Raw genomic sequence first — 288358 nt, 5'->3', positions numbered from 1 at the left:
TGACATAGGCAGCCACAAAACCTTGATTTTTTAGTGCCTTCAGCTACCAGTCTTTAACTTAGTACTTTTTCCTGCTGAACATTTTTTTTTCCACTAGGAAAAAACCATGCTAAGGTATGAATTTTGGATTAATAAAAGACCTCAGTTAAGCCTACCTCCATTGAGAGCTAAATCCTCTACAACAAAGATAAAAAGGTCAGGCCTTTGTGCAGCATGGGTGAAACTGTATCCCCTACCTACGTCATATTACAGGAGTTAATACTTTTGTGAAATTTTATGCTCCCTATAGGTCTCCTCAGCTTGCAGTGGTCAGCTGACACATGTGAAGACTAATTCATGTCCCCTTGTCAGATTGTCTTTGGCACAGGGCTAAAAATTAGCTAAAAATAGTCAAGGCCTGCAGGGATCCTAACCTGGACAGGGTAGTTGTGTCTGTGTTTTCCTCTTGGAGAGATCACATGGAGCTAGAAAACTAGCTTGGAATCTTAGCTAGATTTTAGGTGAATATCAACAAGACTAAAGAGCTAACTAAGCCAGTACTCAGGGTAATGACTAAAGCAAAGGTATGGGTTTGTAAATCAGTTAATTGCCAGACAGCTTCTTCCTCTTTAGGGTTGCTTTTAAAGGACTTCGCACATTAAATGAATTCTGCATAGTTGTCTGTGCGTCCTAGAGACAAGTCTTTCCACTGTAACTGGAAGGACTGGCCCTATGTTTCCTCATTCCCAGCAGTCTCCATCTCTGTGTTTGCATGGAACCTCTGTTTTTTTCTGCCTGGCTCTGTCCTGGGAGCCCCCCTGCTCTTGGCATGCTCAGTAGTTTCCATGATAGACAAACTCCTGCACTCTGTTCAGGGGGATAAACTTGATTCAAAATAGCTGCCAGGACAAGGCTTCCTCCCTGCTATCCTGCACCATGAAGAAAACACAGTACAGGACTTAGCAAGCGATGAACAAATTAACCAAACACCATGCACAACAAACTCTGGACCCAATCTGGAAGATTTGCATAGGTTAAAAAAACTGATCAGCTTTACAAGTTGCATTAGGTGACAGGATGAGACTTACCTCCTCTTAAAGTGGTATCTGTCTTGAGAAATGAAATATTCATCTTTACCTGCACTGAAGCTTTGTACAGAGGACAGAAAAGAAAAAAAAACCTCCAAGCAGTAAACTAATATGCAATTTTCCTCTGTGTTATTAAAGTAACTTAAAAGCACACCAGTGATAAAATGTATTATCTACTTGTTGCTTATTAGACAGGTGATTTGCTTTTGGAGAGATAAAAAGTGCATTCTCTTTAAGGGTGTTTCACGGCTGCAGTCCTCAATCTGTCTGTGTCATACTGCAGTGGTCCCAGACTAACCATGTCCTGGCAAAAAAAAAAAAGAAAAAAAAAAAAAAAGGATAGAAAATAGGAGAAAAAAGGAAAAAAAAAAAGTATACATCCCATACTGGTCAGCAATTCACAGTTCTTGTTAGCTAACAAGATTACCAATGTTTGTTATAAAATCTTAAATGACACCATCCAGCATAAAACAGGTTTCTGTTCTCAAGGAAAATGCAGGGTAGATTGTGTAATGCTGTTTTTCTCTCTCTTCTCTAATGCTTGTAATTGATTTCAATTTGAAAAGAAGATGTGAATATTTTGAAAATAGTAAATCCTCATCAAAATTACTATTGACAAAAGGCTTCAGAAAGTGAAAAACCACAATCCAGAAGGTACAGACTGCATGGTGTCAAAGGTTTAGAGAAAACTAGATAATGATTTTTTCCAGACCATTGAAGACTTTTTTTCCTTTCTTTTTGCTAAGTAATAGCTTATTAGAGATGCACTAAAGCACTGAAGCATCACACAACTAATCATATTGACTGACAAGGCAAAGTATATGCTTGACAACTACCATTCAGTAAATACAATTCAAAGTTAAATTATATGTTTTGAAAAACAGCATTTCCTTCAGGACTTTTTAATCCATTCAACTTTCTGTCACAAAATATCACTGATGCTAAGAATTTACTAGGCATGAAAAATGATGAAGCATTTATGTGGATGGAGAGAACATCCATGCTCACATTAGACTGGACAAAGATTATTATTATTTTTTTATTAGGAATGTGTTATATGATCATCTTGTTAAATTGGTAAGGATGGATCAGGACTGTGAACTCTTGTTCAGAGAGCAAACCAGTCATGAATTTTATGGAGTAGAGGAGAACAAAAACCTCAGCTGTCCTGCTGCTATTTGCTGTAGGATTTCTTGCACACAGGATTTCTTCTTTTCAAGCACGTAGCATTAGTTGAGTTTAAGTGAAAGGTGATGCATTACTTGCAAACCATTTCAGTAAGCATAAAGTCATAAGTATTGCACCTTGACTTTCATTCCTCTCTTGACAGGTTCTATTATTAAGATTTGTAATTTTCTTTTCCTCTTCTGTTCCCGTCCTCCAATTTTCCTTCATTAATTTCTCTTGGCGATATCTGTGAAGCTATTTTGAAATATATTCAGGTTTTTCTTGCCTGTCTTATGTGAAATTGTTGTTCCTTGTATTCTTTGTTTTATCATTTCCTCAAATATTGTGGGTTTTTTCTAATTCTAAGCCTACCTGCTGCTGTTGCTTATTTTTTCAAAATGTCTGAAACTTTTACTGATTTCATATTTTCTGGTCCTAGACTAGTTCTCCTTTTTCTCAGAAAACTGATATGGTTTTGGATTTTTTTTTTGTCACTGCTCTAGGCAAAGACTTTATTCAAACACTAGTTTTGAAAGGATTTAGCAGAGGAGAAATTGAACAGAACATCCTTAATTTTCCTAAGTCTAATGATATATCATCTTCTTTCTTCATTGTTATTCTCATGTGGCATCCTTGCATTGACAGTGGTAATAGCACTTGTTAGTACACAATGTTCCTGTAAGCTTATTATGGTTAATAAGCTGCAGTTTTATGGTTAACATATTGAGTGTCTCTATAGCTCCTGTGGGTTATTCGAGATTCTTCTTTCATGCACACAAAGACTTGGGGATGCCTGTCTGTTTTCCTGGTAGAGAATTTTTTTTCCTTCTGTTATCTTTCTCAGAATCTGTACAAAATTTTCATTTGAGGGATGAGTTTTGTCTACTGTACTTGGTCTTGGAAACTGCAGTAATGCCAGGTAAAGGTGCCCCAAAACAGTGAGCTGGAATACTGGGATTTGGTGTCAAAATCAGGAAAGAATCCCAACTGATTAAAATATCTTGTAGTGGTTTTAGTTTGTCTTTCCAGGCTCTGTCATTTCACCTTGATTCACTACAAAACTGAAGAGGAACATAAACTTTATATACAAGTAATTGCTGCATCAGAGGATGTTGTAGATGGCAAAAATAAGATGGGATTCTCATTTAGTATCATACAAATTTTTGATAATACAGTCACTAATGGCTATTAAAAAGTGTGTGTGAATCAGGACACCACACTTTTGTGTGTTTTTCTTTAGGAAATCCTTGTGCTACTAGAAGTCTTTACCTTGAGGAGTATTGCTCTTTACTTCTGCCTGCTTCATTTCTATCCCAGCAACTAGTCACACTCAATAGCAGGAGTCTGGATGTATGAGTCTTTGCAGTAACAGTTGTTAGAGCATATTTGAATGCTTTCAGGCTGACCTTCCTTCTGGCCTTTTTCCTTAATCAATGCTTTTCCTCCTTTCCTGGTTATTCTTTGTCTGAATTTAGACAAAATAACTATTTTGAGAGTGGGATAAAAACTGCTCAAAGAGATGTGTTTTTACTGAACAGAAATTTTAAGGTTTGTGTCAGTAATCAAGTGACTATGAATTAGAAAACCCTGGTACTTAGGTGGGAGGGTATCATGTATATTTGCCTTCATTAAAGAACATTCAGATGCTTTTGTATATCTGAAGATATATGTTCTGCTTCAGGCAGCTCAGACAGCTTCTGAATCTGCTAGGGAAAAATATTGTCTAGCAAAAATGGCTGTATTCCTCCTTTTGCAAAAACTTTTCTCCTTCCATTCTTAGGCCAGTATAATTTTCTAGTAGCCATCTTCTAGTTTTAGACTATTTTGACATATGTGGAATTATATAATTTCATTTATTACCATATATCAAGTAATCAGAGAGTGTTTTCAGAAGGCTGAGGAGTTGCAATTTTAGAAAAATTATACATGACCATTGTAAAAGTATCCCCAATATTATTCACAGGCTACCTAATCCCTAAAATACCAGAATAAATGATACTGATACACAAGATGCTGGGAATCACAAAGGGTGCGACAGGTGACCCAGAGACATATTGAGAATCTGATCTTTAAGGGCAGAAAGCAGCCACTCAATTATATTCAGTACTTACAGAACACAGTATCACCTCCTAACTTGGAGACCAAATGAACAGAAAATTAAGTGTAATCTGGAAAAAATAAAAAGTCAATTTTCAAAATAATGCAAGGAAGTTGCCAGAGAGATTTTACCAACTAAGCTGCATGTTGCATGATGATATGATTGAGAGATAACAAAATATAGAATGCTTGTGGAAAACAGTTTAAAACAATGGTTTGGCCAACCAACTCTATCCATTGTCTATTCAACATGAAGTATTGAACCAGTAATTTTTGTGATTCACAATGCACTTATAGACCCACATCTGAAGCAGCATGTAATTATTTTTTTTAATGGGAATAGTTGAGCTACTGAAGTGACCCTCTGAAGAGGGTCACACAAATATATCTGTTAGAAGCTCCCCTGAAACTTATGTTTCTTTGTGAAGACTACCACCCAAAAAACCCTGATCATGTAGAGGCATTGAAGGTGGTTTGACTTTTAATTAGGTACTGAAATTGAGTTTTTTACTTCCAGCTCTATTAAATCATTATCATATTGGTTTATAGAAGACAATTGTCCTAGTTTTATAGCTGAAGAGAATTCTTTGGACTGAAGACAGTTGGTCTGTATAAGGGCATTGGACAAGGTGACCATTAAAGATTCTTTCTGATCCAAACTATTCTACAATTCTGTGATATCCCAGTCTCAGTGGGTGCACTTGCTGACATATGCGGAGAACACTGAAAAGTCTGCATGTTCCACAATGTTATGACACAAGGAATTTTTCTTGCCCAGTTTGATTCCAGCTTGATGTGGTATGCTGCAAAGTAAAGCATCTTACCAAACATGGTGTGTGGATTTAGCGTTGATCCTTGAGCTGTGTTGCACTGTGTGTCATGGGAGTATCAGATCAGGAGGAAAAGACATAGTCTGATTTTAACATCTCAAATGTTTTGTTAAAATGCAGATCAAAGGGAGCTTGAAATACGGGAACTGAATGAGCAGAAAGTCATTAGTGATTTTTATGGAGCTGTGTCAAGTTGCAGTTGTACTATGTGTGAATGAAAAGGATCTGCCTGGGGTTATGGACAGAGAGTGAATTAACACATGGAGCAGAGTTTTTCTTTATACCACTGGATGATTTCTATAGTGCTCAAGAGGATGAATTGAGCAAAGAGCAGTCTCTCACCTATGCTGTATCTGTTTGGCGTTCAGCAAACTGGACAATGTCTGTTTAAGGCAGGTGAAGAAAAAATGATTGGGAATTTTGGCTCCTTCAATTTCCATGCACACTGATCTGCTGAGGTTAGGATAAGCACTGGAGAAGACCCAGCCAAAACTGTGCTTGCAGTATCTCATAAAGTAACTAACTTAAAGCAAGTTAGTCTTGCTGCTGAAGAACATGGGATTTTAAATAATTTACTTGAGTATACACTGATGTTTTGTATTAGGGAAAGAAGTGTTGTCTCTCTCTTAATCAGTCAAAATGGTGGAGCATTTCCTAGGGAAAGGCTGATTTTTAAAGGGTGGCTACCAGTTAGTCTTGCAGTTCATTTGACAGTGAGGTCCATTGCAGGCAGATTTCTGTCTCTGCAGTACTAAACATCATCTTCCAAAAGAAGGATATTTACATGTATCTCAAGTCTTTATTTCCTTGGTTTCATGCTTCTCTAGACTAATTTGATTAATTTCTGCAGTGTGTTAGGTTAAACTCACTGACAGGAATAATTTTCAGTGTGGTCTTCATCTCTGTGTTCTCAAGAAGACTGCAATTTTCTTCTCAAAACTTGGCTCTGTTGCATCTGAAACACCCCCCTCCCACTTTAGGCACAGTTTTAGTAAGATTTGATAGATTTCACTAATGACAAAAAGATGCCAGTGGCTAGCTCCAATAATAAAAGAAAGCTTTCTGTGAGTGTTTCTAAGTGAACTTCTAGTCAAGGTTATATGTAATGCAAGGTCATCATTCCTTGTGGGTTTTTTCTGAGGATGGAAAGGAAAAAAAAAAAAGATTTTTTTTGATGATGACCTGAAGAATGAAGGGGCAGTCTCAACAGTCTCAAGTGATCTGTGACAGCAGAATGACGAAGTACTCAGAAAAAGTCAGTGTCAGTGATGAACTTGGAACCAAAAAGGTAATGCTTGAAGTAGAAATCCTGTATAAGAAGAAGATAAAACTAAACTGATCTAAAGCTATCAGGACTGAGCCCTAGCAAGGGTATCCATGATGTTTTGTTAACATTTGTGGGTAACCACAGAAGATAACATATGTTGTGGGGATTTTTAATCCAGCTTTATGATTTTCGGCTTTTTTTTTCAGATGTGAAAAATAATAATAGTTAAAAATTTAAGACCCATTAACCTCTGTAAATAAGAATGTGCAAAAGATCCACTTTAGTGTAACTAAAAGGTTCCTGCTGCTCAGTTTGTATGTATGTACGCTTCTCTGTGTCTGCATGTGTTTCTCTTGGAAAATTATGAGAAAATATTAATGTAATCTAGAGTGCGATTTCTCAGTTTAAGCATAAGATAAAATTTTAATTTTTTATATATATTTATGGGATGAACAGGTAAGAGATGCAAAACAAGTAGTAGGAAAAAATATCCTACATTCCTAGACAGTAGACTTTTTCCTTTTTTGTTTTTAATTCATATACCACCTCTCTCAGTTCTGTGGTAATTGTTGTTTTTCCTTGCCATTTTTACTGCATTTTAATCTGCAAACACTTTCACCAATGCCCGAAAAACTATTAGAAATTTAAAGTGTTAGATTTGTTGTGTGTACCGCACAGGGATCAAAAAAATCAAAATCTGTGAAGAAAACAGGCACAGCTGACATGTTCAAACAGACCCTTGTCTTATGATGGCTCATGGAACTGCGTACTGATGTGCTGTGGTTTCTGTTGAGAATTCAGTTCTGTGTGAATACATGAAAACAATTCTTGTTGCTACTGAGGAGAAGTAGACTTAACAGGACTAATTTTAAATTTAGCTCCAACAACAAACAGGATACATAACGCTGTATCAGCACAATGGCAAAGTCCCAGGGCAGCGAGCGGGTGAATCTACATGTTTGATCACTTCTGATTAATTTCTTGAGACACTGTGTAGCCACATTTATCTTCACAGAGAAAAGTAAGGCACGACTTCCCAAGATTATTTCTGGGTTTCACATTCTCTGAACCTCAGAGAAGGGAGGGACAATTCTTATCTCATTTGCTGTGCCTGTGTTTGTGCAAAGAGAAGTGCAGTGTGGAGATTGTTTACCCAAAGTCATGGTGATTTGTTTCCATGACCTATCAGGGCCAAGTGTGTGTGTGTCGGGACTGTCAGCTGACATTCATGAGATTCTGTGCAGTTGTGTGCAGAATTGAGTGCTTGGCAGATTCAGTTTAGATGTGATGTAATATATAGAATAATATAGTATAATAAAGTAATTAATTAGCCTTCTGATAAGATGGAGTCAGATGCATCATTCTCCCCCCCTCGCTGGGGGCAAAAATATCATCGATGAGACTCTTATAGGTAGAGTAGCTAAATAGGCAGGTTTGGGACCTTGCTCATGGTCCTTCATATTCTTTATTTACTCTCAAGAAATAAAGCTGGCTTCTTATCCTTGAAGATACCTGGAGAAATGCAGCTGCCCATGTAGGGAGGTCAGTGGTAGAAGGGGAACCATGGGATATTGTACCACTGCCCCAGGGAAGCCATGGAATGAAGACAGGTAAAAAAACCACTCGTCACCTTGGTGTCAAAAGACCTTGTTTTAGTAGAAAAATCTACCCTGTCCTGGGCAAAGTTTTTGAACATAAATTAGTAGAAAGTTATATATAAATTAAGAAAATATCACAAACAATTGTTAAATGTCTTACAAGTATTATTTTGATTAATTTTGGATGAAAAAATATTGGTTAGACACCTATTTAAGAATTACATTGGATTATTTTTATAAATATATTAATCTGAATAAACTGTAACCTTGCCCTCACCTCTGTCTTCTTTAATTTCATATTGGAAACTATGTGAAAAAGATTATAAAGGTTTTATTTAAAGCTAACATTACTTTTAATCTGTGGTAGGGCACCTTTTCTTAATAGTCATACTAACCATTTTCTAGTTTACCCTAGAGTAATCTCTAACTGTCAATCCACCTTTTCTTTCTCAATCAGGACATGCCATGCTAATATTTATAGCTACATCTGTAACCTTTCTTATCAATATACTTTTCGATGCTTGCCTGATTGTATATAGTGTATATAAAACATATATTCATCAATAAAGGAATTATGAGCAGATATTAATTGCAGTTTTTAAGCAAATTCATCACAACTTTTGCTGTGAATAAAACAAAAGTTTTTTATTTTCAGTGTTTTGAAGGAGAATTTTATAAATTTAATAATTGTCCACAATGAAAAGAAAATGATCTGACAATAAAAAAAGTATTTGGATTAACCTATTTATTTTTCTTTCTCAGTCCTTTTTAGCACTGCTTAAATTCTGCATAAAATGTGTTTCAGTCAGCGCAAGCCACTCTTCTCTTTGTTCAACAACCAAACTGAAACATCCTCTATTCCCTCAACTCTGCCTGTTTGCAAATTCCAGCTTTTTATGTCAGCTTTACTTCATCAGTTCATACATTTCAAGGCCAACAGAGATCACTAGATCACTCAGACTGTGCTAAATATAACCCCAGCAATTGCACCAGCAGTACAATTTCACCTAGTTAAGCTCTGTAGTAAGCCGGATAACTGGTAATGGGCTCAAGCTTGTCCCAGAACATCTGTCAGTCTTGATTTGAGGATTTCAACAACTGGGGAAATATCATCATTTTACTTGATGGCTCTGATAGTTAATCACCACTGCAATTAAAAAATTGCCTCATTATAAGTTTGAATATGTCTAGCTGCAAGCTCCAGCCATTGATTCTTGTTATGCCTTTCTCCACTAGATTAAATAGCCCTTTGGTATCCAACATTTCTCTCTGTTGTGCATAAAGTCTGCAGTTTTAGGTCAGTCAATGCCAGAATAATACAGTAAGCTTCAAAAGATGTCACATTTGAGAACAGTTAGCCACTGATGTTTGGATGCTCTCTTTACTATCTAGGTTCTGCAAAATCTACTCACAAAAGAAAACCTGGCTGTATTATTTGACATCTAGTCAGAAACACCATCGCTGAGAACACAATTATATATTTTCTTAACCTTGCTTTCTAAGGAAAATGGGCTTTTAAAATCATACTATTTCTGTTTCTTTATCTTCTCCCCTCATTTCCCAGAGAACTTAGGAGCTGACTGAATAAACCCAGCCATATGTGATGGTTCAGTAGTGATCACAAAGCTTTTGTGCTCCTTTAGTTTCTTATGGAAGGCAGAAGGAGGAGAGAGATTTCTGTTTAGCTTGCTGCTGTCCCCTCTTCCTCACCCAGCAGAGGAAGAGCTGCTGTTAAACTCGAGTTGGTGCCAACCAGCCCATCAGGATCTGAGTGGTTGCCATTTTAGATGTGACCAGGAGCAGGATGCCTTCCCCAGCCAGGAGCTGTGGGAGCAGTTTAAATGGTGATGAGGAGAAAGGTTGGTAGGGCATGGTGGCAGGAGACATGGGAGGAGATACTGCAGAAGACAGCAATTACAAGGGAAAATGCTGGAATTCCTGAACTGGAGTGGGTTGGAAGGGACTAGAGGGTCATAGGAGGTTTCCTGGAGGAACCCATTTTTCTTTAGTTTGTGACTCAGATTGTCACAACAAAATACATCTGTAAAAAGTCAGTGTGCTGGCTCTGAATGTGTCAGCAAACCCCACAATATATTTGTCACGATCACAACAAAGTCTTTTCATAATATTCTGCAGCTTCTTATTCTAAAAGGAGAATCAGATTATTTATATTTGTAGTTTATAGCCATAAGATAAATTTTTGATGTCCACTTGGTATGCAGCATGGCTGGAATTAATTTTTTAAAACTATTTTCACAGCTTTAATCCTGGCTTTGTGGCAGAAAAAAATATCATTTGCCTTGTGCTGTCATCTTCACAAACTACTTTTTAGACCCAAGACATAACTTTGCAAATCAAAAAATCATGCTTCTAGCTCTCTTTTTTTTACCTTTTCAATATCTTTTCTCTGTCAGGCTTATTTTACAGTTTTCCTTCACAAATAAAACGTGTGAAAGGAAAATAACCTTTCAGAACTAATTAATAAAGAAGATATCTTGGTGGATGAAAATACATTTTAATTTAATTTACTGTGCAATTTACTCATTGGAACTGTTACAAATTCTTATTCAGAGTTTTCAGTAAAGGGTTAGCCCAAAAGTTATGTTAAGGTATAAAAAGAGGTGAGTCCTGAGTTCTTGAAAGAAACTTATAATTACCTAATTTTACTTCCAATTCAAAGCAGTTTTCTTTCCAAAGCTTTCTCTACTGCATACATGTCATACTGAAAAAACAGCTGAAGACTTTAAACCTAAAAAAAAGTTGCTTTACTGAGGGACTGCCCTTCTGTGGGAAGAGCCCACTTCACAGCATCATCTGCTATATGTAAGAGAAAGCTAAATAAGAATGGGAACTGAGACCTGGACTCCTGGCAGAATTGCTACATTAACTTCAAGAGCAAACCTCATACTTCAGAGCAGTATTCTTGGGGATTCTGAAAAGACATCATTTCTCAAGTAGGCTTCAGGTTTTCTCTTTCTCTTTGATTCTCTAGGACCCTCATCATTCATGTCACATATTGTTCTTCAGTCTGATCCCTCAGAAAAACAGTGAACACTTAAAAACTATTTTTCAAGAGACTATGAAATAAATTTGAAAGTAAAATTCAGATTTGAACCTTTACTGTTAAAAGTAATACATTTTTCAATTGCCAAAACCTATAGAGGATTCCTGCAATTTTTAAGGAAAATTGAATAGGAAAAACAGCCCCCTATCCTTAATATTGTGCATATCCTTATTCAGACATTTTTGAGACCTCAGAACCCTAAGATGTTCAGAGGCAGGTGAGACGCATTTTAAACTGGTTTCTATTCCCCTTAATCAACATTAATTTCACTACCAGCTGCATCAAACTGACTATTACAGACCAATCTAAATATTTCTTTTAATAATCAGTAGAAACATTTCTCTTAACTTCATTGGTGCTTGGTCTAGTCTCTAATTCAAATACCTCCTAATTACAGACCTTCATTGCCACAGCTAACATGAAATAATGTGTCCCATGCTAATCCTCATTACCCAGCTTTCTCAGCCCTTGCAATGAATAACAAATGGACTAAACTTCAGTTTTGCATTTCTGAAGCAGCCTCTTTTTAACCTGAGAACAGTCAAACAATTACACAGTTTTAAATAATTCTAAGATTGTTCCTTTATTTTTGTAAACCACTCTGTCATCTTTTTGTGCTGTGTTTAGCTTAGTCAGTACCTGGATTTCAAAAGCACCTCATTCAAGCTTCTTAGATCATTAAAATTTACATTAAATTTCTTTGCATCAGTTGCCTCTGATTGCAGCCAAAGGAGTACTAGGGATAATGGAGCATGCCAGAGCCAAACTACATGATGGCTGATCAAGGTGCTTAGTTTAAAAAGGATATAAAACCTCCAATAAAACAAAGAGGAATTAAAATGTGACAGTGGATGAAGTAATATCATTAAGAAGAAAATGAAAGATCAATGAGGAAGACAGTGCTAATATTGATAGCAGTAAAAACTGTGTTGCAATCCAATTAGTACCTAATGAAAGATGGGACAGAGAGTGGTCAGTTTAACACACCAGTGTATAAAGCATTTATAAAGCAATTGCAAGACTATAGGCAAACAAATGAAAGAATTAACAGGAGATGTGGACAAGGTGAAATTCAGCACATGATGGAGTTACAGAAAGAGGCCTGGAAAGCAATGACTGAAACAGAACTGTGAATTGTGTGCTGCTCATGGAAAATGAAATAGTGAGTTACCTATCCTCTCTATTATCTTTAATTGGCAGTACAAAACTGGAAGCATTTCCACAGTTAAAACAGAACCCCCCCTAAAAAAGCATAAGTGGGGGAAGAATGAAGACTTCTCTTGCAGTAGTGAATGATTGGATTCTGCTGTTGAATGCCACTAACAGACCTGGCTAATTTTTCTGCAGAGACAAATGCTGTTAGAAATTCTATCCCTATGAGAAACATTAACTTCTGAAACATTTGTTAGGCAATACCTATTATACCTAATATTAAGGTCTAACCCTTTTGGTTCTAACAAGATTTTTCTTTTTTTCATTAATTGGGTCATAATGTAAGAAAAGGTAACCCTGTCCTGGGCCTGCTTTAGCTAACTGATTCATCTATAATCTAACTATAAGCAAAAAATTTGGATCAACATTCTGCAAGTTGATTGTTTAATTTTGCTGAAAATATAAACAGGAGGATTAGTTCTGTCCAGATTTAAATTTCCAGAGGGAAGTTTAAAAAAAAAAAGTAAGAAAGGACCCAGAATTTGAGTGCACAAGAGGTCCAGGGTTTCCCAAAGTCAATGGTGTTTATACTACTAAGAAACTTTGTCTCAAGGGAAGAGTTTTCAGGGGAGAGCTCCAGAGGAATAAGGAAGGATATTAAAAATAATTGGAGCATATTTTGAGAAGGAGAAAGTCTGTGAACTATGACAGAAGACTGCCGAGTTGTCAATGAACATAGACATAAGATGAAATCACCAGAAGATGATTCAGAGAAAGGGAGGAAGGGCAGAGGAAGGGAAGGAGAGAAGTGAGGATACAGACTGTAATGAGGAAACATGGATAAGTTTGTTGGAGAAGTGTCAATATGGCTCCTACAAAATACTTCACAAATCTGTCAGTTGTTTGAGTTAATCACAGGCAATGTGATCAAGCAGAATCTGGGTGGCATCTCTTCTCTGAGTAGTGGCTTGAAAAGCTTCTCCAAGAAACTTTGGTGCTACTGGGACTAGAGGGATGATCACTACATAGATAAGTAGCCCATTAAAAATTAAGAGATGGAATTGATGGTCAGCTTTCTCAGTGCAGCAAAATGTACAGAAGCACAAAGCTATCTGGGGTATGAAAAATGACAACCTATTGCAGAGTCACATTGTGATGCTGACTGACTGACAAATAAAATGACAGGTGGAACTCAGCACAGATATATTCAAGATCTGGAGAGAAGAAAATTATGCCTTTTAAACAGGCAGTTATTGTACCTGTTCTGTCTGTCACCATTCCAGAAAGAGATCATAGAATTGCAACACGTTTTTGTTAAAGGTTCTGCAGAGCCAGCCAAACCCAGCAGATGTGCAGGTCTGGCCAGCAGCAAATTACTGGCACATACAGCTATGGGCCTGTGACTAATCCCCTTCCTTTTCCTCATCTTTGGCCCTTTCCCTAAACATTTTTAAACAAATATTTTACACAGTCCCACAAACCCTTTCTGGAAACTCATCAGAAACTTCACACAAGTTCCCTGAAATATTCCCTAACTCTCATATTTCCATTCCTTATCAGTTACACTGCTCAGGGCAATTTTTAAGGCTGTGCCGAAGCAGTTCCCTTGATGGTCATAAAACAGTGACCAGAAAGCTCTGGTCTTCATTACTGTCCCCATGATCACCTCTTCCTATTGCAGTGTATTAGGGAAAGTATCATTATATTCTTCCATTTGTTGTATACTTTTTCCTCTATATCTCATGGCAATTATTTTAGGAGACATGACACAAGGATAGAATGACATTTTCTTGAACCTATTATAGCTAATTTATGTAATTCTGTGGAAAATGAAGATTCACTTGGCTAAACTGACAGTGAAAAATTTCTCTTGTTAGCAGCTTCCAAAGGAATTTATGCATTAAGTTAGCCTCTTAGTAGCCAAGATCAATGTGTAACTGGCATAGATTTTGTCCAGAGTGATCAGAATACTTTCATATTCAAGAACACTGCAATTTTGGGTGTGGAATACTTTATTATATTTATATAATATATAAAGGCCTGGAGAAGGCAGAAGAAAATAAATATATTTCTTTTCAAAAACCAAAATCACAGAATCATAGAACGATTTGGATTTGAAGGGGCCTTTAAAGGCCATCTAGTCCAATCCCACTGCAGTGAATAGTCAATTCAACTAAAAAGGCATGCAAAGACCAGCTGACCAGAGAAAAAGGATTCTTGCTGAATTTCCTTGTTAAGCAATCAAGATGAAATCCCAAATAAATCTCTCTTGTGAATCCCTGTTACTCTATATACAAATATGCTGCTTTTGATGTACTTGCACACTCTCTAAACATATTAACTTCCTTCATTGAATTGACTATAGAATTTGGCAATTTTGCTTGCTCGTTGGGCTTTTCCCAATGTTTGATTAGAATGTAAAAGAGTTGTCAACCCAGTGTAAAAAAAAAAATACTCTTAGTACAGCACTTTTAACATGCTGAATTTTAAATTTCACTCGAAGCTTGTAACTTACTGCTAAAATGTCTTTGGAAAATTTCAGTAATATCTAATACCTTGTCATTTTAATGTAAATTCTTTCAGCAGTCCAGTTCTGAACTGGATTTGATTTAATTCAGTTGTTCCCTAAAATTCAGTAAAAATAAGTGCATTGATACTAGCAGTGGATGTTGACTTTTGATTTAGAAAGCAAAGCAGAAAAATTGTGGCATTTAATGAAGGGTGTCTTTTTTGTGACAATATGAAGTCTCTCTTTTACGTAAACTCTTAACTATAATACTGAATTATTTGCTGAATACCCCTTATTAAAATCAGGTTTTGGGTAATCTGTAACTGAAATGGAATAATATCATCCAAAAGTTGATGTTGCCCCAAAAGCCAGACCTTCCTCATAAATCAGCAATAGATTGGACCTCTTTCTGAAATAAAATTATTTTTCTATCAGGACTGGTCAACATGAACAAAACAGAGTCAACAATAACATGATCAGTTCAACAGGTTAAAAGCAGCAAAAGCTGATTGCATAATTAAACTGGTAATTATAAAGCTGACAGAAAAAAAGCAATAAGGGGAGCTCAAAAGGATCTCACACCAAGCTTTTCTATTGTACCACAAGAGGTTTATAGTAATTTGTGGAAGTTATTTTTCATCATAAGATTAATTCGTTCATAAATGAATGAATAATAAAAATCAATTAATTGACCCCTTTACTGATATTGTGTTTAAAAGAAAGTATCTCAGAAGCAAAGTGGGATTGTGGCAATAAATGTAGATTTGTAGGAAGACAACTGTCGATATATTCACATCTACTTTAGTCTTTGCTACTCCCTGCGATCCTTTTTTGCTTTCAATCAAATATGTTTCTTTTGTGATTTTTGCACAAAATCAACACAAAGCTTGTACACTGTGCACACTGCAAAGACCCATGTCTGCATCCACAGGTGTTCACTGCCCGTAGAATATAGAGAAAAATTGTATCTCTAATTTCATATCTAAAACTTACAGAAAAGCATGTATGAAAGAGACTAAGGTATAAAAAAGTATTAAAGAGAGTGTTCCTCTCTGGTGGTTGGAGAACAAACTTTCTGGACACCTAATTGAGGGTCTAGCTGGAGTTTATGTAACGTGAGGTAATACCATGAAATGCCACATCTTTACAGTAACCATAGGTGCATATCATATTTGAGGGTCAGTCATCTTCCAATTGTAATGTGAAACCACTTGAAAGTTATCTGTAGACCTAAGAAATAAACTTTATTCCTAAAAGAAGAATAAATGTGACTACTCCCAACATTTGTTACCTAAATATTGCACCAGACACAATAATGGAATGTCTCTTGCTCTTTTATTCACAGGTTTGTTTTTTTGGGTTTTTTTGGGGTTTTTTGGTTTTTTTTTTTTTTTTTTTTTTGTTGTTTTTTTTTTTTTTTCTTGCAGGAATAAAGCTAGTAAAATCACAGCAAAACCTAGAATTTTCAGGCAAAAGTTGGTGTTTGTTTTCATGTACCCTCAAATCTCAGTATGATAAGAACATCTCTGCATAGATATTTACATCTTTGGATGGAAGGCAGCTGGGAACATTCCAGACATTCTGAGACTTGAGACTTGCATTAGTGAAAGGAGGCTCCTTTTTGAATGCTAACAAGTTTTTCATGGTAGCTGTTTATGCAATTTATTTAAGACAAGTTGCACTGAAAGGAGAGACCACTGCCCATTTCACCCACTGAATTTGTTCTGTATGACTTTTACTTGATCTGGGATTGGAATTGGGATTGTAGTTCTAAAAAACTACATAAAACATTACAAGGTAAAGCAAATTAATAGTATGTTTTATTATTTTCTAATTAAAAATTAATTGCTATGAGAGCAAGAGCATTGTTTACATGATTGACAGAGCTTGGAAGAAGAAGCAGCCCAAAATTACCACCAGACTGATAATTAAAATGGCTGGTGATAAGGACATTTATCATTATTTTGAGAGGTTTTAGTGGATGTCATGAGAATTATCATAGAGCTGTGTCATACTGACAAACGTGAGACTTTGACCTCCACAGAATCTGTGCATGTTTTTTTTATTTCACAGCAGTTCATTCTCTTCTCCCACTGTTCTAGTTATATTTCTCATACCCTTGCTGTGATATCTTTTTCACCTTGAATAAAATACAAGGGTTTTCTGCCTGCATTCAGAATACCCCTTTGCATAACAAACCTGCATGCAGCCCTTCTTGTTCCTTTGCACTACAATAAATAGCTTTTTCTCCTTGTTTTGGCTTATACCTTCATCTTTTGATCTTATCTGTTATATTTAGGATGGAGTTCATTACTAACAATTCCAGACCAAGAGCCTTTAATAGACTTTTGAAACTTCTTAAAAATGCTCACAGAAGTTTAACTCATGTATTCTTGTGTTGTCATTTTGGTTTTATTATATTCTGGGAAGAGAGGAGGAGAATTTGATGCCTATTATGTACTTGTAATTATTTCTTATTGAAAAGAAAACAAAAAAAATCTCATCAGGAGAGATTACTAAGAACAACTATAACAATGACTGTTCATTTAATAATAATTATCTTTCATAGTTATGCCATTTTTTAATGATCTGATGTAAAAGTTTGACATTAGTACACTTTCAGTTCAATGTCTTGATTATTTTGGTGTTAATAAAATCTTAATTTTTAGACAAATATCATTAAATATTTTCCTCAAATCTGACCCATATACATCAATTGCCTCTCATTAAAATTGCTGCTAAGTAATCTGCACCTTAAGAATGACAGGTTTATTCCTTTAGACTCATATAAAAGACCTTTTGAGGCTAACAGAATGCTCACCTAGGTTTTTCTGTTCATTTTCTGATTAGCAAAGCCTATAGGAATCATGCACAACATGGGTGTGGAAACACAAATATTTAATCCAGCAATACCAGGGTATTCTCTATACAAATGTCTTCCTGTCATTCTATTCTATGAAACAGAGGACTGGAGAAAACAAATTATTACGGCTAGCTCCTGATAATCACCTTATACAGCACTTCCCACTGGAGCTCCTTAGGAAATCACTAATTGAAATCAATGGGGCTTTTGAAGGTGTAAGAAATTAGTCAGGAGGAGCAAGGACTTTGCAGGTTATGCTTTCGCTTCTCTGAAATGATACTGTTTCCTGGTAGCTCACCTGAATAATTTACTTATGGAAACGTTTCCTTCTTCTGAAAATGTGAAGTCTTTCTGTCTTTCTTGTGATGCCATAGTTATTACCTTTCCTATTCTGATTTTTATATTCCTATGAATTTTCACATTCTTATTTAATTTCTTTCTGCCTCTGTCTTTTGCATTAAATTTTGGTATCAAGACAATAGCTATTTTCAGTGTTCATTAGTATAGTAGTCCTTGAATCTATTCCTGTTTAAGGAATATTAACTGGAAAAAGACAGGAATATTCCTGTCTTTATCAATATTAAGACTAATATTGATAAAGAAATTGCTTCATGAAGCACTTGAGCTGAACTTTTTCACCTTGAGTAGGAAGTATGTTTTTTATGCAAAATACTGACCTATTTAATTGTTTTGCCTTGCAGCTGCCCTGCAGCAGCTGTTGTTGGCCTGTCTTAAGAGTCCTTTCTCTATTCAAATTTGGGTTTAGATCTTCCACTACACACGTGGCTCTTATGTGATTAATATGCAAAAGAACAGGTTTGATTGCACATCTTGAATACTGTAAAGAGTATGAAACATGAATATTCTTGACACAGAAGTCATAGTTGAATCTTTAGTTTGAAAATTGATAGGTTTTGGAAGCTGAGATCTGTCTTTACTCCTGTAATCTCTCATGCAGGAGTTGCAGGGTCAGGAGGGGAAGAGGAATTCTTATTCATGGAAGAATCTCAATTTCTTTGGAGCAAAGCCTGGGAGGACAGCTATAAACACAACTGCAAAACTTAAGCAGTAATTCCGCAGCCTAGAAAAAACATGTGGATGGTAAAACTATAATCTTGCAAAAGGAGGGAAGCAGAGCTTGTGAAAACAGTTTATAGATCTCTAAGGCATTATGTTTTCACCTGGAGATGAGTGTCCTGTGTCCTGAGAGACATATGTGCCTTGTCCTAGAGAATAGTGTGCAAGAGCCATAATTTCACTTAAGCTATGATGATGACTAGGTACATGATGAAAGGGATGATTTGATAGTGCTTTATTATCATGCTAATTTGGTCATAAATCATCTGCTAGGTTTTGTACAGCTGTCATAGATGGCAAAAAATCTCTCTAGTTTTAGTGTCTTGATACCAAAAATGCTGTATTAGCTGCAGTCTTCTCGTGGCTTTCTTAACAACCTGAAAAAGCATTATGAAAAGTTTAACTGTGGTTTTTTAATATATATCAAAGAGTCATAGAATCATAGAATGATTTGGGTTTGAAGAGACTTCAAAGGTCTCTTCTGTTTCCAACCCCCCTCCCATGGGCAATACAATTTCCTCTAGGTATCATTAAAAATGAGTTCCATCCCTCTATTCAAGAGAACTATAAAAATTAACAAACTCTTTCAAAAGGAAAATTAATGTAGAAAGAGCACCTTCTGGCCAGGAAGAAACTGTTTGTCAGACAACTCAAAGTGTTTGGCACTCCATGCACTACAGTACCTCTGAAGCATAGGCAATCTCATGACTGAAGATAGCACTTTGTCGAAGATGTCTACTTGATGAACATTTCAATGTGCATTTATGACAATCATTTTTACATTTGTCCCATTTTTTTCTTGTCCTTACTAGCTATTTCTTTTTCTAAACTATCTCCTTAACTGGAGTATGTTTTAGTTCAAATTCTCTAAAGAAAATCTTGATTCAGATGTTGCTCAAACAGCTTATCTGCCTCTGCCTTTAGACTGTGATCTGTCAGCACCAGCACACACTAGAATTGCACCTGATTATTGGAGAACACTTGGTTTTATTGTGATAATGCCTTCCTAATTGCCCTTATCAGGACAGGGCATAGAGAATTCCCACTCCACTTGTAACCCGAAGATCTTATTATGCTCTCTTCAGTCAAATGTAATTTTGTTTTCACTGCCTTTCTCAAGTCACATAAATGAGAAAGAAAGTTCCCTTTTCATTTTATTTGATGTTTTGCCCTCTGCTTCTTGAGGTAGACCATATGTTAAAGAAAAATTAAACTATCATTAGGCTTGTGAGGAAGCTGCTGAAGAGGATAAAAGCTCCTTTTCACCTTCCCATACTTGAAGGAGATTTGTAAGAGAGATTGGGACAGACTTTTTAGCAGAGCAGTGATAGGACAAGGGGTAATGTTTTTAAAATAAAGGATGGTAGATTAGGTATAAGAATTTTTTTTCTTGTGATCAGGGTGGTGAAACACTGGAACATGTTGCCCAGAGAGTTGGTAGATGCCTGTGTTGGTTCTGGCTGGAGTACAGTTAATTTTCTTTGGAGTGGCTTAAATGGGGCTGTGTTTTGTACTTTTGCTGAACACAGAATTGATAATATGTAGGGGGTTTTTGTTATTGCTGAGCAGGGCTTGCACAGAGCTGAGGCCTGCTCTGCTTTCCTGCAGCCACACTGGCAAGGGAGTTGGGGGTGCCTGGGAGACTGGGAAGGGACGCAGCTGGGACAGGTGACCCAAACTGGCCAAAGGGATATTCCAGACCATGTGACATCATGCTCAGTACAGAAAGTGGGGGAAGAAGGAATAGGGGACATTTGTACTGATGGCATTTGTCTTCCCAAATCACCATCATAGGTGACAGGGCCCTGGAGGTGGCTGAACCCTTGCCTGCCCATTGAATTACTGAATTACCTCCTTGTTTTGCTTTCCTTTGTAGTTTTTGCTTTCCCTATTAAAATATCTTTATCCCAACCCACGAGTTTTCTCTCTTTTACCCTTCCAACTCTCCCTGATTCTGTGGGTAGGGGAGTGAGCAAGAGACTGCTGGCTGGGGTTAAACCACAGCAATGTCCCATCCCTGGGAGCATTCAGAGTCAGATTGGATGGTGCTCTGAGCAACTTGATTTAGCAGAAAATGTCCCTGCTCCTTGCAGGGAGCTTGGATTAGATGACCCTTAAAGGTCTCTTTCAACAGAAACCATTGTGTGATCCTATTACTTCTTTTCTTTAACCCATGTGGAGGGTGTCTGACTCCCTGCCCTACCACCAGGAATCCCAGTTGCTGGAGGTAGCATTGATTCTTCACAAACAGCACTTTGACCTTTTAGGTCAGTGCTGGCAATGCGCTCCAGCTTGAAGGAGGGAGGGCACGGGAAGGCCCTTTGAACCAGAAAGCAAGCTGAAGCTTAACTCCATGGCATTAAATATCTCTTGATACAAATTTTAACAGTATTGCCAAAAAGAAAGATTGCTTTCCACAGCAATTTTGAAAGGACTAGGGTCACTGGGGAAGGGGTACCTTCAGAAAAACAGTCCTTTGTGTAATTTTCAGCCGTTATAAATTTCAGCTTTTTTAATTTGAAGCAACTTCGAATTTTTTTCCTACAGAACAAAAAAAATTAGCTTGGGATTAATATAGAGCAAATTAATTTACATCTTTTACTGTTTTGCTTTAGTTGTGGAGGAAAGCAAATATTCTTTTGCCTCTTGAGAACTTAGTTCTATTCTACAGTATCCAACTTCCTCATGTAAGGAAGAAATTGGATTCAACAGCAGTAATTAAAAATGATGATGTGAATTTGGAGAGTCTTGCAATCTTACTTTGAAACTTTTAAATACCAACAATTTAGGAGTCATCAAAAGCTGACAATCAAAATTCTTTTTGCTTCATGTGGCCTATGTTGCACCTCTAACATTTTTAAAGATAAAAGATAAAAGTATGAGTGAACTTGAAAATATTTGAAAACTAATGTGACATCAACTTTCTAAATGTCAGCAGGGTGAAGACAGTGAATTTCTTCCTACTTCTCTGGAAATTTTAAAGGAGAGAATAAAACAGATTGAGGAATGGTGACCCACTGTTCTGTGTACTGAACACTTCAGAGATACATTGTGTGGTATCACAATCCAGAAAGAGGAATGATGGTTTTGCAGTGAACAGAAATTGTAAAAATATACAGCAGAGGTGGAATATGTCTTCAATCCAGTGTGATAATTTATACATAATTTCATAATGCACATTTAAAAAACTTCTGTATGAAAATCTCCATCTCAAAAGTAAACATCATCTAATATATCAGTTCAAATAGCTATGTGGATTTTTGTCTTTTATGAGGGCTATTAGGGGAAAGATCTGCACCTCAGAGACAAGTGTACATGTTTCTGGAAAAATTTTGTGAAAGGGGGTAAGACCAGCACATGAAAAACAAGATGACGGTTTCCAGATCTCTATTTATAATTTTTTATCTAGTGAAGCCACTTCAGGCTTCATCCACTTGCTCCTTTCCAGCCCTTTCTCTCCAAGACATCTTTTACTCAATGATGTACAGCACAAGGAGTTCTTCCAACAGTTTCCCACACAACATCTTCTCTCAAAGCCGGAATCTCCATTGCAGTTCCTGCATTTCCATCCCCAAATGCTTTATTCTCTGTATTTTTCCTGACCACCTTTCCTTCCCCACCACTGAGGCTCCCCCCTCTCTGCTAGGGCAGTGCTCAGACCTGGCAGCTGGCTCATGGGTGTTTTTCTTTCTCTGGTAAGGGCTGTCTGTGTGGTTTAGAGGTGTTGTTATCCAACAAGGCATCAGCAAGTGTGGTCAGCTGTGGCCAGCAAGTGCTGACACCAACAGTGCTGCTTTGTGGTTAGGAGATTTGGAGCTTATGCTGACCTAGAAGAGTTGTAGGTCTGCTCCAGGTAAGCTGGCAACTGTACTCTGTCATCCTGCTTTAGCAGGCAGGCTGTGATCTAAGAGACAGAGGAGGGGTTGGGAATTATTTCCATGCTTCCCTTTTTTTGATTAATGCCCACCAGCACCTTCCTAAATCAATACTTTTCTAGTGATTTAAGCCTGTCAAGTGTGTGGCTCTTGAAAATTGTGGAAGAACAGAGCAATATCATCAAATTTAGCGTGAGGCCTCACAGACTCACATACAGACAGACTTGGATTAAAAAGGTATTTTTCCAAAAACATTGTTTTTTGTATAAATGAACTATTGAATCACTTGAAAACTTAACCAGTCTTATCTTAGCCAACTATTTATTTTGCAGGGTGATGTCAGAGAGAATTAACTAGAACCATATATGCCTGTGTAAATGTCATTAATAGTGCTTCTGCTAAAATGTTTGTTTCAATCTGTTACTGGGCCTATGGAAATCCTAGTTTAAAAGGATGTTGATAAAATTATTTGGAATTAATTATTTCAAATGAAACAGAATTGATAATTTTGGGAGGGATTAAATATTATGTACAACAGCATCAAGATTTTCTCTATAGGGTGTTTTTCAAAGCTATATTTATTATTCAGAAAAATCAAAGACAGAAGACAGGATCAAAGTAGTACTTCAGAATAACACAGAAGGAGGGCAGTGGGAAGAGAATCAAGTATTCTGACCTACTTCAAGGTCCCTGGGCTCTCTTTATATTTTGGTTGAACACATTAACAAAACAATATCACATTTCTAACACCCAACATATTTTGGGGTAACTTATATCAATGTTCATACTTGTTGAGACTGATTTTCTGAAACTATATATGCATGTAGAGCTGTTATAGTCACGGAAACACAGGATAATTTGGGATATCAGGGGGTCATCTCTCCAGCCTCCTGCTCAAAGCAGGGCTTTGATGTTTTATGAGGTTGCTTTTACGTTCAGTTTCCATAAGGGACGATCTTAACAACAAAAAACAAAATTCTGGCCTAATAATGCTGAAATCATATCTATATTGTTTTATGTCTGTTGTGAATAAGCCTGTGGATATGAGACAGTCATGGAAGTATTTTCTTTTGCACTGATATCATTATTGCAAGCAGTATTGCTGATTAATTAATTACAGTCAGTGCCAGCCAATATTCAGGATCCAGTATATAAATGCATACTTACACTGTCTTGAAAATAATATTGGTGTTACCATTTGCTGACTGTGACATTTGTGGGCATTATCCCTATTATAGTTGTATTATCTGTAAGCATATTGTTATTCCTTGCATCTCACACAAAATAAAAAATTAATTAATGTTGTTGTTCAGAAAAAAAAGGGAAAAAAGCCTCTGTAAATTATGCTAAAATCTGCAGAACTAAGAGAACTTTTCTGTAAGTTTGAACTTCCCTAGGCTTATGGGAAGGATACAATTTCATGGTTGTTTTAGAAAGCTATGAAGAAAATCATCCTTCCTTTTTCAAATTTACCTGTATGATGGAAGTACAAGTCATGCATTATTCTGTTTGGGCCCTGTTGATCCTACAGAAATTAGTTTTTCTTTTCAGTCTTGGCAAGAGATTTTCTGATAGCTGACAAAAAAAAAGATGAATTTTTTTAATGTGAGAAGAGGACAAAAATAAATCTATTACAATAGCTGCATTTGATAAGGTCTTGTTTTCTCTGTGCTAATATACATATAATTCCCTCTCACAGCTTTTTCAAATACAGCTATCAATATTCTCTTGATCTGACCATAATACTTTTGCACCTTGAATCCTTGCATTGATCCAATTGTTTTGTTGTTGACTGCGGGATATTCCTAAGTTCTACTGAAAGTCTTATTGATAATTTGAATTTTTCAGTCTTATCTCAAGTCCCTGGTCTTTTGTATTTTTCCATGGATGGAAAACTTCCTTTTATGCAAGGTGCTGGCCTGGCTGAACTTGCAGCTCTTCTGTTTCCCTGAAAACCTAGGCATAAAAAGAAGCAGATGAGAGACTCAGTCCTTACTTTGGCCTTTCCACTTCTTTTCACAAAGTACAAGTACTTTGGCAAGAGGTTTGGGTCTGTATCTTGTCATGCTTTAAGATCCATACAAATTTTAAGATAAAAAAGAGCGTATATACTCGTTATAGGATTCAAATGGGGCAAAAGGTACTTTATTTGATTTTAAACCTGGTTTTGTGGTAAACCGTTTCCTTCTCACTATGGAATATGGAAGTTCTGACAATTCCATTCAGCTCTTATGGAAACAGGAGAATTTGTCTGGGGTGTTTTGATTGGTTGGTTGGGTTTTGATTTTGGTTTTTCTTGGGTTGGTTTGGTTTTTTAATGGGGAAAATTCAACCTCTTGTCATCAAGAGAAGCATTTTGTACTTTGAGCTCTAAAAGCAAGAAATATCTAGGCTGGAAATACTCTATATAATTTTTATAGATCATTTTATTTTGTTCATTAAACATAAACATCTTCATTTTTATTCATGCCAATGACTGTTAGAAGGTGTTGTCATGCAGCTTGAGCCATGTCCTGTTTTCTTTTTAGGGGAAAGGACAAGGTATCAAGGTCCCAAACTGGGAAGACAAGGTAATAAGAAAATTGTCTGATATAAACGTTCCTAGAATAGGAGTTGCTTCTTGTTTAACCAGATTTAATGAAATTTCCAGGGAGCTGTCCCTGCAATATATTCTTGACTCTATTTCTTTGATCAGTCCCTTACCAAAAAAAGCATACAGCTATGACATTCAACACTGCGACAAAAACCGCCCAAACTGGGGCATGAACTATTAAATCTATTTTCACCTGTTGAAACTGCTGCTTTTTTCTTTTGTTGGCAATCTTCCAAGCTCAATAATGATTAGTGACTTAGTGTGTAGCAAACATTTGTGATGTACAAACTTTTTTCAGCTGTTTCCAAATCTAAAATGAATGCAATCACCAAGAGGCTTGCAACTCCCTAATTAGTTTCTCCAGGATGGCTAATTTGATTTCTACATCCACAGACTTGACTGTCAGATATGAAACAGCCAAAGTCACTGAATCCTTGAGCAGATGACCATCCAAGTCTCACCCCAGTGCTTGAGCTGCCAACGTTCTATGTCCACGACATCAGTACAATGGAATGGTTGCATTGCTGTTACTGTTAACAGCATTTTAGCCCTTGTTGTGCCTCACACTTCACAGCTGCAGGCATTGAGAGAACAGATAAGCATCAAGAACTTCATCTCAGTGCCCTTTTCATGCCCCCTTTCCATTTCCTATATTTTGGAAACTTCTCAAAAATGTCCCATAGGTCTCAGTATGCTCCTGCTCCAGGTCAGGAGGTTCTTGAATCCTTCACTCCCTTTTCTGTTTTAGCTGTCTCCAGTGATCCTTCCACAGCTGGCATTTTTCTGTTCACCCCCTTACTTGCGTGTATCACTGCAAAAACTACCCCTGGAGAATCTGCAGGCATCACCAGTGCTCCTTCTGTCCACTTGACATTAAGAACACAGAAAAGTCTAGATTTGAAAGGAGAGTTGGAACTGTTCTTTTCAACAGTGTTTATGCAGTCTGTCTCCCAGTTCCCCTTTTCAATTTGCCTGATGTATAAACACTGCCTCTAATTTTGAAATTTATCAGATGAGATGTTGGAAAAAACCATTAATACTGTTTGGTTTCAGCTTCTTGACCAAGTGAATAATGTCTTTTCTTCTAATGCTGTGGAGTGAAACACAAAAACAGACTGGATAGGCAAGCCACTTTATTTCATGAGGAAGTCTGGGTGGAGAAATGACAACAATGCATTATTTGTCCTTCAGATTTTAGGCAGATGCCAAAAAAAAATCATTCTGGTGCTACAGGCTTTTTACTCCATTTTATATAACTAAGAGTGAGATCTTGCATCTCTGACTTGTTCAGCAGACTTATGAGCAGGTGTGATACTTTTCCCAAAACTTGTGTTTATTTAAGTGAGAGGAGCAAAAGCTGACATATTTCTCCTACAAATTTTTTGTAGCATTTTGTTTCTACATCTCTCCTTATGTGAAATTAAAGGCAAAATGTTTTATTGGAGTGTAGGAGTTATATATTTGACATACTTCCATACTGTGTGTGCTGCATTTCTGTATGGCATATAAGAAAATGCAATGCAATCTTCATGTCAAAAATATTCTATTAAGCCTTGAGGCACTTGTGGGGGACATTAAATGACCCTGGTGTACATATGCATTTTATTTCTGGCTAAGTGACAATGAAAACACCATGTATTTCATACAGAGACTCATAAGACCTATATAAGTAATTTTTGATGTGTCCCTACTGTATTTTTTTTTCGGTCATGTAAGGAGCACTGATATAACTCATTGCCAAGTATCCTCTCTTTTTTTCTACTCTTATTGAGTTTTTCGTTGTCATTATTAAGAATTTTCATTCCATAAATGGAAAAAATGCATCTACCAGGAATATCAATAATACATTGTGGGTCAAGGACATTTTAGTCAGTACTATAAACCATGATGTGCAAAATTTCTTTGCTCTTTACCATACAATTTTAATAAGGGGAGTTGTGGGTATTTTCTTACTAGGTTCTTTTTGTTTATCATCTAACACATTTTCCAAGCTTCAAGAGACTTATTTTTTATTAAATAAAAGCAGAGGTTCTTAAAGAATCATGTGACTTCAAAGCAAGGACTTAATATAAAATATTTACTTTTTTCAAGGCTCACTGTAAACATACAAGAGGCAGAAATATCTATTTTTCCAGTAAAAGACTTTCTGCTATGGAAAAGGATAGAAAGTTGACCAAAATTGAAATGTCTTTGTTTATATTCAGATTATTGCATCAACAGATAATTACAATAGCTATAAGGAGATCAGTGACATGAGTAACTATGATTTGGTACCCTAATGAGGTTTTGTTATCTTCAAAAATACTCCTATAATATCTTCTAATACCATTATGTCTCATGATATCATGATAATAGAATCATAGAATCCTCAAATGGTTTGGGTTGAAAGGGGTTGAAACCTTAAAGATCATTCAGTTCTAACCCCCGTGCCATGGGCAGGGACACCTTCTGCTGACCAGGTTGCTCAGAGCCCCATCCCATCTGGCTTTAAACATTTGCAGGGATGGGATATCCACAGCTTCTCTGGGCAACCTGTTCTAGTGCCTCACCACCCTCAGTGAAGAAGTTTTTCTTAATACCTAATCTAAACCCACTCTTTCAATTTGAACCTGTTCCCCCTTATCCTGTCACTACATGTTCTTGTAAATGGTCTTGCCCCCTTTTCCTGTAAGTTCCCTCCAGGCACTGATGTCTTTAGGGAAATACCTAAGAGATGCCATTATCAGCTTGCATGTATGACTGTACAAAGACATCAAGGCACCCGCTGAGGCCTCTGACAGAACTCAGTGGACATCCTCATGGAATACAGGAGAACTTGACAGAAAAATGTATTTACTGAATGAAGCAGAAGGCTAATTTAGCCCAGTACCCAGGGATGATCTTTTGATTTCTAGCAGTCTGAAGCCCAAGCAGTTGCTGAACTTCATACATCATGTGGCATTCTTATCTTCCAGGCATTTTTTCTTCCATGAATATTTCAAAGGTTTTTTGAACCCATATTAACTGGCAGCATCTCCTGCACGCATAACTGTGCACTATTAGTAAGAACTTGCAGTAACTATATTTCATACATTTTATTTCTGGTTGTGAAGATAATAACTGACTGTTCCTTATTGCCTACACCTGTGTCACTCATAATTGTTTTATTCCCCTTTATTTTCTTTTTTTCCCTATCAGAGAGTCATTGTTGAGTATTTCACTGTTTGTCTCTATACTATCCCAGCTGCCCTTCCTGGTTTAATTTACAGTTTTACTATACACATTCTGAGATGCATAGACCAGCAATGCATAGAGTATTTAGGATGTTGTGGGCCTTACACAGTCTAAAGGTAGTGTTTTCACTCATTTCTTCCCAGCTTCTACATCTTGTTTGCACTGCTTGCTCTGATCAGCACTGAATTGGCATTTTCATCAAAATACTTCATCCTCAAGAGTCCGTTCTTGAGCTGGACCAACTAGTGCAAAACCTGTCTTTAGTCTGCAAAATCAAGATTGTTTCTTCACTGTGCACATTATTTATCTATACAGACTACAGTACTAGCATAGAAATAGAGTTTAGTTTCACTTCCCAGCCCCTTTTTATCAAAGGATGTATCAATTTTTTCTCATTTATCTCGTTGTATTCTTCTATTTTCACCTCAACAAGAGGTTGTTGAGGGAGGAAAAGAGAGTGCCATGTGAAACCTTGCAGGTGACAGGTAGGGTGGCATTGTCTCCAGATGCAATACTGCATGTTGCAGAATGACCAGAATCTTACAGGTGAGTCTAATGCAAGCACAACACAACACAATGCACTTCAGCAACCTACCAAATGAGAGAGGTATGAAAAAAATCAATGTCATTTCCATCCATCAGAATTAACTCTTCTAAGGATCTCATAAAGCATGCAAAACAGGGAATTGCCATTTTGCTATGAAACAATCACTTGTCTTGCTAATCCTCGAGGGAGAGATAGCAAGCAACTCCAGAAAGACAGGCATAAGAAAGCTTCAACTATATGAGATACTAAAAATCCTAGACTAGAGAGGAATATTAGTCTTAAAGCACATTGTAATCTTCCTCCCTGCTCTTGACAGCCCTTCCCCTGGTGATAAATACCCTGTCTCACTCGCTTATCTATAGGAGATAATCTCTTTCTCACCTCTTCCTGCTATTGATCTCTGCTAGTCCTACCCCCCTGCATAATACAGCTACCTTTTCCCTTTAGTGGATGATCTAACATTGCTTTGTTAAATTCAAAGCAGTTTTTCTCAGCTTATAAGTGATTTTGAAATTTTTGTTTTCAGGGCGTTTGAAACCCAAAGCTTGTCTATTATTCTCTAAATTGACCAGTAAGTTCAGACCTTCTCCCACAGACCCTTACCACCCTACAGTCTTGAAGGCAATCTGTTAATTAGTCTCCTTCCAAATGGGTGATTGCTTCAGAAGGCACTAACCTTCGAGTGCCCCATCTCCAGGCTCCCGTTAATATTCAAAGTAAGGAGCACTGATTGCTAAAAAACCCACAAAGGTCATTAGGCAAATCAGTTACGGGTACTAACTAATTGCACTGCACAGTTTCAAGGGTACAGGCAGATGTGTGTGTGTGTGTGTGCATGCACTTCTTCCTCATCTATTTTTATAAGAAGCAATTTTAAAGGAAACATCCAAACTTTCTGTCAATTTTTTTGTGTCTTAAGATAACATAGTAATTATTCTCCTTTCTGAAGGATTTCTCTTAGCTATGGCTGAAAGGGCTTTACTTGCTTAAAGGGGCACTTATTTCTGTATGAACAGGAACCTGGCTGCATGGATACTCCCTGCAGACTGTGTGACAAAGGTTCCTTTTTTTTCAGGGACTATTATTTCTTTTCCTTCTTTTGCTTGATATTTTTGCATCTTAATGAAACACAGTGTTCAAAACAAACTAATCTTATTTCCAGCACACCTCTCCCTGCTACTAATACCATAGATTAATTTTAGCACACACTATTAGAAGATATGCTCAGAGAACTTGTGTTCCTTAGGATCAGTGCCAGAAGGCAGGAAATGGGCCTCTGAGACATGTTTAACTTCACAGAATTTTCAATTTCACCAGCTTTGACGGCCTTTTGTTTACATGATTTCACAAAGAAATCCACCTCAGAGTGACATTTTCTGGCTGGGAATATTGAAATGTTTCCTGTGTAGACTGACATTTTGAAAGCTGAGGAATGGCTTGTAAGTATCAGAAGAAATCAAACAGTATAGCAAGCTCAGGTAGGAACTCTCCAATGCCGTCTGGTGATAAGTCAAATTTAATTTTTAGCCCACATATCAAACTTCAGGTCACTGTTAGTGCTCAATCTATGACAAATATAGTTTTCTCCTTCCTTTTCACTCTTCAGACTGGCAGGGCAAAACAAAACCAAGCACTGCCAAGAGCATAGGAGAAAGGACAGAAAATTGCACACTTGAAAAAGTGTTCAGATTGTAGCAACACTGAGGTGATAAAAACATGGAAAAATGAAAAAAGTTTAAAAGATTTTGTTATAAGTTATCTGGTATTTCTAAGAGAATCTGAAAAATTACTACAAAAAACCAGAAAATTCAGCTCCTCAACAAACCCTTTTAGGGAATTTTTTATGCTAAGATAAAGTAAATCTCTGTGAAGGAAATAGAGAAATTAGGTCTGAATTAAGGTGGAGATCCAAAAAGTGGAAAAGCTTGGCTGGAAAGAACAGTCACACTTTTAGGCAGAAACTGGAAACAACAGAACAGTAGAAATAAACAGTCTCCTGTCGAGTAAGATAGTGAGCAATCATGTCCTTTGAAATATTGGAGTGAAAATGGATATTGTAAAAGGTTTGCTCAGTTATGTGCGAGAAACAGAAGAGCACAGAGTTGGCAATATTGCTGGAAGAAACAGCATTTTTTTTTTGCTATTTGAGATATTTGAAAACTCTGGAAATGTCACAAGTGTGCAGAGGATGGCAAATCGGGCCATGTTAGCACTTCAGAACTTAACTGTGCTAACTTAAATTTCAATAACAGTCTGCTTCCCCAAATATAAATTTCTCAAGTTTTAGCAACCATTATCATTAGCTATTCACAGCACTCAGTCCTCAATAGTCATATCCTAAATTAGCTGTGAGTTGACAGCACCAGGGACTTATGTCTTCAGTTAGCCTTGATGACTAACTTAGTGCTCCTAGTTGGTCCTTGGTTGTCTGAGCTGGTGAAACATATCACTGTGGCAGACGTCTCCAAGCGCTGTGCTGAACCACACATATGCTGTCACGGGGTTTTTTCTCTGCAGGCAAGCAAATGTTTGGCTTAGGAGTGCAAAACAGCTATCTTGTTGCTAGTTACTGTTGGAAAGAAGCAATGGTTATTAGAGGAAGACAAAAGCTTCTTGATCTTGTTAGGGGGAGTATTCAAGGGAGTAAACATCTGAGGAAAGAGTTGCTCCTTGAGGTACAACAGACTAGAGTTCAACTGAGACTGGTGAATGAGAAGATGATCTAAATAAATGTCACTAGATTGCCTAGCACAAATATTGTAGGTATACATGTAAAAGGAGGTACATCCAGAATGTGCCACACAGGAATCACTGATATCCTTTCTAACTTTCACTGTTTTACCAAGGCCTGAAGAGAACAGACTACCAGGGCCAGTTGTTCTGTCAGGGAAAAGAATAAATGAAGCATGACATAGGGTTTTTTTTTTAATTTTCAAAGGTTCATTCTTCTGGTGATAAAGTTAAATGCTTCAGTGAGTTCAACTTAGAAGATATAAATTATGCATGTATTGATTGCAAAGTAGCTGATATAAGCAGGTTTTAGGCATTTCATTTGGCTGGCCCACGTCAAGGTATATCTGAAAGTGTGCTTGCTGTAAATGCCGGTAATTTCTCTTGATCCCCCTTTCTGGAAGCTATTACAGTTTTTGGAGCCCCTCATCTGACATTAGCTTTAACTTCTATCATTCCAAAAATGTCTTTTTTGTTGAACAAATGGATTTGCAGAGCAAAGGGATATTTGTAATTATTTTTGTTTATTTGCCTGTGTGAACTGCTTTTCTCTATTTTCTATATGTTGAAATTTTAGTGCATTAAAATAAGCTCATTTTTGCATCTATGACATCTAGGAATACTTAGTGGGAAGATTTCAATCCCTTGTTCATGCTGAATAGTGCTAAAAGACAATAAATCTAGTTCAAAACTGTCAATTAGTGAAAGTGACAACTCACAGAAGTGCAGATCTTCATTATTTGTTTTGGACATTAATAAATTTGGGGCTTTTTGAGAGGGATTAAGCTGATCTGATTGTAGGATTTATCTTGGGAAAATGTTCCTTGTCATGTTCTTCAGAAGTTTTTTGCTTTTTCACTTCCCTAGGTGCCTGTTAGCATATATAACATGAGAAATAGAGAGCATTCCTCATTTAAAAGCTGTTTTGCAAATTGAGGAACCGTAATCCTTTCTCTGGACATTCCTGGTAAACCTTTCTACTCATCCCTCCAGTTCCATGATGTGCCTTTGTTTTGATCGTTCATAAGGTTTTTGTGAGGTGTCTGCACCAAGGAGTTCCACTGAGGAAGAATGAATCTTTCTGCTTCATTCTCCATTTCTTGCCTAATAATTCCTACCTTTGTTTTTTCAGTTTTGATTATCATTTAGCTCACATTTTCAGTTAATCATCTCCAAAGACTCCTAGATCTTCCTCCAAAGTGGTGAAATTTAATTTGCAGCCAATTATTATGTCTATTTATTTAGGGATTTTTTCACTTCATTTTTCATCTTTTGCATTTTCAACACTGAATGAATCTGTCATTTTATTGCCAGTCGGACAGAATTATAAGATCATCAAGCAAAATCTTATACAGTTCAAATTTTTATTATCCTGAATTATTGTCTTTTATCATAAAACTTTCTCATGACATTATTTCATTTTCTTTCTTCATAGTTGTTAAGGATAACTTTTAAAATGTAGGCTGCAGAGTGAATCTCTTGGACATCATCTTGGTAGCCACCCACAAAGATGACAATTTGCAATAAATATATGTGTAGCCTTTATCATCTGGGTTCCCACCAGTGAAAGAACCTTTGAGAGACTATTCCTTTCTTATATCCATGTACCTTAAAGAGAATCTGGGGAAGACTTTTCTTAAAAATAGAAATTGCATGCAGTTGTATACTCCCTGAAGTAACCTTATTCACGCATTGATGGACTTTAACAGATTTATGCACTTGAGTCCCTGGTCCAAACATTTTGTTTAATCCTTTAAAGGCTATAATAATTACACATGTACACACATTCAAATATTTTTTACTTACCCTGTTTTTTTCAAATTTCAAGCTTAAACTATCCTGTCAGTCACAGGACACCTCCAAAAGTTCATTTTAAAGTCTGGTGGTATGTTTGTCACCTTCTATCCTTTGGCAAAGGCTGCATATCACAGCTAGCTTTTCAGCAATGTAACATTTCAATTACTTCAAAATAGTCTTATCTAAGCATTTTTCTTCCCCAAGTTTTCTTCTTTTCATACTTCAGCTTGAGTCTACTTCTCATGCCACAAAGTAGACCTTCCTGCATTTCTGGGAAGAAAATAGTGGTACATTTATTTTGGTTTTCAACAGTTCTCCTTCCTCCCTCCCTCCCTCCCTCCCTTCCTCCCTCCCTTCCTCCTTTCCTTTTGATCCAACTCATAGTTCTTTAGTAATTTTCCTTTTTTTTAGCAGCAGGTATGAAATCACAACACAGTTATTTCACATTCAGCTTCACAAAATTGATGTTCCTTTGTGTTTCTTCCTCTACTGATATTAATCAGCTTCTATACTGCCTGCAAACATTTTAACTTACTATTTGGATTGTCTCAAAGGTGAGAGGCTCGAAATACCCTGCAGTTGGTTGCAATATTTTCAGATTCTTGTTGATTTCTTTATCATATTTACATTGTGACTGCCAAGAATTTAATTTTAGTAAGAAGCTGCAGGTTTTAACAACACAGCTGTTAAGAATGGTAATTGCTAGAAATTGGGGGTGAAAAGAAATGTTTTCCATCTATTTAAATATAAAACAAACTTTTTTCAAAATCTATCATTTGATAGATTCCCACTCCCAATTAATTTGTTCATCAGTCATCAAAATATTTAAGGCTGTCTAAATTGTTAAAACCAAAAAGATATGGGAAACCGACCTCTTTTAAATCTCTGTGTTTTCAGATTTAGAGACCTTGTGTCAAATTACATTCTCTCTTCAAACAGTAGTCCTTGGTGGTATGAGCTGTTCTGTTTTTGTGGTGCTCAGATGAGAGGCAACGTCCATGTGACAGCACTTACAAATGCAAACCATGTATTTCAAGTCCACATGGCATTTCCAGAATTTAGGAACATGGTGTCTCAATATTCATTTTTCTTCTCAGACCAACAACATCAGAGAAAAATTTGAATTCTCCCCTAAAGACATGTGTGACTTTCAGTAGAAGAAAAGACTTAGAAACAAATCTGAAGCAAGCCATTGCTTATTTTTGTCTGCTTTTCATCAAGATCAGATTCTGATTGATTGTAAAGCCCTCAGCACACATTTGACTTGAAATTTACTCTGGTAAAGAGAAGTTAGTGATTTTTCTTTTTTAATTTTCTTCATGGTGTATTTTTGTTTCAGTTACTGCATTTTCTCCTCCTCATCTCATATAACCAAACCTCCTCCAAAGTCATGCATTCATTGCTCGAGTCCTGTAAACCAGTAATTTTGTACTTTGTGTTGATATGTTTGAGAGTAAGAGTGGTGTTTAATACTTGATTCACAGGGCTTGATTAGTATTTCCCAACTTACATCAAACCTCCTTTGTCTATTTTATATTCAGAATTGACTACATTACTGACTCAAGCCTCATCTGTAGGCGTTAGCTATTCCAATGGAAACATTGTACTCTGAGAGAGGCCCATTAAAATGAGCATTGTGTTAAATGCTCCAGGTGGCAGCAAACTGGCAAAAGAAACGATGGCAAGGTATATCAAGAAGGCAGAAAAGTGAAATTCTATGGAACCAGTTGGCAAGAGGCCTTGACTATTTTTCTAAAATATTTTTCTAAAATATTTTTCTAGTATTGTAACTCTAATTTTAAATTTTCTGTTCCCAATGTAAATGGAGAATACTATTACACCTTGACAAATTCCCTGTACTGAATGTCTTTTTTGATTTAAAATTTGAGGGAATGGGGGGGGGGGGGGGTGTTTACTTGTGGTATTTTTCATGAATTATAGCTACTTTTCATTCGTTGTCAAAAATAATTTTTCAGTCTCAGACTGAAAGATCTGGGGTTTTCAAATCAAGGTGCTGTGTGTGGATGTTTCTGAGCTGCTCAACTTGAATTCTCTTCTTTCTGTGAGTTTGCCTGGACTAGTGAGGTGCAATGAATAACACAGGTAATGGCACAGCAGCCAGAATGTAGTCCACAGTGAGAGACCAGTCTAAAGGATCCAGAGAAATTGAGTTCTTTGCATTTTCTTTGAGCATTGCAGCAGGAAAAACTGATGGAACTTAATTTTAAGATATCTTGAAACATTTTTTTTTTTTTTTTTGCCCAACAGAAATATCTAGACATGTTTTGGATCAACCTTGAAGCAACCTTGGAGTTATACTGTTTCATGGACTTATTTGGTTATGTCCAGATATTTTACCCTTGCAAGTGTTTCAATGAGAAATGAAAAATGCTGTGGGGTGCTTTTTGGAATTACATTTGATGGTTCTTTTGCTCCACATCTTTGATTATTTGACACAAAGGTTAGCAAAATGCCTTTTAGAGAGGCAGTAAACTTGCAGGAAGAAGTAGGAATGGAATATAAGTACAGATTTGCTATTGTTTAATTTATAGCTTTTGCATAGATTATTTATTTATGATGAGCTGAATATCAGCATTACCCATACTCCAGTGAGCTGAGGCGATGCAGAACACTGTAAGCAAATCCCAGGCAGGAGATGGCTGCTCTTCAGTGGTTCCCAGATGGTGTGGGAGGGGACTGGATGAAGCTGAATCCCCAAGGGCTAATTCTGCCAGACCATAAAGGCTCATAATTTCTCACAAGTGTACATCCCATCCCAGGCCTCATGGTGCTTGTGAGAGGCACAGGAACTCTTGAGCTATTACTCTTCAGGTGCTACTCTCTTTGGCAAGATGAATAATAGGAATTTTATTATTTGATTTACATATGAAGTCACACTCTATGAAAGAGGTTGGCACAAGGAGTGCCAATCCTGATCCAAGAAGGGGAGGAACTTAATCTGTTTCTTGTGGGAGTGGATTTTGGACAGGTTCTGTTGGCTGAAAGGTGATGCAAATGAGTATGTCATTCTCTTCTCACTGACTTCTGACAGTTTTTTTAATCCTAATAGTCATTACTTCCTTACCATATCCTGCTCCCTTTTCTTTTCTCTAAAAAAAAACAAACAAGCAAAACCAGAAAAAACCCAGCACCCTCCAAAGCAAAACAAAAAATCACAACCAAATGAAACATTGCTAAAATCCTTTATGCTAAAATGGTGAACCTCTGAACAAAATGGTAAGTCCATTGAGTGCTTATATCCCTTTCCTATAAACTGACTGTTCTCTATTTCTGTTTATTTTTACATTAATAGAAACCTATTATTTCATTTTAATTTTTTGAATGATAACAAGACTCAATGTGCTTTTAGCTTCAAACAGAGGTAGAGAAGAGTTTTTGTTTTCCAAAAAACTTGTACTGGACATAGAAGATATATCTATCTATCTATCTATCTATCTATCTATCTATCTATCTATCTATCTCTATATATCTATATCTATATCTAATCTATATAATCTATATCTATATCTATATCTATATATCACAATGCACAATTTGCTGTGTTATCATATTTAAGTGTCTCTATTAGTTTATGATATTTATTGTGGTGAAAGTATTATTACCTCATTTTAAAAACACTTCTACATGTTATATATATTTGAAATCATTTGAGTTCTTCACTTTGAAGAGGTGCCTGACCAGTGTCAGGGGTATAAATTGTCCATTTTACAGCTGGGGAAGGTGAGGAATGCTAGTGCAAACTCCAATTGCAGAGCTGAATGTAGAGAGGACTGGGAATATACAAATAAGAAAAGAAGTGCTGTGCACATAAGAAATGAAAGCGAGGCAAAGATCAGTTTGGACCCAGAAAATTTCTTTCTTTGTTAAATGGATATGAAAGTCCTAAAGTCTTTTTTCATATTTGTGAATATAGAAAAGTGATAAGGTGCCACCCTTTGAAAGTTTTTGTTTTATAAAGAGATTTGCAAGATTTAGTTCTTAGAGCAGGTATTTGAAGATTTATAAATTCACTGTGATCTAATAGTGTCATAAATATAGAAGCAATAAAATATGCAAATAAATTACTTTTAAAGCAATTGAACAGAGTATCCCCCATTTAAAAAGAATTTATGACCCATTTCAACTGTAAGTATGCAAATTAAATGGCTTGGGTTATGAAAAGATATATCTAAGTGATTACTTCTTGCTTTCTGCAAGCTGACATCCTTAAAATCTCTCAGCCAATGTAATTTTTCAGGCTACTATTAAGAGGATGAAAGGCATAGCAAACTCACAGCAAGTTTTTGTTTTGTTAGAGTTCCGTTTTTTTGTAAGCAATGCTAATATTCCTGCATGACTTCCATTTAAAAACAGGATTTTTCTGTAACAGATTTAGTGTGACAGTTGAGGAAGGAACCTAGCAGAAATGATAAATGTAAACTGGGCTCAACATGCACTCAATTTAAAATGACAGCCAACAGTGTAAGCACTTCCCACAGTGCACGTGGATCATAAATCTTTACTTGTCAAAATAAACCATGCCCAGCTTACATGTTCTCTTGTGAGAAGAGAGGACCTGAGAAGTAATACTATAAACTGTAGTTCAGAACAGCTTATTTTAAGAGCATAAGTGTATCACAGGTAAGTCCCTTTGGGGAATTTCCAGCTGGGAAGGTGTCCATTCTAAAGTAAGGCAGGTGCCCACCATCCAAGCAAGAAGAGCTATACTGTGCCACCATGATTCAGTCCTTAATTTAATATTTGTCTTGGGTTTTTTTTCCTTCTTGTCTCTCTCTTTTATTATAAAGAACAGTGAATCTTATGAAATCAATCAACAGACACTAAACTAATCTACCAAAGAAACAGCCTGCAAATTTAGCCAGTCCTCTTCATGTAAGATCTGACATGGAATTTTTAGGAGCAGATTCTTAAAAACTCTGCACCTTTTTCATGTATTCTGTTTGAGCCTTTTGTGCAAGCTTTGCAGGCTTGGAACAATATGTATAAAAATAATCTCCTATCTCGGTTTTGGGTTCTCAATAGTACACCCAACCTCTGCACACAACTTGTTCTCTCAGCGCTCCCTATCACATGCAATTCCTCTGCACCTCTGACTAACGCAGCTTTTCCTGCTGCCAGGGTTGGCTGAAAAGACCCGTACACCTACTCTCACACTCCATCCATACTTAGGCCTGGCAAGAAATGTGAAGTTCTCCAAGAACCATAAGGAGATGCTGAAACTTGCCTGAGAATGAGATTGTTGCCTTATGGCATCAGTCAGAACATTTTTTGAGGGGGTGTGGATTGCAAAGGAGGGGTGTGAGCAGTGTCAAAGCTAGACATAGAAATAAAATGGGAAGTAAAAGTCATGCAGTACTAATCAGCAATCCATTCAGCTTCACGAAACAACAAGAAGCTAAGTCCAGCATGCTGCCTGAGGGACCCAGAAGGGGTTAGTTAACAAAACACTTCCAAGAGCTACAAGGGTCTGTGTCTTGTGAAGCCACAGATTCCTTCTTTAAAACACTTACTGTTTATTTTGCTCAATGGCTCTGACAATCCCAGAGGCCTCTTAAAACTAAAGAACTGGAAGAGAAACTAATTGCTCACTGAACAGACCCTGTTCATGCTGGGTTGTGACTTACACCGCAGCAAATAAAACACAATTCTTCCTGGAATACTCAGGCCCCCGCTCAGTGAGGACAAGAGCAGCAGCACACAGAGGTGATGAGTGCCAGCTGTAATTTTGTTCTGCATAAAGCAAATTTTGTATCTGGAGCATACAAACCCTTCCAGCGCAAAATGTATTTTTCTGCAAAGCAGAGAGGAATACATGTTTTTAAATAGGGAGGAAGAAAAAGTGTGAAGAGAAAATTTAGATTTATTTCACTTACAGTAGAGCAGAATTCCACTGCTAAGTGTAGATTTCCGTGAGCTTGTACGGAACTTTACAACTTCCTTTAGCAGAAAAGGCCTATGAAGGACTCTAATCTCCTCTCTATATATCTTAATTCCTTTAAATCATGTAATGGCTTTGTGCCTGAAAAAAAGATGTGTGCAGTTTATTCCTGAGTTATCAATAGTAGTAATTTTTTTATCAGATGGGAACTTTTAGCAAGTCCTGAAATAATTACAAGATAAAACCTTCACAATTCTGTATGAGTATTTGATTAATTACACCACTCTGACTAAAATAAAAACCAAACCAAAATAAAACAAGAGAAGTGCTTTGTCTCATTATGAGTTTCAATCACAAAGAGAATACATTTGCTGAAATTTCAAATCCTAAAACCTGAATTTTTGGTCACTGGGGGAAAACATAATCATATTACTACTTAAGTATTTACACAGATGTTTTTCTCCTGTTCCTAAATAAAGGTACCCCATGATGTCCACAGAATATCTAAAAATCTAAATATATAGCTTTGGCTATTTAAGTTTAGATGCACGTTTCAGAACATTAGTGATATTGTGTAGCAATATCCTTGAGAACAAGGATTAGGATGTTTATGTTCTCACTTTCAATCTCCTAGTTCACACTTCAGGGTTGCAGTGAATGCAAACTGCCTCCCTTGTGGATAAGAGAAGTTAATCCCTAATACCTCTCGAAATTCATACATATGATAGGTACTTTCTAAAACTGCTACTAAAAATATCTATGCAAAGCTCCAGGTGATGAAGTCATTGCATGTGCCGAGTTCTCCCAGTTTGTAAATATTATATATTCACAGTGACTCGGTTCCCTAGGACACATTGCCCAGTAAAGCTCATCAAACGAAGTTGAATTTGGAGCCATAATGTGGCACTGGAACTTACTCCACACTTCCACTGATTTCAAGAGGAAATTTGGATATTGGACCTTGACATCTAAACTTGCCTTTCCTTTTGTCCTTATCAATAATGGTAGCACCTTTTTGTTACATTTAAGATAGATATTAGATAGATACATCAGATAGATACATTTAAGATATAAATAATATCAGTTAGCTCACTGACTGCTTGACTAGGCCACCCAATCAGGATAGTGTTTCTCTACTAGTATTGCTGTCTATAATTAATAATGTGGGATTTCTTGACCACAAACAATAGACTTTTAAGAATTGTCTTCAGTGACTATCCTGAATTACTTGCATGGTATCCTTTATCACTATATTTTCTCTCCAAATCTTCTATACATCTTTCATCAGGATTAGGAGCATCAGTGAATTAACTTTTCTCTTTCTCAAATGGTATTTAACACAGAAAGAATAAAAAATTGAATTTTGGACTATTTTAAACCACTCATCTGTTCTCTTTGCTTTTTTCTTTTGTATTTCTGCAGATATGTTCAGTCTTGTGTTGGGTTTTTTCTTTCTTTTTTTCTTTTCTTTTTTCTTTTCTTTTTTTTTATTAAAATATAGCTTCCAGGCCAAAAAGAACAGATATTGAATTCCTGTAGTAAGATATTAGCTTTCAGGATAAATTAAGTGTTGAATTACAATAATATGAAAAGAGCAGAATAATTAAATGAGAATAATACATTAACACTTCTGTGTTTCTTCTCCAGACCTTGCAGAACAATTATGTTTCCTAAATCATAGGGGATCATGGACATACTATTAAAGGAATAATTCTTCTCCATTTGTTCCAGCATCTATTTGCAGATGTAATAATTTGTACAGGGTACATAGAGGTCTTTATTACACCTACAGGACTATTTTCATCCCAGGCCATTTGAATTGTACCAGTAGTAATGCAAAAAACTTACTTCCTCTTTCTTGATGAACATCTGTACTCTTGAGAGACGCTTAATAACATTTCTGCTTTTGATTCTGCCATCTCATCCCAATGACATCCCAATGACATCCCAAAGTTAAAGCATGTGGACATTACTACTTTAATATGCAAGTTTTCTACTTTGAATGGTCTAAGAGAAAGTACACTGGTTTGTTAAACATGTAACAATTATCTGAACAATTTCTTGCATAAAAATGAACAAAGAGAATGCAGAAATATATGATGGCTTGTAACAGTAACCACATTGCACAGCCTCAGAGGTCCTACTGTGTTTTTCATGTGTAAAAGTAATGACAAACAGAGCCTCTTCCTTAGTTCTCCCCTAAAATGATACTAAACTGTGTGAGGGACTGAGCTGGAGAACACGACCGTAATGCTCCCCATCTGTAGTGAAAAGAATCACACTTCCTCTTCCCTGCTGGTCTATAAGAGGGATCCCCAAAGCAGCCTGGGTAGAAGATGCTGTTGCCATACTACTTTAAGAGCTACAGAACTTTAATGAAATTGTCTTAATTCTAATGTCGTCTGCCAGCAAAGGAGTTGAGCCTTACTGACCTAATATGTCCCAAACAAGGCCATTTCCAGCATCAATGAGGTGAGGAAGGCACTTTCTGATAGGAAGGATCTCATGGATTTCTGAGACTTAGCTAGCTTCAGTATCTAAATTAAACCAAACCAGTCTCAAACTGAGTAGGTCAGTGCGTTAATAACCTTCCAGAGCACGTGAGTGTTGTCACACATAAAAGTACATTCGGGTTTCCATGGTACCTTGTTAAGGTGAGAGCTAAGTTGCTACAGCCAATTAATGAGTGAATCAAATGATTCTCTAATGGCTAAACTATGGTAGCACATGCTCAGTTTTAGGAAGTCCCATTAGGGGCATGCTAAGCGGACGCAGTCATGGACTCAGCTGATGGTCACAAATAATTCCAAAATGTTGCCACTGCAACTCAGAAATGTTTAATTTTGTTTGGACCTTATCCTTGATCTCTCTACACCAAAGCATTATTCAGACTGATTCTTTCAGCTTGTCTCCAGCTCTGGTTTCTTAATAGCTCTCAGCAGAAGAGAAAAAAATTATGTGATGAGAAGAAACATTTTCTTGGTGGAAGCACACGAAGTAAGAAAGACATCAATCACTACCACTTTCTCTTCTTTACCTGGGAGTCATTTCTTCATTTGTACACACTTATAGAGTTGAATGTTGCTGCAGGCAATGTGCAGTGTGAGCCCTGATTGTGATGCTCCACCCACTGACTGCACAGCAACAAACCAAAAGGAAGTCCTTCATCTTGTTCTTTCCTACTCTCATGCTATGGCACATTGTCACCCCTCTGTAAACCATGAAAGAGATCGTGGAAGGAGAACAAGGCACAGTCTTGAAAGAATCTCTTCCCACTTTCTTGTGTTTCAAAGGATACATGATTTTTCTTCGAAATAAAGAAATGTAACCGCAACTCTCTCTAATACTTCTTCCCTGCTTCCCTCAGGAGGGGAAGAAGGAGAAATTAAAGCTTTAGATATTATTTTGACTGCAGTTTAAAACAGCTTCAGTGTAATTGGTTCAAACTATTGCTGCAAGAAAACACACACGTTAGTCAAATAACATTGTAAACTTGAATATGCCTAAACTGCCTAAACTTATATATATGTGCTACTGCCAGGACTCTGCAGCTCATGCTGGTGAGACATTTCTGGGGTCAGGAGCAATGGGAGCCAAGTCTCCACAATGTATAAAAGAAGCCCTTAGGGAGTGCTGGTAACAAGCAATGCTGCCAGCAAGGGCATGGTGTGGCAGCTTGGGCAGCAGTTCACGTGGAAGAGTGTGCAGGAAGGATGCTGGAGCCCTGCCAGCTCAGTCAGAGAGCAATGACATCCACCCCAGGGAAAGCCATGGCCTCTCTGAGCTCTGCCTGTTTCCTGAATGACACAGCTGCCCAGGGACAGCTCTGGGGGCAACTTGCTGACACTCAGGTGTCAGCTGCAGGGAGTGCTTAAGGGATCAGCAATGCCCTCCTCTATTCTTCATCTTGCAGGGAATGATGAGAGAAGAAACAGGAAGAGACAGCAGATATCTGCCAGGGATACCTGACTTTCAGTCTGGTGTCTCTGGCAGAATTTAGGGAGGTTTTTTGACAGCAGGTTGGTCAGTTTACAGGCCACCAGGGCTGCTGGATCAGATGGGGTACACCTGTCTCAAAGGTGGTCTAAAGTGGCAGTGCAGTGCCTGAGGCCCCGCGTGCTCCAGCCTCATTTCACTATGCTAAGGTGTGTAGAGCAGGGACCAACCATTCCTTTGTGCTTGTACAGCTCCATGGTTGGACCCTGAGGTGCTACAGTGGACAAGGTTAACAGATGGACTGTGGCAAGGGTATTTCTTTCTTGCCTATAAAATATTCCATACTGATAAACTTTGAAGCCATCAGATAATGGAACCAGGAAAAAATATGTCTCCTCGTAATTCTCCTCTTTTTCCAGGATGTCCTGGTATAGCTGTAGGATATTATAAATTTGGGATCACAATTTTGTAGTGTAAGAAAAATAGCTCTCCAAATAGTCTTTGGGTAGGTGGAAGTGGCAAAGAAGGAGCATTGATCAGCTCAGTGCCATTGTATCAAGCTTTCTTGGTCCCATGTTGAAACACTGCATCTGAAATGAAATGAAAAGCCTATGGAGACTATCCTTAACAAACCACAAATTTAAAGATTGCCTTTATTGTGTCTTCAGTCTTTAAAGTGCAATGGATACCGTGTTTTTCCGATTATTTTAAGGTGTGCTGGTCTAATATATATGCTAAATGTACTGTTTAAGAGGTGATTCTTATCCCATATTTAATCCCTTATGCTTCTGTCACAGCCATTGATGTGATTTGGTTTACTGTGCCTGTAGTCAGAACAAGTTTAGTTTAGTGAATTGCAAATATATACAGTTATGGCAAGATAGAATTTCCCTGATGTATATTATCCTGTTTGTCCACTGTGTGTGTTTGTACACTGTGAGTGTACTTTCCTGTTGCCAGAAGAAAGAGGTGCAACATTTACCTTCTGTAAATATCCACTTCATATTTATGTTTTTGGGTTTTGGTGTTCTCCAGCTAGGAAGTTGTGAAATACTTGGCATACTATGTCATTTTTATTTCCTATAAAATATGGAAGGGATTTTACTGGGAAAGTGAGCTGACCCCAGTGCAGTAAATTTGATTGCACAACTGCTAATATATTCTCTATTACTTCAGTTTTGAGTGTCTACTGAGAGGAGGCTTTTAAAAACATTGACCATGCAGAAGGCTTGATACATTTTTGATGTGTATGACTGGAAAGATCATATGGCCAACAAGTTAATTTCCTTAGATCAACTCAGAAGTGACAGGCAAATGCATTAAAGTACTCCTTCCTTCCTGCTGATTGAGTTCTTGTCTGATACCTGGTACCATATATTCTTTGTATATCTTTATATTCATATTTTACCCACTATATCCTATAAATACCAAACCAGTATGTCCCTCAAACGAGTCTTTTCCAAATTCACCTCAAGTTCCCTTATACACCCTCTCCATAGGTCAGCTGATGGCCTCTGTATGGTATCTGCCAAGAATGTGACAGCAGTGAAGCCTGCAGTCAATCTTTAGGGTTCTTTGGCTTAAGGATCCCCACAGAAAACTGAGTGACTCTTGGTAGTGGAGGAGACTTTTGCAGTCTCAAGCAATGAGTTAATCAAATGGCTTTAAATTAACAGAGCTTTGGCAGAGTTGTGGAAGAGAGTAACCCATCCTTCTGTGGAGCTGGCAGAGAGCAGAGATCAGAGCATCCATGTCCCAGACCAGCTCAGTAGCAGGAACAGGATGGTCCTGTGCTGTGAGTGGCTACCAAAAAGAGTTCACTACTGTCCCTGAAAGACTGTGCTTATAAAGTTAAATAAAGCAGTGCTAGAGGTGGCCTTCAATGAAGTCGTATAGACTGCCTGCATCCACACTGCACTGCAGTGGTTCTGAGTCTCCTCATTGCCTCTGTATGATGCTCTTCTGGCACTATGATCCTGTTTGCTGTCTGTGCACATATTTTAGGGTGTTTTTTGTGGTTCTTTTTTGATTCAGTCTCTGAAATAATGCTGAAGCTATGTCCAGGCTGTCAAACTGGTTTATAGTGATTGTTTTCATAGCATGAAACTGGAGGTATTTGGGTTGTGCTGGAGGACTGTGGAAAGATGCATATCTGTCTTGTTTACACTGCCTTTGCAATGGTCTGTGGCACACACTGGCCTTAAACTGGACCTAGAGATTGCTTCAGAGTGTGCTAGTTTAGTCTAAGCTATTCCTCTGAGTGACACCCAACACTAAGGTAACAGTGTGCACCAGTCAAGCAGTAGGGATGAATGAAGGTGCTTCTCCCACACTCTATTTTATTTAGCTGTATAGTCAGAGGAGTCCAACTATCGGTGATATTTTTGCCCAAAGTCCAGGAAGAAATGATGATGGGGACTCCATCTTATTAGAAGGCTAATTAATTACTTTATTAAACTATATTATTCTATACTATATTGCATTATATCTAAACTGAATCTGCCAAGCACTCAACTGCACTTCACTGCACAATATCTTATCACTGTCAGCCAACAGTCCTGACACACAGATACACACATGGATTCAATTGGCCAATGAATCAAAACACTCACATTAGAATCCAATTATCAATTTCCTTCAGGTAAACTATGCATTCCACTTGTGAACAACACAGGAGCAGTAAATGAGATAAGAACTGTTTTTTCTTTCTATGAGGTTCAGAGAATGTGAATCCCAGAAATATCCTTGGGAAATTGCGCCGTGCTTTACTTTGTGAAGAGAAATGTGGCTACATCCAGCTGCTGAGTTGTTGCCCAGAGGTCACACTGGAATTCCTGTGCTCAGCTGCTAATGGCTGTGGTGCACAGGTCCTGCTGGCACTGTGTGCTGTTTTGTTTGCCACTGGCTTGCTGATAGTCTGCAGCTGCTTTAGGTGGTTCTTAATTTTTATTCCAGTTTGGTAATAACAAGCAGTGCACACAAACCACACTTCACAGAAGTAAGATATATTTGGCATAATTTCCTTCTTCTCAAATAGCCTGTTTCCCCAGAATGGGGTCATCCTAGTGAGGCAGATTCAAACATTTGCTTAATGCATAAAGATGCCCTTACTGTTTGTTTCAATTCAGTTTTATTTCTATCTTTAAACAGACTTTTCTATAGTAATGCGCCAAAATGCTACAAAACCTACACACTCATGAGAGTACCCTTAGCTTGAGTCAGCCCCTGTGCTCTCTAGCAGATATCTTAGGAGTTTTATTCACCTTCATTCTATCTTCCTATAAGGAGTTTCTTCTTTCTGCCCTTCTTCCTTGTCTGCATGCCTCCAATTTTGTATACCATCCAACAATTCTTTTAAAAATGCATACCTCACATTTCCTATAAACACAAGTTTCCTCTGAGATTAACCTATTTTTGAACAAGGCATCAATTCATCTGAAGACTTTATGAATTCTTGTTGCCTTTTCAAATTAAATGAAAAAATATTTACAACATTTTCTGATAAGGAGACATGGCATATTCCTGTTTCATCCTGATTCAAATATTTGCTGTGTTGTGATTGAGCCTCTTGGTTCCATTAGGTTTTCTGAATACTCTATACAAGTTCTGCCAACAAATTTTCTTGTACAGCATCTAACTTCTGTGGGAGTTCTTGTGAAATTTGTATTGCTCAAACAAACAAAAAAAATTAATTATCTGTACCCTTAGAATGCTTGCCTAAATCAGCATGGCACCCAAAAAACTAAGCTTGCCAGTTTCTGCTAGCACATTTTGGTCTTCCAATAGATATGAAGATTTTTGTCCCTGGCTCTCAATTTTTTAAGAAGTTGGGGACAAAAGCGAGAAAATAGAGGGAATTCCCCTCTGAGTACATGTAATTTTCCAGATAATAGCAGAGGGTTGACATTTTTCATAATCACTGTACCTTGCACAGACATTAAAACTTTGAATGGCTCCATGCAGTGCAAAAAATTGTACCCCAGTCTTGCTCCTATGCTCCAAATTTCAGTTAAAAGCTTTTATATGGAGCCCATGCAACCCTACGATCAAAGCTGAAAAGGCAAACCCTTCATCACATATGATTTAAAAGAATATTAGAATTTAATATCCATTGATTCAGAAGTCCTTTGTAAATTACTGGTTTAGGGTAAAAACCAGATTTTCCCTTAAATCCGTATTTGTGCAAAATCAAGATCAAAAAGAATGTAATGAAATGCTTTGGAATTTCACATAATTTAGGAATACTTAAGCAGCCTCTCCATTGAACAGTGACCTTCTATTATTCTGTATTTCAGGCTCAGGGAGCCCTTCTATTCATGTGTTGACTACTAAAAGTATTATTTATTGTGAATTTTTCATGTTTTAAGTATTATGTATTTGCTATGTTCTTGCTAGCTACTGAAGGATCTTTTGGTGGGGATTTTGGTGTTATTGGTGAGGGAAGGGGATGGTTTATTTTACCAGATGAGCTTCTAAAAGTAGTCTGTTGTATTACAATTGATAACTGCCATAATTATACAAATGGGTGGAGAAATTAATAAGAGTTTTCATTTTCTTAAAGAATAAGAACATTACGAAAACATGCACACCTGAAAGGATGAAGACAGCCTGCTAGGAGGTTTACTTTCAGTAAACAAGAGATTCAAGCAAAAAAAATTAGTTTTCATTCTTAGTGGGCATATTTTTTCTCATCATTTTCATAGTAAAGGCAACATGAAGTCAGCAAAGAGAGATCTGAGAATTGGTAAAGCCAGGAAAATGCTTTTTAGGGATTTTTGACTCAGAGGCAGACTTTATTAGGCCAATTATAATTAGAATTGTATGAGTGCTTGAGGCATGCCAGTTTGCTCCCATGCCTTGTCCCTGCCCTGTGTGAAAGAGGGTCACTGTCTGTCCCAGCACCCTGGAACAACGGTGGGAAAGAGATCATGGCCAGCAATTCTGCTTGCCCTAACAGAGGAAGGGTGGGCTACAACTCTGTCTTATACAAGACCAGCTGTGGATTCAAACTGTCAGACAGTCTTGTCATCCAAAATATGTCGAAGCTGCCACATTCACATCAACTTTCCCAGTGAGTCAGAGCTTATCTGCCATCCCCCACTGACGGTCAGAGTCTGACTTGCAGCAGGCTGTGTGTTAAAGTCACCATAAAATCCCATGCAAGTCTTTCACCAGCCATAGTGCCACACCTGACAGAACAAGCTTTGAATAAGGATTTTTATTTTCAAACTTATAATAATGTCCATGAAACTAGGTCAACAGAAATCATTGCATTTCTAGAAAGAGCACTGCTTATTACCACTAATCACAAAAATGAATCATCTGCAAGCTGCCTGCACTTACAACTGTCTTGCTTAGTTTATTGGATGGCACAGTGCCTGCTCATGTGTTGTTTAGACGTATTATAGGGAATAGGTGTCAGAAAAAATGATTTTACCAGGATAATTTAAATAGAACAACAACTGTTATCTTGTTAGCAATAATTTCCCTTTTGGTGACACAAGAAGAAAGCATAATTCTCCCATGAAGCTTTCCAGCCTGCTGGCACCTGCTCCCTGTTGCAGCATCATGAAGTTTAGTCAGTCAGGCTCCTGAACTGCTGTCTCTGAGATAGGGCCCATTCTTGCCAGGGATACCAGAACATCAAGAACATGTTTTCATCTTACTCAAATTGCAACTCTTGCTTTGATATAAAAGACCAGCAAAGTACAGAAGAGGAAATGTTTCCTAGCCAGCAGTTTGGGGTTTTTTCCTCTTCTGTCTCTTGCTGGAGCTAATTCTCCCCAAAGTACTTCATCTTTTCAGATGGACAAAATGTTCTGAATTTTTTGCATTAAAGTTTTTGGATCTTCTGTAAAACCCATTTAGAAGGGGATTTCTAAAGAAGCCTGAGCAGACTCATGCCTCTGGTTTTAAGCACTCTGAATCAGTTATGAGGGGTACACTGATTGTCTCCTTCCAAAGGGGAGGGGTCAAATAATTGCAGGAATTTGAGTTTAATTATCCCTTTCTGTCTGTTTTCTTTTTTTTTTTTCCTATTCAAATAAGTCAGAACTGTAAACATGAAAATAAACAATTCTTGCTCAGCTTCTCATCATAGTGTAACACAGATCAAACCACTTCTCAACTCCCACTCAGCATTCAGAAAACAGAGCATCTCACACAGAGCACCTGCCATCTTGCAGAATAGTGCCATATGTGATTATCTACAAGATTTATGTAGAGATGTAACACCAAACTTAAGACAGAGAGGAACGTTTCCTCCTACTGGGGGCTCTGGTTAGACACTGCATAAAAACTGTGCAGGTACCTCCATGATCCCTTTTTTGTCTTGCCTCTTATTTTGATTATTGAGAAAGCATAAGTAAGAACTGTCAGAAAAAGTAAGACTGCAATAAGGTTAAAAATACCTCAGCAGGGATACGAATTATTGCAGTGTGCTACCACTGTTTTGTTTTTGCCTTCATAATCCAATAATATGTCTTGAAAATGTCATTTGTTTAGTCATTTTAAGCATGTTCTGATTTGAAAACCAAAAAGTGGATTTTTATTTTCTGTATCTCAGAAAATAGGTTGAAAATATTTTAGCAAATTAGTTTCCATTTCAGTTAGCAAATTTGTCTGTCAAGTACTCAGGCATCCAAGTTTGTGATCAAAGCCCATCTAATTGAGTTTTGTAAATTTTTAAAGAAGATCCAGAGAGAGGGCAGTATGTATTTGTTTCATAAACTGCAGGAGCATATGTTCTAAACTATATGTATTTAAAGAGCTGAGTGAAATACAGGCATATTCATGACATTTTCCTATGAAACATTTAATTTGTTGTCATTATGTTGGAGAAAAAAAATACCAACTACATTTTTTTTAACAGTAGCTGCCACCAAAACTGACTTCTAAGGAGAATTCATTACAGCTTTTCCTCACATTTATTCTAAAGAAAGTTAAGGAAAAAATGATGCTATAGTTAGGGGGAATAATAAGGATGAATAGTACTATTCATAATAATCTTCATATCTATCATGCATTGGCATAGGAACAATAGACATCTAATATTTTCAGCTACTTTCTTTATTCTCTCATTCCTCATTGTGTATGGGACATGTCATTGTTTTGAGTTTTTACATCTCAGCTGGCTATGATGACTAGCTAAATACTGGTATTACTAATCTGAAAAATTTTAGAGTTCTGGAAGTCAGATGCATCATCCAACTGACCAACTGGAGAATCCTTTGGAGTGCGGTTGTATAAAAACCACAGAAGACTTGTTAATTAAAATAATTTAAAAATAGAAGATAGGTACAGTTTTTGCTGTAATCCCAAAGCTGAAGTAATTTATCAGCTGGAAGACATGTTAACAGGGACCTGAGTTAATTGACTGAAATGAACAAGACTTCATATGCATCTTGAAATTTTAGCATAATTCTCTAGTGTTATCCATCTTGGTGACAGAGAAGAACTTTCCTGATGTGCTGCTGCTAATAAATACTATTTAATTCATCTAAAGTTATTGCTGGTGGAATACTTTGTTTCTAAATTTAAAAAGCTTAAGCAGATGTCCAAAGCACAAAGGAATACCTGCTTATATATTCTCAAATGAGAAGTACCAAATGTACAGCTACAGATTCCATAGCTCAGGGAGAGGAAAACAGTATAAATGGATCTTAGGAAGAATGGAAAAGTAACTTGTCTCCTGACCTGAAAACAGAACAATGTTTTTGATTTTGATGACAATTTTAATGATATTTGTGTTAACACTACTTTAACTCTGCTTGAGACTTGTCCAGGCTCAACTCCCATAAGCATACAAGAGCACAGGGCCTGTAAGAGAAAGAGAATTAACAAAATGGAAATCTGTAAACTAAATCAGTGCCAAATTGCACTGGTAGGTGGCAACATGAATCCAGTCTTGCGTATTACAGAGGAGGTGAGAAAGGCAGCACAGTTTCTTTAATCTCACGCTTTCTCTTCCTGCTCGTAGGAAGATCCCAAGTGGTTTTTTCACAAAAAGACATCCAACTCTTCCCAACTGATTTCTATATTTTTTTCTAGGGAATGAGGCAAGTGGGAGGAAAGAATACAGCATTGTTCTGCATGGACTAATTTTTTTCAGAAAAACTGTTTTACCTCATAAAACATAGCATCTTCAAGTCTAAAACAGTTTGTGGAAATATACCAGTCTAGAGCCAGAGGTACCCCAGCATCCACAGGAAGGAAATAAATTTTCAGAGGAGGTGAATTATCACCCCAAGTGATAAGGGGCAAGTTTCAATGGGAAATTTATATGCTGCAATGCTCAGTGCTACAGTTGTTGATGGTCTGGTGCCAGTCCCAGGTGTAGAGCAGCTGCAGGAGTTGCATTTGCACCATTGACTCAGGCAAATATGCTTTCCTTGTACTGAATGTAGTGAACACAGGGAGCTGGGGAGGCTGAGGAGGTGAGAGTAAGGCACTAAAGGTGCTGGGAAGGCATGTTTCTGAAGGCATGCAATTCTTTAGGACACAAGTAAAGTTTCTCACCTATTTTTCTCCCTTTTTTTTTTTTAATTAACCCATTTAACCTCCATGCGGATACAAGAAGAGTAGACTTCCTGAGTTAGAGTTTATATAACTTGAAACAATTTCAAATAGATGATCTTCAGCAATAAAAAACTACATCTATGTGTTGTATAGTCTCTGGGTTGCCACCAGGTACCCTATCCACTCTATCACTCCCCTTCCTCAACTGGATAAAGAAGAAATCCTGATGAGAATTTGGCCATGATCATGGCCTGAGCCATCTAAACCCAATACAATCTACCATGCCAAAACTAAAAGAGGAAAGAGAGGGGCAGGTTAAAAATAATTTTAAAAAAGGAACAAAATGAAAGAAACAAACAAAACCCTAAACAAATAACAAAACCAAAGAAACAAAAAACTACAAGCAATGCATCAAACCTGGGGAGGGCAACAATCATTGATTTGACCATCTGCTCTGACTGGTGAAAGGCTGAGGGCCTGGAAAAGATGAGTGGCTGAAGCTCTGCCTTCCAGCAGAATTTGCCTTGTGTTTCTTCAATGCTCTGCGCCACTGTGCTGTATTCCACTCTGCTGGCATGGTTGAGGAATGGAAAGGAGGAGGTGAGTCATCAGTGACACGCATAGAAAGTGTGCAGTGAGGAATGGCTGTGCCACAGAGTAAATGCGCTCCTCTGTGCTCCTCACACACCGGAGCCCCAGCTGCCCACAGCACCCAGCTCACCTCCCCAGTCCTGCCTTAGCTCAGGCAATCATCTGTCTTGTGTTGGTTTGGAGCCAGGGGATGGCCGAGGGCACAATCATGGGCACCAGGACAGTTGGACACACAGCACTGCCTGGCCAAGCAGACACATCCACTGACAACATCTGCCTGAAAATGAACAAGCCAGGTTTGGATGGGGCTTTGAGCAACCTGGTATAGGGGAAGGTGTTCCTGCCCTTGGCAGGGGTCTGGAGTAAGGGGACCTCTAAGATCCTTTCCAACACAAACCACTTTTTTATTTTTATGATCCTACAAGCATTTCTCATTCTAAAGGTGTCTGTATCAATCAGATCCTGAGCTCTGAGGCGACGTGAGGAGTGGATGCATATTAGGAATTTTTTTTCACTTCTACATCAGCAGTTTGGCATTAGAATTTGAGTTTTAATTGGTGAATAACCTGCCAATCACATTTACAAAATATACAGGAGGTACTTTTAAATTTTTACATTCTTGAAGCATTTGTGATCTTTTTCATGTATCTTTTAGCCTATCTCTCTCTTATTACTTGAATAAAAGAAGTGGGAGGATGAAAAAGAGAACAGCAAGGGCTTGAGAATCTTGTTATAAAGATACAGAACATCATCTGTAGGTGGTGATATAAAAAATTACAAGAAATGTTCCTCTCTGTTACTGTATATAGATATGCCTGGTCAAAGTCTGCCACTACAAACACCAGGATATAACCACATTGCTGAACGTCATTATCCCGCTTTCTCCAGTAGCTTAATTAGGAAGTCTGACGTCAAATTCCTTAAGTCTTTCTGAGTGTTTTTGGCTTTCTCAAGAATTAATTTATCAATCACTCTTGCAATCACATGCTCATTCCAGCTAAAATTGCACTAGAAAGTCGTTGTCTGAGTTACTTTATCTGTACTTTAACTCCTCTCTCTTGGAGTCAGTTGGATGTCAATATGAATTGTGATCTGGTGTTTGTTTTAAAAGCAGCCTCCTGGATGGTTTTGGTTTTATTCTTCACTCTGGTTTTTCAGACCACTAAAAAATTTCCTCATCCCCTTTCTCATTTTGGGGAATTTTTGTCTTGCCTTTTTTTTTTTTTTTTTTTGCCTCACCAGTTTGGTGACATTCTATTTTCAGAAATAATTTAGTCAGAAGTAAGAACTCAACCCTTCAAACAGCATTTCATCAGGTAAGGGTCTGAAAAAAATTATTAAAACATGCTACCAGTGCTGAAATATTCATCTATCAGTTCATATAAAAGAAAGTTTTTTTCTGTCACTTTAGAGAAAATAGGACTGTCTGGAAAGACATTTTTTGCAATGAGGTATTGATTTTGAGGAAGTTTTTGCAATAGAGATGTTTATGAGATCCAAGGCAGTCTGGTCACTTCTAATGGCAGCTTGGAATAGAGATCTGAAATGAAAACCTGGTATTGATCTGAAAAAGATGTCTTCAGTAGGGTACCATTTTTGAAACCAAAAAGATAGCGTATTGTTCCAGTGCAAAACACAAACCCATTTCCAAACCTTAAGAGTTCATAAAATTGCCAAAGTTAGTTGTTAATGACTTACATGTCAAGAGGGACTTGTGGATATGAAGATTAGATGGGTTTTTACTCATTTTTTCCTAACAGAATGTTCTCTCTGAAGAGGGGAATCCCTGAATGGCAGTGTTGAAGCAGTGGTGCCATCTTTGTCACAGTGTTTACAGAAAATGGCTGATGCATTGTCCTTGTTCTCAAGACAATGGCACTTTGAAGGCAGTGGAAGATTACTCCATCCACTAAAAGCATCCTGAAGTTCAAGGCTGGCTATGAGCCCGGGCAGACCACACTGCTCCCAGGAAAGCAGACTGTTGGGGCATCAGCACAGCCACTGCTTCCCACTCCTCCCGTTTCCGACCCCTGGGAAGCCAGGCTGGCTGCTGCCACTGCCCCTGCAAACACAGGCTGTGTGCAAAACAGGCTGTCCTTGGAGCAGGGTGGGACACAGGATGGGGGCACACTCTCTCAGCAGCACCAGCAATTGCTGTGTCTGCATCTCTGCAAGTGTCTGAAAAGAACAGGACCAACGAGCTGGATTTCTCAGGGCTCTCACATTCTCTCTGGCTCCCCCAGCTTTTCCTGTGTCAGGAGCAGGAGCATCAGGGCTTTGTTTTAGGTCTTTTGGTGCTCTCCTGAGAAGCCATTTCTTGAGCCCCCGCTCAGATAAAGACCTAACATCATCATTAGGGGACAAAAATAGTGTGGTGGGCTGACCCCAGCTAGCAGCTAAGCCTCCACCCAGTTTTTTGTTCATGCCTCCACAGTAGAAAGGCGGAGAGATTCACAGGAAAGTGTGGAAAACTCTTAAGTTGAGATAAAAATAATTTGATAAGTGAAGAAAAATAACAAAAACAAAATCAAGTGATGCAAAGGCAATCTCTCACCAGCTCTGACCAGGACACTGGTGCCCAGCCAGTCTCAGAGCAAGGGTTACTTCCCTGGGCTGTAATCCTTAGCACAGTGCTACAGCTGATGGAACATTTCTTTGGTCAGTTCAGGTCATGTGTCCTGCCTGAATCTCCTCCCAAATACTTGTGCATCCTCAGCCTACAACAGCTAAACCACTGATGTGCTATCAACACTGCTCTGGCCACAAATCTTGAAACACATCACCCCATGGGCTGCTTACCCCAAGGTATTTCCTTCTCAGCACTCCTAGGAGCAGCATTGGGAATTTTCAGGGAGGTATTTATCAAGTAGTTAGTAAGTAGAAAAAAATATAGTTTAGGGTAAAAGCTTAAAATGGGGTTAAAATAAAGTTGAAATATGTTATGGTTTAGATTCACGTTTCAATGTGGTTTTTAAAGCATATAGCAATACAGAGTCCCTTCTATGGTTCAGAATATCACAAAGCATTTCTGTAAATATTTTTCCTTTTTTAAATTGGGATGCACTGAAATATACTTTTGCGAGCAGTTGGGAATTGGACTAGCAAGAACCAAAATTTATGAACATAATTTTGTGTTCAAAATATTCAAGTTTCTGTGTTTGCATATATTTATTTTGTTTCCTTTACTGATATGGCAGACTTTTTTTCCTATTTCTTCTGAGATGAAAATATTCTCACTAATGAAGATCCATTTGCTTTTATTTTGCATGCAGTAATTTTCAATTTTTCTTTATATATTTTTGGTCAATATGATAAAATATTTGAAAAACTTATTTTTCTTCTCAGTCCTGAGATTTTTTGGTGTGTGTTTTTCTTGGGGTTTACATCTTTCTTCAAAACCCTGGAAGATGTATGGTGGACATACATCATAGCAAATAAATGAGTAAACTCTTTGCATCAGGCACTTAACATCACAACAACCCACTCACTTGTCTCTTGAAAAATTCACCAATAAGATCACTGACATTGTTAATTGTTATTTCCTTTTCCCAGTAAATGTTTAAGAAGGGTGCTGAAAAAAGAATTCTGACTTTTCTTACATAAAGGAAAGGGTTTAAAAAACTCCTAAGCCGCCAAGAGACATTAGCCCCTGAATTTGAAGCCTGTGTAGGTGGCATTACTCTCAAAGTAAGGTTTTTGTTCTTCAAAATGTGTTTTAACAGGAGGTCTCTTTGGGGACTGTTTTAAGGCAATGAAACCAAGTAAAGCCTTGACAGCAAATTCACTAAGTATGGATGGGCACATCCCAGGGACGAAGGCAATTCTTTCTGTTTAGTCCATCTTTTGAAGCTCTCTCTTCTCCTAATCTTCTGGCAATACTCTAGCTGTCGCCTTTGAGTAAATCTTGCAAAGATTTTTTTCCCGTAGTAGAAATAAAACCTCGTGTTCCTTAGGAGTGGAGAAATGTATGCAGGTAGGCAGCCAGGCAATCTCCCTGGCTGTGCTGTGTCGTGCCTCAGTTGAGGGATGCTGCGTGCTCAGCGACTGTCAGTGCAGCTTCTCCTGGGAGCTTTAAATTGCTCTCTTGAAATCTGGTTGCAGGGGCTCGTTGTCTTCTGTTTGAGTATGCAAACTGAAACAAGGCACATCCTAGCAGAGCTAAGCTCAGTCACTCTTAGCTTCAAATCCTAACAGTTTTGTGGGGCAGACTTAGTTAAACAGAAAGGCCACTTAGGAGAATTTGTAAAAATTTTATCCATTAGAAAAATTTGGATCCTTCCAAATATTTAAATGTATGGTAAAACTTTGCCTGAATTACCCTCTGCTTTATCCAGGTTCTGAAACCTCATCCCATGTAGTTTCATATCTTACCAGGACACAGCTCTGTAGAAATCCCTTGGGGAAAATCCAGTTTCTTATAAGGTCTGTTTGAATCCTTGGAATTTTTTCATATGTTTTTAAGGACTTCAGCAGAAAAGGTATTTTGCCTCTCTTCTTATATGTAATAAATATCTATTCTGAGGATGATTAATCTACTTTACTAATGAAGTTTCAACTGTCTTACTTTAATAAGCATTAATAACACAGGTTTGTGTTGTCACTAGATATCTAAGATACTTTATTATTTGTCATACAGTCCAATCAAGCTACTTTTAGTCATCATGAACAACTGACTTAGCTGTGGAATAAAGTATACTTGTAAAAATGTGATGGTGTGTCAGCACAGAAGCATGAGGACAATGTACTGAGACATAACTTTTTCATGCTTTAAAGCAAAGCTAAGATACTACCTATAGCATCTACATTATGGAACAAAGCATGCTTATTTATTATGTAAATTCTTCCAATTTAAAGTGTTTCTTGAGAATGGCTGTTATGAAAAATGCACTAGAAGAAGAAAATGAGCAAAAGGGGTCACAGTTTTTTTCACAGCACTAGGAGAAGACATGTAAAGGAAAAAGGTGGAAGTTTCATTTTGGATGACATGACTGACAACAGGAACAAATCTGTGTGAACTCTCCCTTTCCTGTTTCTGGCAGTCACTGGCAGCTGTGAGACCTAAAAGAGTGCCTCCTCTTAATATTTGATGTAAAGGGCTTCAAAATTACTAGATTCTTGATAAGTGCTCTTTGTCATGTGAAAACACAAAGTTAATCAAAATTGCAATTCTAGTGCTGGTGGATTTCCTGAATTAGTTTAAAAAACAACCAAACAAAACACAACTGTTGACTACATTTTATTTTCTGACAATGGGCTGTATGAGTGAAATTCACTGTATGAGTGAAATGAAGGTGACAATAGTCCTGATTGTCCCCTTCATCATATAATGGATTATGAACAACTAGCTGGGGGATTTTTACTGCCTTTTTTTCTCTTTTTTTGCCCCCAAGTGCCTTCCAGAACTTTCCTAAATAGGGAAGATGAGAATTTAAAATGTCTCTGTAAATAAAAATCTTTCTATATGCTCCCTACTACAGATTTATTTCCCTTTTCATTTTTATTCCGATGCTTATTTGACCACTCTGTTCTTGCTCTGTGTGATGTTACTCAGTTACCAGTGAGACCTGCTGCATCAGTGAAATGGAGTAAACAAAAAAACCCCAGTCCTGTTCCTACAAAGAAAAAATTTCATCTGCAAACCATCAGATCTCTGAAGACTGTATAAATCTATACAAGTGACTCTGGAGTGGTGCTTTTGCATGTACAATACAATTACCACACCAGCTTGTCACATTTCATTTACTATTACTGGGATTCAATATTTAGACTGTGGCAGTGCTTAGTCTGCAGAGGCATTCTGCTAACACAGGGTAGAACAATACTGCAAAAAAAAAAATTAAACAAGTAAGGGGAAAAAATCAGCTATCTTATAAATGCAGATGACACATAGCAAATGGAAGTCTGGAACAGTATTAATTTTGTTAGGAATTAAAGCAATACTCTATGTCTTAAACATGGATTTCACCTCAGCTATTCTATTTGCCAGAATCATTTGGTACAACTTGAGAGCAATTTGCTGTACAAATAAATGCTTTATCATATTCTTTTTCATATACCTTTAGGACTTAACATATCTCTGTTAAAATGTCCCTTGCTGTGTCTTCTTTTATAGGTCTCTGGTCAGGCTGGCCAGCTTATGTGACTGTCAGTACTCATGTGCTGTAAGCATGGCTGGGTCCCCACTGCTTCTGCACAGTAGATTCGGGTTTGGGATGACCCCAGGCTTTTAGGCATATCTAACCAGCCTCCAGGAACATGGGTGCTGCTGATGCTCCTTTTTAAAATGAAAATCTTCTGTAGTTTGTTCACATTAGCATCCTGAACTTCATGTGGGTTTTCCTTTAATTTTATAAATAATATATGGACAAGCACTGTCATGTTTCAAGCAACATTGTACTAGGTTGATTTTTTTGTCCTTAACAACTAGATTTATTTCCCTATATATTCTTCTCCAAATGTTCATATTATAGTCATTAGATCATCATTATAGAAAATTACAATGCCCTAACTACAACTTCACCATCAGCCCCTCAGTGTTAGATACGGACTTACTGAGGGCTCACAAAGTGACTTTTCTGAAATTTTTTTAATGCAGCAAAGCTCTAGTAATTTGCAAAAAATTATCAGGTCTGAACAAGGGGTAATAGTTTTAAACAGAGAGAGAGTAAGTTTAGATTAGAGATTAGGAAGAAATTCTTTACTTTGGGGGTGGTGAGGCACTGGAACAGGTTGCCCAGAGAAGATTTGGACACCCCATTTCTGGAATTGTTTAAGACCATGTTGGATGGGGCTTTGTGCAATCTGGTCTAGTGCAAGGGTGTCCCTGACAACAGCAGAGGGACTGGAACAAGATGATCCTTTAAGTCCTTTCCAATGTAAACATATATACATATGTTTACATCCAATGTAAACATATATAACATTCTATAATTCTATGATTTATTTTTTATAAAAGACTTAGAGAAAAATAAAGAGACACATGTCTAGAAAAGTCTTCAATGTCTAGAAAATTCAGTGTTGGGCAGGTGAGGTTTTTATTATTATTGTGGAATGGAAGCATATTTTTCAAGGTCTCCATTTTTACACAGAGAATTATGTAAGTTTAACATCTATTAGAAATGGAAAAATGTGATTTCTCCTAAAATACACCAAGATCCTTTCTATGTGGGTCATAGGTTTGTAACTATTATCATTAATACTATTCATGGAATAAAGGTATAATTCATGGCATAATATTTTTGGAAATATTATTCACAGAATATGAACAACTGGTGTGCAATTGTTTTTGCTCATTCAAGGAAAAATGCCTTTCTGATTAGATCCCAAACTGTGTCACACATTTGCATAATGGTGCATTACATGGCCACATTAGAGACTTGCTGAAAATAACCAGAAGGCAGTGTCTTACTTGCTCTAACACTTGGTTCATTAGCAGGCTTATAATTTTAAGGCTAAGCTAGAGAGATACATGCAAATATTCACTATTCTTAATTCACTTGCCAAACTGTCCTTTTCCCATCTTGTTTAAAATCTGGCAAAGTTGTACAGAAAAAAACTAGGGGACTTTCTTGATAGCAAGCTGATCATGAGTCAGCAAAGTGTCCTTGCAGCCAAAGCCAGGAGCACTGTGGGCTGCATGAGGAGGGAAGCATTGCCATCAGGTGGAGGAAGGTGAGCTTCCCCCTCTACTCTGAACCGGTGAAACACGCGCTGAGTCCAGTTCTGGGCTCTCCAGCAGGAGAGAGACATGCACAAACTGGAGCAAGTCAGTGAAGGGCTGGTAAAATCATGGAGGTTTGGAGCAGGAGGAGGCTGGGGCCACTGGAACTCTTGCCCACCTATGGCACCGTGACTCTCTGTTAAGGTGGAATCAATCTGTTTGGACACAATACTGGGAATGCTCTCACACTCATGGTTTGTGCTGCACCTGTCCTGTCCTTTTTTCTCATCCTTCTGATATTTCCACAACTCAGATCATATTCACTGAAGTTACAAAAACTAATTGAGCATGGAGAACAGTATTTTAACAGGGATGCTCCATGTCCTTTCTTGAGTATTGCATCTAAAGAACAGAAGATCTCTGATTCAGTTCTCTGGGATTAGAAGATGCCTTCTAGCAAGGAAAAGCTTTTTTCACAGAGAATATAATATACATTGTGTCTCTGCCCTCATAAATTCCTGGATATTCTTCTTAGATTTTGGAAAATTATTTATATACTATACCATGTATAACTCCTTTTGACTTCTGTTTAACATCATCAGTGTTGTTCCTGATGCCAAATTACATAGGCTACATGTGTCACATTTTTCTTTGGACCTCTTCTTGGGCCCTTCAAGAACTACAATGTGTAGTATGACTTTCTGACTTGGGAAGGGAGTTATTTTACTTTATTTTATTTTATTGGATTTTGCTGCAGCATTTAGGAGGAGATTTGGTTAATGTAGTACATCCAGATAATGGCTGAAGGCTGTATGGATGTTTGGTGGTGATAAACTTCCTGCAGTTGTGCTGCAGGACTGTATAGGGAGATAATAAGACAAGAGGCAATGGGCACAAACTGATACACAGGAACTTCCACCGGAGCATGAGGAAGAACTTCTTAACTGTGAAAGTGACTGAGCACTGGAACAGGTTGCCCAGAGAAGTTGTGGAGTCTTCTCCTCTGGAGATATCTTGATACAGTAAGGTTCTCTAGGGAACCCTTAATTGAGCACGCAGATTGGACCAGAAAACCTTACCCACAGAAACCCACTGCAGCTCCTGATGCCTACTGGAAATAGTTCCTTATCCTTTGTGAATAGTTCCCAATCCTTTGTGTGCCCCAAACTTTGCCTAGCACTGCCCAGAGATTGCGAGCTGGCTTGGACCAAAACTGTGATAATGCAGGAGAACAAGCCTTCTGGAAATCAGTAATTTCAAGTCCAGTTTCACTCCCCAGTCTTGTTTTTATTGCCAGCATAGATGTTATCTCAACTAATGAGTATCAGGAAAAGGGTTTTTTTAAAAGCAGATATTTCAATCTTCTTCCACATTAAAAGGGACTAAAGACTTTACCCACTGCATCCTAAAGGCACTGCAGGTTTGGGAATGACTTGTAACTCTTGTGAGCTTCAGATTAATTCTGTATTCAAGCTATAAACTGGAACTGTATCAGGTTGGTTTTCAGCTGCACCCCAGTGGTGCAGGTAGAACATGGATGTTGACTGTTGTTGCAATAAAAATTGTTTTTTCATCATTTACCAAGATGTGTTTCATAATATAAGAATGCAGAGACATAATTATGGAAAATTAGTTACATCTGAATACAAGTTTCAAATCAAAACAAGCAAAACAGATCTAAGCTCAAAATTGGTGACTGGAGCTATTTGTAATTTAAAGGGTACTGGCAGTACTTATTCCAGCTGAATTTAATTTTCCTCTAAAATTGCTCCACTGAGTTTATAGATTGACTTTCTACCAAAACCTGACACCATGTCCACACATCTTACTTTATAGATTTTCCTTTCAAATTGTTGTTTCTGAGTAGATTTAGTTGTTGAGTGTCTGATGGACAAGTTTTGCTTCTTTTTTTAAGTCATTTTAATTTCCTTTTTAACATTTTGAAATATCATGACACATACTTTGATAAAAAGGACGTTAGAAGACAGACAAGACTGATTTAAATAAAAAGGGAAAGAAAAATAAGTACTTATCTATTGCACCTAACTAAACTAAATTGCTTTTTCATGTTGATTAGCAGCTTTGGAATTCAGATGAAAGAAATTAAGAAATCTCATTGTTTATATTTACAATGACAGCTTTATTTTGAAACCTAAAGGACCAAATTTGCAGTTGTCTTAGTCATGCCCTCAAAATGAGTCTATCACTTTTTTAGTATTTTGATTATATTTTGATATTCCTGGGCTTGAAACTCTGCTCTGGGAACAGTAGTTCAGCCTGTGCCTTCCTACCAATAAATTCATCCTTGTACTGGACATGAGGTAGTTATGACTGTGATCACCTCATTACTCTGTGTAAGTATTAGCTTCTTTTCTTGCAAAGAGACATATTTTCTCCCTCTGTAGTTTCAGTAAGATGGAGCAAAAAGCTCAGACTGCTGAGTCCTAGCATGGCTGTCCAAATACTGAACTTGAAGATATTTCTCTTCTGCTTTGAGTTCTGTCAAGCAGTCAAAACACCTACAGCAAAATCACATCCCAGACTTTTGTTGTTGCATAAAGGGGTTGAGTTCAGATAAGAGTAAGGGAATAACAGACAAGAAAAAGTGATAAGAATTCTACAGGCTTTAATTTCCTTTCAACTTTTTATTTCTTGTCCAAACTGTTGCTAAATTTAAAATTCATTAAAATCTAACCTAGAGTAAAGGACTCATAGGTCTGCCTACATTGTATTGCTTGAATCTTCAAAAACTGATCTGGAACAAGCATTCTAATAAAGAAGCATAATTTATATTGTCAGGGGAAGGATCAAGAATATGTGTAATGAAGACAGGTCCAACCCTTGTGAAGCTCTTGTGAAAAAAAAAATGGATGCCAGACTTCTAGAATTCTTTCAAAATATTCAGAAGGGTATTTACTTTAGAAAGAGATAGGGGGGAAGTCAGGGAGACATTTCAGACTCTGTTGGTTACTGCTCTCCCCCAGAGACTGTCTCTGTGACTGTATTTAAGTTGCTGGGTTATAGCCAGACTGGCAGAGGATGCCTAACTTGTCAAAATCCTGACTGTCTGGCTCTTCAAGATCTATACAGCTCTAGTTGTCAGTGTTTAGGAAAGGTGAATCCAAACCAAGGTAGGTATAGAGGCAGGCTATTATGATACTTGTGTAAATAGGGAGTATAAGAAAAAATAGTAGAAGAGCTTGAATTATTCAACCAAAGAAAAGAAAAACTGAACAGATATGCTTATCATCTGTCAGCATACTGAGGAGGACAGATAAACACCAGAAAAGGAAAAGAGCTACTTAAGGACAGTTTTGCCACAAGTACATATATATGTTTAAATGAGCCATGAATAGATTTAAGTGGGAAGTTCAACTGACATTCCTAATTACCAGAATATTGTAATACAAAAAATCCTTTCACTTTGAGAAGCTGCAAAAAAATTAAAGTGTTTTAGAATGGAGTTTGATCAGTTTATGAAAAGGATTATGCAATGTAGTTGCCTGCAAATCCATCTTTAGGCACTGGCAACAGTAAGCAGTTACTTAGCTTATCAGATTTCTTTACAGGTGTTAGGGAGAAGAAAATTTGGCTCCAGAACTAAGCCCTTAATGCATACTGTCTTGGCTTTTGGCTTTTCATACCCTTAAATACTACAAGCTTCCTGACAAGCAGAAGCAACAATCTAAATACCTATCACCAGTTTTGCTCTCAGAAGTGTCTGACAAGGCCCTCAGGGTGGGCCAGTATCATATCACAGCATCTCCAACAAACACCCCAGGCTTCTCTTCCCTCACTCCCATGATTTCAGCACACAACTCAAAAATGTATGCACAGTCTTGCCACAGCAGACCTCAGAGGGTTGAGATCAATGGTTGAGATCAATGGCTACTTAAGTCTGCCTAAAAGCAGCTCTGTGCATGTGTGTGTGCATCTCCCCTTCAGCTTCCCTTTGTGTTGTCTCTGTGCTGATGAGTGACAACTCTTCACTTCTCCAGCAAACAGGATTATCAGCCTGAGTGACACAATCATGGGATCCAGAGAGGGCCAAATTGAGCTGTGGCTGCCTGTGCGCATGCCTACAAGCGACAGTCTCATTGTGAAACTAGATCATATTAATTTGGTAAAAGAGATTGCTGTCAAAGATTGAAGATATTCCTGTCCCCATTCCAAATCATGTATATTTTGCATGACTTCAACCCAGTCTCATGCTACGTAGCAACTCAGGCATCACCTCAAGGAGTGTGCCACCATCGTGTCTTGATAGCATAAGATGTTTTTTCAGTCATTGATTTCCAAATAGTTTGGGAAAAAATTAATTGCCTGTGAATTTCTCTTCTCCTATAGTATGAATTTAAACCTATTTTGTATTATTTTGGTTTTTAGGAAAATTCCCTAACAATACTGAAGTATTCCAATATGAATGACCTTGAGGAGAAGCCAGACGAGGAGTGGTTGAGGGCACTGGGTCTGTTCAGCCTGGAGGAGACTGAGGGGAGACCTCACTGCAGTTACAGCTTCCTTGTGAAGGGAAGAGGAGGGGCAGGCACTGATCTCTGCTCTGTGGTGACAGTGACAGGATCCAAGGGAATGGCCTGAAGCTGTGTCAGGGAGGTTTAGGTTGGATATCAAGGAAATGTTTATTCACCCAGAGGGTGGTTGGGCACTGGAACAGACTCCCCAGGGAAGGGGTCCCAGCACCAGCCTGAGAGAGCTCAAGAAGCATTTGGACAATGCTCACAGGCACGTAGTGTTACTCTTGGGGATGATCCTGTACAGGGCAGGAGCAGGACTCAATGATCTGTATTGCTCCTGTCCAACTCAGAATATTGTCCTGTCCAACATTCTGAGATTCTGTAATATTGCAATAATTGAAATGTGAGTAGAATAGTAAAGAATGTAGTAGTAATAGAATAAGGAGTAGTGAAAAGTACTTCTTTTGGTAGAAAAACTTGCTCCTTCGTCATTAGCTTTTGGTCAGTTTATACTGGCCTGGCTGTTGGGCAGCTGCACAGTGAATCAAACTGGGGTCTGAGCAGGATTAGTAACAACATGGGAAAGTGTGAGTGCATTTGCTGAACTGTTTCACTGTGTGGCTGCACAAAACTGGTGTAGGAACAAGTGAAGGAAGGAATAATAGCTGCTTAAACAAGAAAGAATTAGTTGTTAAGCTACAGCTTAAGGTGTAACTGAATTGTTCATACTGAAAATTATCTGGGGGTTGAGAGAGAAGTAGAACAGTAGACAGTTTGCAGAAAAATCCTCATTTATGGGGAAAAGGGTGTAATAGAGGCTGGTTAAGTTGGCAGCAAATGAACAAAAAGAGTGCTGTAGAGGGTGAGTAAAGAAAATGCTAATGAAAGACTAAATTATTGCCAGAAAATAGAATACATCAGTATACACAATATTTATGACACAGGTAGGTTATTATCATTCTAGAAAACAGAATGAAAAAGTAGCAACTGAAGGATGCCTTGAGTATTCCAGATACAGCTACTGTGAGTAGAAATTGAGTAGTATCTCATGTATGGATAATCGGCCTCAATACATTTCACAGAGAAGTACATTTACTGTTAATCAAATAATGAATGTCTCTGGCATTCAATTTTATCTATTTCTTCATCTGCATGAGAATTATTTACAAAGTACAGGCTGGTATTTCACGCAGAAACTGAAGATGACAGGAGTCATCTTCAGTACCACACTTGGCATGAGCAAGATGCAACACTTCTTAAAAGTACTTATTCAAGGAGCCAGGAAAGAGTTATCAGATTCACTGTCCCTTAAAAATAACAATTTTGTGAATAGTACTTAAAATCATCCTTTATAAAACAGTCACTTCTTTTGGGTAAACAGTTCTGTGAGACTAACTGCATGTAATTCACCAGTAGATACATAATTATAACTATACATCCCACGACGACTTCATGTGTGGTAAATGTCATGCAGGAAATGAACAAAGAAATAGAATCATATTAGAAATGAAGTGTAACTACAGTGTCTTAAAATCACTTTCTCAAATCATGACTCCCTGGTCTGTACATTACAGGAGTTTGACAGTCCGGGTTATAACTTGGAAAATTATCTCTACGCCTCTGTTTTATGTAAATTACATCCTCTTCTGGGCTCAGTAGTTTGGCACATTTTTTCACCCTGAGTAGGTTGGAGTTTGTTAGTTTTTCCTGCTTAAACTGGAGATTTAAAGGCTGGAGATTTTTATGAGTACTCCAGTAGTACATTAGGCTTTTTTTTCCCCTGCTTATTTTAAAATTACTTTTTATAACAAAGATAGTAGTGAAATAGGTCTCTTAACTGTGCAAGGGCTCATCAGGACTAGAATATCTTATCAAATAATTTCTGAAAATCTGGTGTATTCTCAAGAACAATGAAGCAGCATGAACCAGCACCCTATCTAAGCACCTAGTTGTTTATAGCATTTAGAGGCATTAACCACTTGGTGCACTGGATTTTAATCCATATCACACATTCTGGCTTTGAACTATGGAGAATGCTTTAAATATGTACATCTTAATGTAATCAGCACTTCAGTAAACACGTGAAGCTAGGTAGCCAGGTCCTAAAGGGTAGTCCATTTAAAAATAGTGTTAAGCTTGTGGGGTTACATTTTTAGAAGAGATTTGTAGCCTAGGGATATTGCCTATTGCCTATTTGTAGCCTAGGGAAAGCCTAAGAAAACACAAATTAGGAGTTAAAATAAAAGACTTAACACTGTTAAAGTGTTATGTTATTAATTTGCTAGTCCTTCGTAACCAATCTTCCCAGAGAGAGGCTGGTTTGGAGCTGCACTGCAGCAGACACTGCAGAGCTAAGAGCTCTTAATAAAGATGTAACAGAGAGAGAGATGCGCTGTACCAAGAATGGAACACACTTTACATACTCTTCCACTAAATCCTGGCAGGGATAAACTTTGAGAGCTTTGTAGAAGTGTAAGAACTACTTGAAAATGTGGCAATGTCTCCAGTAGTAAATAAAGCAGGCCAAGGGGTGGTCTCTGTCCAGGGGGCCACCTGGTGCAGCATATCCACAGGAGTGAGTTCTCTTACATCCCAAAACAAAGAGGCAATATCCATACCATCTTTAGGATGTGGTCACCTGCTCATTGTAAACCTAAGACACCACGTAGGAGAAATGCCTCTTGGCCTAGGGCAAAGCCATAGAGCATGATCAGAATTTAATGATGTGAGCAACTACATGGCAACACACTGACAGATCCCCTGGCCCCAATGGTTTATTGGTACAGACTTAACCAAGGACTACAGTGGAGCAGATGCCTAGAAACTGTAGAATTACAGACAGAAAAGAGGGCATCTGAAGGAGTAGATGTGTTTAGGTTTTGTTTGAATAAGCCATTTCCTCACTGAGGTTCATAGGGTAGGCATAGGTTTAAGATTTGAAAACAAAAACAAACCAGGGTTCAAATCTTAGATGTTGTTCAAGAGACCTTAGAAAAATAACTAAGACCCAAGTGTCCAAGGATACATTTTCCTTTTTAATGGGAAAGATTGATTTTGTGAAGTGTTAATGACATTTAAAGTGAGAGATGACTGCTGCATTTTCTTTCTTGGCTGCAACAGTATATCTGCTGAGATATATGGTGTATAATTGGCAAATACCTTCTAAAAGCAAGGTGATAAACAAATATATGTGAATCACCAACCCACAAGCAATCTATCAACAGAATAGTGATGTACTGGATCATTTTTCAAATCCTACTGTATTTTACAGGCATCAAATGATCATGACAGCTTAAGGGTAAAAAAAGGTTTGTCCAAGGCTGTGGCCAATTTCAAATGTGTTTTTTCCTTCAAAGGTTGTCTTTTCAATTTTCAGTTTACATCCTTATTATAATATTACTGTCTATTAATGTAAATGATTAGTCTGTGGAAATATCTTTCTATAAATGGAATCTTGAAATCTATTCTCCAACAAATATTTATGTAGTTCAGTGGAAGTGAGTTAGAGGTGATGGTTTGCTCATGTGATGTTCCTAAAGAACTTGATCAGACCTTGGAACAGATTATTAAAATTCTGCATGGAATACTTAAGAGCAAATCTAAGAAATGTTAAACAACTTATTTTTACAGTAGGCAACGTTAGTTTGTGTCTACAGTTTTGCAGATCCTACTGAACTGCATTACTAAGTTGTTACAGGGGCAGAGTTCAAAGGCAGACATTTTGGGAAAGGCAAAACACTCTGTGGTTACAGAATAAGAAATAAATCTCTAGTGCCTTTTATTGAAAAAAAAGAGAGATCAGAACACTTAAAAATTTTGTGTGTTTACCTACAATTTTATATGTTTAAAACTTTGCTGGAAAAAATTAAATCTGAAAGTGGCATGAACTTCTGTTACAGTTGAATTTGTCATGATGGTGAAGTGGGTGCTTGTGCCTTATGCCAGAATGAAATCCAGACTGCTGTGTTTGGCTACCCATAGAAAAGTTGTGTCTGAAAGGTGGTAATTCAGACTTCTTTGCACTGCCCCAGAGATTAATTCTATTGCTTTAACCCAATTCCTGCCTTTTAAGAAAAGTTCAGATGTCTTCTAGTGCTGAATACCTTAGTGGTTCTAATATAGATCTACTAAAAACCATGATCATCAATGAATTTCATATAGCTTCCAAAATGAGTCTGTTCTGTTATCTGGATCAATTTCAAATGTGGTTGATGGGTAGAAATAAATATCTCAGTATATTCACCTCTTCGTGAGCATGTGCTATGGGTTGTTTATCAAGGAGGCTTTTTTGTAGTGCTGCACTTGAGCTATTGAGAAGGACAACACTACTCAAATTGGCATAGCATCTGTTGGGTTGTGCAAAACCCTACATACTTTTATTTTTGTCATAGAGCTGCCAGCAAAATGTTGGTTTTATTTGCATATAAAAACCTGACAAGCATGGTTTCAGGAAGTGGTCATGTTTTTAGTGTTGATTTGTATCCTTCTCTCTGTATGAACTGTGTGACTGTGAAGAGGTTACTGAAAACACCTAAATTAAAAAATACTTATCCTATATAGATATATATATATGTATATCACAAAAAACATAAAGGCTGTGGTCAGGTCCTCTAGGATAAAACACTATGTTTCCAAAGAGTGAGAGTGAGGCCACCTCCACAAGCAGGGGGCAAATTCCTGGGAGATATTTTAGCAGCACATACTTTTTTGGTATGTTTGATATGTTTGGAATGTTTGGCCTGTTCACCAGCTGTCCAGCACATGTAAGAGAGTGCAAAGCAGATGATGCATTTTAACTTATAAATTGGACTGAGCAGCTACAGCCCATTCTGAAATTTGACTTGACCACTTCACCACTTTTATAACTAATAGGTACTTCAAATGTCTTGAGTGTGGAAAGAAAGAGTTTATTTCTAGAATATTTGATTTATTTCTGCTTACTGTACTTTTAATGTAATTGGTAGTATCTAGTGAATAAAATGAGACTGTTTTAGCAATATTTTATTTCAAATTTATCTCCAACATAAATAATTCAATCCAGCATGCTAAATTTGGATTGTTTCCAATTGATATTCTGTAAAGATACAATAAGATTTGTAAGCAGCAGATTTCCAGCTATGAAAAATTACTAATTATTAAAATGCTATATTTACATTTTGCCAGGTATTGAATTGTTATCAACAATACGGAATTACAGATTTTTTTATTTATCATTTTAAGATCAATACTATCAAGGAATGAAGAACATTTATTTGCTTTCCAAAGCATTAAAGAATTTGAAAACCTGTCACTGGAAGGCAGAATGCAAGCTTTTCTTCATACACATCTTTATTTCTTTATGAATGAAAGCAGTTCTCAAATTTTCTTTTAAGAGAAAGTTATTAGTAACAGTTTCTTATGTACATTATTCAAAATAGTGTTATTCCTAACATGCAAGCAAGTTCATTATTTGGAAACATATGTAACATGCATTTCATTTGGCACAAGGACTGGTTGCATTTCAGCGTTCCAGAATGGAAGGTGATTCCTTTCTCAAGTGTTATAGACTGAGCTTTACAGATGGTTTCCTCTCCAAAAGCTGTTGAAGGCACAGCAAATCCCTCAGTCACCCTGAGTCACTTGTTTGTCAGGCCAGTAATCTCCCTTTCCCTCCGTGCTAAGGATCACCATGTGACACAGGAATGCTCCAAGTGTCAATCTGCAAGTCTGATTTGCTCAGTCTATATTTGATTTCAGTCTTCGTGTGGTTTTACCCTGTTGAATCTCCTCAGTCTCTTGATATCACAGGAATGACTCCCAAATCACACCAGATTATGCCAGTAAATAAAAAAAAAAGTTCAGTCAGCTTCTTCTCACAGTGAACACACTATGAACCTAGGATTAATCTGGTATAACTCACTTTTCATTTACAAGAATGGCCTGGTTATTAATATGTGTTTTTCATACATAAATGTATGTGAGACATCTAAGAGTCAGTGGTGTGGATCATTTGATCTTCAGAAGATGTTTCTCACTGTTCTTTACAGAAAATGTTCTATCATTGTCAGATGGAGAAGAATTTAATATGGGGGTTTGGGTCTCCACTAAAAATTTGAACAGGCATCAAAAGTAGGCATAAGGATTGACTCTGTCTGTGGAGCTGATTGTAGCAGGTTCTGGTTTGGATGCAGCAGACTGGCTTCCACCAGCCTCTTGGACTCTATGGGTGGAGGCTGTCCAGGAGCCTGAGTGCTGCTTTCTTCCACAAATGTTTAATACAAGAGAGTGCCACCAGACATTCTTCCTCTTCTGCATGTCTCTTAGAGCCAGATGTCTGCTGTTCTCTAGGAGTCTTAGTCTGTTTTCTGTAGCCAGGTTCATTTTTCTGTCCCTGGAATATCTGCACAGCAGTTGCACTGAGAAAAAGCAAGAGGAAGTAGCAGTATTAATACACTTCAAAATTATGACTTAATAGACCTAATAAAGACCTGGTGGGATGATTCATCTAGCAGGAACATTAATATAAACAGCAGAATTTGTTCAGGGCAAGTAGACAGAGAAAAGGACGTAGGTATTTCCTTATATGTTAATGTATACATAGGCATCTCTTGCTCTGAGGTTATTAATAAAGAGGCTCAAAAGTTGTCTCATAATTTCTGAGTACAATTTAAAGGACAAAAAGTGTTGGTACCCTGATGGGAGTCAATGGTCGGACAGATATCCAGGAAATCACATGATGAGCCTTTTGTAAGCAGAATTATCCAAACTGCAGTACTCAGTCCCATCAGCATTGATTTGAAAAATCTGCACATTGGAAGGAATGCCCTCAGGCAGTTGGCTAATTTTTGAGACGTTTTAGTGGAAATTTTCTATGTAGAAGCTGGAAAATGCAAAGAGAGATGACATTTTCCAAATATGATTCTCTAATTTGGTAGAACATAAAGGAAAAAGCAAAAGTTAAAAGCAACTCGGGCACTTCTTGAGCAACGATGAGGCAGCAGAATTCATGACAAACAGGAAGAGATGCAATGTGCTTCAGCAGAGCAGATTATAGGAATTCAGAGAGCTAGTAAGTGAGATCCTGTGGGAGACAATTCTGAGAGAGAGTTGAGTGAAGTAGGCAGATCTTTAAAGGAACTATGTTAAATGCAAGTTTATGCAAAACTATGCAAAAGAAAACTATGCAGAATTGCAAGTTATGACAGTGCGGAGGAAGGGAAGGAGCTGTAGATCACTTACCAAGGAAAAGAATTTAAAGAAAGATGAATGGATGAACATGTGAGACCAAAGAGAGAAAATCAAAAGCAGAGAGTGAAACCATGTGGTGCATAGGTGATGCATGCTTCTCAGCATGTTGTTGCACCAACAGGCAGAGGCAGCTAAAGAAAGACTTAGCCCACTTCTCTGCAGAGTGAAGAACATTTGCAAACAATGCCTGGAAAGCTGATAGATTCAGCTCCTTTTTTGTTTCACTCCAAAGGTCAGTTACAAGCAGGTGGTACCATGACAAAAAGGGCAAGAACTTAAAAGAGGGAAGAAAACACTTCAAGTTATGCAAGCAAATGAGCTATTTTGTGATCAGCCAGTCCAAAATTATATTCTGAAAATCCAGAAGATAAAAGATATTTAAAAAGTAACAGAAGAATGAGGTTAAAATTATAATACATGGAGTTAATTTTATTTCCTGTAGAAATAGTGGAAAAAAATAACTGTTAGTTATGAACATTTAGAAAATACTATATATAGAGTAAGGACTGGTCAATAAAATCCATGTCAAGCCAAAATAGACTCAATCTGTCATAGGACATGCTTCATGTGTCTTCACAAAAACAGTGGATACCACGTCTTGATTTTAGTGAGTCTCTGGACACTGTCTCCTAGAACACTCTTGTAAGTAAGCTGGGAACATATGGTCTTTATGAAAAGGCTGCTAAGGAAAGAAATCAAACTATGGCAATATATTGAGTGGGGTTTTTTCAGGAATAATCTGTGCTTGTTCCAGAATTAGTTGATATTTTCTTCAATGACTTGGCTGATGGAAAAGTGCGGGTGCCTTATATATTTGCAAATGATACCTAGTTAGGAGGGAATGCACGTAGCAGATTAAAACTCAAAACACTCATGACAATTTAGAGAAGAGATGTGAGGCAAACCAGGAAGTAATTCAATAGGAAAAAGCCAGTGGATCTGTACTTGGACAAAAATAGCCATCTATCCAAGCACTGGACAAGAGTCCTCATGTGGTTGTTGTGTGTTTGTTTTAGAAAAGGAGTGAGGAGCTCATAAAAAATTAGGAGATGACCATGAGTTGGTAAAACTTGCATCTCTAAAGAGCCACTTGCCATTTACATTGTGGTGGTAATTCTGGAAGAAGTCAGTTTCTGTGGGCTCCCTGCCTGCCCTGGTCTGACCCCACCTGCCTTGCAATTTGGTGCTGGACATTGGTGAGATCCTGTGATGCCTCAGACTGCAAATATCCTCATGAGCAACCCATGCACTATCTCCTTTTGTTTCTGATCTAGTAACTCCTGAACTTTTTAAATTGAAATCTGTCAATTCTTGGGAAGATATGCTATTCCAATATTTATGCAGTAGCTTGGTCCTGTCTAGGAGTGGTAGCATCCTGTAATTGTCCTACTGGGTAGCAATGTCACTAGTGTCTATTGCAAAGAGGGCCTTAGAACTGGATTCAGATTTGCTGATAAGCAAATGGCCTTTTAAAAAAAGTGTATAATTTCACTATTAGAACTACTTAAACTTTTCATAAGGAGTTAACTCTTTTTTTTTCTGTTTAAGGTTTGTCCTTGAGTAGTTGTTTACCATCACTTTCCATAGTGATATCCATTATCCAGACCTGCCCATTAAGTAGTTTCTGGAAGCAGATTTTGGTTCAAAGTCCATTTCCAGGCATTTCAATCCCCCAAATGCCACTATGGCTGAATGTTATTCTCAGGGAGAGGGGGGGACAATTAAAAATAATGTCAGGGCACCATCCAGTAACAGAAAGCAGGCTGCTCCAAACTCCAGCAAAGTCTTTCACCAGATAGATACACCCTAAAAATATGAGAAATTTTGAATGATGCTGCCACTGCCATTCCCCATCTATAGCATAGTAGCAGAAGTGAGATCAGCTTTCAGAGTATTGCTAATATCTGGAGTGTTAATGCTCCACACCAGATTGCACCATGTTCTGTTTGTGAACTATAATGTACAACAAATGTTTTCAGGAAAGTTTTGAAGGTATTTATGACTTAGGCTGGAATAATTTTGGATTTCCTTTCTTTCTCTCAAAAAGATGGTTGAGTTGAGGCACAGCTAAACAAGTCCACCTCTAAAGGGGAAATATGAAAGTGCTATAATGGGAGACAGCACTTCTGCTATGTGACCAAGTCACTGTATAATGCATTACCTTATCCACCCCCAACCTTAAAAGTCAGAAATGGATTTAGCTTCTAAGTTCTAACAAATTAGGGCCTTAAAAATGGATTTAACATTAATAAATCACATTAAATTCTCCATTTCAAGTCCTCAAGACAACATGATGCCTTTGGGAAAAAAGATATATTTTATACGAAAATGGAGAAATATGTTTTCTAGCAGACTACTCCACTAAATTTGTCTTATTATTTTAATTTTAAATCTGGAGGCATTTAGAAGCTTCTTAAGAGGTTGGGATGTTAAATTAATCAGAGATGACAGATTGGTGGGCAGATGAGAACAAGCGCTATCATGAATTGGTGTCATGTGACCCTGAAATTTAAGGTACTGTCAAATTGTGCTGTTAGTATATCTGAAAGACATTTATAAACCAGAATTTTCAAAGGAAGTAGATGTTTGAATACCATTTTCTTCCTGATTTTGATGTTTTCTTTTAGAAGGAGAACAGAAACATTCAGTAATTTTATGAAAGACTTTGAGGAAATCTATACATTTTTCATTACTGTGGAAATCTATTTATTGCTTCAGCAGGTGTTCAAAAGCAGCACATCCACCAAAACCTTCATGACCTCCAAAAGTCTGCAACCTGCCAGGCTGGTCCTCTGAGATGAAGTCCATACAATGAACCTGCCACCTAGGGCCAACATAGGGATTTGTGCAATGGACTTGAATCTTACATTTTTATTTTTTTCCCTAGTGTCTTTCTGCACATTTTTCAAACTAGAAGAATGGTTAAATTGATATGGTGTATGGGATTGAACTAACTTGCTGAAGGAAAAAAGCTACACTAAGATATTTTTTACATATTGAAACAGGTTAAAATAGCCAAACCCAATAAGTAGTAATATGTTAAAGATGAATAAGAACTTGAGTTATAAATTTTATTAAATAGGCAAACATAATTGTTTTGTTTTCTGGTTTAGGAGGACAGATGGAATGTAAAACAGGGCAGGTGAAGAAGGATGGAACACAAATTTGTAACAATACCTTAAAAGTCAGATTTTAACCTGTAAGTATAAGCCATGCGATATAAATAAATGATAGCTGTGTGGCACATTTGAGCTAGATATTGGATATAAAATAGCAATCAAATGTCTGGAGAGCAGCTGCTTGCCTATCTATAAGACATCTGGCTCTTTTCCTCAGCTCAGGAAGAACTTGCTGCTACAGCCAACTGTTGTGTTTCAGAGACCTGTTTTATTTTCCAGCATAAAATGTAAGTGCAATGTGACACAAAGCAATTTTCCCTTTTGAATTGCTTAGAATTTTTATGTTCTTTTCGTGTGGATTTATACTGCATAAACCTCTGCTTCTTTTGCCACCCTTTCCTGTTGCCCTTCCCATATACCCCAATCTACCAGTCAGTCATGATCATTACAACTGGCATAATTTCCCTGTCTTTAAAAGGCCCTCTACTTTGCCTTCATGGTGTTTTTATTATTTAACACAGGCTGGAGAAAGATCACGTTAAATGCTGCTTTATGAGACAAATGCAGCTTGCTGAATCTGTGGAGAGAGGAGGCTGCAGCTACTCTTGCGTGCACTGCACTGCCTGTCAGTGCTGTCTCCTGGTGCTCCTCACAGCCTCCAGCTACAGGGCAGCTTTCTTTATGCCTTTGCTGATTGCTCTCCCTCCAGAGGAATGCTGAAGTGTCCAGAAAGACAACACAGAGGTGTTCTTTCTCTGAGAGACACATGGTACAACAAACCTACAGTTTACAAGTTAAAATCTTTATTTTTCAAGAAATATAGAAAATTTGATTTACTTTTTAATATGAGGCAAATGTTATTAAATTCTGTCTCTTGAAAACCACTGAGCTGGCTGGAAAGTCAAAAAGCCTTCCACTTCTACTTTTCTCTTCATGTTTTCAAATGTTTCCTGAAGCACTCACTGACAGAAAATGAAGCTGAACCTAAAGATCACTCTGTTCAGCTTGTTTGTTCCAGGGTGGCTGGTGAATATTTAGGTAAACTTTTCTTGTGAACTTTTAGGAGCTGAGGTGTAATCTGGCATTCTATTTATCCATGTAGAAATCAAACAATCCAACCAGGTTTTTCATTTGTCCTTCCTTCCTTCCTTCCTTCCTTCCTTCCTTCCTTCCTTCCTTCCTTCCTTCCTTCCTTCCTTCCTTCCTTCCTTCCTTCCTTCCTTCCTTCCTTCCTTCCTTCCTTCCTTCCTTCCTTCCTTCCTTCCTTCCTTCCTTCCTTCCTTCCTTCCTTCCTTCCTTCCTTCCTTCCTTCCTTCCTTCCTTCCTTCCTTCCTTCCTTCCTTCCTTCCTTCCTTCCTTCCTTCCTTCCTTCCTTCCTTCCTTCCTTCCTTCCTTCCTTCCTTCCTTCCTTCCTTCCTTCCTTTCCTTGTGGGAACTCATCCACTGATGATTTTTTAACCTAAGTCATGATCCTTAATATGGGCTTTTACACTTGCTGTCAACTTCTGGTTTATGAGTTATGATTTAACTACAACACAGATAAGCAGACTGTACTCTTTCAAAGCAGTATCTTGAGGGCATTCCAAAGAACATGCACCAAATTCCCTTCTAGCATTGATAAAATGAAGACCTTAGAAAATTCACTCCTAAATTATCACTTTAAATTTCCCATTAAGTTATAATAGCAAATTAATTCAGAGAACGAGATAACAGATTATATAAGGAGTTACTCAACTATTTTATGTTAGCCTATAAGTGTTCCTTGAGAGTAAGAGAGAAGCTATAGCTATAGCAGAAAAAATTTCTCCTTTCACAGCATTTGGTCTGAAGCCTGTTTATTTTGGAAACTTTCTCCTTGATTGTGGTGCAGTGGGAGGAGTTTTCACAGTGGGCAATTAATTTTAATCAAAACCATCATGTATTTTGGCAAAAAAGTGTGTGTTTGAGTAGGTTGGAAGGAAGGGTGAATCCTTTTGTCCTTTAAAAATACATAATCTGATTTGGCAGGGCACATTTGTGGTGTCTCTGTGGTAGATTTTCTATTAAATTTTTTTAAATACTCCCATCCCTGAGAAAAAAAGCTACAGGAGTTGGTTTGAGACCTTCATTAAAGGCTACACCAAAGCATGTTTTATATGAAAAATGGCTTTGCTACTGAGAATGATTGGTATGTCAAGATTTTCATTTCAGCCAACATTTTTGTTATTAGAAGCAGCTTCTGTTGTCTACAGAGGGGTTTTGTTCAGAAAGATATAATGCAAGATACGAAAAAAGCATCCTTCCAGTGTTCTTATCTACTATGCAATACTTCTATTGTAAGCATAGATAATAACAATTCTAATATTTTTTTCATTTCCTTGGGTGCTGCTTCTTACTCACATCTTATAATGGTACTCTCGATTTTACTGCTGCTTCTCTGTGAGCTAGAAAAATAATCAAAGAGCTTGTTTTTCAGTGTGTTTATTGAAACCTTAGAACTGGATGCCTTAAAGGTGATCTTTTAAATCCCTTTTGCCTTTTTGTATCTCCCGTGTAAAATACAAAGACTATCACATTAAAATGTGTTTTCCTTATTGTTTTCTGCATCATTAAATCTTGACAGGCCCATTTCTCTTCCATTTCCTTTTGAAAGAACACCAGTTTCTGAAGAGTGGAAGGAGGGAGGACTGAAGTAGGTCAGAGCCTTTGGTGACATAACCATGACAGTCCTTTCAAACTATTCAACAGCCAGATCATCCATAGATTGGAAGGAAAATGAGAATCCAATTAAAGCCAAAATAAACAGTCTGACACTTTGTTCAATATGTTTCTGTGGTTTCTGTTGTGTTTTGTTGTTTATATCTTGTCCCACCCTTGCCCTTCTGGAAACTTTATTATCTTTTTTGTGTACTGATAAGCAAGTTTTAAAATTCTCTCAAATCAGTACAACTCTGCAGTGTTCAACTCTATAGGACCATAAGTTTCTTTGGATAGCTGAAACAAATTTCTCTGTACCTTTGAAGACATATATCATATTTTATTACTACTGTGACTATTTTTACAAAACCCTTGCTTCCTGAGCAGCAACCACATTCCCAGGGACTGTTTGCATATGCCAGCAATAGATAAAGTTAACACATCTGAAGCAACTAAGGAATGGCAGTAATGCACTGGATGGTGCTTGCTCTCTCATTTCTATTTTTGGTTGTTTTTTTTTGTACAAGTTGTCCTATCCTATCCTGAAGAAAACAAACAAACAAAACCTGACTAAAACAGAAAATGAAAGTGAATGATGCTTGTTGGGAGATAAAACATCTGATTGTTTTATGTTGTCACTGACAATAGGCTGACAAGGTAGTGATCATCACTAATTCATCACAGCCATTAGAAGGGAAGCACCACACTTCCTCATCTGGTCTCATGAACTCAGGATCTACTGAGAAACTATTACATGGTAGCCAACAGCAACAAGTGATTTTCTTAATGCAAGTATTAATTTTCTTAATACTTTTTTGGCCTTGTCCAGTGTAAAATGTACAAAGTACAGTCCAGTCAACAGCAGCCAAAATACCTGGAGCATCTTGAAACCCAGCAATAGTTTGGACATGGTTAGACAAGGCATCCTAGAAGCAAAGGATACACAACATTTATCGAAGGAGAAGCTGGGATAGCCTTGCCCAGAGTGTCTCCTCTCAGGTCAATGTTAAACACAGCAGGAAAGTGCATAGAGACCAACTAGAAATATTCTACACACCAGCTGAGTGAGCTGGATACTGTGTCCTTAAGGGTGTCCGGGGGTGTGTTTTAAATATTCCTGTACCCTATCTCTAACCAACAAGATCCTGTAATTTCCAGCCACTTCCGTGCTTGCCTGTTGCTGAAAGTCAACAGTAAATACAGCTGGCAAACACAGAAGTTGAAGCAGTTAAAGGATGTGTCATATTTCACTGGAAGTTTATTATAATTTGCAGTTGAACTTGATTACTTAAAGGTCATCTCACTTCCGTACATAATTAGTTTTCCTTGCTCCCAATTTTACTTATACAATTGTCAAACTAAAATAATTAAGGAGGAATTACATATGGGGAAAGAAATTGTTTTCATGCACCAAAGAGCACAGAATTATTAAACAGTTGAGGTTGGAAGGGACCTCTGGAGCTCATCAGGTCCAACCCCCTTCTCAAGCAGGTTCACTTAGAGCAGGTTGCCCAGCACCATGACCAGATGGCTTTTGAATATCTCCAAGGATGGAGACTCTAAAAGCTCTCTGGGCAACTTGTGCCAGTGATCAGTGACTCCCAGAGAGCAAGAGGGTTTCCCCTTTTTCAGATGAAACCTCCTATTGCAGTTTGCACGCATTGCCTCTTGTCCTGTCAATTAAAGATAATGTAATGTCCTGCAGTGAATCAAGGAGATGGAAGCTAATTCATATTTTTAATTGTAGTGTCCAGCTAAAGTATGTAGTGATGCCTAAAGATGAGAGACTGTCAAAATCTGTTCATTTCTGGCAAAGAAATGAAATTGCATGATGAAACCTCCTCAGAAGTGTCATCCTCTTGTAGATGCAGATTTGGTGTTGGACAAGTCTTTAACTTGAAAACTGTGAAATATTACCTTCAGTCAGCTTGACAAGCATCATTCTTCCAACATTTAGTCTTCAAACCTACAAATCCCAGCAGCAAGTACACCATAAATCTTCAAAAGTGAGCAGTAGGTACGACTTGCTTCTTTTAATTCTCTTTCTACCTTTGCTGAGATGCTGTCCTTTACTTTTCTGCTACAGCTACTTAATTTTCCTCCCTAGCCTTACTAGTTGCCCAGATTTTAATATAAGGATTATTCATCAATTTTTTTCTCTCTCTTGAGCAGTGAAAAATAGCCATGTCACAGTGATGCAGCACTAACTCCAGACACCAATCCTTTTGATGCCATGGCTGAGTCACTGCAGGTAGAATGCTGCTGGTGGCTGTGTCACAGGGGGCACGGGTTACATGGGAGGCCCAGGATGGCTGCCTGGGCTGGCAGGGGCTGATGCCCATGGCAATGGGCACTGGCTGCTTCTCCTTTGCTCCTTCTCCTGTCTAATACATCTGGGTGCCTGGACAGGGGTGAAGCCAGACCATGTCACTCTTCCATCCTCTACCTCCTCTGACGCTCCATTGGAGAATACTGCAAGTTTCTGAAATGATATTGACCTAAGGATAATAAAACACAGTTCCAGTCTGTACACTATCAGGGTTCTAGATACACCTGGAAAATCTTCATAATCCTGGAAGATTAAAGGGATTAAAGGGAGCTCCACCCTATTCTCCCTCTCTGTATGCATCCTGGTCTTACAAGGAGCTGGAAGCTCCCCAGAGCCATGGATAAATGAGGCCACTTCATTTATCCACCTTCTCTGAGTAAAACTTGCTGTAAAGTTTCTGATTCATAAACCCATTGGCTGTTTTTCGTTTGTGCTGTCGTTTTACTGGAAAACTTTTGAGCTTTTTCCTTTTGCATAGCAATTGCCTAAGCCTAAGTTTTTAAAGAAAAGATCCCCAACTGGCAGGCTTTTCTACACAGACCAGGTCCTCAAGGGACCTTTCAATAACTTTCACCCCAATTTCTATTTTCCTTTTAATCATATCTTTCCAGTTGGATAGAGGAACTTGTTACCTGACAGCAAGATTGCTTTTTTTACCCCATAAGGTCAGAGTCTCTTGCCATTCCCTTTTGTTTCATGCTCTTTGTTTACTGAGAAAGGGCAGGTTAGGGACTCTGACCTGAGTAACTCAAGATTGTTTTTGGAAAATCTGCTGAAGACAGAAAATAGGCAGGCTATTTTGTTCTTCTTTTATTAATCCAGACCAGAAATTACTTTCTTATATGAGGAAACACTGTAGTGGAACTGGAGATCACTTAGAATAAAGTTGTATCATGTGGAACTTTCCTTCCCTTTGTTAAAGAAAGGCATTCAATAAATAGCATAAGGTAGGTAAAATAACTGGAAAATGATGCTGTAACAGAGGCAACACTTTCTTGAAGATCTAAGGTATGGCACAGTGATTTGCCCTAATTGTTGTTGTACTTTTATCATCCTTAATTGTTTTTATGCTATTCCAATTTCATCTGGGGACTTCTAACCAAGGTTAGGGTTTCAAAACTTTTTATATACAAAATGTATAAAATAAGATTGTCCCTTCTCACTCATTGCAAGTGCACATGGGAATTCAACACAGTACTGACATTAATGATAATATCACAGAAAGATGTTCACAGTGGTCCTTATAACCAACCCCTATCATAGCACTCTGCAGTCTTAAATTTAGCAGAAGAAATTGGCTCCAAAGAATAAACAGTCTTTATCCAAGCCTGTCACTGCACTAAATTAACCAAGCTACCTCTCTTTAAACACAGAGGTCTTGGCCTGCTTTCTTTGGCAAGATACTGCCACAAGTAACATGGAGTTAAAGATATAGAATTAGAAGAAATACATCAATAAAAGTAATTGAAATATAAGAGTTTCATTTCACCAAAACTGATAAATCTTTCTATCTATGCTTTTATGTAAAGAAGAGTTTATCAAGATAAATAATTTGATGTTATTGAGATGGTGTTAGGAAGATAATAATTGCCTTTTTAAGGAAGAAAAGGAATTAAGTTAATTTAGGTAGACTAAATCTGCTCTCATCTTTTGCCCTTTTATTCCTGCTTCTTTGAAGCCAAAGCAGGTAAAAATCTATGTGCCAAAAGAAAGGAAAAATTCCTGCAAAGCAAGAAAAGCTAGCCCTACTTTTCTAATGTCTCAGAGAGAACCACTGTATTGAAAAATTCTCAGGCTACCTCTAAGCAGCCAGCACAGATGTTAGAAGTGCTTTAGCTGTGTTAGCATAGTACTCTCCCAGGTCTGTTCTCCTGTCTGAGCAATATCATAAGCCCAGGGAAAGCACCTTATTAACACAATTGCTCTTCTCTCAGGCTGACCCAGCCTGTTCACATTTAGCTGATATTTTACAAAATCTAGGCTTAGATTGACTTTGACTTGCTGTTGGAGAAGTGCAGAGAAGCACAGACACTGTGCTTTCCCATTTTGGCACAAGGTGGGAAAAACAAATTTCATAAACAAGCAGGCTGGTTCCAGTCTGGGTGGCAATGAGAGTCTCTCTTGCAAGGGTTCTTCCAGCAGCACCTTCAACTAGATCAGGAGACACTCCCCAGGGTGCTGTTCTGTTCAGTTATAAGAGCCAGCTGAACCATGGTCCTGAGAGACTGCTCCATGGGCATGATCCATCACTGAGTACCTTCAACTAAATAAGCAGCATAACCTAGATATTCTATCTGCATAAGATTGCCCTACACAGTCACTTCAACAGCTGAAGGAACACTTTCTACTGACTATTTTCAAGTATCTTATCTTGTACAGTTTGATCAATTCCGCAGCAAGAACCACCCAGAGAGTGTTTGGGATGGCCTGATTCTTCACACCAGATATTAATCTTCACACTGAAGATGTGTGCAGACTAAGAAAATTATTATTACAAATGGCTGCTACATCTCAGAAATTAGCTTTCAGTTTGTCTATGGACGCTCTCATACTTCTCTTAATTTCATCATGTCTTACCCAAAATACATCTTGGTCCTACAGGCCCTGCCAGAAGTCAGGTGTTTTTTTCAAATGGTTTTAGAAAAACAGTTTTTCTTAAAAATATGTTTTTAAATCCCAAATTTGGATAGCACTGTGTACATTTTTTTAACTTCTATTGAGTCTGACAATTTTATGTAGGAAGCTGTGCTATGATCCATCTATGACGATAAAGCCCAGGCCTCTGCTTAACAGTGTTTACTGTTCTCTTCCCTGACTCCTCTGTGATAGAAGTGATCTATCCACTTGAATATGGAACTTGGTCCAGAAAGTATTTTACTTTTAGTAGTATTTAGAAGTTAAACCTGGAAGTTGGAAAATGGATCTCAACACTTCCTTTCCTTGAGTTACTCAATAGATCAACAAGGTTATCTTGTCCCAAAATTTGTTGCCTGTCAATTTGCACTGTTTCACTTGCACTTAAGTCAGAATTAATCTGGTTAGTTACTAAATTTTCATTTTCTTTTACTTCTGGCTTCTCAAACCTATGTAAATTCAGGTATTTACTTCTTAGCTTTGATATGGTTTTATGATGTTTTCGTTGTGGCAAACATGTAGAAGAATAATGTTTCTCTCACCAAATTGGTTTACACATATTTGATGCAAGCATGTTGACAATCCACAGTGAAACACCTGCATTAGATTGAAATGGCTTTTGAAAGGCTGAAGTTCTTCAAAAAATGGAAATTTACTGTTATATGCTGTTTTCCATATACTTCTACTTGGGACATACTCAACATGTCATTTTAAAGAAAGAACATTAACATAATTAACTGTGTAATCTGAATGCCAAATGTATATCACCCACTGAATCACAGGATGGGTAAGGATGGAAAGACCACTGGAGGTCACCTGGTCCAACATCCCAGCTCAAGCAGGGTCCTCCAGAGCACCTTACTCAGAATTGTGTCCAGATGGCTTTTGAATGTCTCCAGAGAAGGAGATTCCACAATTGTCTGAGCAACCTGTTCCAGTGCTCAGTCATCTACACAGTTAAGCTCTTCCTCATGTTTAGGTGGAACTCCTCGTGTTCCAGTTTCTGCCCATAGCCTCTCACTCTTATTTCTGGAACCACTGAGAAGAGCCTGGCTACATCCTCTTGGTACCCTCCCTTCAAATACTTCTATACATTGATATGTCTCAGTCTTCTCCCCTTCAGGCTAGAAAAATATGGAATGCTTCATGAACTAGCATATGATCGTATCATATCATACCATATCATATCATACCTCATTACTAATGTTACTTTTCTCTTCTCCTGTTTTATTGTCCTGGAAAAATAAGATGACTACAGTCTCCACATAAACAGCATTTTGGTTGAGAAGTTACACCCAGCTGGATCCTTCCTAGCCTTTTTATTTCTTCTGGGACATGGCAGTAGATGTGGTTGCTATCCAGCTGATTAAAATTACCTTTACTTATAGAGTGAACCAATCAGTAGCTTTATTTAATGTAGAGAGCAGCCATTAAAGAATATTAACTATGCAATACACCTGTGCAGAATTTTAGAACCTCCTGCCAGTTTGGAAAATGAAAAGAAGATACGATACTTCTGTTTCCACTGTTTCACTGACCTATATCAGCAAAGCTAGTTAGCAGCTTTGAAAGGTAGAAACCAGACAAGAACAGATACACAGAAGAGCTTTATCTGTAGCTACCATTCAAATGTAATCCCAGACAAAAGGGGTGAAATTTACCAGTCAAAATTATATTTAGCATCATTTTAAGACATCCTTCCTACTTCCTTGTTCCAGAAAGACAGAAGTCTCACATAGAGAAGTCTCACATCTAGTAAATTATGTTAAAGTGTCTCAGATACTCTGGGATGTCTAAAAGGCCATTAAAGGCCTAAGAACTCAACTCCAAATGTTCCTTGTACTCTTGGTATTATACTAAAATATAAATAAATTTTAATTGAAAGTTAATATAATATCATTGATTATATTTTTATTTTCATCTACATTTTCACATATTTTGTTATTTTTAACTTCTTGAGTTACAATACTTAGGGAAAAAATTGAAGTGTATACTGAGGCTGACGAGACTGGTGTATAAAGCCCACAAAGCCACAGCAGAATACTGGCAGCCCTTTCAGCAGACCATGCATGTCTAGCCTTCTACAGTAGTCATTCTTGAACTTTGTTTTGTTCAACAAACTTCAAGCACCAGGATATGTTTGAAAAACCTATTCTGAAGTTTTTTCAGGAAACCTTAAACATTTTTAATCATACCCTTTTGGATTTCCTTCCTTGAACTCCTTGCCTTTTTTCCCAGGCACGTAAATGAGGGTGTAAGACCTTACTTGTTCATGGTGTATCCAGTCTACTGACTTGGACTCACTTTCTTTACAAAGTGACATTGATACCAAGCAGTGAAATCTTAATAATAACCTCTAAGACTTCCATCCACACATCCAAATAAGCAAGCAGTTACCTTTCCTTGGCTTGCCCAGAGTGGATCCGTGTTCGGAGGAAGAGGTTATCACCAGCTGCTCAGAATTTCTTTAACTCACTATCACTGCTGTGCAGCTTCCTGTGGATCTTCAGGAAGAATGAAATGAGGCATCTAATTTCAATGTAGAATTCATTATCACTCTTTCTTCAGAGCACCACAAATTAGCCAGGAATGGTCAATGTCAAATCATCTGGGGTACTTAGCAGAACACCAAGAGTAAAAACAATTATCTGACCCAAAGTAATCATTAAGAAGTTTGCTGAATGAAGAATGTGTTACCTTAAATCAATTTCAACACTCCTTTTAGTAGACACAGTTTCAGGTGGTAGTACTGAGTGCATATAGTTCCAAAATAATGATTTCCAAATTAATTTCAGTTATTTATTTTTGAGGTTCTGCACAAACTGCCAAGAAAAGAACACTTTCCTGCAGGATTTTTTAGCTGCATCTGAAGCGTGGATAAGCTCTGCTGTGTGCAAGTCCTGCATATAAATTAGCAAATACATTTTAAAGTGGAGTGAGAGGGGACCTTTTAAAAAGGTATATTTATTTTATCAGCAAAATATTATCTCAATTGCCAATAAGTTCCTAATTTTTACTATAAAATTTATCTATGATGTATTTTTCTCATACTTTTTGTGGAGGCAAGTTGAAATAACATTTTCTCTATACAGCCAAGATGGATGTATTTTAAAAAGGAACAAGGCTAACAGGACAAATCTTTCACCAAAAGCTTGTTTCTGTTTTATTGACTTTCTCCCCCTACCAGATAATCAAAGGAGAAAGAAGAGTGCTGGCACTCAGAAATAAAAATGCATTTAGGATTGTCCAGGAGAACAAACTTACAACTGTGGTTTCATTGTCGGATCATTTGGCACATGCTGTTGATATGGTCAGAGCACTTGGCTGCACAGGTGAATGTGGGGTGATCCTGAGCTTGGTTCTGGCTTTTCAGAACACCCTTATCCAAAGCCTGCATATCTGCAATTACCATTGTGTCTTCACAATGATAATTGCAGATTACTGGTAGCACCTCACTCATCTGTGTGCCATATGGACAAGGTTGTGATAGCCCAACTATCAGAGAGTGGAGAAGTGTGAAGGTGTGTCTGGAACAGAGGCTTGACACACTGGAGAGAAGGATTGTCTGTGGTTCTTGTCTTCTTCATGAGGCTCAGGAGAAAAAAAACTAGGCCTTCAGCAGAGAGAGCAGGCAGCCTGAGTTACTACAGACCAAGGAACAAATGACAAGAGATGAATTTGCCTGTCAGCACATGCACAGTTTGGGCAGGGAATTAAGCCTTCCTGAACATCACCCTGCTAAGCACATAGCAAATCAAAAACGTGCCCCAGGATGTGGCATGCAGTAATTGCAGAAGAGTGAATAAAAGGGCTACATTTATATTTCTTCTATTTCTATGTTCTTCTCTTTCTATTTCTTCTCTTCTATGTTGTACAGTTCTGTATTTTACAAGCTGTCTATTTCTATGGGAATCTTATTTTCAGGTCATATGTAAGCACTATCTGAGCAAACGGTAGGCACAGTTAAACATGTAAATCTATTTAAATTTGAATAACATTGTAGAACATCAAAGGAAATATTTCATGAGTGAAGTTTGTCATAGTTTAAAATAGGAAAAGCACTCTACATTAAGATTTCCAGTTTGATTGTTTTGCTTTCAGTCATCAGAATACACACGAGTTTTTCAACTTGTAGAGCAGTCTTAAAATTAATGTGTTATGAAAGTAAAATTATTTTGCTGCACTTTGCATCCTTTTCTTCTTATCCAAGAGCCTTCTGACAGCCACCTAATATCAGCTAGATTTTCAAGTGTCCCTTATTGCAGATAATTGGAAGCATCTGCTCCATTGTTAAAATGTGCACTCCTGTGCTTACAGCTGAAAACTGTGATCTCAGCATATCCAAGCATCTCTTCATCTTCCCAGCTTCAATATAATTTTCTAGTTCTGATCATGTCCTGGAGTAAGGAGTTGGTTATTCTAAATAGTTATTCCTTGATTTATGTCAATTTGAAGAAATTGCAGAACTGCTGTAATTTTCAAGTCAATTGTTCCTCCTCACACCACCTGTGAACTAAAAAGGATGTGCTTTCCAAAAGATATTCAGTGCCTGCTGCTCAGTTGCTGGTTCCTTGGCCATTCCTGAAATTTTTTTAGTGTTGCATCTTGGCTGATACACCATCAGCAGTTCTGTGGCACAGAAGAGCTGAGTGCTGGAAACGATCAGTGTGGGCATGTCGTTCCCTTCAGTGTGTGAGGATCCTCTCAGGCTGACTGCCCTACATACAATCCAAGAAAAAGAGATTCTTACACATTGGAAGGACCCAGCAAGCTTATCTCTAGTACCTCTTTATTCAGCTCTTGCTGGTTACAAGGACCAAGAGCTCAACTACAGGGACTGTCTCAATGAGTGTGTTCAGCTTGTGACAGGTTTAGTAAAAGTGGTGAAGAGTGGAAGAGGGTCTGCAAATCTTCAGCAGAGGTTGGTATTCCTGTCTCTGGAGGAGACTTCTTTTGCCTATACACAATAGTTCCTGTTCAGAAAAGTTCAGATACAAAATATATGAGTTGCTGGTGCAGGACAGCATTGTGCAAAGGAAGTACTATTAAGAGAACTTGGAGACTAGTGTAGTTCTTGCCTTCCTGTATTTGATAAGTATTATAGACATTCTAACAGATTTCAACATCCCCCAAGAAATAGATATCTTAAGTCTTACTTGATAATGCATTTTTTACATTGAGAATCATTAAGATTCTTAATTTGTGTCTACAAGCAAATGAGGTGTCCAGTGTCCCATACACAACCAGTCTCCTAGAAAACCAACTGGTCTAGTAAGTGACTCTGCTCAGCCTGAGGTAAAGGCTCACTCCCTGGGCTCTCCCTACTGACTCTGAAGAGAGGCCAGACACCTGTATCTAAAATCATAACACCCATAAGTAGATAGCTGGGATGGGTTGTCTTCATTTGTAAACTGAAGGACTCCTGGAATCTCCTGTTTTCATTGCACTGAAAGAGATATGCTTTTTTAGGACTTAATGGTGCTGCCCATGAGTGCTTAGGAAACTCTTGTCAAAAGTAGGGGACAGTGTGGGATTTTTAATTCTTCTTCCCTCTACTGGTCACTTATTTATGAAGCGAAGATTAAAATGCCATTTCCTTTCTCCTTCCCATAATCTTGTTACAAAACATTACCCTTTCTACCATCCTCTTTCTCTTTAGATCATCATCATCATTTTGAAACTGCCAACACATAGGGAGTTGTTTTCCCTAGTTTGCTTAATGACTTCTGTGCTGCAAATAGCAGATTAAGGGGTGAGTGTAAACACAGTGGTATTGTAGCCTGAACCCCAACCAGTCCCCTTTTTGGTGAGCATCCAAGCTTGGCCTCCCAGCCCTCTACAACCTTGGAGGTTCCCACTACTTCCCCCACAGATTTTGTGCTGTCTTCCTTTAACTTTCTCTTTCAGCTCAAACACTTCCACCATTCCTTTTATGAGTACCACAACACTTTGAATTCAACACCCCTCAAAGCCCTTCCCCTGTAGCCAACATTTGCTGACACAATTTTTCTTTTCCTTCACAAACGTGACCCCATTTGTGATCTCCTTCCTGCACAGAACATTCTGCAAAATAAGATTTGTTAAAAGCTTCAGCCTGGTGACAGATTTTAGCAAGCAGCTTTTTTCTTGGATACTTTTGCCAACAGTCATGCCTGATGCTGGGCAAGGCTGGCTCACTGATTGCTCTGCATAACCAAAAACTTCACAATTCATGTAAGGCAAGAGAAAATGCTTTCTGGTGAGGAAGGGTATGTATGTCTACGCAAGTAGATGGCTGCAGGTGCAGTACATGTCCAGTCTGAAATCTTTGTCTGATACATTCTGCTTCTTAGAAAGGCCTGACTTCATATGAGCTTGGCTATCTGATGTCCACTAAAACAAGGAGTCTCTATCAAAAGAAACTACATCAATCTAAACAATGAACAGAAATCTAAATTCATCAGTTTTATTTAATTTTCCTTTTGTATTACCTAACTGTGTTGCTGTCCATCTCCAGCTCTTCCTTTTCTTCTGGACATGAAATAAAATTTTTTATTCTGAATTTTCTCTGCTATTTGATTCTTTTTTTTGACAAAAATCTAGGCAGATCTAGCAGCCATTTTCCTAGAAGTAGGCTAGTACTTATTTAGGTACTTTAAACTTCAGTGCACCAGACTTTCCAATAGCCTCTGCAATTTGAATACACAAGGAGATAAGATGTGGTTAAGCCATCAGGCCGATAGAGACACGGTATCAAGTCAGGTTCAAAGGTGATTAAAAAAATAAATGTGAAGACTTAGAAAGCTCAGAATTGCAGTCCTTAGCTATCCCCAAGTCTGCTAATAACTCCCAATTTCTTTTTTTCACAGCTTGTCTTCACTAACGGCTGGCAATATCAGACCACCCATCTTAGTTTGAAGAAAATGTCAGCTTAACCCAAGCAGAGTATTTAACAGCTAAGTGGCTTCTCTTGAGTAACAACTCACACTTGTAAATTAATCATGCTGCAACAGTCTCACTCTAGGCTAACTCCACATACCAATTTAACTCATTTTCCATGTTCTGAATGTGGAAACATTAAATCTAGGTCAATATTTTCAGCAAATTCAATAAATTATTCACTGAGTCAATTATTTTCTCAAGATATTTTGTACCACAAAATTTCTACCTGATGCCATGCAACCATTTTAGCATTCAAGGAAAGAAACCATTCTTATCTGCAAAAGGACTGTGCAGTCATGCATCTTAATTCAGGATTTAACATCATTAGGTAAAGCATAGCAGGAGGGAAGCAAATTTCACCCCACCACACACTTGATTATCTTCAGACTGAGATGTACTTGTGTCTATATCTGCTTATTCTTGAAGTCAAGCAGGTGAAAAGCCTCCATTAATGCAATAAAAATTGTATATTCCTAGAAGCAAGTCATTAAGCAATTTGTCTGACATTGGCTGGAAAGTGTAATATAGCTTCAGATCACTTGCCTGACCCTGTAAATCAAAATGTACTCATGATTTAACAAATCCTATTTTTTTTTTGCCTATTTCCCGTCTGAATTTTACAGTTTACATGTAGTATTAGTAAAATCACACCAAAGCAAAACTTGGAAGCAAAAAGAAGTAAAAAAAGGATAATAGTCTACTGTCTTCTAAACAGAGGTTTCTGACAGAAGTGAATTGCAAGAAGAAGTTGAATGAAAGATATGGATATTTGACATACAAAGGTTGAATAAGCAGTTCTGAAAATAAGGGCTGGGCAGATGAAATAAGGACAAAAATGTAGGCAAGACACAAGGGGATGGTTTGCAGGGAGCCCTGGCAATCCCGCCAGCATGGGGAGAGGTGGATTTAGACACACTGTCATAAAAAATTCACGGAGCTCAACCATAGTCAATCCAAAGTTAAAAGGAAATCTTCCAGTGAGATCCTGTCAGAACTGACATGCTCAATATTCTACTCCTTACAAAGCCAAGCCCAGCAGCTGTACTGGTGATGAATGGCTTGGAGCGAGGCACTGCCGTGGCAGTCTCTGTCGTGTTGGCCCAGTGATGCTCATGGGCTGTGGCAGGCGGTGAGGAAACTGGCAAAGGCGTCCCACTGGGTCTGTCAAACTCACCTTCCCTTCTCCCTGAACGGTTCCTTTTGCTTTTCATCACTGTCACAGCCATGCTCCAAAACAGGTCCTCTTCCTCAGCTGCACTCCCAGAGAAAACTCAAGAGTGTCATGCATTGCAGGACCACACAGTCAGAACCTTCGCTCCCACTCACTTCCAAAAATTAAACCTTTCTCCCTTTCTGCAGCCTTGACCTGATATTTGTGCTGGTGGGAGGAATAAACTGTTAGTGCTGCTCCACTGAATTTGGATTTTAAATGTTCAGCATGCCATTCATTAAAACTGTAATTATTAATAGTTTTTTTAAAGGCATTGGTGTCACACTTTTTTTTTTCACAGCTTTAATCTCATGACTAAGGAACTGTCAGAAAGAAGAGAGACTCTTTTCATAATGGAAAACATTTTCATGTGTTTTAGCAGAATTTTTTATCTGCAAGTTGAACAAACAATTCCAAAGAGCCTTGTTTTTAATAGGTTTTCCATTTATATTGACTAATGTACAGAGAGAGGTCAAGTAACAGCTATTTCCAAATAAAATTATATTCTGCTGAAATCAGAATCTGTGACTTTCTCAGCCCTGAGTCTTTTTCCCCAAGCCATTCACTATCAGAGATTATCTAATTATATAATATTTTACACAATAAATGCAAGCACTGTGCTTTTTTGGCATCTTTTTTATCTCTATTAGAAGAAGATAATTAGACTGTATTTTTCATGTGCAGGATGAATACGTATTATATGTACGCAGATACGTGGTGATGAATGTTAGGGTCATTACCAGTGTTTCAATGTACAATTAGATATTTCAGATTTGAATGTCATTGGTAACAACATTAATAGCGTACAAGGTTTTCCATTAACCCACTGAGATCATGGGATGGTGAACTATTACCTCAAAGGTATTTCCCTTCTGAGGACCTAAGATCATACCAAATCCTAGTGTGGCCTCATTCTTTATTGTCACCCAAGTGCTTTTTAATGCAGGTATTATCTCTGAAAGAAGTCAGCAGATGCATCATGTACCAATTCTTCCTGAAGCATGGACACATCAGGAGCCACATGGCAAATGCTTAATAGGATTTCAAGTACATTTGCAAAGCAGACTGTTAAAAGCAGTTTGTTGCATTTAAATGGCATAAAAGGTTGAGTTTATTCTAAGCTCTATACTATATATGACATTTGGAATTTAACACAAAAGAAGAGGAACAAACTAGAAGATAGTTCTGGTACTTTTTTTTAGCTGGAAGAAGTCCTCAACACGTTGAAGCTTATATGACAGGGCCATTTCCTGTTGCAGGACACTCCCATCAATAATGAGAGAGAGATTGGGAAAGCCAAAGATGAGAAATTAAATGCCTGAAACACTTTTTTTGGAGAGCAGGACAGGAAGTGGTGAGAACAGACATTTATTTTTATACTGACTGTCTCGGTTCTAGGGAAATGAGAAAACGCAGTGTGAGTTGTATTGGCAAGCAGTGAGTCATTGATTCACTTCGCTGATAAAAGTATGGAAAAAGTATCCCTCAAGGAGGAAATAAACTGTTGAATTTGCAGCTTTACTGGAAGAAGGGGCAAAATTCTTTTTCTGCAGCTCTATTGTTGCACCACATGAAATGCTGTAAAAATTATGAATTTAAATACATAATGGAAAAGACATAATAAAGGAATGACAGATAATCAGGTCTATTTTCCCCATAGCCTTTTTTATTTTATATTTGTGATGCCTGATTTAGTGTTTTTACTAGTGGCAGTACACAATATCCTAATTCCACAGTCGTTCTACTGAGTGCTGAAAATATTTGCTGAATAAGTTATCTTTTAGAAAAATATATAAAAGCTATAGGCAGAGTCCCCCAATGGCATAACTTGCATGTAAAGATGCCTCTTATGTGTTTTTTCTTGCCGCTACTTGAATCCCCTAGAGCTCCTTACAACCCTAATGTAGTGTTTCCTACCCAAGAAGCTCAGCTGCAGACCTGCTGATTAACAATTTAATGGGCAAAAGAAGAAACATCAGGAGTAGCTGGGGCTTGCCAGAGAAGGAAAGGAGAGTATCAAATTGCTCCGATGATCCACTGCCTCTTGGAGCCTGTGCCTATCCCCTCTCCTGTGTGGCTGAAATGTGGCTGTGCTGACCCTGTCACCACAGCCTGGAGTCCCACTAGCATTTAATCAACCTTATTTGCAGCCTTGAAATCCAGAACACACCATTAGATTATCCACTTTGAACCTTCTCAAGGGTTTGAACCAAGAGAGGAAAAAAATTGGCTCCTGCCCCACCTTGGGCTTAGTTGGGTGGTATTTTTCTACAGCATTTCAGAGCTGTCTAAGCAATTCAGGATTCAGAATTTGACATGGGGGTTATTTCTTCCTCAAAAAATGTATACTATTGATGCTGAAGTCTTTCTTTACCACACAAAAATAGTGAAAAAGTAGCTAGAAATAAAAAGAAAAACACATCCCAGAGACACAGAGAGAGAGAAGGAGCAGAGAAGGGAGGGAATTATCAGTATAAACAGTGCTGCAGACATGGAGCTGTTCCAAGCCTCTATCAGGGCAACTGGTCATTCAGCTTGGATTTGGATTTGTCAGGAGCACAGAGCCTAACCCATCATTCACTGGGAATACACTGCTCTTCCAACATTGACTGCATTTTTAGAAAAGTCAGCATTTTCCGTAAGAAAACTTTTACAGATGCTCTAGGGTATTGAAGAATACCAGCCTTGCCAAAAGAGAAGCCTTAGATTTCTTGTTATTCCCAGGCTCTGACTCCTCAGAGTGCCATCTTTCATCTTTCAAACAATTTTCTTGTCAAAATGTGGCTTTTTGAGTAGGGTTTTTCCCCTTCTGTCCAGTTGCTTTAGCATTTTTATCCTTCATATTGAAGGAAAAAGTTTTATCTTGGATCAGCACAGGTCCCTTTATGTTTTGCTTTCTATTTCAGCAGCATGTTGTATTTAATAGGAGACATTTCCAAAAAGGCTGAGGGTCAGACTTTCAAGTTTGCACTTAACAGCTGCATGTGTCTGAACTGAACATCCACTCAGACAGCCATAAAAATTCCCTTCAGCATGGCCACGCAACACAATGCTGCCTTGCAAATATCCAAAGAAAATCCTAGTGAGCAGAACAGCCATTTGCGACTCAAATTCAGGATTTCTGTGCCAGTGTCTGCACAATGTGATCATGCCCTTGCCACAGCAACTCGGGTCAGCATTGCACTGACACCATGGCATTATCTCCTGCCAGCTTATGTCCTGACTTAAGGCTGGCATGGAAGGGGTGCTTTCCCTTTGAGCTTCCTGCGCATTTTGAAAGAGTGTGACTTTTGTAACAAAGCTCACTTTCTAATCTCTCATTCTGGTCTTGAAGGTTGCATGGCAGCTGTGGTCTTTAAACATGCCTGATCAGCATTTTAGGCACAATCTTTCTTAGATATGACTGGAGTATCTGTTAAGGTTAATGTGCTTCACCAGCAGCCTAACTCAAAATTCCCAGTTCATAGTTGTTGGATACTTTTATTATTATTTTGATTAAGACTGAAAGTGAAATTTTCTACTGGCATACCAGAATCAAACTCATCACTTGTAAAGTAAACAGAGATTTTGAGTCCCAAATTATTGAATGAAGTTCTCCTCAGAGAAGTTTTCTTTGCCATTTCCCAAAAAATATGCCAAGTATCTTGTATGTTTTGCAGCGGATGCCCTGTCCACAACAGGTTTGTTATGGCATGTTCTGAATTTTTCTGCATTTCTGCTGCTATCCATGTAAAATGATCAACTTATTTTGCACAATGTATCCACAAATAAAAGCAAAACCTATGCATTCTATAAATCATCTGACATTCCAACAGTGTGCTGTTTTCTGACTTTGGATGACTCATTGTCATATTCATTTTTTAGCTTGTTCATCTATTAAATGTAACACGCTCCATGACAAGTGACCCATTTAATTTTCAATGCTAATTATGTCTTTTTGGACCCTCCTAGTTCAATTTTCCTAGTCTTAGTGCCAAAGGTTAATGTCTTAAAATTAGATATCTAAACAGAAGTGGGACATAGGCACTGCTAAATGAGTAAAGCAATTATAATTGTGCAGCTTTAAACATTTCTTCTACTAACTTTCTATAAATAAAACTTTCCTCAAAGGTTTCAGCACAGATCAATTCTGAGCTAAGAGTAACTACAAAAGTTATTGTCAAATTCAACTAATTCTGGAGTTATGAGTAATAAGACAATTACCATAGAATTCTACAGAAATGTAATTTTTTTAGATATTTTGTTCAAGTTAGAATACCTGACCCAGGTATTCTACACATACAGATACAGAATATAAGCACAAAGAACCTTTTTATATCATATATCCTTGCTGATTAGCACATCTTGAATAGCACATATTGGTGGAATGTGATCGCTGATGCTATTACAAAACACTTTCATAGTGTTCAAGACTGTTGATATTTGGCAAGCTGTATAATTGCTTTAGTGTTTTATAGTAATAGTATTGCATTGGTTTCTTTTTGGTATTTTTCTCTTCATTATCAAACCTGTGGATCTACTACAACTTCTTTGCTATTTGTGTCCAACAGCTTTCAAAATCAGTGTGCCTTTCCTCATTCTACACATTTGGTTTTCCACCTCTCTCCCAAGGCCAGCGTAAACAAACAACTTCTGAGGCCATGAAGGCTGTGTAAAATGTCTGAATGACAAAGTAATGAACAGTCTTTGTGACTGGAGTCAGCACAAGTGTTTATTGCTAAGCAACAAAGACTGATGTCAACGAGTTTTGCCAAATGCAGATGGTGAGTAGGTTTGTTGGAAAAATGAAATCACTCTAACATAACTCTTTACAGCAGATACTAATATAATAGAAATAAAATGCACTCAACTGGTTGGAGTGAAGCGCTCCACAGAGAGGAATGAGGTTAATTTAATAATACTTTCTGATGGCTCAGCCTGTATATTATGGAATTGCTCATATGTGAAAATATTCCTAACCTACCTCAGCAAGATTAAGGAAGGAAAAACATCTGCAAAGCTGTCCTAAAGTGCCTGCCATCTCCAAAGCTGTGGTTCAGAATGTTGTTGTGAACAAAGGAAGGACACAATACACTGCACCTGGCTTCTTGGGAGGTGGTGTTTGGAATATGCAAATACAACATCACTGGACATTTCAGACTCTCACAGCATAAACAACTTTTAGTGCTGTTCAGCAAAAGCCTTTGTACTGTCTCTCTGAACAACTTGCCAGGTGTGAATGGTGGGCTGTGATTGATGATTATGTCACTGTAAAACTGAACCTCTTCCCTGAGGGGAATGTCCACCAAATTCTTTTTATCCTTGTTTGAGACCAGATCTGTCACAGTGGAGAACACACTCATTTATCTGCTTTGAGCACCTTCATGAAAACACAAAAATCTTTATGCACATCTTTTAGGCAGAGCTCAATATCAAAATCACATGCAATTTTCCTTCTTCCCGTAGACAGTGCACAAAAGCAGGACATGAAACTGAATAGGTGGTAGTGAGCTCTTAAAGAATATGCAGGGCATTCTGTTCTGGTTCAGCCAAACTACTAAATTAATTTACTATAACTCATCCCTGGTGCAAGCCACACTAGAAAGCAGCTACTCCCTTCCCTGGAAGTCCACATACCTTACTCACCCTTCCAAAACAACCTGCTTGTGATGACTTAAGTTTTAGCTTTCATATTTTTCAGTATCTGTACTGCCTTAGTGTGCAACTCTGAACTTCATATAAAGCGTTAGCAAGTTTTCTTCACAGTTTAGTTAGACAAAACAATCTTTTTCCAGCCTGAGAGCCAAGGACACAGTTGCAGCTTTAGGCTCAAGAAGTGTAAACAACAGCGAATTGAGGAGAGCAATCTGGGAGGATGGGACTTCATAAACCTGAAGCTGTAATTGGATAATTGACCCCAAATATGTAAATGGACCAAAACTTATAAAAGTGTGAAAACTCGTGACTGGTTGTCCATCCTGGGTCCATCTTGGGCAGAGCCCCGGCCGGGCTCTTGTGCTGCCCAAGGTGTATCCTTTGAAGGCCTTTCAATAAACACCTACTTTATTCCTTTAACTCTGTCCAGCCTCTGTTCTAGGTCAGCCTCTCCAGGCATCACTTGAACTCAGCTTGGAAGTTCAGTTCTGCCACCCTACTCCCAGATGCCAGTCACGTTCTGTATGAAGAGACTCAATGTTCAGCCTAGAATTTCTGTTAATTCCCTAAACTGGATGGTACAGAAAGAGAGGCACATTCCCATGTTCTCAGCCTCCACAGCGAGTGAGTCACCCTTGCTGGCCTGCACCAATCCTTACGTTGGTGCAGAGCCTTGAATAGTAGCCTGTAGTAGGATAAGCACACACAGCAGTGTGGTGATGGAAACAAAGTAAACACACACACACACACAAAACCAATCCTACTTCTACTTCTTGTTGTAGAAAGTGGCTTAATTTGCTTCAAAGTAAAGATGTTGCACCTCAGGCAACTCATTAAACAAGTCTCCTGCGTCTGAATGAAAAATGTACCGTGCATGAAAATTACTATCTTAACTTGAGTGAAAGAAAGATCAGCCAGAGCTCATGTGGGACTCAGCTGGGAAAAATTATTTTACTTGCAGCTATTTTTATTTCTTTTAGCTGTGTTAGACAACCAGTCGAATTATACTGTACAGTTACAACAGAAAGACATGAGTGGCTGCTTAGAACTAGGTAAAGTCGCCTAAAAAAAGACATTAACCCATTTTGAACAGTGATTGCATTTGGAAGAGATTTTTAGGAAATGCTGTAATTTTTGTCACTTGCTTTACTGTTTTTACATGTTGTGTGTCTTGGGCTTTTTCAGGAGTTTGGATCTAATTATTCAAGGTCAGTTGCTCTGCTTGCAAATGTTCATAAATGGGAGAGAATAAGTGGTATTTCAGGACTTGGGTTATTTAAAAATGGTTCACTTTTGCAGTTCACTACTGAACATTTGACCACATGGCTTCTGGCTTCTGGTGTCTCATCAGGCAAGCAAAAATGGTGAAGTGGTGAAAGTGGTAGTGACAAATGCATACCAACTCAAACAACATCTGAATTGCTTTCTTGGTTTCCAGAGGATTTAAATATATGTTCAGGAATACTGAGTCATTCGAATATTCAGGGTATTGTGAGAAATATCAGTTGAGCAATGGAACTTTAATTTAATTTCAGCTCTTTAATCAAAAATTTCTTTATGAATTTGTTTGGACTGGGGGAAAACCTCCCATTTTTTCTAACAGTCCTAGCCACTATGCTTTTTCTCTTGATCACCAGGCATGTACACAAAGCCACAAAATTCTGTTTTCTCCATCTGTAATGCACTGCTGAAATATCTAGTACTCATGTCATTTAGCTTTAAAAGCTATTAATGCACTTGGTAAAGACAAAAATTGAAATATGAAATCTTGTCAAACCTACTGGAAGCTGTAGTTAGTCTTTTTTAATAAATGTTTTTCAGAAATTCTGTTTCGTCTATGATAAATGCACTTTTTCGAGTATAGCACTGTAGATTTAGTATTGAGAAAAATCTGTTTACAGCTGCTGAATTCTGAACTTTTTATTTAACTGCAGAACATCCAGAGTACACACAAAGACGTCATAAACTTTCCAAGCCCATCAAAGTTGTTTGTCCTCTCACATCTACAGATCAGACCATCTGTAGATGTGAGAGGACACCGCCTTTTCCATGTCCATTCTGCTGAGCCTGGCAACAAGGGCTTGAATTAGTATCAAAATTTGACAGTGGGTATTAAACATTTAGCATTGTGGGCTTGGATGTTGAATTCCCACATGCCACCTGAGTCCCTAGACTGTAGAGTGTCCTTTGAGACAACAAGTAGGTGCTGCCTGTTCATAAGTACAGGAGTGACTCCACTCTGGAGAACCCAATCACCACCAATCCTGAATATCTGCATTTGGCAGGGGTGGGGGAATGTGCTCAAAACCCTGAAAAAGGCCTGAGCCTCAACTACCTAAACCCCAGACAATTTCTGCAGCCATGGGGCTCCTTGAGATGGTTTCTCACCCAGCATGCCCGCAGCAGTCTCCGGTTTCAGCTCCCTATCACTGCGAGAGGGCTGCCAGCCAAAGGGACTCTCAGTATAGGGCAAACTCTTTGAAGCTAAATGCTTAGGAAGTCGGTTGTCACACAGGGTGCCCCATAAAGTCCCACTGACTATAGTCCTTCTCTAAAATAGGTTTATTGAAGTAAGTGCAGAGTGTTTTAAGCTACCTTTTTTCCCAGGCACATTCTCCTATAATTTGAAGCCTGTATCTCATGCATATTGGTTGTAAGATCATTATCAAAGGACCTTAACAGCTTCATGGAATATAGAAATTTGCTGTCATTGTGCTCTGAATTCTGAAAAAAATGGACCTCATTCCAGCTTTTCTCAAAGGCAAACCCTGCAGTTCTTGGAAACCACTTGAAATTTAAATTACCATACTAGGATTATTATTGTTACTATTGCTATTACTTCTACTATATTAAATAGACTTCAGAAATCAAGAGGTAAGTCGAGATAAATAACCAGTCTCAATTTACTAACATTCCAAACCTAACACAGAACCAAGGTCTTTTTAATTGCAACTACCCATAGGATTAGTTGCAGTTTGAACTACACTATAGATCAGGCAACTCTTGTCTAATCAGGTCCCTTTGTATTTGTGTGGTAATATTGCCCCACAGCTAATGATGTCTCAGCAGACACTACAGCTCTCTTTCAACCAAAAGCAAACATTGTGAAGGCCATTTGAAAACCAAATCTTTCCCTCTGTGTAAGGGAAGGTCTGGAAAATACCACTAAGTACAGATAGAGTAAATGCAAGTAAAAAGTATTGCAAGGAATATATTTCTTAGGTGTTAATTTGAGAACAATTTTGGTATATTATAGTATCCTTATAATAATCTAATACATTAAAAGACATTAAAATGTTATGAGCTATTAAAGCTCTGACACTGATTTAGTGTAAGTATCTTTTGGCTGCCAGCCAGTATTGTTTAAAAGCTGCAAAATTATCCTGTTCTGGTGGGAAGATAGAAAAGTTTGAAAGCTTTATTTTATTCTATTTTTTTATGGGTCTTACTTCCAATAACTTTAATAAGGGTCTGCAAAACAAACTGTATTGTTGCAAAACACGAATACATGGAGAAAACAGAGAAGATAATTTGAGAATAAAGCTGTTAGCTGCTCCTGACTGTGGCCCCAGAAGCCTTCTGGTAAATCTGACTTTAAAATTCAAACTTTCAGCTATATCAGGATGTATCAAATGAATTACATTTATTTGGCTCCTTGGATGTGCTGTATATTGAAATGTCTGGTAACTCACTAACAAATTCATATCTTGTCTTTTTAGAGAGATGCAGGAAAATAACAGGCCTCAAAGGAGCTACCTTTCAGAACAAACATGTTCTCTCACTGTTTACTTAGAGAAGAAAACAAGGAAAATTAAGTAAAAGCAGATCGCATTTTATGTCAGAAAACCATCTCACAGAATCATGTCATCTAAAAACTCAATAACTCAGTTATGTCTGCTACAGAATTTATGTTTGCTATTAGACCCACGAGATCCTGTACCTATTGCTGTGAAAGTTTGAGGGAAATGAAGTCAGGATGTCACAAAAAATGGAAGATATTTAATAATCTGTCACGACAAATATTTCCCACCATTTCTTATTGAACCTTGCTTGACAGAGATCTAGAGATCCTCTTTGACACTCAAGTCAACTTCTGAAGGAAATAAAATACCATAAAAAGAGAAGGATGGCAGTATTGATCTTTATGGTGATGAAAATTAGGATACTGAAATGCCAGATATAGTGAAATGCCAAAATTTTGATTGACTCAAAAAAACTTATTCTGGGGCTTAAAAACTTTTAAATTCAATCACATAAAAAGGTCAACAGAATTTAGCTGCTCTTTAAAAAAAAAAAAAGGACAAAAAATGTCAATGGGTCTTTTATATCTCCCCAAGATTCAGCCTTTAAAAATATGCACCTTGTTTAATAATTAGACAGCTATATCACACTTTTATATGCTGTTTGCATGCTGACAGTCACAATTGGGTATAAAGTCAATCTGTGTGTGCATGTCTATGATTTTTCTGTGTGTCTTCTCGACTTTTTCAGCCTGCAGAACTTGGTCCCTCTGAAGGTGGGACACAGGTCTGCCCTTGCTGCAAGAAACAGAGAGAGAGGAGCCAGACTTCCCACTGCTGCAAGAAGGAGGTCCCATGACATCGCCACCAGGCTTTCCCTGATCCAGCAAACAGCTGGATTTGCAAAGCTTCAGGGTAGATGGGCAGTGGTTGTTCAACTCACCTGGCACTGCCCATAGTTGGAGTGGTCCCTGCTAGCAAATGGGGACTTCGGGTACCTTGCTACACAGTTCTGCTAGTTCTTGCAGAAATAGACTCAGTACTTCATGAATAAAACAAATAATCTATTGTTGTACTACTTACATTGCAGTCATTGGGAAGACTATAAAGAAAGAATCTCGGGAACTTCAGCTCAGGAAAGATCCAGAGAAATCTGAGGTTTTTATCTAAAACCAGCATGTCTGAAGAGTGATGTGCTGGGGTGCAGTTTGTTCAAAAAAGATCTATTTTTTCCACTGACATTAGAAAAAAAAATCTGGAGGAAAAAACCCAGAATCTTAATACTCTTTAATAATCTGAACTTTGGTATGACAATAGAACAGCACATAGACGATGGTACAAAGCTTTTAACAATGTCACGAAACTACCAGCACAAAAACCCCCAAGCAACTCTATTAACAATAAGCACTACTCACTGCAATAGTTCCAGCAACACATTTACTGAATTGCATGCTTGCTAATTTTGAAAAACATCTCCATATGAGACAAGAATAAAACATGACATAAAGTACACAGTTTATATGAAAAAGAGAGGACTAGTTGCTTCTACGCTTGCCTGAAACTGTCTCAGCTAACTAAGCTCAGCAAGATGTTATAATGTTGGTTGCTGAGACTGGTTATGGCTTACATATTGATATAAACTTATTTCTGGATTTCCCACTCTGTTTATGGGGTCACAATAGCTAGTTACCTGCCTTCACAGAGTCACTGGAATAACAAAACCTCTGAAGCTCATCACCACTCTCTATCCTTCTTGGAAGTAACTGTAATGGGAGACTGCCACACATGGTTAGTAAGAAGCTTGTTGGGATCACATCACCCCAAAGTGATTAATCACCATTGTGTCTGCTTTCAGTCAAGACCCATTTATCATGGTTAGATATTGTATTGGAAATTTTTGACATATACCTAATGTTAGAGAATTTAAAGTAAGTTTACAATAATTTCACCATGTTAGAGTCAAAAAGGGAGGAGGAATGGAGAGAGCTTTCTCTGCTCATAGAAGTTATTAATTAGCTAGTCAAGGACTTTGTTCTAGCAAGAGACATTTGCATCTCCAAGGAGCTGAAGTAAAAATACTTATTTTAATTGAAAAGAATGATCAGATGGTTTCTTCGATAATGAAGCAAAAGTATAAGTTTCAGGAAGATCAGATTTATTGGGGCTCCAGATAAATTTCTTATAAGAGACTAAACTTTGTCCAAAGGGAGTGAAATAAAAGTATATACCACTTCTCAGGGTATGCTGAAGGCCTGCTCTGCTGGACGTGCCCTGACCATGCTCCAGCTCTGTTTTGGGAGACGTACGAACAACTCTGGTCCCCCTGGAAGTCATGGGGATGTCCCCTTAGGCTCAGAGAGATTATGCTGTTTCAGAGGACAGTACAGAAAAGGTCACCAAAAAGACAACAGTACCTCAGACTTTAGCATTTGCATGTCTAGGACCTTGTAAAACCCCCAGATTTATGCCTCTACTGAGAAAAGAGTTTGTGGCATAGAAAACACTATTGGTGTGAGAAAAAGCCTACTTCCTGAGCAGCAGCTACCAGCCCCATTCTTCCTGTCTGCCAGGAGCAGGAGCAGCAAACCCCAGAGCTGTCTTGCTACCACTGCTCAAGCTCCATCTGACTTCCACAGTGGAAGAAACCAGGCTCCAGTTGCTCAGCCTTAGGATGTCAAAATTAACATCTGCCTACTCCACTAATGAGCCTTGAGCTGGTGATTGAAAATGTATTGGCATCCCTAGTTTCTCATTAAAAAGGCTGCTTTTTCATATATTAAACCCTTTATGCAGCTCTTGTTTGAATTTTCTTCAGTTCTGCATCGTGCTTTCAAACTGCAGCCAATCTTCCAGTAGCAGCATCGCTAAATCTGCAGACAGGGTCCTTACTGTCCCTCTGTCCCTCTGCCCATAAAACCAAGGAGACTTTGCCTTCATCTTAAAAGAGTATTAACCCCTTTTTGTTTGAACTCAGTAAGGGCAATCAGGCTTATTTTGATAATTTATTGATATATCACTTTCTTAAATGACACCTTAGTCTGTGTGTGGACATGTCCTATTTAAAAAGTCTTTTGTATTTGTTTTGTTCTGGTGAGGCTAATGCTGCCAATCCCTTCTACCAGAGAGACAAAGAAGCAGCTTGCAGAGGAAGAGCAAAGCAGTGCAAAGGCTCAGCAGCTTCAAAGTGGGGCTGGCTGGCTCCACAACATAGACACCAGTCACAGAGATTGTTGCAGAGACCATGAGAATAACAGCTCAGCCCCTGCAGTGCTGCTTGCTAACTCAAGTATGGGCCAGAACTCCATCCCATCTAAATAAAAATGCAACCATTTATAGTGGGGGCAAGAATATAAACTGTGTCAGGAATCCTCTTTATTTGTAGTTATATCAATAGCTAAGAGATAACATACCAGGAGGCAGAGCTTGAGAACATGATTATTAGGGTTAAGATCAATAAAGCATGTGCACGGCAAACAGTGCTGTCTGTGGAGATCTTTGTATCAGCTTCAATGCTTCCTCTGAGAGCTTAGAGATGCTCCAGAATATCTTGGGAGTCAAAAGCAGAAAAAAGGTAACAAAGCAGGGGAGAGGACAGAGATGGTTAAAAGCAATTAGGAACTTCCCCGCTATTCAGAAACTTGACAAAAGTTTCTTGGAGCACAGCAAATCTCCCAGTAGGAACTGCTCTTTTCTAGCTGGGAATGGATTTCTGAAAAGTTGAATAGCTCTGTAAAGCTGTCTGCACAAGGTCAGAGGAATAAGAGATATCTCTAAGGAGGGCCCTGATGTTCTGTCTTATCTTTGCTTGCTGTACTTTGTGCCCAGGCAGTGTCTTCCCAAAACACTGCATGACAACCCCAGAAAAGCAGCTCTGAAGACGATAGGAACGATGTGCTTTAGGAGCTCTACTGACACATGCTGAATTCAGCATCTGCAGATAGCTTTTTTTAATCCCCTCCAGCTAATTATCTGTGAATTCTAAATTTAATCACCATCAAATATTTTCATATTTTGATTAGCTCTCCTTCAAAATAATTTAAATTAAAAGTGAACCTAAACATGTCCCCCTGGGACCTGAGCAGGTGTCCTGCTAGAGAAATGGTTTAAGAATAACCTACCGTGGTGATTTAAGCTGACCCAGATGACTTTCTGCTGAAATAGGCACTGACATTGTCGGTTCTGGCATCTTGACTTTAGAGAAGTCAACTTTTCCTGAGGGCAGTACTTCCTACAGTGGTTCAAAAAGATCCCCAGGAGAGATGCCTCACTGAGTGCTCTGACATAAGACATCGCTTGTTTACAATCAGCCACTGCTTAAGTGAAAATCAGTTAAAAAAAAAATCAAGTAAATAAAAAACTCTGAAAAGTCTTATGTCTAGATCCTGAAACACAGGACCTGAGGACCAGAAGCATACATAGGATTGGACAACCGAGTAATTCAAAATCTGTACTTGTGGAATATTTAGAGTGAAAGGCCTCAAAACCAGCGTTTTAATCCCTTGAAATCTGGTCTATAGCTCTACTGTCTTTGTTAGGGATGTTTTAAATATTACCATCTTATGCTATAAACTTTGTTACACTGAAAACACACATGCTCTTATTCCTTCAAATCAGAAACAGGATTTGGCCATTTATATCTCTATAGACATGATTCTATGCAGGAAATTGGTTATTAAATGGGTAACATTGATTTAGGATGCCAGTTGTTCTTTGTGGTTGGGTCACGTATCATATGGAGCTGACATCCAGTTTCCAATTCACTTGGCTGCTCCTCCTTACGCACTTGCAGCACATTTGGATGTCAGACAGGGCCAGATTGTTTTTGGAAATAGTGGTGAAGAAGGTGTGTGAGTAACCCTGCTCTCATCCCCATTAACATTCAGAGAAAGCAGCAGTCTAGGTTGCAGTCCTCCACAGGGATTGGGCAGGAATAGGCACCATGTGATGCCCTTTTCATCTCCTGAGCCCCCATCACAGATGCTGTGGCTCAGATGATCATGTTGCAGATCTGTGCTGCCCACCCCAGCAGGTGCAGCTGGCAGGCAATGCAAGTCTACCCCAAAGAGAAAGCACAACTGTGTGTTCACCTCCTTGGCAGGCAGAGCTGCAGGAGGAACACTACTACCTCTTTGCACAGGCTAGGGCTGATGAGCCATGAAGCTGTTAATCTCTGTAGCTGGGGTGATAACTTCAAAGGGTTTCACAAAACAATATTTGTTTTGTGACAATATATTTAAACTCAGTAAACACAAACCAGAGAAATGGTAGTGTCTCCACTCAAAAAAAAAAAAAGCCAACAAAAACCCATCACTGAGAATCACTGAGCTTGGACACCTCTCAGAGCAGAAAAGCATTTCATTCTTTCGTGACTTCAATTCAAAAAGAAGAAAAGGTATTGCAGCATTCCTGACACTATTGAACTTTCCGAACAAGCGATCAATAGGATTTCAGACAGCTTCCCTGCCAATCTGATGCCGCTGGGGAAGGAGGAAGGACCACTGTTCCCACAGGCCTTTGACCCTTCACTGAAGTTCAGGAGCACAAGGGCTGAGTTTGCTTTTCCCATTCCCAGAGGACTCTCTGCCCCAGCACAAGATGCTCCTTTTCTGTGCACTGCTCCTCTGTAATCCCTCTGCTCTCTGCAGGGGAGAGGTGAGTGTGCTATCAGGGAGCAAAGGGAAACAACAGCCTTTGCTGGCAACCTCGTGGAGCAGAGAGGCCCTGCAGATACTGCTGACCCATCTCTGTCAGTGTAGGAGAGTGGCAGTGATTGTAAAAAGTTCTGTCTGTGCAGAACAGGGCACAAGGCTGTCATTGCAGATACCCAAACCACAGCAGTATTGTGGCACAGCTCTGCTGCTGTCTGAATGCCCATGCTGTTGACACTATGGCCCTACATTCATCACCCATCATTGAGGCCACATCTAGAAGATGTCACTGATGAAATGATATAATGGAACTTGAGAGATTAAAGATTTATGTAAAAAATGTTAATTTTGAAGCTACTCTGTGCAGATGACAGCACATATGGATATAAGGTAGACAGTTTCTTGAGGTATGAAACAGATTTTTGGTAGCCTCACTATCAGGTATATTAGAGCAGTATCTAAGATCTCCATTTAAGAGACACATATGCATAAGGAGAGAGACCTTTGCCAAACAAGCATATGTGCAACAGAATAAAAACGTGCTGTTGCCTCTAATGCTTTAATCTCTTTCATTTTAGGGAAACTCACTCTTTACTCCAACATTTTCATCATTAGTGCACCATTATCTTTCAGTGCTGTCTACAATATCTAGATGAGATTCCTCTTCCATGCAAATTAATTTGTGCCTTTTGTATTCCTTTCAAAACCCTTTTGAGACAACCTCTAATCATTTTCTTGATCAAATGGCAAACCTGGTGTTTAACCCACCCTATTACTGTCTTCTTCTTAGCAGCAGAATATTCTCACTTGATGTCTGTAACTTAATCCTCACACAGTTAACCTTCTCCCTCTGCAATTGCTCCTGTAGCAGAGTTCTGAAGGTGCTTATTCATCTTCTCCATGACCCAGCACTCAGCAGAAACTTTGCAGCCTTATTCCCTCTATGCTTTTTGCCCATAAATAAGCCACACTGGTAAATAAAAATCATCTATCATTTTTAGGTCAGTGGCCAACAGATTTATTACCCATCCATTGACATATCTCACTTAACTTAAGCTAAACTAATAGTCTGCTGCACTGACATTTCCTCTTAGTGCTCTGACTTAAGACTTTAAGATTAAGTGCAAAATGTTCAAAGCCAAATCCTATCTTTCTTCCCATTACCTTTAGCCTTACCACTGGAAAATACCACAAAGACTTATGATTGTGAATAATCTTAGATGTGACCTCCTTAGCCATGTCTACCTTTCAATTCTCACTGCATAACACTTCTTCACAGCAGAAACTTACAACCACATCACTCACTCTCTCATTACTTGCTTCCCACAATATTCATTTCTCTGCCTTTGACAAATACCATCTTGCCTTGCTTCTAGCCTGTCAGCAGCAAAGTTAGTTTTCTTAGCTCATTGTTTTGACTGTACCATTCTTCTCCTTGTATTCTGTAACAACAAACATAAGCTGCTCACAGTGCTTCCAAGGCTCTGTGACTGATCTATTCTCTCCTATTTACTGCATTACCACATTTAAGGGCCACATTCATGGAATCAACTTCCCACAGATTCTCACCCCTCCTCTACACCTAACAAGATCAATTTAAGTTATCATTAAGTTATAAGATATCAATTTAAGTTAACATTGATTGCTGGCAGCCAAACTTCAAGGCCCAGCTTGCTTCCTGGGTCTTTTTGGCAGGCTGAAGTGTGGAGCCACCTTTTCCACTTGAACTACAAGCCACTTGATTTGAGACTGGTCAAGCCAAAGTCTGTAATGAGGATGATTAATGGATGATAGGAATGCTTCAGTAGATCAGGCATAGTACTATTTGCTGACCTCAAAAAACCCCAACAAAATAATCCCAAACCCAAACCACACATATTCTTATTCTTATTAATAATTTTCCAGCTATGATCATTAGCACAAATTCATTTCAGTCATTAGAATTCCACTCCTCTCCACTAGCTACCAGTTTTCAGTATTTCCCATGGTTTAAGCACATGGTATCTTTCCAGTGATACAAATCAAGCCTCCCACTGACTCAGTGGGAACAGCAGTTTCTCTAGGTGACAATCCCAAAACCAAATGGTGAATGCAAACATGAGACAAAAAGCTAAAATAATCTTATTATTAGGTGGAAAGAATATAAGAAGAAGAGCAAGAGTTCAGCTGAAACAGAGTTATTGATTAATAGGTATGGTTTAGAACAAGCTTGAAGGAAAGATTTAATTTAAGGACTGCATAAAGATGGAATGGCTAAAGCTAAATGCAACCAAAGAGACATCAGAAAAAAAGTAAACTCTAGGTACTGATACTAAAAAAAAAAAACCAACAAAATTGTATAAGCCACCTGTTGCTTGCACCTACTCAGGGCTTGACTCATGGGTAGAGGTACATTCAGGCAAATGTTACTCTTTCCTCTCTGTATCATGCTCTTCTAAAACATGAACTCTTCACTACAGATTTTTTTCTTTCATAAATCTTCTGTAATAGATTTTGAGGGAGATACAGCAGCTAGAAAAATCTGAGTTCTTCCAGTTGGTAGCATGTTAAGATGTTTTATTCGCTAACAAATATTTCCTTTTTAGTTTATGTGTGTGTCTGCAGTCTGGCTGCAATATGTTGTTGTCCAAGTAATTATTTTCAGATGAAATCCTGAATTATTTTTAAACTGTCATTTATTCTTTCCTCTTTACCAAAAGACAGAATATATCTTCTTTTTTAAATTTCTTTTAACCCTCATAATCTGCACGACTTGTTACTAGCACTGCTCTTCTGTCAATAAAAAGGTGAGGTCCTCTTGACTTCTTTCTCAGGTTCATGAGTTCTGCTCTTTCCAAGAACACACAGTGTGCACCCAGGTGACACAGACATGTGGCCACACAAGTGGTGCAGTCAGGGGGATCTAAGTACGATTCTGGCTTAACACTATGACATCACCACTCCCTGGAAAACTGGCACACCAGATCAACATCTCAGCTGATAGCCCTTTGACTTTATACTATTTTGGCCCTTAAAATCTCCACTTGAAATTCGGTCCTCAGCTGGGATGATCTCTGTGATAATGTACAGAAGAGACATGTCAAAGGATTTTGCAGTCATAATAAATAAAGTGTAAAAGAGAAAGAAGACATACAGAGACCAACATGATGATTTAGAGTATTCTCAAGGGTGAGAGAGAGAGAGAGACTGTGTGTACAGTTAACCCCAAATGCACCACTGCCCCAAACTTACAGCTTACTGTCAAGTCTGGTCTCAGTTAAAAGCCATTAAGGAGCTCACCAGTCATACTTACAGCTTTTTACTGCTGGAGATAGAATTCCACTTGACATCACTGGTCCAAGAAAAATTTGTTTCCTCTCCTAAATCTTGTGACAAATTGCCAAAGAACCTCTAGAGGGATTTATCCTACTGCTCTTTAGATAAGAGAAACATAATGTACTGTGTAACTCAGCAATTTTTAAAGGTGCCCAATGCCACAGTTTTCAGATTTGTAACCAGCCAGAGCAAGGAATGCTTTGCTATATGTCAGAGAACTAGCCAGGTTTATTTCTTGACATGATTATTGATTAAAACATAATTAAGAAACAGGGTTTCAGTCATTAAATAAAGTCACAAAGGATAAAATTACAATGGCATCATTAAGAATACATTTAACAAGAATGGTCTCCCTAACTGAATTCAACAGCAGCTATCTTGTACCCTATTTTCTCTTAGGTTTATTGAAAACTTACCGACCCCTATGGAGTTAAGATGGGATGATTTTGTCATGATGGCTCTTGCATATGCCACAGACCTTTCCACACTCACATCCACTTGCACATGAAGAGCACAGGACAAAGGCAGAGAACCTTTCCAACTCATCTCAAAGCAGAATCCCTTATGTCTGGAAAAAAGTTTCCCTCCTTTTTGCTTGTGAGTGATGCCACACAACACTGAGGAACAAGGAATTACTTTACTCTTTCCCCACCTCTTTTCCCAAAGTCTCCATGAAGATTTTCACTGTATGTCTCAATTAGCACATTCAGCCTGTATGTTTTACAATCATTTTAAAACACATATGTAAGCCAATGAATGGAGGAAATAGTTAGAGGTACTGTTCATTTTTAGCTCTCTTATTCTAAATGAATAAAAGTAGATAACAATTTGAGTAACACAGATACAGCTTCACGTTTTGGGTTGCATGGATTTTCTTCTACCATATCAATTGTATTTGTATTGCTGGGTACAGCATGATGGTTCAGAAACATATATAGAAGAAAAGCAAGGATCAATGAATTAAAAGGCTTCCTTCTTTAGATTACTCTGTTCAATAGGAGTACTCTCAGCAGATTCATGATTCACTAGTGGTTCAGCCTAGCAGAGAAGTCCCAGTGAATTTTCCTTACTTACTGTCTAGACCAAGCAAAGAACTGCAGCAGCTCAACAGCCAAAGGAAAATAGCATTTCCAAAGCTAGAGGGAACAGATAAGAGCTTTTTCAGGAAGAACAAGGGAGTCAGGACTCTTCCCTGGCTGAGTTGAGAATGGACCAACTGCTGGAAATGACGAGCATTTGCCTGGCTCAGAGTTAGACCTGACTGCAGAGTCCAGGTCTGTGTCTGGAATACAAAAAAAAGAGTGGGACCCGACAATTTTGGAGTTTGACAAAAGCCAAGTGGGTGTCAGCCCAGATCAGGGATAGTTATGAGTCTCCGGTCTGAAACATGCAAGGTAAAAAAGAGTGTTAAAACTAATCAAATGTACTGGTAAGTGTGGAGTTATTTACTGGTACTCTGCACACATGCACTTATTATTTCTTTCTGTTGCCTAACGCTGACACATAGACACGAAAATACCTCTGTTATAGTCGATTTGACTTTTAGAGTTTAAAATGTAACTCTTCAATGGCAACATATTTTATCCCTCCATCTTTGACATTCCTCAAAATCAGGCTTCTGGGATACTTTAGGGATGATTTGAGAGCTTGTAGCAAAGAAAACAGAGCTAAGAAAGTTTTGTAGCATCCATAAAGGTAGAGGAGAGCATGCACAAACCCTGGGAGTTCTGAGAAGCAAGTGGTGCCCACACCAGAGGGGCATTGGTATGGAGTTGCAAGCTAGGGGACTTCTGGACTGCTCTGCCTGGTATTGAAGCCAGGCTGAACTTTCCATCACTTTCTGCATTAAAGACGGATATTTCTGCTCAGGTTTGAGTTCTGATATCTCCTGTATTTTCTGTTTCTCCATCAGATTGTAGGCAAATCACTCTCAGCATCATTTTGCACTGTATCCTGAAACATTGAAAAAGGTAGCTCACAGAAGAGAAACTTGCTTTGAGGTACTGAGAAAAGGGATGTGAGTTCTGAACCTTTAGATCTGGCCTACAACAGGCCAGAAAACAACATCATCTGATTGAAAATCTCTGCTGTCATCTTATATCACATTTTCTGGAACTGTGGGTGGGGTGGGAGGCTGCAACTCATCAGTTTTGTTTCTGAAACACTAAGGGCCAAATCATGTGAGTACTCTGATGAATTCATGCTCCTTCAGAAAACAGCTCTCCTAGGACTGACACAAACATGTTCTTTAAAGTAGAGGATGATAATAATGCTTATTTTACCAAAAGAAGATTGGTATCATTGGCTTCCTTAACAGAGGAGATCTGATGCACAGAGTTACTCAGGGACACTTAGCAGGTCAAACCAACCCAGTGTTTCTGCTGTTTCCATGCCTAGTTGACAGTCCCTCTTGGGCAGCAAAGTGCTACAGGGCCTGAGGGCCCCATGGCAGTGGGGCAGTGCCCATGAGATGGGTGCTGTGGTGGCTGACGTGGCCTTGGGGCAAGGGAAGAGCACTGCAAAATACAGCTTGGGCAGCCACTGGGGCTAGCTAGGACTTGGGTCCCCTTGGGAAGGCGAAGAGCAGCAACACACAGGGAGCAGAATAAAAATTATTTTCCTGGGGTCGGAGGTCTCAGCGGTATGAGGAGAGATTGCCTCACACTGAATCTGAGCATTTCAAGGAAAAATGAAATTCATTTAATCTCTTACATGCAGTGAGGATGGGAAAGTGAGCTGTTAGGCTGCTCATTGAGGTCAAGCAACATAAAAGTACTTATCTGTCTATTGTTTCTTTTGATCATGACATTTTGAAGTGTCCAGACACTCAAACACAAGGCTTGTTTGTACTAAACATCAGCTGTCCTTCAGAGAAGCCTTGTACCCTGCCTCTGCCAGCTGCTGACTAAATGAAGGGAAAAGCATTTTTCTCTACCTTCCTTATTCCTGGGCTGCTTGCCAAGTCCTTTTCCAAATCCTCGTGACTCTCTCTCGAGCAAAGGGAGCTGCCTGTGCCTCTTCCCCAGGAGCAGCAGGAGCCATCTCTGGCACCCCGCTGACCCAGGATGTGCTGCTGTGGCAGTGCCCTCGGTCCCAGTCCTGCCCCTGCCAGCATCCCACCAACCCTTCCCAGCCCAGTGTGGGGCTGCCTGGCCCTGTGGACCAGCTCCTGAACTCCATCAGTCCCGCAGAATCCTGCCAGCCCCTCCGTGGTGTGTAACCTGCAGCCCAAGAGCAGCTGACTGGAGGCTATGGCTGCTTTTACCCCTGAATGCCCAGAGCTTTCTGGACAGAGAGCTGACTGATTTAGAGATGTAATATCACTGTCTACTGGCAGCCAGAGGTCTAAAATCCTTCCCAAATAGTGATGTTTGGTCACTAATGGAGCCCATGATCCCTCAGTCAAAGGCAGTGGTATATCCTCCACTGCCTCCAGCAGCCTTTTATGCAGTCCATGAAAGTAAAATTGCAGTAATTTCAGATATTAAAGGAAATAAATACACACCAACACAAACTCCACAGCAGTACCTCTCTACCTAACTGTACTTTACCAATACAGTGGGTCTGAAAACATGAAGTTTTGAGCTAAATGAGACCTTTAGCCCTGAAAGTTTTCCTTGGGACTTAGGAAGCACTCATGTTGATACATGCAGGTCCCTCAAATGAAGAACTGCTGCCACATTCAGGGAATATTTTAGAGAAGATATAATTTTCCTTGCCAGTATCAGTACTTCTTTGAGTTACTCCTTTCCCAAAATTTTCAGTTTCAGAAGTAATTTTTTAGAAATGCGTAAGATATTTAGAAAGGGAAGGACACAAGTCTTTGATTTGAAAAAAGTAGCTTCAAAAACTTCAACCTTTCAAATAACTGAAAAGAACACTTAAGATTACTTTAAAAGCATTAAAAATCTCCACTTTTTTCTCTTTTTTTTTCTTTTCCACAGAACTATCTGCAGCTATATAAACCCTAGTACTGCTCCTCTGCTTGGGGAACAGCTGCTTCATTAAACACCAGGGCAAACACTGCATCACTCTTTCTACTGTCTTTTTACTATCAGGTCGGAATTCTTATAAGCAGGAGTATTGTCTCCAGTCAATTCAAGGATTTAACCCACATATATTACCCAGGCAAAAATCACATATGTAAAGGAAGTTGAAAGAATGTGAAGAATCTTCTTCTATTAAAAGAACTAGTAACCATGCAGCTTGGAAAAAGCCTGGTGGAATCCCTTTGGGATCTTACCCTAACACTGATTAAAGGAACTCAATTATATCTGCTGACAAACCACTCAGAATATTTTGTGAACTGTGATGGAAGTGTGACTGAAACTTGTCATTCAGGCAGAAATCAATTCACTGTTCCTACAGCAAAATGTAAAACTCCCAGTACTAGTAACTTTTATCTAATTGAAATAAATAACTTCAATTTTAAAGACTAGCTGGGAAAGAGTATCCTACAGGGTGTTGACATACAACTTCTTCTGTGGAAGCTGACTTACAGTAGTGCCAATTTATGAACTAGTAAGAAGGTCTGTGATTTAATTAAAAACAGAAGAGATAAAATCCTTCCTTCATAAATGAAAGCTAATGCCCTCTAATTGTGTATAGCTGAGTAAAAATACAGAACAGCATGGGTGAGCCTTCTTTCCTTACAATACCCTGGAGTCTCTAGTTCTGGGAAATTGCACAATGACTAATTTTATTTTTTTTTTAATATTTCATTCTTGTGTATGTGTAGAGATCTGATTAATAATCCAGAGTAACAGGAACTGGGCACTGGATTTTCAAAGTAGTCTCCCAGCTCCAGAAACCTCATAGTTGGATGCCCACCCTGCAAAACCTAAGGTGATGCTTTCTTTGCATACAATCATTATTGTACCATCCAGCATCCATTTTTTTGGCCACAACTTTACATATAATAGAGGAGTAATGTCTGGAAAAGTTTTGGAATAGTCAAGTGTCTTAATTCCTCTCTACCTAATGCAGAAGCAGGGCAGGATGGGCTGGGGAATCAGCATTCATCAGTACAACTCAAGAGAAGAAAATCATCAGAAATGCTTCCTTTCCTTGTGATTTTCAGACCCAGTGGAATCAGACCAAGCAGAATTGAATTTAGAGATGTTGTTTCCTGTAATAATTGTTGTATTCTGAATGTGCCTTCCCTTGCCATGGTGTTGAGTTGTCCTTGCATGGTACAAAGAGGAAGCCTCAAGTACTATCTCAGCTATTTTGGCAGCTGGAATATGAGATTCCTTGTGTCCAAATGAGGCTTCAGACACACTCTGCGGACACCCTCTGTTTTACTGAATGTTTTCTGTTCTACTATACGGTTTTTGAGGCAGGTTTGACCTCTAGTAGCATGCAGGATAGAGGACACAGAATCTACTAGTTGAAGGAATTCTGTCTTCTGCCTTGTTTTCTATATGCAATCCTTTTTTTTGCTCTTTTGACTGTTTTCACAGAGAAGTGCTCCCGGCGTGTCTAGAAGAAAAGTCTTCATGATTTCATTGTGCATTGGTAAGAGGATTTTTTTTCCCCATATAACATTATTTTGCCCTTCTCCGCATCACTTGCCTTTGTTCACTGATTTTCCAAGCCTCTCCAGTGAAAATGTTGAATATTTTATGTCTCAGGTGCATCTGTGGGACTTGGCTGCTGTCCAAGAGGAGGACAGTGCTTCTCCCAAAGGTTCCTGTGAGGCCCCAGATAACACACTTGAAATCATCTCTTGCTCTTTTTTGAAAGCAAGAAGCAAAGAAGTTATTAGTTTCTTGTTTGAGCTGCATGTAAACACACTGCTCAGAAGCATATTTAAGTATGTGAGTACATTACCCAAGCACCAGTACTTGACCAGTGCCTTACTGGCAATCTCATAAGAAACTAACAGCGTCTCCTTCTAAAATTTTAGCCAAAGCACAGCATAAATAAATGAAAGAGACTGATTAACTTATCATGATGACTCCTTCAATTGTCTTCTCCATTAGTGTGGATCAAAGTACAGAACCTTGTACAAAGGCACTTCAGACCTATCTGTCTGATATAAAGGATCTAAACCCGGGAGATGAAAAATCTGGTTTTTACCTGACACAAAAAGACCATTATTCTTCAAGGTCCCAGAGAATAGCTCTGAAATACTCATTTTTGAGCTGCTGAAGATTGCTTAGTGTGCCATCTAAATAATCACACTTTGCTTTTGGTATCTATGTATTCATTCAACATGAAGACTTCACAAGAGATTTTTTTTAATGCTCTTGCTATATTTTGATAGGCAGTTTCTAACATGGTAATTAGTTAAATTAAATTAGACATTTAGTCTTCTGACATCTGGAACATTGGCTGCCAGCTATTTTCCTTCTATTTTTTTCCTGAAAGAAAGAAAATATTAGGTTGCATTGTAAAAGGTTTATCTACAAGCTCATAAAGGAGCACAGGGACAATGGCAGGTGAGGCAAGCCAAGTAATATCCTCCCTCAGCTCCTCCCAGACCCATCATGGAGGGGCCAAAGGGCCATCAAAGACCCATCTTCACAAGCCCACAAGAGCACAGAGGCTCAGTAGCAGGCGGTGCTAGGGGACACAAGTGCATGTGTCCAGGCATAAAACCCATAACAAGGAGGAGATTATTCCCTATGGATGTGGGATTATGAGATGCAAGGGAAGAGCATTTGGGGATAATATGAGATTTAGAATTCAATCTTTGGTGGAGAAACCAAAACTGAGGAATGGGAGGGCTCAGGACCATTTGCAGAGGAACAAGTTTAGGAACAAATGACAGGATGAGTGATAAAAGGAGAAAAGAGGCTGGCCCTGGGTAAATGGATACCAAAGGCTGTTTGGTATCAATTGTCTGGACATACCCCGTGTTTCCATCTTGTGTGCATAAGTGTGGCAGGAGATCTAAAAGCCAGTAACTGCAGTGGGCTCGTGGGTGGGAGTTGTGTGCCTGGAGTGCAAAAACTGTCAAGGACAACATGAGTAAGAGTATGATCCCTTGCAAAGATTAAGTCACAGTAGCCAGGGTGTAGGTGAGGTGCCCTGGGAGCTGGGTGCATGCACGTGTGTGTGTGTGCTACTGTGACATCCTACTGGGTGCACGTGCACACGTGCATGAACGTGTGCTCACGGGTGTATGGGCGATGATCTGTACCAGCAGCTGCAGTGGGGCTACAGCACTGGGGACTCATGTGACCAGGTGGAAAAAAGGGGACGCTAGGATTTGGTATTTGAGCCCAGCTGCTAGAGGGATCCACCCTGTACCTATACAAATGTATATTATATATGTGAGTGTGTATATTTGTATATATGTGTGTATATATATATTACTGCACCCCTAGCCTGATTAGCCAGAGAGGTGAGGACCACGAGGCCATCGGGGCTGTTTGTGTTGGTGTGGCACTGAGTGCCTCTGTCTGTGCTGCTGATGTGTGTGGCTTGCAATGAGTATGTGTCTGTGTGGTTTGTACATATATCCATGTCTGCAGGTGCCTGGGGAAACATGCTCAGCCTCGCTACTGATTGGACCTGGGGCATGGAGCTGTGCAGCCTCACCTCTACAAGGCTACTGGATTTGGCTGCCCTCACATTGTTCTCCCAGCAGCCCGATCCAGGGCCACGGAGCTCCTGTGTCAGAGCTGCCCTGAGCCAGGGCCACACAGACCCAGGGGAGAGAGAGCCCACGGGGCCTCCAGGCAATGCATGTTCCTTCACTATCTCTCACCTATATGCCACTCCTTTGAATCTTTCTCGACCCAATTAAATGCAGAGTTTTGGTATGTCCCTTGTGAGTCAGACAGACCCATCCCAGAATGAACCTTAGCATTGATGTTTTCCTTCTGCTGCATAAATACCTGGCTGTTCTCTACATCTGCACTGGTTTCTGGTCCAGCTTCCATCCTATCTGCTTCTTCCAAATATAACTCAGATTCTTCTAGGAACTGAGTTCAGGGAAAAACAGCCTTGCCCTGTAAAGAGGTACAAGGAACCTTGCTTGCTTTTGCACTAATTCTCTTAAATGTACTTATCTCAATATTCCTCTTGAAAACAATATTTCTCATCTTTTCAGAGACTGGATATTAGAGGACTGACTCCAAATGAGATTTATATTCTAAACACAACATACAGGTAGGAAAGGGCATGAATTGAAATTTTAAATCTACAGGGGAAAAAGTGGATGAGCTTGGGAAGTGTATGCCTTCATGTAAAAGCAGACATGAATGTATTAAAAAATGTTAATTTGAACATATTTAGGAATATCAAGATTTTTAGAAATGATGTTATACAAGTAATATTATGAAAGTGGTACCTGGATGGAAGGAAAATTCTAATTTAATTTTCACTTTTATGAATTCTGGAAGTATATTTATTATTTTTTCCCCATTCAGCCCTAAACATGTTCCTGAAATCTCACATAACATCATTAATGCTTAAATTTTGCAGATATTGTTTTTTCCTGTTGTTCTTATTTTTGCCTTGGTTTTGCATAAGGAAAGAAATACCAAAAGGGGGTTGTTTTACATAATCACCCCCTGCTCATGTCTTTCCTATTTTTCTACGACCATTCAGCCTAAAAGATAGAACATATGATTACTCAGTGAAAGCCCTGCAGCCATGTACTCCATCTGTTTGTAGCCTTCTAAGTATTATTTGTATAAAGACAATAAAAAAGTCTTGCTCCTTTATAAGGATGACTTCAAGTAGTTTGATGTCGGAAAAGAATAACAAAGATTTTCTTTCTCCAGCTCTTGAAAATGACTCAGTATGAGATTTTGATCTCTATATTGTAAATTTGATATCCTGTGGATCTCCTCCTTATCTATTGAGCTGCTTGTTGTATTACATCTTTCAAGACTAACACATGATTGATTAAGAAGCCTCATTTTCTGCTTGCTTTTCTATATGATTATTCTGTGCTTAAATGTTTCAAGCTCATTATCAGTCAGACTCATTGCTGTAGGAGAGTTCACTTAAACTGCTTCTGTATTTTAGGTACTAACTGCTGGAATTAAAAAAAAAACCTCTTAATATGAACCACTAATCATTGTGTACTGACACAGAGGGTTGTTTAGGATGTCTCTCAAATGTTTCATTCTTCTAACGACAAAAAAGTTACCAACACACAAAATGGAGTTGGCATCTACTTCATTCCATAACTGTAAAATATTACAAACACCTGTAATATTCTTACATGTGTTTGGGCATGGTTTTTTCTGAAACTGCCCACTCACCTTTCTGCTGTGGCCATGAGATGTTGGAGCAGTAACCTTGGTTTTTCCTTACTCTCTGGTCAAGGTTTGAAGATTTTGGATGACTGCCTCAAAGTCTTTTTTTGCTCTAGTCTCTTTTTGGTGGAGAAACCTGTTCTTCAATCTCTGCTACATCTCAATTTAAATAGAATTTTACTATTTGCCTGCAGAATTGCTCTCAGCCATATTGCTCAACCTGATTTGCTGCCACAAACCACAAATGCTTCTTCTCCAATGTTTCTACTACTTGTCATTTTCACTTTGCCTCCAGAAATGCTTAAGACTGATCTGGATTTTCATGTGAAAGTGCTTACTTCCGACAATATCTGGTCCTTTCTGACCAAGACAACACAGTAACAGCATTTTCGAGTCATAAAGCATTTGGAGTGCTCTCCTGATGGACTGCAGAGTGGCTTTTTGCAGGCAGGGGCAACGAAGGGTGGAAATCAGCTTCTCCAAATGGAGTTGTCCCTGCTCTACACAGCCCTGCTGGAGATTGAAGGCCAGGCCAGCTTCCTCAAATGCTTTAGCAGGGAATATGGTGTAAACATCTAGACATTTAGTTGAGATCCCTTTTATCACATGGAGACTTGGCACATTAGTCAAGGCATTTTCTTCGTCCTCTTCATGCAGAAAAGGCAGAACTTTGTTGGCTGCTGCATGGCCATATGAAGGTTAATTGCAAGAGATTTCCCCTCTTGATTTCTATATCCTGTGTTTTATTAATTGGAGAAGTGAGAAATGCCTCTTAAATAAAACTGAGGATTACTAGGAAAAAAGTGCAGCTATGAGGCTGCAAACAGCTGCTCCCACAATGGCAACTACTGTTGAACTGCCATGTGTCTCACAGCACCTGGAGCCAGCACCAGTCACACACATATCCCTTACCGTGGAACGTAGGAAACACAAGGTTGGCAAGTGTGTGTTCAACTTCAAACCTCAGTGCCCAGCAGAGATTTGTATCAAAAGCATCATTTGAGTGTCTGAACCCAAGGCAAGAGACAGATAAAAGAAAGGCATGCTGCTTCTGTAATGAAAGACTGGAACAGCATGGGTTTAGGCACCTTTGGAGTTTACCTGCAGAGTCATGAAGAGGCTCCCAGGAGAAAACACCCAGAGGCAGGATTCACTGAGCCAGTTCCACAGGAATACAGATACAGGGTGAACAGAAAGGACAGCCTCTCCGACTAAAAATTTTAGATGCTCCATCCTCCCAGAGGCAGAGTGCAGTGACCAGGCACAGCAAGGGGGCAGAGAAGCAGCACAGCAAAATTCTCAGACATCTTCAGAGAGAGTCAAAACTTTACCACCACATCCCTGAGCATCTTTTAAAATCTAGGTTCAACCAGGACACACTCTGCAAGTGGCAGAAATGCTAAGCTCACACGGGACACTCTTCCTACCCTAAAACACTGTACGTGAATCTTGCAACAGACTTTACATATTTATATTTTCCGGCACTGAGCAACGTTTGCCCTACATTTCTTCTCTTTCACTGCGAACAAAGGCGTGCCCTCACTCTCCCTGTCCCCCTGTGTGAACGGTTTTCTGAAGCAGATGCTGCTGCTCCAGTAGCACGAGGCCTTTAACTACCAGGTACCTCAGCAGGGCTGGAGTCAGCCTCTTCTCCTCTGCCCCAGGTCACTCAGGGCAGCTTCCACACTGACAGTCTTCCCAAGAGCAAGCATGGCTGTCTAACTGTTTGCTTGCGCAGAAAGTTCAGAGCCTCAGCATAAACTTAGAAGGGTATTTTCCTGATGAATTAGCTTCTCAGCAAAATCCTCACACCACAGCAGGGAGCTGGGAGTATTTGCTGCCCGTTGCTGAAGATGAAGGTACGTATACTCCAGCAACGCGAGGAACTAAGTCCAACTCCTGAACCACCCCGCTCTCTCCAAGTCCCCTAACTTTGTAAAACTGACAGAAAACTCAACTCTCTGGAAATGCTGGAATACTCATTTGAAATCTCATTTTCCATTTTTCACACATGTAAGAAGCCCAGTGAGAAAGAATTTGGGGTAAACAAAATTCCTTCTAGGACATCAAAAAGTGACAAATGAGTATTGGTGAAGCATTGTTTAACACTTTTATGAGGGTACTTTCTAGAACCATAGTATATTAGTTCTCTTTTTACAGGTATGCAACTTCAAGGCAATTATTTTGGACTTCTTCAAATTACTGAAATTGTTTATTTTCCACTGCTTCAATTTGTATCTTACAGACGTCCTCCTGCTGCCTATGACCAGTAGAAGCAGAAAGAGTCACACACTTCCTGCACTATCCAGTTAAGTAAATCCTTATTACTTGAATAACTCTCTGAAGAATAGTAGGCAGATAAATCATGTAAGATTTTTCCAGTCTTTTAACAACCCTCATCTAGAATACATACACACAGCTTTAAAAGAACATTGATTACACTATCCACCGGGTGGTAAAGTAAGTTTTGTTTGCTTTTAAAGGAGCAAGAAAAATATTTGTGGAAAAAAACTAAACATTTTTTCTGACATTACATGAAAATAGTAATAATTACGCCTAACAGAACTGACTACGATGAAAGTAAAGCTGCCTGTTAAAAAACTGACAACCGATTGAAGCTTGTAATTTCAACCTTCATCAACTGCTTTCTTGAGTGACTCATCAAATCAGTGTTACCTAAAAAGTCAATACTGAGAAAGAGGGTAAACCAATAAAAACTCCTTTCAGTCACACAATTGCTACCACTCTTGAGAACACAGTCAAGCGTTTTATTGTTTATACTCATTTTCATTTACACATAAGAGGAACAATCAATGCAGTTCTATCACAGCAGGTGGACCATATCCTGAAACTCTGCTGAATACGCACAGACCTGTCTTAAGGTCCAATTGGGAGAAAAAAGAAAAAAAAAAGCAAAACAAAAGAAGAAAAACTAAAAAAAAACATTGGGGGTAAGTAGGGAGGCAAGAAATTTCACTAACATCAGTAAATTCATGATTCATGGGTATTTATTTTGCAGGTGAAATAGCTCTTCTGAAAGAGCAAACTGCTTCACTTCTTTACAAAATACACTAAATAATGTTAAGTACTTAGAGAATTCTAAATTTTGCAGTGGTTCATGCGGTAAGGGTGTGCAACCGACACAAAATGGAAAACATGGTTACAGCATCAAACTGCTACTCCTATTCCCAGCTGGTTTATGGAAAAGGTCATTGGACTTCTTGATTTCTGCTCTTATGGAGTAAAATCAAGAAGTATTTCCTTTTTAAAGGCAACTATGAGGACAGACTACAGATATGCAGTGCAGTTGAACAGGTCTACAACTCTTGTTTCTAGAGCATTTTCATTTACTATTGTTTTGAAATACAATTATAAAACTTTTGCACACTGTCACTTCTCACACATGTTCAGCTGAAGGAGTCATTTACAGAATTTACTGTGACGCTCCTATTTTAAACGTGAGTTTGTCTCCTCTTGGCCTCATGGGTGAAGGGAGCAACTCTTTCCACTGAAAGAAAGAAATTACAGGTGTGCAGAAGTACAACTATGCTACCAACACAGACAGAGACAACTGTGCTCTTGTGCACACCCCTACAACCGGTCGGAGAACAAATTAAGAAGTTAAGCCTGCAAAATAAATGAGTTTACTCTCAAACATTTTTTTCTTCATTCCAGATGAATTATAGACCTTGATTCGAGGCTGCCCTCTTTTTTTTTTTTTTTGCAACTGATCTGCGTGCCTATTGGAACAGCATCTCTGCCAGAGTCATTACACTGAAACGCAGAGCTGAGCAGTTTGGTGGCAGAATGTATTGACGTTTTTGCAGCATCATGAGTCTGGCAACTGGGCTTGGGGAAGTTTCAAGCAGTGGGTCTTTACAATAGCAACTTGATTCTGCAGACAAAAAGCAAAAGATTGGCAGAATTATTAAAGTATCACAGTAAAGGCATGTATGCATTCTGCAGAACGTGGCGCTGAGTTTAGTGAGGAGCTGGCAGCCACTGCTGTCAAGAGGCGCGGAAAGGCAAAGCCCTTCCGCGTATGAAGAGACACACGGAGGTGTCCAGGCTCCCACGGAGGCTGAGGGACAGCTTTCCCCTCGGGACGCCTGCTCGCAGCCGGCTCCGCTCCCGCAGGAGCAGCCGGAGCCGTGAGGAGGGCAGAAAGAAGCAGGGCTGGACTTTGTCAGCAGCCTTCAACTGGGGCCTATCCTACCTCACTTCCTCGCCAAAAAGCCCCGAAAACAAAGCCAAAAAACACCAACAAAACCCATCATGCCGCTGTTTGCGGGGCCGCACGGCCTCCCTTCCAAGGGGGCTGCACGCCCAGCGGCGCCCGCAGCTGCCGGCGGGGCCGGTGGGCGGCACCGGGGCGGGGACCGGCCCGGCCCGGCGCTCTCCGGGGAGCTCGGCTGCGGGCTCGGAAAGCGAGCGCCGTTTAGCACTAATTGGCCGAAACACGGGCATTAGCATACGAAATGGCGGCAGATTGGTTTAATAGGTGGAATAAAAAGCAGATTGCCGTGAGTCACTCCCTGCGATCTGGGCGGGGGGGGCACACACGACGCGCGCACACACAGCTTGTGAAATGTCAGGAGCGCGCAGCATCCGCCACTCGCGAAGGGTCTGAACACCGGCTCTTTGTGGGGTCGCACCCCCCTCCCGCCCCATCTCCAACCCCCGGCTCCCCCCGGCCCGTCGCGCCCCGACTCTCCGCGCAGGGCGGGGTGCGCGGACCTACCTGTGGCGCCGGGCGCGGGCGTGCATGGGGGCTGCCCCGGGGAGCACATCGCATTCAACATTTCAGCCTGTGCATCGGAAACGTATGAGTTTGTGGAAAGCTTGTTTGAAGTCTTCGTTAGACATAGTATAGATGACGGGGTTGATGAGGGAGTTGAGATATCCAAGCCACGTGAAAAAGTCAAAGATGGCCATGTGGAACCAGCAAGCGTCCTTGCAAATAGGCATCACCAAGCTGATGATGAAAAAGGGCAGCCAACACACGATGAAGGCTCCTAAAATAATCCCTAAAGTCTTTGTAGCTTTCCGCTCTCTAGCGGCCGTCAGCTTCTTTTTCTCCAGCAGGGCGTCCGAGACCTTCACCTTCACCTGGTTCATGTACACGGGGGAGCCCGTTTCGCTGGATCCCTCGGGAGCCTTGGAGTTTATGGACGTGACAGAAGAAGTCGACCCCGGGGAGTCTGTAATTAACTGTGCCCGCGTCAGTCTTTTACCTGCTTTCTTTGGCGTCTGCTTCAAAATCCGCGACCTGGCTTCCACGTAGATCCTCCCGTAGAGGGCTATGAGCAGCAGAGTGGGGAAGTAGAAGGCTCCTACTGTGGAGTACACGGTGTACAGGACGTGGTCCGTGTTCACCACACAGTTAGATACTTCCTCGGCCTTCGCCTGCCGCCAAAACAAAGGGGGCATGGAGATGCAGATGGAGAAGATCCATACCAGGGCGATCATGCCCGCTGCCCGCTTGGGAGTCCGTTTCGTGGAGTACTCGACGGCGTCGGTGATCGCCCAGTAGCGGTCCAGGGCGATGACACAGAGGTGCAGGATGGACGCCGTGCAACAGGTGATATCCGAGGACAGCCAGATATCGCAGACGATCTGACCCAGCGTCCACCTGCCGGTCACAGTGTACATGGTGCTGATGGGCATGACAAGGATGGAGACGAGGAGGTCGGTGACGGCCAGCGAGGCGATCAAATAGTTGGCCGGCGTGTGGAGTTTCCTCGTCTGGTAGACCGTGGCGATGACAAAGGCGTTGGAAAGCACCGTGGCCAGGGTGACCAGCGCCAGGACGACGGCGAGCACGATCTTCCCGGAGAGAGGGGTGGCATCTTGGTAAATCACTTCCTCGGCGCTACAGTTTCGGTAAGAGTCGTTGGCGGAGCCCAATTGCGCCCGGCAGGGGCCGGCCGGCTCCATCCCTCCGCGGCCGCCGCCCCCGCAGACGGCGGGGCTCGGCGCGGCACGGCGGGGCCGCTACCCCGGCAGGACCCCGTCGGCGCTGGGGGAGGGCTGCAGCATCGCCGCGCCAGCACCACCTCCCCGCCCGCCTGCCCCGCCCTTCCGGGAGCTCCGAGCGGGCTCCGCGGAGCCTTACTCCCCACGGACGAGGGAGCAGGGCAAACCGGGGGCCAGGCGCGCCCGCTCGCCCCGGCAGCTCATCGCCCCGCCGCCTGCCCGCGGAGCGCGGCGAGCCCCGGACATGGGGCTCCCGCCCCGGCCGCCCCTAAGCGCAGCCCCGCCGCCCGCGGCTCCACTCCGTGTCTCGACGGGCGCGGTGGCAGCGGAGCCGCATGCCCGCGGGCGGCGGCCTCGCCCCCCGGGCTGCGGGCGCGACGGCGGGGGCTGCGCGGGCAGCGGAGCCGCCCCGCCGGGCCGTGCCTTCACACGCAGCCCGCCGCAGCAAGTTTGCAGCCGCCGCCACGGGTGCGGGAGGAGCGGGAGGAGAAAGAGGAGGGTCCGCGGGAGGCAGGGGGAGAGACCACCTCCCATTGCGCCCCGCCGCGGGCCATGCTGTCGAGGCCCGGCCTCCGCCCAGCACCGGCAGCCGCGGGCAGGGGCCGGTGTGAGTGAGCGGCGAGCAGCCGCCGCCCCTTATATAGCGGGCGGCGCGGCTCCGCCGGCACCGAGCAACCGGTGCCGCTCTCGGGCGGGCTGCCCGCCCGCCTGCCCGCGGAGGAGGAGCCGCCGCCGCCTCCCTTGGCCCTCCCTCCGGCACCCACCAGCCGCCCGACGGGGTGGGGGGGAGGTTCGGGCCGCTCCGGCCCCGCGCACCGCCCCACCGCCGCCCCCCCCCCCTGCCCCTGCAGGCGTCGGGAGGAGCCCGAGCTCGTCCCCCGCCCAGGCGGGGAGCAGCCCCTCCTCTTCCAGCCCGACGAGGGATGCCACGGCACGGGCGGATGCAGGTGCTCCTTGGTCCTGCCGTTGTTCCCACCCTATCTTCCCATCCTATCATCCAATCTTCCCACCGTGTCCGCTACGCCGTGGGGCTGGGCGATGCCAGGCTCCCCAGGGAGCCCGGCGGGGCTACACCCCGGTGTACTGCCCGCCGCCACGTCCCTCGGCGGCGTTACAAGCGCCGCTCGGTGCCGGAGCCGGCCGTGCGGGACAGGGGCGCAGCCGGAGCGGGCCGGCACCGCGGGACCGCCCGCCCTGACCGCCGGGAGAGGGGCTGCGCTGCGCGGCGAGCCCCGCTGCAGCAGAGATGGATCCCCACCGGATCACATCGCCTGCTTTACACTTCTAGTAATCCCGTGTCTTCTGGGCTCAGGCTTTCGTACCCATTTTTCTCCTTCCTTTTATATTTTTTTCCTTTATTTTTCTGGTGCGCTCGGAGGGGCACGCCCGCGGCTGAGCAGCCTTGATGTGCCCCACAGGCTCCTCCATTGCTCGGCAGGCGGGGACAGGAGCAGCGGGAGCACACATTTGTCCAGGTCCCGCAGCTCCTGCCGGCGTTTGTTCTTAGCAGCCGCAGGAAAGTTTTGCACACAAAGGGAGTGCGAGCTTGCTTTTTGCGGGGTCAGGATAATTCCAAGCTTGGTGAAATGCCTGTGCTCCAGCCCGACTAAATCTCCCGAAGATACCACGACAAATTAAGAGGAGATAAGCGTTTTCAGTCTGCAAGCATGTTTGTGCACATCTTCACGTGCTGCTACATGCCTAAGTTCCCCTGTAAACTCTCAGCAGTTCCCTCTTGGACATCTGCTCATGGCTGTTTTCCTCTGTGGTGAAAAATCAGTCCGTTTCCCTGTTGCCCCGTGCTTTCTGGGCTATGCTCAGCACCCACAGGGGCAGGCACTGCAGTGCTCTGCCTGGGACATCGAGCTCATGGATAGGGTGAGAATCCACTGCGCCCTGCTCTTCAGCAAGAGGGACTGGCTCACCCGAGAGGATGCAGATCAAGGAAGTACCACAAGAGGAGGCTGGAGAGGATCCATTGTGGCCCAGAGGGGCTAGGAAGCTCTAGGAAGAGAAGCATTGAACTGAAGAAGAGCCAGGGCTGCACAACAGTGTGGGAAAGTCAGAGCCCCGCAGGGACAGCCCCTTCCTCCCTGCTTCGGCACAGGAGGAGATGCCCTGATCTTGAGATGTGCTAAGACCCACAGGTCTCCTGAGACAAAAAAAAAAAAAAAAAAAAAAAAAAAAGTGATGGTGCTTGAAATTTTGTAAAATCTGTTCCAGATCTTTAGTTAGACTTTCAAGAAATGAGGTGGGGGAAGACTGGATTAAAGAAAGTGTGGCAGTCAAGGTTTGCCTACGTTCACTGAACTGACAGGAAGATAAAATGTCAATGAGCCCTTCTGTTTTCCCAAAAGTGCATGGGGATAGGGTTTGGTCTGTTTCCATGTTTTTATTTTGTGGTGCCTCCTTGTGTTCAAGCAGGCAGCACCTCCTTTTGGCGCCTGGTAATTGGTTGGAAGCTCTAGACTTTACTGCATTAAAAATAATAATATAGAGCTGTCTGCATTCTTCTGATCTCTTTGATAGGCAGAGATTTTATAATCCTGGCTTCTAATACAGTGTGATATTGCTTTCACTTCTGCTCAGCATTTCTGGCTTAATTTAGTTGTGCTTAAGTTGGCAAATGCCCTCAAGCCTGTGTAGCTCAACATTCTTCCCAAATAGGGCTACATATCTGAGAGGAATTTAAATTTAAAACACCAATAATAACAAGAGGAAAACCTAGCCCTTCATTCAATTTTGGAACAGCTTGCCTCTTGTGCAAAGGCTCTTCTGATAAAATTATAAAATCTCCAAGGGCAATGTTCTAGCCCGAGCCACAGCCATCAGCCATGGTGTGTAGTGTAGACAAGTATTATGTGAATGGGTAATGAGTTCTGGCCACCCAACTAATGTCACTGTTTATTCTCATTCTAAAATATTTGTGTTCTGTGCACAGCTTTTGCTGTTGCCCTTCTCCATTAATTCTGGGTCATTATTCATCAGTAATCATTGTTCATTGCTTCCCTCTTTGTCTTGCCAAGAAGATTATTTTTTTCCTCCCTCATTTGTTTTCTTCCATTGTGCTCGCAGGTTTCTCACTCATTTCTGTAGCGCTGCTCCAAGTGGTCAGCAAAATGTTCACCCAGTGTGACAGATCTGGCTGTGGTGACTGACCTCAGCTCACCTGACTTCCTTTAAGGACCACCTGGTCTTCCTGGGCAGGCTCAGTAAGCATTCCCCATGCTTCTCTCTGAGGCTTCAGCCTTGGGTTATGAAGAGCTGCAGGAAGAAAGTAAAGCCATCTTCCTAGCAGCGGTCCTTGTCATGGTGCTGCATGTCACTGCTGGAGGGGCATGCAGAAAACATGTCCCCACCCAGGCTCTGGAACTGCTGCTTTCCTCAGGCTGTGCATGCTGCTTCCAAGGATTTGTTTCACAACAAGGGGTGCTCAGGTTGTACAAGACTGCTCTTCCTCTCTGCTCTGCCAGGCTGCACATAGCCCCCTGTCACAACTGGACTCCCGACGGGCCAAGGCTTGATGAAAGCACCAGATTCTACCTGGATCATCAATAAGTGCTGGAGTCCTGGAGTGCCAGTGAGACACGTCTTGTGTATCATATGTATTGTCACATGAACGATCATATCTCACTGCTGGGCTGTTGTCCAGGAGCTTGCATTTCATTGTTTATTTTCTCCTCTCCTAACTGGATCTGAAAAGATGCTTATGAGAAGAGATCTTATTTCCTGAAGCTTTTGGCTTCTGTGCAGAGGCAGGCATAAAATTAATTTCTTTCTGCTGGCATAAGACTGTTAATACTTCTTATATCCAGATTCTGATGTACTAAAATACCCAAATATAGAAATTGAATGAAAACTGAGCCTATTATTGGTTTATTGCTTCACAGACTGCCCATGTATGGTGTAAATATCTTATAAATAAATTAGAGAGAGAAGACAGACACATAGAAAGAAACCTAAGTACAGAAAAGAAAAGGCCTCATTGTACAGTCAGATCTGTCCTGGCCACAGATAATGTCGTGTGGGTTTTGGCTCTTGCATCTTAGGTATGTTTGAACATGGGCTCAGTGCACAATATAAACTTCACCTCTGCTCTTGACTCAGCTGCTAAGTTGTGTGTAATGGCATCTGTAGCCTCCTGAACTCTGATGAGATTCATACTCATATTTTAAATAATGAAATTCTGAGTCCTTCTGTTAGCAAAGATAACCTTGGCTGTGTAAATCAACTTTTGTTGAGTTTGCCAACAGGCAAATAACACTAATGTCTGTGTGAAGTTTCTCAGTGTTAACTTTGAAATACAGCTAAGGCCATTTAAATGCCATCACTTTTAAGTCACTAGTCAAAATAAAATCACCCAGCTTGAGTTACTGAAATTTAATTATATGGAACAGCTGGGCCTAGTTTTGATTTTTACTCTGAGGACCCAGACAAAGAAATAAGCACATGGGCTCAGAAGACACAAATACACACTGAGTTTCTCAACTCGTACTGGTCAGGCACAGTTGCTGAAAAATGCACTCAGATGCCCTCCAAATATCATTCGATTACCCTAAGTAGGCAACTGAGGTCAAGCAAAAACATCCCCTCCAGTCCTCCCTTACAATGTTTCTAGCAGTTATTATTCATTCATTGCACTGATCCTCACACATTTCAGTTCATGGAGGTAGAAGCTGAAGTTGGTGTCTGTTTCTCATTCATCTACAAGGAATTTGATTTTTAACAATGTTCCTGGAGATGCTCCACCGGAATCCACTTCAATCCTGCCCTGTCTCCTCTCCTTGCACACTGGCCATAATTCTCCTGCTTTGTCACAATCAGAAGAATTGACTGCTTGTGTGAAAAGAGCTGTGGTATCAGTCTGAGGCTGCTGGAGCCTCTAATTCACACTAAAATCAGTGCAAAAGCCTGTTTTGGTGCCAGAGAATCTGGCTCAATGATCATCCCTCCAGTTCAAGCTGTCTCCAGTTATATACCTGAAGGGATTTTAACCTACCTGCTGTACTATGGGCGGATTATAACCTGCTATAAAATTCATTCATATCCATTGGGGAATGATCTGTGGAAAATAGCCATGACAGTATGACATAAAGGTACAGCTGTCTAGGAATAAAAGCCAATGGCATAACCTTTAGCACCTGTCCAGCATTGAGGGAAAGTACAATGCATTTAGGCTTTGTAGGGATTCAGATGAAAAAAGGTCTAATTTTCTCATCTGCTCAGATCTGGCAGAAGATAAATTCTCTGCCTTCAGATATGGACCTGTATCAGTTTTAAAGCATTGTCCCACTTCAGTATGTTCCAATTTTTCTGGCTGATTTAGAGAATGGAATCTCTAAAGGTCTCCTTTCAGGATCTAGAGTTGATTTCAAAGGGGTCCCAAATATCAAGTTTTCAGAAATGCAACACTGCTTTTTTTGTTAAAAATAAAAGTCTGCAGACATTTTAAAGCAACAAGCTACTAATGCATAAAGCTTCATGGAAACTTGTGCAATGCAGTGAACCACTGCAAAGAAGTAAAACTGCTGAAAATTAAGAATCAAATCTTTTCCTTGTGAAATTATCATGTCAGCATTGATTTGAGGAGAGCTACAAAAATTCCTTCCTATTAGAGATCTGCTTCTTCTGCATGGCTCATTAATATTTATCTAGGAAAGAAGGTAACATATGCTAAGCCCACTGCCACTATTTATAAGCATGCTCTAGTCTTTGTTCCCGGAGGTAATCAGAAGCTAGGAGCTTTTGCTGGCATGCAGATTTGGGCTGCTAATTTAATAAAATGCATCAACCATTAATTTGAGTCCTTTTAGGATGTTTACTAGCTGACAGTTTCTTTTGCAGTATGAGACTTAATTGCAAAATTTAGTTGTCTGTTCTGCTTAGCAAGAGGCTGACGGAGAGATGCCTCTTAGAACCTGCTGAAATTCAGGAACAGAAGCAGTTTTGAAGGCCATGAAGGTCTTGTAGGCTTACTTGCATCAGCAGATTAGCGTAGCAGGACTAAAGCAGTAGTGAATGATCGTAGCATCATCCAAATATCAGAGCTTTGCGAGGTCAAGAGGCCCTTTGAGAAATTCAGGGTACAGACAGTTGTTCTCAGCAGCACTTTGCAAGGTAGAGCACAGTGGAAGATCTCATTCTGGTCACAAGGGACAGTTTCTGTAAACCAATTAAATCCAATATAATCTGATCTTGGAAAGAGGCTGTTATGAAACTGATGGTCGAAATGTTGCAAAGTGTGAAATCTATGAGTGAATCTACTAAAAAAAGTTGAGTCAGCAAAGGCCATGAGTATCCACCAGTGCTCTATGGGTAGCTCTTTAGGGAAGAAAACAAAGGCCCAGAAGAGGCAGGTAAATAAAATTGTGTCACTTGAGGCTTCTTCCAAATAAAAGATATTCATGCATCCCACTGCTTGGAAGCAGAATGTGTCTCATCTGGCCTTTCTCAAAGTAACCAAGTAGAACTACAGAACCAGATCAGCAGCCTGGATCAGCATTGTCCCAACTGCACATCTTTTCATATTTCTTTTTTTATTTCCCAATCTTTTCATTATCCAAAGATTGTCCTAATAGAAGCTGTGAAAGTGCATGTCTTTACATCTCATGTTTAAGGTTATTTATTGGGGAAGGGAATACTTAACTGTAAAAGATAGATGGGATCTTTATCATATTTCAAAGGGTATGTCTTAATTCTCATTACAGGAAGAAGTCAGTTTTAAAGGATTGAGATCTCAGGTAGGACATGCCCCTAAAGAGGTTTTGAGGTGATCCAAAAAATACCTTGGCTTCTACATGTAGCCTTTAAAATGTTAGTGGATTTTTAACAAGTTGAGATGTGGACTTTTTCTTATTTGCCAGATGGTCATGTCTGTGTTTGTGGAAGCAGAATCAGATAATTTTATTTTGTAGCTTTTAAATTCCAGTTGTGGATTTCATGGGTTTCTGTTTCTTTCCTTAGGCAAATCCTTCTATGTCCCTTCCCCAATTCTTACTCTCCATAGTTCCATCTCTTCACTCTAAGAGCTCTGCAAAGGTACACACTGGGTGCACAGTTCATCTCTTCAAGAGCAGACCAAGGCTTCCATACCTAAGCAATCTGCTTCTTTCCAATTATTATAAAAATATGCATCTATTATTTAAAAACAAACAAACAAAACAACAAGAAAAAGCAATCTGCAGCTCTGGGTTTTCCTTGATTTTCTTATTATTCTCAAACATTTCTGGACTTGGGCCAGATCTGTCTCCACATCCCCAATGAAGTTCATGACTTTCATCCTAATGATGAACTTTCTCCCCCTCATTTCAAAACTCCTTTACTGCCTTCTCTATATCTTGCTCCTGCAGCTTAGAACACATCTGCATGTGAGCCTGACCTTCTGTGCCCTCCCTCTGCTCCCACTACTGTCCTTGGGAAGGACAGTATCTCCCCTCAAGACCCACAGCCTCTGTCATGTTTAAAACAGAGTCCTAAATCCTAGGGGATTTCTACACTCCAAAACCATAAACCCCCATCCAAGAGTATAGAAAATACTCGGCTGAAGTTATCTCATTGCCCAAGTTGCCCCTGCTTAAGAACAGCGTGAGGCTAGGGAGATTTAGTTCCTAAAACTGCCATCCTGGTTTCTATAATGTTTCAGCTGTGTTTTTCTGATCTTGGAAGTTGCATTATACCTACGTAAAATGCAACCACACAATTCCATAGCCTGCTGTTGTGGCCATGACCCTCTTCTCTCTTCATCCCTTCTTTGTGCATCCTTTTTCTTATCTCATTCCTCCATTAATACCTCACTAATAAGCACATTTTCTTTACATGACTTTCAAAGCCTTTGATAGTTCATCTACTTCTCATCACATATTCAGGTTAATTACTGCCTCCCACTAGCCTCTGATGCTGGCCCCTCCCAGAGTATTATTCAATTTCAGTCAGACATCTTCATGCCCTCCCAGGCTCGAGACAAGTTTCCTGTAGCAGGTACAGATATCCTCATTATAAAGGATAAAAATCCTCCCTCGCTGTGTTACCAACAAAGCACACTTTACAAGAGTCAGGCTGTTGATTAAACTGTGACTGCTGCCTATTATTCTTCCTGGTTGTATTTTCTTTGCTGATGTTTTCCCACCTGTGTGCCTCTGCTAGTGCTAATCTTAGACTGCAATTCTTTTGAGCAGAGAAACCATATTTGCTACTATGAAAATAGCTTTGAGGGTCCTGATTCTACACTTTGAGTGGCTTGGAATAAACTCTCTGTCAATAGAAGCTATTAATATTTTCTCTTATGTTGTTTTTCATCTGTACAGTTCAGAAATCACTGTCAAGATCTAAGCTGGGCAGGGGAGAGAAAATATAATGAAAGGCTTGTGGGTTGAGATAAGGGCAGGGAGAGATCACTCAAGCAGTTACTGTCATGTGCAAAACAGGCTCAACTTGGGGAAATTAGTTTAATTTACTGCTAATCAAATCAGAGTAGAGTAATGAGAAATAAACCCAAATTTAAAAAACCTCCCCACCACCTCTTGCTTCTTCCTGGGCTCAACTTCACTTTTGATTTCTCTGCCTCCTCCCCCCAGGCAGTGCAGGGGGATGGGGAATGAGGTTGGCGGTCTGTTCATCACACATTGCCTCTGCTGCTGCTTCCTCCTCAGGGGAGAACTCACACTCTTCCCCCACTCAGCGTGGCATCCCTCCCATGGGAGACATCCTCTCTGAACTTCTCCAATGTGAGTCCTTCCTCTGGGATGCGATTTTTAACAAACTGCTCCAGCACAGATCCCTTCCCCAGGGTGCAGTCCTTCAGGCACGCCCTGCTCCAGCATGGGTCCCTCACAAGGTCACAAGTCCTGCCAGCAAACCTGCTCCAGGGGCTTCTCTCCATGGACCCAGGGGTTCATCCAGGAACTGGCTCCAGCAGAGGCTTCCCATGGGGCCCCAGCCTCCTTCAGCTGCATCCACCTGCTCCAGTGTGCGCTCCTCAGGGGGCTGCAGGTGGATATTTGCTCCACTGTGGGCTTCCATGGCTTGCAATCGCTACTCTGGCATCTGGAGCACGTCCACCCCCTTCACCTTCGCTGATGCTGGTTAATGTAGAGCTGTTTCACATATTCTCTCACTCTGCTCTTCTGCTACAGGTGCAAATCCAGAAGGTTTTTTCTCCCTTCTTGAATACCTTATCCCAGTGGCACTACCACCATCACTGATGGGCTCAGCCTTGGCCAACAGTGGGTCTATATTGGATCTGTCTGGCATTGGCTCTGCTGGACACAGGATAAGCTTCTAACAGCTTCTCACAGCTTCTCACAGTAGCCCCTCTGCTACCAAAGCCTTGCCATGCAAAGCAAGTACAGCAACAAATGATCCACATAAACTGACATGATCAGCACAGTGGACAGTTCAAAATAAGATCAACCAGAATCTACAAAATATAAAGGTTCCTCATTTTCTGCTTGAGAAAAGCAGTTTTGCTGTATGTTTTGTTATATTTTAAAGATAAGGACTGCCCCTTGTGTACCTTACGCAAGTAGCGAGAAATAAACAAAAGAGCCGACTATTAAGATGTAATGTGCACCTCGTTGTTTGCTTCTATTGCAGCTCTGAATTCTGAGCTATAGAGATAAAAGGGGGAAAACACCCCTGCTAGAAATTACGTTCTTAATGACTGGGGTTTTGAGAAGTAGAGAACATAATTACCCTTTCCCTTCTGCATCTGCTTCTTACCTGCCCTAAAAGATTAATTTCTCCAAAGCCTCCCCAAAGGTTAATATCTTACTTATAGTTTGATTATAAGAATTGGGGATTTCATCTAAAGTGAATCTGCCCAACCTCTGCCTAAGATGCACACACTTAATATAAAACTTTAAGCACCTGGTCATGGCAGACAGGACTTCTATTATCAGTGACTTTCCAGGCTTCTTCCTCTCTCCTTTGGGTTTAGTGCAAATATTGGCATTTATTGTTGGAAATGTCTTTCATTGGAGTACATTTCTTGCCTCAGCAGACTTTCTTACTGGCTTAGTACTATATGTAACATTAGGAGTTAATTTACTCTTGTTTTCTGCTGTCCTGCCCTATCAATGACCTTTGGACCAGTGGTGAAAAACCCAGTAATGTAGATTGCTCTTTTACATGATTCTGAAAATGAATCTGATAAAACCTCAGCAGTACTCCCACTTCCTACATCTCACATTTACATTTACACTTTGTAAATTCCTGAGAAAAAGAATTTTTAGTTTCATGTTCTGAGAGAGACCTGCAAGAGTTCAGTAGTTCCCTTTTCAGAAAAAAAAAAAAAAAAAAGCATTTTGGTAGCATTGTTCAGTCTTTGACATTTTGATTGCCAGTAAGTACACAGAGTCCTCTGAGACATCATCCTCTGAGGAGCCATGAAACATGGGTCAGCCAGTTGTTGACAGCCTAATATTATCTGGCTGAAACAGTATGAAGAAAGCTATTCCTGGAAGCTGATGGTTGTGTGCATTCCCTTTCTTGGATTTCTTTCATGAAAATGATTAGAGCAAGTTTAGATATCCTCCTTTCCTTAATGAAAGGAGTGGGTTAAATTTGTTTTGGAGATTTTATGTATGCTTTAAAATCATCTGCTGTCTTCTCACTCCTGTTTCTGTACTCAGTTCTGCTTTCCTTTAAAAGGGTCAGACTGCAGCTTATCAAGGATCATTTGGGCTGGAAAAGATCTGCCCTGAAAAGAGTCTACCTATTAACTGTTTTCAGCCCCTCTGACATTTGCTCATGGATCAGAAATTTCCAATTGATTGCCAATGAGATTTCTGAAAAGCCAGAGAAATGAAGAAACAAGTTACTTGGATGTCTAATCACAGGCATGTTTAATATGACCTTGAGCCAGGAGGACTTGATGAAATGGTTCTAACACTCTTTTGTCGAAGTCTATATTTGAATATATTTGAAGCTAAAGGGCACAGTTTTACTTTTTGTAATTTTAAGAACACTTGGTGGGCACAGCCAGATGAAGGAAAGCAAGAGAGAAATTTGAGGATATTTATCAAACAGTTTTAGATAATTTCAGCCTCTGCATCTTGATAATAGTAGCTTATACAAGCAGTAGCTTCACTAAATTATACAATATTCAGATGGAGGTGATTTGCAAATAGATGTGTCTCTGTAGGGAAAGTTTTGTGTGGGTTACCCCAAAAGCCAGAAATGTAAAAATATAGAAAATTAACAGCAAATGATCTCGAGGATCAAAACCAAATCTTGACAAAATAAGGACTAAACCCCGCTGTCATTTAAGCAATGTAACTATGTACATTTACAATTAAATTCCACCCACACTACTTACATACTGGGTAGCATTTTTCGAATATCTGAAACTTGCTAAAGAATTTGAGCATCCACCTATTGCAGGCAGAAAAAAGTAACAGATTTTTAAGCACCCAAGAAGTGTTAGGGATCTCTACCAATAACTACAGGCCACACAATTTTACCAACCAGTACTCTGACTCAAGAATTTGTGACTGGAGAAAGCATCAGGTCTTAGAGGAGGAACACAAGAAATATATTTTATCAGCCCAGCTGAGATAGCAGGAGAAAAAGCAGAAAAATCCTCAAGGACACAAGAGATCTCCAGCAGGTCACATATTCTGACCCATCCCAATTCATTCTTCCAGATCTCTTTTTAGTCTATTCCACTGGTGAAATGCTGGTAAAAATCTGGTAAAAATTTCCATCTTCTTTTTAGCATGAACTTGTATGCCTTAGGTGTCCAATAGTTCTGCCAGTATAGTTCTTTATAGCCTTCAATCAGATAGCCTGCAGTCAAGGTTCATTTTTAACTTATTTCTACTGGTTAAACAGACCTGCTGTCTTTAAGTCTTTGTGCTCTCATGCCTCTGTTTTCTGATATTTGACTTCCCAGTCTCATTACTTCTTCCTACACCATTCTCATATGCTACTTGAAGCGAGTGTAAAAAGGCTGACAGATACAGATAGATATCAGATATATGGTATGCACATATATCCTTATAATAAAATTATATATCTGATAAAATATGTAAACATATATGTGTGATGTATATAAATATATGTGAAAGGCAGTCACATAAAAAGAAGGGAAAAATCATGAATCAAAGAAGGGAAAAAGTTCATGATAAGAACTCATATAAAATCAGAGCCACACATTTTATTTTAAAATACACATATATAGCCTAGCTGCTCACTAGTAAATTGCAGATGTACTCTATCATTTTATAAACTAATCCATCGAAGGAAGGTAGGGAACAATTTCAAAGGGAAGCTGCATCTACCTTTGCTGCATTGGCAAGGCAGAGCCACAGGCTGACCTGACCCAGCGCTGGCACCGCTGTGCTCCCCAGAGGATGTCAGGCTGGATGACTTCCAGAGGATCCTACTCCTGCCAGCATTTCTCTGCTTCTTTGCATTAATGCAGAAAGATTTCTGGACACAGCCACGAGAGATTAATAAATAGTGGTGACTGAATTTGGAAAGGTAGCTTTAGTTATCAAGGCAGTGAAGACATAGACCTGCCCTTTTAAGTGTTGTATATAAACAGGAGCAGGGAGAAACACCATATGTATTAAAATCCCAGCAGAATTTAACAAAATAAGGGTGACCTGATTTTGGCAGTGTGCTGTTTGGCTTTCAGAATGAATTATTGTTAAAACACAGGAATTAGAGAAAATAGGGATTGAACTAATGAAGTAAAAAATATGAGGGATTGCCAGGAATGTGGAAGAGCCCAGCAGAAAACATTAACAGACAGCATGAATGGAAACAGCAAACTTTTCACCCATTAAGTGCAGTCACAGGAGGGATAAAATGTGCTGCAAAGCAAAACTGATGGACTAAAACAAATCTGGTTAAATTACTGATCAAGGCAAAGTTTTGCCCTAGCATGTATGAAAGCAAAGTGTTACAATTCTGCTATTATTGTTGTTCTATTAATTCTGCAACACATATCAATAAAGATTCCTTTTGTGCTAGGCAATTCCTGTGGATCCTGTGATCTTCATAAGAATTTTCATTTAGCAGGAATATTCCATGCCTTTTGTTTCTAACTATTTTTTTCATGCTAATAGAGTATTCATATGACAGTACAGCTCTTACTAATCTAAGGATTTAATAAAAGGTTTAATTGCAGAGGCATTTTTCTGAAAAGCAGAGGGATATTTATTTGCTCCTCAAAAAGCCATGAGGAAAGTTAAATTAAGAGGTTTATAGTATGAGATTTATATTGGGTTTAAAGGATAGCTGGCCACTTCAGCAGAAGTGGGTTTGAATAATGAGTGATGAAGTAAAGACTCGCTTCATTTGTTGCGGACAAGTCAGAAATTCAAGTCTCTGGGAAGCTTGGAAATTAGCTTGAAGTAACATTTGAGTTCAGCTTCTGTCTGATAACCACCTCTCTGATGGGTGATGTGACTCTATGGTGCAAAATGCATTTTTGTGATGTGGGAGTCTCAGTGAAGTCCCAAACCTGTTCACCTTGTCTTGCTCCTCATTAGTGAGAATGAAAGACTCACAGTCTCTCTGATAAGAGGAATGTGGGGGTCAACATCCAGCCAGCAGCACATCAGAGAGCCTGGTCTGTGCTGGTGAGTGCTGTCACTGTCTGTGCTGGGGCAGGACACAGGACTTGGTGCTGCACATGTCAGAGTCTCTGCTGCAGCAGCAAAACCTGGGGAAGCTGCCTTGGTCTGGTTGCCTCTGCAAATAAGTATCTGTGGCAGACATTAGATTTTCCCTATAAAGATGTCTCTCTTGTCGGAATGGTATAAAGAATCCTAATGTAAATGAGACTCAACCCACATTGCACACCACAGTAATGTTGATTTGTTACAAAAGGAAGCACTGCTATTCAACACTGTGTTAATGAGTGCTGAGATGTATTCATTTTGAAGTGGGGAAAGGATGCCAAAGCAATTGATCAGGAAATAAGGAAAATTAAAAAGATATATTTCTTATAAAGCAATGTTAATAGGGGCAGTAGGCTCTGGCTGCAGCTCTGTAAAATTCAGATTTACTCTTCATTAAGGAAAACAATGTAAGCTTTTTTTGTTGTCACCTAAATTGATACCAGAAGTGTCATTTGATGAATCATAATTGGTTTTCTTAGATCTAAACTAGAAAGGAAAACAAAACTGCAAAACCTCAGTAGTGTGGGCCATAGAAGCCTGATATTTTACCCTACAAATTCTCAAGATTTTGTTCTGTTTGGCAATTGTCATTCTGAGATTCTGTTCTCAATTGCTTTTGGAATGCAAGTTGCAAATTCCAGCCTGATTTTTACTTAATGTAATATTCTCATATGGCACTGGTAATCAGAGTCAGAACTATGCCTGTAAGACCAGGCAAAAGTAGGAAGTCATGGTGTACAGCACTTGAGATTTATGTAGCTGATAATAACAGTTACTTGTGAAACACTGAATGGAAATAAAGGCATTTCTTACTATGATGACAATAGGGCAGTGATGGCTTTGAGTACCTGGATATTTCTAATAATTCAAAACAGTCAGAAAATATTTCAAACCTTTGAAATAATCCAAAAAGCTTGAATTCCTCATGTAAGGAAAATTGTGGATATCCTAAGTTATTGCTTTTCTTAATCAAACTTTTCATTTGTTTCTTTTAAAACTTTATTAAGAAAATGGAACTGATATGATTCAGATGTCCACTGTTTTGTCAATATGAGCTGCTTTGGAATTTTTCTCAGAACAGCCAATTGAGCAGATTTTTTTCTATGCGGTTAGGACCTTCTACAATTCTGCACTCTGCTTCATCTACTCCATTTAAGCATGTGCTGTTTTGCTGAAAACTCCTCATTCCTCTAGCCATCTCACCAACATTTTCCTGCAGGCTACAATCTCCTTGTTTCACCTTTCAGCTATATCTTTGATTTCTTTTCTTCCTCATTGGCTTTTTTTGCAGTCACATGCAAAAAGGAAAAGTCTCCTTGGCATATGCCTGGGGTGTTCTTGAACTTTGCATCCTCTCATGTCATTGCGCCATTCCTCTCCCTGTTCTTCCATCTGCACATTCAGAAATCAATCAGCACCAATTACCCACTACATCTACAGGGGTTCAGAGCTGCAGTTTTGAAAGAAAAATTGTGGGGGAGTTCAGATTTCAAAGGGGGTCTCATTCTGCTGGATCAATTTGGACTGAGAACATTGGAGTGACTTACTATTCACTGAAATGAATGCTCCCACCAGTCAATAGCTGAATAACTCAAACCTTGCATGACACATTTCATTTCCAACCAGTAAAATGCCTACTTTGACCTCTCTGGAAAATGCTAAATGGCATCAGCAAAAGCAAGGGAAGGCTGTTAATTTTATTATCATCATTGCTGGCAAATAAAGCAGTGGAGAAATATAAAGGTTTGTGTTCACAATCTGGCATATTCAAATAATGCAGATGCTATCACAGAAAATTATTTAAATGCCTAATCAGCCTATAGCCCCAAAATAATAAGATATTAAGCCAAGGAATCTTTGGGGTCACATTGATTTGTTTAATAGTTGATGCATTTCATAAAATCACAGCAAGCAAACAAAATTGATTTAGGGCTGCTATTTATGGAGAGAAGCTCACTGGGAGCTGTAACCATTCAGTCTCCTGGAAGACTGTCTCATGACAAACTTCTGTGATTACTTACCCTGTTTGTGGCACCAAGAGATTTGTACCACTCTGCTTTCCTGGTAAACTTTATAATCCTGTTTCTTTGCTTACTGTCAGAAGATCATAAAAGAGTTTCTTATTGTGGGAAGTTCAGCTTGAATAAAGAGAAAGCAAAATTCAGGAAATTAGGAAAGCAAATTTTGAGAAGACTGGAAGTTTGAAGAGATGAAAGCAGACCACTAGAGCATGTTGTTCTTAGCACACACCTAATGCTTAGGAACTCACACATCACTAATAATAGACATATTTTAAAAGCAATGCAAATTTCTAGTCCTTGGTTCTCTCAGATAATTTTGGAGGCTTCTTGAAAGTTTTGAAAATTGACTTGTCATTAAATCAAATATGAAATACAGAATTTTATAAACAACAGAAAAGGTGTGTCTGGTATACTGCATTATGTTGCCTTTGAAACCCAGCCATAGGGGAGCTGTTGTAATGGGATTTACTGCTTGTCTAGCTTGGGAAAAGGATAATGTGTACTTGTTCTTTTAAGTTGTGTGCTACACCAGAAATGTTAAAACATCCAGTAGACTCATTTTTAAATAGATTCTTTGAACTGCAGTTTGCAAAAACAACAGTTGGTGGCACTTTGAAACAATTTTTATTTCTAAATGCATTTGCTTATTATAGGTGTGTACAAGATTACATTAATATTAAATTACTGTTCTACAGTGATTCAGATTAGGGTAACAATACAGAATTTATCAGCTGTCTCTGCACGGAGCACAGACAGCTTGCTTAAACTGAATCTGAAATCTGCATTTGTAAAAAACAAGGGAAGGTGTTCAGGGAGATTAATTCTTCTTAAAAAGAGTCATAGAGGAATTACCAGAAGACAAAAAATGGCAAATGGAAACCAGGAAGTCACTGCAATCACCATGGCTTGCTCTGGTCTGCAGAGGCACCATGGCCTGAAGCAGTGTCACAGCTTTCTGTGGGCAGCTTGCTCTCACTGGGTTTACATTTTGAACAGGTTTTTGCCATGGCATTGATGTGCATGGTATGTAACGTGTATAGATTTCTGTTTCAACCAGCACCCACTAGGTAAATAGGCATTTCCCAGGATTTTAATCCCCAAGCAATGCAAGGATGAAGAACAGAGAGAGACTGCCATGGCCATTCCAGGAGAATCAAGCATTTATCCGTGGTGATCCTATCAACCAAGTGAAATCACACCACCTGCACAGGAACTGCAATGTGTTTGATATCATGGAGGAAACCTGGGCATTACTGGAGAAAACCAGTGGTTTGAAAGATATTCTCTCTCTGTTATCACACACCTTGTCTGAATAAGTGACATTTATAGTAGTTGACAAGAAAAACATCTTTCCTTAGAGATTATATATGAGCCTTTCTTCCACAGGCCAGTTTCTTTTGAGCCATTTCAATTCCAGAAGGGACACATCACCAGTTGGTCATGAAAAAAGCCCTGAATACCAGGATGGCTTGCTGCATTAGCTGTGGCCATTTGTTTAAAGGACAGAAAGACCAGACTACAGCTGATACTTGGCAATCTTTACAGCTTGGGCAAAGGCATTTCAGTGCCTTCTGTTTTGTCTCTAATTCTTGCATATTGGAAATGAGAAGTCTCTGTCAACAGAGGGCAAGAAATTTGGATCCACTGCTGTTGCAGATGATTTCTGTTTGCTATCTTGGCCCTGAATATGTTGGTTTTAACAGTATAATCCATAAGTGATTCTTACTTAGTTTACTAAATTACATGTTTTCCAGTTATTAGTAGTTCTTTATATTGGCCAATTTACGTTCTGTGGCAAAATGTTTTGCTCAGCTTCTGACATGCTGCTTGATGCATTTACTAATATGGTCTTTCCTGGGAATGTTTTGCATCTCTCCCATTTGATTACATGAGGCTGCACTGAGGGGAGAGCTTGCAATATCCAGTATGCTAAGCCAGACCTCCTTGTTGTGAACAGTAATGCTGCCTGGCATTCTAAATTTTCTGTAATGTTCTGCTAGATTGGGTGTAAATGTGAGCTAAATACTGATTTGAAGTGTTTGCTTTCATATACTTCCATGTTCCTCAGCTTTTGCAATGTTCTTGCTTCAGCTGTATTCACGTGGTGCTTAGGCAGCCCAGCAATGCCTACAAGTTTCGTGCCTTAGTAACTTTCTGAGTCCTTGATACCCCCACACTCCCCTGCCTGCAGCAGTATTCTGGGACCATAGCTCTGCTTCAGTCAGAGATAATGCTTTGAGGCTTTTTTAAACAGTTCTCTCCAGTGCCTAATTCAGGAATATGTACCTGGACCAAAAAAAGTGTTCTTTGCTGATGCTAATGTGCTGATGCTGATGCTGTTCTCTTACATGCCTGATCTTGTGCTTGCAGAGGGCTCAGGAATCTTTGTTTAGGTATTTTGTAAACCTGCATGCATAGCTAATCAATTTTCACACACTGCTGCTTTCAGTTCAGGTGTGGATGCAGAAATACCTATTTTCTGACTTTTACCTGCAGATAATTTATGACCCACTCTTTATCTTGGCTGCTAACCAAGGTAGTAATTTTGGGCTCAGCAGTTACTATCCTTCCCTTACATTCTGACCTGCAGGCTTGATTGTTTTTATTATGCTAGATATAATTCACATTCTCTCTTTGAGCTGCTGTATCAGTTGTACAACTGTGTACCTGTTATTAATGCTGGCTCTGAAGTGCCTGTAGATGTAAATCAGTGTCCCTCCAGGGATTTCTGTCATTATATTAAATGAACTGGATCACGTTCCTCCTCCTTTTATCCCTACTTTCTCTTTGTCCTTTCTTCTTGTTCCTTCCTCCCTAGGCCAGGTGCCAAAAATGCTGGAGAGGCAGTATCTCTGCTATCAGCTTAAATTGTCAAACTGGCATCCACCTCTTTCATTTCAGGGAGCACTGTGATTGAAATTCCTTTTATTTTAGGCAGTGGTAGTATTTTAAACTCACAACTATCTAAAGAATTGGCGATAATGCTGCTCTGCTTTGCTGTGAAGGGGTGGTTACAGACCAAGTGAGGAAATGTTTGCATAAATACTATGTAGGCAGATTCCCACCTAGAAAAGCTGCTGTTTCTGCCAAAATATTCAGAATCTCTCTGGCATCCACCACAAGACAATTGTCAGACTTTCTTGGTCTGATCAGGAAAGGCTTTTGCTTTCATTTGGTGCCAGCATATTTCCCTGACAGTGATGTGAGAGGTGACCAGATGTGTTTGTTGACCATGGAGATGCCTACGCAGGGAGTCTCTTTCCTTCTTCTTCGGCAGAGGTGAGTGGAAGTCTGCAGTTGCTCCCAAGGAGGATGGGTTGACAGTGTGCTTGGTTTTTATGACCTTTCCAGGCTGCATGGGTTGGCATGAATGCTTAATCATTGCAGGTGACAGAATGGGGGAGTCTGGGCTTTGCTCTGGAGCCAGAGTTCTGAGATGAGAACCCTGTGTCCCAGCTGGGGAGGCTCAGCTCGAAGTATACTTCATGCCACATTTCTCTCTTTTTATCAACAAGGCTAAAAATCAGGGATTTCAAGGACACAGGAGTCCCAAATTCCTGTTTAGCATATTGTTAACTAGTTGAGAAGTAAACTCTGACTCTTCATTTACTAAACCAGAGAAACTTTATTAACTTGCTGCACACTTCTGTTTTGTCAGGCGTTAGGGGATAATAGCAGGGGAGAGGAGATAATATAGATTCTAACATTTCTATTGGATCTGGCTGTGCTTGTTCATGGCTAACTGCCAGATGTGAATGTTCAAACTGTAGGTCTGCAGTGGGGGGATGTGCTTGGTTTTGTTCTAAAGATGGAGTATTATAATGAAAGTAGGACTCCAGTGACACGTGCTTCAGCCTTAGAATGTTTTTCTTCTTCAATTGTTATCAACTAATCAAGAATATTCAGAAGCCTAGAGATGAGGCTAAAAGGGGAATGCTGACTGGACACAAAGATGGGACTGGTTTGCCTCAGATAACCCAAGCAATGATTTGCAGCCTGAGTTATTGGCAAGGAGAGAAATGAGGCACAGTGTTACCTGGGAGGGCTAAGGGGTGTGGTTTCTGAGGGCTGACTGTGGTGTTGCTGACCTTAACAAAGAAAGTTTTCTTATACCATACTAAATGTGTTGAAGTTTTTCGGACACCAAAAAGTGAATTGTCATCTCTTTTGATTTGGTAATGGGGAATTGCTGCACAGCATGTCTTATAAGCAGTATATCAAGTGTCACAAAGCACTCTGAATAAGAGGGAAAGTAGAATTATCCTTTGGCAGATGGAGCTATTGGGCAACTGAGCAATTCTCATGTAGGAAAACCTTTGTACAGAGTCAACACTGATTGGTTTGTTTGGTTTCAGTGTGAAAAGATTTTCTCAACATTCACATTTTTTGCAGAAGTGATACTTTCTCAGCCAAGTCATTAACTGCTGTGTTCTCTGCCTGAAAATATCTATTTAAACTCTTTGTTGCACCCTCCCAGCAACCTGTTCTGATGCATAGCTCCCTCCCAGGTGATACCAGAGATGTGTTTGCCTTTTGCAGATCCTGGAATGAAATACAGAGTTCTTTTTCTATTTCATTACGAATGCAGCTGCCAAGGCCAGCATCTTCATTATCCCACTTTTGCATGCATGAATGCTAAATCCATTATTTATAGGCAAATTTCTGATGATGACTATTTTATGTCATTGGTGGAAATTCGCCTATGTGCTCCCTCAGAAACAGATTGGCATTATATAACTTCACCTAACCAGCTGTAATACTATCAGAACACGTGTGCAGTGCAGCTCAGAAACAAATGAAAACATTTTAATGGAACATTTATTTTCAGGTAGTAGCACATGTTATGGTGGTGAGTCTGAAAGTATTAACAGCTGACTTACAAGGTGATAGTTTTTATCATTTACATTTGAGATCTAGCCTTGGATTGTCTGTTAATGTCAACAAGACAAGCCACTAATGTCATGCCAGTAAAATAACACAAAGTAATAACTGATTCCTTTAGGTGGTCATACATTAAAAAAACTAGAATAGCTTCTTGCAAAACATAAAACGGTGTATGGAATATGTAGACCTAGCCTTAGCAAACATGCTCACAGGCCGTGTTGCCTCATCTGCAAAGGATTTCCTAGCTGGGGGAGCAGTGGCCCTGTCACTGAGGGCTGCTCATGAGTAAAGGGCTGAGTGATATGCAGTTGTCTCTTGTCTATCTAAAACCCAATCAAGCAAATGAACAACTTATTTGCATAGAAGAAGGCTCTTAAAAAAACCAACTAAACCCAACTAACCCAACCCAAACAAAAAACCCACACACATATGAACAGTATTATGAATTCTTTTAACCCTGTTGAGCCCAAAAGGTCAACCAAAAAAAAAAAAAAAAAACAAACAAACAAACAAAAAAGCTTCTGATGTCTCTGAAAAAGGCTTTTGCAGACACTGACAGATTTTTCATTTCACTTGTCTACCTGGGTGAAACAGTCACTCAAAAATGGGATCAATGACTTTAATCAATATTTCACCCAATATTGTGAGAGGTCATCTATCATTGTCTCCCAGCACTAGGGTAATTTGCAAACAGACATTCCTTGTGCTGGAGTCATGCCCAGAGGGCTTTAGCAGGAAGGGAATACCTCTCTGTTGGTCAAGCACAAAATAAAAAAGTCCACACTTACTGCTGGAACAGGAACGAGCTGTGACAGGAGTAAAACACAGGCACCAAAGGCTTCAGAGGGAAGGAGTGAGTGAACATAATGGCAGAGAAATGGCAGAGTAAGGCAGAGCCTTTGAGCTGCTGTTCCCTGGGGCTGAGAAATGGCTGTAAGGGGGGCAGCTCATTAGAAGACCAAAGCTGTCTCCAGCCCCTAAAGCAATTAGTAGATTTTTCAGAAGAGCTGGTGCCTGAATGTTTCTGAAAATCTCCTCATAACAGGACTGTGGAAGCCACAAGGTCCTGACTGCTACTGAAAACATGGCTTTTGGTTAGCTGTTGACATGGAAGAATGGAAGCTAAAGCCACCTTAAAGACTCTGTTTAGGTATGGCTGTTTGCAGGGTTTGTCAGTGCATGTTCCTCCTCCGTGTCCAATACCAGACCCTGTTGTGTCCTAAACATGGGAATTATTGATGTCATCAAAGGTTAATAGTTAAAGAAATAATTTCATTATTAAGTAAGTACCCCCAGCTGAAAAGCTGTTAATCATATCCCAGGAGAGCTTGCCAGCTTGCATTTTTGAGGATGCAAGGAAATGTTATTGCCTAGTTTTTATGTCACTGTGTAATGAGAATGGGTGTCTTACTATTTTATATAGTGTTCAGATATGAAATATAGCCAGACCTCTCTTGAAGTGTTACTCTGGTTTAATACAAATTTCAGGAAAATGACATAAATTTATTATAGTCCATATATACAAGAAATTCTGATCTTTGATCAGGTTATTAAATTGACTCATATGCCAAGGGAAAACAAAATGTTTGCAAAAGATGATAAAAAATGAAATTAAATTGAGGTTCACAGGATGGGATGGATTTCAAGGCTGGAAAATCAGAACTTAAACATTAAAACCTGAATATTATATTATATTAATAATTATAATTGCTTTAAATATAGCATATCTGGCATAGTGGTATTGTTGTTTTGCTTTAGGAATACATTTAATTTCTTAATTGTCTCCTGACCAATATTTTCAGTGAAGTCAACATGAGAACATTATCAGAAAGGAATCTAAAACAGTACAATCCCTTTCATCAAATGCCATGAAGTGTTTATTATCTATACTGTGTGCAAGTACATCTGCACACAGTATAGATCTGACTGTCATCAGGATACAGATACACCACAGGATAGATAATAAAATTGTTTGAGTTACCTTGTCTCCAAATTCCTCATTAAACATTTCTTCTTTTATGGAGAAATCTTCTGTAAAACAGCAGAAATCTTCTGTGATGCATCTTATGTGATGTTGTTATGATCCAGGTTCAGAATTTATGGCAATGAATTCTTGACCCTTCTGGATCATCCTGAATATTGAAATATAGCTCATAGGGCTTACATGTGCTCAAAATTCTTCAACTAGTGTGAGATACTGCCAAAGCACCACTAACTCCTCTGCAGAGATTGCAAGAATTTTATCTTTACATTCATTGAGGGTAAATAAAGCTGCGTTACATTGCAAATAAGGAATTATTGTGACAAATCCATCAGCTGAATCCTTGGCTCACAGGCATAACTATATTCCAACAATTATATAAGCTGAGCTGCACTTATTTCTGTTGAAAAGTTAAAAATAAAAAATGTATGCAAAAGAAAGTAGATAATAGAAATATACTTTACACATACTCTTTTAAGTCAGTGTGAATGTGAATGTGTGATAGCAAATGGACTATGAATGTTTGTATCTTGGACTCTTAAATACATTACATTCATAAGTAAGTTGTGCCTGTGAGTTCTTGCTGTGCTAGTAAATTCTATAAGAACCTTTTGTTAAATTGTTTAAATTAGTCTATCAATTAAGTGCTGTCAAGTTTAGGTACTGTTAAAACCTCTAAGCCTAAACTGTTGGCCAAGTCCTGGGTTCAGTTTGGCAAGGGAGTCCACTCTGAACCTTATGATACAACAGGAGAGCCTCCCTTATTCCTTTTTATCCTTACTCTTTCCCATCCTTACCCCTTTTTCTATCCCCAGACTCCACATATATCATTTTAGGTTGTTTTTTTGTTCAGATTGATTGATTTTAGTCTGACCATTTTAGTCTGATTTTTCTCTATGTGCTTTAACCATGTATAAGTAATAGAGTGAACTTTGCCAATGAACTTTATCATACTTTCCCTTTTATATTAAACCTGCTTCTGCTGATACCTTTGCCAGGGATTCTTTGAGCAACGTAAAATACTCATTCACAACAGTCTTAAAATCCCACATGGTTTTTCAAAATAGAAGCTCTTTACAATGCAGCTATTAAAGCCTTTTCAAGGTTAATGAATGGAAGGCTGAATATACATCCCAGTCCTGGTCCAAGATGCCAACTCAAGTTAACATTGTTAATCTCCTGTCAGTTTGCATCTACTAAAACATGAGGGTTAGTTTTGAAAGTAAGAATTCAGTTGTCTCCAAAACTGAGTAAATAACCCCAAATTGATGTTTGAATAATTCAGCAATTTTTTTTAAAGAACCTTATTAAATACTTCCAGATATAGAAAATCCTTATGTACCATAAATTTAAATTGCCTAAGAAAATTTGCAACAAATATCATAAAACTCTTAAGAGAATCCTTCACCATTGCACCAACTTGTTGTTCAAGAGGATTTTGTTTGAGGAAGTTAGAGGTAAGAACTTTTTATTTAATCATGAAAAATTTATTGCAATGTTAACTACAAAGAGCCCACTCCTACTCCATAACCATTAAAACGCAGGAAGTCACCTATTCAATAATGCAGAATTGTTGTGTATTAAAAATTTAAATCTATAAATATTAATAGAACACAGGTCAGTCTCTTAACGAACAGAGGTAGCTGTACACACAGCTATTGTTGTAAGCCTTAAGGGGTGTACATTAGTTAAGACATAGAGAAAAACAGACATGTTAAAAAGCAGTTGTCCAAAAAAGGAAGTTTTGTTCCTTTTTTCAGATGAAAGACAAGGACAGTAAATCCTTTACTAATCCCAGTGTCTGTGCTTGTCCTTTGGGAAGGCAAAGTTCCTATTTCAATCTAACTAGTCAACGTGTTGGAGTCAGCTTTACAAGGGCATGGCATAAAGGTGTTTATAAACTAACAGCAGCCAAAGTCACCTTCTGCAGCCTTGCTCCTTTACACCACTTCGGCTGTATCAAGAGGTCAAAGACATGATATTGCTTTTCAAGGCACTGAAAACACCCGGACAACGTGTGCCAAATGTATCCAACATCAACAGAGTGATTGCCATGAGGAAAACTCCCAGGTTTCCACAGCCTGGATATTTATAACCCCCAGGAAAGGGGAAGCTGAGTGTGTTGTGAGAGAGCTTTCAGTATCAGCATAAAGCAAACTTGAAGTACTGGAAAGCTACCACTAGCTCGTCAGCAGTGAATCCTGTTAGATGTAGTCAGCTCTTGCAGGAGGATACTTGTGGCCCTTCCCAGCCTAAACCAAACTGACACCCTCAACCACTCTCCAGCTCAGCCAGGGTAGCTAGTTAGCAACACAGGTTGAGTGGTGGCCTGCGTGAAAAGCACGGATGTGGCCTGACAGCAGACCAGAGCTTGGGCAGCATGCACAGCACAGGTCTGTCCAGGCTGTGTCTGGAGAAACATGTTTGCTTCTTTACTTGCAGCTCTCAGCCACTCTAGGAAAACACTGGAACGTGGCCACGTTTTTCATAGCCTTATCTGTGTTTGCCATACTGGTGACACTATGTAATGCTGCAAATGCAGGAAGACACAGATGTCTTCTGCCTGCAGCTGAAGGGTGAGGTGTGGGTGGCTGAGTGTCCTCCCCAGCTCCTGGGGACAGGTCTGCTGCTTGAGAAATAGAAAGAGAAATAGCAGTAGACAGACCACTGGTCTGTCCAAGGAGGGCTTCTTTCATATTCTTATTTCCATCCCTTGCCTGATCCAAGATATCCTTCCCCAGTTTTGTAAGAATACAAAATGCAAAAATGGAAGCATTTTTTTTTCTTACAGGCTGTCTGTTCTTCCTCCTGTCCCCCTTAGGTGGAGCAGTAAGAAACTGCAGGCTAGAGCATAGGAATATTTCTCCAACACACTACAGGGAAAGCTGATCATCTCACATGCATTGTTGTTTGGCACCACATCAGGAAAGCACATCTGTCTTCACCATTTCTCACAATGGCAGTGTTGAACACTCCACACTGCTCTGCAGGGTGCTCCTTCAGCCCTGCTCTCTGAGGGAGCACCTGAGGCCAGAGGACCCATGCCATGGCCTCTCTGCTTCAAAGCATGATTTAATATTAAGCTTAATTCAATTTTAGACTGATGACAGTCATAAATATTATCACAAGACCAGTGGAATGAGGAAAATACAAACTTGGTGGAGACAACACTTCAGTTAATGAAACGTTTTGAATTAGAAATAGTGGCTTGAAATAGAATGTTTGTTAGGCAATCTGGGCCTGTTTAGAAATACTGTATTTAGTTGAGTCTGAAAGTGAAAAGCAATTTCCTAGCTGTGTGTTTGTCCTAAACTTCTTCATCTGCATTTCTAAGGGCTCTTGATATGCTACTTTGTTGAATGCTCCCTGCTTTTAATGATGTGACAGCTCTGCAAAAGACTGATGGTTGCTATTAATATATAGGAGAAGATGCACGTCCCATCTGTATATCTGAGTGTTTCAGAATAGAAATGGAATAGATTTGGCCACATAGAAACAGAATAGGCACTGCTGCAGCTAGTGACAGATCTCCATTCTCCTGAAATTTTGTCCCTCTTAGGATGACTATTTCTATCCCATTGTGACATTTATCCCATTTTTGATTCCAGTTTTTTGAACTCTGTAACACCAATGCTAAACATGGCACATGAGTTGTTCTAACTTGGACCTTGGCAAGAGAAAGAATTCAGGATGTAGCAGTAGTTAATAATTTTGAAGTACAAGGTTAAGTAGTCTGAGGTTAGAGAGGAAGAGATCAGCAAAGCACTTCTTATTGATTTGAGATGAAAAAGCCAATTGTATTCATTTGTAACCAGCATCTGTGCAATAAAATATATAAAAACAACATAAAAACCTGTTCTTTTGTATGTTTTACCCTGGATTGCTCCCAGGACTTCTCAGTTTGTTCCACTTCGCTATTCATTTTCACACACTTGGGTTCATACCATCCCATGTAACTGTGCTTGATTAACACCACTGCCATTCTTTATTTCATCATCTCTTTAATTTACTAGGCTTTTTGTTCTTTCATCAAGTAATTGGATCCTGTCTTTTATTCTCGATTTACAGTATTATCTTCTTGAAACACTGAACCTGGTTGTTCCTTTTGCCTAGCTTCTTGGCCTCATTATCTTTACTTTTTTTCTTCCTTCTTCTCTTCATGACACATTGTGGTTTTTGGATATTGTTTGTCACATGTCTATTGTTGGACAATTATAGTTAATAAATCCAGCTTTATCATTCTGTGTGCACTCACAAAAAGAGTGTGGGCATGGAAGCAAGGAGGATGTGGCTTTCCATTTATATATGGTGCTTTATGGACAGAAATTCCCCTATTTCTGGAAAGCAGACAGATATGCTTAGTGTTGGCTCCCTAGAGAGACTGAGAGTATTATCTGCAGAACCAAATTCCCTACTAGAAAAAACAGTGGGATTGCTCCAGGAAAAAATGCAACCTAGTGTCTGTGTGGTATTTCAGAAGTTCACATTTTTGCATTCTCAGCATTAGTCCTTTCAGAAGAATACAGAGCATCTAACAAATACCAGTCTATCAGTCTGTTGGGGCCAGTTGATGGCTTCAGTGATGAAAGTCTAAAACTCTTTTGTCTCTTATGGGAGCTTTTGCCTAATTGAACTATATTGTCCTTTAGCTAAAGGCAGTTTTATTAGTGCATGCCCACACCAAAACATCACCTAACACAAAGGAGAACATTGAGTAAAGAGATAGGCTCAGTCTCCAAATCTTTTGGACTTGTTAGTGATGGCCACTCATTGTATTGACAGTGTTGTGTGGCTTTTGCTTCTGAGGCAGCATGGCATCTCCTCAGTATCTGCCCTGTCTTTGCAGGGTAACAGGGCATAGCTAAACTATGCCTTGGGCTTAATGAGTTGTGTATTTCACTAGAAATCCTCATTTTAAAAAATCTGGATTTACAGTAACAAAAAGAAGCAAAACCAAAAAATTACAGTATAGGGTTGTAAATACCAGGACATTTTATTTGGAAGACAAGAGAAGATGTGCATACCTATGTGTCCTAGATACAGAGGCATAGATGCTGAAACTTTAGCATTTGAGCACGTATCACAGCAACAAAGTGGAAATTCTGTGTGAGGAATATCAGTAAGTTTATTGTATAATAGTTTTTATTTAAAATATATCTGCAGTCTTCCATAGCACTCACAGTGATTTACAGGATTCCATTTAAATGCTTTTTTCAATTTACACTATTTGCTGTAAGCATTGAAAGTTGACTGGAAACTATTAACACCTATTTATCAGAGTATTTTTTGCAGAAGTCAGATGGTAGCTAATGCTAATGCTTTTGGAAGAGATTTCTGTCTATATACATAGCCATTCCTCAAGCAATATTCAGAGTTGATTCAAAAAACAAGAGAGAGAAGTGATTTCTTCTCTTTGTCATTTACCATGAACAAAAAAGTGAATTGCATAATATGCAGCTACCAAGGCTTATTTGACCAGCACTGGTTGTAATAAATGAGAAGGGGAACAAAAAACTCAGGTTGCCATCCATCTGCAAAGGCATTTTTTAAATGATTAAATATAAAGCCATTTAAACAATTTTGGCATTAGAAAAAAAAATCCCAGGGAGACAAAAAAAAAAAAAAAGGCAAAAGAAAAAAAAAAAGCAATGTAAAGCATGATAAAACCAGATTGTTCCTTCCCTTCAATATCTGAAAGTAACATTCTAGCCACAGATCTATACTGTCAGAGAGAGGTAAAACTTAAAAAAAAAAACCTCATGTAGATTCTCAAGTACATTTATTTTTTAATGCTTTTGACAGAGACAAAGTGGTATTAGATTTCAGTAAGCCAAACATTACAGTTTTGTCATGTCATATATACAATAAAGTATTTGAGTTTTTCAAAATAATACTATCAATTTACAGTTAGAGAAAATTCTACCATTAGATGGTGAATTGACTTAGCCTATGGATGTATACTCTTGCAACAATGCTGATGATCTTCAACTCAATAATCAGATAGATATTAGATCAGCAAATAGGGATCCATGTCCATGGAATATGCTCTGTTTATGGGGGTGTGTGTGTGTGTGTGTGCCATGCATGCACATCTTATATAATTTAGTTTCTTCAAAATGTAAATTAGTTGCTGTTCTCACAGTCACTATATCAGACTGCCTGATTAAGGATCCAAGAGGTTTTCCATTGCAGAAATTATTTATATTTCTGTTTTCTCATGGGGGAATCTAGACTGTGGTACACAATGGTACAAGCAGCTAAATTTTGTGCTGGCTTCTGGCTTCTAGAACAGGCTCGGTCATGCCTTTACTAAGCAGGCACTGCTTGTTCTAGAGTATAGCTGGAATATAGTCTGGTGTTTAGCTAGGTGGGACTAACATCAAATTGTGCTTCCTGGGCTTACTGAAAACATACATGTAAGAAAGTTTAGTTCAACCGAATATGATACTGTGCTCATTGCCCAGCTCTTCTCTCAGCCGTACAACTCATATCACAGTATGACAACTGTTAGTGTGGTCTGACAGAATCTGTGCCACTACTGTAAATGCTTTGTTTTTCTGTGTATTGCAACATTGTGTATTGAGAAATTTAAGGGATAATTGCATATTAGATTTTATGCCTGTCGATCATATAAATTTTATCTCAGCTCAGCTACAAATAAATTTAAAATTTTCTGCATTTTAACCATAGATTAAAATGTCACTGTGAACAATTCTACCATTGTCTCAATTAGATGAACGTAATCCTGTTAGTCAGTTAAATAACTCTCTTATTGTGTAAATAACAATTGGCATACATTAATTCAAATATTTAGGGAGATATTACCATGAATAAAACCCCTTGGGAACACATCTCCCTGCTGTTGTGCTCACAATTCTTTAATTTCAATGACTTCTTATCTCAAAATTCAGGACAAAAGAGCTTGACTGAAGACATGTTAAGCTTCTAGAAAATCTAACCAATTTCAAAATGCTTAGAACTGGCCTTGCTAGTTGCCTCTAATATTGTCACAAATTCATAGAAAATCAGAGCAGGAAAGTCCTTAATGAGATCGTTTAGTCATTTAAAGAGAAGCAGAAGCTGTCACTGAGCTCAGTGACAGCAAATCACACATTAGGAAATATAGTTCCTGGTGCTGAAAAATTACTCATTATAAATAAGTTTTTAGAGGGGTTGCATTTTTTGTTCCACAGGAAGAGATATTTCTCATTTTTCATTATTTGCACTTTCTGTACTACACAGTGGATGCAGTGTTTTTCCAGATGCCAGGTGCTTCCAGTCAAAACTACTTTTCCCTTCTAGCCAGCTGTAATCTTTCAGGATACCCCAGGGTCACAGCTGAGCTCTGCTTCTCAGAGCATTCTGTTAACCTACCCCAAGCATAGTCCTGTCTGTAAACATCCAATTTTGCTCATGTTTACGATTGAGTGAGGAGCCCATCCACTTAACAGATGTGCTAATGAGGGAAAAAAAGTGAAACAATATTGACCAGTTGTCATGGTTTGACACTGGCCAAACACCAGGCACCCACAAAAGCCTTTCACTCAGCCTCCCCTCTTACAGATGGGCAGAAAATTTAATGATGGGTTCAGGAGTTGAGATGAGGATTGGGAGAAAACACTCCAAGGGGAAAACAGGCTCATCTTAGAGCTACAAAGTGAGTTTAGTACTAACAGAGTCAGAGGAGGAGAATGAGAATTAAAATAAGCCCTTAAAAACACCTTTTATCCCTCAACCCATCCCTCCTTACTGCAATAGCCCAGGGAGACAGGGCATGGGGGTTTGGTCAGTTCATCACCCAAGGTTTTCTTCTGCTGCTCTGGGAGAGGAGTCCTTACCCTGTGAGACTGTGGGGTCCCTCCCAAAGGAGGCAGCTCTCTGGGAACTTCTCTGGAGTAGGTCCAACCTCACAAGCAGCAGTCCTCCCAAAATGGGCTGCAGGTGGATCTCTGCATCCCCCATGGATCCCCATGGGCTGCAGGGGCACAGCTGCCTCAGCAAGGCCTCACCATGGCCTGCAGAGGAATCGCGGCTCTGGTGCCTGGAGCACCTCCTGCCCCTCCTTCTCCACTGACCTTGGTGTCTCCATGTTGTTTCCATCACATGTTCTCGCCTCCTCCTCTTTCTCTGACTGGAATTAAAACTGTGCCACTACTTTTGTTTTGATTTCTTCTTAACTATGTCACCACAGAGGTGTTACCAGCCTCTCTAATTAGCCCAGCCTTGGCCAGCAGCATGTCCGTCCTCAGAGCCATCAGGGATTGGCTCTGCTGGACATGGTGGAAGCTCCTAGCAGCTTCTCACAGAAGCCACCTCTGTGCCAATGCCCCCCCCCACTAAAACTCAGGCTGTGCTAAACCAAGACACCAATAAAAAAATAATGGCAGCTTTGAGTGCTTAGTGATTCCTCTTGGGTTTTTTTTCTGTGTAATTTCTTCAGAGAACAAAAATTTTATTCTGTGCTGAATAATCTACCTTGGAGTTTAAACTTACCATAAAGCAGATTTGCTTTCAAGTGTATACTGTCACTCATTAGGGTCCCTCTTGCCATTCCACTAACATGTTTACCTGCCTCTGAAGTATCCTTGCAAACTCTCTTGAAGATTTTTGTTAAGCCTATACTCTGCTTATTGCATTGTTATTCCTTGCTCGAGGGTGCACCTGGTGCTTGTTGCTTTGAACTTCTTTGGCTTTGTAAAATTCTACCTATCCTTTCAGGCTGGGATAGAATCAAGCATTGAGACCATTCTATAGTGTGCTAGGACACCTTGTTCAGGTTTGCAGAAGTCTGTGAAAATACATATTAATACCTAATTTAGAAACTTCTGGTTGCTAATCCTTAGTCAAGGTGGTAAAGGGTTCCTTAATGGAACAGAAACCAGAAACTCCTCCATGGAAAAAGCTCTACTCAGAGTACAAAAGACATGATGTATGGCAGTGCTGCCCTCCTCTTATGAATTTTTTGCCCAGCATAAGTGGCAGTTCTTCTGCTTGTTCTGGATTTATTGATAGCTGTGACTCCATCAGAACAGCTGTGCTGGTAGATGCTAATTGTACACTGGCTTCATGTTGTCAGGGTTTGATGGACATTGTACACCAAAGCCTCTTACACCTCATTTTCCAGTCTGACTGAAGTCTCACAGCCAAGCCCAGATGGAATGGATTTTGTGTCCTCTGCATTAAATTTTAGAGTTTATCTGTAGAAACATTGGATGATGTGTGATTAACTGCCAGACTTTCATTTTGCTGCAAAGTTCACCTTGTATGTAAGAGTCCCTGCATTGCCATGAGGGATGTTGACTACCATTTAATTGCTATTTCTTCTAGCATCATTAGTTACACTTTCAGCTTACTCTTGTAATCAATCCCAGCTAATTCAGGAGTTTATCAGTACATGACATCTGCCTTAAGGAAATGTACAGAAAACATTACTCTGTCTTTTTATTATTATTGTTATTACCTAAATGCTAAATATGCATTGTTTGGTGATATCTCAGAAAAGCCATATACAAATTTTGGCTACAGTAATGGTCAGAGGGCTGGAGTACCTCTCCTATGCCTGGAGGAAGGAGGGCTCTAGGGAGACCTCACTGCAGCCCTCCAGTGTACTTCCCTAAAGGGGAACTACAAAAAAGCTGGAAAGGGACTTTTCACAAGGACATGGAGTGATAGAATGACGAGGAATGGCTTTAAACTGAAAAGGGGCAAATTTAGATTAGCTGTTAGAAAGAAATTTTACTGTGAGGGTGGTGAGGCAGTCGCACAGGTTGCCCAGGGAAATTGTGGGTGCCCCCTCCCTGGATCTGTTCAAGGCAAGGTTGGATGGGGCTTTGAACAACATGGTCTAGTGGGAGGCATCCCCTGCACATGGCAGGGAGCTTGGAAATGAGATGATTTTTAAGGTTCCTTCCATCCCAAACCATTTTATGATTCTATGATTCTAATTTACTGTTTCAGAGTTGTATAGCACTGAGGACAAAAATGTATATTTGGCTTGTGATAAATCTTTTGGCATAGTCACCCAGAGCTCATAGATTTTTGACTCATGCTACATTTGTTGACATTGTTCCTGGCTTCTAAATAATTTACTTTAGTTCACAAAAAAAGCCTCATTTGAAGTATATAGTTGAGTGAAAATATAACTATGTGCAGTTAGAGCCTGTTAACTGATCACATTCCTTTGGGAAAGGATAACTATCATTTTATCACTAAATTTTTAAGGAAATACCTGAGTAAGCATTTAGCAGTAGAAAAATGCCACTTTCATTAGTGCATGGAGTGAAAGGATTTGGGAGGTTTGGGTTATTTATAGAGAGGGGCAAGCCAGGTGCTGCTGCATATAATGGTTGCCTGGTAACACATCTAGGATTACAAGATAGCAGGGTCATTGATGTAGGCCTATTTCATCAGTAAAAGAGAAAAGAAAGGAAAAAACCCCAAACCCACACCAGCAAACTGTTCCTTGGCAAGTAGTGTTTTCCAGTGCTTTGTGAGCAATTCAGTAATGCCAAGCTTTCAGAAATAAATGCTCTAGAAATGAAAGACCACAATAGAGGCTTGTTAGTCATTGCTTTTGTTGTATCAATAAGAAACCCAGTTTTGCCTTTGGGCTTGGATAAGATTTATTTTCATTTGCCTTGCATGTCAGTTTACAAATACTCAAAAAGCTTTACATGACTCTCTGCATGCTGTTCTACTTTAATAAATATTTGTTGATATTTTGATTGTAATATCTTTGAAGCTGATCCTAAGAGGATAACTGGTACTGAAAGCAAAATTATTTAATAAGATCACTCATGTATTCAGCTATTACCTCTCATCATTAAGAGTGGCAGATTAGGCTCTGCATAGCTGTAGATGGGTGAGCTTTTGTACACGTGTACTTAAAGCTATATTTAGGTAGTCAGTTGCTGAAAAAATACCCTAGCTTGCATAGTCATTGAGCACTTACAATGAACATTGTTTGTCATGGGAATTTTTGATCCTCATAATGCCTTGGTCTGGGTAGCATTCAACAATTTTGGCATCAAAATATGCTTGAAATTGTTGGTTAGCAAATATAGTTGTCACTGCCATATTTATTTTTCCATTTTTTTTCCCTCTGAATATGTCCTACCTTTCTGCCAAAAACACTTCTCCAGCCAAGCTGGGAACAGCTACAGAAGTTACTTTGCAAGTGGCTTCTCAGAGGCACAAACTCTCCCTTTGAAGTCTTTCAGCTTTCCCAAAATCTTTTATTCCAGTCAGGCCTGGGAACTCATCCTACATCATAATTTGTTTCATGTTTCTTTAAAGCTCTGGTGTAAACAGAAATCAATAATGATTGATGATGAGACCCACTGGCTCTTGAGTTTCTTGTGCAGTAATATTAATATTCCCAGGTTTTGGATATATGGACTCAGCCTGTGACCTCTGCTAAAGCACAGCACATGAATCATAAAAGGACCTTGTCATAGATTTGGCAGGGGGAGGGAGGGACTCTCTTTTGCTGCCTTCTGGACTCTTTTCATAAGGAATCAAGGGACAGTCAAACTGGGCAGTATTATCCTCCAGGGCAACTTACTCAAGTAGCCAGAAGACTCAGCCTGAAAAAGAAGGATATTTTGTACCAGGCACAGGCCCTGCAATTCTCATCTTAGGAAGGTGTAGGAGTGTGTGTGAAGAGCCATATTTTTGTTTCCTGATCCATTCTCTTGTTCAATGGTTGCATATTCATAGAATCATTTAGGTTGGTAAGGACCTCCAAGATCATCAAACACCATCATGTGAACTAAACCATAGCACCAAGTGCCATGTCCAGTCACTTCTTGAACACCTTCAGGAATGGTGACTCCAACACTTCCCTGGGCAGTCCACTCCAATGTTTGGCTACTGTTCAGGAAGAAATTCTTCCTAATGCTCAACCTGAACTTCTCCTGGCACAGCTTGAGGCTGTTTCCTCTTGTCCTGTCACTGGTTGCCTAGAGAAGAGACCAACCCCTACCTGGCTATAACCACCTCTCAAGGTAGATAGAGAGAGTGATAAGGGCTCTCCTGAGCCTCCCTTCTTCCAGGCTAAAAAACCTCAGTTCCCTCAGCAGCTCCTCAAAGGATTTCTGTTCCAGACCTTTCACCAGCCCCATTGCCCTTCTCTGGACACACTCCAGCATGGCAATGTCTTTCTCGAAGTTAGAGGCCCAAGTACAATCACTGCTCTGGTTCTGCTGGCCACCCTATTTTTTAATACAATCCAGGATGCCATTTGCCTTCTGGGCCACCTGGGCACACGCTGGCTCATGTTCAATCTCTGTCAACCAGCACCCCCAGGTCCTGTTCTGTCAGAGTCGAGACAGCCACCATACACAGAGTAACAGCATACAGCTTCAGAGGGCCTCAAGCATGCAGAGCAACACCAAACCACATCAAAAGGCCTCAAGGTCCTGCACTTTATTTCTCTTCAGTGCACTTTATTGCCCTTCATCTGACATGCATTGCACCTGAGTGCCCTCTGCACCCTTTGGTGATTGGTCAGTGCACCTCAGCACTGCATGTCTCATCACCTTCAATACTGTTCACCTGTCCTGCACAGCTGTAGCCCATTAGGGATGAGGCTCAATCACAGCCCCACTCCCAATTATCACAAAATGTGTGCCTGCACTTTTCCACCAGGCAGCTTTCCAGGTGCTGCCCTCAGCCTGTAGTGCTGCTGGGGATTGTTGTGACCTGAAGGACTTCATCTTATACTACATCTTGTACTGTTGGCCTCAGCCCATGGATCCAGCCTGTCCGGATCCCTCTGCAGAGCCTTTCTGCCCTCCAACAGATCAAGACTCCCACCCAACTTGGTGTCATCTGCAAACTGACTGAGGGTGCACTTGATCCCATCATCCAGATCATTGATAATGATGTTAAACAGGAGTGGCCCCAATACTGAGCCTTTGGGAACCCCAAAAGTGACCAACCACCAATTGGATGAAGCTCCTTTCACCTCTCTGGACCCAGCCTCCAGGTAGTTTTTAACCCATCACAGAGTGCACCTGACCACGCTGTGGGTTGCCAGCTGCTCTGGGAGAATACTGTGGGACCCAGTATCAAAGGCTTTACTGAAGTCCAGGTAAACAACACCGCCAGTCTTTCCCTCATCCACTAGGAAGGTCACCAAATGATAAAAGGGTATCAGGTGGGTCAAACAGCACCTTCCTTTCCAGGGTTCCTTGAGTACACTGGAAGATTTTTATATCAGTACTTTGCCATGTCTGCTAGGAACAATTTCAACATCATATATGGAATCTGTAAATACCGATTCTTGTGAAAAGCAAAAGAAATAAAATAGGAGAATCACTGATTTTGATTTGAGCTATTTTCTAACATGCCATTCTTCCTTCTCTTTAAGTGGTGACCTGCATTCTCCCTGAGAAGCAGAACTAACTCTTACTCACCCTTTCTTCACAAGACAAAAATTCATCCCCTCATACCACTCATGTTTGTGCCGTGTTTTGATCAATATTAAATTGCAGGTTTTGATTGACAATATTTTACCAGTATGAATTGGTAAATAGGAAAATTCTATGTTCATTATAAAAATTGAGCAATTAAACCATTGTCATCCTGGTATTGTCATTCCATCAGTCCAAATTTTCTCTATTGGAAGCTTTGTAGTTTGTAGTTTTGGTTTCTGCTAACGAAAGTCTTTACTTTTTAAATTTGCTTTGTTGCTTTTTTTCTAATCAGCATTCTTGTTCACAATATATTTTCATAATTAAAATAAATAGAAGAATCTCTTCCCTGCTTTCCATTTCCACAGAAAATAAAAATAAAAAGAAAGTTTTTCTCTTGAGTATTCCAATTCTTTTAATTACTGTCTCAAATTTGATTTAGGGGTTTTTTGTTGTTGTTGTTATTTTCATTGCTCAAAGTAATTTTGCTTGCCGGCAATTAGAGATAGGTGTTGTGCAATAAACACTGGGAGAAACCTCAGCAAAATTGTTTCCATGGTGTTTAGTCTGATCTGCAAAACTGTTGCTTAGTGAGGAAAATAAGACAAGAGTACTCAAAATCAGAAAAACAGGGGTCACTTGAAGTTCTGCATTTCAAACTGGCCACATCTTCCATCCAGCCTGCTGGGGTGGTGTGCCACAGCATGGATGGGGCATTTCACCAAAGTGAATTTGTTCAAAATTCTCAGTCTGAATGACAGATTATTATATTATTCTGTTTCCTTTTTACTTTGTTATTTATGAAGAATAAAATATGCTGAAAGCATGATTTATGAAGAAGTAGATCTAAAGAACTCCCTCCATCAAAGCATACCTTTCTTCTCTCAGCTCACTGTGGCATGCAGCAGGATTTCATGCCTGAAAAAGCATCCCTGAGCCTCTTTGGTACTGATCCAAAGCTGCAGAGTCACCCAGAAGCTGGAGGCTGGGTACTGCTTGTCCTGGAGCTGCAGCTCAGGGGGTCACAGAAGAAACTAGTGAAATGTGTGGCAATTCCTTAAAGCTAGAAATACTATTTCTTGCTTCTCCTACTCAAGGGAAGAAAGTAAGAGGGAAGTCTCTCTGCAGAGTAATCTGTATGCAGAGCAGGTTCATTTATACAACTATATGAGAATTAAAATTTTGGGGTTTTTGAACCTGTAACTTGGACATCAAGCCGTACTTCTATAGAGTAACCTTGTATTTAGGAGTTCCCACAAAACAAAGTGGAATATCCTTCACAAATTAAGCCAGAACTTTTCCTCTCAAAAAAAAAAAAACCAAAACAAAAAACCCAAACAAACAAACAAACCTCACAAAGATAAGAGAAAGAAAAATATGACAGATAAGAGGCTTTCCCCACATTTGTGTGGGGCCATACGATGCCTGATCGCTGATTCCATCTGGGAGCTTTCAAAGTCCATGACTCGCCCTTTTCCCCACGTCCCTTGCAGCTTTTGCTCACAGAGAGACAAATCCCTGCACCATGCCTATGGGCCAATGGAGTCAAAGGACAGGGGATGGATAGCTCAATTCTGTTCTGTCCCATGCTCCAGTGGGAATAAAAGAGTGGTTTTGTGGTTTGCAGCAAAGGGCTGCTTACGGGCACGCTTGTTTCAGCCTGTTTATTCACTGTGGTTAAGCAGAGCACCTCCAGCAGCACTGCCCAAAGTGTTACACAGTCCTGGACCTCCCCAGGCTCTTCCCCATGTAGCTGTGGTTTTATCTATTGCATTACACTTCACATTATCAGTCCCTGTTAACTCCATCTTCTGTATATACAGTCTTTCATTTCACTGTCAAGCTAGTAAAATCCATCTTTTATGTGTTAAGCCAACTTTTGTCCACAAAGCACTCCATTAAACCCATCAAATCCATTTTGGTCTTATTTCTGCCATCAGTTCTGCCCCATTTTGTGCCAGCTCAGACCAATAACTAAATTATTAAAGCTTGGAGCCCTACTCAGATAATATGGGCACTCTCTGAGCAGCATAGGACAAAGGTTAACAGCAGAATGAGCAGTGGAAAATGAAGCACAGAAGGGATGTAGTATAAAGACGTTTTGTAGCCAGTCCTAGCATTAATGTACTTACTATATTTTCCATGTCATTTATAGCATCTTCCTCCCAGTTAATTTTGTAATCTAAATCTGAGGATTCAGGCTGGGGAGGAGAATTGCTCTTCTGGAAAAGGGGAGGCTATTTTAAATATTTGATAATTGAAGTAGAAAGAGGGAATATGTAGAGGGAAGGCTTGAAAATTTGGTCCGGGGAAACAAATTTTTTTAATTTTTCTTTTCTTGCACTATAAAATGAGTGCAAAATGAACAAGATTAAGCAGTATTAGTTTAGAATTATCCCAAAGTTCTACCAAATGCAGCTGAGTTTGTTTTTGGGAGAAGCTTCATTTTCCATTGAAGAATTATATGATACCAGAAAATAGGAACTAAAGCCTCGATTTGCTCCTCCTATATTGCAGAGTTAAGTGTCAAGATACCATACTAGAACAAGAAAAGCACCTTTCAGCAACTGGTGTCTTTCCAGCTCATGGTATCCAGAGTAGGATGGATCCCAAGGCATGGGATCCTAACGTCTCCATGCCTTCTCCAAGATCTCTGGTATTTGATTTACTCCCCCGATGTGAGGAGTGTGACCGTCTGTACAGAAAGAATTCACCCCGTCCTGACCTTTGTGCTAAGAGGGGAAAAAACAAACAAGAGAATGAGCTGAGTGAAATAAACATTGAGGGGTTTCTTTTAATGGGCAATTGTGAGGGCAAAATGAAGTGGTTTGGAAGAAATAAGCAGGTTTTAGGGAGAGAGGTTAAAAAGGAAACCAGGCCTGTGAGTTTCTTGTAGAGTTTGTCACCTAGTCACTCTGTATGGAATGCTGGCAGAGACACGACTCAGGGGTAGGAAATAGTTGTATGCCAGTATTGGAAAGCTCATGGAGGATGCAAGATCTAGCTCAAATATAAAAGATCAGCTCTGTGTAAAAAAGCAGCAGAGTGCAACCTTTCATGATTATCTGTCAGTTCCCTGCCACCATTGATCTGCATGGTCCAAGTTTGGTTCCTTCACCCTCTTCACTTCCAGGAATCCCCCAAATAGGCAGCTATTTCATAAGGAAATCCTAATGGGGACTTTTGTATTTCATACTTAATGCTTCTCTGCATGGCCCTTACTACTTTAGGGACAATGATTAAGTGTATACCAGAAGGCAAAATGCACCTTCTTTATCAAAAAATTTTGGTTTCCTTATGAGACTCTATTTAATATTTATAGATTGTCACATTGTTTTATTTGTTTACAAAATATATTTCTCCTCCACAATCTGTGTGAGAAGCATGAAAAGAGAAGCACACTTATTTGTAAGATTAAATTCCTTTTATCTTCCTCATCACAAATCTTCACTCGGATAAGATAATATAGGTTAGGAAGTCTCTGGAAAGCATAGAGTTCCAGTTCTCAACTTTCTTAGTGCAGAATTCTGAGTCTCTTTCTAATCTTTCTTATTACTCCCATCTCTACCCTTAGAATAACTATATTTTGAGATAGGCTAACCTGGGGACAGTATTCCTAGAGCAGCAGACATAGCTCGATTTATAATGGGCTTGCAATCTGTTTTTTCTTCATACCGGCCTTTTGTAGACTAATAGTTACTTTCAGATTCTCATCTCTGTTATGCAGTGATCCTTAGAGAGCTGTGATTAGTAATTTATGACTGCATCCAGAGTTATTGTTTCATTGAATTTCTCATTGCCACCTCACTACACTGCCTATTTCCCAATATTAGCCAATGTTTGGCCTGGGTTTTCTTGACCTATATAATTTTGCTATCTTGCTGTTTATCACCCTCCCCAGAGCTACTACACATAGACAACCATACAAACCTCATGAATATATTTGTTGTATCTTAGCAGTCACCTTTTTTAGACAGTTTTTAGTCTATATCAACAAATTGCCTCTCACCTTGATCCTTCTGTATTTCATTATCAATGTGAGGAATATTATGAAAGGCAGTTTCAAAATCTAAATAAATAATGTAAATTAATTTTCCTTCCCTTATAAATATTTTCCTGGCTTTTTGAAAGACTGTTAAATATGTAAGAGGACATGATCTCCCTTCTAGCATATCTGCCCTTACTGAGCCATGTGGTCATGAAGCTTCAAGGGACATATGTTCTCTCCATAACCAATTCACAAAGTACAAATTCATAGAATCATAGAAAGACTTCAGTTGGAAGGAACCTTAAAAATCATGTAGTTCCAACCCCCCACCATGGGCAGGGATGTCACCCACTAGATCAGGTGGAATTATTCTAATAGAAATATGTATTTATGAGGCACTAACATTGTATTTGAATAAGAATAAATGCTTTTGAAAATTTAATGCTTTTGATTTATTTCTCATTAGAAAGCAGCATAAAATATAGGCATTGTGGAAGCTTACTGCATTCAGAAGATAAGTTTCCCCTCTGTGAGTCATTTGTGCAGTCATTAAAAGGGGTGCCACATGGTGTTGTGATGATCTTTTAGAACAAGATAGTCATGAGGGAGAATTCTGTGCTACTAATTCTTTCAGTTACAGCAACCTTGTAAGAAAAACACTTTTAACATTTAGCAAAGATTTTCTTTGGGACCCCTCAGTCGTTACATGGGCCTTTTATTTTTCATCACTTACTGAAGAACATGTTAAAGCACAATGGCAAGTATAAAATGTCTGACACTCTCTGCTTTAATGTTGATTTAGAAAAAGTTTCATTAATGACTATAAACCATTGGTTTGAACAGTCTTAAAGACTGGCAGAATGGATTGTCAGACTAAACAAAAATCAAATTGCCAAGTAGGAAACTAAAACATTAGATCACATTTTGCCTAGAGTTTGCCTCTATAATACTGGGCCATTTTATAAGGAGAAACAAATGCCCATATTCTTTGTTTAACTGGTCAAAATGTGTCACCCCAGTATGCTGATCTCTACAGATCCCTGCTGGGTTCTTGACCAATTAAAAATTTTCCACATTTTTGAATCGCCAGAACATCTTATTACTAAGAGCTCTACTCCATCTCATTCTAAGCAATTAATAATTTTTCTGCACATCGTTTCCTTTTCCTTCAAATGGGACAAGCTTTCCTAAGCTTTGGAAAGTCCTAGAGGACCCAGAGTGAAACACAGTCTTTGGGAGGATGATTCAACCCATCTTGAGATAAGCATGAAGACAGATAATGTGCATTGCCTTTGGGAAGCACCTCTCTTCTCACTGACTGTGGAAAGTAAAAACATCTATGTTTTGCAGGGCTGCACAGATACCTGAGCTTGGTCTGAAAACCAGCAGCATCATGGCCATTAATTCCACCCTCATGGGACAGTCATTCTGAAAATGCACCAATGTGTCTGACCCCATGATCTCAGTTTGCACCTCGCTCGACATTGCATATTCAGAACAGCCTGGAGAATTTTCTATGGCAATACACTGCAAAGGCTCAGGCACGTGTCAGGTGTAGATGGCAAATCCATGCTCAGAAGCAGACAGGAATGTGACTGTATTTTGTCTTTGAAACTACCTACAGAAACATGAGGGTGTCACATAAATGCTGAGATGATAAGGTAATGCTAGAAAGCCTAAAGAGAACCTTCTAACTTTATTAAAATGGAATTAAAGAGAGAATAAAATTTTTCTAGCAATTTAAGGATTTCGAGGTTTTAACTGATTATATAGACATTTTTAAAATGTGTGGCTTCATTTCCCTCTTTTATTATTGAAATCCTTTCCACTACAATGTGTAGATTTTCTTTGTGTATATAGAAAGACAATTTAAATCAACTTTCATTTTTCATTCTAACAGAGAAAACCAGATTTGCACAGTGGAGCGACACTAGAAAAAAATCTAGTAAAGAATATGACTTTTACTGAGCTAAAACTGCTACTTAATTATCAATTCTATTGTCATAATGGATTTCTTGACAGAATTAGGTGCAACAAAAGTGGAACTTCTCTAATCTATCTCCATGTGCCATTTTACTCAATCACAACATGCTTGCCTGGAGCACAGGTTAGCTGTTTGCTCAAGCTGATCATGATACTGCATTTATTCTAAACATGACTAATTCTTTTAACCAGATGGCTGCACATATAGCTCTTTTTCAATTTTTTTTTCCAGTATTTGTTTCCTGGGACTCTTGTTTATATTTATTATGGGATTTTATCACCATATGTCCATTTTTTATACCTTTTAATTACTTAGACTTGATACACAATATTTTCTTTTTGAATGACTCCACAAAGCAGTGAAATAACCAAATTGTTACAATTCATGGCCATTTTCATACGCTAATGTCTTTTTTCATAATCTATTTAAAAGTAATTCTGGTACCTTATTCAACTAGTGCTGCATCCTGAGAAATTCCAGAGATATTCTCAGAAAACACAAAAGGTTTGTCAATTCATTAAGCAAAATATTAATGAGACTGAGTTCTCCATCTATCACATTCCTGATTTTAGATATGCAATTCTCATCATCAGTTGGCAAAAGTAAGTGATCTTGTTCCCATACAGAAAATACCATAATTCTCCTTTATAATGGAAAACTGTGTGAATAAACACTAGATTTTGCAAAAAATTTTGGTGACTGCACAAATGTGTTCCCAGTTTGGGACTCTATTTTCAACTCAGATATTTAAATTTACTTATGTGAATAATGTCACAGAAACTTTATTTTTTTAAATTTAAACATACTGCATGTAGAATGTTTCACTAAGAAGACTAGAGCCAGTACTATTGTCTGTACACAATAGTACTGGCTCTAGTCTGTGCTCTGAATAGGAGTTACAAATAATTGCTGAGTTAATCTACAATAGAAAGAAAATATTTTTAACATATGTAACCAGTTTCTTCAGGAAAAAAAAAGTGCAGCTCTTATTGTAATTGACTATTCCTGGTTAAGTAGCCTGAACTGAACCTAGATGTTATTGATCCAAGATATCTTCCTAGGTGTTGCAAGTCATTACTGCAGGGAGGCCTCTCTGTCTCTGAGTCTTTAGTTGAGGCCTCCTTCCATGAACAAAATGTTGCCACTCATCAATGCTGTCATCACCTCCAAGCTGCCAGTATGAGCATCAGATACATCTACATTATTTTTCTTGGTTCAGGCAATTTTCTTTGTGCTGTTTTGAAAAAAAATGAAACTGTTTCCCCTTCAGAGTGGAAAGCTCTTAACCTTTCCCTTAATTTTTTGCTATAAAAGTAATACCCACCAAAAAGTCAAAATGTATTGTGCTTACGTAAAAGCTGTTAAATATTAAATACAGCTTAAATAAAGTCTTCAGATTTCTAAAAGACTTTATCTGAAGAGCTTCTTAGAGGAAAAAAACACTTGGATGCACTAAAAACTAATTCATATTGGCAATGGAGGCACAAAGAGGAAACAAAATTTCTCTTTTATAATCAAAAAATGATACTTTTCTACTCATTAAATCAGAAAGCTGTCATCTTGCCAAGCAGTATAGTTCTGTGGTCCAAATACCAGGTTCTAAAACTAAATACAAACAGATTGTGGGACGCATTCTGGACAGCTTATTCTCAGATAGCCTGTAATGTGATGTGCCTTTCAACTGGCTGGTGGACTCAAGTTGTCCCCCCAGAGGCTTGGGAGATGGTCACTGGCCCCAGGGCAAGAAAAAAAGTGTCTCTGGGTGACAGAGACATGGCAAAAAGGGAGGAACTGTAGCCCACAGAGATAGTAATGGGATGAGTAGAGAGAGCTGGGTCACCCATAGCCCAAGCCCCACTGTGGCAGACAGAAACACTTTAGGGATGAGAATGAGTTGGCTGTAACTCAAACCATACTGGGATCGCAGCAGCCAAGCAGAGAAGCAAGAATTTGCCTGTGAGGATATGATAGATAGAACAGATTTGCTTATACACAATTTTATTTCTGTTCTGTCTTATTTAGTTATGCTTAGTATTCTCTCTTTCAAAGGCTTCTTATTTTAGTTTATGTTTTAATAAAATCTGGCTTTGAGATGAAAGAGCTTTTTCGTCTTCTGGTCTCCACCATAAGGCCAGGATCTCAGAGATATACATCTCAGAGATTCACCTGCCTCTCCTCTCACTCCACTGCACATACATCCTTTGCTTAACAGTGTGCAGCATTTGAATTTATCATAATTGACTGCAAATTAGTACTTACATCCTGTGAAAATGCCAGGGTTTCAAAATTTGTGCTGTTAGGCAGAAGAAACATTGACACTTTTTTTACACAGCTTCCCATTCTTTTTGTATTGTCATTCCAAGCTAAACAACACTTCTTGACATTTTCATGTACTGGGTTCACTATGAGTTTAAGTGAAGCCTTTAGTTTCATCTTCCTCTAATTTACTGTGGATTTTGAGCTGCTGCACTGACTCCTGAAGAGCTGGTCTTTGTGCCTCCACTCTACTTTAACTCAACTGTAATAGTAAGATTTTAAAGTGACACTTAACTGTCTCGTTGTTGTGTAATGCAGCCCCATATTAATTATTTAATCACCCAGTGGTAAGCTGAAACATTTCAACATCTGCTTTTGGGTTTGAATTTGTCATTTCATTGGGTTTTAGTTTTGAAAAACTCCCAATAAAGTCTATATGTCATTAGTGAATTTGTAAAGTATTTTGTTACAAACATGGGAATGTTATTAGATAACTTATTAAGTCCGTGCATTTCAAAATCTACACTATTAGTTTCAGTAGCCTTCTAAAACCAGAGATCTACTTCAATTTCTGGAAAAACTGCTGGTTTTGGACTCCAACCGCCTGCTTCTCTGTTGGAGTTCTCCCACCTTATCTCCTCCTTCACAGCATTTCCTCTCTTCCCCACTAGGTTTGTGTGGCTGTTTCTACTTACTCCACAAGTACCACAAATTTGAATTCTTGAAAACTGGGCAGGGTCATCCAGAAAGGCTCTTTGGTACTGTGGGAAAGGCACAGATAATTGTGGGTCATCACATTTTGTTACTTGTTTATTTATTTGTAGGTTGAGATCCTGATTATGTAGTCTGAATTGATTCAAAGTGAGCTAAAGGTCAAACTTATTTTGGCCAGGCAGTTGAGATGATTTGTAATTCATGTTTCTCCAGTTTTAGGTAGGGTCAAATACTTAAAGGAGATATGGCTGGGATGTTAACAGGTTCCTAACCTAAAGTACATGAGAATATTTTTATTATCCATTCCCTTCCCTTCCCTTCCCTTCCCTTCCTTCCCTTCCCTTCCCTTCCCTTCCCTTCATTTTATTTTTTAAAATGAAGAACATACAGGAAAGGTAGTGAGAACATCCTATTTCCTCATGCACCACAGACAGAGAATCATAACTTTTATAACTTTGCGTGTGTACACAGACAGACATACCTATATATATCCATCCTACACCTATTATGAATTATTAGCAGAGGATTTAATAACTATTCCATGAGTACCATTCTGAATATTCTGAAAACTATTAAATAATGCATTTTTACACTAATATTATGTCAAGTAGTCATAGTATTTTTAGCATTTTTTGTTCTAAGTGTCTATAACCTATAACCACTATATAATGAAATTATTATTTGTGTATAAAGTTTTGTGCATACTATGTTGCCTGCAATAACTGTGCTTAATTCTGAGGAAAGGCAAAAAAATAATTTTAAAATATTTGTCTATAATATTTTGTTTCAATGCATTGACAATTTGACTTTAGATTTTTGATGTTATCTTTTGCTTTCACAATACCAAGTCATGAAAGACTCCAATTTATTGAATATAAAACTATTTTCTTGGAACCTCTGTTAACAAGGTCTCAGACTGAAAAATTTTCATTATGTCTATGGAGAAGAAATAGTATTTTTCAGAATGTGCTGGTCTGGCAACTATTCTAATGCATAAAGTGCCTTTAAGTGGACAGGCACTTCAATTTAAATAATATCTACCTGCAATGTGACAGGCTTGAAGGAACTGGATTACTTGTCTAGTAGTCTAATTTGAAACCCCAGAGGTAATCAGTGAAATCCACAGGAAACAAAGCTTAATTTGACTATGTGACCTTGTGCGTTAATCTAGATTAGTTGTTTGATGGTCTCCAAAACCCTTATCAGTTTAACAGCTGCCCTGTAATAAGCTCCCAGTAAACAAATCTTCCTCCTCCATCTACCGATTTTTTATTTTGAAGAAGGCAAAAATTGGTGACATACAGAATGAAAACTAAAAAACAGTGAAGCAAATATACAACTAGATAGAAAATAGCAAACTGTCACACTACCCAGACCCCTTATTCTGTTTTGATTGCAACTCCTAACTTCTGGATACATCTAATTTAAATGCAAAATAAAACTGCAGAGCTATACTATGTATTGCTAGTTTACAACTGTTTTCACAGTTTTACATGAAGATTTTCTTCATATTTCTTATTTGAAAGAAATAGATCTGTTCTCTTGCAAACAAGTTTGGTTTGGTTGTTTTTATGTTCTTTACCTGATCTAATGGTAAGGATTTTAATGTACCTAATCTTCACTTGATTTATTCATCTCCTTGATTGGTTTAACAGTAATCACACATGCAGATCTTCCTAGGATGTGCTTCTCTTTTTTTTTTTTTTTTTTTTATGAACTTGGAGTCCTGTGTGCTGAATGCTTATCAGTAAGGTCTGTATTCAATTACAGGACTTTGTGTTTCACTTCCCTGTTTGAGTTGGGTGATTCCATCCAGAAGGTTATTTAACTGGCCCATTATCTTGCAAAAGGTATGTTAAGTTTCCAAATAACTTTCTTCATTTCTTATCTATAATTTGCTTTCTCATGGCCTTTTCTGACTGCTTCAAAATTTTCTTATTCGAATTCTCACGGTCTGACTCTTCCTTCAGCATAAGAACGGGACAACCTGGACAATATAACTAAGTATTTTGAAGTTCCTAGAATTGTAGACCCTGGTTTTCTTTCCCCCAAGCTTGACTTTCCTATACCTCCCCATGTCGTTACTTCAGCAAACTTTTCTTTGGACATTTTTCAGAGCCAGCATCCTCTGGGTGATATGGGGTTTTGTGGTTCTTTAATGCTGTTTCTCTTATCCTGTTTCTTATCCTATTTCTCCACCCTGGAAGACTTCCAGTACAGCTCTGCCTCTAGCAATGCAGTTGTCAAGATGTTTAAAGAGTAGAGAAGTTACTTTTTAGCTCTTTACACTTTTAAATGAGGCTATCTTTCTTGTACTTTTTTGTAGAATTTTTGAAATACAAGGAAACTTTCCCAGCATCTGGAAATCATTACGCAAAGGGGTAAATGCTACAGTGGCCTCTGCACCATGAGCACGTTGTCTGTATGCCAGTGAAAGGTGTGGGGACACAAAAATGCTAACTGCTGGGCATAAATCTCTGTGCTTCAGGAACTATAGTATTAGAAGTTCTTGAACTTCCAGACCTTCTGATAGCAGCAAATAAAGACTTCAGCACTACTTCTAATATCCAACTGTGAGAAGGGGCAATTCTTAGGAGTTCAAAAGAAAATATATGCATATGGGTGGGATGGGTATGTTTCATGGTATAGAACCATCTTGTCTACTGAGCACCTGGGAAAGCCTTACAGAACTGCAGCTGGACAAAATCCTCAGGGAGGACAGGGCAGTGGGGTCTGACCATCCCATCTGACAACCTCAGCAACTGCAACCTAACCCTTTCATGGTAGAAGTCACCCTGAAATTGGCATGAGAGGGGAGAGCCTGAAATGCAGCCTTTTTTGCAATATGCAGGTAGCAACTAGGATTTGCATGGAGGGCAAGGAGGGGAGACTTTATGGAGAGACATTGTATTTGGGAAGTGAGCTTTAGGAACCTCTGGCAAAAACCACCACAGATGGTCCAGAGACTATCTGCTGTTCTACCCAGGGAGGGAGCTCTTGGGGTTACTGCTGGCTGGTAGAAGGCCACTGTAAATTTTCTTGGTCCATAAGATTTTTGCATTCCTTCAGAGGAAAAAAAGGATCTTTATGGACCACTGTAAACATACATCTGATTCAACCAGATTTACCTGTGAACAGAGAAAAGGAGACAGCAAAGACAGGTGATAAGGTGTGTCATACTGGCTAACTGTACAAACCAAAAGGGAAAGCAGTATCCTTTAGATGTTAGACCTCCTACATAGTTATTTCACATCTGCAACACCTGGGACCTGAGCAGAACAGGATTTGCTTTCAGACCTCATGGCCATGATTATACATTGTCATTCATTTCTTGTATACTCCTGTATTCTTAGAAATATGCATAAAATACTGCTGATCAGTCTGGATCTTTTTTAATCAACTGATTCTTTCCTGTACAACAACCAGAAGCATAATGAAAATACAGTCATTATTGGGTAATAGGTTTATACTCTCCAGAAAAGACAAGATTAAAGCGTGGGACTGAGAGTCATTGTGGTAATAACCAACAGTGACATAAAGATTATATGGATGAAAACAAGAGGGATTTTGGTCAGTTGTATTGTGGAAAGCTTGCAAGAGAGATTTCACTGAGGCAATCTCTGAAATACTGCACAGCAGGTGAACAGATATCTCTATATTTCCAGTAAATTCTTATCACTGTGATTACAATTTTTCCAGATGTATGCTGAGGACATGTATAAATAATAATGATAAAGCTCAGTTATTACAACATAGCCACATGTACAGGAATAAAAGACAATGGAATTCCAACCATAGATGGGATAGAGGTTTCTGCACCCTGATGAGTTGAGCTGATGATTGAGTAAACAGAAATGGGACAACATTCAGTGGCATAAAACACAAGGCCAAAAATTAAGGAGTAGTGTCTACAGTTTCTGCACCAAATCAAGTCACCTTTTGAAACAATACAAAAAAAAAAAAAAAAAAAAGATATATAGTAGAGACCCTGTGATAGCCTGATGTGATGCAGCCATGTGAAAACCTCTTCTCGTGAATAGAAATGTAGAAATAGAAAATAAATATATAAAAATAGAAATAAACAGTATTCTAGCAGGAGTTTACCTGGAATATAGTGTACATTTACAGTTGCTCACACAAGAGAATTAAGCATGTTGAGAAGCAGAGAAAGGCATCTAAGATGCTTAGAGGGATGAAAGTTTTCACATGATCAGAGGCTTGGAGTACCTCTCCTATGAAGACAGGCTGAAAAAGCTGGGGTTGTTCAGCCTGGAAAAAGAAAGCTCTGGGAAAAGCTTATTCCAGCCTTTCAATACTTAGAGGGGTGGGTTATAAGAAAGAAGAGAGAGACTTTTTACCAGAGTCAGTAGGAACAGGACAAGAGGGGATGGGTTTAAACTAGAAGAGGAGAGATTTAGGTTAGGTGTTAGGGAAGATGGTCTTTACTGTCAGGGTGGGGAGGCACTGGCACAGGTTGCCCAGAAAAGTTGTGGATGCGCCATCTGTGGAAGTGTTCAAGGCCAAGTTGGATGCAGATGTTGTAAAAGACATCCCTGCCCAAGGCAGGAGAGTTGGACTAGATGACCCTTAAAGCTCCTTTCCAACACAAACCATTCAATGGTTCCATCTTTCCAAAGGAACTTGTCTTTCACAGCCTAACAAAATGTTGCACATCCATAATATTGCATGTTAATACACCAGAGAAAAGCCATTTGAACTAATAGCCACTAATAGCATTTGAACTAATAGCACAAGAAAAAATGGGTATAAACTGGCTATTTATAAGTTTATCCTGAAAAGAAGGTTTCTAAGCATCAGAGCAACAACATTTTGGAACAGCTTTTCTAGTTGCAGCACAAAATTTAATGTGGTTAAACAGCAAAATCACAACCTGGATTAAATTATATGATCAACCAACTAAGCAGAACTCCTGTGCTTTCCTATGGCCTTTATTATTAGAAGGAAATGTAATACAAGGGTTTGGGCAATAGCTCCTATACCTCTAGATAAGGTTCTGAGTTCAGCACACACCAAAAAATGCATTTGGTGCTGCTGATTTTTTTGTGCTTCACCTAATGCTTAGTTTCTGTGTCTGTTGTTCATTAACGACACTTATGAACTTGATTATGCTTTGGTTTTACTACTGTTTAGGAACTTAATTGCATTTCCATCATTAAATATGCACTAATTCTTTTAATTGAAACTTTTTGAAAAATATTTTTTCAGTAGATTAAATCTTTCCAATATATTGTGGATCTTGCTGTTATAGTATTACATTTCAGCTTGGCATGCTGATGTGTAATGTCCATTCCCCTCTCCTGTTAGGGTTTTATTGGTTGCTATAGTTACCGACCATTGCTCCGTTCATGTCATTTATGTAGGCTAAATTCTTAGTGACCCTAAATCTGTTATCATGCACACCTTGTTGTTCCTATATTGTGAGACGTCAAGGCACCCAACATGTCATGAGGAAGACTTCCAAAAAAATTAGTAGAGCTTGTCTGCCTGACAGTCTGGATTTGCAGGGCTGACTCCTTCCATGCATTGCCATATTTTTACATCCACCTTTAGAGTAAATCAGCCAGGTCTTGTACATGCTGTAACACAGTCGATCTTGATATTTAGTATTTAATCTATTAAAACATTTGGCTGTCTCCACACACAGTTGGGGGACCAATTAAAAGTCCAGAAAAACTATACAAAGTTTCTCATGTAATTAGACGTTTCAGGGCATGCTATTAAGGGCCATCTGTTCTCCTGGATGACTGAGTATGACTGAGAAATGAGATGTTTCCTTCTGTGCTTGAGGTTCCGTCTGTCTTGATTCTATATTTGATTAACTCTGTATGGGGGTGGGGACTGAATTTATTTATAATGGTCTTAATCTGTATAGCAGGTTAAGTATGATTAGGGTAGGATATTGAACTGTTCAGCATTCGAGATACCCTTTATTGTTTCAGAGCAAATAACTGTCTTGAACATTTTTCTAGGAGAATCCCCACTGCTTTTCTGTTGTTTACATTTCCCCACTGCCTGTTTTTTCCCTTTGTTATCAGTGATCCAATTTTCCCATAGAATAAATGGTTACAACTAGAGAAAAATCACTGCCATTTTATGCATTTTGAATTTGGCTAGTAAAGCCAAGCAGATCTGAGCAGAGCAGCAAAACATATGCTGTAAACTTATGAGAACTGGCTTGCTTTCCCCTTGGTAACATCTGTGCAGGCTCACCAAAGGTAACGTAGAACATGCCAGACAGCTGCAAAACGTGGAGATACCCAAATTAACTTTTAATTTAGGTATTTCTGCTGTTCTGCCAGCTGTGATGTGCCAATACCCTTAAGAGCAGATTTCAGTCGCTTTTTATCAGTGCAGCTGGCTGCCTACACTTTTCCTTCTAAGTGCCTCTAAATCCTAACAGAGCAATGACATGCAGCAATACTGTTGTTTAACATTCCTAACAACAACTGGTGGCTTTAGCCAGAGTTTTGCATTATCACACAAACATTTAAAACTTAAATCTGGCTCTAAATAATACTTCAGCTTCTTTGTATAAATTTTTGCAAATAAGATCAATGGTCTCTTATGCTCTGCATATTGCAAAGTATTTACAAATCTGTGCCAAGCCAAGACATCTGGTCATTGTGTTTTGGTTATAGTAATGTGGATTTTTCTATCTACCATGTTTTCTTTGAATTTCACCCACTTTACATACAGCAGCAAGTACAGTTATATCGATATTGAAAGAAAACGTTCACTTATTCACTTAAATGCAATATTGTTTGAAAAATTAAACAGGAAATAAGAGTTTATGACACTCTGTTGCACACTTAGCACTGCTAATGTCACTGCCCTAGCATCACTCTCAGGCATGTAAACCTGGCACTTTCCTAGGCTTCCAGTTGATTTTAGGAATGGTTATCATAAACAGTTTAAAACTAGTATTTGATGATAATTGTAGGCACTTAGAATAGAAATATCACCAAAATTTTGATACAGTTAGCTATCAAGGAGTGAGTTAGTTACCTTTCACTCCCTTTGGTGTCAGCAGATAATACCAAGGAATTTCCAATTTGAAGTAATTTTTCTTGACTTAGAGAGGATGTGTAATTGGGTATCTCCCTTGGAGTGAGGTATATCACCTAGGAGCCCACATTCCTCATCCCTATGAAGAGGTCAGTCTTAACTTCTCTTTTAATTCCTTGAAGTTAACTTCGCCACTCCCCTATGTTTCCTTGGCCTGCAATGAACTCAGTATTTTTCAGCAATTAGTATCTGACTCTAGAAATTACTTCATCTTCTCTCTTGAGGAGAAAGCGCATGGATCTTTCTACAAAGAAAATATAAGTGCAGCTATCGTGACCATGCAGCTACAGCTGTTAATGATGCACATCACAGTGAACATGATTCATACAGTCATCTGGAACTTATTATCTACTGTGAGGGAGATGTGGACTTTTTTGTGTAATCAGAATGAGAATATAAATTCTGTTTTAAAGACTTTTTCCTGAAATGAAAAGCCTAATTTCTCTTATTACTATTCAAAGTGAGTAAAGTTGTTTAAAGAACACCACAAAAGCTATTAAAACTTTGACAGATGTTCTGGTGAAATGTGAAACTGGTTTTTTTTTTACCTTCAGGAATAACATTATTTCATTATTGTGATAATTCTATGATCAGAAAACTGGAAAAATTAATGTTGATGGATTTTCTTTTTTCCTGGAATGTTTCTTTCATAAGAGAACGGCACAAGAAATCTGGAAGCATCAAGATTTGGCAAGTAACTAAATCATTCAGAAAGTGGAATTTTAATCCTTATAGGAGCTCTACTTAAAGTGTCTTTCACAAATGTGTTTTCGTCTTGGGAATGGTCATGTTGGCTGTCTGCTCCCTTGACAATAATAACGTACATCTGTTCTCACAGTTTTCATAAAATGGAGGATAGTATAAATCACTGCAAATTATATAATTACTTCACAGTAAAGACACTGGGTTTATAGATGTTTTTACATTGTTTTCTATGTATTTTAATATGTGTATTGCTCATGTGCTACAGGAGTGGCTTTGCTTTCTCAAAATTCAATAATAAGCAGAAATCCTTAACACATTCCTTATCCATTTTCATCATAAGAATACAAGTTATGTTACAGAGAACTAAAAAAAAGGTGTGCACATGAAAATCAAGGTTTATATAATTTTCCTGCTACACTAGGAGCAGGATGGAAAAGGTGAGTTTTCTGGCCCTCTTGGCTTTTATGGGCCCTGTTAAAAGTATCTACAGTTTTTCAGGCTCCTCCCCTGGCTCAGCAAGAAACATGGGACATGTTTTCTTATAACTGAGACAGTAAAGCCTCTGCTATTCAGTGGCATCATTTTCCATTACAATACTTCACCTATAGACACAGTAGATCCTTTTTCTCTCAGGATCTAAATTAATTACAGGTTTTTATCCTATGTAGACATTCCTTTGTGATAACGTGTTGTTTCGCATGCTAGAGAGGAGGTCACAGGAGAGATCACTACAGCCCGATCTGGCTGCAAGAACCCACGAAAAGTTCAGAGCTGTTACCAGTGACAATCCTGTTCACGGAAATTGCCGGTGAAGTCATTTGTCCCCCAATAACACTTGAAGCTTGTGTCCCATCTGCCTCAGCCTGTGGAGCCCCGAAGAGCCTGGGTGACTTGTGCCTGGTGCATTTCTCCATGAGGATGAAGCCCCAGCAGCACAAAAGGGGTGCTCCTGCTTTGAGGAGCAGCTGTTCAAAAGATACTGGGGGAGCTTCTGCATCAGTGGGGTTAGTAGCTTTTTGAGGTTTTAAAACTTGTTTTTGTTGAGGAATAAATGAGAATGGATATGTGAAAACTCTCCTGTTAGACAGAATAATATAGACTCTGTGTTCAAGCTGTATTTTAATTAAGGGTATCAAAAATAGAGTGTCATACAGACTGAAGCTAGGGTTGATTTAACAGGCAGAAAGAACAATGAGTGAGAGCTTAGCAAACTAATATAAGGTTGGAAAACAAGATTTGATGACCTTTTAATCACTGACTTTCTCAGTATGTAGAGGAAGATAATTTATTTTCCCAATGCTTCAATTTTTTTTTGTATGGTGGGGAAAATAAAACTGCTTGAAATAAGCCTTTTAGGGAGAAATGTTAAATATTGGAAATTGCTTACAGCTTTGATCAAAGAATCCCACTGGCTATTTACTTTGGGAAGTAAATGCTATGTGTAGATACAGAATTTCAAAGTATAATAGGTCATGAAACCATGATATGGTAAGGCATTCCTCTCAGACTTGTGAACTAAAAAAGCCAACTGGACATGAAAGGGCCTTTGACAATCTTCAGAGGAAAGAACAAGTTAGCACCTTTAAATCTGAAATTACAGATAAATACATTTTCTTTCCTTAAACCCCCTGTAGTTCCAATTAGGGATTCTACTTCTCCCTTCCCTCCCAAAGTGTGGCACAATGCTGCTATGCATTATTGAATATGCTGCTGTGCCTTACTTGACCCCAGAGGTGACTGCTCTTGGCACCAGATAAAACGAGTCACACAGATTCCTTGAGTACCTTACTGAGAGATTGTGACTAGCTTAATTAGAGAATGCTCAAGAAGTGTTGTGAGATACTTGGATTACATGCATTGTTTAAGGCCAAATTAATTATGAGCATTAATACAAACTTGATCTAAAGAGTAATTTGAATAAGGGATGAAATAATAACAAGATCCCTTTGAGTCCCATACAGCACGCTTTGTTTTTCCACGTAAAATATCTCCCACATCATTTAATGTTTCTGTGGAGCAGAGCAAGGCAGTGCCACTCAGAAGTGCTAGGAAAGTGCACTGCCAGATGTGAGTCATTGCTGAACTCCAGCATTCGTTTTTTTTTTTCACCTTTCAAGCACAAGACAACCTGTTCCCTACTGCAGAGTTGCCTGCAGGTGCCTTGATAGAACATGCAGTGAGGAGCCTGCCAGACAAGGGGGGGTTGTTTGATTTTCTTCTGAAGTTTGAGGAATTATCTTCATTTCCTGTGAACATCTGGGGTGATATGGCACAACCATCTTTGTCCTTGGGTGAAATCTTGGCATTTCTGAAGTCAAAGAAATCTTCCCTTTTATCTTTCAGTGGAACCAGGATTTCCACCACAAACATGTTTCAGTACCATGCTCTTTCAGGTAAGGAAACAGTGAAGTGCTGGAAATGACATGAATTTCTGTAGCCATGTGGTCAATTTCCCTACCAAAGTAGAAGAATCAGACTGGATGTAAGTGACCAATCACCAAATTGGTCTTGGAAGTTGGATGGCCAGAATGGGCTTCCACTGCAGCTTTTTGCATGGTAAGATTCATACATTTTGTGGATACCTAGAAAGTTTGGTAGCAGGTTTACTTTAATGAAATCTGAATACAAGGAGATCAGATTTCTAAGTCTAAACTCTGTATGTTTCTAGGCTAGATTCTTTTGATTAAATATACATATCCACAGTAGGACATCCCAATTCTAAGACAAATTGAGTTACTCCCTAGATCTGCATTGACTCTTAAGAGTAACTGGCTACAATTAGTCACATGAATTTCATACTTTTATACTTATTCTTTGTAAGTACTCTAGGGTTTTAATGAAATGGGACTGGAATACTAAATTATTTAGTGTTACTAAGCTAGTTACCACAGAAACGTGAGCGGAGAATTGTGTTTTAACTTTACAAGCAGGGTACCTCTGCAAAATTTTCCCTTTGATTACTACCAAATGAAATATTTCAGCTGAATAACCATTTTCTTTTCAGGTATTGAACAAATATCTCAAACAAATACTCTTCACACAAGCTCCACTTATAAGACCAGAATTCCACATGCAAATTTCCTTTGAATGTAAAACCTAGGGTGGCTGTCTAAAGCTAAGCATACAAATGGCATTCTGAACATTTAGTTCTAGTCCATTTATTTTTGTTTAGTTCTGTGCTTCATTATAATGAGATACACGTTTTTGTGTATCGAGGACTATAATTACTCGTGTCCATAGAGCAGCTCAGCAGAGAGTATAATTATTGCTTACATGTCAGCTCAAGGCAAGAATTAGACTCAAAAGTCTGACATGGTCATTACTCCTACATTTTAATTTGTTCACCTCCAGGTAGCACCTAAAAGATCACCTATGCCTGTCCTAATTTTTCAATACAAAGAGATTAAACTCCTGCCTCTGTATCCTTTTTTGTGAGGGAGATAGTCACACCTGAGAATGAAGCTGGTTCTTCATTCATGCCAGAAGGACACAGAGCTGGTTCTGGGACAGGACCACAGGGCAGCACAGGGCCACGTGTGCAGCACTGCCAACATCACAGACACATCTGAGGCTGCAGAGATGACAGATGGTCCTGGGTGCACAGAGGTGGAGGGTGTTCTCTTTCTTTGGAAAAATCAAGCAAGGTCTTGGGACAAGCTAGGCATTTGCCACAGCTGGAGAGATTTTTTTCAGTCTTGAAGTGACATAGCCATTGTTCATGAGCTATGTGTAGATCAAAAAGTGGTTTGATGTGGCTGCCAAAGATCCCTTCAGGACAGGGGCTACAGCAGGGATGACCAGAGAGCCCGCATTGTATGCTCTCTGTAGGTGCCCCTCATGCCCACCTACCTCCAAGTGCAACTTGCTCCAGAATTCAAAAACACTTTTATCACAGGAAGACACTGGACTGTCCCTTACTCAGCTGAAGAATGGGAGCAGACGAGGGCTGCTGTCCAGCACAGGTACCCATCCACTGCTGTTACACGGGCCTGTGCACTGCTGACACTTCTCTTTTCTTCTGTTTTCTGTCTGGGGCACCATTAAATTTCCTGAGAACTCTCACAGTTCAGTACAACAAAAACCTTCAGGCTTTAACACAGTGTTTGTGGTTTGTGCTATTACGTTGGGCAAAACCAAACAAGTTACAAAGCCACAAAAAAACTTCAAACATCCCTCCTTTGCCTATTAACAGTGAATCCTGGCTCTCTAAATAATTTAAAAATATCTGGTACTTAGGCTTTTTTGGCTGGCTTTCTCTGAGTTTGTGTGACTTTTTTGAGTTTTCCTCCACAACAGGAAGCCCTGACCATCTCAGTGCTATATTGCAGGGCATGTCTGCATACTTCCCATTATTTCAGGAACTACAGACAGAGATACAATGCTACAGTTGGCCAAGATTTCTCCATAAGGCCCTGGTAAGGTTCAGGAGCCTACACAGAGATAATCATCTCATCACAGAGATAATTACCCTGCTCTCTACCCTATGACTGAGGGAATAACAGAACCACTTTTTCCTCTATATTCATACAACTAATCACAAAACAATAATATTTTTTCATAAAATTGTCTCCATTACAGCAATGTTGGAAGTAGTAGGGTGAGAGTGAGTCAGCTGCGAAAATTAAAAATTCTGTTTTAATATATTTTAGTAATAAATGTTCACAAACAAGCACAAATTAAGTTTGTTCTCTATATTTTAAATTAATTTTTACTCTTCAGTTTATAAGACTCATGTCTCACTATATGATTTTAAGTGGTTTCACAAAATTGCTTCAAAAGAAATGATTCTGTAGAGTTTGCATATACTTGATATATATCTTTGAAATTATTTGCTCTTGTGCATGTTTTTAGTTACAGAATAAAGACTTCTTAAAGTTTTATTGAGAAAATTCAAGTAATTCCCTTATAACAAAATGAAAAGCACATCATTAAAAGAAGATTTAAAGGCAAGAAAAAATCCTTTTATGAGAGCACAACTCTTGAATAATTACTTCAGCTCTGGCAGTGAATACTTCGTTATTTAATGAAATCTTGGTATGCAGTACTTTATCCCAAATGTGTCACGAATTTTCAGTGAGAGAAAATGAACTTTGGTCCTAATGTGTACTCTGGGAGTGAGAGGCACATGGCAAATATTATAGCAGTTCACTTTGAATGTTATTTGCTCAGGTATCTTTGCTCAGGTAGTATCTGGGGTGTCAATAACAGCAATTTCATGTTCTCTGTCAGGCTCTACAGGAAAAAAACCATCAGAGTCCTTTGCTTCCTCACCCACTGGCTATGGATCTCTCATGCTGATGCACAATCCGTGTCCCCAGGTCTCCCCCCAGCAGCCTCACTGTGTCTCAGCTGCAGCTCTTGTGGTGCTCACCCGAGCCCTTCTGTGCCCGTTCCATGCGATGCTCGGAGGCACCCCCACACTGCTGGCTGTGCCTGACCCCAGAGTGCAGCACTGTGTCTGCACTGGGGCTGCAATTCCTCTCACCTAATCTCCACTTTCCAAAGGTTAGAAATATAGATATTACTCTAGTCCCTTTCCAGCTGATGGAAGGAGACAGGAACAGCTGGCCAAGATTTCTCTGTGTGGACCTCACCGCTCTCCAAAGGTGTCAGTCCTGCACCTGCAGGGACATCAGCTGGATAACGCTAACTGCATGTGGCATTGCCAGGTCTCAAGAGTTTGCAGAGACGGAGCTTGACCTTAATGTGCACCAAAATGATTTTAGCATTAACAGAACCATTTTTGGCAAGCACGTTGCTCTACATAAGGAAAGATCTGCACATGGTCCTCCCAGTACTTGGGCTGATATTTCAAATGTTGCAGATTATAAGATGCAAGAGCAATACAAACAAAACGTTTTCTCAGTGATTAAGAAACATCATTAGAAGCTAGTGAAATACTTTTATAAACCATTTAAAACCATTTTGCCAATAGGTCAGGTGCAAACTAAGTTAACTCAAAAGGACTACAAATACTGATTTTGAAAATTAATAAAATAAATAAAACAATACTAACATTACCTGAGCAAAATTAAAGTTGGAAGCAAGAAAAGTAGAAGCAAATTATGTATATTTCTCAAAGATAATTGCTGGAAGTATATTTATGTCTCTAAGTACAAAGGGGAAATTGAAAATAACATTATTTGTATCTCAGCACTTTTAAAGTAATATCACATATGCAATTCCAATGAGTGTAAGTTCAATTATAAGCCATACAGCACAGAAGAACTGTGCTCTCATTATGTGAAGTGCTTTCTAATAAGTAAGTGAACCACTGAGCAAATTCTTCTTATTCATAACCTGCACAGAAGAAGACAGGGGTAATCAGTGGAACAAAAAAATCTGTCAGTGTCCAATATGAAGTTCTTGTTTAGTGCCAAATTAAACTTCTCAGTTTTTGTCTGTCACTATTCTTTGATTTTTTATGTAAAAGATATATTTCAATAGAATGCCATTTGTAAATATGAAATAATCTAAAATTTGATTAAATACATTTATCAGGATGTGATTTTAAAGACCTTGCAGTTTATTGAATAGATTTTAAGTGCTTTTTGGAGGAAAAAAATACTTACTTGCTTTCTTTCTAGCACTACCAGTTACTTTTTTACAAATACACTTTCTGTACCTTATTTTTTCCTGATGGAGATGTTTTGACTGATGCCACAGTTTTAAAAGTCAGTGAAAAGTCTGTTTCACTGAAGTGGAAGCCCTGATCAGGCATTGCTTTTTCTTCTTAAACCTGAAACAAGTATAAAAGCATGTCTCTTAGAACATTTAGATCAACCTTTTTTTCCTGCTCATGAGCAAAGAATTCAGGAGTGAAGGAAAAAGACAAAGGATTTCTCTGTGACAGGAGAGAAAGGCAGGGAGAAAAAAACAAGACAAAACAATATAAAAGCCCCACCATTTCTCCTTAAAATCCTTAGGAGACCAACTCTCCCCCTCACTTTGTGTTTTGTGGATGGAGAGGTTTGAGCTGATTGATGACAGAGTTGGGTTAGCATAAGGACCATTTACTGAAGTGAGGAAAAGTAGCTCTTCAGTCAAATATTTCCATATCTTTTGCTTTTTCCCGTGGCTCCTCGTACTGTTTTCTGAAACAACATGACTATGTTGATTACTGCTCCAAGAAGATTATTACTGTAAAAATGTTCAACTGACAAAGATTTCAGAGTGGATATTATCAATTTGAGTGAGTCAGACCTTTGTTGGCAAAATCTCAATGGAATTGCAAAATACAGTTTTCCAGCTCGGCAGACTTGTACCAGACATGTACAACGCTACGCAGAATGCCAGTTCCGTGCATCACAGGAAAGGTTTTCAGCATGTTGCAAAACAAACAAACAAACAAAAAACCAAACCAAAACCAAAAATTGTGTTCATCTCAGAAGATGCAAAACAACTGTCTGAATGTGAATGAACACACACACTACACATGTTCTCTAACACATACATGCAACATCAGTCAGGCTTCTAATATCTACACCCAAAATTGCAAAGAGGAACCATTTGACACAAGACCATAGTGACAAATGCCAATGCTGAACTGAAAAGGTGGGGATATATTTTTTGAACTGTGCCTCTTACTGTCACCACCGATATAACTGACAGAGCTATCCTATCTCTCATCAATTAATTTTTTAATTGCTGTAGGTGAAAGCTAGATTTATATAAAAGCCTTGGAGGCATGAAGTTTCATGTAATATTTCAGTAAACAGCCAGTTTTATCAGTTTAGATTTCATTCACTTGTGAGGAAAGTATAAAAGATTCTGGACATTATTGAGTTGTTTACAAGAACTTACAGATCAATTGTAAAAATCAAGTTATAATAGTATTGCTGATACAAAAAAAATTAGAATTAGTGAAGAAATTTGCATTAAAATGTCCAAAACTTCCAAGAATTTTAGAAGACTGGATTTCTTCTAAAAACCTTTTTTCTCAATTTAGCAGTGCTCAGTAAAACTGAAAAGCTATTAAGCTAAGTGAATAAACTATCAGAATCTATTCACTTTTTGATGAGTCAGCATATCCAGTTGTAACAACAGCCCGGGTGTCAGATTAGGAAAACTCATGGGTCTAGATAGGATCTTAGAGGAGAAATTTCAATGTCAAAATAACAAATGGTTTCCATGTAGCTTTAAATTTTTATTTTGCTTCCTTAAACTATATAAGGAAATGAAATTTTATTCTCTCATATACCAAGGAGGAGCTAGGCAAGTTTAGCAACCATATTCTGGATAGATGGTTACACATAATATACTGAGTATAACAATAGGATGTGACATGCTGCACATTGCAAATGACATAAATCATTAAATGTTTTAATGTTGAAGGCCTTAAAGTAATTTATGCAATTTACTGGTTGGTCCACAAGTCAGTGTTTCGAGATTAATCTTATACTGCTATGGGTTGTTGAACAATGTCAGTGGTCAGTTCCCTTCTTTTCCCTCTGCCTTATTTTATGGTTGTCATTAGCAATATTGCTTAATGCTTTATTGAACCTCCATTTGCCTCACTATGTTTTCTCACTATGTAGAAATATTTCTGTTCCCTGTAGCCAAGTGTCCACAGAATAATATGAATACTATTATTTTTAAAATGTAGTGTCATTATGAACACTTGCCTAAGCACGCAAAAATTGTTTGGGTTCAGAGGCCAGTGAATAAGGAGTCAAGCCATTCTGGTGCTATTGTCAAAGTCCTCTTATTTTTCTACTTAGGTTTGTACATATACAGAATCATATGATAACCTTGTTCAAAAGAATAATGGGATCACATTCATTATCTCTGTTGGTTTTGTAATAGTATACACTCCACTTTATCATCTTAGAAAATTAAGAAAAGAGAATTGTGGGTTTTGTTCATCACTGTTCAGCATACAAAGTGTAACTCTAATCTATTTGAAGTTCTATCTGAAAATTTTAGCACTGTTTATTGAAATACAAACAGAACAGAAAGGAGAATCCTATAAACTCAATTAAAATGGAAACACAAATATCAAGCACAAAAAATCCCATGAATTGTCAATTATTCCTTTAACATCATCCTGTTCTATAAGGCAGCTGTGAAAGTAAATTACCTCCTTGTTGGAGGAAATACCAAGCCAAATGCTATTACTGTACTCTCTGATTTTAAAAGAAGATGCACAAAGTCAAAATGTTTTATTCCTAAAATGTACCTGACATTTTATTTTTCATTATGCCTGTTTGTATGTGTTACAAGATTTATTTTGATGAAATGAATGGAAAAAAAGAGGACCATAGAAATAAAAATTGAAATTAAGGCAAAAATAAACTATCTATATTTTATTAGTTTTTACAGTATATCAGCATCTCTCTGTAAAAATACCAAATATCCCTGGCACTGCGATAATTAGCTGCTTTTTGTGACAAAGGATATATAGGAGGCACTACTTCACCACAAACTGTATGGGCTTTCATTGGTGGTATCCAGTCTTCTCAGGTCCATGCAGTCCAAAGTCCACCTGGAGAGAAGCTCCAGTTCCAGTTACAGATCCACATCTCTGTGTCCCCTGACCTGGTCACTCTTGTCACATGAAATCTTCAAGGTCAGCATGAAGTAACTTGTGCTTTTCTAGAGAGGTAGGACAGGAACAGTAAGTCCTGCCTTGGGCTGGTGCAAGCAGTGTTTGTCTCATTTTTATATCATGATTTCCTTTCGTCACCTGTTGATGCAAATAATGTAATTAGACTAATACTAAATACAAAACCACTTCATATTACATCCATGAGCAGTGTTATTGTAGTGTAAATTCCTGACACTGAATGGAGGATGGATCAACAGAGATATTTTTATCCTGTGCCTTTGTCTTATTAATAATATCAATGAGCAACATCAGTTGTCTTCTTAGACAGGTTGGGGAACACAAGCAACTGTGTCTGCTCATTATCTCATTTACCCAAGTAGTCTTTGCTAAATAGGCACATATTCTTGTATCCTCACTGCACAGACAAGACAAGATTGATGGAGATTAAAAAAAAAAAGAAAAAGAAAAGAAAAGAAAGAAAAGAAAAGAAAAGAAAAGAAAAGAAAAGAAAAGAAAAGAAAAGAAAAGAAAAGAAAAGAAAAGAAAAGAAAAGAAAAGAAAAGAAAAGAAAAGAAAAGAAAAGAAAAGAAAAGAAAAGAAAAGAAAAGAAAGAAACAAAAAAAAAAACCAAAACAAAACAAAACAAAAAAGATAAACCCAGAGGGACAACAGGTATTTATTTAATGACAGGACCTGATTTTCATAAGGTGTTTGCTTACTTGAATTGAAACCATTCAAAATAAGGAATAAGCAATTCACTGAAATTTGAGAATTAGACATCAAACCAAGTCTGATTTATCTGTTGAAGTAAACTGAAAAGAAAATTTCACAGTGTCTGGCACAGTCAAAGGTAGAAGTCCTTCCTCTCATTACCCTCCTCCAGATGCTTAGACCTTGTCTCCAGGAATACATCATGTGAGAAACTTGTCAGTTATCAAAACTTTTAACTCTAAGACTGCAATTAGACAGAAAATAGAAATATGTTTCAAAATTAATGCAGTAAAGAACTATGGCAGTAATAAAAGAAGCCTTATGCTTCCTTTCAATATTTCCTCATTTTAGTTATTGGTTTGCAATATCAGCATCCCATTAACAGTCTAAGCTACAAAGACTTCAGGATAATAGATCTTCCTTTAGGCACCAGTGTTTGAAGCGAAAAGGACAATTTAATATTCTAAAATCAGTGAAACTGTGTGGGCAGTAAGGAAGAGGGGCTTATCTGGAGATTTACTGTGAAACAATTATGCTCCTGCAAGCTCTAAATCCCTCTCCTACTCACAATTAAAGGCATAGATAACTTCCTAATGTACAGCAGCTGACAGATCAGATGATGGAAAGCCAATATCTATCACTCCCTGTTTACTTCTTACTTTGTATGGGAAAAATCAGCCATATGCAGAATTCATTTGGGATAAAAAGAGCTTGGGTAGCAGAGCATAGTAGGAAACTTTCATCCATCAACTCTCCCCAGAAAGACAGGATGTTTCATTTGCAGGGCAGAGGAGGAGATACCAAAGGAAGAAGCAATCAGTTCAATAACAAAGGGAAAACTCTCAAGCAGAACTTCAAGCTCCTAAATGACTTCCTGAAAGGCCCTTGCACAGCTCCTTATTGGTTCTTTTGTTTGTCCTCAGAAAGGCAATTGCCAGAAACTTGATTTCAATTTGAAAGCTTTCATTTATAAAGAATGCAGCACCAAAGGAACCAACCAGTGTGGCATATTAACCGGTACAGTGAATCAAATCTTGAAGACTTTCTTCAGAGTTTATGTTTTACAGCCTATAAAAACTCTAGAAACCAGACCTGGCAGAATCTTTAGCACTTCAGGAACCCCAGAATTTGGCCTGCTGGGTTTACCTGTGAAGCTCTTGCCTTCAACTTTTAAACAGTTTGTACATCCAAATTCAGTTTATGTCACTAGTAAAATTAATCCAATCCACCAACAAAGCTTACATTTAATGCACATTACTGTTCTCTTATGTCAGAGAAATCTATGAAAGTGATCCTGCTGAATCCAAAGCATCATATGACTCTCCTAAAGCTCTTTGGAGGCAGAGAGACTTGCCCACTGCAGAGCAGGGATTTGCTGCCTGCGAACTCAGCATCTGTGATACTTAGATTGTCAGCTTAAGTACTTTAAAACTTTCTTCTGTGTCCTTATTTTTCCCATTAATCTCTTATCTTATGCAATATAAAAAGAAGACTGACAAAATAAATTGTGCAAGTAGGAATCCAAATGAGTAGTTTGGCTTGTCTCCAAAATATCAGTAAAAACATCCCCATTTTCACATTACTTTTCAAATTTCTGTATTCTTCCTTCTCCCCTTCTCTTAATTTCACAGGAGATTCCTGGCTGATCCTTACTTGTCATAAAGATTTTGCAAGGAATTTTTGAAGGGGGATTTAATTAGGATGGCCAGTAATAGCTCACTTTTGTTAACTCAAGCACAGCATCACCAGCTGGGCAAGGGAGGGGATTGTCCTGCTCTGCTCTGCACTGGGGCAGCCTCACCTCGAGTGCTGGGGGCAGTTCTGGGCACCACAATGTCAGAAAGACATTAAACTATTAGAGAGTGTCCAAGGAGGGCAACAAAGATGGGGAAGGGCCTTGAGGGGAAGCTGTGTGAGGAGCAGCTGGGGGCACTGGGTCTGTTCAGCCTGGAGGAGACTGAGGGGAGACCTCACTGCAGTTACAGCTTCCTTGTGAGGGGAAGAGGAGGGGCAGGCACTGATCTCTGCTCTGTGGTGACAGTGACAGGATCCAAGGGAATGGCCTGAAGCTGTGTCAGGGGAGGTTTAGGTTGGATATCAGGAAATGTTTATTCACCCAGAGGGTGGTTGGGCACTGGAACAGGCTCCCCAGGGAAGTGATCACAGCACCAGCCTGACAGAGTTCAAGACGAGTTTGGATAATGCTCTCAGGCACAGGGTGTGACTCTTGGGAATGGTGCTGTGCAGAACATTGATGGACTCAATGATCCTTGTGGGTCCCTTCAAACTGAGCATATTTTGTGATTCTATGACTGAGGAGACCTACACCTTCCTCCATCTCCCAATACTTCTGGGTCCAAGCCCAGATGCCTAATATATATTTGCAAAACTGCATGAAACAACTTGCACATAGAGTCTGCTTGCCTGGCCCAGCAACTACACAGAAGCCTGGAAAGCAGCAGGTCCTCTGAAGAAAACATACCAGTTTCCTGGGTGCTACCCCAAAGGCCCACTGCTCTAAGGGATATGTGAAAGGAGCTGAATCAAACCAATGAGAAATCTTTCTTGAAAAAAAGAGTCTGTTCTTCTCATCTCCTGATAACACAAGCAACACCTTAACCTCCAAAACATTTACCTAAGGGGAAGCATTATCTAAGTCTTCAGAAAATCTGGGTACTTTTCACAGTGTTATATCTCAATGACTGAAATGAAGTCAAAACCACTGTGTCAATTGTGCTCCTTCAGGATTACATTTCAGTTGCAGTGAGATTGATGCAAATAAGTAATGACCATGGCAGATACTGGTCAACAAGTAAATTACTTCCTTTTTATTCACTGACCCATAGCTGAAGTGACTGGAAATCACCCTTCCAGAAAATGGTTATCAAAAAAGCAGGTTCAGCTGTTTTTCATCCAACTGGCTGTTTATGTTTAAAGCTTTGCAGCAGAGTTTTTATTTTTTGAAAGAAAGGATGCTTTCTTTGATCTTACAAATGTGTATCATTATTTTTTAATCAGTTCAGTTGTGAATGAGAGAAGCATGTTTTTGTGCTTAAACATATTGTGCAGAGACTTGCATAAAGGAAAACAATAAAAGGAACTGTAACAATTCTTGTTTCCAGTTTCTACAGTTACTTCTAGCCAGTTTTAAAGTCTTGGTGTTAATTTCAGGTGTTATTATTAGTGACTAAACAAGAAAACACTTTTTTAGTGTTTAGATGCTTTGGAGGCTTATTTTAATGTTAGACATCGGAAGACAATGACCTGTTTCAACAGATTAAAAAACATAATTTAAAATGAGATGCTACTGTATTGGATGCGTCTGAGACAGGGCTAGTTTTCCCCATTGCAGCCTTCATAGTGCTGTGCATTGTAGGGGATCTAGGATCTAGAAGGGTGTTGATAATGCAGCATCAGTGCTGGCCCTCCAAGACCCCCCTACTGCACCCAGTAGACTGGGGGGGACAAGGTCTTGGGAGGGGACCTTGTATGATATCCCGTTGGACCAAAGTAACCAAAGGGATATCCATACCATAGGACATCAGTTCAGCAGATGTTCTCAGCAGAGCAGTACAGCATTTGTCTTCCAAAGCAACTGCTGTTCATACTGATGCCTACCAGTGAAGTAGCTGGGTATCACCTGCTGATGGGAAGTACAGAAGAAATCTTCTGGTCTTCCTTTGTTTCCATGTACAACCTTTGCTTTTGCTTTATTAAAGTGCCTTTACCTTGAATCATGAGTTTTCCTGCTTCTTATTTTCTCCATCTGCATCTTGCTAAGGAGGGAAGAAAATAGGGTGTCTTGGAAGGCACCTGGCACCCAGGCAGGTTAACCATCACAACTATCAAATTAAAGAACTCACTACCAAGAACTCTCTACCAAGACTGCCTACTTTTTTTCTCTCTTTGAAATATTCAGTGGATTGTTCTAAGTGCTAATCATCATGCAAGAAACTTTAGCAGAAATCAAGACTCAAACTAGGGGAAAATAATGAACAGGATGTGGAAATTTCCAATGCACAGATTTACCCTGTAGTTTTTGTGGAGGCTCAAAATTATTTTATAGTCTTATTGTTTCTTTGCTTCAAATTGAAAACATAAATCCATGCTTTATCGTTTTTTCATTTTAGTTTGAACTATTTTAGTCACTTAGCAATCAATCTAATGTTCATGATTTTCTGATATTAATAAATCAGTATTTCCTTTAAACTATTTCCTTTGAAATCTCACTGTCTAAGCCCTTATAAAAGTCCAATTTGAGTGGCATTTATGATTTTATAGTGAAGGACCTGTCAGTTTTTTAATTATAAAGTTTTCTTTTTAAGAAAATTTACATAATCTTTTAATTTGTTCAGAGAAAACGGAATGATTTTTTTTGGATTTTCCCATATTTGATAGGATTTTGCAAGGTTTCTGTGAGCTACTTAGATATTTCACAGGGGCTTTCTTAGCCTTGTGGTGCAAACTAACTGCATCACAGTCACTCAAACTGTAATTTAAGCATAGAAAATCTGTATGGGATAACATTTGACACAGTACTCAATAGCAACTCTTTCAGTTACAAATGGTATAGGATCTTGTGAGTTCTGTTAGAAAAATATAAATCTCCTGAAAACGTGCAAAGAATTTAGGTTGGAGGAATAATGGTTTGGACACATGTAAAAACCTACTCTATTTAATTTAAAACCAATTTATCTAAGCACCCAGTTTTGCAAAACTGAATTAACATCTCTGATGCATAAATATACATGTATTTGGAAAATATAAATAGTGATATTTTATATGGCTACAGCCTGACTTACAGCTGTCATTTCACCAAAAAAGGAGGAAAAAAACATTGCATAATTTCAACCCATCAAAATAAGTCCTCTAGCAGAAAAAATGAAGTAAGGCTCTGTAAAATTTAGTTGATGAGCTTTGATGGTAATATAAATGGAAAGCAGCCACTTTTGAGAAAGGCAAATTAACAGAAACCAACTGCTCTTTGATGTCTCCAAATTCTTTGTTGCTTTAAGCTCTCTGTCAGCCTTATTGAACTCCTCCCTTTTGCTTTACTGAAGACAGTTTCATCTTACTATCTAAATTTAAAAGATTTTGGTATTTTCTGCCAATGGAGTGTCCAACGGCTATCAGGTGACTTATCTCCTGTGGATAATTAGCTGAAATCATCTAACTATGATCAATAACACTTGGAAGGAGATATGGTTAAAAAGCATTACTTACATTAGTAAAGACTATGTATATAAATTGCATTTTTCCTTTGAACATAAAAGACAAAAAAACTTAGTGGATGATCTTGGAACCACACTGAAGAAGGCTAAATAAATGATCATTGAAGAAAGCAACTAGGTCAAAAAATTTTGGCAAAACTTAAGTCCAAGTTAGTTGCTAATCAGTATTTTTCTTAATCACATGGGTCAAATAGGGTAGCTGACCTCATTAGATAGGGTGCTAGTAGAGAAGCTGGTGACAAAAGTTTAGTTCCCCCACTCTGTGGCTGATCTCGTGTCTCACTCTGTTCAATAAAATTGAAGCAATGGCACATTCTTACCAAAAAGATACAAGCAAAACAGAAGGATCATAGAATCATAAGATTATAGAATAGTTAGGGTTGGAAGGAACCTTAAAGATCATCTAGTACCAACCCCTCCACCATGTGCCAGGACACACCTCACTAGACCAGGTTGCTCAGAGCCCCATCCAACTTGACTTTGATGGGGCATCTTCAACTTCCCTGGGCAACCTGTACCAGTGCCTCACCACCCTCAGAGTAAAGAACTTCCTCCTAATATCTAATCTAAACCTACTCTCTTTTAAGTTGAATCCATTCCCCATTCCCCCTTGTCCAATTAACATAAGCCCTTAAAAAAAGTCCCTCTCTGTCTTTCTTGTAGGCTCCCTTCAGGTACTGGAAAGCTGCAATTAGGTCACCTCAATGTGTTCTCTTTTCCAGGCTGAATAAACCAAATTCTTTCAGCCTTTCCTCATTGGAGAGGTGCTACATCCCTCTAATCATCTTTAGAGGTAGCCTCCTCTGGGCTTGCTTCAATAGGTCCAGGTATTTCTTATGCTGGGGACACCAGAGCTGGATGCAGTACAGGGAAAAAACACTGACCAGGAATGAAGGACGATCATTTACAGCAGTAATGAAGAGCTCAACAGCGTCTACAAGCTGAAACAGCACACAATGAAGAAAATACATGCCAGCAAATAAACTCTAAAAAACATTCTAACAGCCTTTCCCACTGCACTAAATGAGAGACAAAACTGGGCTAGGTAGACCCTTGGTCTCGCTTACTGAGGTGTGCATTATGTTTCCAATGTGTGCTTCCCTCCTTGGTGTTACTTGCTACTTGACTTACTAGTTAGAGACAGGTGAAACGTATTGATTGACAGTCCAAGGAATGATCTGTGGGACATTGGGACCATCTCTTTGGCTCAGTATTGACTTTAAACTGAACGAATTCCCAGAGCATTCAGGCAGTCTATCTGATCTGTTTTCCACAAATAAAATGTAAGTAGCAAGGACAAGCTCATCTTCATGAATATTGGCAGAACAACTTTTAGCCCTGAAAACAAGTGTAGAAGTAATTCCTTATGAGGAAAGAGGGTTTCTTAGCATATGAACAAATGCCAGTGGCAGCACAGGTATCTTTACATTTTGATAGTACTTCAAAAACTCTGGACAGTGTGAAGCATTTAAAAGCTGAAGCATTCTAAATGTCTGAAGACATTTAATAGCAAGGAATAGTGTTCTGAGGGCTACATAGATGAATATTTCAAATGAGGAAACAAAGAGGAAAACATTTTGTTAAAAGAATGGCCTCACTTGCAATGGCCACAATTCAGGTTGAGAAGGTATTTAATTTCTATTATGACATACAGAGGTTTAAAAACATGATCTGTTGTGCTAATATCGTTCATGTTTGTTCATTACCCAACTATAAATTATTATCAAAGTGTAGTAAAAATCCAGTCTGGCTAGTTCTGAGGTATGGAATACAGACAAACAGATTACTGAATACTTTGAAAAATGTTTAGGTTGCCCTTTTACACTCCAACTCATGTATCTTTTATCTTGACATATATCTGCCTTTGGCATGTTTGAAGAAATCTGGTTTTGAAATAATCAAGTCATGCATCTTAGAACTACCTGCCCTGGTCACAAATATACCACATTGCATATTTACTGACAGACACATTTTCTCTTGAGAGAATTATATTCATATGTGCATGGCTCTCAATGTATTCGTGCACATTATCTGTGTGTCAGATATGGGAATAAAGCATAAATAATATATTAGAGTTGAAGAAGAAATAAAAATTATGAAAGCTATTGGAAAAACAACTCCTCTCCAAATGCAAGGTGCATGGGAATAGAAGAGGATCATCTCCATAAATACATTTCTTCATCCAATTTCACCTTAGGTTCTCACAGATCAGTGCAGAGCAAAACTTCTGATTAAACTTCAATTTAATTTTCTTACAGACCTTAAGGAAATTATATATAAAGCACATATATCAAGTATCACATGCACTCCACAGAACTCATATTTCTTTATTCTCAGATATGAATTATCCAAGTAACCTATATAAGAATTTCACTCTGCTGAGTTGCTGCTTTCATTGTTTCCTAAATCCTTGAGACAAGAAGTTATAGAGTCAATCAAGCTTAGAGAACAAATGAATGTCACAGGTGAAATGAAGAACTGTGCATTTATTTTACATAACTGAAAGATCAAACAGTGAATTATTTCAACAAAAGTATAGAATTTAGTTAGAACAAAATTCAATAGAACTTAGCTAGAAGTGAATTTAGTTCATTTTATGAACTACACTTATACAGTAGTTTCCACAGATTTAAGTGGAATTTGAAGTGTCCCTCCTTTAATAGGGGTTTTATGTTGTTGTAAGTTCATACATTCATGACATCTATGTCTAGTCCCAAAATTACACATGTAATAAAATTTAGGTTCACTTTTATTGCAGCCAATTCCTTTTAATCACTTGTTTTCTTCATAATTACAGGGTTTAGCAATCCTGGTTTTGGTTTGGTTTAGTGGTTTTTTTTGGGGGGAGGGGAGAGGGGGTTGTTGTTTTGGAGTTCTTTAATTTTTTTTTTTAATGTTTTCGACTCATTCAGCAGAAACATGATTAAATACGACATAGATATTTTAGCAGATGGGTGATTATCTCTTAAAACCTCCTATGGAATGGCTGTTTGTAGCAACTTATGGGTACATGCAATTTTCTCCCCTTAAAATATGCACAGCCCAATCTTCCTAGTTCTAATGTGCAACCTGAGTCCCACATATGGACTTTCAGATTTCTGGACAGCTGCATGAGGACATAACTTGTACAGACTGATTTGAATTTTAAATTGTATCACTTGAGTCACATCATGCAACTTCTAAATGGCATCTTCATTTGTACCTACTGGTGCTTACATTTGTATGTCACCACCATTTTATATTGGGCGTGGGAACCATGGTAATGTGACCCTCTCATGCTGCAAGCAGATGATCTTCTCTGAAGCAACAGCCCAGCTGCTGGGAGAAAGGATTTATGTCAGTCCATGGCTCTTCCCTGATGAGTGCCTGGAGCCACAGGAAGCACAGGTTAAGAGTTCCAAAGCAGATACAATATTGATTACAGCTACCTCGATCTGTTAGCATCATCTACAGCCCTTCAGCTGTAAAGCTGAGCAACCACTGACCCAGGATATGTGATGGGATTTTTCTGAGGAAAGGAAAGATTCATGCAAAGGAAATCTTAGGAAGCCCGTTGTTATAGTTGAAACATATTCATCAGATAAATAAAAATACTTTCTTTACCTTTTTACCACACCCTGGTCACCTTGTCACTTCTGTACCTATCTATCCATCCATCTAAAAGCATATATATTTGTATACATTTGTATATGGATACCTCTATAAATGACCTATTTTATTTATACAGCATTTGCGTTGGAAATTCCTTTTACTAGTCTAAAATATTTAAGTTTTTCCGAGGAGTGTTTTTTTCTTCTTCAATCTTCTTTACACAGTTGCCAGATACAAGGAATACTGGGCTTCAAGAATCTACATTTTTAATATTAACCTGAAGCCTACATTTTGCACTAGGAAAAATGAATGAATTAATGGTTTAAGCTTGTTAAATTCAGATGGACATATTTACAATTAGAGCAAACTGACAAAACTCATTTTAAGTGAATGAAATGGTGACAATTTGCATGGCTGAGCAGATGGCACTCCCTCTCCTCGCCTACAAGAGCAGTACAGCATGGTCGTTTTGAGGAAAGACATTAGCATAACTTTGAATACTAAACTGGACTGCACAGTCTATAAGAATAGATTTATTATGCATTACTTATGTGTGCATCTAGCTTGACATCCCAGCTCATGACCATGATAGTGCCACAGTATAGCACAGGGCCTTAAAACAGCTTCCATGTTGCTATGCAGTGCAAAGATGGTGGATTTTTTAGTAGGGGACTTCTCAGCACTACTGCCAAGGATCCTGGGAGGGACGAAAACTGGCAAATGCAGGTGCCACGGGAGAGATTCTTGCATTAATCAAAAGTCCTACCTGTGTGTAAGAGTGCCAGACCACATGCTATTTTCTCCAGTGTAGATCAGACATATGTCCATATATAGCTAACAACCTCCAAAAACTCTCCTGTGATTTTACGTCTGGAATACTAAAATTATTACAAAATAAAGATAAAAGCTATGCTAACCAGTTTCTGTCCAATAACTCAGTAGTCAGAGTGCTGGCACACACAAACTCCTTTCACTTCTGTGTCAGTGTTAAAGCCAACCTCTTTCACCTTGCAACCCAATTGACCAGGTTACAGTGAATCTTCAGGTGGGTCAGGTAGAATCTCAGAGTGGAATACTGAGTTTGGTTTGGTTTAGTTTGGCTCCGTTTGGTTTGGTTTGAAAGAACTTCTAGAAGTTCTTTCTTACTTCTAAAACTTCTTACTAGTCAAGACTTATCACTAAGACAACACTGCAATTACAGCTGTTCCATCAAAGGAATGACTCTTTGGATTTTGATCAGAGAATCAATTGGAATCATTGGAAAAGACCTCTAAGGTCATTGAGTCCAACCATTCACCCAACACTAAACCATGCCATGAAGAATCACATTTGCAAGTCATGTGGTATCATACATTTATACATAACCCCTCACAGGAAGGTAATTTGACTTCTTATCTGAAAATAGGGCAAATTTCAGTTGTCTCTAACGAATAATACATGCTACCTGGACCAAGGAATCAAAATCGGAGCCCTCATCTTCCTGCCTGTTAATTACTCTTTCACCACATTAAAGCTCCCTGTAGCCTAAAAACTATTCAACTTCACCCAAAGCAGGGCATTTTTGGCAAAAAGGTATTGAGACAAATCTCTTCCAGAACATCACTGTGATTACTGGGTGCAACGCTCCTTTGGGAAACAGGGTGCAAACTACCTGAATAAAAAATAAATCTGTATCCTTTAAGCTCTAAGCTGATTAGACAGGTGAGGTGCTAGAAGCAATAGCACAACCACTGTGTCTCAAGTGGGCACCTGGCCTTTCCACTGTGTGAAGCGTGTTAAGTGTGTTAAGTCAGTATGTTCCAGGAAATGAAACTCACTTCATCACAACTTATGCCTGACCCAGCTGAGTCAACAGAAAAAAATGGACATTGTAACCCATGATTCAGCTGACACCTCATGCTTGCACAGAGGATCGCTAATCAAAATGTCTCAGGATTCAATCACAATCATGTGGATATTTTAATGCATTCAATTTTCTATATTATGAGGCAGTTAGCAAGGACTGCTCATATGTTGTTTGGTAAAGTTCTGTGTATAGAACTGTAATCTGTATTTTTTATATCCTAGGACATCTATATCGTAGCAATTACCTGTTTACCTCTTTGCCTTTTTAAGAACTTCATGAAGAAAACCTTGTGGAACTGCAATAAAAAGTACTAAATTAAATGAAAAGTCTTTATACGTTCTTTAATTCTTCTTCTCAGATGTCTGTTGCTGTAGAGAAGGAAAGTCTAGCAACACCCCTGTTTTGTTACTCTTAGATAAATGATGAAATTTAAATGCAGAAAATTACCTGCTATATTGTCACATTAATTTTTAAGTATCATTCGGACTACTTGCTAATATGCTTTTATCGTTTTTCTTACCTAGTGGAGTGAGAATCTTTCAGTACTGATTTCCAGACAGTAAAATTCTTTGAGGGAAAGGTATTATCTTTCCTTCTACTGTATAGAAAGGAATGGAATCTGTTGTCATTAATTTTATGTGATGACAAAGCACTATGAAGTTTCTATTCATAATTGATGGCATGATGCCTATAAACCATACCAAGTTTTTTAGTTTCCCTGTTCTCCTCATATCATGTCTAAATTTTTACATTGTTTTTATAGAACAAGGTTTTCATTGCATCAGACACTGAAATGTGATCCTTTTTTCCCTGATGATAATGCTTTATTTCTCAACAGAAAAAAAGATGTCATTGCATAACTCACTGAACATCCTGGATCAGATACGTTTAGAATTGCAGATTATGCTCAAAGGGACTGCTTGAGCCATATTGGTTCTATCAGAATTACATAGAAAATAGAGCCATCAAAACCACATTATATTCTGTTTTGAAAACAGCTTGATGCTGAGTAATAAAGTATCATGATGCCAATTTTTTAAAATATTTTTAATTAAATATAGCACTGAAACACATGGGAAAAAAGGGTCAAATGGGAAGATTTTGATGCTTCTGCTCACGATTTTCACATGCTTTTAAAAACACTGTATCTCTTGCACCACCTCAGCTAAACAAAATTGCAGCTATGACAGTTGAGACAGCAGGTTTCATATGTGTTTTCAGACACTTCCAGTTCTCAGGCAAAAAGACATGCATTAAAATATAAAGATGCCTTATAATTCTAACAGCCTGTAGTTCTCCAAATGAAAATATATTCTTCAATGCTCAAATTGTTACTGATACTGTAACCATCCACTAAGAGCAGGGCATGCCTGTTTGACAGTAATGTAATCCACTTACCTTTAATAACTGATTGAAGCCTGTGGTTTTTGGGTTTGGTTTTAGTTCACCACTCAGTTGTTTGAAATCATTCAGCATGTGGATTGGTTAAATACTGAGAACTCATGACCTCTCAGGTCATGTGACTAAACACCTCACTGCTTTTATGTTTAATTAATAACAAAAGCAGCTAATTATTTTGTATGACCTTTTGGCACAAAGATATCCTTTGACTGTTTTTGAGATCAAAAGACATATTCACAAAAAGATCAAAATAATTTATGTGCAACTAGTAGAATCAGCTTCTTTCACAAACTACAAACTGCTTATCTCAAACTGAAGCTTCATTTCACTGTTAGCTCACTTCAGATTACATACAGTGCTAATCACCCCATTTTTGGATAGCTTATTTTTTATTTATCAGATATAATATTAATTTGCACCATACACCAACACATGTGCACATACACATTGTTCATTTATGAAAAAGTAATGTTAGATTATGTTGCTTGGACATCACAAAGAAACTCTTCATGAAAAGTTGGTCAGGCATTGGAATGGGGTGCCTAGGGAGGGGGTGGAGTCACTGTCCCTGGAGGTGCTCAGGAAATAACTGATGTGGCACTCAGTGCCATGGTCTAATTAACAGGGTGCTGATCAAAGATTGGACTTGATGATCCTCAAAGTGTTTTCCAGCCTTAATGATCCTATGATTCTATGTAATCACTGGGAATACTCACTGAATAAAGTTAATGCAAGTTCTACACATTATTTTTTAGAAGTGTTCTTCAATAGAACAGGAACACAAATCTCAGTGATTCTGCAGTTGATTTTGCCCAGATTTTGCTGCTTTCAGGTGAATAAAAAAGTTGTTAGAGATGCTCTGTTAATAGTGGGGGCGTACCAGCATTTTTCCAACTTGAAGATATGGGACTCTTCAACTTATTTTAAAAGCAAACCTAAAAATGGTAGTAAGTTGTACTTTGGTTGGTATTCTGAAGTGGTGCACAGTAACTTTGCAAGTTACTTAAACTTGCAAATTTAAGAAACATTCCTTCTAACTACTAGCTCCAAATTTAAAAACAATGGGAACCGTGCATCTAAAACTGAATTTATACAGCTCTTTTATTATTATTATTATTATTAATGTAGTTAAAGTACAAAACAATAAAGCGAAAAACATATCTCCAGGCAGCTGCCTAATGGTAGAAGGCCTCAGGATTTTTAGGTGCCTCTCAATAAGCCTAAAATTGCAAGCAGACCTGCTACTCAGAAAAAGTAAAGCCCCTTTCTTTTTAGAACAGTAATAATGTTGCCCCTGCCGAATCCTATTTTTTAGATTCAGCTCTCTGCATACAGGTGACAGGTTTGCAGGTAAAAGCACTGATGTCTCTGAATATTTTATTTCAGTCTCAGCTGAAAAGATTAAATGAAAACATGGGTGTTCCAATCTATATAATGAGTGTCCAGTTTGCAAAGCATCTGCATCACTTACATGCACAAAAGATGCACAGAAAATGACAGGGTAGCTGCTGATATGTCAGTTTTAGAAGACTGGAGAATGTTTTATTTTTTTCTCCTTGAGTTTCACTGAGAAATCAGTGCTGTCAGAATGAAAATGCTCTCCAACTTTTTCTATCTAATTCATTTTTATAATTTGAAGTCTAAAATGAAAGTTTCAGTGTGTTAACACTTTTCTGTAGTTCAGAAGGTAAATCCTTCAAAATAAAAGAAAATGTGTATTTGCTCAAAAATTTTCCATTATGTATATTGGTAAAAAAAGAAGTTTTTTGAAGAAAGAGCATTATAAAAATAATGCTCCTTAGATTATCCAAGAAATGAAGATGAGGGTTATAAAAGTGTGTATTGTTTGTCACATCTGAATATTTGTCTGTTCAGAAAGATTGACTACCCTCTACTTAAAAACTTGATGTATTGTGATAAGCATAACTGCACTTAATGCATCTGACTTCATTACTTATTTTTTATCTCTCCTGTCTTCCCTTCTCGGCCTCCTCAAACAAGTATTAGTAAAAATTTCTTCGGGCTGTCAAGCATTAGAACAGGCTGTCCAGGGAAGTGGTGGAGTCACCCTTCACCCTTCAAGAAAGTATTTAAAAGTTGTGTAGATGTGGCACTGAAGGACATGATTGAGTGGTGGACTTGAAGTGCTGAGTTAATGGTTGGAATCAATGATCTTAAAGGTCTTTTCCACCCAAAATGATTCTGATTCTATGCCTCTGGCATAGATTCCATTTCTGGCCAAGAAGGCTTTTCACAGCCTTTTCAGCACAGTTTGTGGAGAGAACATAATTTTTCATACAAAGATAATTTCTTAACTGGTGAGCTTGGTTCACAGAGTTTCTGCTAAAAGGCAGCTTCTATTTCCAATGCATGGTTAAAGAAGTTTCACGATCCCATTTCCTCTTACAGTATTGTGCTGGTTTTGGCCGGGATAGAGTTAACTTTCTGCACAGTGGCTAGTATAGGGCTATGCTTTAGGTAAGAAAAGTTTAAAGAGGCGTAAGTTAATCAGAAAAACACTTTGAGAGACCTTAATGGAATTTATAGCAATAGGAAGTGTAAAAGCGTGGGGGGTGGTTTCGGTGACCCAGGTGATGGGTGAGCTCTGCCACCCGGACCCTGAGCAGGCCCAGCGTCCGGCCGGACTCCAGGGCTGGGACAGGCAGGCCACGCTCCCTAAAAACCTGCCCACAGCCCCGCTCCCTTCCTTCCCTGGCGGAAGGACCAGGGGCCTTCAGATGTGTCCTGCGGGGTTCCACGGCTTCGCCCCTCCTGCACCTTCCCGACTGAGGCGGCCTTTGCAGCCAGCCGGCCTTCGCGCTTCCCTCTCATCCCAGCCCCCGCAGCGGGAAGCGAGGCCCGCGCGTCCGCGGGCTCTGCCGGCTTCCGCAGGGAACAGCCGCCTTCGGTCCAGATAAACGCGAGTGGGAGCGAAGGGCCCGCAGCGAGGAGCTGCTAGCCCTGGGCCCCGGGGCCGGGGCTGTGCCTGACCACAGCGGGGCCGGAGAGGTGACGTTCCGGCCCCGGGCCATGGAGCCGGGGCGCGGCCCCCGCGGCGCTGCTGCAGGTGGGTGCGAGCGCGGGGCCATTGGGGCTTCCGGGGAGGCTCTGAGGGAGGCTCCGAGAGGGCTCCGGGAGATGCCCCCAGCCCGCGGTGTCAGTGGCTTTTGGGGACATCCCTCATGTGCAAAGGCTGCCTCGGACAGCCCCCAGGTTCTCGTGGTTCTCCTGGAACAACCACCTGGTTCCCCTGGGACACCCGCCTCGTCTCCATGCGGGAAGCCTTGTGTGGGCAGCCTCAGGTGAGCAGAGTGGTTTCCTCAGGAGAGGTTGAGTTTATCTGAGAGGAAACGGGAGCCTTCTCATGAAAGCTGCACTGCTTTGGTTATTAATAATAAAGAATTAGCTATTAATTACTTGTCTCTATTAGTTACAAATCTGAAGTTTTCTCCTGTCCCTTTCACCTGAGTCACAAGGAAAAAACACTATTGTGAAGTTTTGTTGGATGGATGCTGGGATTCAATTAATGTTGTTAGTCCTCCTGTTAAAAAATGGTTGTGTGAATATGCAGATATAATAGAGTATCAAAGAATTATCAGTTACCATTATTTTTACCTGATTATTTCCAATGTCAGTGAATTGAAATGATAGTTTCTGATCACTCTGACCTTAAGAATCCAGAAATCATAGGGCTTAGTCACTTGCATTTTTCTCATTGACTGATGGAAGAAAGTAATTATTAATTTTGTATTATCACAGAATGGCCTAGAGTTAGAGGTCCTTAAAGATCATCTAGTTCCAACCCTCCTGCCATGAGCAGGGACACCCAGGTTGCTCAAAATCCAATCCATCCTGGTTTTAAACAGTTCCAGGGATGGAGTTTAACCCCAGCTGGCAACTAAGTACCACACAGCCTTTTTTTCAGTCTCCCCACCCCAGTGGGGATAATCATAAAGAAAAGGTAAATCTAATGGGTTGAGATAATAATAATCTAATAATTGAAATAAAATATTATAATTGTGATACTAAGTATGCTAGTAACATGATTAATAAGAAGAATTGTCAAAAGAAAAGGAAGAGAGAGTAAAAGAACCCAAGAGAAACAAGTGATGAACATGGTTGCTCAGCTCCTGATAACCAATGCCCAGCCCATTTCTGAGCAGAGATCCCAATATTCCTTTGGCCAGTTTGGGTCACCTGTCCTGGCCTTGCTCACGTCCCAGCTTTCAGTGCAGCTCCTCAGTAGTGGAGCATGAGACATTATAAAGCCCTTGACTTAGGGTAAACACTACATAGCGTCAGCCAAAACATCAGGATGTTATTGACATCATTCTCATACTAAATCCAAAACCCACAGCTTTCTACCAGCTACTAAAAAGAAAATGTCCCAGCTAAAACCAAGCTGCATCGACAGCTTCTCCAGGCAGTCTGTTCCAATGTCTCACCATCCTCAGAGTAAACAATGTCTTCTTAATATCTATTCTAAATCTGTCCTCTTTCAGTTTAAACTCATTCCCTCTTGTCTTGTCCTTGAAAAAGCCCCTCTCAAGCTTTCTTGTAATACCCTTTAGGTGCTGAAAGGCACCCTGGAGCATTCTCTTCTCCAGGCTAAGCAACCTCAACTCTCTCAACCTACATTCAGAGAGGTTCTCCAGCCTTCTGATCACCAGGGCTTAGATGTTGTCTTAATTTGAATAAACTAGTAATTAAGCCAAATTAATGTGTAAAAAAGTACTTGTCCATGGACTTGTCTATGATTCCTTGGCAAGTCTCTTCTGTGGTTCCGCTGTCTTTTACAACTTCCAGTGCTTCATAAATTAATATTTAGATGCTACATATTTAAATGTTATAGTTACATTAGTGTCTATACTATATGTAAGGATTCATTATTTATTGTATGCTGTATGCTTTTTAGACTATGGATTCCTAGCAGTATTCCCTCTTTTCCTTGTCCTCTGTTACAAACATTTCCTTTCTTCTGAACAATCTCATGTTTCTTTCTGCCTATATGAAATTTCTGTAAGAAACCCAAAACCAAGGGTTTTAAAATACAGTGGGTGCATTCTGGAAGGTCACCTGAATGAATCGCTATCACTGAAAGATACTGATTGTGTAGATTTGAAAACTTTTGGAATCTGAACTGTTCAGGTTAAGGCTTGAAGTGTGAAACTGAAAAGGAAATTATGGTGATATTTTGGTCACTATATTTTAACATGGGAAGAAGAGATATGCAAAATAGTCTTCGTATAAAACTCCAAACTCTTGATTATTGCCTTTTTTTGAACTCTGCTTTGAAATTCTGCATTCAAAAGCTAATACAGTCATTGCAATAGGCAAAACTGGGGAGATAAAGGCTGCTTTCTTGTTGGAACTTGGCAGTACATAAAGGCTGGGATTGTTTTCCACAGTCCCTAATGCCAACTGTAAATTTACTCTTTATGTAATTATAATTAGCATTTATGAAATTTAACTTTGTTAAAGAATAAGGGTCTGAACTTCATGGTTTCATAAATTTCATCTCATAAAGCTATAATGAAAAGTACATCCTCAGTTCCCAAACCAAATGGATTTACACCCAGCTGATGAAGTGAGCACAGTTCTGTTTTGGTAGCGGAAGAAATCCGTGCTGACATAAGAATAGATAAATTTACACCACTGAGTTATACTTTAATTTCTGAACAGCAGGTTTTATAGAATAAATTCCCTATTCTGGAAACACATTCTTGTCTTTAGTAGTCAGAATAGTAAAGAGAAAGATGGTAGTGGTACTGTGTGCCAGATTGACTATATATAGTTGTGAGTGACACAAAAAAATTTTCCTCCTGTTGGAGGAGGAAAAGGAGTGAAAAAGGAAGAAGTCTCAGCTTGTAGGGGGAATATATACACAATTTTAAACTACCGTAAAACTCAGGTTTAAATTACTGTTTCCAAATTATCTTGTTGAAGAGTGAGGCCAGAAACTTTGAGGAGCCAAACCAATTTTTTATGCTTATATAATTCCAAACATACTTGAAGTTTCTCATGTCTTTAATTTGCGCCTACCTGCTATTTTGTGCATTGTAATATGTTCGCAAGGTTATTCTCACAAACTTTTTTCCATGACTTCTGGGTTGTTTTTCTAGAAAGCTTTTTTTTTTTTTTTTTTTTTTTTTTCCCAGAGGTATCAAAAAGATCTGGAATTACAAACTTCTTTTAAGGGGTGATGCTCTCAGCCTTGCAAAATTTCTCTTGTTAGTTAGGTACCTTGAATAGGTCTTTGAAGGTCTCAGCTTTAGCTGCCTGTGGTGCACCAGCTCATCTCAGTGCAGTTGCCTGTCCACAGTACACATGTGTGCATCTGATGTAGTCATCTTAACACTCTTTGTAGCCCGTGGGGGGAAACAAATGTTTCTGAGTCATGACTTTACCACAAAATGTACAAATGACTTGGCTTATTTTTAACATTAGAATTCTCTGTTTCTGCCCATTGATGATAAAAGAAGTCCAGACAGCTAGCTCAGTTGTGGCCACCTAAACTGTAGGTTTCTGTAGTTAAGAGGAGATAAATCCTACGTCAGAAACGTTACTGAAATCCTGAGGGATTATGTTTGCTTATGTTCTTAAATTCTCTGAAATGGTTATAATTGGGGAACATTAGTAAGTTCTAAAATGTTTTTTTCAACTCATTCATGTTACTTGGATTTGGAGAATTTGTAACATTTGATTTCAGAAGCTAAAATTATTTAAAAGTTAGAGTTTGAAGAAATAAATCATGCTACATCTAAGTTTCCTTGTGCTTTTGACATAAAGTATTTTAAATATTTATTATTTTCAGTATTGTTTTACCATTTTATGTTCATTTGAAAAAAATATGCTGGAGTTATTGTTAGGCTTGCTGTAGGAAGAGCAAGTTCTTCCCTCATTATGTCCACATTACATATCTTTGTATATTTGAGCATAGGTTGTTTAAAGATGACACCATGGAGTAGCCTTGGTTTAATACACATTTTTACAATAAACGCTGTGTAATTGGAGGCATACTTCAGTTCATCTTGATTGTGTAGCTGTCCCATTATCATTGTTTATAATATATACAAATGTCATTTTGTTAGGCATACCAATTTAATCAAGTTTATTTTATTGTTGCTTAATGTTGTGGCCATATGTCTCTGAGCTCAGCCCAGTTCCACTACAGCAATTGCAGCATTTTGTGCTCCATCATAATGAGTCAATATCTTGGTTTCTATTGTATAAAGCAGATGAGGTTACAAAGATGTGGGTAATTTTTTCACCTTTATTTACACTGTGTAATTGACAGACTAGTTAAAGTAAAATGATGGTAACAAAACAGTTTTTCCTTAAATGTTTGTACCTTTAAGGACAGACCATACTCTTAAATTTAGAAGGAAAAGCATTTATTTTTTTTTTTTATGTTTAGGGCTGTCTGAAGATTCTTAGCTGTGTAGTAGTGGTGTACAGCAATTTGTTTCTGTCCTCACAAATCCTCTTATTTTTAAATAAAAATTTCACATGTGGAGAAAACCGAGCTCTGGAATGGCCTGGAAGTTATATGAATTACAGTCTATTTTGTATCTTATGCTATTAATTTTTGAAATTATTTTTTTAATTCATACGATAGTGGTCTGAATAACAAAAGAGTGTCTTGACTTAATCAATAAGGTTTTGTCTATGACATTTGCAGCAGTTTCCTCCATTATTAGCCATGAATTTCATGGCCAAATTTGGAAATCACACCTAAGGTCTATAATTCTTTGACAGTACTAATAATTACTCCAGTGTTAAATTATTCCAAGCGAATTTAGGTTTGGGGTTTGGTTTGAGGTACCCTATAATTTTAAATCATAGCATAACTCAGCTAGCTTCCCCCCATTTCTCTGTGATTTGCCCATTTCCAAGGTCAGTGAGAACTGACCTTTGTGCCACTCAGAAAAGTAAAGTATATAAAGTTCACCTCCTTTACCCATAAACATCCCTGAAAGACTTCTTAAAACCTCTGCAGGTGAGGATTCACCTTCTTCTGCAAATGGCCGATTCTTTGAGTCGTTAACCCTTAACACTTCAATCTCTCCATATGAGCTGCTGCATCAAATGCACCTGCAAAACTGCGCTGGCAGATTGGTGGATTAGGGTAGTGCTTAGGAATGAGATTTATCCTGGTTCTTTCTGTTATCCTGTTTCCTGCTTATATCAGAGGTCTTCAATGGATCTTGCACCACATGTCAGTTCCCCTTGGTTATGTTACACAGAGCTGTGTGGGACGGTTCATCACTTCTTTTGTAATTATTTCAGCAGGTGAATAATTGCTCAGCAGCCTTCCATGGCTAGGATCTCAGCAGCTCTTTGGGTTCTCAGTACCCTCTCTCTGCATGAGAGCTGGAAGCATGGAATGTCATTCTTGTGTTGGAAATCTGTAGACTTAGCCCTGTTCAACAGTGTTGTTAATCCATCGTGTCCTCTGAGTGGTCTTTCAGTATCAGTTTGTGGATTAAGGGGTTTGCATAGGGAACCTGTCACCAGGTGGTACCTGTTGTTAGGGTGCTGAGCCTTGCTTCCAGCAGAGTTTGCAAGGGATTACTGGTTCTCTCCTTAACACTGAGTAATCACAGGAATGGAGCTTTGGATAATTCTTGAACCTTTCTCTTTCTCTTTACGTCAGAGATATTTTGGCATTAGCACCTGGAATTAGAGAGGGACTCCGTTCTGCTCTTGGTCGGGTACTGTTCTCAGTCAAGGAAACTCTTTGGTCTGATTCTAAAACTTTTTTCTGCCTAACCAGTGGTGTAATTTCTGTGCTGATAGGAGCAAAAACATTATTGATAAAACTCTGTAGCTGCCAATATGCTTTCAGTGGAATATATTTAGTGGTTCGGCACTTCCTGAGAGCAACAGATTGCTGTGCAATTTTTGCTAATGCACAGTTGGCCTGCATCACCATATTTCTAATAGTGTCATCTGGTGTGTTTTTTTCTAGAAGACTTACATAGTAGTTTCTGAGAGAGCAGTTGTCCCTTTAGGGGAATGGTGAAAAACCTCAGTCAACTCTTAGAACTTCTGCTTTTTGATACACAAACTTCTCTTTTCCTAATCAGAAAAGAAATAAAGAGACATGGTGATAGTGTCAGCAAGAGAAAGCAAGTAAAAGAGCTGTTTATTCTCCATAAAATCTTTAAGAAATCCATTCTTTCTCAAAATACATCCAGGAATATTGCTATTTGTCATTAATTATCTGATTTTAAACTAGAGATTTTGGATCCAACAGAATGACTTCTCCAAAAACTATGCTGTGACTTGTTCCTAAGAAGAACCAGCTGTGTTCTGTGATCTGTCATGCTGGTGGGGTTTTTTTCTAATGACATCTTTACAAGTAATTTTTCCAGAAAAGTAGTGACTTTTTTCCTCCAAAGTAAGAATATCTCCCTAAATTCATTCAGTGTAAGGCACTCCTACTGCAGAAGTGACTCTGTATAAGATGTTAAAGAGGAAAAGGCCTCCCTGAAACTCCAAATTAATTCATTAATTAAATGTATTAATTAATTAATTAATTAATTCATTCATTAAATTTATGTCTTAAGTGTTAAGGTGGAATGCTATTTAAGATTCTCAAAGCAAAATTAGGTAATGGTTTATGTGGTTTATCTGACTTACTGGGGATAAATCTACTTTAGAAAAAATCATTTTGGAATGTTGCAGTTGAAAGATCCTTTTACTTACCTCCATTATACCATTACCTTGTGCACTAAGGTTTTTGTTATGCTTGAAACACAGTAGTCACTTTCCAGATAAAATGAAAAAGTGACTCTCTTTATTTTGGTAATGGGTGGTCAAAAAATGCTACCAAAGTAGCATTTCATACTGGTAGCATAGTGGTAATATGTCAATGGTCAGACAGCAAACTTTGTATTTTCTTTGTATTTTCTTTGTATTTTCTTTGTATTTTCTTTGTAATAGTATGTCCTGTAAGTAGAAATAGAATGCAATAAATAATGTATTGGTGGTGGCTCTGATGATAAAAGGCACCCGAGCATTCATGAAATGCTGGCACAAATACCACTTCCCAGTCCATAATGGAATGTTGGTCATTTTGCAACTTCTGTGAATGTAATTTAAAGGAGAAGCATGTTATGAAGCAGAAAGTAAATGTGTGTTTGTCCTTAAAAGGAAGATGAATCAGAAAGCTTTGGCAGAGTGCTCTTTGGAGGCACCAAAATGTTAAACAGGCAGTGTAAGACATTTTTCTGCCTGCCCTAATTTATCATTCTGCTCTGCACAGGGACTTTGTAAGAATGGACCTTGACAGACCCTGTTTGAGTAACATCTGGGTGAAATTGCTATTGATGAGATAATCTGGGAAGCACCTTCAGATTCAAAGCCAAATATTTTAGATACCTTATTGTTACTATTTAATCTTCTTTCAGTGTGGTTCCACATATTTCATTTTATTCACAGCTTTGAAGGCAGTTCAATTACTTGCATGCTTTTGTATTTGTAAACATTTCCTTTCATGTGTAGGGCAAGCAAGATTCTTAGACCAGTTTGCTGTCCCAGAGGTGCTAATCCTTTGAGTTTGAGAGAATCACCTTCTGCTTTTCACTGAAATTCTAGATATGAACTGAAAAGTTGTATGAAAAAAATTTTCTTTATCAGAAATTTTGCAAAAGTACCATTTAATGTATAACTGCTTTAAGTAAGGGATATATATAGTATAGTTCAGCTTCTAAATGCTTACTACTTAATTAGTTTAAGAATGCATTGGTGGCTTAGATTGGGTGATTTTGCCCTGACACATGGCAGAAATGGAGTATTTCAGGTGGAGAAGAGTAGCCTAAAGTATAGCAGTAGGTAAATCGATCCCAAGGAATGTTTGCACTCTTGTCCTTTGTGCTCTGTACTATGTAAAGTCTTAACTGGCTGCTGTGTCTGAATGCACAGGGTGCAAGGAGTACCCAGGAATTCTTTGTGCATTTCAGAGGTATTTGAAAGGTGAAAGAAATACATAAAAAACAGTGCCTTCTGTAAGTGTCCCTGATGGATAAATGCATATATGATGATTTATGACTTACTATCTGAAGTCGAGTACCACCAGAGGAAAAAATCAGCTTAGATGATCTGGTGAAAGGATGACCTAAAATACCTTTTTCAAACCTTTACTGTGACTGTTTCAGAGCTGTTCATCGCAACTTATTAGTGCTTAACCTGCAGCTTTGATGGATAACAAGAAAAAAACAGCCTTGTGAAAAAATTGTAGATGTCAAGGTCAGGGCAAAAGTGTAGGAAGTGATTTTTTTTCTTAAATTATTATTTTGGGAGTGATATTTTTTGAGGAAAAGAATACATCAAACAACTGCATGAAAATGGTGGGGTTTTTTTCCTAAAAAAAAAAACACTTTTTTTTTTAGGAAAAAAAAAGTAACTTTGCTAATTAGATAGGCTGGTTGATATTAGTTGGTTGTAATTTAATTTTTTTCCTTCTCTGCTCCTAGGCCCTGTGCTGTTGCACATGATGTAATCATCTATTTAAATATTTTATTTCTCTGACTCTTTTAATGCCTTTTACCCCATTCTCACTGTTTGTAACAAAGCTTATAAAACTGTCTTCTTCACTTACTAGCCACTTGCATCCCTTTGATGCTGTCTACTTAGCCCTCTGCAGGCTTGAGGCTTAATGTAGACTTAAAACTACAAGGGCACCAATACCAGGTGTCCAAAACCAGACACAACCTCAAAGTTTTATGTTTTGAGCACTGAGGCCTTCTGGTACACTTTCAAGAAATTACATGTATTTTACTTAAGTATAAATAACCCCAAATGAATTCTTCTGTCATGGGTTCTTCTGTCATGTCAGAATTCTTTTGAGGGGGAGGGAATATCAGGGTGGGTTTTTTGGGGTTAGTATTTTTACTTTCTTCATCCTTGCTTTAGTGGAGGTAACATTTGCATTAAAATTATGCTAGGATAAGCCTATTTGAAGTGCTTACTATTTCTACAGTTATTCTCTGACATTGGCTGAATTTTATTTTTATAGCTGACTGCAGCTCATGTATGTTCTGTTCTCACATTGTGCACAGATGCTTGTATTTCTGTTCTTGATGATTTAGGAATGCACTAGAAATTAAAGAATTGGCCTCACTGTTGAACAGTCTTCAAAGCCAAGAAAATATTTTGTGTCATTTCCTTAATGGAGTCATAGTGAAGTAACCTTTTTTTTTTCTGTTTTTCTAATGCAATAGAAATCAAAGGCGGAAGAGAAAATCAGATTTCATATTTGAAAATATCAAAACTAGCATTGGCTTTTGCAATTATCCACTCAAAACCACCAGGGAAGTGTTCCAAAGAATACACAGAGCACCTTGCCAGAACTGTATCCGAACAAGATTTTGGATGGAAATGGAAAGTGGAAGTGCTGGAAGCTGAAGTTCTTCGATTACGACAGGAACTTCTTTTGAACAGGATCTCTCCAAGATTCTGCTTGGAAAATAGTAAGTTCCTCAAATAATTTCTGGCTATGTTGCAATAGCAAGGAACCAAACAGCTTTCATCTTGCCTGTACCATTTCTTGTACCTAGATGTGGGAGTCTTCAGTGTACAGTTTTTTATTTTTCCCAAAGTTTTGAGGTAGTGGAACACTTAATTTATTTGTAGGGATTGTGCTTGAGAATTTGATGCTCATGCAGAATTTATATATTTAACCTTCAGAATCAATGTGTATTATACAAAATAATTGCAGACAAAAATTGTCAATACACAATCTTACTCTATAACCTTGGAAACACTTGTTTGTAATAACTAGTTTGTATTTACATTTGGAACATGTCTTAAAAATGTATTGCATATTTTTAACCACCCTACAGATTTTAAAATCAGAATTTAAGCCTAAAGTGTTGGAAGCACTAATCTTTAATATGTGTAACAGGAGCATAGGGCAGGCCAAGGGACTGCATGTCTGTTGTTTCTGAAAGTGTATTGAGACTGTGGATATGGTGAACGTTTTTTATGGCATATGATAAAATATTGTGAGTCTGATATTATTGGATTCAGGAAAGCTTTTAGTGAAAGAAGAGTTAAAATAAAAAGATGCTCTCAAACAGCACCGTTTCTCTGACTTTTGATGTGTAGTAAGTCATGCTCGGTTCAAGATATCGGTGGCCCTGTGTGAGCTTGGAAATCAGGCAGTGGAGGATTTCTGCAGGCTCTGGGAAGATACTTTCCTGGGAGATGAGGTCAAAACGCTCTGGGCTGAAGGAGAGAGAAAGTTCACTGCTGAGGGCATCTCTAAAATAAAAATGTATAGCTAATTGCTTTATGACTTGAGATTTTTAAAAGGTTCCCTGGTGGAAAACTTGATGAGGCTTTACCATACTGCTTTTGTACTGAAACAGTAGCATCTTTATTGCCATGCCTAAAGAGTTCTAATTTGTAATGTTGACTGATGGAGAGATCATTAGACTTCAGCTAGAAGCTCTAATGGTTTATGTATTTAATTAGTATAATAGACCTTTCTCTACAGAGAAGTGATTTAATGACTATTCTTACTTTTTTATTGTCTGTCTGTCTGTTTTCTGCAACCTATTGCAAACATGACATTTAAGACTAAAAGTAATTTTTAAGTTCAGTTTCCAACAGGTGTCTTACGTTTTGAAGAACTGGTTGCGTATTGTCGGGAGAAATTTATAAACATCTAGTGTCTGGAGAGGTTATTCTAATTTTAGATTAAGCAGAAGACAGAAAACACTACCGATTAGCAAAACATAGCAAACAAGATCAATTCACTTGCAACTTCTGTGTTCTAAGTCTAATTTTTGAAAGATTCTCTAAACTCTAAATTTTAATTTTGAGATAGGCAGAGAAAACTGTCCCTGGCAGATAACACCTCTTGCAAAGGATATTAATTTTCATTACCCTAGTGACACTGAAGTTTGTTCACAGACTTAAAATGTGATCATCTTTTCTAATTTTAGATGTCATACACCCGCACTGTTTCTGCTGAGTGTGCATTCATGATTACAGTTCCACTGGAGAAAAATGCTCAGTCTTGCTTTTGAGTAAAGAAAGATTGTTACTGGTACCTGATGGAATATCTGTTGGTGAGATCTATTCACTTCTTGGGAGGGCAAGTTGATGATATATGTTAGTAGTAGAGCATCTATGGTTGACATGTATGGGAAGATAGTCATAGAAACAAGGCCTACCTGAAATAGGGGCCACTACACCACTGACATCTTCTGCCCCAAGATAAAAAAAAAAAACACCTTTCTTGGGTGTTGTGTGCCAGTTTTGAGATTTTTCAAGCCTGTGGTGAATAGAAGCTAAAGGGTAGCTACTGCTGAGATACAAAGTCACCAGGAGGTTAAATCTAAGTAAGGAGATGAAGTGGTAAGAAGTGGTGTTTCATCCTTTCTAGTGAAACTACTATAGACCCATCAAGTCATCTTTATGGTTTCCCAGGTTTACCACCTAATATCACACCAGAAGTGTGCTCTTTAGGGCTGAGGATGATTACTAAGACTGCTCTTAGCACCAAGTAATCTGCAGCCATGAATCCTTTTCCTCCTCCACTCATTTCTCTAGCCTCATTTCTGGAGTTGGTGTTCTGCTTAAAATAATGCAGCCTCATAAAAATATTTCAAACCCCCAGCCTTTCTATGGCTTTCTTCTGTTTTGATTAATGACTTTAGATACAGGAATAGTTGGATTTCACAAAATCCACCACCAGAAAATCTCATGTAGTGAGGATAAGACTGCATTTGTTCCTGCTGGTGCCTCTTGAGAATTGAAGAGTTTGAGTCCTTCAGACAGGGTTCACTTTGCAGCTGTATGTTCTCTGCTTTGCATCCCAGATGTGAGAGCTTTCCTCTCCCACCTGCTGTTTGTAATAATAGCAGAGACTTCAGGAATGATTAGAATCTGTCCATGGAGTTTTATTTCCCTGATGTGAGAAATTTGTGAGCTGTTTTCCCCCTTCACATACAGTTGAACACAGTACGGATTTGCTAATACACGAAGGATAAAGAACAGAAAATCCATTTTTAAAAGAAATGATGCCTAAATTTCTTTGTTCCACCTGAAGAGTTCTTTGTCCTCAGAGACACTAAAAAAGTTGTGGGTTCCTAACTTAGGGGGAGAAGCATGCTTTGGTGCAGGTAAACTACTTGGTGGTATGAGTTCTTACAGATTAATCTGTTTTTTATGGAAGTGTTGAGTATTCACTGACTGTGCTGTGTCTGAAAGGTCCTTATTTGACTTACTGTTCAGTTATCTTTCTGAATACAAGACTCTCTTCCTTGGTGGTGCTTTTGGCTTTATGTCAATCATATGTGGAGAAGGAGAAGCAAATATTTTTGCAATTATCTGTTATTTTTCACCTTGACAGTATTGTCTTGACAGCTAAGTCCATGGGTAGAAAAAAAAAGTCAAATCTCATGTTAAATCAAAGTTTCATGCCTTTCTTTGATTCAGATCAAAATTTCATAGAAAGGAGGATAGAAACTTCTTGATGTAATTTCAAGAATAAGCATTGAAAGTATTTGAGCATTCTGTTGTCACTTTGCTTTGGAGCAACAAGAAAAGATAAAGGTTCTTACAAAGCATTGATGAATTGATAGGTTCATGGATTGAAGCACCTGTCCTCTAATACAAATTCCTTCACTCTTACCAGTTCATAAAATCAATGATCATATTGTTTCTTGGCAGGCTGTGTTAAAGAGCTCTGAGAAGCCTGCAGCTGTTACTCCAGACCAAGAAGCCATAAATGAAGTATTCTGCCCTTTTTTTGCCAAGCATGTATTTTAGGAATGACAATTTAGAGGATAGATGTTTATTACCTTGGTTGCTTCCAGCTGATACTCTTGAAGGTTCCAAATCGATTATCCAGGGTTTGTGTTTAACAAAACTTGTCTCAAGTGTATGTGTTCCCTCTTCCTTAGTTTCACCTTTGAAATTGGTTCAAGTTAGTCCCTTCTAATGCCGTGGGTAGGAATTTACTGAACTGCTTGCTCCTCTAATTAAAATTAAAACCAGATTCTCTCCACCCTGTACCTTTTCAGAATTGGATTACTCTTCCTTTTATTGGTCATTTACAGTGGAACGTGTTCTGCCATGCCCTGGAGTTCCCTCCCGTTTTTAGCCTCCACAGTAGCACACAAGCCAATCACCCTACCACAGTGTGTCTGTGTTTAGGGAAATGCTGACCTCTGAGTCACACTGTGATTAACCTGAATGTCTGATTTTTAACTGTATCCTGGGGCTGTTTCACCTTTCAGGATACTGTCCTCTAAATCCTATTCCATGTCAAAGAAGCAACTTGTATCTCTTTTGGGAATAATACCCTGAGAAAACAAGAATTTTTAATCTCCTGCTTCACTCCTTAACTTGATGTGTTTCTTGAGGCATTTAGTTGTACATGTGGAAAAAGGGAACAACTTCTTTTGTACGTTTGTATGAATGAAGACACTTCAGTCTCATTTCTTCTCACTGGGAGCTTTATAGAACTGGAACTAGCCAGTTCAACAGCTGAAGTAAAACTGATGATAAGCATTACATAGCCTACAGTTTACCAGCCGCCTTGCTTTGGGCCACAGAATTCAGCCTTCTCTTCCCTTTCCACTTCCCTGTAAGTAATGGCTTGGGAATTTCTTGCTCTAGAGAGGCAGAAACTCTGGGTGCTCACATTACACCCCAGGATTTCCCTGGAAAGCAGAGACAGGATCAGGTACGTCCTGCTTTAATGATGTCAAGAAAAATGATGGCCAGTCCAAATATTTTCTGAGTAATTGGATTTCAAACTTTTGAAAGGGCAAAGCTCTCCATCATAACTTAAGTAATATAGCTTATGATGTTTTCTCTGCCTCCTTACATTAAAAGGAGTGGTGAGAGAACATAATTGATAATAGATTTTTTAAGCTCATTTTCAAAGAGAAACCAATCAGATGAATTCAGAAAGGTCAGACCAAAACCTGAAGATTTCCTCAGTGGGTATGTTATCTGCAGCCTCATAAAGGAGTCTTCCTTGTTATGGGGTTAACAGCAGTCCGCATCTGACTGAATAGTAATGATACAAACACATTAGTCTATTAGGGGAAATTATTTCCCTCCCCAGAAGACAGATGAAATGGTGTGAAATGTTCACATATGTTGTAAATAGCACTTAGCAACAATTTTAGTTCCTATGACATGGTACTAAGGTCAAGGACTACAGACTAGAATTTCCAAGTCATCATAGTATGTTTAAGGAAAAGCTATTTTTTCATGTTGGCATGTTTAAATGTGCTGCTGTTACAGATTGCTGTGTCCTGTCATCACTTTCCTCTGCTGGTATTTGGAAGGAGTACAAAAGCACGGCAATTGCAGAGGAGCTGTCAGCCTCTGAGGAGTATCTTTTACTTCTTGCTTTTTCTATCTTCCTTTTTCTAAGGTCAGAGTATTCTCCATTGGGCAACACTCAACTCTTAATTTGATGTTGCCATGGAAAACAGTTCTGATTATTTTTTCAGGTGCTTTAGGGATCTGATGTTTCTGCATGAAGACATTCTACCTCCCTATTTCTTGCTTCCCCATCCCCCCAGATAAAATAGGTGTCTTTCTCTTCATTAGATCCATAAGGGCAGCCCAGTGTGTCATCTCAACATTTTTTCTCTAAGGCTTAGGGGTGTCACACAAACAGTACTTCAGAAATGTAATTTGACATCTTAAGTGTGCTGGTGTACTCCCATGCATCTACCAGTGGTAATAATGCAAGTAGGCAGCATGGCAAGGAATGTCTCACAACCTAAGAAGTATTTTATGTTTTTATGAGGAGAAAGAACTGAAAGCAGATCTGTGAGATGGCAAAAATGAAGTTAAATTGTGTTTAGCACAGATTTATAGGAATATGGCTCTTGGAATATGATGATGAGATAAATCTGTTCTCCATAATTGTATTGACACAATGGGGAACTTCATGAAAGCTGAGGCCTTTTCAGGATAATTAAATAAGTTAATTTGCAATCTGTAAAAAGCACCAGCTGGAGTGTAATGATTCATTGAAATCTCAGAGTACTGCTCCTCCCATGGATAACAGGTCTGTTTTGGTTGTGGAAACTTTCTCCCTTTGAAAGCAGGTGCTGCCTGTCTTATCTGATGGCATTGCTACAGCTGTTCTAAGCACATAATTGGGGCAAAAGGACCCAAGAAACATCCTGGTCTTTCCAGATTTCTGTGTAAGGAAGGCATTCAAGGCAAAACCAACCCAATTTTTCCAGCAAGAGAGAGGGTTTGTTATTATTTTATTAATTCGTTATAAGATGTGTAGTGATTATTAGGAATAAGATTCAAAAAAACAAGTGGGATTTATAGTTAGTGTAGATTATCTACTTTTCTTCTGGGTAACAGAACGATAGTTTTGGGGAAAACTGAATGTATATGGTAAAAGCAGATTAAGAAGTGGCAATTAGGATCCTTTTGCCTTTAAGTCTACTGTGGAAAGCTAAGAATCAGTCTTTTTTTTTCCTGGAAATACAGAATCAGAGAATGGTGGAGGTTGGATGAGGCTACTGAAGATCATCTTGTCCAAGCCTCTTGTCAAGCATGGTCATCTAGAGCCAGTTGTGCAGGACTGTGTCCAGACATTTTCTGAGTATCTCTGAGAGTGGAGATTTCACAATCCTTTTGGACAACCTTAACCCAACTCAAACTTGGAATCTAGTTCCTCAAGCAGATCTTTGTTTGTGTCCTTCTGGATATATAGACAGAAAAGTCAGGCATTTATACCATGTTGTATTCAAGAACATGAATACAACATGAGTTGTTGACTTCCTTAAGAAGTCAGCTAAGTGTACCTACCTGTATTTTTAGGTAGGTACACTTTAGCTGACTTCTTAAGGAGTCCACCTCATTTTAGCCTCATCTCACTAAGTTGCATCCAGATCATTGCAGTCTTCATAGGCTGCTATTTCCTGTCTCTTAGCAAAGCTCAGTTTGTTTCATAATGCAGAGCATTTTTAATAAGACATAATGCTTACAGTTTAGTACTACCAGTTCAGTCAGGTAGTCTAGAGATAACATTAATTCATTTAATATTTTGAAATATCCCCTATCTGGCTCAGAACTCACATTTCAGTCACATCATTGAGATGGTCAATATTGTAAAGCTTGTCAGATCTTTTGTTGTTGAAGCTGCTTGGTGAGCATTAACTGACCCAAATCTGTATATTTGTCACCTGAATATTTACCCTTTCATATCTTTACTGCAAGTTTGCTTTGTTTGACTCAAACTACAGAAGATTTGTGCTGTCATCTACAGAGATCCCTTAAAAATGAATGTTTATATCCTCAAAATCCTTCTCAGTTCTTACTGAATTCTAAACATTTAGGTGCCTTATGTGAGCAAAATCCCTAACAAATTGAAGTATATGCTTCTAAGCCTTTAGAGAAGCACTTAAATCCTAGCATTGAACAGTTTAAGAATTTTAGATACTCAGTCCTATATTCATTTCTGTGAAATTATCCCTAAATGGGATAAACTATGTCAGCATCCACCTTAGCATTAAAAAGCATAAAAAAGCACTTTCCATTCAAACAAAGGACCTTTCTTGTCCAAGTCAGTTACAAAAAAACCCCTATGGAGATGCAGAAGCAAAGTGTGGGATGCAAGGCTTCTAAGACTTCTTCTTTGGACAATTCTAATAATATAATAATATTTTGGAATTATTATTATGGAATAATGAAAATAGAAGTTTGGCTTGGTTCCAGTGGGGTGCTAAACACATAAGAGTTCATGACAAAGGGGAGTTGTTTTTTCCTCAACCAGTCAGCTTAGTTAGTAATGAAAACAGCAGAATAGAGGCAGAGTTACACATGAAAGAAAGGCAAAGAAAATGTATGGGTTTTTAAATAAGAGAATAAACTTGATTTATTGTTCATGGAAAGTGCACTTCAAACAAACTGATCAATGAAAATTAAATGAAGAATAACAGAGCTCTGAAAAATGTAGATGTGGACATAATTTCCCTTATGTTTTCATTTCCTTTTAGAGCTTATTGACTGAACACCTACTTGGAAAGCAGAATGCTGTTAATGTCTCATTTTTAGTTGTCTCTTGTTTTTTCTTTTAGAAGTAGAACTGAGAGTATCAACTGTAACTGAGTTTCAAGAGAACTTTACATGTCTGATGTAAGTGGTCTTGATTTTCAAGTGATAATCTGTGTGTCTGCTCATGAAATGAGGGAATATAAAAAACATCTAATGCTCGAAACAGCAGTAATTTTCTCTTTGCAGAATTCAGATCACGTCTTCAGGTTGCTTCTCACCTCTGCCACCTTCAAGCCACTTTTCTGTTGTCATCTTATTGCAGGCATTCCGTACTGTTGCCTCCTTATTGCAAAAGTTTCACACCTTCTTGATATTTTCTTGTGGGCATCTCTTCAGAGCACTGCCTCTTTCTTCACAAAGTAGCCAACTGACTCCAGCTCAATTCTCAACCAGCTAACCCACTCTTTTATAGCATTCTTCTTCCCATTGATTACAGCTGTGGCCTGGTAAAGTCAGGCCTCTTCCTATCTTTAATAATTGGCCAGCTGCAAGTCCTTAGGGGTAAGATTACTTTCTACACTATCTTTATTTTCTTATATTCTATCCCCCTACACTTTTCTGTTCTGCACTCCCTGGTGGTGGTGAAACTGCAAGGTAGATTATGTTTTTCAGAAGACTTGAAGATCATTTTACCATTTCACAGTAATTTCATCAGTTGAGGACCCTTCTTCCAGGTTTTAATTGTAGAACTACTTGTAGCATTTGGCCTTTCTCTTTCAAATGTTCTCCAGTCTGAGGCAGGCACCAGCAGAATGTCTTAGGAAAGCATCTTCCAGCACCCAAGCTCCTACTACACAGATCTTAAACCTGCTGCCTCTTCTACTCCCCACTGGGTAGTGAGAGAATGAATGTGGGAGATGGGATTGACTTTGGTGTTTTCTAGAGCTCTGCTTCCTTAGGACTAGCTGAAGGCTCCCTATTCTCTAATCATGGGGCTGGTTGCCATCTCACAGCCCTGATTAAAGCCTCTATTTTGTGGTCCCACTGCAGTATGTAAGTTCTGAGTCCTAGTGCCAGCACACCCTGCTGACACACTGCAGTATGTAAGTCACTCCCTCATCCCTCGAGTACCTTCTGATTTTCAGGTCATATTTTTTCTGCAGAAGTGTGGATGTGTAGAGGGATGTGAGTTCTTCAGGCTTTGCACCACAAGGCTCTTTGTGGTACCATATCTTGCTTTGTTTTTCAGGTCAGGAACTTAGTTTAGTAAGGAACTAAAGTACTAAATAGGAATTAAGAACTTAAATATTTCCTGAATTTGATGTGACAAATTTAAGGAGACTGTAAAATTGTTCACAACCAGATATTTCATTACTTAGAGTGTTGTAAAATTTGTGGTCACTTTATTACACACACTACATTTTCATATTTCTTGTTCCAATACACTTAGAGTCAAATGTTCTTGAAATTAGTATTTAAAGATTCTTTTTAGTCTGAAGCAGGCTTAATGCCATTTCTGTTATTTTTTTTTTTGCTTGATAACCACATGGTGTGAACATCAAGATTGCTTTCTCATTTGAATAGTAGGTAAGTACAAACTAATGAGTTTAGCTTCTTTCAAGAAAAAAATTACAAGCTATTTCTAGACTTGTAGAGGGAAGTAATGAATATTTCCTGGTGCATTGTTATTTTTGTTTTACAACATAACTGCTACCTCCTCCCCAGATGACTGAAACATGTAAATTGCTTAACAATTTTAAGCATTTTGTATTATTCCTTTAGCTGGAAATACACTGATATTGGGGACTTACTGTAATAGGGTTTTCTGGAAGCTCATCATGGAACAGGAGTTTGATATTGCAGTGACTAGGAACCTACCATAAATGAAATACTGTCTCCTAGTAGAAGGAGTGTTTCATTGAATACCCTACCTCTTTTATTTGGGAACATCTTAAGTTTGGTTTCTATGGATATTGCTGTACTATTCTTCCCTTTTTCTTCTCATTACTTCACCTTTCTTTCACCTCTTCAGTGTTTGGTTGTTTGGGTTTTTTTTCTTTTACACATCCACAAGAGAATCAGAAAACATACATATCGGGTTTTTGCACATACTTCTTGCTTTGCAGCTTCTGACATTAAATCCTTATGAGCAATTTTCATGTTGTCCCATGGGATTGAGAACAGGAACAAAATAACCACATAGTGGAACTCACAGTAGATGGATTCCCTGGAAGGGCCTATTTTCGTTAAATGGCACCAAAAACCACTTTTCCATTTTTTTTCTTCTGAAATGTGTTTTGCTCAAAACCCAAGGGAGAGAGAACATGAAAGATGGATTCCTGTTCTTGTTAGTCAGACCATGGGAAGTGTGCTTTGCTTCTTTGCTTGCTTTCCAAGTTTAAAATGCTAGGCTGGTCTTAATGTCCAGCTTTTCCTACCTTCTGGAAACAGCAGTTGATTTCCCTACAGTTAGCCCTTTCATTTTGAGTCAGTTGGTGCCAATACTGTGCAATTTCAAATATGTCCTAATGTTAAGGACATGAAACTCAATAATAAATAAATAAACCACATTTCCAGTTTTGATCTTGATAATAGTACTTGCATTGATACTGGTATGTTTTCAGAGACTTGATGGTCAGAATTCAATTTGAATAGGTGAATTTAATGAAGTCCATATTAAAATTTTTGAGTAGTTTTTTATTAACATACAGAATACTGTAGGTTGCTGCTTAGGAATGTTTTCTGTGTTAAAAATGCTTTTTTTAACTTGCTATTAAATTTAACATCTATTTCCTGTGCGGCCAAACCATCTATAATTTGTTCTAATTAATTTAAGAGGAGTATGGTACTGCATGGGATCCTTGTGGAAAATGAGCAGTATAGTCAAGTTTTCCAAGACTGAGAAGGGAAGCAGGGCTGAGCCAGGAGTTGGTCAGAGGGGGTTCAAGCTTTGCCTCGTGGCACTGAGATGTTTATGGGTGTTGGTCTTACACTTCACTTCTCCGGCTTGTTTTGACTGTAATCTTTTGGCATAGGTAGCATGTAGAACAGGTGTCTTTTGTCACCTAGAGCTGAGATTATGTTGAGAGGCATTGCCTTAAATGTATTTAATGTGTGAAATGGGATGAAAGAGATTCTACAGTAGCACACAAAAGTAATTTATTGGTGTGAATGTACTGTATACTCTTGTAATGTAGTTTATGTGTCTTTGAAGGAGATGGTATGAGATAGGTGATGACTGAAGAAGCTTTTGATTCTCAGTGTTCCTCTTTGTTAAATAATGAAAAAATCAAACCTAATGTTCTGTTCAACTTTGACTGTTAGAATTTCCTACCTGACTGGGGAGAGAGAGTATACATAAAGCAGAATATTTTATTTGATGCAGTTATAGTAACAGACTTTCACTACCTTCTAAAAGCAGTCTGAGTTTTTGAGAATAAAAGCAGTGAAAATGTTTGGAGGACCAGAAATTTACATGCATTTTCTTCCCTGGAAATTAATGGGAGTGTATATATTCACTTAAATTGTTTGTTTACTTAAATTATATATAGGAAAAATTAAAATTTCTGACAGTTTTAAACTTAAAATTACTGTTCATATTACTATAAGCATAAAACATCTTGTTCACAAATAGACATTAACTTCTGAATTTTTAACTTTCATTTAAAAATATCTTCTTCCACAGCTAAGTTCTAGTTCATGGGAAGTTCTTGGGGAGCCAGCATATGCATGTATTACATGAATTTTGCATGGAAGCAAAAAGGAGAAAGTATATATGGCCCTTTCAATAAGCATGTATCTAAGCATTGCACAAATATAATTTTCATGTTTGCATTTCAGGAAAACAGGATACCTCTGCTGAAACTCTTCTGGGTCAGGAATCTATAAACCCTACAAGTTACTCGAGCCAGCTAGAAGACTCTGGATGTGATGTCTGTAATGACTCTGCATTTGATTCTTTAGGCATAGCTTCAGATTTTCACCAATCTGAGCATAATGTCAACACTTCTAAATATTGGTTGGAAAGAGTTCCTCCCCTGAATCTCTGCCATACTAGCAAGGAGCAATCTCTGACTGCTCCAGTGCATTTTTTGCAACGTTTGCTTGAAATAAGAAAACTGTCAGAAAGAGGAGTTCTTCAAGCAGACTTCTCAGAGCTTGAGAATGATTCTTTCACCATATGCAATTCAGTGTCTCAGTTGCTTGATGGACTGACTTTTTTTTACAACAGTCCTGAATTCCCGGCTCCAGGTTTCCTTACTGAAGGGGTTTGTGTTTTGCTCAGTTTAATAACTGATACAAAATTATCAAATCATGTTTTGAAGAAGTGTTTCAAGAAGATAGAAGAATTTAAGAAAAATCTAATTCAGATTATTTTAAGAAATAGGAGTGTCAATAGGGTAAGTTTAAAAAATTCTTTCTTTCGTATCCTTTCTTTCATATCCATTCTTCCATATACTGTAATATTCTCCTGGTTTTATGCACTCTTAAAATACCAGTTTGTCTTGTATTTTGAAGAGCACCAGAGATTTTTGTGATTTGGTTTTTTCGTCAATATGGATAATAAATCCTCTGAAGCACTTGAAAAAGTTCTTGCTCATGCATGCAAGAACTTCTAGCCTATTCCCAAGTACAAGACTTCTAAATAACTGATAAAAATGCAGTTTAAAGCAATTTTATAGATATTATGCAGGAAAAACACATTGTTTCTCTTGTTTCTCTTGCTATATGGAGATATACTGTAGATATTCATTCATATGTAATGAACTTCATTGTTGAGCATCTAAATAAAATAGTTTGTTTGCTTCAGATATCCATCATTCTCTAGCTACTTGCAAATTTGTGTTTTAAAAATATATAAGCAAATGAGTGAAGAGTTAAAAAATAATGTCCCCATCACAAACAACAAGTAGGACTGAATTGCATTTTGTTTGTATTGATTGGTGTGTGTAAAAATCAACATGTATCATCATGTTAATTTCCTCATTCAACTGAAATATCCCTGTCCTTCTTCACAAGTTGCCCTACAGGTAGTGAATTCCATTGCCTGTTTTAGGATTTTTAGTTTTTATTCTGGATTTTAGAGTATCTTGGAACAGACATGATGGTTGTCTGTTTTTTGACACTTAGATGTACCAATTTAGTGTCCCCATGTAAGTAACTGTGCTACCAGAAGAGCGAATTATCTTATCCCTGTAATCCTTGGAGCCTAAAGAATGTTTTCTGGGTACTAGGTGCCTATTCTAGGATAAATTCAAAGTTGCCTCTCTCAAAATGAGAGCCTGGACATCTGATATGCCTATGGATGGATGTACCCATTTGTCTTAATTTAAAGTGAATCCGACTCACTGTGTATTCAGTGTTTACCCCAGAACATGAACATCAAATAAATATTGTCACCAAATTAAGAGGGGATTGGGTGAAAAGGATGTACCTGTATTTTGGTTAGGAAGCATTCAGACTGAAATCTTTCTAGGACTAGAGCTTTGTGTTTCTAGTACCAGAAACATTTCCACTTTAGTGTCTGCATGGTGTAAGACTCAGTTTTTAACTAGAGGTGTCCCTTGTCAGTGTTTTGAAAGGATATGACCATACATTCCATTTGTATGACATCAGGACTGGAGTTATACAGATGTGACTCCTTTTGTGTGTGAGTGTGTGTGTGTGTGAGATCAATGGATAAAAGAAAAAGTTTGAACAGTCCTTCATTAAGGACTTCTTTATAATTGATGATGTCCCCTGTTTCCACCATTTCCCATCCTCTTCCTGAATGGGAAGTCAGTAAATAATTGAAATAAGTTTGTGTGAAAGAGCAACCCAGAGATTATCCAGAGACGGATTTTATGTTGATTGGAGGAATCTGGCAAAGTCTAAGTGAGAGGTGTCACATCTTAAATGTGGGAAAATACTCTGATAGATCAGGGGTCTTTCAGGCCTGCAAAGTATTTTTATGAATCATTCAGGAGAGACGGAGTACGTCCACATAATTTGAAAGTGGCATGTTTTCTCTGAATAACTTCACTAAAACAGATGGCTTTTCATGAGATGTGTTGTATCTTGCTTCCACCAAAATATTGACATAAGAGTCATTACTACTGGCAGCCATTACTTCAGTCAAACAGATCCAAAGAGTTTAAGAATTGTGTAAACCAATTACTAAGGGGGATAATCTTGGATTCTAATCTCCCAGATTAGACGTTTAGTTTTCTTTAAACTGAATTGAAAATGGAAATAAATGTATAGCATTCAGAATTAGTAGTGTAAATTGTATAACTAATCCTTCATGTGCTGCGTACCAGATATCTCCCAGGAACACTTTATATAGGTGATGATTGAAATATCACAATTATAGGTTTAAAAAATAATTACCATTACTTACAAGGCTATCTTCTGGAAAGGGTCGCAAACTGTATGAATTTCAGTTCCCGGAAAATGCTTAAATCCCTCCAGCATAAAAATATTAAGAATTTTGTTGTATCTAACCTTACTGTCAGAAAGCATTTGTATAGACAGCCATGCAGCAATGTAGTATTTGACACAGCTTTCCCTTTATCATCCTCATCATTAAAAGTGTCAGGATCTTGCAAGAAGGACAAAGGTCTGTGAGAAATACCTTCAAAAACCTCACCAAGAAAAGTGGCTGTGGATTACACTTAATTAATTAATTACATCTTCAAAAGCAATCTCAGATTTTTTCAGAGCAAGTTAAACAACTTTAAATAATCTTTGAGAACTGGGAAAGGAGTCATTATCTCTACATTAGGTGTAAAGGAATAAAAACAGCAGCAGAATTACTTTCTGTAATTCTGGAGTCCTATTTTTTGAAATGTTTCTAATTATAAAGCATTGAAGCTGTAAGAACCAGCAAAGATGTTTATTCAGAATTTTTTTCCTGGATTCAGCTGCCTAAAGCTGCCTAAACTCTTGGATAGAGTCTGACCTGAAACTCCAAACTGACGTAGGTATCAAAAGGAAAAAAAAAAAGTCAGTCAATTAAGGTATGTGGCAGAAAACAAAAGGCAATTTTACGTAAAATATTAAATTATTTATATCAAAAAATTAAAAATAGCCTCTTGAATTTTCCTTTTTTAAATTTTTTTTCCCCTCCATGTTTGGAGTGCAGCTCAGAAATATGTACACAGTTGTTAGACATACAATCTTTTGGAATAAACCTTCTGGAAATATTTCAAAAAGGGAGCCTCAAGTCACAGCTGCTCAGGGTGAAGCATGAATTTTCAGAGGTTCAACTATCTGTGCAAGGCCTAACTTTGCACCTTCTGCTGTGGTGCAAAGCCCAGCAGAAGGTGCAAAGTTTTGCAGTTGTGCAGTTTTGCATCCCTGTATAGCTACCACAGAGAAGTTTTTGAGGATTCTTTGTCTAACTCTGGTATAGATGAGCTGTTGCTTTCATGCAGCAAAATGTGTGACAGTCACTGCTGATCTGTGGTGCAAGTGCTTTGTTCATAACCAGTTTTTGAGTCCTCAGCACTAAGACCTTGGAGGTTTGTAGACGTGTATATTGCCTTTCAGATTATAAATTGTCCATTTGTGTTGAGACACTCCACTGACACACACTGCTGTGTCAGCAGAACCACTGTTGTATTTATGTAGGTTCCTTGAAAGTCCTGCTTTCAAGCAGACCTAAGTGTACTATAAAACTCTGTGAGATTGTATTCAGTTGGCAGAGCCACTGACTCTGGCTTTCAAATGGACTCTACCTGACAAAACATGGGGAAACATTTTGCATGGAAAACTCTGGTAGGAGCTATGGTATGTAATTTCAGCCCCAGTGGAGTAGAAACTTCAGAAAGGAAACACTGGAACATTGTTTTGTGCTTAATCTACCTGCTTGGGATTTGACAATGTCTGTCTTTGTCCACCTCTACAAGACACAGCAAAATGTACATTTCTCCTGCTCCTCGTTGCAACACTCGCTCACTGGCACTGCAGTGTGCCTGTTGTGTTGATGTTTGTGTCTGTTGTCCAGAATGTGTTCGAACAGGGGATCATTTCTCCTATATCAGAAGAATAAAACAGTTGGAGGCACTGGGGATTCCCAACTCCCTGTGCTGTTTAGGGTAGCATATGTAGGATTGTGTATTGTATATCTGGTGGAGGTTTTGGCAGCAGAGCACTTCAGAGATGATGTCCTGAAGCTTGCCTGGAAGTCTCCTGTGGTGAATCTGGGCTTGCTGTAGGTTCATAATATATGGAATTAGCTTTAAAAGTCAAATCCATCTGACAGAAATTAAGATGCTTTATATGTGTCATGTTTCCATCTCTTGTCTATACAGCTGTGTGAAACTTCAAAACAGTTATTGTGAGGGAATCCAGAGTCTCATTTATTACTTTGGAGATAGAAGAAAAATAGGTTTATCTTTAGCCTCTTTCAGTGCCATTCAGCTGTATTCAAAGCTGTCAGGGCCAAGTACATCACAGGATGCTGCATTATGTAGGATTTCTGTGGTGTGATCCTTAGTGGTGTCACAACAGTTTGTCAGCACTGTAGACAATTCAGTTCACTGGTTGTACTTCTTTTAGGTTCAGCTGATACTGTAATTCAGAGCCTGGTTAATGCATCTGTTACAGGCCAAAAGATCCTGGCCTTAGTCCTGGGTTTTTTACAGAGATCTGTGTGTGTTTCTTGGACCTCATGTTTTAAGGAGTTAACCAAAACACAAAGACAATACTTTTGGGATTCCAACGTTGAGCTTATTGGGCTCCTGTCCAACAAATACCTCATCTCTCTGGCCCATCTCACTCATAATGTCTTTCAAGCAAGACCTGGAAAGAAAAGAGATGTGTTTCAGTGGTCTGTTGTTTGCTTCTTCTCATGCTATGTTTAAAACACCAGTACTGACTTTGAAGATGATGTTAAGTCATGAATTGCCATTCCAGTCAAACAGCACACACATAAAAAAAAGTTATGTGACGCTTCCTTCCTTTTTTTTTTTAACCTTTTTCTTTTTCAGAAATTGGCTGCCTTTAGGGTAGTTGTTTTGAATTTACTAGCATTGACAGTGTCTGGAGGGACACTGAGACATCAACATAGTTTTAGGAACTTCTCATATCCTGTTTGGGACTTTACTACCCATTTTAATTTTTCTCTCATGTTTCACCAAAAGCCTTTATGTAAAATTTTGTGGCTGCTCAAAATACTACTATTGATAACATTTAACAGAAAAGCAATTGCAGGAATTCTGAGTAGTATTTTACTGCTTTTACTGGGTATTTGTGTGAGAAAGAATTCACAATTCTTCATGAAAATAACAAGTTGAAAAGTAATACATTGAAAAGCAGAAAGAGAAATGTTTAAATCTCAGTGGCAATTATATAATGAAATGTATATGTGTGCTTGTGCAGTTTAAACAGCACACATTCATCAGAACCATGGTTTTGAATCTTTTCTTATCTAGGATTCAGTTTGTATGATTCATTAATGACTGAATTTTCCTGGAACAGAGTCATCATAAACTTACTCTGATGCTTGAATACATGCAACAGTATGCATTTAATACATGCTGCAGTTAGTTGTGGTTGACAATAAACTTCCCCAATTGTGTATAGGTTTGCAGTATCTTTTGTCAGCCACAGCCAAGACAGGACTTAATTCATTGGTTTGCAAGAGTCTTTCCTGCTTAGGGACAAATAAGATTTAGAAATAGTTATTCATGTCACTGGTGGTTTTCAAGTGTAAAATGAGCAGGCTTCAGTTTTCCTAATTAATTGAGTCCCAAGGGAATACTGTGGATGCATTTTCATATGCCAAAAGATTTTACTTTTATAGGGGAAGAGCACTTCATTTGTATGAATATTAAAACATGTTGCCTGGATTTTGAGGTCTAGTAAGAGTTCAATACTTGAATCTCTTGATTATTGAATTAAATTTTCTCAGCAATCTGTTGTCCTTATGTAGAGTGTTAAGTCAAATGGTAATCAGAATCCATTGTTTTGAAAATTGCTACTGTCTAAAGCAATCACCAAACTGACTGACCCTCATTTACTTCAGTAAAGTGGATCATAGAAGTAACATAGACAAGAATGAATGAAAGAAAATGTTGTCCATCTTCCCCTTTCAGCTAGCTTCAGCTGATGCAGATCATACACTAAAGCTACAATTATGGAAGAAACACAGAACAAAGTTAGCTTGTCCAGCAGATGCTGAGTGGGCTGAAGCTCCCCATCAGGACAAGAGCCTGTGAGCTTAATGCTTCTTGCAAAAAGACTTAGTCAATAGGCTCTCCTTGATCAGGGGCATGTAGTAAACCCCAGTCACAAGGTTCCCTTTGTTGCCTCAGTCTCTGATTCCTGCCTACAGGCTTTCAAGCTGCTTGTGGTTGTTCTTCTAAGACAAGTCTCCTCACTCAATCCAGTTCTTGAGGCAGAAAGCAATCTCTCCACTTCTCCTTCCTCCCCTGTCTATTCTGAACACTCTTTAGCCTTCAATAATCGTGCTCCAGTCATGGGATTTTTTCAGCTGAGCTTTAGTAATGGCAACAAGGTTGTAGCTTTCTAGCAGCACAGTGGCTTCCAGCTCCTCCAGTTTTTGCCCATGCTGTGTGCACTGGTGTAAAGGCACCTCAGCTGAGATGTCAGCAATGTCACCTTCCTAGAGGAACACCCATAAATTCCTTTGATATGTTTGCCTCCCTGGTGTTCCCCTGTTGGCTTCTGTTACCTCAGGAGTCGCTGGCTCATCTCCCTAAGACTGCAAGTGTGCTTCAGTGCAGCTAGCAAATTTCTGAATCAGCAGCAGAGGATCCTCACTAGCACCCCATGGCTCTAATCTTTGCATATCACCCCACAGCATGCCAGGGACAAGCCTGACAATGACAGCCCGCAGCAGTGGAGCCAACTGATGGTTCTACTGGAGAACATTAGGTTGAGCAGAGTGGAGAAAAGCATGAACAAGATTATGAAAGAGGGGAAATTTAGCCCAAGTATTAAGAAGAAATTCTCTACTGTGAGAGCAGTAAGATGCTGAAACAGGTTGCCCTTAGAAGTTGTGGAGGTGCCAGGCCTGCCACTGTTCAAGGTCATGCTGGATAAGGTCTAGTGGGAGAGTCTCTGCCCATGGCAAGAGGGTTGGGAGTAGATGATCTTTACGGGCCCTTCAAACCTTTACATTCCATGATTGTATGATTCTGTGAAGGCGTAAGGGCAGAGTAAGGGCTGGAAATGTGGTCTACAGAGAAAAGAGTTGAAATAATATGTATAAATTTTCGAGACTGATGAAAGAAATACTGGCAAATAAACAGGAAGAGAGAGATCCATGAGAAGCATCAATTAACAAAGGAAGCAATGTGAAGATAAGAAAAGGGGTGCTAATGTTCTTTGTATAAAAGTGAGGTTTTCAACTGGCAAAGATGATTAGGAGTGGAAGTCAGGTTGGACTAAATGGGTAAGGGTAGTGTGAAATCAAAGATGAAAATAGTTTTGTTTGTAAGACTTCACAATTTGAGGATTCCTGCAATAATTATTTGCCCATCCTGTATTGCCAAATATGTCAGTTTATTAGGAAAGAGAGCTGTTACTTGGGACAAAAACTGTAAACAGAAAAACAGAAAGTAAGGTGCAGTTGACACAGCTGCATGGTGTAGTGAATCATGTAACTCATGAAGGAATTAAACTCAGAAATTTTAGATCTTTTCTATTAAATAAAATCTAACATGCTGATAAATGAGTTCTAAGAAACTATTTTTTAAAGTTTTTTATGCTGTTTCCTGGGGAACAGGGCTTACAGTGTGTGTGCTGTCTGCTTTGGTTATCAGTCATTTCCTCTGCAAGTAAATTTTGATATCCAGCTTGAAATCACTTGGAAAGAAGTGAAAGGTCAATAATACCTTCAAGTAGGCTTTAAAATCTGTAGCTGGGTGAAGGAGGACCCAGTTAGTATGCCTGAGATAAGCTGAACATTGACATTATATATTCATTTCAGCAACAGCCAGGTTGACAATGCATGCATCCTTCCAGCTGCTGGCACAGCATTGCCCTCTCTTGCTCTGCATCCTGAGTAACATGGGAAGACAGTAGAACCTGGGATGTGGGAGGAGGGCTAGGAAGAGGTGATGCAGGACCCGAACAGTGAACCAGGCTCCATTACTTCCTGTTTCTAATGGTATATTTTTTACAATCCAGTTTTCTAACTGCTTTTACCTGAGGATTCCTGAAATGCATTGGTTTTATTTCATCTACAACATTAAACAAGCCAAAGGGATTAAAAGATTTGTGTTCCTTTTTAACATTGGAAAGATTGGAGCAGTGAATATATGCTTTTATCTTTAATGAAACTATACACTATTAGATTTTTTTGTTTGAATGTTTCCAGAGTAAAATTAGCAGTACACGAGCATTGCTGTACAACAAGGTCTTACTTTTGTTTGCTATTTGCAGATTCATTGCTTATATGCTGCATTGCTTATGTGTTAATTTGTTCTGTGCACATTTAATCCACACAGTCTATGAGCATTCTTTTAACCTGCTTTGTTGTCTCTTATTTTCTTAAAATAGTCTTATAGGAACATAAGAGGTCCACCAAGATACAATGTAAAACCTATGCTCTTTAATAAATCAGTGGGATGTAAAAAATCAGTATTAATATTTATTAAAGATAATTACAATATATTTTCTATAGCATGTAACTGGGAAATATTTTATTATAAGGTTACATTTAAGAAGAATATTTATTAAGTATTAATAAATTCACCAGTGGCATTTTTCAGTGCCATTGATACTCAATATCTCAAGTACCCTAAGTGGCATCATTACAAAATACAAAATACCTACTTACTTCTCTTAGTAGAGGCTGAGTCTTTAAATTTCAAGGTCCCTTGTTATCTAGTCTTCAGAAATTCCAAATAGAAAATGGCAACTCTTGCCAAACCATAAAAGATTGGAAATTTTGTGAAAGATTCTATTTTAGTTAAATCTCAGCTGCTAGCATTAATAATTGCACCAAAAATATCATTGCTGCATTATCTAACAAAAAATTATGTAAGCAAATAGAAGAGACCTTAAACAAGAACAATATTTATGTTTTACTGTGATCTTTTGGAGAGGTTACCTTGAAAAACTGTTCTGGATTGCCTAGTTTCCTTGCTCACCAAAGGCAAATTAGCAAGTATACTCAATGTTGTTATGTTCTGAAAATATAGAACTGTAAAATTTGTATCCCTCCTTAATTTATTAAAAGAATTAAAAATGAATGGTTAATTTACTGAAAAATGTGCTTCAACCTTGAGTTGAAGCAGTTGTAGCCTTGGGAACATAGGTGCTGTCAAGGCAGAACTATCCAGGTGTTGCAAGCTTGTTTCTAGTAGATACTGTGGAATATGCTTTCAAAATGCTAATTTCTACCTTATTTTTAGAACAAGGAGTCATTGTTTTGCTTGGAAGGGTATATATTTCTAGTATATGAACGTCTCATTTTAGTTCATATAGCCTCAAAGCATAGGTAGGTGCATGCATTTCATTATCCCTTTATATAATTTTCATTATTCAGAAACCTATTTTTATCACATCTTCATTCACATTTCATATTTATAGACTCTTTGGTGTATATGTTAATGAATAATTTTAATTACACAGGTTTTCAAAGCTGTATGTGTACAATTTATGAATTCTTTTTAATAGGAAGAGTTTACTTTATATCTCTGCATGAAGATTTGGTTCTGAACTTGAGACTTGTATCTCTTTTGTAGATTTCTTTTGATACTTCTTTTGGGATTACATGCAGAAGTGAGATGATTGAGAGCAAAGTTTTATTAAAGTTGGATTGGACTGTGCATACAAGTCTCATGTTGGGCAGATGATAACCAAGCTGATCCAACTCTTTACCAGCTGGAAGAGGCTGGGAAATAGACATTGCATCACCTGCTGATCAGGCAGCCAAGCAAGAACTGTAAATGCGAAGTTGCCTAATTAATGGGTTTTACAGCAAAAGATTTCAGTCACCTCATTGTCCACTTGCCTAGCCCAAAATTTGGTCAGTGACAATTTTACTGGAGGCCATGTTGAAAACCATGGTAAAGTCGAGGTAAATGCTTCCCCTAAATAAAGTCATGCTGACTGCTCCTGGAACACCTTCCTGCCTTTTGTGTGTTTGAAAAAGTTTTCCAGCAGGATTCAAACTTGTAAATGGTGGGCAAGTATTTTTATTCATATATATGTGTGTATATATCTATATATATATATAGATATATATTTGTCTGCATCTGTATACACATGTGAGTTGGCTGGAGGTATAATCTAGATTGTTATTAGGATGCAGTAGTCTCTTTTGAGTGGTTCAGACATCATAGTTATTCTTAGGCATATGGATTTGTGTAAGAAATTTGTCAGTCAAAATACTCATTTACAAAGAGTTACTGAATATTAATGTTATAGGGGATACGTATTTATATAAAAACACAAGTTATAATAATTGTAATTAATGTGTCTTCTTTTTCCTTTGAAATAACTCCAGTATGTTTACATATAGAAAAATCTTGTGTACTTTGTAGAGAAGTATGCTTCATTACATAATAGCTATTTATTTCAATTTCAGGAAACAAAGAAAACAGTATTTTATTTTATTTTTTTTTTAGTAGAAGAAACTGTGGCAAAAAATTACTAACATAATTCTCATGTAAGTCTATATCACTCCTCTTGTGGTTCAGGAAAAATGCATTGTTAAAGAACAATATGAAAATGAATTATTTGAATTTGAAAATACATACAGATACATAGTGTCTCTTCTAGCAGTTAGCATTTGATCAGTTTTTTCCTGATAACTATATTGACGACACCCTAGTACAGCTCTCAGCTTGCATGTTTGAATTTCAAAGAATTTGTTCATTTATTTGTCTATCTATGAAAAGCAGAAGAACTGTATGTGCAGAGTAGTCACCAATTTGCTATGTGAGGAGATGGGTATGGTGACATCTAATCCTGAAAAGCAGTGTCCTGGGGAGTTCACACTTTTGGAGGAGTTTGTTCCTGTGACAGTTTCCTATAGTGTTATTCTTGTGAGGATGGATGTCGATTTCTCATAGATCTCATAGTCTGTAATCAATAGAATTTTGAACTGAACTTTTTCCTTTAACATTTTAATATGTAAATCCCATTTCTACTTAAAGTAATCGTTTGGGATAAAAAAAGACTGAGATGCATTTTGAAAGATTAAATTTACTGTTATTTCTCTTTAGTTTCAGGCACTGCATTCTGTATCACAAACGCTGGGTTTGCTAGGAAGGAACAACATACTAAGAAATTCTTTAATATCCCTTCTCCTGTCGGGAGTCCGTCAGTTTGCTGAGCAGTTGGTACAGGCTCACCAGGTACTGTCATCTTTTTTTTCAAGAAAGCCCAGAAAGTGGTGTTGGGCAGTGTTTTGGCTGTATTTATTTGTTTCTTAAAATTTAAAGAAAATCATCATTCAGATTTATTAACCCAGAAAATGCTAGAGCTACCTTAAACAGCAAATTCAAAAAGAGAGGCATAAAGTAAGAGAAAATTCTATACAGAAAGGTAAAATTATCAGACTGGATAATAAATAGACTGTATAGGTTTTTAGATCATACTATATAATTTGCAAAATACTTAAAATAATGAGTTAGAAGATTTAGTACAATGTGTAAATTGTTGACTGTGCAGGCAATACAACTTTGGTATTCAGCTAAACAGACAATATAACTTTGGTATTCTCTCCCTAGCTCGTGTAAAACTGGAAAGTCATCTGCTTTATTTTATTTCAGAATTAGATGTCATGTTTCACATTATTATTATTAGTTCAAATTATTAATTTTCCTGATGCAAAAGTTGTCCAGCACATACTTAGTTTGTTACAATGAGTAGGAGATAAATAGCGGAATAGAATTTCTGGTAAAATTTATTCTTAACTTAAATTATTTCCAGTAAACTATAGAGGAAAGAGAGAGACAATAGATGTTCATTTAACATTTGAAAAAAAGATATATGCACTAAATAGGGGTTTCACAGATTTTTCATGCATTTGTATGTGTTGGTGTGTATTTTATGCAAAAATGTTCAGCTTCACTTGGGATTGCAACTTGATTTTACACTATCCTAAAAACTTTTTATTTGGTGGAAAATAAACTCATTGATACATATCAAAAACATTCACCATAGATTTATTTTGCAGTGGTCTAATTTAACAAAAGGCTTAAGTATTGCTCAAGCAGTCTTATCTTTTTCTCTCTAGGGTATGATGTAGTAGTAAGTTGGACTGTTGGAGAAAGAATATGTAATTGCCAACCCAGATTTCTAGTATGTTTGAATTATATTCTGAAAATGCCAGTTTTGAAAGAATAAGACAATGAGCTGTGCCTTATTTTAGGTTACTGTTAGCATACAAGATTTATTGGTGGCAACCAAAAATCAACAGACTTTTGACAATTGTAAGGATAGAGAAGAGAATAATTAAAAACAATAATTGTTTTTTTAAGTTTAAAGTAGCTGTTCATTTTTAACATTATTAAATCTCAGCTGTTTAACAGAATTAGTAATCTTTCTTTTCAGAGTTTTGCCAGTGGCAGCGCAGAACCTTTCAGTTCTCCACAGTGATGTCCAGCTCATACTGAGCATTGTGCTTTGCTGAGTTATTTACTATGGAACTGCTTAACCTTGCCATACTGTAATTATTTTTATTGCTTTCAAATTTGGTGAAGCCTCAGGAGCTGGCATCTGTCAATCTGTATCTGACACTGTAGGAATTTGAAAAGCTGCAGTACATGTAGGGCAAGTAACTGAAGTTTTGGTTTGCTTAGCTTGTGATGAAGTCAGTGTTTTTAAAGTTCATGCATTCTTTCACTTAGTCCTAATAGATGTATTGTGTTCATTTAAAAACCCTCATATATTCTGTATGTGATAATATTCTGGAAATAGATCACAATAGGACTCAATTCTGATGGCCTGATTTATGGACCTGGTTCCAAATGTTTCTGAATTTGTGTAACATGACTTCTGGTAGATATGATTCTAAAAAGGATTAAAGTATTTTTTCTTGCTTTATAATCAAATCTAATGATACAGTATCAGGTTGAAATAAAAACCCCCAGCTTTAAAACAAAACCTCTTCATAAATACTTAAATTAGAGTTTGGAGAAAGATAATACTTCGTATAATCAAACTTCATTAGCTGACAAGTATTCTAATTGTGTTTTGTTACTAAAGCAAAACCACTGTTAATTGCAAAGAGTATCTCCCATTTAAAACAATCAAATTAGAGATTCCTTATTTTAGTTATGATTAGAAGTGTGGAAATACATGAGGTTTGTTTTGCTTCATTATTAGTTAGTTTTATTGTTGTTGGCACATAAGAGAAATAAAGAATTACCTAAGGCTTGTATCCAGGTTAGTTTGCAATTAACTTTTGAACATTTGATGGAAAACAGAAATTGAAAAAAATAGCTTATTCATCCAAAAAAGTCTTTTTATTTTTTATAGTAATATTTTTTTAATTGAATATGGTTTTCAACAGTGACTTGGAATAAAAAGAACTTTCCTTTTAATTTTTCTAAATTAATCATCTAGATAGCTCAACATTTCTGTTTTAATTTCCTCATTAAGACTTGAGCTAAGTTCCAAGTAGTTTGCCAAATGCATGAATTCAAGAATATGCAACTTTATATTCCATCATGTCTGCAGTAGGAAGTGTGCTCAGCTCAACCCCTTGCAGGTTTGTGTATACATCTTTGATAAATATTGAACATATTTTAATTTCAAATTCTGACTGATTTTAGAGAGTTTGTAACTGTGTCGTCTTGGAACAAGCTTATCAGTCTATGACCCACATTTCCAAAGTGCTATCTGTGCCCCGTGCTTTACAAATTAAAAAATTAGGTTGTGTATTGGAGAGTGTTTCTAATAAACTACAAGAGAAAAGCACAGGGATTACTCTAAATATTTTTATATTGTTGTCTAATTGGTTAAATCCTTTAATCTTACAATAGGCAAATTAATGTCAAATTCATGTATCATAAAATTTTGTATACAATATTTCCACATATTAATATGGAAATTAAAAATAATTAAGGAGCATGTAAAACAGTATAGTCATCCTGATTTTCCACACAGTTAAGATGATTTTTATGTTACTAAACTCTTAAGCAAGTTAGTAGTTTGCTTTAATTCATTTAGGTACTTCATCATGGGCTCAAAGTAAAGCCCATACTTAAGTGCTTTGCCAACACCAGCATGCTGAATTCTAGGCAAAAGCATATTAATATAAACTCAGTTGGATCTCTTTATTTTTACAGATGTTGCATATGGTCTTTTGAGTTTTATGTATAATAGGAAGCTTTCATGCTTCATAAATAAAATTTATAAGAATACTGTAATTGAACCTTAAGTTACTATGAAATAGAAATTTTCTGATCCTGAACTGGATTTCTACTGCAGAACAGATAGAGGTGTAAGATACTAAGATTTCTGAATCAAAGATTTCAAGTACTGTGGAAGATGGATTAATTTTCACATGTTGAGCTCCTCTCATGATAGCAGATTTGCCTTTATGATAACTTTCAAAGACGGAAGGCCAGAAATGGAAAGCACATAGTGGTTTACTGGATTTACTGCTCATTTCTAACCCCTCCAGTATTAATTCCAAGAATTCTGAAAAAGAAAATTAGAAACCAGAAAATATATTTTGAAATAGGAAAGAAAGACATACTATGAGGTTTTGGGAAGCTCTGTTATTCAGTAGTTGCTGATGCATAGCTGGGGTAGCATTACCCAAGTTTTATCACATTACTCTCTAGATACCATTTTTATTTTTTTGAAAATTTAAAATTGTTTTATCACCAAAGCAGTACGCTGTATAGCTGTTTTTGTGGGGTTTTGTAATCAAAGCACTAAAGAATATGTAATTCTCAATATTATATGTAAGCATTAAGTCCAAATTCAGATGTGGGTGCTGACTTCTCACCTGAAGTCAATGACAGAGGATATAAAGGGCGAGATTTCTTCTTTAGTTTAGGTGTATGTAGTAGACCTTGCTGTCTGCTTCTTTTAAAAGTCAAACAAGCAGCTAAGATTAGCTAAACATTTGGCAACGTGAAGATAGATAGTCACGCAAGGCTTTGTTGAATGTTACAAAAATTCTTGAGAATCGGGCTCATTACAACAAAACAGCTTTGACTCAAAAGAGCCAAAGGAGTTAGACATAAGGTGGGATTTGTCTCACTTGAATTCAGATGTGTATGATACTTCCATCTGACATTCTTACTTTAACTTTCCATTGTAGTCAAGGGAGGGGAAAAGTCACTTCTTGTCCAACCTGTGTTCTCTTACATAATTATGATAATTGGTCCCAGACTTGTTTGCTTCTTTCTTCTGGCTATGAGAAAGGACATTTAAGTTGATAACTTGAAGTGCAGATACTTATGTTAAAAATTCCAAAGTTAAGGGACAAAAATCCCATAATATCTCTACAAAAATGTCTTTTTTGGATGATCTGGGCAAGAGATATTGGAGCAAAGACCTGATCCCGCAGAACATTGTAACAGGTAGTCATGCAAAGCCTACTTCTGTCTGTACACTGACACACTTATGTGAGTAATGTTATTAGATGTTTGGAAAAAGTTATATTTTAGTTACTGTAATTAATAAGTTAACTTCGTTATCATACATTTGAATTCTATTAGTGTCTGCAACTGGTGACTGATGATGATGGATTGTACAGGATGTGGGGATTGGAGCTTCTTGTAAGATGTATTCAGCCGTGGTGTGTCTGATGCATGTGCCTCTGGACAGGCAGACCTGTAAAACCAGCAGTCTATGCAGGCAGTGTATTGAGGCAGAAAGAGAACAAAGGGGAGCACAGAAGCACTATGATTTTGAGTATTTCCCGAGATTTTCATTGCTATTCACCGCTGTGTAGCTAACAGGCTTGTCACTGGAATGTCAAACTGCACAGGAGCAGCTCTATATGGAAGCAAATGAAGGGCTGAAATATTCCTGTGGCTGTAGAGCCTTTTTTTTTTTCCTAGCTGGCCTGCAAATTAGAGGCTTTATGAATGTCAAGTTGGACTAGCTCAGTTGGTAATCAGTTCATCAGGGAAAATGGAGTTTTCCTGTAGCTAGGTTCAGCTAGATGATCAAAAGGTTTAAAGTGCTGAGAACTGAGCTATTAATGTCAGAGGTTGTCTTCATAAGCCTTTCTCCATGTATCCATTCTGTATCCAATGGTTGCTCTGGGCAGGTGTGGTACCCACCACATGCTTTATTCCAAAGACAAGTGTGTCTGATGTGATGTAGAGAATTCTTCAGACAAGCTCCTCTTTCCAAGAAGTTTACTTCATTTATGCAGTATGTCTAATCTCTTCAAACATAAGTTTATATACATTGCAATAAGGGTTTCCTATGCATTAGAAAAAAAAGCTATGCTTTTTTTCTCTATGATAGAAAATGGCTAGAATAGTTAATAGGAAAAAACAACTGAGAATATTATGCAGCTAGAGAAGCTAAATACCTTTTGCAGTCTGCTGTTGTTTGAGATACTAAAATGGCTACCAAGTATATTTGGCTTTTTATAATTTCTACTGTTGACTTTTGCTGATGCATAAGATTAATAATACTTCACCTAGCTAAAAAAAAGAGTCTGGTGTTATGTAGACCTTATGAAAATAATTTAACTTGCATCTGGACATCTGTTCATCCTGTCTAAGATGTAATTTCTTTCCTTGTTATGCTTGTAAGCAGAGATTGTAGCGTATTTCAAATTGTGAATTCCTAAAGATGCTGCAAAATAGTGCTCTGAGTAAATGTAATGTAATTTTTATTCCATTCAACTGCTGATGCTACTGCTAACAGAGGAAATAATGAATGGATAGAATAATTAGTAGATCTGCATTATTTCTTATGTACCTTGTGTGGAGATACAGTTTTGGGAATATGTAAATGCCTTCCCTGAAAGGCAGGAATGAGAGAGTCAGTCAAGACTTGGTATATGCCAAAAGAGTGCCATACACCTTTGAAGTGTATACTTGCTTTTGCTGCATATGTCATCCCCTATTACAGATTAGATTTTAAGACACTTACAGTCAGACAGAGCTGGAAAATGACAAATGGTTCATGCAGTGTTCTCTTCCCTCTCATATTATCTTGAAATGATACCATTAAGGAGAAAGGAGTTTAGAAGTGTTCCTACAGAACTAAAAGGTAGCAGAGCTTTGACTACACTTAGGTGCTTGGCAAAATTGAGGATGACATGTAATCAGAAAGCCTCAGATGTGTTTGGGAACAGAAGCGGCAAATATCGATTGCATGAGAACTGTCGGCTAGGGTATTATTACTCTTAATATTGGTGAATCATGTCATTCATGGAAATATAATACTGGAAAAGGAAAAATGCTTAATTAAAAATACCAAAATATATTATATCTCAAAATGTTACTAAGTATTATTTCTGGAAATCTTGTTTCAAACAGTGCACAAAATTCAGGCGTAAAAAACCCCAAAAAAACCCCAACAAAAAACCCAAACAAAAAAAACCCACAAACAAACAAACAAAAAAAACCCCAAACAAACAAACAAAAAAAAACCTCAAAACCAACCAAAAGAAAAAAAAAAGCCCCTAAAAATCCCATAAGCCAAAACCCAATAAAACCAAAAATAACATGATTATAAATTAAATGAAATTGCCTATTTGAATTTCTGTTCAAATAAGCTTTCATTACATCTTCTTTAAAATGTGGGTTGATGCTGCTTTTACTTCCTTATTCTCACTGCTAATACTGTCCTTTTTCTATTGCTTTCTTTGCAGCTCATTTAGTTCTTTTACATGCCTGAAAGCAGAACAGGAATAAGGACAAAATGTCAGATTTTTGTGCCATGTGTGGTAAACCTGCTAGTCTGGAAGATCATTTGATTTTTACTTAAACCTGTGTCTTCAAATAGATAGCTTTAATGTTCCCATTAGGCTCCCTTCCTTATTGAACATTCCTGCTTACAGACAATGATTTGCAAAATGGAATGATGTTACAGAAAATTGAGCACTGCTTCCTTAATGCTTTTTGGGTATTGCAGTTGTCTATGTGAATAGCATATATATATACACCATATGTGCTCTTAAAAGTTCAATTTCCAGGAAAGGTAACATATTTTGTTACTGATTTACCTTTGGCTTTTGATTTTGGAGAATTGTTTAACATCCTCATTATGCATGTTTTTAACACAGATTCACTAAATGCTTTTTTAAGATATGATATAAATGCACAGTTCCTGTGTCAGTGGCTTTGCAGTCTGTTTGCTGCTTTAGTATTTCACATCTTCATAAAATGGAAAAATAAAGAGTTGTAGTCCTAGAATTTCTAATGGGGAATCACTGATAAAATGATTTTTTGTTTAAAGAGTAACTACAGCTTATAATTAAAACTCTTTCTAAGACTTTAGATAAATATAATAAAATGTGAGTGGAAACTGGAATTATAGAGGATACTAGTGTAAACTCATAACTCCATCTTTCTTTCAAAACATTCTTTTCATTTTACAGGACACATCCATATCTTGGATGTCTTAGCTTTGCACACACTTGTCTTTCTAAACATGTCTGACAGATCTGTACATAATGACTTAGAACACCAGCTTGCCCTGTTGGAACCTCCTTTCTTGGTTCCATTTGGTTTTGCTAAAAATTCATTTAGAGCAGTATTTATCTACCTTTAGAGCTTATGCACAGCCATCACTACTTTAAAGACCAGGAAGATTAACTGATGTTTGTTTGGTGCTTTCTAAAATGTTGAAGTGATGCCACCATAGTCAGAAGGAGCTGCTGTCCCAAGTTTGGCTCTGAAACAAGCAGAATTTGTCTCTCATGGATTTAACTGATGCAGAACTTATTAACAGAGTAGGTTTATATCAGGGACAAAAAGTATTAGCTGCATAGAGTTTGCTTTGTAGCTAAGATTGAAATTATGGTTTGCACGGCTGAGACATGTGGAAGATGAAATCTGGTTCCATAGCATATTTTAAACTTACTATATATGTTGGGTGACAGCACTATGCCTGGCTGGGTAAGCCTTGATCTGGCAAGACAGCAAACCATGACTAATTCTGTGCCCAGAGGGAAAAGTGGGTTCCACAACTCTGTCAGCAGCAACTCCTATTCTTTGCTACATTGACAGCGTTTCTGGTGTACATTTAATTAAGGGAGATAGAGTGGGTTGATCTAAAGCTGAACATCTTTATAGAAGGTATCAGAGATAGATTTAAGTTTGTTGTGCTGAGGACTTAGGGATCTGAGAGTTCAGTTTTAGGTAGGCACTGATGATGTAGCCTCAGTCCACAACTGATTCAATGCAGCTAATGAATTGGTGAACCTGAGTAAGTGTCAGAATGAGTTTATTGGGACTCATAGGGACTTTAGAGATATGGGAATGGGACACTGGACTAGGTTTGTGGTAAGAGAGAAAGAGAGCAGCAGCTAAGTGTGTTTAGATCTGTGTATTAATTATGTGAGTTGCTGGATTCATGTAAGGCTTGGATGTCCAGCATTTGCACAGCAGAGGATGTTTTGCTGAAGTTGGAGGTGCTCCCGAAAGAGAAGCTGAAGTGTTCTCAGTCAGGATGTATGATTTATATGGCTTGATTAGATTGAGGATTAAGACATTGCTGGTTGCAGTCTTGAACTTGTATGAAAGGCAGGTAACCAGGTACCTCTGCTGAGTTGAACCACAATTGTCAATGCACACTTGCACACATACCATATTATAGAAAAATTTATGGCAGCACAATTTGTGTTGCATGTCCTGTAGAAATATTCCTTTTCTGCTAAAGTATACATTTGAAATGCATGTAGCACCAACATTACAGAATTAAAATCAGTTTTAGAAAATAATCTCCTTGAATCCACTCCAGTTTAGCTTCCTATTATTTAAGAAAGGATTATTTTCACTTGATTGCAATAGCAATTCACATAGGGAGAAGTCAAATGCATAGAGCAGAAAAATGAGAAAAATAGAAGAAAAATATATGTTTCTTTCTCCTTTCTCATAGATAATGACAGGTTGCATGATTATAGTGCAGACTTTGAAGATGTAACTTGTACGTTTTGTATTTCTTGGCATCTGTCATTCCTGGAATTGAATTGGCAAAGCCCAATTAAACCTCTGGGTGTATTGTCTTGAAACAAGATCATTTGGGCTCTGTTTCATCTTTATAATTAATTCTATCTTTAAAAGTTAGTACTAGTGCCTCTTGAGTTTTCAGATTATTAAATTTCCAGCTGAACTTGCAGTTTTCAAGAATGCTTTATGGAGCCTTATCATTTAATCAAAGATCTTTTACTTAGCCTAGCTACAACATTTTATACAGAGTACTATAGTGAATTGTGTATGATAAATATGAGAGAATGGAGTAATAGAGTTAAAAATTTAAGCAGTATTTCTGCTTATTGTCATAAGTTATAAAAAAACTTGGTTAAGAGTAACTGAATAAGTTAACCATCTTCCTACACAATTTGATTATTTTACCTATAATTCAGTCCTGTTGATTAGCTTAAACAGAGTAAATTCATTGAATGATTGTTGAAGTATGGAATGGAAAAAGTTGGAAACAACATCTGGAAATTATCTAGTATGACAACCTGCTCAAAACATTTTTTGCACTTCTATTTGCAGCAACTCAGGATTTCTTTCGGCAGTTTCTCCAGCCTTTTGAGATCATTCTGAATGGTAGCACAATCCTCTAGTGTGTCCATCACTTGTGCTGTTGTGTCATCTCTAAACCTACGGTGTTTGATAAATTTTCTAGAAGTGAGATTATAGTTGCAAATTAGTTGAGTTCCTAGAAGAAAAGATGTTAAGTCATGTAGAGACAAATCATTTTTCTACCTACGAAGGAGGTAGAAATACTGTTCAGGAAAGTTTATAGGAACTTCAGTAACCCTCTAGGATTTACAAATTAGTGAAGGTATAATTATCAGTTTATGAAAACATAAGGTGAATATTGAGGCATGCTCTGAAACTCCTAATTTTCCTCAAACATCCTGTAGAACAGCCTTCATGCACCTAAGAAACCCGGAGGATAGCACATAACCGCTAAATTAGCCCTTAGCCTTCTAGGGCTGAAAGATATTTCAGAGGGACCTTGAATAACAGCTAGAACTAATTATATTTAAGTATCTTCCATATATTTTTCTCTTGTTATTTTTAAATTGTTTTAATGAAGGAAGAAGTTTCAAGGAAAGCAACACATTAGCTTCTCTCTCTGTTTAATTTAGAACTTGCCTGATTTTAAGAAGGGTGTTGAATAACTTGAGCAAGCTAGCAAAATTATTTATCTAGAAACTGGAGTACTTGGATCTTTTAGGAGCTATTTTGTTTTTCACCTGGATAGTTTAGTTGGGAAGCATGCAGCTTATATGATAAGCTTGATAAAACTTTCTTTTTGTCCACTCATGTCAGAGAACATAGATTTTTCTTTTGCTTCTGGGGGTGCTGCTGTTTAGGTCATGAAGAGGGAACAGGTAAATGACCAAGGATTACTGAGAACTCAAATTACATCTAGAGCAGTGTTTGCCAGGAGCAGGAGTTATCAGCATGGTGATCCTTCACTGTGATTAACCTCCCTTTTGTATCCATCTAGATATCCTCATTGTCTGCTGCTATTGTGCTACTGCTAGGTCTTTGATGTTACCACACCTCCCTTCCAGCCACCTAAACCCCAACACAATTACCTTCCTTTAACTTCTCAAACCTGATTACATACCAAACCTTGTATGTCTTTCACAGACTCTTAGCTCCAGAGTAGCCAGGAGGAGGTAACCCCAGAAGTTTGGGGCTGAAGAGGGCAAGGCACTTTTAAGCTTGAAAACTCTTTCTCACTGAAAATAAGAAGTAATTCTAGATAATAGGTATGTTTTTCTCAAAAGTAAATGGTGTATAATTCCAGTTAGTATTTCCAATATTGATAGCAAAATTAGACTAGTGGGTTGTGCTTTTGTCAGATAAATGCTGTATTGTTGAAAGACATTATTGTACCATCTGCTGAAAACAGAATAAATTTTCAGATATAATGTGAAAAGAATACTTTTCTCTCTCAGAAGCAAGACAAAATAATCAATTCTCACACAGTAAAATTCGCCCACATTGTAGATCAGGTAAATGATAGTGTTTTCTATCATTAGAGGTTTTTTTTCTGTTTGTAAATTTTGGAAAATGTTTACCATTCAGACTGAAACTTTTTTTTCTTTCTCAGACCATTTTTGTCTGTGAGGAGGAAGACCTAAGTGTCCACAGTTTTCACAGAAGCCAGCATGGGCTTTGCTTTGAATTTATGCATTTCTGTGTAATAGCAGGCATTGTAAACTCATGTCCTAGACAGCCATGAATGCACTAGCAGCTAGATTGAAAAGATTCTTTCTTAAAAGTAGAAAAGCATTACCTCACTCTAAAAGCATTTATGAAGTAAGTATATTTGTGGTATGTGTGGGATTATAGCAATGATTGTCATAAAAAGAAGAAAGTTTTAATTCTGTCTTCAGAAGAGACTGAATACTACACATTTCATGCCCATGCATGTAAGAAGAACAGAAAAAATACTGAATAACATTTCTTCTAACTGAGCATTATCCATTCTCTATAGTAACAGAAGCAAGAACCCTTTTCAAAAAGAAAAACAAACCAAAAAAACCAAATCACAGCCAAACACCTGTAGGCATAAAAGAAACAAATTAGGATTGTAGTGCCATTATATGGATTTAAAACTGCCATTCCTAGTAAAAGCAGGGAGCTAGTAGTACTTTAAGAACCTATATAAAATAAACAAGAATTATTTGCAATATTAAAGAACATTGTCTGAATCACAGACCTTAATTTCTTCTACGTTTCATGATTCTGCTAGTGAATGCTTTGGCCAACTTTTGGAATGTGTCATGCTACTTTATTCTGCATGGTGGTTGCTCAAGAACTGCTCAACTCTGCTTAGCTTGGAAGAAGAATCTACTTAAATTTGAGTGTCTGAATTTAATTAATTAGAAGTTCATACCTATGTTTTTGTAATGTAGAAGTCAATTCCAGTCTGTGGGTTATTCATGATACAGTCTTCCATGGTCATGGGTTATTAAAAATTAATTATTATGCAAAAGACAGCTCTTTCTAAACCCATCTGTTTCTCTAGAGTGTAGATACCACTGTAGAAAAAGTAGAGGAAGTTAACTTCCAGGGAAAGCGTAAGGCTGCTGAGATTCTCCCTGTACATGATTTCAGATTAACAAAAAGGAAGACAGTTTCTGCTCCCCTAATGACTTTAGAGAGTCACGTGGGAATTAAACTGCTTACAGAATTATCTTTTTTATGGGATAATTTTTTTATTTGCTATACAGCGTAACTAATCACCTTTAAAGTGTAACTTGTGAAATAATGGAAAAATTATTAATATATTTCTCAAAATTCCTCTGTTTTCTACAGATAGTGTTGTTAAATAGGCCAAGCAGTAAAAGGTGTTTTGTGATGAGGACTAATAGTCATTATAATTGTAATGTAGTATTCATTATAATTGTGCTAGCGTATAACTAGGCAACTTATGATATATGAGAAAGAGTTGCTCAAAATGCCAAAAATAAATTATAATCACTAAAAACAATTATTATTGGTTAGTTTGTGGTTTGGGTTTGTTTTTAAAGTTTTGCATCTATTTAAAAATACCATAAATCATAGAATAGGGCATTTCCATCTTTTCTAAGTAATCTTCATGGGATTCTTTGTGTGCATATTTGATGTGTTCAGAGATATTGTCGACAAAATGTTAGTTTCCATAAAGTAATCTGGAAAAAGAGAGGACTGAGGGGGAAAAGAAGTTGTAATTGCCTCCCAGAACATGAAAAGTTGTTATACAAGGAGTAATCCTTTTGTGTACTGGTGTGAACAAGAAGAAATGTACTCTGTGATTAAGGTTGGATGTCAAACTCACTGAAGTACTGAAATACATTCATGATGAGCATCTTTTGGAAGTGCCCTAGGTATACAGGAACCTCTCTCTGGGTGAGGGGTGGGATTAAACACTTCAGCACCCTTTCAGCCATATATCTGAGCTCTTAAATGCCTATTTATATATTATATTAAAATTAATAATTATGGTCAAAATTCTCACAAAGGGGGAAAAAGGAGGCAGAACTACACTGCCGATTTCCCCTGCTTCTGAGTTCTAGAAGAAATTGAAACACTGTTCTAACTAAGAGTGTGAATGCTAGTTTTGGGTAGATTGGTATAATAAGGGTGTAATACTTAATGCTAGTCGGTCAGGAAAGAGGCTTTACAGAAAATTTACAAAATTTGACTCATATTAGAAAACTACTAACACATCCCACAGTCAGGATTTCAAATTGCAGGAGGTTAAACTTTCTTCTTCAGGCAGTAATAAAAATTCACGATGTAGATTAGATGTGTCCTGGCAGGCATGTTAAACAGGTAATTTTTGCACAGAAGTGACTGGTTTGCATCAGAGGAAGCCTTTTGGGGATTTCATATTTGGAGTCCTGTGAATTCTGTGTTTCTCAGAGAGATTACTTCTGATGTCCCTGGTAATAGTCAATATTCACTGTAACACCTGTGTATAATACAATTTATCTCTAAAGATGGAGGAAATAGTAAGCGTAAGAGAGGGCTTGGAACTGGGGGGAAAAAAAATATAGTTGAAGACTGGCCTGCACCACTGATGGAGACCTCAGAGAGTTGTGCACAGTTACATGTAAGGATCTGAGTAACGAGTAGATTACAGCTGTGTTCACTTCAATAGCATTTCAAAGAATTTCAGCTGTTCTGGGTTGTTTTATGCTAATGACAAAATAATACTCAAGAACCTTTTTTCTCATGTTTGAATATGTCTATTTATCATAAGAGCTGTTCTTCAAAATGTATTTTAGCATACATTTCAATTTCAGGACCTACTTTTTAACTTCCTTACAAAATATTTTAAATTCATTTGAAAGTTAAATTATATTATTGATTCATGGATTCTGAGGTCAGAAGGAGTCATTTAGTCCAAACACCTTTCTACCCAGATTTTTCCAGATGCTGAATTAAGAATGTGTTAATACATCAAATCTGAAAGCTGTTTTTGATTCTATTTATTGTTTACAATTATTATTTGCCTCATTCTTTAATAATAGTTTATGAGTTTTGGCTCTCTATCCTGAATTTTATTGCCTAAAATTAAGTAACAGCTAATTAAAAGAAAAAACAAAGCAAAACCCAAGAAAAATCCCTAATCAAGATTGATAGAATATGCTGAAATAGTATTACAGCTGCATAAAGTTATATAGGGCAATATATAAAATATAATTGCATAATAAGTTAGAGAAATTATGTATGAACTGTAAGCAATTTTCCAACCAGGTTTATGTTGAATCAACTCAAATCAGGAGTACTGACTAAATACTATTTTGTTTTGCTATGTATTATCTATTTATTAAAATATTTGTTTGAGGAAGAAATCCATCTAGGGGAAACTAAATCTTTCCTAGAACTCATGGCCCAATAGTAATTCTGAATACTACTAAATTCAAAATTTAAAGACCAGATCCAGAGCCTGTTGCAATCACTAGAGGACTCCATTTTACAGTCAAATTACATTAAATTTTTGCATTTATACTATGCTAACATTATGTACTTGCTGAGTTTGGGCTCTGTTGAAATAATAGAATTAACTTAGAATTAATAATATTTAAGACAAGAATTGAGAATTTTTTCCTGTAAGTATAATGGAGTTTCCTTTTCTTCTATTTAGAATCTATATAGAATCCTATATAGAAGGATTCTATAAATGCTTCCTAGTGTTTTAAAATTCTTGCTTCTTCTTCTTCTTCTTCACATAGTCCTTAATTTATATCACTGATTTTTATTATGGCTCTATGTAAGGCATGGCTTCATCATTTTTGTTGTTTATGGAACAAACTCTTACCTAATGCTACCTGTACTTATCAGTGATGTCTGCCCTGGTTGTCTCTTCTCTTCTACCTGATGCTCTGAAACATGATTGTCTCCTCTGTCTCCTCATGCACAAAGTGTAACACATTTAGCAAACCTGAAGTATTCTAACTGCATTTTCAAACTTTGTATCCTCCACTTTTGCTATGATTCCTGTAAGCAAGCATCAGTTACAGTAATATGTATTCAGTATCAAAAACTAATGTCTGGTTTAAAGAGAAAAGAAATCTTAGTAGTCTAAGATATCTGTACTACTTTATGATTGCTTTCATGCCATCCACATTTTCCTTCTCTTACTGCTCATTTGAACAGTCTTAAACTGTAGTGTAAGATAATCAAAGAAGAAATTAAGTAGAGATTTTGAGGGGCTACCAGGATACAAAGAAAAGAGTATTTGAAATTGCTCCAGTAATTCAGTGTTATTGATTCTTAATACTGTAGGAATGGGGAAAGAAATTTTTTGGTTTTAACCCAACCCCCATAAAGATATATCCAAAATAAGATGTACTAAACATAGAAGAGTTCATAGCACAGTTGCCATGGCAAAGCTGTTCTTTCTGTGGCAGGGGAAGTAACTGGGAGGGCTCCTGCTTTTCCATGTGCCCCTGGTAGCCCATCAGTCTCCAGTCCTGTGGGACAGCACCCTGGAGAGCTGCTGCCAAGCCAGAGAGCAGCAGTTCTGCCTATAGAGCCAAAGGATCATTTGCTGACTTGGCACCCTGGCACATCTTTCATCATCCCAAGCTGCTTCCTGATTGATTCTCCTGCCTGAAAAGTGAAGGCATAGGAACCAATGCAGGGCTTTTTAAATATCTTTGCTGGCAGCTTTAGACACTTCACTGTGACTGTTGCAGGTATGAGAAATTCTGTCAGAATAGCAGCATGCAGCATTGTTTTTAACTCTACATGTAGCACCACCACCTCTCCAGCCAAAAGAGGTCAATTTTTTGCTGGTTGTTTTGTCTTTAAAGATGCATTACTCATGACCACTATTTCTTCAAATAAGCAGTTCAGTGTTAGGAAAGAATGTGACTTTATTTTTCCACCTTAATCAGTATTCATTTGCAGATTTCAGTTCTCTGTGAGCAACTGAGTGCAGTTCATGTGTGCAGAAGTGATGGCTCCCAAAGAATTTCTGCACATACAGGAATCGGACTAAAATAAATATGGCAAATTTTGTTGTAATCTGTGCGCAAGGTACCTTTATTTTTAATTGCAATTGACTCAGCAGGAGACAGACTTCTGGAATTTCACTGACAAAGATACCATGCCTGTAGCCATTTTAACAGTAATATCTTACTTGTAAATTACCTCCCTATGCTAAGTTCCAAATTCCAAAGGCTTTAAAAAAGTAATAAAAAAATCTAAAGCCAAGAGTCTAAAATACCAGCTTATTCCTAAGAAACCTGTTTCTCCAGTAGGAATTTAAAAGACACAGGATTTTTAGTCAAATGCATCACGTGAAATACAAAGAATTAGAGAAATTTTGAAGCTATTGGTGTAGTTATGAAACTAAGTTGACAGCCCAGCCTGTAGATTTTTATGGATTTAATTATATTGAAATTGAGGCATATTGATTTACTTGCCCTTATGGTATGTTGAGGGTCTACAGGAGCAGCAAGGGACAATTCTGTTATCCAATCATAGTTGTTTCTATCATTGGAAAGAGATTTTTTTTTCCCCAAGGTCTGAATATTTAAGTGTAAAAGCATTTGCATGTAAAAAACAAACTCAGAAACAGACCTCCACTTTTCGTTGACATATTTCTAACAAGGCTTCAGGGCTTTGTTGCTATAGGGAAATATTAGCAATTAATGTGAAATTCAGTAAGTGCACATCTGTCTGCTAAGCTAATAAATAAAACATAGATGGTTATGTTAGTTGCCAATTGTATCCAGGAGCATAAGCAGTGAACTGTGATACTTAAAATAAATTGGCATCTTACAAATACTGTTTGAGAAATAATTACAGTCCCTGAAATGATTAGCCATAATAATAAATTTTATTTTTCCATTTCTTCATGCTATTCTAAAATTAATTAACTATGTAGAAGTAAAAATATGTTTTCGTAATTTAATCAAATATCTGTTAGTGCCAAGAACTTTCTGGGGTTGAAGAAAGGTCTCCTTCCTTTGATATTCTTTATTTGCAGTCCAAACCATGAAATGCTATGTTTGTATTGAACACAACACTTTTTACACTAGAAAATTTGTATTTTCATAACATTCAGTGTGAATGTGGAGCCAGAATTGTGTTTCAGTCAATTCATAACTGTACTAGAATAAAGGAAATTCCCTAGCAAACAGGCTCCACTGTCTTTTTGGCAAACGCATTATTCTGTTGAAACAGATCTTCCAAGCAGTTATCTAGAATTAATGTACAAAGTTGATGTTTTAATATGGGTTTTGGCATATATTCATTGTGAGAAATACTGCAAAGGTGCTCTGAGAGGAATTTGAGAGCATGTTCTAATGAAGTCTTGGGTTGTGGCAGATCATTTTTCATATCCCCAGTTTTTTAGTTCCATCCACACTATCATATGGAATAGAAATATATTTTTCTTCTTCCACTTCAGGATTGGAGAGCAGAAACCATTCTGGACTATTTCTGGTTTGGATTTTTTTCATAACTACTTACTTTCCTACTTACCTTTAGTAGGGTATCTTTCTTTTTGTCTGTAGCTTTACTTTTACTCCTAATATCAATTAAAGTTTTTCCTTTTGGGTTTTTTTGGTGGGGGTGTTTGTTTGGGGGCTTTTTTGTTGAGTTTTTTTTTTGTTGTTGTTTTGTGGTTGTTTTGTTTGTTTGGTTGTTCAGTTGGACAGGGTTTTTTACTCTAGCACTTAATGATAGAGTAAAAAAACCTTTTAGCTTCTTTCATCAATTGCTTGCATGACAATATTGACCTTACCTTCAGTTCCATTCATTGCCACCTGTTCTACTTCCTACATATAGATTATTTAATGTTTTATCAGTGCTTTCACATTTTCTTTTAATAAGTCACTTTTACATGAGCACACTTTTCCTTTTCCAGTGTTGGTACTTGGAAGATTCAGCTGTTGCACCAGCAACTTACATGGAAAAACATTGACTTCTGTAGTTTGTCATCTTTAAGATATTTCTGAAAGACAATTAAATTCACTTTTTGGGAATTTTCAGATCAAGCAGTGTGGTCTGTTTGGTCCTTTCTTGACTTAAAAGTCAGGCTATATAAAAACTTCATAAACATGATTTAATACTTTCAGATACTTTGTGATTCTTTCTTTCATTAAGAACTTGGAATCCTTTCTTAATAGAGGCAGAATTACTTCTCTGTTTTGTTGTTTTTTGGGTTTTTTTTTGGTGATTCTTTGCTGTAAGAACTTTAAGTAAAAATATTTGTTCAGAAAAATCTGAATTTGTTCATTTAGTTTGGTTTTACCTATTCTTTCCAACTCTTCAAGGGCAGCGCTGTAAAAATACAAATGAATGGATATTAATTTCAAATTAAGAAGGTTATGTCTTATGTCATAAGATATGAGTACAGCAAAAAGAAAGCCTTTGAGAATTGATTTCTAAGTAAGAAAGGGGTTTTTTTTTACTTTTTTTTAATTCTATGGAGTGTGTAAAATTTCAGCCTTCTGCAGTCTGATACACACACAAAAATAGAAACAATAAAGCCTGTCACAAACTTAAGGAGATGCTGCACATAATACACAACCAAGTTGTGTCTGTTGTAAATTCTAAAAGTAGCTGACTTCTTACCACCTAACTGTTTCTGGTGCTTAATTTGTGGGCCTGCTTGTACATAATATTTGAGACTGAGCAGTAGATGTGTTTTCCTATTTAGGGTGCACTGCTCAAAGTGTGCTTGGCTTTTTGCTGTCAGCCAGTTCTTGCTGTCTTTCTCAAATCTTTTTGCAACTCTCTCAGCTTTGGATTATTAATAATTTTTCCCTACTATTTCACTATACAGTTTGCTTTAAGACTTGATTTTTTTAGTTTTAGAACTTCATACTTTTGATTGACTACTTTTGGAAGCCAAACTGCTGTTCATTTAATTTTTAGAAAATATTCATATTTGTAAGAAAATGAGACATCAGGAAACATCATGAGACATCATTTTGATTTTAAAACCCCAACAGGTATTCTTTGAACTGTTTGTTAGAGAAAAGGGTTCATCTTAGATTTTGTTTTTCTGTGCATCTCACCTGCAGTATTGCAGTTTGCAAACCCTAAGTGGTTTCCATAGTGAAGCACCTCAACCATTTGTTTCAAGTTGGAAATGGGAAGGAGATTTGTCCTTTAAAATGAAATCAGTACATAGAAGTGCTCCTGATGTCTCATTTCTTACAAAGAATTACTTTTTTGCAAAGAGATAGATTTGTACAGCCTACTTGCTGACTTAGGCTAACAGATTGTGCTGTTCTTCACAGCTTGCTATATTCTTTACCATACCACTTACATAACATACACATTTGATCAATAAGAACAGTGAAACCAGTCTGGGAATAAATAGGAAAAACACTTATGTCATTGTGTCGCCTTCCACAGCACTTGGACAACGTGAGTTAGCAGCACAGGATGTCTCCTGTTAGACACATTACATTTTTCAGTGTCCCGATCCCAGCCACGACAGGAGTAGGAGGTTATTCTATCCCACCTCACGTCATTGCCAGGGGCAAGAGGAAGGGCATGTCTTCTGAGGAGAAAGGGATTCCCTCCTATAGCCAGGGTGTGGGGAGGGAGCAGTTATGTGGTGATGTTCCCCTTTTTCTTGTCCATTCTGTCATTAGTATTTTCTTATCTCCTTGCTATTTCCAGTAAATTGCTCTTATCTCAACCCATGATCTTTAGCGTTTGTGCCTCCAGTTCTCCACTCCAGCCCTCCAAAGGGGAGGGGTACCTGGGGAGCAAGTGGCAGCATGGTTTCAGTGGGATCACTAAATTGGAGAATACCATTCTAAACCAGGACACCCAATCTTTCTATTTCACAGTTTCTCACCAAAACTATCCTTAAGTATTGTGTTGTGGTAATTTTCTTATAGATAATTTGTATTTTGTATTTGTATTGCATTTTCTCCTTTTTCATTTGCCTTTGAACCATGTTAACATCCATTCATTCTTAAAACAGATTATGAATTTGCATGAGTCTCTTAATCATCTGTGTCAGTATGCTCTAATCATGTTACTATCATGGTATATCTCTCTAAAACAATTTTGAGCTTGATTGTCTCTGTAGTGAACACTGCAGTTACTGGAGTAATCACTGTACATGAAACAGTTAATTTCTCTTTAAAAACAAATAGCAAAGAAATACTTTCAGACATGCACAAAGTCAAAATAAATCTAAAAATGTTCCTGTGTTCCTACAAAATTATTCCCATCACTCAATGACTGTCTTCTCAAATGCTTTTAATATAAATGCAAGGAGAGCATTTCAAAACATGAGTATTATAAAAGCAGTAGAAGGGCAATTACAGTCTGTGTGGAATACTAATGTGCTACTTAGTGTGAAGTAGGCCTGTGTTGCAAGTTCAATTTATAGGTGAGCCAATGTAGATTGTTTTCAATATGAAGTATGACAGGCAGTGATATTAATAAAAACTTGTTGCGCATATTGCCGTCACTTATTATGCAATTAAGTACAGTTTTAAATCCTAAGATAAATCATACTGCATGCAAGAGCAGCAAATTAAAAACCACTCCAACTATTTTGTCATTATTTTTAAATCAATTAAGGTAGCAATGTGGTGCTAGCTATTGTAAATTTAAATTTTGAAGATTGTGGTTACTGTAATTTTTATTCATTAATATAATGAATGATTATTTTGTTTCACTCTCAAGAGCTAGTTCTTTAATGTCATTAACTGAGTACAGAAAATAGGGTTATAGCTATTGTTCCAATGCAGAGCAACTGTTCTGAAATATTTTTAAGGTTGTAAGAGAAACAAATAAAGATATAAATGATGGGTGGGAGCAAAATTGGTCATGTGATAATATCTTCTCAGAAACTATGGAACAGACTAGAGAGAGTTTTGGATAAACACAACATATTTAGAGACTTGTAAAATCCTTGATTCTGAGAGAACAAAAGATTATGACTTAAAGAGCAAACAAGTGAGAGTAACAACAGAAATATATAAATCAGTGTATGGTATAAAGAAGAGAAACTGAGTATTTTTCCTGCCCTTTATCATTGTGCAAGAACTAAATTGAAATTTGAAGGTAAGAAAAATCCCTGCATCGGATAGACACCTTTGTTCAAAGTTAATATCTAGTATATTTTCTTTCCTGATCTTCAGATTCCACACAAGAACATTCTGGCTACATTCTCTGTGTGAATATTCCATAAAAATTCTTGTCATATGAGCTAATTCTCTAATCTTTCTTCCTAATTCACCTCTTATCTGTTGATAAAAGCCACCTTTTGGCTGTTGATATCACTGCAGATGTGCTTCTCTCTAAGGTAGAATTTTCAGCTAATACTTTGTGCTTCTCTGAGGATCCATATCTAATGGATCCTAAAGGCTGAATTGGAAGAGTAAATTCTGGAAGTACTGAGATTCTAATGTATATCTTGTTCTCAGAAACTGTTAGAGGATGCTGCAATTTAAAAAAGGAGTTCTAAATGTAGTAAGGAATTAAAAAATGGAAATTTTTTTGGAAAAAAAATTGGTGTTTCTGGATGTTTCCAAAACTGTTTTGCTTTTTCAGAAGGGGAATGGGGCACCTGTTGTCAAGGATAGGATGATCAGATCATTTCCATCATCACCATAGTCTCCCACCTTTGAAAGAAGCAATGCATGTGGATTACCCACTTGATCTGTTAAGCTTTTTTTTTCTTTTTTTGGTAAAAATGTGATGAGAAAACATTGGTTTAAGAATGTTTTATTGACTGTCTGAATCTCCCAATTCTTACAGTCTTGCTAATTGCCAAATATAGTTTAACTTTTTGCTGCAGTTTTGCTTGACAAAAAGGCAATGTCTTAAGTCAGGCAGTGTGAACTTAATGTTCAAACAGAGCTGTGAAATGAAAGATGTTTTTCCCAAACAATGATGATTTCCAACTGATGAGTGAAGGCAGAAAGCTGACTTTTTAGGATCTACTGCATTTTATCAGTGTTAAGGAAAAAAATTCGTGAAGCTTTGCACAATTTCTGCTGTTAGTAGCAGCTCTGTCATTCACCTCTAATGAAGCCAAAGAAAGGCAGCAAAAGTCATTGATCCAGAAGAAGGTCTTTAGTTTCATGTTTCAGCACCAGCAGGAGATGCATATACTGTGTCTGGCATCACTTCATTATTACTATTTAAGATTGTGGTATATCAGAAGAGCTACCTTTGGAATTGCTTGAATTCTTTCAGACAACCTCAGGCTAGACCAGCTGGCTCAGGGATTTGGTAGTATTTCGAAGCTCCCATTCTTCAGACTTATTATGCTCCTCTTGATGACACAACTGACTTCCTTTTGTGAGCTCTGACTTCCCACAAGCATGGGATTCTCCCTCCTTCCTTTTTTCAGCTGTTCACTAAGTGGGAGCATAGGAGAAGCAACACAAATCCTTCTAGAAAATTAGTTGTCATCCTCATGAAAGTAATGAGGGGGTATTGTACTGTTCAGCATGTGTATACTCTGTATGCGTCTGGGATGAGCCTTCGTGGTATTTCCCAGGTTGATCCCTGAGGCTTTTCAGCCTGCAGTTCATTCTGATTTGATCATAAGATCACTGTACATCCATGTCTAGAATGCTTCCTTTTTTTGACCAGATGTTGGCCAGAATATCTCTCTGTTTACAAGGCTATTTTAAATCTGGCAAAGTCATAAAAATCTCCAGTTTCAACTTGTATAATTAATAGATACATTAAACGAAAACAAAGCAAAACCAACAAAAAACCCCAAACCAACCAACCAGCCAAAACCAAAAAAATCAACATAGGTTGATTTGCTTTTCATTTCATTTGGGTGAAGGAGGTTTGTTGATATTTCTGTGGCTGCATGGGAACAAGTGGAATATACATGTGTTTGAAAGTTAATTTCTAGGCATTAGACCAGAAGCATGACATTGGAATTGGGAAGAAGTTGCAGTGATTTGCATCATCACCTTCTCTAGCTAGTTATTAAGGTACTTACGCAGATTTAAGTTCTGCCTAAACTGCCCTCCCTCAACAGGCAGACCAACATTTTTGTAATGTCTTCAAGAGTTTTTCTTCCAACGTTTATTCATTGATCATATGGATGTTATAGGCAGCAGTGGTTGTGTTGATATTCCCTGTCAAGCAAGGTGTTGTACAGTTTTCATAGGAGTATCTTCAAGTTTGAGTCTCTATGCTTACCTAGAAAAATGCCTTTCCCTGCGGTCACCTACGTGTAGGTAATTCATTCTTTCAAATGATAGAGTAGATGAGGTATTTCTTTTCACTAAAGATTTTAGAACCATATTAAGATCCCTTGCCTTAATGACATTTACTTTTCAGAGGAATCCAGTTCTGTGCATCATACTTAGTGGGACTATGCTTCTTCACTGTCCCACATGTACAGCCAGAGTTGGGTCCACTTAAATAATGGTGTTACCATCACCCACATGACAGCCTAGTTTCAGAAAAGTTCTGTAAGATACCTACTCTCACATTGCAGTAGACTCAAGAGGCCTAATACATTCCTCTTATTATTTATTACTTTTTCCAATTTTGACTATAATCCCTTATTTTGAGAATTGCATTTACTCTATATCTTTGTGTGTACATTTGTATTATCACAGCCAGAAGTGGTTCCATTTAATTTTAAATGTTATCATCTGGAATTGTTGTTAACTTTACCCCTTTCAAGGAATGATGCTCATTAAGATCTTTCACAACAGGTAAAGTTTTCTTCTGATCCTAAAAACAAGTGCAAGTTCCTGTAAATGGAAAGAAGGTTCTTCAGCTAAGACTTTGCCTTTTTTTTTTGTAAAACAGTGGAATTAAAATTAAGATACTAAGTTCCTTCATCTGCACATGAGTATTTGAGTTGATAATTCCGATAGAATCTCAGGCATTCAAATATTGGGTTGGAAAAAAAAACCCCAAAATGTATTTCCTTCTTGTTGCTAAATCCTATGTCACTTGGAGGCAGAAGTGTTTGATACAAATCATAGGTCATATTTTATTCTGGAAAGAGAATATAGCAGTTGGAAAAGTTTCATGGGAAAGTAAAGTAACAGACAGACTAGTAATGGTTCAATGTTGACCTTTCTGAACACTAGACTAAGATCCCACTGAGGGAACAGTCGGTGGAAGGAGCCTAATTAACCCTTTAGAGTAAAGAAAGTCAAAGTGTTTTAATTCTTATTGTCCAGAGGATTGAGAACCAAAAAGAACATTTAATGAGCTATAGTTCTATATGGTGATAATCCTATTTCCTCCCTCTCCAATAGGGAATATAAAATACAGAGTATTAAGGAAGAGAGATGGAACTGGGACAAAACCAAATGAGAAATTTTTACATTTCAGACTGGAAAGCTTAAAAGCTTTACTAAATAAATGACTGTGTGTCCATATGGCGTAGAAGAACCTTAATTCAATTTAAATGAGTTAAATTCAGTAGCAGAAACAGTTGGAGCATGAGTTCCCTATTGGCTAATTCACTGTCATCAGGGAACCTTGAAGGAATGAATTGCCTGACTACCTTAGAGCCATAAAAATTTAGCAGTATTCTCTTTCTTATTTGTTCACTCTGCAAGTTGCTGTATTATCCCAGAAGTTTTCCCTGGGATACAGATATTCTCCACAAAAGCACAAGAATAGTGACCTTTTTTTTTAATAAAATAAGCTTGAGTATTAAAATAGGAGGGTTTCTTTATACTGCAGCTGATATTTTTCACTCATTTGTAATGCTACAATTGCTATGCCTGATAGTCCAGACCTTCTAAAAACTAGAAATTTGCTAGGAGTCAGTTACAGAATACCAAAGATGATCTATGTACCTCAATTCTGACAGGATCTGATTTTGTTTCTTCTCTCCTCTTTAAATGAGTCAGTCTCTAATGATTTTCTGTCATGTTTTTGTTAATGTATTCCTGCAGTCATCTGAAATAATTTTGAAGAGCTAGGTGGCCTGTGTGTTTAGTATGACTTGTTAATATGATCTTTTAATATCTTTCACAGTGATTTAAATCTTGTTTGATAAATTAAGCAATTATGTTAAATTGCATTAAATTTACAGCAAAGAGGAAAGAATTGTATTCCTAAAGGCACTTAAAAAGCTTTGTTAAATTCTTGTATGTATTGCCTACTGGTAGTTATTACCTGATTGTAAATAATGTGGTACGTAAAATAACTAGGTATTTTGAATTCTTCCATCTGGTCCACAGTTAGGAACATGCTTTATTTCTTGTTCGAGATCATTTAATTAAAAAAACTCACAACTGTCCCAAACTGAAGCTTAGCTGTCTTTTTGAAAGGCTAGTCGTCCTCTGAAATATTAAATTTTTTCTAATCTTTTCGGACCAATTTTTTAATAAACACCATGCTATTTCTAACATTGCATTCTGATGCACAGTACACCTGACAAATATGCTGGCAGCTGCAGAAAGACCAGAGTTCTCTCTGAGAATATTTATTGAATGTAGATTATCTTAATTGTGATAGGATGATGCTATTTTTTGTTTTACACAAAAGGTCATGTGCTGTCTTAATGGTGGTGAGGATTAGGGACTGTTTTCTGTTACCTTCTTGAAACTCTATTAAGCCTTGAAATTGTTTAGGTAAATATCATATCCTAATTGCATTTTTAAACTCAGCTTTCCATTGAAGCAGCTTGCAGAGTTTTACATAGTGCTAATTAGTTCACTAGTCCAGTCCACTTCAAAACATCCATGGTTTTGTAGTGAATATAAAGAGATTTGAGTATTTTTCTTCAGGTTAAATTTGCTTATTTTCCACTCTTCCATTTTTTCTCCCCAATACCATGTTCTTGTGGGAAGTTCAAATTTAAATTAAAAAAACTTGTATTTTGTCCAGATTTCAAAATCAGAGACATGTCCCAGACTCATGGTCATGCCAGTGGGATATTTGTCTTCTATTTTCTAGAGATGGGGGATGGAAAAAATAGAGAAAAGCCAAAAGGATTTTGGTGATGGGACTACAGCATGGAAGGGAATGGTAGAGCAGTTTGTAGCTGCTAAGGAAGACAAGAGAGGTTTTCAGATTCATGTAATATTATCCTTAGTTCAGGCCATCTGAGGAAATCACAGCCTTAGCTGAAAGGTGGATTTCAACTTCTTTTTTTCCAAAAAACTAGAACTAGATTATCTTTAAGGTCCCTTCCAACCCAAGTCATTCTAAAATTCAGTTCCAAGAAGTGCAAATATGTTCTTGACTTCCAGTGGCATCCCTGACATGCTGTTCTTTTGCTACCGTTGTTTATGTTACTCTCTGGTGTTATTCTGGTTTCCTTCAGTACTATATAATTTCTTTTATGCATTCATGTCATTCACATGAATGACAGTGTGTTTCTGGAAACTTTAGCTTACTCACTGTTATCGGGGTCCCATAAGGGCCCCTACGGGTACATTTATGTCAGCTTTCTGTAACAGACCCACCAGACACCTCAGTCATTTACCTAAAACACTGTCTTCTAGGTTTCTCAAGTCAGGTGTTTTTTCAGTGGACTTTGTTCAGATCCTTTTTGACTTTGAATGTACTTTGAGCTCAAGTTGGGTTGGTTTTCCTTTGGTTGTTATTTTTTCCAGAATTAATGCTTCTGATTCAAATTTAATTGCCTTAAATTTCTATAATATTTCTGTAGTTTGGTTGTAATGGCCTCCTTTTGGGTGACTCAGTGCAAAAGAGTGCTCTTCTGCTCAATTTTAGCTTTTTTTTTTTCCTTAAATATTTGTCTTAGCAAAGCCATTTGATAAAATCATCTGTATTTTTGCTAGGGTATTCAACTCTAATATCCAATTCAATCTCGGAACATTATCCTTCAAACAGGTTTTGTGAAGAATAAAAAAGTCTGTAGTTCCCCACTACTTTTCACTTCTAGCTTTATGGTTTTATATAAAGCTGTAGTTTTACTGAGCGGTGTTGAAGCTTTCGCATAAGAAATTGTACCAGAGCAAAAAATCACATGCTTCTCTTGCCATATGTAAATATTCCTGAATTTTCTTCAGCTTTTCTCTAGGTCATTTCAAGCCCTTCCATTCCCAGATTCCTTTCTTGATAGTATCCTTCTAGCACAAGGAATGAGGCCTGCTCTAAACCACACCATGCTCGCTGAAAATAGTGGTGTTGTACATCCAAATTTTGGCTTGACTCTGCACTCTTGAAGACATTTTGCTTTAGTCAAGGCCAGTTGTACCCTTGTCAGCCTAAGTATTTGAGATTTACAGAATCATCCAGTTGACAGGTTTGCCATGTAGAAACTCTTGCATAGCAGACAACTTTCCACAGACTACTTCAAATGGGAGTCACACTATTCTGATTTTATGAAAAGGAAGCCCTTGGACTTGGTATGACCTAGTAAATTTCGCTATTTAATAGAACTCAGAGCACAGAACTTTCTTCAATAATTCTTTCATTATTTATTTCACCTGATAGCATAAATTTTACAATTATAAACATTTTCCTGTAGGTAATAATTCCTGTGTATTTCTTATATATTCTTCTTCAAAGCTAGAAAAACTAGTTGGCTTCTGATGGTCAATTTAGAATTTAATCCCTTTCAAGTTTACTCTGCTTTTTTTGTGTTCTGTCAGGATGCTGCAATTTTCACACTAGTTACAGAAGATTTTCAGTTTCAAAAGGATCTTTTCTAAGTGTAACTGTCTTTAGACTTACTGCTGGCATGCTGAACTTTGGAAGGCCAATCTTGCACTGCATATCACTTCTTTCCAGCATCATGACACTCACACATTCTAAACTGCTGCTCTGGAACTCTAAAAAAACTGTCTTTTACACTACTGCACTGCTAAAGCAGCTGAAACAAACAAACAAATTTTAAAAAGTAAAGTTGTCTAGACAACTTCTCTTTTTGGATCTTTCCAGAAGAGTCTACCAGATAATTAAACGAAAAGTAAAATGTGAAAGCAAAACCATATTTGCTTACAGTCATACCCATCTGGTTTCTGTAAAGCCTAAAAAGATTGTAGATAGCAATCTGTTCCATTTTCCGTTTTATGTTTTTCATCAAAAGGTCTAATTCCTTCCAAAATTAAGTTTTGATGCATGTATGCAAACTTTTAGAAACAGTGTGGTGTTCTCATGATTTCATGACATTTTATATTTTATTTGATTTTCAATTAAATATGTTGAATCTCCAATTTCTCACATCTTTAAGCTGTATAAGAAATATTTTCATGTTGTTCAATTTGATTAACCCACTCAATATTTATTCTACATATATATTCCACATAGTTTGAAATACAATAAATAAGAAAAATAGCACTGCTTGTTAACCCTGTCAAATGTTTATGAAATTATATCTTCATAAAATTGAGTCTTCCACGTCTCCCATGTCTCTTGAGTTTTCCTATTAAAGTTTGGAAGTGGTATTCTTTGAAAAATCAGAGATTGTTATGTGATTTGTTGACAAAATTGTATTGGAATATGGGTGTTTAAGACAGATAGTAGAATCACTGAAAAACCATTATTGTTTCAGTTATATCTATATTTCAGTATATATCTATTATATCTATTAATCCATTTTAAGAGAACAGTTTGACGAAACATATATATATATGAAATATAAACTCTTTCCTAAAGACTTTTTATCTATACAATAAATACAAGATTTTTTCTAAAACAAGAGGAAAGATAGATAGCTAAAACACTTCTTCCTAAATCAAAGTTTGGTTTAATATTAAGTTAAATATTGCCTTGAACAGTAATAGAATATTAAACCTCTAATTATGGAAGATGAAAAAGAACTGCATAATGAGAAGGAAACCTGTTGTCTTTAGCAGTATCATTTTTTTATCCACTAAAATTATACAGAGGCTTAGATTGCTTGTATGAAAGGGATTCAGAAAGCAGATGTCAAATTCTTTTTCTTAAAAACATTAAGCTTGTGTTCCAACCAGGTTTGTTTTTTTCCTGGATTTTCTGTTTTCTTCTGCAGCAAATACGTACAAGCATCAAACACACATTTGTTCTTAGTTAGTCCAAAAACACCTAGGTTTGCTTATGTTTGGGCTGTTTTGCTTTATGATTTTGAACCTGGAGTGGTGGATTCTGTCTCTGACTTTGGAGCAAGGACTGGTCTCATTGAAAATGAAGGGGGATGCAGGTAGAGCCACTGGTTGTAAGCTTTTAGAGCTGCAAACTAAAAACGGGAAGATTTTCTTCTCTGAAGTAACTTACTTCAGGTAGAGGGTGGGGCAGAAAATTAAACTGAGATAGAAAAACACTGGAATGGCCATTCTGCCTCTCACTGTGCTTACAGTAAATGTTCAGAAGAATTTGGAGATGTTTTCAAGAACATTCTCCCAGTATCCATCTATTTGTGATATTCCAGGTGAAGAGTGATTGATTGATTGAGCGTGTCTGTGGATTTCACTGTCAAACAACTGTTTACTTTTCTTTCACCCCATACAAGCTTTCAGCTTTCACAGTGTCCTGTGGTAAGCAATTTAAGGGCGTGTTCTGTGACAGCCTTCTGCCTTGGTTTGTTCTTGGACCAACCATCTGCCATTTGCTAGGTTCAGTTGATTCTTTCCATCCCTAGCATTGGAAGAGATAATTTTAGAAGTCAAGCTCTATGTGAGGCAAAGTCATCATGCTTTTAGGAAAAAAAAAGCTTTTATGAGATGAAAAACATGTTGAAAAACTTCTTTTCAAAAATTAATGAATTATGATTCAGTACAAATAAATGTATATCTTGCATTAGTGTCAGGGTTGCCTGCCCAGTGCTAGAGTCACTAAGTAAGTGATTGCTATTTATTTTCAGAGCTTCTTCTGCATTTTCTAAAATAGGTAAACTATCAAATCTTCTGAAACTAATGTAGCTTATTTTTCAGCATTCCATTGCTTTCTGATGTGATTTTAATTAACGGAGGAATTTTTATTATTGCTATTATTCAAAACTTAATCTTATTACCTTCATATCCTATTACCTTTAAAAATTTTATATATATGATGTTTCTTTTCAAGACTTGCTTAGAGCACTGTCCTTGCTGTACTTACAACACTTCTTGCAGGACAGAACTTAATTTCTTATGTCAACAAACAGTCTGTTATTTCAAATATGGTTATTTCATGTAGTACTCTTACACCTGTAAGTAGGCAAGTCCTCCAAAAACATAAACCACAAAAAAGCCCTTTCACTACTACTGAAGTTCATAACTGAGAAATTTTATTAATTGTTTTGTTGATTGCTTTCTCCTGATAGAGACTTTATGTGGGATAGTCTGACCTATAATTTCATTTTCAAGTTAGAAATATTCTTAAGTAGCCCATTTGATTTCTAAGGACCCACACAATAACAAGATATATTCACGATCTTTATTTCAGTTTATTTTGTGACAAAAAATATAAAACCAAAATCAAACCAACATATTTCTCATGCTTCAAATTGTGAAGAATTAATTTTTATAGTTTTAGAATAAATTTCAAAAACAACATGTGTGAGAAGTCAGATTTGAAGTATATGCCTTGTAGATTGGAATAAAATGTGTTTATAAGTTCCCATTATCCTAAAAAGGTTCACAGATTTGTACTTTTTGGCTATTCTTTCCAAATAAGATAGCTTTGTGACTTATATTTCAGCTTTCTTTAATTGGATAAAGGGGATTAAAATTTGAGTTTTAAAGCTTTCTGTGTCCGTGTTATGTTACTTGCAAGGCAATTGTGATTCTTATTCGAAAATGGAAACAGTCAGTGCTCTGCTGCTGACATATTTAATTTTTTACAATATGTTGTGGAAATTGTATCACTAGATAAGAATAATATTGCTGAAGATGTCTTGGGAATTTCCTGTAATTCAGTGTGTCACACTAAGGGCGAGTAACAGATGACCCTGCTAAGTGATCTGTGGAAGAGGCACAATGCAGAGATGCTTCAGGGATATAAGTATCTTCCCCTTGGGAGATAGCAAAGACAATAAACACTTCAAATTCTATCAAAAGTATTTTCCAGGGTATGCCAAGTAATTATGTCTGGACAGATACTATTTTTGCAAGATTCTTACTATTGCTTCTGAAACCTCTCTTGCATGAGCCTGTTAAGGGCTTGTAAAGTGAAGGACTAGTGACTTACTCAAGACTAGTGACTGCACATGCTGTAGATTAAATTGTTCTAAGAGTTTAGCTCTCCTCTGGAATTTAACAGTTAAAAATGTTGGTAATTCCTTGACCCTTTCTGCAGTCACATTTGATCTTGATCTGCGATCAGAATAGTTGAAACTTAGGGATCTACTTGAGAATAAAGGGATAGATACTCAGCATGAGTAAAGACAGAAATAGAATTTCAGAACCCATGGAATAAAAGATGAAAATATTTTGAAAATTTGGTTTGTGAGAGTATAAATTTAAATAAGGGATTTCACATTATATGACTTCTGCTTGAGATACTGGAAGAGTTCATATATTGGTTTGAATTTACTTGGCAAGTGAATAATTGACATGGTTATGAGGATTATGATTATTGGGAGGGTTGTTCAGGAGATAGGCATTTCAAATCACAAAACAAGCTCCTAAAGAGACATGCTAATCAGCTAAAAACTAATTACCCTTTACCTTAAGACAGTAGTACTAGAAATAGAACAAAAATATTTCTAGTAAAGACTTTCATGCATGCCTGCCTTAAATATTTTAGAGGCATTTATGTTATTATATATATTATTATATATTTGTGCTATTTTATATATGTTATTTATTATGTTATTTAAACACTAAACAACAATTCTAGGTAATCTCTTTTATCCTACTGTGATTTTGTATATACTGTGGATATTGTTGGGTTTGTAAATTTTAATGATCAGAGGTTATTTACAGGTTTGCAGACCATCCACTTAAGAAGATTGCTGTCTTGTTTTGAAATTAAATGCCTACTATCCAAATGTTCTTTCTCTTGTATTTAACACTTGAACACAGCAGTAAGTAACCTGTATTGGGATTTCTCAAAGGAAAACTGAAGGGTCAAGAACAGAATTCCCTGTGAGAATTCATCTTCGTTATTCATAAAATGAGAATGTATTGACTTATGGAAACAATTCAGTGATTCTTGAAACATATTTCCATTAACCTGTATCCTAAACTGGATGAGTAGAGTAAAACAGTGTTGATTCTACTGAAAATTTAGGTTTTCACCATTCCCTTTGTAAACACAAAATTTACCAAATGGTGGCCATTTGTTGATAGAGTTTCCAGTCAGTCACTTTTTTCTTGTTTTTCATTATGCTCATTTAAAAACATTTTTTCTTAGAAGGTGATGCTCTCAAATACTGCTCCATTTAGGAGCTTGTAGTTATAATTATATGCTCATTAGAACTGTGGTGTTAAAATGCAGAAAACCATTTCAGTCTCCCTCCTATATGCAGGCATAGTGAGCACAGAAATAAGTTTTTAATTTAGGTGAGCATCAGTGACTGCATTTAGTATGTCATTTCCTTTTTGTTTAGTCTCAGTCACCATCCTCTCAGTTCTACATGGAGCATCCCCTCTTACCAGAAAGACAAGGCAGCAATAAAATGAAACAACAACACCAAAAAGAGTTGGGGCAATTGTCTACAAAACAGCACACCCAGGACTGTATGTCTCTAGAAACATGTAAATCAAGCTCAGAGATTTTCTATCAGGTTTGCTCCTCTTCAAACATTTTCAAGTGGTTTGGGTAACTTGAAATGGGTAACCATTTTCAAGTGGTTCCTGTGGGACATCAGCTTCCACTTGCTCTGTGGCCTTCTGGCCCATGAATTTTTATTTTCTTGCCCAGAATTCAGTCTACATGTGTACTTGCCTTTAGTAGGCACCTGCAAGGAATCAAGGGGCATTGGGGCTGTTTGCTGAGATGGTGTTCATTGGTATAAGCTATGTCAAGAGAAATGTATGCCCTTTGTTTCTACCCTCTCTGGAAAATTTCTAGGAGCTTTGGCTATATTTTCTTGCCAGAGGAGGGGACAGACAGGCCATGGGGGATTTTTCCTGGAAGTGGCTTGATGGCAGATTTGGTTCTGTTCTATCCTTCATGCTCCTTAACTAAGTAGTCACTGCCCAGAAGGTGATGCTGCTGCAATTCCCGTTGCCTGTACTTCTGTTGGAAGGCAAAATTAGCCAAGCTGTAGCAGTTCTTATTGTGTATTTTGGTCTACCCTTTATGCTTCTCTGACAAATAGGCATGTAAAAGAGGAGAAATACTACCTTTTACTACTTGATGTTCCAGTGAAATTTTACTTAGAATCTCTTGAAACATAAAAAGACACTTTGCTAGCATGAAAAGTTATATCCCTGATGAATAGTAGAGGTTTGCCAAGAAATGGAACAGGCAAAACTTGCAAGATAAAAATTACAAGAAGCAAAACTGTAAGGATATGATGGATTTGGGAGATCTGGGCAGAATACTTTTCTGCTAAAATAACTATCTAGAAGTGTCAGTTTTATTACTTTCTAAACACTTTTCTTTCCAGTTTGATTAAAGTTTATATTGGTATGTCAGTGTTTTATATAGGATTTTGTTGTGTAGAACTACTTGTTGAAACTTATATTTAAACTTGGTATTGCCATGGGACTTAAAAAGCCTAAATAGATGTTAGTTAATTATAGAGATAGAAAAGGAGGAAAGCTTTTTGTCTCTAATCAAATGTAATGGTGCTTTGAAATTAATTTTAATTGTTTTCATTTTGTCAGAAGTTTCAGCATTTAAATCTTCTGTTCTAAACAAAAAAAAAGAAGTTTTCCCAAATTAGTACCATTCCTCCTATATTCCAGAGAGCATGCAGGTGTTGCTGACACTTCTGCATAAGCATCTGAGCTGCATGAAAGCAGTTGCAGTGAACATACTCTCTTTCATCTATTTTTTGTTTGCACTGGTAAAGTATTGTCTCTGTTCTGTACATACTTTGAGATGTAAAAGGAATAAAATTACTTGCCTCTACTCAGAAAATATCAGCAGCCTTCTGCATGTGAAAATCCCAGGCCCAACAGACTGCATCATTGGAAATATGACTTGTGGCTGGTGATATAAGAATTGTAGAGAATTCCTTCCATTTCTTTGCTTGCTTTATATTGCTTTTACTAATGGCATTTAAATAAATGAAATAAATGCGCATAAACCATTAAGACAAGAAAACAAAAATATTCTAAGTACAATTAGGAAACTGTTTCCTAATCTGTTTATCAAGACTCCAAATCTGTCCAATAAGACAAAAAGCAGCAGCTTGGAATTTGATCTGGGGCTCCCTGATCTGTTCGGGTTTTTTTGCAAAGAGGAACTATAATAAAGGGCCAGGGACCTGGAACACAGCAGTTTCTTTTAACATATTAGTACTGACTGTGATAGCATTATAATGAAGACAGGTAAGAGAACTTCTCCCCTGTTGTTAATTATGTGGTAAATAGGTGTCCATTTCCAGGTGGCCACCATGTAATGTATAAGAAGCTTGGAGAATTAATTTCAACCAAACAATTTGATACTTCTTGCATTCTGAACTTGGTGATGTGAATACAATTAATTTTGATTAGCAGATCATCAGATCCAGCTAGGAGATCCTTGTAACCCTTGTTTCCATGTTACGTAAAGCTCAATTTTATATAAATAATATTTTTAAGCATTATTTAACCCTAAAATGTTTGTTTATATAAATTGATGAGGATTGATCTCATAGTGTCCAAAATCCATATTGCTTACTTGTCTGAATATCTTAAAATTTATTCTGAAAAACAGAGTTAGTGTTATAGTTACTTAAAATTAGTATTAATATATTCTGGAATAGCAGCATATATATATATGTAATATATATATATATATGTAAGACTTGCTTTATAGATGCATCCTCTGAACTTTCTGGTGTGTACACATACATGCACAGCTACCCACTCACACACATTGGTGGGCAAGATCAATAGGCCTATTATCTGACTCTGCACCATTATGGAACAATAAAAGCATCCCTTTACCAATTATGCAGCATAAATTTGTATTAGTAGTAGTTGCATCAATCAGTGCTACAGATGACATCTAACAAAACAAATAGAGACACATTTTGTTCAGATTATTAAATGGATTGGAAAGGTTAATAATAAGCCTTGAGCCCGAAAGTGTTATAGACTGATTTTTTCCCCCTCTCAGTTATATAATGCAATATTTCAAAGTGCGTTTGTCTCTAGAAAAATAATTATCTCAAAAAATACTTTCTCCTTGCCTATCATACTTACCCTTTCTTTTCAATGTCAGTTCTGTGTGATTAAAGCAATTTTCCTTTAATGGAGTAGTATTTGTAGAGGAAGCTAATTAGTTAACTTGTGGATCCTATTATCTATAATCAGATAGTTTCTAAGCTGCAATTAGTTGCACCTTTTAAGACCCACTGAAAGTAACACAATTGCTTAACTGCTTGGAAGAGCCTGAGGTTATGGGAGTAAATGAAGTGATATAATTTGCCTTTCTAAAACATTTTATATTGATTACTCATGTAAAAGGAGTGAATTTTCAAGGCCAACACTTGAGAGTCAAACAAAGAATTTTTGTTTATAGTGTTGTATGTCTAATTTCCAAACTGCAGGAACTAAGAGCATAGAACTTCCATTTATGTGTCTACATAGTCATTTTTTTTCTGAGCACAGTCACACTTTATCACTGTAAAGACTTCCAGGACATGGTATTTCTGTGGTTCCAGTTTGGAGTGGGATGAGTTATATGCTGAAGGATCCTGGGAACTACTCAGTTGCAAAAGCTCAGTTATCTAATAGTGCACCTAAGGTACTCCTCCTGGCTTACAGCTGCTACCCTGGGGCATGTGAAATGGCAATAGACATCTACATTCAAAGAGCTGTGGGCCACCCCTTGCTTCCCTCCATCAGCTGGAACAGGAACAAGGGGTAACTGTCTCAGCTTGTTCCTACCTGTGTTTGGTCAGATGACCCCTACACTGAAAATCTTAGGAGCAGATTTGTAGGGCTTTAGAATTATCTATTTCCTAGAAATTCAATAAATCATTAATATCAGCTACTTTCACAACTTTGAAAGCTGTAGTTTAGTCAAATAAGCAAAGTAAATATATTTAGCTCCTTACTATTAGTTAACAGTCAAAACAATCAGTGTGAAGTCATGATTGCTCTAGAGTTGGATGTTCAATATTTGAAGAAACAGTCATATTACCTTTGATTTGGAAGGAGCTTTTCCCAAATTAGGCAGTTTGATAGGCAGAACTGTACTTTAAAAATATGCAAATACTTAATATATTTTTATTAAATAATGTAATACTTTTTCATTTTTCACTGTCTGTTCTGATAAGAATGTCAATACTGAATTCTTAGCAGCAGCTTCTGAACTATACATTTTTCTTACCAGGGTCCAGGGAGACAGAATAGGAGTATGCAAGGCTAGGAATGATATGTTTTGGTAATGAACCTATATTTCAAGATTTCTAGAAAACTCAGCAAAATTCTTTTTCTACACTGAGCCTTTGCAACAGGACGGCTGTGCTGTCTTAATTTTGTTTCTGAGGTGGGAGTCTACATGAAAACCATTACCCCAGAGTGCTTCAACACAGATTTTAGGCTTAATAACTGCTCTCTTAGAAAGCAAAATGAGCAATCTCTGAGGCAACATCTTCCTCAGTTTTAGCAGGAGAACATAAAGTGCTGTCTTTTGCTTAGATTCTAGAATCGAATTCTTGGAATAATAAAAAAAAAATATGTTTTTGTGAAACCAATGACTGTATAATAGATTTCACACTTTGAAAAGTCTTACAGTTTGTAATGTAGACTGAGGAAAATGATTTGATGTCTTTTCATAGACCCATGTTGAAGCTCTGAGCCATCTGGCTTTGTACCACAGGTCTAAACAGTTCTTTAGATTTGCTAGAGCTATTGGTCCATTTTCTAAAATATATAATTAATTTTCTAGCAGCTATGATTTTACCTTTCAGTTCTGTTCCTCTACCTACTGTAATTGCAGCCTTTTTCAGAGCAAGGTCGTCTCATATTATTAGTAGATTTTGCTGTTAAGGACACAAAATTTCATTCCAGAGAGACGATTCTTCAACATTTAAGTTAGTATCTTACCAGTTATTTCCTATGTACAGAAAGCTTCTATGTAAATTTCCAGTTTCTAGATAAAGGACAGGTAAATTTATATTGGATAAAGCTGTAAGAGTTTTAAAAAATTTTTAGTTTGGCCAGTGTCCTTGTTCCAGCTTATTTGACAAACTGAATATTCCACTTTAAGTGGCTCAGAACAGGCTTATGCATTTTCAATTGACATTTTGGGCTTTTAATTTGCTTTTTGGAGGTGTCACTTGAATAGATGAGTGTCTATATTTAGGAGTAAAAAATTCTTTCTGTACATCACTATGGTGTGTCACAGCCTGTGGATAATTAGGTAAAGCAAACTCTCTCATGAAGAGGAGGTTATGTTGACTTTTCATTTGGTAGTGTGATGCAGTCTTAGTTCCTTGACTGTTATCACAAAAAGGAAAACATTTTTTAGAAGTAATCATACTGAATGTATAGGTGTACTGATTATATAAACAATACTGTAAATTTTAACAGTATTCCTTAAACTGTCATCTGAGATGTTAGGCTGCAGAAATGTTTTCACACTCTACTTATGTACTAATTTTTCTTTATTCCCAGGTCCAGTCTGTGTATGACATTGCCCAGTATGAGAATATTTTTCTTTTGTGCATGATTCTGGAACAACTTCTTCAAAATGAGACAGAAGAAAGTAACATTTCAAGCTCAGACTATGGAGGAGAAGAAAAAATCAAATTTTTGAAGAATCTTGATCAAGTTATTCTTCATCTCTCAGATGAATTCCCTTTGTTTTCTTTATATTTGTGGAGAGTGAGTGTTCTTTTGAACTCAGGTCAAATGCAAATTGATTAAAACAAGCAGCCTACTTTTTAACTATACATTTCTTGTGGGATTGCATTGGAAAATTTTTGAGCTAGACAGTGATATTGTCCTTATTGAAAAACATTTACTTTAAACTACTATTCTATACAGCAGTTGCAGAGATAATGCAATTTATTTCCAGTTCTGAATATAGAAAAAATGTAATAATCCAGGTGCCATTTTCAATAAATGCTGTTTCTTGTAATAGAAAGGAGTGTTTTGGTGTTTGTCCACACAGTGAAAATGGAACAAAGAAAGTTGTTTCAGGTGCTGTTTGAAATAAACACTATGAATTTTAAAGTACAGTCATAATATGTGTGTAGAGCTTCCTAGCTAGGAGACTAATGCCTCTCCTTTAAGAGTTGTGTAGTTTCTATGACTTAGAGACAATGTCTGGTTGGTTGAAATAAAAATGGTAATTTTAAACTTGATAATTTATCAGTAAAAAATCTTACAGGACAGAGTTCGTTACTGATAATCAAATGAGTCATTACTTGAGCAAAATAAAACCTGGTGCTTAGTTTCACAAATTTTTTACATTCATTGTATACTGCTTGGCTTTACTTGTGTCTGCACAAGTTTAGGTACAACAGGCCTAATTCACTCTAAGCTGAGTAATGATTTCAGAGAAGTGTAACTCATTTAATAGTTATTTTAAACCTTTCTGTTCAAAATTAACGAATATTTCTAAAATCCCCTTTGATATATTTACATATTATCTGATATTTAATGGGGGTTTTTTTCTTTGTGATGGTATTATATGCATAGTAATAATTAAAGTAACATATTTTAACAGAAATTGTCTTAAAAGGCCCTTTAAAGTGTGAGCTCAACAATATCTTAACTGAACCATAGTCTTTGATAAATCTAATGGATAACTATTATAATGAATTGCTCTTTTTTTCTGTTAGATAAACAAGATTTTAGTTTTATTATGTCTCCTAGAAGTGTATATTCACTATAAATGCAAAACATTTTGAGCATTAGTCCTCATCCTTCCCCTTGAACTTGTCAATCAATTTTTATGACAGGAAAATTCTCTGAAACACCAGTATCTTGTTAATTTGAATGCATTTATTTTGTAATAAACCTCTTCTCTTTATATATATGTAAAATACATTGATATTTAAAAAGCTTTGATGGTGAATTAGCTCCCCAGAGAGTGTTTCTTAGTTAAGACACTGGCCCCCATTCTCTTTCTTAAACTTCCAATTTGATATGTCGTATGGTAACCTTTGTTTAATGCTTTCTTTTAGCTAACTTTCTTCCAACAGAAATGCTTGATTTGCAAAACAAGCATTTCTGACTAGTCACATGAGAAAAATCTGATAAGTTTAGCCAAACTAAAGAAAATAAGTCAGTGTGTAAGTTTGGTAGCCACTCAGGAACTCTGCCCTTTTTGTTGCTGCTTTACTTGTTTGTTTGTTTCATTATGGTGGAGGATCAGTTCTTCCTTCTCCCTCCACAGCACTGAAAGCCTGATTGCAAAAACAAAAAGGAAAGGAATAAACAAAATGAACAATTATCTAACTGATATAATAATTTTAATTTTTTCAAAAAAGCTTCATTCAAATATAGTAAGTAACCAAAAGACACAAAATGCAGAAGAATACTGACATCTTTAAAACTACACATGGCAAAATGTGTAGTTTCAAGCCTGGTATTTGAAAGAAAAGTTTCATCCCTAGATTGCATACCATATTTGCTCATTGATTGGCAAAAAGTATTTTTGTTGTTAGTAAAGCAACTCAGGCAAAAAGGGACACATATTTTCTTCTTATTCATAGCTCTTTCTCACCAGCAAGCTCTCTAGGCCACTAAAAAAGCAATGGATATTTTGGGAAATTTATTCATCCTTGGTGAATTTTGAAATGACTGCTCACTTGAGACATGATTTTTGAAATATGTTTTTTCACAGCATACAGAAAGACAAGGTTTTGTATCCAGAGATGACACTACTACATGGCACTTTGACAGGGATTTGGAACCATTGCACCGCTTTGAAATTGTTGAGGTAGATTGAGAGTTCCCCTTGCAGTGCCATTGCAGCAAACTAGGCACACACTCACCTCTCTGTACAAGTGCTGTAAACTGGTCAGCTGGGCCCTCCTTATCTGCCTAGTGCAGAGTTAAATAGGGCAGTGAACCACATTAGTGAACACCTCAGCTTTGGTGTGGGCAATAACCCCAGTGATCAGAATACTTGCTAGATTGTTGTCTCTTGTTTCTTGGAGATTTTTCACTAAGAGGGGACTTGCCTCAAGATGAAAATGCACAAAGGTAGACTTGTACTTTTAGATGTGTCCATGTGGTTGAGATATCTAATCTACGAAACAAAGTGTTTTGGTCTGGGTATCTAGCTGTTACCCCAAAGGACTGCAGATCTTCTCTAAGTCTTGTGTCATATTTCCTCTCTTCATGTAGATGCCTCTGATACCTTGAAGCATCTTTAGTGGCCCTGTCACTTGAAAGTGTCTGTTTAGACAACCAAACAGTGATGATAGCATGAGCTTAGATATAGAACTCACCACTACAAACATGCATTTAGGTGTCTTAACCTGAAAACTAAACCCCCACATTTGTGATACCTTATATGTTTTAGTAGGAAATCCTAACTTTAAATCCCTGCTCTTCAGACAATTTCTGCTCTTATCCAATGACTATCAGATTTAATTTGAGTAAACACCACTGTCTTTAGTTTTGAAATTACCAGGATGACTGAGATAGTCCCTGGAGGATTTGCAACCAGGTTACAAGAAACCTGCTTGCAGGTTTAAACAAAGTCTTCAAGTACTTACTAAGTAGGTTTGACCATGTCCAAGTTTTACCTGTCTGGCCTCCAGAGAGGAATACCAAATCCAGAGAAAGTGCTCTTTGCTGAGTGTAGACTGTTGGATGTCTCAAAAGAATAATCTCAAGGTCTGATGTGCTGAGCATAACATCTCATAGACTTAAAGAGGGAACACTGAAAATAATTTGGTCTGACCTATCATTGTTCTCTGGAGTGTTTTACATTATTTACCCTTGGAGTTTTAAAATGAACAGTTCAAGGATGTTTCTTTTGTATTGCACATCTCTTTTTCTGTAAATACACGTACTTTAGATGTTGGCAAAATGCAATTGTTCTGCAAATGTAAATTGTTCAGCCTTATAAAAACAAATGTATATATAAGCACAGACAGTTAAATTATATATTTATGTGGTTGAATTACCAATGCTTATTTATTAGTAGCCTAATAACAGTTTATGATTTTATAATTTGTTGTTCTGCCACCTTCGTAGCTTTCTGGGTGACTGACTTTCATACCTGTCTCTATCTGTTTTAAAAAAGAATTTTGTGGTAGAGTATCTTGTTTTACAAAAATAGAAAAATTATGAGACAAAGAAAATAAATTTTTATTTTACTGCTTATTCATTGACTGTTCTATTTCCTGAAGAGTTTTTCATGCCTACTAAATGGCAGCAGTGGGTGGGATTTTGAAGTAGACTGTCTCGGAATGTTTTTGTAAACTTAGTTTGGAATTTTTTCATAATCTGTTCATAATTTATTGATTTTACAAGTTATTGCTTATATATGTTGGTAACAGTGAAAATAGAGCTGTAGCTTATTTTAATCCTGTAATAATATTTTTTTCATTCTGTTATCTATGCACTACTGTCTGATACAGTTTGTAGTTTACGGTGGAGCAACATTTGTTGATGTTCACAGGATCATAGGAAAATCTGGGTTGGAGGAGACTTCAAGGTCTCTAGTCCAGCTTCCTGCTTCAATCAGCATTAACTGTGGGATCAAATCAATGTTGGTTAAATCAATGTTGTCTGTTGCTATTTCAGTATTCGGTCAGGTATTGAAAACTCTCCACTAGGAGATGGAGCCTGGATCTGCTCTTTCGCTTAGCTGTCTTCATGGTGAAAAAATGTTCCCTTGTGTACAGTCTGTCCTGGTATACAGTTACTTCATTTATGATCAGTGTCTTATGTCTTTTCACCACCCGGAGCCTGGATCTGTCCCCTTGATATCTTTCCCATAGGCACTGGCAGCTGCTGTTGGGTCCCCCTACAACCATCTCTTTCCCAGCTGATCAGGCCCAGCTCCCTTAACCCCCCTGGCAGGTCAGATGCTCAAGGCCCAGACATTTCAGTAGCCCTGTGCTGAATAGCTTCAGTTTATCCACATCTTTTTACTGGGGGCCCAAAATGGGCAGCAGTATAGCTGCAGATTAACAGGTGCTGATTAGAGGGAGGTAATCCCTTCCCTTAAACTGTGCTCCTGCTGGCACAGGCCAGGATGCCCGTGGCTCTCATCACTGCCATGGGCACTGCAAGCTCACAATCAGTGCCCGCTTCATTGCCCACCAGGGCCCCGAGAGCTTTGCCTGCACAAATGCTGTCCAGCCAGGCACTCCCAACCTGTATCACTGGAAAGAAGACTTCCTTCCCAGGCTGGGCACTTTGTGCTGGTCCTTCCTGAAGTGCAAGTCTCACTGATCAGCTTGAGAGAGTAGTAGTTAAAAACTACAGTCAGATAAAGCCAGAGGACTACATTAACATTAGCATCTTACTGTATTTCAGTTTAATAATGAAAAGAAGGATGAGTTTTAAAGTATTTTTAATTATTCATAATGCTAAGCACAAATACAGGAGAAGCAAAGGATGTTTGTTGTGTTTGTTTTCATTCCCTGAGCAGCTGTCCATATATATATGCTTCCCTTTAGAACTCAAAGTTTTATTGATTTTTTTGCTTCTATAGCTATATACTTCTAGCTTTCCTGGATTGTGGTTTTTTTGTCTGTCACATGCCAGTAAGGGTTTTTTTCTGTTCTGCAGTTCTTAATTGCCTTGATTTGCGACAGTTTCTGCAACTTCATCCAGATGGTCTGTTTCACTTAGGCCTTTATTAAATCAGCTCCCCCTTATGTAAATTGTTTCGCCTTCTTTATCTTCTAGTTTTTCCTATTTTGCATATAAGTAAATTTACTTAGTCTGCACCTGCTTCTTTAATTGAACAAACAAAGTTAGTTTACAGCCTTGCTTTAATTAAGCCATTCTTTTAGTATGGTTTCTTCTAAACTTGCTGATTTCAAATTCATCTTGAAATTTAGGGGTTATGCCACCCTTAAAATAGTTATACTGAAGAGAGGCTCATCCTTGAGAAGAGCTCTCTTTGCATATCACCTGTTTACCAGGCTTAAGTTCATGTTTGAGACAGTCTTTCAAATTTTACCTAAGGAAACATTCCTTGCAAACCAGTAACACCCTCAGTGAACAGAAATAGTTTCAAGACAAGATCTTTGTTTGGGGTTCTTTAAAAGGGAACAACCTTTTTTCTTTGCTTATTCTCATAAATGCCAGTGATTCATGTGACTTAGGCCAACTCTGGCACCTTACAGAATTCAGCTGTTTAGTACATGTACCTTAAAAAGCAGCACCCACGCACTCATCAACAATTTCTCTGGCACATACAGGAAAAACTTACACTACAGATTTTAGCAGTGATGCTGGTTACTCCTCTAAGATGTCCCAGCAATTTCTTGTTTTCTTCTGTTAGCTGCTGTTTCTGGTTCTGTAAAAGTGTAGGGATTTTTTTTTTTTCAGTTTTAATTACTGAATTTACTTATCTTCTTTGAAGACTTTCCTTCCAGCCTGTGGAGACTGAAATTCGTTTCTGTCCTCCAGAGTAGCTGACCTCCCCTGACCCCAGCATGATGACACCTACAAATTTCATAAGTGCACTCTCTGATGTATTCAGCTGAGCTTGTACAGTCAGAGGAATATTATGAAGTAAAATCTCTGGAGAAAACAACAGAAATTTAAACTCCTGTAAATGACTCCTCTGTTCTGAAAGAAGATAAAACATTGAAAGCAAAGGTACCATTACAAGGCAAATACAGAGCCTAATCTGTTTTCTTGCAACATAAATGTGCTCCGTTGCTTTAGTGAAGCATTTACTTTATGTTTCTGCTGAATGCAAGAAAAAATTGTGTCAGCCTAATTTTTTGTTATCTTTTTGACATTAAGAATTGACAAGAAGGAGAGCTGTAAACAACCACAGAATGCTGTGAACACACATCTGTACTAGACCTTTTTTACTTGATGAAGATACTGGGTCATTTCTGACCTTTACAGCTCTTCATTCTGTCTTCCTCTGCAAAGTTGTTACTTTTGGCCATTGTGTATTCTGAGCTTTGTCTTTTGAACCAGGGATCAGGAAATACATCTTGAGCCAGAAAAAGAAAGAATGGAAGATTAATCTTGTAGCTTACTATTTTTCTTAGAGACTGACTCCTTTGAACTCTTTTTTCTTTTGGAGGGATAAGATGAGGGTGGAAAGAAGACAGCACATGGGAATTCTCAATATGTGTATTCAGGATTTTTACAGGATATCAAGATACCTCAGAGATACCTCAGTGGTACCTCAGTGGTACTCCTTATTCATGTGGTAATGAGTCCTATCAAGATCAAGGTTCTTCAGACCTTATAAACAACTGAGTGTTTTTCAGCTGATCTTTCAATTTATTTTAGTAGCCATCCACAAAAACAATTCTAAGGGCTGAGATAATTCCACATTAACTTTACTCTGAGTCTGTCTTACCCTCACAATACATGGAAACAAGACAGATGAGAAAAAGAAACAAAAAGATGAACTTCAATGAGACCTCCCAGAGAGTGCAAGCTCCAGTGAAATTTTCTAAAATCCTTCAGCAGTGTGTCATCCTCTATGGGTCCAAGCAGCATGAACGAATCATGCCTTTCAGTGTCCTTACTAGTAGGTTGGAGGGAGCACAGTCAGTAAGAAAAATGTTTCCCCCAGTGGGTTTGGATCACTAGGGCAGGAACCTGGACACTTAGCAGGTAATTCACTACTGGTCTTCTTTATAAAATTAAGCATAGTCTGCTTCCTAAATAAAAAGTCATTTATAGGTTTTTCACGTGTGTTTTGTAAAAAAAAAAAAAAAAATCAACCCCTCATAACTAGGCAATGTAAATTGCTTATGTCCCATTTGATTTTTTTTTCTGTTAGCTATCACTTTTTTAAGGCAAACATGCCGACTATTTCAAAGGAGACTTTGTTTTTCTCTTTTTGTTTTTATATAAAATGCTCTTGTGACTAGAGAGAATTTATAAGAAACTATGCAACACTTTAAATGTTAGGCCACCACCATTAGAATGTAATAGATTTTTTTGGTAGGTTTTTAGTGCAGCAATTTGTTGTACTTTTCAGAAAACAGATTGTACTCTTTGAGCTGTCAAAAGTCTACTCATATATTAGAAGATAATAGAAGCACAAAGGAAGCCTGTTCCACATGGATCCTACTACAAATTCCTTGTTGGACTAAGGGTATGATTGCAAACACCAGTGTGTGACATTAATGTATACTCTTGAGCAGCATACTCAACTTCACTTTTTTCTTCCTAATCTTTACACAAACCAAAATTGACATCCCAAACTGTAAGAAGTAAACAGACTAAAACTTTAGGCTTCTGTTTGGCATTTCTAGTTTTTGCTCCAAATGAGAAAGAAAATCTACTTAACATTGTAGCTGTAGTATTAAAATCACTCAAGGCAGTAAGTGAAACAAATAAGTTAAAGAAATATGTGTCAGTTGTGTATCTCACCAGAATTATTTTTGACACTTTCTGGTTTTCCCACTCATTAGTTTTTTAGTAAAGTTGAAAAAGGCACTAGAGGCAGGTTGTACTCAAATAATTTCACTGCTAAGTTAATGATCCTGTTCCACACAAAGTTCCCTTATGGCTATTTTGAAATAAACTAAGGGGTTTCATTTTTAACAAGGGAAAATATTGATGGCTGAAAGGCATTGTTGTGTTCTGTGTCTAGACTGCACACCAATACCACATCTACCCTCACTGTTAACACCTTCCCTCATGTCTTCAGCCTTGCTTAGGCAGCCCATACAGTGACAGCTATCTGTACCTGTTTGGCAGTTAATGAGATGGAAGAAATTCTGAAATTGTGTGATCACCTTTAAAATTAAACAATTCCAAGGTCTTCTTACCTGTTTTAGTTTTGCAGGATCTTTCACCTCTGTTATGGTGGCTGCAGGCACATAGACCTAACTAAGGATTAGATTCTACATCCTTTATTCATGTTAACTTAGAGTGGGGTTTTTTGTTCCCATTCCTGGTTTATTAATTTTAACTTCAGGATGCACCCATGATGCAGGAATTAATATAAAAGCAGAAACATGAATCCTAAGCTCCATAGCACTCTGCTCAAAGAGCAGAAAAGACAAAACCTTATAAATTACACTGATGAATAAGGCTGTATAGTTTTTAGGGGGGCTTTATGTAGTTCTGGATGGATTATTTTCAAAACCATTTTGAAGAAAAGGGCTTATCATAACCAAACTATCAAATCCACTTTCAAGCTCAGTGACTGAATTCACATCAGTAGCACTTTAAAGGAAGATGAGAAATTATAAATGAAAAAATATCTTACTGATTTCCAGACTGATAAATATATCAGAACATTTTACATGTTGTCTTGGCAATGTGCTACAAAGTGTTGATAAACAAGAATACATCCATTTAATATTCCTTGTCCCTGACATATCTTATGTTCTTCACTGGCTTTCATTTAACTCTCTATGCTCTCCCTATGATTCAGTTTTTCCAGGCAGCATTATTTGTGTTGATATCCTGAGCTGATTTGATAATAACTTTCTGATAATGTTATTCTGCTTGGAGAGTAGTAATTCTAGCTGAGACTGTACCTGGTCTGCTTTGTGTAATTCCAATCTTCCTTGAGCATGTTGCAGCTGCTTGTGCAAAAGGTTCAAAAGGTGGCCCCAGAAGGCAGTAGTAAGGATATTTGTTCTTCTTATGCAGTATCCAGGTGGGCCATCCATCCAACTGTGGAAAATCAGTGATCCCTGTTCAGTCTGACATTTCAGCAATAGGTGATTTAACCTCTCTGTCCTGACACTCTCTAATTCACCAGTACAGACAAAGTCCTCATGTTTCAAAGGTCACGCAGAGACTGAAATATATTTTTTGTACACATGTGATTGTTGCCAGAAATTTGTGTGGATGTGTTATGTTATGCTTTGCCTAATATTTACTTATGTGTGTTTACCAATTCCTCTGCAGGGTTTGTGCCCTTTGCTTTAAATGTCACCTTACCCCGAAGAAATGTCACCAGAGGTTCTCAGCTCTGCAGAGGGTGTCAGGAAAAGTCCTAGAGGAAGCAGGGCAGCAGAGCATTAGATGGGTAACAAGCCATGGGACCTGAACTTCCAGGAAAGAGAACAAAGGGAAGTCAAAGTAAAATGATTTCTGAAAAGTAGAGCTAGTCTGTGCTTCTGAAGCAGGTAGCATGTGACAGCTGGATCATAAATCAGCAGCTGGAGACAAGGTACTGTCAAGTGCTGAAATCACTAGTATATACGAGATTATTTTCTTCCTGGGGACATTATTTTTTTTCTGTTAATTGAAATTTTCTGTGTTTTATTTATTCCTCTGATTAATTTTGCCTGCTGATTTCTGCCACGTTTGTGATTTGCAAGGTCTGTCCTTATGCCCTCCCTATGTTTGAGAGTGTCACTAATCCAATTGCTGTTCCTTGTTGCAGATCACTTCTGACAGTATCAAACACTGCCAGTCCTGTCACCATCCTCCACAATACACTCCAGTATAGCTCTCTGCAGTCATTCACCAGCAGTCAGCATTATCTTTTGCTAATGATAGTCATTTTTTTTGCTCAAGTAGTAGCGTGCCTGAGCCATGGGCAGACTTGCAAGGGGAAATTTAAATGACAATCCAAATAAGGTCCCCAAGGTAGAGAAGAACAAGCCAGGCTTAAAGGGGGGGGATCATCAACGCTAAGAGTCCTGCTGTATATTCAGATTCCATCTCCAGCAGCTGTTTAAATCTTTGATAATACCACTGGTCTTATCCATTTATCAACTCCAGAGTTTATCATCCTGAAGGAAATAGTAACTGTAAGGGGGAGCAGCTGACAGTAAAGAAATTAAGACTCAGGGGAGGGTAAATCACTCAGAAAATAAGAGTATCTTGGTTTGACCTTCAAAAAGACAGCTTTAGTGGAAATAGAGCCTCAAAGCATATGATGGAAAAAAGAAACTTTTATAAAAATCTGTAACAATTCAAAAAGTTACAATAGGAGGTAGCTGTTTTTCAATAAAGGCTGTCTCCTGAAATAGCTGCAGCTGAATTATTACAGAAGAGAGAAGCTGAAAGTGAAGATGGATTCAGTAGTGTGCAAGAAATTAAGAAGGTAAATAAACAATAAAAAATAAAAAGTATATTAGTGCAAATAATATTGACTTCTTCAGCTTTAATAAATTCATTAGGGATTATGATAAAATTGTGATTGTGATTGTTGTGAATTTATGTTAGTGTAGATTTCTCTTCACAGCATTTTGAAGATTAACCTTAACAGTGCTGATATCATCATGAAATCAGGAGGGGCAAGTTTTCATTTACAGATGTTGAGATTAAGGAGATATATTAGAGTTAGTAGTGTACTTCTTGTAATGAAACTAATGTATTCTGGACTTTTATTAGAATTATCAAGCATTCTGTTTCTATTTTTATCTGGTTTTATAGAATTTTTTTCAAAGCCCATTAACTTCATAAGATTAATACATGGAAGCAAGCAGATTTTGAAAATTTCATTTTAAGTTCTGAAAATTGAGGCCAGCTACACCCAGTAACAACTTCCACATATTAAAGTCTTCAGATTGCCCAAAATTTTAAAGATAATGCTCCTTTAGCATAGAAGCTCTGTAACTTACCAAGACAAAAATTGTGAACATACTGAATTGACCTGGGAATGATTTCAAAGAAAAAAAGTTAAGCATAAGATGGATCTGGAGTGAATTGAAAGTGCTGATATAAAATTTTGCTTTAGAGTTGTAAAACTTGAGTGCTGTTTAGTTCTGGGCCCCTTAGATTGGGAAGGACATTGAGATGCTTGAGCAAGTCCAGAGGAGGCACCAAGGCTGGTGAGGGTCTTGGAACACAATTCCTGGGAGGAACGACTGAGGGAGCTGGGGGTGTTTAGCCTGGAGAAAAGGAGACTCAGAGGGGACCTTATCATTCTCTACAGCTTCCCAAAAGGTGGCTGTAGTCAGGTGGGGGTTGGTCTCTTTCTCCAGGCAGCAACTGACGGAACAGGACACAGTCTTAAGCTGCACCAGGGGAAATACAGGTTGGATATTAGAAAAAAGTTTTTTACAGAATGGGTGATAAAGTACTGGAATGGTCTGCCCAGGGAGATGGTGGAGTCACTGGATGGGTTTAAAAAAAAGATTGGATGTGGCACTCAGTGCTGTGGTTTAGTTGAGGTGTTAGGGCATGGGTTGGACTCGATGATCTTGAAGGTCTCTTCCAACCTTGTGATTCTGTCATTCTGTGAATTATGAAATTTTGATAGTACTTTGCATGAAATATAATTTCTGCAGCTCCCCAGTTTCTCTTTTTTTTTTTCTGTATTGGAATCTTAGCTTTGAAATTCTCTTTTTAATTATAGACTGCGTTTATTTCTGGTTTTAAATGCATATGCATATGTACTTATGCTTTATATATACCTTACTTGTATATTTCATTTTATCTTAGACTTATTTCTTCTATATGCTGTAATTTTGTAATAAATTTTGCAAACTTATTAATGGTTATTGGTATGCCATAGCAACTGAAACTTCTATGATTTGAAGTGTTGCTTAATCTTTGGTTTAAATCTTATAAGCAGCTGTTTCTCAGTTCTTCTTGAAATATGTTGGTCATTTTGTCTTTGGGGCCTCCAGTTTGAAACTTGAGATGTTTCTGCAGTCATTGTCTCCTAAGGCAGAAAAGTGTCTGTCTCTAAGTTTGATTTTTTTTTTCAGTAGCACTTGCTAGAGATCTGCTATCCATAAGTGTTTGTTCTTATGTAGAGTTTATGCTTACAAAGTTTGCACAGTATACTTGGATTTCTAGATTGCCGGTTACCTATTACCTTTCAAGGTTGTTTTGTTTTAGCATTTGTATATAATTCCAGCTTAAACTCTGTAGATGTGCTTCACACTACAGTCAATTTGTCTCATTCAGAAAATAATTATGTCCAACATAAGTATACAGCAAGATTGTTCCAGTACTTTGTGTTTGAAAAGGTTTTAGACTGCAAGTGGCTCCATAAAGTGCTAATAATTAAGGATTTCATTCAGCATATCAGATTGCATTAAGTTCAGCTCAGAGTTGTTTAGACATGTCAACAATTAATTCTATAGAAACAAACACTTTCCATTAATGAGCTGGAACCCACTAATATACACCTCTTTGAAAACATAAGCTGCAATTATAGTGGTATGTAGTCCTCTGATGGAACAGTTAGAAAGTTTGTCTCTTTCTAAAAGCTTTCCTAATGCCTCACTGGTTTCTATTTCCTACTCATTAAATTATGGCCTAATTAGTATAGAGCTTTGTTGTAGAGAAACAGTTTTCACTTTTTAAAATGCCGATCTTTTCATAGTTCTTCTTTCAGCAGTATTTTCTGTCTAAAAATGATACACTCTGCATCAAAGTTGCCACTTCATTTACTGTTATAAAATGCTGAGGTGATGGGAACTGTGGAAATTGCAGTAATTATGCAAGTATTTGTGTTTTCTTATTGTCTCACAGCTGCCTAAGTGTTATTTGAAGATAGGGCTCATCAGCAAACAAAAACTTGATTTGCTGAATTTTTTTTGTCTGTCACATTAAATCCCTTCCAGTACAGTAGAAAAGACAAACCTTCAAGCAAGAGAAATCCCTCACATAGACCAAATTTCAAGGTTTTTTTTCTTCTCTGCAGTCTGGCTGAATAAAGATCTTGAATCTGTTTCTATCATTTGTCTGCCTTAGCTTACAAATTGTCCATCTCTCTGTCACTCACAGCTTGGATATTCTTGGTGTGATTAAAATCTCATTTACCTGTTACTTTTAAATCTGATTAAAAATTCTACTTGAATTTAAGAAAACTTACTCAGCAAAACTTTTTTTTTTTAATTAAAACTGCCCTGAAAAATAGGTTTGTCTGGTGGGCATTTTTCTACCAAAAAAAACCAAACTTTTTTTGAAAGTTTCCAGTCAGCTCTATTTAGCTGCTGAAAAGGGGAACGTTTTGCTTTTATAAATCATGCACAGCACTTAAAGATAATTTGTGAAGCAATTAAAGTAGCTACTAAGGTTTTATGGTGTGCAATTATGTTTCTTCCATCAGAACATCATTAGGAGAACACTTGTTTGCCCTTGCAAGTGAGCTTGTTAAATGTAAAGAAAAATGCAACTGGCAAGCAATAAAGGGCAGATTAAGGGACAAATAATATGTCCAAAGAGTTCTTTATGAGTAGGGCTTTTTTTGTTTACTCAGCTCTTGTTTTTCTAGCCTTCCCTGGAACAAAAATAAGAGCTCAGAAAACCCATTTCATTCCATATAGTTGACTGACAACTTAAATGCAACTTCATGCATCAGTGATAAATATACTGGGTTATAGTTTAAAAAAAAAAAAGCAGTATGTGCTAGACTTGTGAACATTACAAAATAGCATTGGATACACCTGGTTTTTTCAGAGTTTTAGTGACTCTCCAAAAGGTAGGAGTCACTTGTGATTTTTAGGACTGTAGGAAAATTTGGGTTGGAAAGGATCTCAAAATGTCCAGGCCTGCCTCCTGCTCAAGGCGGCATCAACTAGAAGGATAAACCGGGTTGGTCAGTGATTTATCAGTTGAGTTTTGAAAAATTCCAAGGATGCTCAGTTGGAAGCATGACCAGTTCATAGTCTGCGTTACCACTCAGCTCAGCATATTCTGCTATTTGTTTGGCGTCATGGTGAGAATGTTTTTACTCAGTTTTAATGCCTTTTATTTCTTTTATTCTTATTTATTTCTATTATTTCTTTTATTCTTGTTATCTCTCTTCTTTTCAGGAATCACTGTGAAAAGCCTGGCTTTGGCCCCTTGATAATCTCTCTGTAGGCAAAGAATTGGTGGTGGGGTTGTTGGTTTTTTACAATTCTTCATGATTAGACATCTACCATGATGTTTGTGGAAACACTGGAAAAGTAGAATTCATTAGCCTAATAAAGAGAAAACTTAGGGGAGCAATTAATAGAAGCTTTCAAGTACATAAGAGGTGTATCTGAATATTACATCTGATTCTGAATTTCTGGTTCATATGCACACTGAAGCTTATAAAGTGGCTTGCAGGAATCAGCATGGCAGAACAGAGTTGTCGGATGGAACATACTCTGGCTGAACTCCAGCTTAAAAAGGACTGGTTTCAAGTACAGACAGAACTAAGTCATGCATTACTCTCTGTCAGAAACTTGATCTTTCAGCTGAAATTAAAAAAAAAAAAGATGAAAGCAGAAAGTAGCTTGAGGTATTTGTTCTGTTTAATCCATACTTTTTAGAAGAGATAAAAATGGAATGACAATAAGCCTGATTACTGAACAGGCTATTCAAGAGTGGTAACATTTGTGTCATTCTTTTTCTTCCTGCACTCCTGAGAGAAGCAGAAATAATTCATTTCTTAGCAGTACACTCGATTCCCAGATGTCCACGTTGAAAGTGTATTTAATTTCTCATTTCAGACTTCAACTGAGTAGTCTAATATTTTGGCTGACACTGTTTTCCTATAGGAGTGAAAACCACTTATTTTAACCTCTGCAGCTAGAATAGAAGTAAAATATGAAAAACCCCAGGTCAGCAAACACTTAATAATGTGGGTAATAGATTTCTACACAACTTCACTCAGAATTTCCATTTCTTCTTCTCAATTGCATCACCATCTCTTACTAGACTTCACTACAAGTTAAAGTTGAATTTACACAAAAATATATGTTTCTGCCATAAGTAATTCTGAATTTAAATTAAATTTAACAGAGCAGTATGCCAAAGCTAGAAGACCAGTTATAAGAGCAGATGACATAATAAAAACTGGGGTTTTTTTTCAGATTTTTAGAATTAATATTGTTTGAATTTGGGAGTTAATGTCCAGAGGGAAGATATGATATACTATGTACTTGTTCAGAATAAAAAAACACTAGTTTTGTGATATTAAAATTACTTAAAGTGACATTTTGAATTCTTCTACTCTCATTAAATTTCTGGATAATACATATGCCAAACCATACCTGACTGAAGGATTGGTAACTTTTGTGATATTTTAGGTAATTTCTCAAACATTCCTTTCTCTAATGCTCTGTGTAAGACTGCCATTCAAAAACTGTGGTGATTCTCATTTCCTTTTGTCAGTAGTGGCTCAAGACAGATGTAACATTTCCTATGTAGCACTTCTGTTCTTTTCAATATAGTTTCTACTTCATCACTTATTGGTTTGCCTTGGCCATGAAAGTTTCGTTGATTTTCTTTTTTTTTGTTGCGTCATTGTGTCATCAGCCACCAACCTCCATCTACAGCAGCTGAACACAGCCACTGTGTTATGCATGTTTCGACAAAGAACATCTCAGGAAGATGAGACTAAACTCAAAAAATGCTGCACAAGCAGCTTTTGGAGTTTTTCTCTGACTGAAAAGGGCTAGAGGTCGTGAGTCTTCAGCTCCTTGTCTGGAATGTGTCACACTTTTGAGCAGCAGCCAAGTTCCAATTCCTGAGAGACCCTGAGAGGCCACTTGCTTAATAACTTTGCATCAGGACCCTCTTCAGTTTCTCTGAGTAACCCTCTAGACAGAGCTTTTTCAGCATAGTGCCATGAATTCACAAATCTCATGGCCTGAGGATGTATTATCTATATTGTTCTTTTGCTGTCTGTCAGCCTTCCCCTTTCTGGGGACTCTTTCAAGACATAGAGGACTCTGAGAGCCCATTTTTCCATCCCTTGGCAAGGTTAACATTGCATCTGATTTTTAAGTGTTTTTCTATTTTTGGTAGTATCATCAGGTAGGGAAAAAAGGTTTGAGTTCTGTTGTTCATCCTCTCTCTGCAAATACATGGGTTCCCTGGAGTTTCTGAGATTTATTTAATTCAGAGGGCTAATCTACCTGTATTCTATTGAGAACTTCTTATCCCAAAAGTGGACTCATTCTTCAGCACCTCCTTTGTAAAAATCATATTGCTTTTCACCACAGAAATCAGTCCCCAAGATTGTTTCTACTGGTAATTGGGAAAACTAAAGGTAGGATTATCTCCTGCTAGAGGTTCTTAAACTAGATAAATGAGACATGTCAAGGTCCAATATAAGCCTAGCAGGATGAGGGCTATGCTCAGCACTCCCTGGGATTCAATAAAAGCTCTGTTTCCATTA

At 38.1% G+C, this 288358-nt stretch overlaps 2 protein-coding genes across 7 annotated transcripts; one reads left to right on the top strand and one right to left on the bottom strand.

Annotated features, from left to right (window-relative positions):
• Positions 1-120942: 120942 nt before the first annotated feature.
• Positions 120943-124321, bottom strand: HTR1B (5-hydroxytryptamine receptor 1B). Its single transcript, XM_036381104.2, has 2 exons — positions 122937-124321; positions 120943-122090 (listed from the first exon to the last, which is right to left on the bottom strand). Exon 1 carries the CDS (start codon positions 124130-124132, stop codon positions 122999-123001), a length of 1134 nt encoding a protein of 377 aa, XP_036236997.1. The 5' UTR covers positions 124133-124321; the 3' UTR covers positions 120943-122090; positions 122937-122998.
• Positions 124322-142864: 18543 nt separating this feature from the next.
• Positions 142865-275502, top strand: MEI4 (meiotic double-stranded break formation protein 4). Of its 6 annotated transcripts, none has more exons than XM_054514425.1 (6): positions 142865-143099; positions 179177-179226; positions 211388-211636; positions 223002-223561; positions 234347-234478; positions 271831-275502. In XM_054514425.1, the coding sequence occupies exons 1-6, from the start codon at positions 143038-143040 to the stop codon at positions 272080-272082; spliced, it is 1305 nt and encodes a 434-aa protein (XP_054370400.1). In that variant the 5' UTR covers positions 142865-143037; the 3' UTR covers positions 272083-275502. The 6 variants fall into 6 exon arrangements, with proteins under 6 accessions (XP_054370400.1, XP_036236995.1, XP_054370402.1 ...); XM_036381102.1 differs by lacking the exon at positions 142865-143099 and adding an exon at positions 177349-177837; XM_054514427.1 differs by lacking the exons at positions 142865-143099; positions 234347-234478 and adding an exon at positions 177349-177837.
• The last annotated feature ends 12856 nt before the right edge of the window (positions 275503-288358 follow it).

The sequence above is a fragment of the Molothrus ater genome, chromosome 3, assembly GCF_012460135.2.
Source record: "Molothrus ater isolate BHLD 08-10-18 breed brown headed cowbird chromosome 3, BPBGC_Mater_1.1, whole genome shotgun sequence".
NCBI classification, from domain to species: Eukaryota; Metazoa; Chordata; class Aves; order Passeriformes; family Icteridae; genus Molothrus; species Molothrus ater.
Note: the sequence above shows the minus strand (reverse complement) of the source record. Positions and strands in the feature narration are given on the sequence as shown.

Excerpts from the sequence above, each read along its gene's own strand:
- HTR1B (XM_036381104.2), bottom strand. The coding sequence starts at position 124,132 with ATGGAGCCGGCCGGCCCCTGCCGGGCGCAATTGGGCTCCGCCAACGAC.
- MEI4 (XM_036381102.1), top strand. The coding sequence starts at position 177,746 with ATGAGGATGAAGCCCCAGCAGCACAAAAGGGGTGCTCCTGCTTTGAGG. Across the intron at positions 177,838-179,176 it reads GGAGCTTCTGCATCAGTGGG|TGGAACCAGGATTTCCACCA; the intron begins GTTAGTAGCTTT and ends TTTATCTTTCAG. Across the intron at positions 211,637-223,001 it reads AAGATTCTGCTTGGAAAATA|GAAAACAGGATACCTCTGCT; the intron begins GTAAGTTCCTCA and ends TTTGCATTTCAG.